Source organism: Pleuronectes platessa, chromosome 21 (genome assembly GCF_947347685.1).
Source record: "Pleuronectes platessa chromosome 21, fPlePla1.1, whole genome shotgun sequence".
Classification (NCBI taxonomy): Eukaryota; Metazoa; Chordata; class Actinopteri; order Pleuronectiformes; family Pleuronectidae; genus Pleuronectes; species Pleuronectes platessa.
In genome coordinates this window covers 17,176,826-17,465,183 of record NC_070646.1, presented here as the reverse complement: position 1 = coordinate 17,465,183, position 288,358 = coordinate 17,176,826, and the positions used below count along the sequence as shown (strand labels likewise).

General features: G+C 41.2%; 1 protein-coding gene, 1 long non-coding RNA gene and 1 pseudogene across 2 annotated transcripts; 2 read left to right on the top strand and 1 right to left on the bottom strand.

The window, feature by feature from the left end:
* The first annotated feature begins 1,021 nt into the window (after positions 1-1,021).
* LOC128427320 (uncharacterized) lies at positions 1,022-5,111 on the top strand (annotated as a pseudogene).
* A 42,163-nt stretch (positions 5,112-47,274) lies between these two features.
* ca10a (carbonic anhydrase Xa) lies at positions 47,275-286,427 on the top strand. The gene is made up of 9 exons (XM_053414542.1): positions 47,275-47,335; positions 79,135-79,209; positions 141,774-141,916; positions 251,395-251,580; positions 267,038-267,133; positions 274,892-274,964; positions 278,902-279,056; positions 279,694-279,868; positions 286,405-286,427. Exons 1-9 carry the CDS (start codon positions 47,275-47,277, stop codon positions 286,425-286,427), a joined length of 987 nt encoding a protein of 328 aa, XP_053270517.1.
* On the bottom strand, positions 55,731-56,822 carry LOC128427427 (uncharacterized). The gene is made up of 2 exons (XR_008333338.1): positions 56,520-56,822; positions 55,731-56,408 (listed from the first exon to the last, which is right to left on the bottom strand). It is a non-coding gene; the product is annotated as an uncharacterized LOC128427427 (long non-coding RNA).
* Positions 286,428-288,358: the final 1,931 nt, after the last annotated feature.

Sequence of the window (288,358 nt, the reverse complement as noted above, 5' to 3'; positions counted from 1 at the left end):
GATGGTTATGCTTTTACAGGGCAAGATGTGAAATCTCTGCTCACGCTCACTCGCTATGATTCCTCAGATGCTGGGTCCAGAGGTGGATCACTTAAAGTCTGCCTTGGACATAGAAGCCCAAGAAAAAAAGCAGAAAACAGACTGCCACAGCTACAATTCCAGACAGAAGATAAGAAAAAGTCTGAGATTGAAGCCGACAAAGTCACAAGACTGTGTTAGCTGAAGCTGGAGTCTCAGGATGGGGCACATGCTCTGAATGTAACCATTGATGCCATAGGTTATAACCGCCACTCCTGCCACTTACCTCCATAGTGTATTTGATGCTTGTTTTAGTGTCCTCATTTTGTTAAACTTAAGTAGACTCCTCTTGTAGTGTGTCTGAAGTTTGAAAAAAAAATACTACACTTGCAGAACATCCAACTCTTTTCTATTTTTACAAGTTATTTTGACAGAATTGAGCCCGACCGATATGTATACCTCGATATAATGTATATACACTCATGGGTTTAAGTGGATATGTATCAACAAGGCAACTTTAAGTTTACAGAAAAGATTTGCAGTTTTTTTTAATACATACTCAAAACATTTCTTAAATCTGAAACTTTGAGATGCCTTTATTTGGTTGTGTTTCTGTTTTCTAGAAATTTCTATAAAATTGATTGTTAAACTGAAAAATATCAAGTGGACTCATCAAAGGATGGGGTATTATCTGGATCGCTTATGACATCCTTTGATGGTCTCTGATCACACCTTTACGATACACACTCTAAACCCCATATTTTAAAGGAAACGATTCGACAAAGGAATGCCTATGGTCTCAACTGTAGTGTCCAACAGTGTATGCATATATTTTGAATTATCAGCTTGCTGGAGAAAACACACTGGACATATTGCTTTTACAATGCCTTCTTCAGTGATACTTCGGAATTTAATGTCTCGGCTCAAATCTTCAAGGAGATCCAGATGTCCAATGAGATCCCAATCTCCAATAAGATCCAAATCTCCAACAAGGTCCCCCAAGATGATTGCAAAGTCTCCAAAGATGAGAACCAAGTCTCCAAAGAGGAAGGCAAAGCCTCAAAGGAAGTATTCGGGCTTCACAGTGTCCAACCTGATACTGGAGGCTGTTTTCGCTTCCAAAGAGCGCTACGTCATGTCCCTGGCAGCCTTGAAGAAGGCTCTGCAGGCTGGAGGATACAATGTTGTGAGGAACAACGCCAGGGTCCTCCTTACCATCAGATGCCTAGTGGCTAGCAAAGATTTGGTTCAGACCAAGGCCCCCTCAGGCTCCTTCAAGGTAACCAAAAAGACTCCAAAGACGAGAGTAAAGTCTCCAAGGATATCCAAATCTCCAATGAGATCAGAATCTCCAAAGATTAGAGCCGAGTTTCCAAAGATGGGAGCAAAGTCTCCAATGAGATCCAGATCTCCAGGGAGATCCAAATCTCCAATGAGATCTTCAGGGATTCTTCGGAATTTAATGTCTCGGCTCAAATTTTCAAGGAGATCCAGATGTCCCATGAGATCCAAATCTCCAATGAGATCCAAATCTCCAACAAAGTCCCCAAAGATGATTGCAAAGCCTCCAAAGATGAGAACAAAGTCTCCAAAGAGAAATGCAAAGCCTCAGAGGAAGTATTCGGGCTTCACAGTGTCCAACCTGATACTGGAGGCTGTTGCCACTTCCAAAGAGCGCTACGGCATGTCCTTGGCAGCCTTGAAGAAGGCTCTGCAAGCTAGAGGATACGATGTTGCGAGGAACAACGTCAGGGTCCTCCTTACAATCAGACGCCTAGTGGCTAGAAAATATTTGGTTCAGACCAAGGGCCCCTCAGGCTCCTTCAAGGTGACCAAAAAGACTCCAAAGACGAGAGTAAAGTCTCCAAGAATATCCAAATCTCCAATGAGATCAGAATCTCCAAAGATGAGAACACAGTCTCCAAAGAGAAATGCAAAGCCTCAGAGGAAGTATTCAGGCGTCACAGTGTCCAACCTGATACTGGAGGCTGTTGCCACTTCCAAAGAGCGCCACGGCATGTCCCTGGCAGCCTTGAAGAAGGCTCTGCAGGCTGGAGGATACGATGTTGCGAGGGACAACGCCAGGGTCCTCCTCACCATCAGACGCCTAGTGGCCAGCAACGATTTGGTTCAGAACAAGGGCCCCTCAGGCTCTTTCAAGGTGACCAAAAAGACTCCAAAGATGAGAGTAAATCTTCAAAGGATATCCAGGTCTCCAAGGAGATCCAGATCTCCAATGAGATCCAGATCTCCAATAAGATCTGAATCTCCAAAGATGAGAGGCAAGTCTCCAAAGATGGGAGCAAAGTCTCCAATGAGATCCAGATCTCCAATGACATTGACATCTCCAATGAGATCAAGATCTCCAAGGAGATCTTCAGTGATAATTCAGAATTTAATCTCTTGGCTCGAATCTTCAAAGAGATCCAGGTCTCCAATGCGATCCAAATCTCCAATGAGATCAGAATCTCCAAAGATGAGAGTCAAGTCCCCAAAGATGGGAGCAAAGTCTCCAATGAGATCCAAATCTCCAATGACATACAAATCTCCAATGAGATCAAGATCTCCAAGGCGATCTTCAGTGATACTTCAGAATTTAATGTCTCGGCTCAAATCTTCAAGGAGATCCAGATCTCCAATGAGATCCAAATCTCCAATGAGATCAGAATCTCCAAAGATGAGAGCCAAGTCCCCCAAAGATGAGAGCAAAGTCTCCAATGAGATCCAGATCTCCACGGAGATCCAAATCTCCAATGAGATCCAAAGAGCGCCACGGCATGTCCCTGGCAGCCTTGAAGAAGCCTCTGCAGGCTGGAGGATACATTGTTGCGAGGAACAACGCCAGGGTCCTCCTCACCATCAGACGCCTAGTGGCCAGCAAAGATTTGGTTTAGAACAAGGGCCCCTCAGGCTCCTTCAAGGTGACCAAAAAGACCCCAAAGACTAGAGTAAAGTCTCCAAGGATATCCAAATCCCCAATGAGATCCAGGTCTCCAAGGAGATCCAGATCTCCAATGAGATTCAAATCTCCAATAAGATCCGAATCTCCAAAGATGATAGCCAAGTCTCCAACGAGGAGAGCAAAGCTTTAGAGGAAGTATTCGGGCTTCACAGTGTCCAACCTGATACTGGAGGCTGTTTCCGCTTCCACAAAGCCCCACGGCATGTCCCTGGCAGCCTTGAAGAAGGCTCTGCAGGCTGGAGGATACCATGTTGCGGGGAACAACACCAGGGTCCTCCTTACCATCAGACGCCTAGTGGCCAACAAACATTTGGTTCAGAAAAAGGGCCCCTCAGGCTCCTTCAAGGTGAACAAAAGGCTCCTGCACCTTGAAAGAAGAGAGTGGTGCGTAGGAATGATCTTGCTGGCTGTTGACCATGGACTATGATTGCAGCAGGACTGCCTGATATATAGTATTGAAGTAATGCTTCAAAACTTTAATCTTGATGATTTTCCTACACATGACGTCTATTGCACATCTGTCCGTCCTGGGAGAGGGATCCCTCACATGTGGCTCTCTCTGAGGTTTCTACGTATTTTTACCCTGTTTAAAGTTTTTTTTGTAGTTTTTCCTTACTCTTGCTGAGGGTTAAGGACAAAGAATGTCACACCATGTTAAAGCCCTATGAGACGAATTATAATTTGTGAATATGGGCTATACAAATACAATTTGATTGATTGATTGACACCTCTCTATTGATTTTTGTGAAGATCGGTCAATGTGAACACGTTCCGGGGGTCTCGGGGGGAACCATTGAGACCTTTTGCGACGCCCATTGAAAATTCCTCCAGAATATGTACATTTTCACCACTTTCTAGCTTTCTGCAAATTTTGGTAAGAATTTGAGCATGTTAAAGCCCTCAAAAAGCCAATTAATTTGCCTGAATAATAATAATAATAATAATAATAAATAATCATTACAATTTCAATAGGTACTCCCACTGTCGGTGCTCGGGCACTAATAATAAACTACATTACAGCATTGAGCACAATAATATGGTTGATTGGTGGAGCCAGCCCAACACGAGGTATGGTATTTAAAAGTGATTCAATTAAAATGTATTAGGTAAGGTCAACTATTGTGAAGGTAGAGATGACGACTTTAAAAACACACAAACACATTTTGCAGCAATCAAATGCGTCCACTCATCTCTGCAGGATCTGAAATTTGGATTTAACCTCGTGGGTCACAAACAAATTTTTTCCTGGCTCAGAAACTGAAAAACTGAGGCAGGGCGATGTTTTCAGTGACAGGTGGAGGTCTGGTTTTTCTCAAACGTCTCGGTTTGAGCCTCCGTCGTGCTTTGTGCTCGTTTGCAGCTCAACACGTTTGTGACACTTGCTTTCTTGGCCACTTGTGAAAACATGTAGGTTTAGCTGATGTGACCAACTAACGATATATAGATTATATGTGTATATTTAATTTGTTTTACTGCTTAATTAATTTGTTTGTTTAACAAGCATTTGTGCATCAGCACTATGGACAGCACTCCACATCAGACAAGCAGGATTATGGACAGCGTGCAATGCTGATGACATTTCTGTCATTCTACCGTCTCACGTTCCTTTTATTTAATACTGGCAAATGTAAGTGAAAAGACCCAATAATTAATTAAGTATGAGTTGGAAGACAGTTCAGGAAAACAACTAACACAAAAAATGGTGCAAGGGACTGTGGCCAACTTACTGCACAACTGTAACTCAGGCATGTCCAGCTTTACAGAAGTAAGTGTGGCTGCACTTACCAGATGAGTGGACTCTCAACAGCAAGTTGTACTAAATGAGCTTTTCCAAGGATGAGACATGTTTCTTCTCTGGAAAAATGTTCTTACATAAACCTGTGGAAGCTCCGAAGTTGGGAGCAACCCTAAATGCTGTGAGGACACTTGGCATTGCATCAAGTGCTCTGTGCAAATCACTGAGCAGTGTTTTCAATGTCCATATCCCATTATCTGGAGTTGTGGAGCTGTCAGTGTATTTGAGAATGAGTTGTTGGGCAACAGTGAACATCAACAGGAGCGGTTCCAGTCCTCGTCTGCAGGGGTTTCACCTTTTTCTGGATCAATGACGGAGCTGCTCTCTGCCGAGTAATGCGCTGGATTCCATGAATGTGCTGTTTCTCTCTCCAAAGCGGTGCACCATTTCCCCATTAACAGCATTTAATGCAGCTGTAAAGCAGCCATTGTTACTCTGTTATATCCTGGTTTTCCTGTATTCCTAATGTCTGCTCAACAACATATTCCTCCACGTTATTGTTTACAGTGCACTTTCTTTTGTTCTGGCTGCTGACAGTAGCCCCCTGCCTCCTTTGCTCCACAGCTCCATGAACACTTTTTGGGGCGGCTCTTTGGAGGTGCCCAGTCCATTGCTGTTCGAGTTAACGCTTCAGTGTGTTCCCCTGATTTTGGGCAGAAACTGGACTTTCATGTGAGCTTGTTCAGGACATTACAGATGTTGAACAGATCCTCAGTAGCCCCCCCCCCCCCCATCCCCCAACTAAAATTGACGACCCAGTGGAGCCAGTTCTGCCAAGCTCACCTTGAATGAGTTTCTGAAACCCCACCCAGTCTCCAGGACATAATATAGGGCTATATTTGTAAGCTCTGGATCTTTTTCAAGATTATATTCAAACATGATGGGAACAACCCACTGCCAGACTATTCCACAAAGTCCACAAAGTAATGGTCCCCTCTGAAAGGCAGATGATTTATAGCCGAAAATGCCAAATGTCATTGATGAAGCCCACATGATATTTGTTCTGAGCCAGCTGATCCTTGTGCACAGGCCTTGTGATTTCCTGACCATCCTGACAATTTGTTTTTCTTTGCCAAGTTTTCCCCTGCAAGAGGGTCCATAGAGGAGGTGTGTGTGTTCAGTCCCTTATCCTTTTTTAAGGCATGTTTCCACTGAAATATACCAAACCGCTAGTAGGGGCTGATTCTTGCTGTGTGTTTGCACCTGCAGAGTGACCATCCTCATCAGGTGAGCTTTTCTTGTTGGAAGACCACTTTCTAATATCAATTTCAGAGCAACATGGTAAACTCTGGAGAAGTTGATGTCACTCACGTTTTTACACACAAATCAAAACCATCGCAGATACCAGCAGAAGGTGCAGTTAGACCTTATGTTATTAGAAAATGATCCAATCTTTGCAGACATTAAACCCTAAATAAAAACTCATTATCTCTAGCCTAATCTGACAATATAATAAAATATATACAAAATAATAATCTTGCTTTCTCCTGGAAGGCCAAATTCACAGATGGGCCTGGCCCCCTGCAGCCGGGTGTGATCACATTACATCCTATTCCTTTAACATTAGGGCTTTTCAAAAGGTGATAACTGACTTTGTTGGCTCACTGATCTAAGCAAAAAGTACAGATCAGCATTAACCATCATGTGCACTGCCAGTTGTTTCCCCCAAAATCATTCCGTTGCATACAATAGCTGCCAGCTCTATAATGTAAACTAAGTTGGAAAAATGACCCAATTCTGAGAGGGAGAGAGACGTAACCTTTGCAAGACATATAGATGCCTTTGATCTTTGACCACTGACACTGCAGGAATGGAGTTGTTTGTTTACGGCTCAGCATTAAAGAATTCATGATCCATGTATGTCCGCGATACACAAAAAATGTTTTTAATGGCGTGTAATCATACTATGACGCCACGCCACGGTGACATAAAAAAACGGTCTTTCAGTGAGTTTGTATCTCCGTCTTGTTGTGATGACACTCATCTCAATTTGAAGTTGATCTGATGTAAGCCCTGGTACAAGTAGGGGAGAGCGGGGTAATGTGGGACATCGGGTGATGTGAAACACCCCCTGTATCTAGGCAACGGAACACATTTGTGGTCATTTGACCATGATGTTGTCAAGCCCCTCCCATTCCCCCCTTGCCATGAAGGAGAAGTTGGTGCTGGTGCTGTGGAAAGTATGTTTTTTCACAAAAATGTGTTTTTTGCATGTAAAAGTAAATTTTCTTGCTTTGAAATTAATAAACTGTTTTGTCAGAACAAATTGATTCAGGTAGAAAAACTTATATCATACATGTTGGTGAACTTCCAACATATAAAACCATGTGATTGATGCTAGCTGAAGATTAGCCTGAATTGCTAAAGATGTTGTTTTTCTAAAATTGTGGCTTCGGGGTAAAGTGGGACAAATGCTGTGGGGTAAAGTGGGACAGTGTCTCACTTTACCCCACCATGAAGCACAAGTTAATTTTAGTCTTTAACATATTTTAGTGTTATATTACATTATATATGTTTTATTTTGAATGTCATAAACATTGTAGAAAAGCCATCATGCCAAGAAACTATACACCAGGAAGACAACCTGGGGCCAAACACCCCTCGCAGAGATGGAGAGTGCAGCCGCTGAGGTCGTGCAAGGAAAGAAGTCCTTAAGAAAAGCTGGAAGGGACAGAAATATTGACAAGACAACCCTCAAAAGATTCATAAAGAAAAAAGAGAAATGGAAAGTAAAATCAGTAGCCTGTGGTGCAGTAGCTGAGGTAAAGAGAATATTCACAGATGAGATGGAGGAGGAGCTTGCCAAACACTTGAAACAACTAACTGACCAGTTCCATGGCCTTGCTCCAGTTAAGTGCTGTGGACACAAGACCACTTTTTTTAAAACAATCATATTTTCACTGCCCTTTGTCCTGAAGACATTCTGATCATTTCCATTGCTAGAAAACATCCTGAATTATTGGGAAATGTGTACATTTTACTGATATATCATTTTAGCTCGCCTAGAGGGGAGCAAATGTAAAAAATGTCCCACATTACCCCGCTTTCCCCTACCTCAAAGTAAAAATGTGGAATATGGCAAAAATGGCCACTTAATGCAAAATAGCAGGCTTCCTGTAGCGTTTGTCCAATTGCTCCTGAATACTTCAGGCCTCAAAAAGCCTATTAATTTGCCTGAAAAAATTAATAATAATAATAATAATTACAATTTCAATAGGGCCTCACTGTCTGTCAGTGCCTGACAGTGCTCGGGCACTAAGGTGAATTAAGTAGAACAGCTGTCAACAGTGACTCCCTCTCTTTAAACTCAGCAGGGTGCTGGACATGGTTGGAGCTGCACTGACTGACACATGTTCCATCAGCCGGCCCAAGTGGCCCGAATCTGAATGATTTCTCCCCATGTAACCTAGATCTGATTATTTGATGACTTGTTCATATTTTCTGATCACATTTGGGCCACTTTCATATGTGGTTCTAAATCAGATACAGATCTGACTTTTTGAAATTCTACCTCAGTCTGAACAGCATCCGAAGACTTTTTTGTTTGTCTGGTCATGATACATCTGTGTATCGATTTTTGTGAAGATCGGTGAATGTGAACACGTTTGGGGGTCTCGGGGGGCACTGTTGAGCCATTTTGCGACGCCCATTGAAATTACTCCAGAATACGTACATTTTCACCACTTTCTAACTTTCTGCAAATTTTGGTAAGAATTTAAGCATGTTAAAGCCCTCAAAAAGCCAAGTAATTTGCCTGAATAATAATAATAATAATCCTTACAATTTCTGTCAGTGCTCGGGCCCTAATAATACATTTGTAACAAATATTTCTCTAAAACTTGTCCCATAAAGTTCAAACCTTCCAAATATCTTGTTCCTGCCAGTCCAGCCAAGCCGTGACTGTCGGAGGACGCCAACATCTTAGATCAGAGGTCACTAATGAGTGGACCACTGTCCAGACCTGGACCCAGTTAACATACTATCTGGGCCTATAACCAACAAATGAGGATTGTCTCATTGTTTTTGATAGATGTGTCGATTTTAACAGGATGGAACAGCCTTTGCAGCCTTCAAGGCACTAGGTCAGCGGCCCAGGAAACTCACTGACCAATTGCATCAATTGTAAATATCCTCACATGACCTCACTGAGAGATTAACATTTGGAGATGGTGAGTGATATGCACACAACAGGGAGGGAAAAGAGGAGGAAGAATAGAAAGTGAGAAGTGGGAAAAGTAAGGTCACACAATTCCAGCCAAGAATAAAAATCCTGATAGCTCAAGTTGTAGTTCATTTCTCTCACTGAAAAAGTGTGGGTGTGAAATATAAGATGAAAAGAAAAGCAGAGAGAGACGCTGGTCTCAACTTGGTTAGTTCTTAAAATGTGTTGAAATTGTTGAGACTGTCGGGGGAATATGAGTTTGTGAGGGTGTGGTGGCAACTAGCTGCAGGACGGGGTTGCGGAGGTGGCTCTTGAGATCAGAGCGAGGTGAATTGAGTAGAACAGCTGTCACCAGTGACCAGCGAATCCCTCTCTTTAAACTCAGCAGGGTGCTGGAAATGGTGGGAGCTGCACTGACTGACACATGTGGCCCGAATCTGAATGATTTCTCCCCATGTAACCTAGATCTGATTATTTGATGACTTGACAATATTTTCTGATCACATTTGGGCCACTTTCATATCTGTTTCTAAACCAGATACAAATCAGATCTTTCGAAATGCTACCTCAGGCTGAAGAGCCATGTGTCCAGTGTTGAACTTCAGTGCCACTTGTACGTCAATCTAGATGGTGTGCATCAGCGATGGGGTGAGTCCCTCCATTGACTCACCCCATCGCTGCAATGTCTTCCCTGTTTGTGAGTTCTCCGACTCGTATCTTAACCAGAAATGAAAAATGTAACCGTAAACGCTCACATCTGTTGCCTCCATTACTGAGGTGTGATGTTGTGTTGTTCTTCTACGGATGCAGGTCACATCAGGGCCATGAGCAGTTCACATTGGAGTCTGATATTGGCCACATTTTAATTGGATAATGTGAACTGCTACATATAAAAACGGATCTAATGGTTGTGAGTTTGAAGTGGCAAAAGAAACAAGAAAAATAAACTTAATCAACGTTTTGTTTTCTAAAATCAAGCACCTCATTTTAAGGTTTTCTCTTATGTATAATTGAAAAAAGTAAAGAGCTGGATTCCAACTATATTCACCAGTTAAAATATAAAGGACATTTTTAGCAATTGTTATGTTTAATTTTTTTTTTTTTCCTATAGGTTTTGTTGAGTGTTTGTGAATTTAATCACTGTTATATTAGTTTATAAGAGTGAAGGTAATTGTTTTGTATTTTTTTGTTTTTTTTGTCAAAATAAAACGTATTTGTTCACCTTTTTAATATGTATTGTTTGCAGTTATTACCATTACAGTATCCAGCTGTTTTGGCTGGTGATATAAGTTGTGTGACTCTCTAAGTTTAAAGCTCCGTTTGCATCATGACTGACCACTTGAAACCAAAAGATCATCCAATTCCTTGTGTGAATCCTGTCCTAGATGGGTCGAAGTTGCAAAAGTATTGGCTTTATACTGTTTGTATACATTTAATTTGAATTAAATTTGAAATTTATTGTTAAAAACTGGGCTCTTAATTTTGGACTTTCCTATAAATGTTATATCTCTTTTATCACATTATGTACGCTGAGTGCAAAAGGGAGCATATATCAAGGTGTTGTGGGTGTATCTTGAGAAAAGAGTTATATCTTCTCCACACAGATACCCAGAAATGTAGAGAAACAGAAAGCAATTAATGGGTTTTCCTCTGTAGGAGCCAATAAACGCTGGAAAGCAGTCCCCTGGGACGTGTTCTTTCTTTGCCCTCTACATGTCTCTTACACACAGGCATAGTATTTAAGGAAAAACTGGTAACTCACGCACCGAACGATGTTACGCTTGTTTAGAATCACTAGTAAAAGGGGTGGTGCTGTGGCTGAGTTAAGTTTTCTCTGCCTTAGGAGAAACCTCTTTTACTTTAGGTGCTGTGTTGTGTGTGTGATCTGGCTGCAACCATTCATTAAGCTACAACCATTCATTAAGAAATTACATAATGATCAATTATTTAAAAAAAATTCGTAAAAAAAAAAGAAAAGACATGGCCATTTGGGCAGATACAATACATTGCATTGTGGACACGACTGCCCGAGGCGATAGAATAGATACTTAGACATTGAAATGCATGCCCACGCACCGTATACGTTTCTTGAGTGTCACTCTGGTCAATCAACATGGACACCAAAGTGAAGAGGGACCAGTGGGTGCTCTGTGTCTTCTCCGTTTGCCTCAAGGCGATTCCACTGTGCCTCACTTTGCAAGGATGAAGAAACGTTTGGTATCTGTTGCCAAAACCGAAGTGTTTGTACTGCTGTGGCTAGAGCTGGTTCTGAATGGAGGAGGGGGGGGGGGGGGGGGGTCAAACTTGTTGGCAAAATCATCGTAACTCCAGGTATACTTTGGACTATGGCTACATTTTATCTGTTTAGTCCTGGTTTCACCTTGCAGTTTAGGGAGCAGAGGACCTAAGTATGACCTGCTTATGTCCTGTTGTCTGCCTCCACTTCACGTTGATTGGTTCGTGCAAGGTCTGCGTCGGACGTTGGCATGTTGTCAATTGAGCTCATTCATAAAGTTTTTTAATGAAATGCATAGAAAAAAACCAAACAAGTGGTCTTTCTGTTTGAATGGAGAAAACAAATCAACTGGTTCATTTCTTTCATTTCCTGGCCGCTGTAATATCATTATGGTTTTATTCCCAAAATGTCCTTAGTCAACATTATATCAGAGGCAAGCAATCCTCCTCATTTTCCCCTTCAATTGTTTTAATGCTGTGTCAACATTTTGCATTTGTTGCAAAAGTTTGAATGTCCTGACCATGGTCTCAGTCAACCTTCACATATGCTATTTTGGTTCAGAAAAAACTGAAATATCAGATCAAATATGTTCATGATCACGTGACCTAAGTATAGAAATCTGGTCATTTGATGTTTCCACAATTCAATTTTCCACAAATATAATTTATAGAAAGGAACCTGTAGAATGGGGTTTCAGTCTCATGGTCCACACCTTGGCTGCCCCTCCCTCCTCTGTGTGTGTGTGTGTGTGTGTGTGTGTGTGATTGGTTTGGCAGGTCTGGCCATGGGTGTGCTTTTCCTCTACAGGTCCCTGGCACAGCTGCATTTGATTCGTATCAACTGCTGCAGTATATGAACCCTGGTCTCCGACTCTTTGCCAGATTACACAGTTCTACTAGGTGCTATCAGTATTGGCTGCAGTTTATGTTCTTTGTCTCTGTGCTTCTGCTCGTTTTTTTTTCTGCCTGCCTCAGGTAACTCTCTGCCTGCTCCTTAATTCGCCTGCATGTCCGTCCTGCCTGAGACGGCATAATTATTATAAGCCCCTGTTGTGCAATAGTAGGAGTAGAATTGACGTTGGCTAATTATTAATAATCATGAAATATGATTATTAAAATAACAATTATTTCTTAAAAATAATCAAAAATGATAAAGCTATTAATTAAGAAATGTAACACATTTAATTAGAAATGATACGGTTATCCATTAATAATAGTTAAAATAATTAATGAAAACAATAAAATTATCAATTAAGAATAATACAAATCTGTAATCATTGCTTATTGTCGCGGGGCACCACCCTGGTTACAGGGACCAACGATACAATCTATAAATATCAGTCTCATAATGATAAATGTCAAATCAATAATCTCAATATTTAATATTAATAATTATTTAATTAACAGTGAAGGCTACTAAGTTCGAGCACAGGCAATCATAATCCAGCTGCAATCACATACATATGCACAAATAATCACAGACTACAGATACTTTAATTACAAAAGCATTTATTAAAAAGGGGAAATAAAGTTAATGTTATTCAATGATTCATCATTTTAACAAGCTCCGATATTTCAAAGATAAACACAGCAGCAGCACTTATCACAATTCAGAAAATACATGTAAAACCGGCGGTCTACCTATGTATGTCTGTCACGGTGTGTGTGTGTGTGTCTGTGTCAAAGTGTCTCTCTGTGTGTGTGTGTCTATGTGTATGCATGTGAAATAAAGTTAGTGTTATTTAATGATTCATCATTTTAACAAACTCCCATATTTCAAAGATAACAACAGCAGCCGCTTATCACAATTTAGAAAAACACATGTATTCATCTATGTGTATCTGTGTGTGTATCTGTCTGTGTCTATCAATGTGTGTCTGTGTGGGTGTGTCTGTGTGTGTGTGTGGGTGTGAGCGAGAGAGAGAGAGAAAAGAAAGGGGCGTGGCGATGACGCAGTCACGTCACATCTAAGATGGCGGCCGATCATGATTCGTGGAATCAAGGCCTAAAAACTCTCAAAATGGCGGATTGACTACAAAACAAGATGGCGGAGCCGTTATGAATTTAGAGCCAGAATGGGAGGAGAGGGAGAGAGGAGGCGTGGCAATAATAGATTCAAAATGGTGGTTTAACTTGCGTTATCCAAAATGGAGTCTATGTTAATGACACCATGTGGCCGGAGCTCACACTGGTGGTCGTCACATGAATTACACAAAGGGATTTTCAGACAAAGAGAATTCTTTGTCTCTGCTTTGGCGTTCGGCCGCATGGCTTCCAGATGTGTCCAGCCTCTCTGAATATAGATTTAACTATGTTACATGAACTGTATTCTAAATACAGATCGGATGTGTGTATAGGTCGGTTTAGAAGGAGAGAGAGAGAGAGCATACAAGGAGAGAGCAAAGCTCTTAAAAGCACCGTCAGAGACAAGTTACATTTACTTTACCACTCAGCACCCAAGTGGCGTTGTGTGCTGAGGTTTGACCGGTAAAGTCTCTTTAAAGTTGTTCAAACGGTCACAATGAGCTGGAGACGCTGCTCACGGCGCTTAAAAACTGTGGCACAAGGCCGTAACCGGAAACCGGAAGTGGCGAGTCGCCGCTAAACATTAGAGACTCGGCGGTCTCATACAAAACAAATACATTCAAGTATTAAAACAATACGCTACGTATTAGATTAACATCTGCCCAGACAATAAAGCCTCTTACTGTGACCTCCGCGGTGTTGCTTGCGCGTGGGGCGCGGATTTCCGGGAGTCCAGTGAATGTCTCGTTAAACCCCAGGATGTGTGCGAACGGGCGGATTCCTGGAAAACAAAATCAGTGTCCTGGCCTCTTAAGCGGTGCTCCGGTGGGTCTCGTGGTTGCAACGGAGATCAGCGCTGGGCCGAATCGAGCGAACTTCTCTTGCTCTTGGAATGGAATTCAGCTTCGTCTCTTCTTCTTCAGGGATGTGGAGCTCGTGCTCCTCAGCGGAATGAATCTCGCGCTTCTGCAGGGGACGGACAGCGGTAACGCCGCTGTGGATTTGGAAAGAAAGTCTGTGATGCTCGACCGGCGAGCGAGTTCCTGTGCGCGGCCTCTTCAAGTTAAAATAACAAAAGTCCTTTTGAAAATAAAAACGTCGACTGAATAAAGAAATAAAAGAAATGAAATAAAATAACTCTGGTTGATAAACTAAAAGTTAAGGTTGCCCCCGTTAGCAACTGAATCAGCTGAGAGGCCCCGAAGGGGGCCTGGTGTTGTCTTCAGAGCAGGGTAAAAATGGCAGCGATTATTGGGGTCTCAGTGGTTTTGTTCTACCTGAGAGGTCCTCCTCCTTGAGGAGTTGGTCATAGGATGATGCTGGCTTTAAGCCAATTGAGTGTCAGAAATGGATCTGAGTGGGCGGGGCTTGGAACTGAGCGGGGGTTTCTGGGAAAACCCCAGGACATTTCTCCACCACCAGGGGGAGATTCTTGAGCCTGCAGGAGGATGTTTCCCGCCCAAAGTTTAACAACCCTTTGTTCCTCTCGGCTTCAGTGTCTGGTGGCCCCCCGCTGGGCTCTGGCCCAACACCCCGTTGGTTTGTTTCCCGGCGTATCTGCCAGTCACTTGACGAGCCTTCAGTGAGCGCCCCCTGGGCTTCGCCAAGAGTAACGCCACTGAGCTCAGCCAAACCTTGTGACCCGCCACACCAAACATAAAGTCCATTCCAGAGACTACTTGAACCTGATCATCCATCGTAGATCATAGATCATTCATTACAACTTTTACCACACTGTCAGTCATCTTGCTCTTGGGTCCAGTTCCTGCTCAAATCTCAACAGTCACTTAATAAGTAATATTTATTTAAATCATTAAGAACTAAGGTGCTGAAAAGCATTTTGCCTCCTTGTGTGTATTTCAGTGAATCACAAAGTATTTTGCATATCTTGAAGGATCTTGAATAAACGTTACATCTGTTTTTAAAAGAAGGAAGCAGGCAAACATTGCGCCCCAGTCTTAAAGGTATACTTATTTGATGCATCTGGTCTTAATGGGTTAATGGTTACATCTACTGCAAAACAGCCCTAAACAAATGTATTTCATTCACTGTATTAGCTTTTTTGTCACTTTCTGTCTCTTTTTCCTAAATCTTTCCGTATCGTTTGTCCACTCAGAGAGAAATTTTGTGAATGGGAGATGAGTAATGCAATGTAATTATATTATAGGTGCAGGAAAAAGATTCTTTGAAACAGGGTCATTGAAGCATTAAAGGCCGATATATATGCGACTCCCTTTTTACGGACACGGACAGATAGGATCGCCCTCTTCGCTGTGGAACGCCCTCTCCGGGCACCTCAGAGAGCTCTTTGTGCACCTCTGATTTTTCTAACTACAAGTCGGCATGTCGGAGAGCCTAGGGATAGCCCTTGGCTGTGATTGGTCCGCTAACGACAGCATTTCAGAAAGACATAATTTCCGGACATCAAACATCCTGTTTCATTCCCTATATCACAATAAAACCAAACACAACTACAATTCTACGATTAATGTGACAAGTGTGTTAAGCCAGCTGAGTTTTTCCGGCTGACGGTGGCTGGTTAGAGCACTAATGGCTTGTGTGTACGGTCAAATACGGTTATAACGAACTTTCATAATGGCGCTAGCCACCAGGCTAACTGCGGTGGTAACAGCGACAATACCCGCTGTCACGACTTTAATTCCACGGCTATCATGACACTGTTTCTAAAACACCGTCCGGTTAGAAGCAAACACTGGAATTAACAACGCAGTTCGGAAACAAGACCAGGGCTGCGCTAAGAAACGATAACATAAGCATTTTGACCCGCTCGGCTTCACTTTATTTTATTTAGTTGTCATCGTACACTGTGTGTGAGGAAAGGCGGGAGGAGGTAAATAAACAACATGGACTTCTTCTCCGTAACGGATTCGGAGTAGCATACATAGGCCTTAAGTTCACATGAGAGAAGAAACCTATTTGTCTAATTATTTCCAGTCCTAAATAATGTTTTATACAAATCCTATTTCAAAGTTAACTGATCAATGTCGCCAACTTTTATTTAATTTTTATGCTGATTAACCTAAAAGCCAAGGCCACAAATTCATTTTACCAGGTTGGTCTTTTTCCTGCAAAATGTAAAAGGATATGTACAAAGACAACATCTTGTCACAATTCATCCTGTACTAGTCATCACTTTGAATTTATCTGGGACTTGTGGGTCTTTATTTGTGCAAACTTTATCTATTGGTTGGATGTATGTTGTCATAATAAAATAATGGCGTCAGATACCATATATGGAAACAGGGAGAGAAGAGGAAAAGAGACGATCCCAACAGTTTAATTGGTTATTTTTGTAATAATAGTTTTGTGCAACATCACAGTTTAAAGTATATGTTGAACCAATCTAATAGAACCTTTACAAGGGTGAAGACTCCATTAGATTAAGATTGAGATTCCTTTATTCATCCCGCATCAATCATGCACACACAATCATGCTACATGCAATGGGGAAATTCACAATCTGCTTTTAACCCATCCGTAGGTGAACCCAGCACACGCAACACAACTCACACAAGGGCAGTGACCTCACGGAGCAGTGGGCAGCTATTGGAAGGCCCCCAGCAGATGTTAGAGGGGAGTAAGGTGCCTTGCTCAGGGGCACTTAGACAGTGGGATAGGGAGAGGAGTGTCCATCTGTCTGACTCCAGTGAACTCAGCAGTATTTGGACACAGTGCAGCAGGACCTTGGATTTTTCTGGTCCAACCCTGGGTGACTGCAGCCTGTCACGTACCCTGCTTAGTTACTTTAACAAAGTGTGTATTTCTATTGATCTCAGAGGACCAGACCAATAAATATGAATTGCCCCAAAGTAAAACATAACCATAAAAACATTAATCATACTTTAGTTGCCGAGAGCCGACCTGTAGGATTATAAATGAAATATGTCGATAGTGAATCATTTGCAGATATATTTGTTATGTTGACAGAATCTTAAAACAGGCTGCATAAATGAACTGTCGGTTAATTCTATTTGAAAGAGATGTGGTTGCTGTTTCATAAATAAAATCCATTTCTAGTACATTTTACATAAATCCTTCATCACTAATCAGTTCAATGGGACTGTCTTGTTACAACAGAGCAGAAACTATTAAACCAGATACATCCTGATACCGTTAATAACTGAAATTAGGGATGAGGTACAAAAATAACCTGCAGGTACATCATGTCCATTAAAATCAATCACGTTGCAGTCGGCAGGTTGACAAACATAAATCTCTCACGTGTAATTGTCCTAATTTGAATAAAGAAACGAGGGAAAATACAGGTGATGTATGTTGAAATGTGCACTAAATAAACCTGTCACAGTGAGACAGGTGCTTAGAGTCGCACTGCTAATGAACAATTAGACAGGGACTTTAACAAGATGCCTGAGCCCTCAGTGAAGTCATCTTTAATGGGGTGGAACAGATGCCTCCTGGGTAAATGGATGGCTCAAAGAGTTGGCCTTTAGCACGGTATTAACAAGCTCTGGTTGAGATAGAAGGGGCTGTTGCCTTTCTGCATTCAACACTGAAGTGGGTTCAATGAAAACGCTCCCTTTTGGAGTAGACAGCCTTTTCTGGAACAAACATTTGAGGATCCATCATGACTCTGAAGAAACATGCCTGTCACTCTGGGCCTTGAAACACGTGCCTGCAGCTCATTATGTCTTCTCTTTGCATTCAATCATGATTGAAAGACATGTTAACATCAACAGAAACCGTAAACCGTCAATCTGGATCAGGTGGAAACAACCAGGCAGAGGCTGCTTTCAAAGGGCTTTCATTAGTGACATTGATAGGAGCTTTTAGGTGCAGCCGGCTCGAGCTTGACTGACATTAGAGCCTTCATGATCGGAGCGCGAGTGAGAAAACAGCTATTCAGACATAGATGGCAAACAAAGCCCATGCAGCAAAGAACTTTTCATTCAGTGGCTTTTGGTTCTTTTCAAAATAAACTAATCTGCTTTATAGTCAAGAATGGTAATTAATACATAGCTAATACAGTAAAAAGACTATATAATTAGCGATATATCATACATTATTCTGTGGTGAAAAAAATATAAAGATATTTTTCTCAAGTAAAGTTCAGACACATGCAAATAAGTCAAAGTTCTGCATTCATATTTTTACTTGTGTAAAAGTACAGTACTAAAGTATTAACAACAAAATGCATTTCAAATTCTAAAACTCGGCATGCTTCACTTTTCCGTTGTACCAAATGAAGGTTGAACTATTCAGCTACTTGATTTACTGCTGGGTTGTAGAATATATAATTATGCAATATCATGTATGTCTAAGTAATTTATACTAGCAATCTGCATACTGTCTATACTTTTTAAATGAATGTGGTCTGGACCAAAACATTCTTAAAGCATAGATGTTATTCTCTCTGCCTTTCATGTAACAGTACATGAAACACGTAGTTTCATGTACTGTTAAATTGAGAAAAATGCTAAACAAATTAATGTCAAACATATGGCGACGCCTGCGAGCTAGTTCTGGCAGACAACTCGAGCTGCGCTGCGCCAATCATATTACATACATCATGTGACATACATCATGTGACATACCTCCATCTCCACAACCATCTATAATACACACCCACCTTATCAGGTGGTCTATTTAACCAGAGAGACATTTCCCATCAACCCCTCTTGCTCGCACTGCTGCTGCAGTATTGTTACCTGTTGCTTCAAACCCTCCACCACCCCAGCATCCACCTGTAGGCTCCAACGGGGGGTTACAAGTATTTGCTCATCACTCCCATCATTCCTGTGTAATCATATGGGGGAGTGATTAAGTTGGAGCCTAGACGCCAAACACTAAATCTGTTGTAATAAATATATTACATGATCGAATGCGAGTTGTCTGACTGAACTGTGGTTTCGTGGACCAATTCAAGAGAGATGATCACAGAGTGAAGATTATTTACAGATCCTCTACCTGTAACTCATTCACACGCAGTAATTCTCAGGTTCAGTGACAAACTGTCCCTGAGCTGTTCACTCGCAGCCCTGGATTGACGGATATTTATGTGACCTTTTGTCACTTCTTTTATCAGCTTCTACTTTTCCCATGATGCCCCAGTTTATACCTGTAAATGGCCATGGCAAGCAGTACTCAGAGGTTTGAGAGGCAGCGATAGCAGCTCTCTTCTGCTCTTAGCCGTGTACGGCCCAAACAATTTACTGACTTTTATTTGTCTGTAAATTGTTATGTTTTATAAGATTGTGTTAATGCTGCATGGAAACACCGCCATTACACAGTAAAAGCCTCAGATGGCTAATAAAACAGCTAGTGCTACCTTTTAAAAGACACTGCACACTTTAATGTGGTGTGGAGCTGTACAGTAAATTATCACTTTTATTTGATTCAAAATATTAATACTGATTTTAATATCACATTCATTACCAAATTTATCAAGATGTTTCAAACCAAAGCGATGGTGACGTAGAGATTCAGCTGTTTTGGATTTCTCTGCGTCATGACATCTTTATAGATTTGAAAAGCTGAACAGCCTCTAATCAAGGTGGGTTAAGTGTTGAGTTATCTTGCACAGGAATTGTACAGAGAAACAAACTCCAGCCAAGTCAATATCTGTTTCAGAATTGCCCTGTATAAATGTTCTGCACCAGTTAAACTATTAAAAGGCAGTAGAGTTAATGTTTAATGTAATTGCATCTATTTAGTAAATGTTCTACATTACAAGGCCATTATTGCAGCAACAAAACATATTCTCAATAGTTTTGAATAACTGTCTCTCTGTATTACCAACAACAACCTTTTAAACAATTTTTTCTAGACATTATGGTTTATAAGGGAAAACATTATAATGCCAAATGATGAAAACAAAAACGGTTAACCGAAAATAATAAAATGCTACACTTGAGCTTTGCTACAAATTCACAAAGTGACAGCCTGAGTAATGAACTCTCATTGTGGATTTAATTTCACGTCAGAGTTTGGCAGTGGCATTAAAAGAAAAGAAAGTCATGAAAATACAACACACGCGCACACACACAAAAAACACACACACACACACACACTAGGGTATTACATGGTGAGCCCTAGTGGGAAAAGAGGCGGTTCCACCTCAGGGAGCTGTGAAGGCCGGCGCTCTGAAGCTCTGCCACAGAGGCCAGGTGCATACAGATGACTGGGTGTTTGTATAGGTGTTCACTGGAGAAAGTGAGAGCGGGGGCTGCCGTATACAGTATGCATGTCGGGGTAAAGGACAGCACATGCTACTGCAGGGCCTCGGGAGCAGATGGTATTTTCAGATGGGACTGGGGCTGTGTACAAGGGAGAAATAAAGGACTGCAGACTGCAGAGAGGGTTGTGAGATGCAGAAAACAGCTGGGAGACTGATAAAACCATGTCATAAAAAGTTAGTGCACATCTCTGTCTGTTTTATGAACTGTTTTTGCGTTTGGAAAGTAGAGTCCGGGTCGTGACATGCAGTGCTTTGCTGTTATCGATGTCCAGTAGCTGGATTAACTCAGACTTTACGGTGTTTACCTGTTTTAATTCTCTTTGGATGGAGCTACTACATTCTTATTATAGGCACATGATTCAAAATCCTATCCTATAAATACTATAATAGCCAGACTTATTTACTTTGCACAATTAATCTAATGACTATTATCATGTATGAGGATCGTTGTTAATATTTACTCACTTCACGAGACTTTCATTGCAACTGAAACACATTCAAAGATTAAAGTAATAATAATGAGTATGACCTCAGTACCAGCTTTTCTTTGCATCCAAAGGCATTAAGTTGTTCACAGAAAATGTTATTTTAGTTTGAAACGCAAATATGTTAAATCTTTCTTGATGTAACCTTGAGTAAACATTTAATAAATAACTAGTAAACGTGAGGTCCTACATTAAAACAACTGGGAGACTGTGCTGCTGTATTATGATTTGAAGACACTACAGCAGGGTCCCCACATGTAGCCTAAATATACACTTTAAAAATGTAGTACCAAAGCATAGTATGATATCATGTCAGTGACAAAAAAACATATCTGTGGTGACGCTTTAATACATGATCTTAACCATAGATATATATATATATATATATATATAAAAAGGCTAGATGTCTCGCTCACCCATAACATTTTGTTGTAGTTGTACGTACTTTTTAAATAACCATAACTTGCTAAATTTTCAACCGATTTTTAAATGGTTTGGTTTGGTTTGCTACAAACGTCAGAGATGTAGTTATGACAGATATACTTATGAATAATTATGTTATTTTCTAAAAAATCTAATAATTTTCTATATAGGCACAAGATTTCCCTTTACAAATATACATCAAGAATTATTTTATTTTATTTTATTTAAAATGTACATGGTTCACTACCAACACAATGTTATGGGTGGGCGAGCCGCCCTGTGGCAAGATGGCCGCCATGCGCGGACGTTCGACTCCTTTGGCCGGCAACACGGACGAGACATCTAGCCTTTATATATATATATATCTATGATCTTAACTATAAACCTACATAAACCCAATATCAAAAGACTTATGTATGAAATTCAACAAAAAACATTTGTTATGTACATTTCTAGCATTCCTAAATGAAATCAATCACATTCGCCTGCATGCCTGGAGTCATGTACATAATATTTCAACAAAGAAACACTGTAAACAAAGCAAAGGGAGTGAGTGATGAGGGGCCTTCGAGGGGCCTGCAGCTTATTTTTTTGTCTCTGGGGCTTCCTAGCAGGTTTATCTGGCCAAGGCTAGAACAATTCCTTCATTAAACAGCATTGTTATTGAACATGCTGGGAGGTGTCACTGCCAAGTGTACTGTTGTCACTGAATAAAGAGAAACCAATGGGTTCTTTAATTCAGTGGAGATCCCATCTTTTGTCTCGTAAACCCTCGATCATGCCCCTCTTAACCTTTCACTCACGCTCATTGCATTGATTTGGAAGGCAGTGCATGATGAGTCATCCTGGGCCCTGTGCATTAAAGTGCCCTGCCAGCAGATGCCATTAGTCACATCACTGGCTGTCTGACAAGTCAATTTCCTCTGCAGTGCTCGGCATATATCTTTTTAAATGACAAAAGATGTTTCATTTATCTCAAAACATTTTTCATACGGAACTTACCTCAAGGCTAAAAACACCCTGGTAAGTCTGAAACGAGGATTTGCAAACATTTGACAATGGTGCGTTCTTAAAGACTTCTCAAGAATAACGTTCCCCCGACAGGGTAACAATAGGTTTTTGACTGTAATGTAATAATGGTTCAATTAGAAGTAGCCAAATTATCCCCAGGGTTAATTCAATTTGTGCTAGGCCTCGGGGAAAGAGAGGAGATGCAGACTTCAGCACTTTGGTATACAGTCATCTTCAGAGCAGCAGTTCAACAGGCAGCAGTCAACAACATGACACGGTTAGAACTTTTTTTTTCCTCATCCAGTCCATCAAGAGTGGAAATATTCTGAGAACAAATCCAATTATTCAGGAAAATCAGATTCAGCCAATGAATGCAGTAATTATGTATTCATGACAAAAAGAGAGAAGGGGAATCACCTTCTCGTCTGTCCTCTACTATGCCAAACGTCACAAATTTTTTATTTCATCTGACAGACTCAGACTTGATCTTACATGAGCGGATCTCCGTCATGACAGCAGCACTCGACAGATTCACCTTCTGTTTGGCTTCAAAGTCAAAGCATGTTTTTTGGTTGCCACAATTGTTTATATTAAGCTCAATTACAGAGTTTTTACTTTGAAAAAATTGTGTTGATTTCTTAACACACCTTGGAAATTGCTGATATGTTATGTAGGAAAAATAACAGCAGTTAGGTAAATTATTCGAACTTACTTAATAGCCACACACGTGAATAATAATTATACTGTTTAATTTCAATGATTATAAAATGTTGATTGCAGATAATTTCAGGATTAAGGTTTTCTAACTTCACTCTGCCCCTGTTTATTAAAAAAACTATGAAAGACTGTTAATAAAAGCTGTGCACACAACGTCCAGCATGCAAACAATAAAAAAGTGACAGTATATTGTTGAACTGTTTGAGGAGGACTTTTATTATGTAATTGTGTAAGGGCATTAACACAGGCCAAGAGAACCCCATCTTCCAAATAGGCAGGTTTGAAATTGATATGTCTGACACCCTTTATGCTCAGTTGAGACATCTGATCATGTGGTTGGTTTTCATTAGCTTTCCAGCTCCAGGATGTAAAAAGACCTCCAATGAGGCCGAGGAATGGAAAGTTGAAAGAAGATTGAAGGGATAGTGATCCAATCCTGGTGTAGCAGATACTACTCTGGATACATCCAAACTACTAGAGTTTAAAATGCAACACTGTTACTATGTTTACACCTGTGACCTGAATTCTAAAGGCATGGCATCACATCCATGGAAGTTGACCTGAGTTGAACTCCACGTAAAGCCATGCTGTGATTGGCCTCGACACAGGAAGCATATGTTTTAACCCCTTGTGGATGAATGTCCCGAATTCGCCTCAAACCCCATTCCGGTCTTAATGCCGCCGAGGTGATGATTGCGCCTGATGGTGCAAATACTACACATACCAAGGAAGGTATTGGAAGCACTCATCTAGTTGTCAGAGTGGAAAATACATACTAGCCCCTTGGGACTGTGCAGCAAAGTTATTTTGAGGTATTAAGCTGTATTTGAAATACTTTGATGATGGAACAGCAATGATTATACAGAAACATATGTTGTTATTCAATTTCAAGCAAAAGCAGCATCAATCTACATACCAGACACTGGTAAATTTGTTAAATTAAGGTTATGCCCCTTTATGCCTAATGTCACTAATTTGCCTCATACCTAAATGTATATCTATTGTATATGCTATATTGAAATTAACAATCTCCAATTAAATTAGCATCTGTATGACAGCCAAAAACACAAATAAAATTTTTTATATAATTGGAAATTAATTCAGGCATTAAGGGGTTAATAGACACCTCGGGAGGCAACGGTTCGCCACTGAAACATTCACAAATATGTGACTGGGCCACACACATTCCCTTCCTGATCGACAGGACTACCAACAGGGAATGCAAAGTGTTGCTAACTTTCAGCAACAGTTACACCTCATCAGCAGTCCAAGAAAATAAATCCCTTCTCAACATTGTTGTTTCTCATTTGTAGTATTTTCTACAACCAAGCAACCTACTGCAGAGTAGATATTCTGCCCAGTATAAATGGTAAAAAGCTTTGTATTTATAAAGCACTTTTCTGGTCTGGATGACTCAAAGCACTTACAGGACAATTTTGGCCATTCTTGCAGATAAGAAGGGGCAATTTTGGGCATTGGGAAGACTGGTATCAAACCCCCAACCTTCTGGTTAGTGGCGTTTTCAGGTTTGTTATGAATGGAGTTTATTTGATGTGGTGCTGAGATGTTCGTCTGGACGTAGATTGTTTTAATTTTAAAACAGCATTTTTAAACCAAAGATCCATGCAGCAGAGCAGTCCTTTCTCACATTGAAGAAAGTGTTATGCATTTCACTGTCTGTGTGTTTGTAAGCTTCGGTGTTCATGTTAGTGGAGGTTAAGTGTCCACTGTGCACACTGCACTCAACTCCCTATCTGCGGCCCAGCAGGACCACCAAACACTCAATATGTGGACTGCACGGCAGAATCACCCCATGCTGAGGTATGAGTGTGTGTGTGTGTGTGTGGTGTTGGTATTCCTCATGCTGTAGGGACCTTAATCTGTTTACACTATCATATTATAGAGACTTACGTGACTGTAACTGACTAGGTACTGTCCATAAGGTGAATCAATATATGTTGAGGTACAGTTTGTTTTTAGGTTAAATTCATGGAAGTCCAATGCAAAGTCCTCTGAGGTCTGTGTGTGTGGTCATGCCCATGAGTGAGGAGCACATAAATGGGAATCCAGAGATGGGCCGAGGCTCAGTAGGCGACTGTGAGTATTTTTGTTAACTTCCCAACCCCTAGATGCATCAAGCATTCTGCTCTGTTTGACACACTCTGAACCGCACCATCAAAAGAGAGCTGGCTCCTTCCATTGCACACGTTTTTATTGATCCTAGGTTAAGAGGGATAAACACATTGATTTATGTCATGTTATAAGTGTAAGCTTGATTTGCGCTGAGGCTGTATTGCGTTTGACCTGAAAATGCAGCATCATTTTCACTCATACAAATGAAGTCAGCTACTCCAGAGAATGACTGATACGGACACACAACGGTGGCAGAGACATTCTTCAAGATTGAACAGCCTCTGAGAATCGTAAGTTAATTAATCAAGTTTTCAATCTTTACACTTCCAACAGGACTCAAACTCACTGAACAATGAACAATAAATTAAATCAACGATAATTCTTTATTCTTACTTCCAAGGCTGAATTAATGATAGGGACACGGGGATAACTCCAAGGACCCCAAAACTACGGTGGCCCTGAGAGCTCAACAAACAGCAACTTAAGAAAACACATGCAAGTTGACAAAACACAAGCAAAGTAAGAAAACATCTTAATCAATTTCACAACAGCGCGTTTGTCTATTTGTTGCACGTTTGTCTATTTGCTACGCATTTCTGTAATGTGTTTTGTTGATGAAGATGTTTTCTTACTTTGCTTGTGTTCTGTCAACTTGCATTTGTTTTCTTAAGTTACTGTTCGTTTAGCTCTCAGGGCCACCATACAAAACCCTGTGTTCTCCCACATCCGGGCAAGTCTCCTTCACATGATTAATATCCTGTGCTGAATATAAATACCAGTGCGTTGCTGTAAATATTGCGTGCTTTCTGTTGTAAACATTTCATGGATACAACCAAACACAAAATGCTTCTGCCTGACTAAAAGTAACACATTGGTTATTTTCTGCACAACTATAGGGTAACTACCTCATGTCATGATGCTGCAATCACTTTGATGTGGAAATCAAGGGTATGTGATGTGCTGACTCTCTAAATTGCAGCAAAGTAGGGGAGAGCGGGGTAATGTGGGACATTTTTTACATTTACTCCCCTCCAGGCGAGCTAAAATGATATATCAGTCAAATTTCTCATTAATTCAGGATGTTTTCTAGCAATGGAAATGATCAGAATGTCTTCAGGACAAAGGACAGTGAAAAAATGATTGTTTTAAAAAAAGTGGTCTTGTGTCCCACTTTACCCCGGCTACGGGGTAAAGTGGGACACTTACTTTTTCCACTTTAAAACTACCATAACAACACATGTTGTAATAGTTAAAATCCCGACAGCTAGATTGACAACCACTAATATCGGACTAGTAACAGAATCATGGGGATTGGTCAATTAAGCACGTTTATGATTATTATGATTCATGTGATCTCTTGCACACCCTAGCTTACCTGCACATTGTTTCTCTGTCCAATTGGCAGGGACAGGGATATTGTTTTCTCTGCGTATTCAAATGCCAATTCACGGCACTTAACTGGAGCAAGGCCATGGAACTGGTCAGCTAGTTGTTTCAAGTGTTTGGCTCCTCCTCCATCTCATCTGTGAATGTTCTCTTTACCTCAGCTACTGCACCCCAGGCTGATTTTACTTTCCCTTTTTTCTTTATGAATCTTTTGAGGGTTGTCTTGTCAATATTTCTATCTCTTCCAGCTTTTCTTAAGGACTTCTTTCCATGCATGACCTCAGCGGCTGCACTCTCCATCTCTGCGAGGGGTGTTTGGCCCCAGGTTGTCATGCAAAAAACACATTTTTGTGAAAAACATACTTACCACAGCAACTGCACCAACTTAACCTTCATTGCAAGGGGGGAATGGGAGGGGCTTTTAAACATAATAGTCACATGACCACAAATGTGTTCCGTTGCCTAGATACAGGGGGTGTTTCACATCACCCGATGTCCCACATTACCCCGCTCTCCCCTACTGCTGTCAACACTGGCATTGTGGGTAAAAAGGCAATGATTATGAGCAAAAACAGTTTTTCTCACAAAACCAGCAGCTGCATTTAGATTGACATTTTCTATTACAAATGAGAAATCTTTATTGTCTGGTGATTGTGTTTTGTGTTGTGTGATTTTTCCTGTGTTCTCCTCCTTCCCTTCTGTTTCTCCCTGTGTGTTGCGTGTGGCAGGGGGCGTGGCTGGCTCGTGGCTGCAGCAGGCCGAGGCACACCTTCTTCCAATCCACCTAATCATCCCCTCCATATAAACCTGGTTGTCTCATCACTTCGACGCCAGATTAATCCGTCTACTATTGTAGCAAGTGCGCAGCAGGAACTCTCGACATTCGTGTCATTTGGATGTACTCTAACCTTTGTGCTTCTCTTCAATCCAGAACCCTTGTGTGCCTCACCGCTCGGCTCCTCATCTACTCTGCCAGGATCTCCAAGCCAGCCAGCACCCTGCCACTCCAGCCTACTTCTTCCTCACCGACAAATAAACTCTGTTCATTTACCCACCAACAACCACTCCGTGTCTGCTTTTGGGTCCAAACCTTCACTTAAACATAACATATTGTTTGGTTTTAAATTAAAGCTAATTTGTTATCGTACAATTCATGAAATGTAAAACACCATAAGGCTAATGTTAAGGCATGACCTACCAAACGAGAAGCGCACATTTCATGCTAGGAGATTACATTAAGTCTCTGCAAATATACGCATAGACTCGCAATAGACTCGGGGGGGGGGTCATCAAACTGGCCCGTGATCAGCCTCATCCACGCTGGTTCCTGAAGAAGATGGTGAATTCCAGACCTGTGTGCACCTCAGGTTGGTCACGTGGAGCCATAGTCACTTCAGCCGCTCAGTCTTCTCTCTTTTCTGGAGGAGATAAGGTAAATATTTTTAGGTTGTGTTCAGTCATGTTGCTCGTGCATGTACTACGAGCCAAACACATGCAAATGATTTCAATAGGTTCTTAAGTGGTGGCCCCAACCGTGTCCAATCATTGGGGTTTCCTACGAATGTTAACATCAGCTGCTGTATGTTGGTTTCAGAGGCTGATTTCCTGGTTGATCCATAGACTTTTTACAAAGAAGGTCAACATGAAGGCATCTTGATTACCCCCTGGTGACTGGCTGTAGTCTCCACTTCCATGTCAACTGTAGTCTCCACGTTAACGAATGGGGAAAATGCCAAATTAAAAAGTCAGAACACACACCATGATATGAGAAGTAGCTTCAACTCGAATTAATTTTGAAAGTATTCGGAAATGAACTGAAAGCTATGGGAACCTGGAAGTTAGTAAACGTACATTAAAAATTACAGCAGTTATTGCATTAATTAGAAAATGGATGTCGGTAATGTTTTAAGTACATATGGTTTACTCATCTTATAGACCACTGGTGTGTGTCACGGTTTGTGGAAGGAGATGGACCAAGATGCAGAGATGTTTAACAAAGAACGTATTTAATATAAAAGGAACTAAACTAAACTCTAACTAACCAAAAACACAAGGAAGCTTACGAGAGGGGTTCAAAGTGAAGAGGCTCAGGGGAACAGGATCAGGAACAGGATCAGGACAAGGCAGGACAGGAACACAGAACAGCACCATGGATGACAGAGGGTAGATGAACAAAAACAAGAACCACAAAAACCAGGAGCAAAACAGACAATCCGACAAGGACAAAGGGAAAGACAGAGGCTTATATACACAGGGAAGGCAGGGGTAATTGGCCACAGGTGCAACACATGAGGAGTTAGACAAACAATCACCAAGACAGGAAGTGAAGACCGAAACAACCCACAAAGAACAGAGACTACAAAATAAAACAGGAAACAGAATGCACACATGAAAATAACTCGAACACAAAACAACAGATCTACAGTTAGCAGAAAACACTTCTACAAAATCTTAACTGCCAGATCGTTACAGTGTGATCCTCAGAAATTACACTTCATATATGTATTGGGAAACAGGGCTCTTCAACCATGCTGCAGCCACAAGCAGGCATCATGTCATTGCAACCACATTTCAATTTACAAATATTTCAATATATATATATAATGCACAAGGTTCTTAGTTTGTTCATCCTCTGTCTCGCCTGCTTTTCAATGGAATGAAGCACAGTGTGTAAATGTAAGTAAAATGTGAGAGCTGCTCCATTTAGGCTCAAAGGCAAACTCCTGTGACCCTGGGTGACCTGCAGTGGCAGCTTGTCACAATTATGCTATGCTCCTTTATCCCAGATTAGACCTTTAGTCTTGCAAGGTTATCGCTGGATTATCTGCTTGCACTCTATAATCAGATGAAATGTGGGGTATTAGGGTAGGTGTGCCAGCTTTACTACCACAACTTGTGTTGCTCAATGTCACCTTGTGTTCTTAACCGCGAGTGAAAGCTCTACTCACAAACCCCCCCTTCAAATCGATGATACACAACCTACATCGTGCAATAGACTCAAAGCGTCCAAAGCCATTTTATAAAAATAGACCTGTGAATGATCGTTTCAAGCCACTGCATGTGTTCTACAATCACCAAATGGTGAGTGGGTGGGAAGAGTTTTCAAATACGTGTTCACAGAAGCCCACCTCTCCTGCCGAGCTGCCCACAAGGAGAACTTATTTTTGGAACACACACACATAAACACACACACACACAAACATCACATTATGCAGCTCCAGCCACATGGCAGTAAGGTGTGAACCGACTTCTTATTTTCCTCTCATAAAGCCAAAGCAACTGTCTTTACATTGTTACGTTGTACCAATTATTCCTTCTCAAAATGTTTTCTATGATAAATATTGTAATAACTATTATTTACTATTATTGGGCCAATGCATGAAAAAAACCATCACTTTTAGCTGCATCCTGCAGTTACATTCTTTCTTTTTTATTTAGACTTTAATTTCAGCCTTTCTCACAGATTTATGACTTATTTTTAGTTACAGTGGTTCTAAGATATATCATCTTAGTTTTGTATAACAGGTGAATATTAGCCCAAAGCAAACAAAACATTGTGGGATTGCATTAATATTGCAGTGGTTGTATTGTTCTTGACATATGTTGGGGGATGCCTGAATTTTTTTCCAAGTTAGCTCGTCTTTTTCCCAGACTGCCGTTGTTTAAAAATACAACTAGAAAAAAAAGGATCAGCCATAGGAGCTCATTTGTATGCCTGTATGGTAATCTGGAATTTTTCTACTGCCAGCACCCTATATATTTTATACATATCTAAGTAAAGGGCCCAGGCATTACGCAGCTTCAGGATCTGCCTCTGCTTCAAACGCACATTTTTACTCCCTCCATGTATTTGTGGAAATGAATGAACTTGACAAGAATACAACCTCCAAATCACTTAAAACCCACTTAAATGTGCAAATGAAAACAAGTTATTAACAGGGGGAAAGTGTTCCTCTCCAATTTGGTTTTAGAAAAATACAGTCGTCCCTTAGGTCAGGGACAAAAAAAATCATTATGCCTTCCCTCATTTTGAACCACATCCCTCACCACACTTATTGGCAGACACTTCCCAGAACAATGAAGCCCTATTAATGAGTTAGTTAAGCAGACCATAGTGTAGAACCACAAACAGAGAATACATTAGAAGTAAGCATCAATGGGGCTTTTGGTAAAAAAACTAATCAAGAATGCTTGGGTGAGATGTAAGTTTGAGTGCTGTACATCCAAATTAGTGGGGCTGTTAAGAAGCTGTTTAATTCATGCTTTAATTCCTCTAGTGAAAAGCGATTGTTGACTCTCTCCTTCAAAATAAATGTGTTTTTTATGGACTGGAAATAAAGTGCTTGAAAAGAGAATGAGGGGAGCTGATGTGGTCGAACCTCAGATGTCTCCACCTCTTTGTTCCACACTGATGCTGTGTATAATCGAGCCCGTTATACAACTGCACCAACATCAGCTCCACTGCTAACAATATTAACAAATCTCTGTTTGTCACACGCAGGCGGGCCGGCGCCCGCACCACCGAGTGAGCGTGTTTCAGCATTCAGAGCCCGTGCTGTGGATGAGGTGGAACTCTATTCAGGACTTGGACTTTAATTTACTCGGGTCCAATTAGCAATGAGAACTACAGCCACTTTAACCTGCAGCTCCACCACAGACGCAGAGAATACTAAGGACTTTAGGGGTCGCTGGCAATGGCTCGGAAAACACGGAAAACTCTGTGTTTCACAATACTTCAGGATGGGAAGTGTGTCTTTGTTTTGTTAATGTTTCAAATACGCTGCAATGTGAAAGGATCTGAATCATAATTGTATTCCCTGCCACCTTGCAGCAAACACAGTAATTAACCAATTATATTGTTTATCGCTCCGCTGCTCTATACTTCTTCCCTCATCGCAACTAAATATGTCACAACATCATGAGAAACAAGCCCAGAACTACTGGTAGAGATATAATCAGATCAGAATGGCTGAAGTTTGCAGGAAAGCTGATAAAACAGTGTCTTTTCTGTGTCTGTGTCTGCAACACACACACACACTGGCGAGCTGTTAATAACCAGGCCAGCTAGACAATAAAAATAGTTTAATCATGATTTAGTTGTTACAAACGGACAGCGAGAGTTGGACTCCGTGACACAACTAATGTAATGTATCCAAATTAGTAGCAGAGAGGAAATTAAAATGGAAGAAACCTGCTCAAAAACCCAGAAGGGCACCTTGGTGGGCTGCGTACATCGTGTGAAGGGGAGTAAACTGTTTGTGAGGGCCTGACTGCCAACTCAACATTATGTTCGGTGAGGCTCCACTTCAATCGATTGTTCTCTTTATTTCCTGTAACATGGCCCGCTGGCTGGTCGGTGATCACTTAACATCAGACGGGTGAGCGGGTTATGGAAGCATCACTGCAGAAGTGATGATCAAGATTGCAGAGACCATGTGAGCTAATCGAAGACAATTCGTGTTTTTATGAGGGGGATTGTGAGGGGACTCTGATTTGTCTGGACTTTGGCTCAAGGGATGTTTTCAGTATCTGGTGCTTTGGCCAACATCAGGACTAGGTTGGCTCTCCCACGCCATCCCATCGGATTCAGTCAGTGGCATTGTGGGTGAAAACTCAAGCCCCATATGTATTTTCATTGATATTTTGTCTAACCGGCACCATTACAAGTGTGACCAAGTACAACCCAGTGAAACTTGACTACAAACCTCATAATAATTGAAATAAAGTCTAAAGAGCATTGACATTTTAAAGGGAATAAAGTGTATTCACCTCTCGGCCATGAACTGACAGCAGGTTTGAAGAAATGTGGAGCAAGGTGAAGCATGATAATTCATCCAATTCCCGGACATCTTTATTCCCCTGGCGTCTTAAACTATAAAATATATTTTTTTTAAAAGATCACACGCTCAGTAAACCATTGCTTTTAATTCTCAAGCAGGGCTTTGCCTTCAAATTGAAGTGGCTAGAAAAACACGTCCCATTTCGGTACAGATAAGAAATTACAATTATGTAGAATGCACATTCTGATTTTAATTACCGACAAGTGATAAAATATTCACATCAAATGATGAGAGCCATTTGTGTGCTGATGGACCAATTCCCATTAGTGGCACTAAGCTGATAAGTATTGCCAGTAAGGTGGATATTTTTAAACTACACTGTCATTTGCTGATGGATTGATGAGGTTTTACAGTATCCCGTAATCTCTCCAGTGAACACTATGGATTTGCATGAAGTTTGAGTATGGTAACTATAGAGAAGTGTTTAGTTAAAGGGCTCAGTTTTTACTGAGAAAACAGAATTGTTTTAATCAATTAATAGCCCCCAGTTCGCCTCAGACACTGACTGCGCTCTGGACAGTTTGAAGTGGTGACCGCTTGGATGTGAAAATCTGACCTGATCATGGCGAGGAGAGACGACTGAATCATATTCCAAGTTCTGATTTGATGTAAATAGGGTTGCAAAGGGGCGAAACATTTCCAGTAAATTTCCGGACACATTCCGGAAACTTTCCATTGGGAATATTCAGCTCGTGGAATTTTGGGAATTAAAAAAAAACCAAAAACATCATTCAAAACTCTATTTTAAAGATGTATGGAATGCAACACACACTGCACGTTGAATTTCAACCCTGCACATGCACAGATAATTACCACATTCCTGCACACTACAGCAGGGCTATTGAGGCCTGCTGTAGTGTGCAGGACTAGTCAGGTAAGTTTCGATGATATGACTGGGGAAGATATATTAGCATGCTGATTGAGGATTGTTCGTCTGTCCATCTAGCCTATTTCTATTAATTTATCCATCAATTGTAACATATTTTTAAAGGCGATTCCAATTGGCCAACTATTTATATCTCTGGCATTGAATTAGTGTTTTTTTACAAGCTTTTTTTCTCATCTTATTCTACAAACACTTCCACGTGCACTATCTCATGTGTGGAGACATTTCACCCCAGCCAATGTAGAAGGAAAGGCTGTGTACACTTGCAAACACTGTGCAAAGACCTATGTTAAGAATGACACAAAGATGCAGAAACATATAGTCAAATGCCCAAAGTTTCCTCAGGGCTCAAATCAGCCTATGACAAAACAAAATGTTTATATTTATGTCTGTATATGACAAGGTAAATACAGTTAGTATAAATTACCCACACAATTCCTGTTAATTCCCGTTAATTCCCGTTAATTCCTGTATATTCCTGTATATTCCCGTATATTCCCGTTAGTTCCCATGGAAAGTTTCCAGCTTTGAATATTCCCGGAATTTTGCAACCCTAGATGTAAACAATTTGGTCTTCACAGTACACTCTTCGATTCTGTGAGTCATGTTTAACTAATGATGTACGATAAAACAACATAAAAAAAATGATCACTAAGTCAGAAAAATTCCCTTTTACGCAATTAAATAGTTTGTCATTCCATTAGTGGGAGGAATTTGCCCATGAGGAGCTCTCACTGCCTCAGAAAATGAAAACAGTTTCTTATCCTTCAGAAAAAGCTCCATTTGTTTAATTCTGTGCTCTCACTTTATAACTAATAGTAACTATGATTCTGCTTGCTCAAGATGTGCCTGTCATTGCTATGAAAGAAAAGCCTGGTGCGTAGTAGGTCTTATTTAATGAATCCATCACCCCTGGGTATCTTGTCTCGAATCACACACCCAATAAACCATTTTCTTTTCAGTTGCCACGGTGACATCATTGCTAAAAAAGGACCACAACCAAGACCCAATCCAAATATACAGACACAGAAATTGGGATTTGTGGAATATTCTTTGCTCATATATCATCCTAATAATTCCATTGCATTGCATTTGTAACTATATTTGATCAAATGGAGATTGCATTGTGACAGCACTCTCGTAATCATTATGCTGGCACAATAACAAGTCAATGATTATTCCAATCAGATCAGAAAATAAGCAATACTTTATTTCATTGTCCAAGGTTGTACATTAGAAATATCCAAATCGAATCTCCAATGTAAAAATATTATTCACATTCGCGCACCAACGTTGATAAACCTCACAACCCGGTCTCACTGCGTGTGTGAGCGGTGAATGTGCAACATGGAACGTTTTGCTTTTCATCTAGGCGTCCAAGGTTTAAGCCTAGAGCAGCGCATATCAGGCATTCTAGAGATTCTTGCGATTCAATCTCTCGCCTATTTTGTCTGCATGCTGCACGAGGTTCACGGCAAATTAGATAGTTCAATGTCTTTCTGCTGAATATGTCACAAACCTAAATATTTGCAGCATTGAGCCACCTGGCCTGGTTTCAACTTCAGTCAAAAGTGCTGACTTTAAACACCGTGTTAGTTTGTGTTAGGTGATAATTGGCAAAGTAAAAACCGAGATGTGCTTGTTAAATTTTGATGTGAAAAAATAATTATTTCACACACACATGAGTAAAACAATGTGAAATAGGATGGCACAGGCTTTGCATTTATTTCAATATCTGTCACTTTTGATGATTGAGAAACACACAAAAAAAGACGTGAATCTGTTGATTCAGATCTGTAGACCGAATAAGGGTGAGTTGGGAAAAGGGAAACTGAGCAGAGAGCTGGGAGAGTGAAGCGATAGAGAAGTGGATGGAGACTGTGATTGTTTGCATTTCCAACAAGTGGGCAACAAATGAACCACACAACAAAGGATTTGACTTTGTCTCAGTTTGACCTTTTATGATATATAAGCATTACCGGGGAAGTCCCCACACTCTGAGAGTAAGTGTGTACTCGTGTGTACTGATTGAGTACATAAACTGTTTTGCACAGCTATAAAAATCAAAATGGCTAAATCGTCATTATGTTGTTCGAGCCATTGATCCATCTCCAAGATGAGAGTTGAAGGGAGGATGTGGATGAAGAATATGAGTGGTATATCCATGTGTACATAACAAACAGGAGTAACAAATCCAGCATACTTTTGACGCCTTTAACCCTTTTAAAGCAGCGTCACGACTAAAAGTACCTGGAAATTATAGACGAAGAAACTTTTTTCAAGGAACTAAAAGGTTTTCCTGCGTTTCATCTGGAGTCTAAAGACCAGGGGAGGAACGGCAAAGAGCCGGCTGACGTATGAACAACCGACGGCTACAACAAGCTGTTCCGCTTCAGTCCACCTGGAGGCGGTAATGCAGAATATGTAACTACGTTGATGCTGTGTTAGGTTTTGGCAATGTCAACTTCATTTGCATTTGACCATGTATGTAGTGAAACATCATGATGGACGATGTCGGGGTCCGCCGCTAGTCACATTTGATCCGTCCTAATCCCCCAAACAGTGTCTACCATTGCCTGAAAAAGTTAACAGATAATGGGATATGTTTTTTTCACCAGCATTTCTTTTCCATAATCTTCTTGGCTGGCTTTGTTCAGAAAGCAACATTTGCAATTCAAACAACATAAACCCGATAAGTTTTTTTTTCTGGGGCTGCCTCATGTGCTGTCGAAAAACAAAAACACCACCCCAACCCTACAATGTGTAAATGATTATTTACTGCTTTGCGAATGGGATGATATTAACACTGGAAAAGAGATGAGCTCTCAGAACCAAAAAGATTCATAACACCCATTATAGTGGACTTGAAGTAGGAAAACTAATTTTATGAGCTAACGATCGACCAGCAGAAATTAAACACTGGAGTGCCTGTCAGGTATCTTCAGCCCCTCAAGCCCCATCCAAAAGGTTCCTATGCTTTTGTAACGTAATTACCCCTGAGCAGGGGGTGGGGCTAAGTTCCTGCAAAATGTCCTAGTTCCATGGAAAAGCAACAAACTAAATTAATGGGGAGAATGTTGTTGTAATTTACCAAATCAATTTTGGCATTTTTCTTCTATTAACATCCCCCAAATGTACTTCAAAAACGTCATAATCCGTAATTATTCTCCATATGGAAGATGCAGTTTTCACACAGTATTGACTCCTGTCCTAATTTATAAAAGCAATTTGTACACACTGGCATTACGTGACACTCTCCTTATACCACATTACAAATTACATACAGTCATATGTGTTATGCAAATTATAATATGTGTTGGGGGGCCTTCATCCTTCAGGTTTCTCCCACGCATGCAAACAGACAGTGCCATCTTAATTCTCACTTTGATAGACACCTTAAACCCTTTCTGAGGTCTGTGAAAAACTCAACTGTTTACAGCTGCGACCTGACTGTCACTACAAAAGATAAACAGAGGCCCGGCTTGAATAGTAATGAGACCTGGCCACCTTTGAACAGATATATTCTGAATCAATCATAATTAGCTCAAATGAAATCTTTCAACGTGTTGTGTTTTCCTTCTCCTTTCCCTTCATGCGGCTCATCTCCCTCCCTGCCTTCCATTCTCCATCTGTTTCCGAGGAGGCACAAAGTCATCGAAGAAAAATAAAATCATTTGGCTGTCCTTAATGTGTTTTGATTTTCCCATTAGCAACCCAGTCATTCTTCCCCACATAGGCAAGAGCATAATTAGTGTCTTTCATCTGCATAAATTTGGCCCCTGAACCACACGAATATCGATCAGGCTCGTGAGCGCCGGCGTACCTGCAAATTATGAAGTCTCCAGCGGCAGCCATAGTTGCTGTGAGACCAGGATATTCTGGATTTTGCTCGTGACAAACGCATTAACAGTGTAAACTCGTGCCGCAGCTCTGACTGCCTGACATCACGCTGCCAGTTTCCTCGTCAGGTGATACATAGACATCTGACAGTTCATCTTGGAGCAGCTACAACAACGAGTAATAAAATTCACTTTTGATCATCCTCTCAGCATTCGTGCTCGCACGTTAGCTGGCATGCGATAATTGGTATCACCGAAAAATCTCTCTGCCTTCACCTCCCTCGCTCAAGACGCAGGCCTTTTAGATTCAAGTCAAAAGATGGCTGAATTAATCCTGTTACGCAGCCTGTCTCTGTGTGTTTATGGTTTACAATTAAGAGTGAGTATCTTTGAAACGTCTGAGGGATGTGTGAGAGAAGCCCAGATGGAAGTTCACGCGCAAATACATTTATCAAACGCGGAATGCAGCCAACTGTTTGCAGGCTCCATTTAATCCGAGCTCACCAACACTGTGTGTATGTCAGAAGAGTCAAAATAAAGATTGTATCAACTCATGTATGCTCAGCAGATTTTTCAAAGTGTCATATTGCCTCTGTGGTTGTGAAGTTGTTTTGTTTGTGAAGCTGTTTAAAATCTGGAGTAATATGATAGATTTTTTACTCCCATCTAGGGTTGCAAAATTCCGGGAATATTCAAAGTTGATAACTTTCCATGGGAATTAACGGGAATATACGGGAATATACAGGAATATACGGGAATAAACATGACATTTTGTGGGTAATTTATACTAACTGTATTTACCTTTTAATATACAGACATAAATATAAACATTTTGTTTTGTCATAGGCTGATTTGAGCCCTGAGGAAACTTTGGGCATTTGACTATATGCTTCTGCATCTTTGTGTCATCCTTAACATAGGTCTTTTCACAGTATTTGCAAATGTACACAGCCTTTCCTTCTACATTGGCTGGGGTGAAATGTCTCCACACATGAGATAGTGCACGTGGAAGTGTTCTGTAGAATAAGATGAGAAAAAAAGCTTGTAAAAAAACACTAATGCAATGCCAGAGATATAAATAGTTGGCCACACAATTGGAATCGTCTTTAAAAATAGTTTACAATTGATGGATAAATTAATAGAAATAGGCTAGATGAACAGATGAACAATTCTCAATCAGCATGCTAATATATTTCCCCAGTAATATCATCGAAACTTACCTGACTAGTCCTGCACACTACAGCAGGCCTCAATAGCCCTGCAGTAGTGTGCAGGAAGCTGGGAATTATCTGTGCATGTGATGGAGAAATGCACAGTGCAGGGTTGAGCAGCGTGTGCTGCATTCCATACATCTTTAAAATAGAGTTTAGAATGATGTTTTTAGTGCTCAGCGTTAAGTTTATGTATTTATTTTTTTTCAAAATTCCCAAAATTCCAGAGTACAGTATTTTCCGAAAATTTTTCGCCCCTTTGCAACCCTACTCCCATCATCGTTTGCCCTCTCTTGTCATGTGTAGACTGTTACAGAACCCTGCCATGACTACAAAGAAGAACGTCTTAATATCCTTACTTGAGCTGAGTTCTGTGCATCTCTAAGTGTCTTTGCATGACAGGAATGGATTAAGTTCCGCGATTCAATGAAAGGAAAGACGATGAGCCTGAAGCTGAAGTCAAAAAACTAAATTTTCTTGTTTGTCTTTTTCATTTTCCTTCCGTAGCGCGATTGAAACGCGGCGATTTCCCTTCTGCTAATATACACTAATCAAATTCAAACGTAAAAATAAAGATAAAGCACAAACAAACAATCTTGCAATCATCAATTATGAATGAGCTGTGAACGTGTTAAACATGGCTGCAAAATACTAAAAGATGCACGACTCTGAACAGAGCTGGAGCTGGAGGTTGCTGTGCTTCTGAGAGGCTTTCAGAGGACATCAGGGGTAAATCCTGCTCATCGTCACTTCTGGGTGTGAGTGCAGTGTCCTCACCCTCAGACACACATCCCGCTAACGCCTCTCCACTTCTGCAGTTTTTTCCTGTAATACTGTTTAACTGTGCAGCCTGGAAGGCATGACTACATGTTTCCAAGAGTTTAAAGAGATGATAATATTAATTGCTGCATTTAGAGTGAGGACACAGTCTCGATCGAGTTGGATTTCATCCTAACATCTGTCTGCCCCCTAGTATCTGGAATGAAGTCGACAAAAGGAATTAGGAAACTTCTCAAACTTTTAATTGCAAGTTGCAACGGTTGCAGTATGTGCCAACAAATATTATACAGAAGATGTCACATTAAACATTGACATATTCTTTTTTTTACAGTTGTTTACTTCAGTTAATGTTAGTGTTGATGACCAAGATAACTGGTTACCTCAATTGATCTACTAAACATTTTTTTCACACTGAGAAATGTTGTAAAGCAGTGTAGCATGTACTCCAGTACAGACGCCTGTCACCCAGTTATATTGGAGCAGGGGTAGGCAACCTTTACTATCGAAAGAGACATTTTGCCCCCTCTTCCCCAAAATGTAATCTGTCTGGAGCCGCAAAACATATTTGATAACACAGGTTATAAAGTTATATATATAGTTATACAATATATATAAAAACGATAGTTTGTTGCATTTATTAAATTATAGAACGACCAAGATAAAAACTGTTGACATTTAACTGATATTTTTACCTGTTACAAAAAAGGAAAAACACCAAACTCTTATGAAGAGGAGAACAAAATACATGTGTAGGCCTACTTTGAAATAAATGAAACACAGAACTACGCTTTATTTGCTCATCTCCAGCTTGGTACACAGACTTTTCTTTTTGGAGATTTGTCCCTGGTTACTTTACTAAGGCCGGGGGTCGGACACTATAGATTAGCGACCTGCAGGGAAGAGCGCCGGGACGTAGACGTAATAGAATGTGACGCATATTTTAATTGATGAAATATTAAAACAAAACGTGAGAGCAGGTCAGACTGGAGGCGGACACAGAAACTGAAGCTCGGTACAGACCAAATGCAGCTTCTGCTCTGATCAAGAAGCTGCGGCGCTGATCTCTGAGCAGCTGAGACCAGAGAAAATCAGTTTTCACTGTTTCCACTGTTGTGAAGCTGCCGGTCAGTCACTGAGCAGCTGCTTGACGTGAACGAGCTCTGATCTCACTGTGTGCGTCTCTGGGCGAGTGAGCGGGGCGGGAGGCGGAGCCCCGGGGCCTGTGTGTGTCTCAAGTGTGTCTCCGCTATCTGGGAGCTCGCGCAGACACACACACACATTCACCCGCTCCCGGTATTTCATGACGGCCTGATACGATGATGATGATTACAAAATTAACCTGAACATGACGTTCACTCACGTTCATCGTATGAAAACCGATTCGTTAAGTTCACCGTTCGCGAAAAATATGCGTAACATGCACTGCACAGGGAGCCACTGCATAGGGGCTGAAGAGCGGCATATTGCCGATCCCTGTATTAGAGGAACATAGCCTCCAGTCTCTTTATCTCCCATGATGCACTGTTATCAGTAGCATGTCGTTCTGTCATATTCTGTTCTACTGGGAACTTTCCCATGACTTTTTTGAACTTTTGGATTCTTTGTTTTGGACTCTGTTCTGATAATTTTCCATTTTATTTTGTTATTCTATACCTTGTGTGTCTGGTTATCTCACGGTTTCCCTGCTACCTTAGTGTATCTCGTCTCTGGCTGTGTCTCAATTCAGAGGCTGCATCCTTCAGAGACCTCATTTGAAGACAGATAGTGTCACAGCTGCACGCCTAGGCTGAAAGGCTCCTGCACATGCAGCAGAGAAATGCATACTTCCAATCCCAAACAATGAGGGAGTCGATGTGTGGATCCTTCTCATGCTAACCCACGCAGGATTCACATGGGGCTAGTGACAAAGCCACACGAGCTGTGGGTGGTAGATGTGAGGGGACGACAAGATGGCGACACAAATCGCTTCTATAGACCATGCAGGCCATCTCATTGGAGTATGCTCGGTCTGACTGTGCGATTCACAAGCTCCTCTGAATGGCTCAATTCCCGATTTGTGAAGTCGTTGTTCCTTCTGTGCGTTCATGTGTCTGGAAAATCGGGAATGTGGAAAAGAAATAGATGCTATAAACAAAATGTATTGTATTTGTGTGTTGAGACTGTTTAAACAACACTCTGGTACAACTTTTAAATATTTGCATAATAATGAATTGCAAATAAAAAGGATCAGGAATACAGATAATTTAAAACATATGCATGCAGGTTATATAAAGACAACCTTACTTGTTGTTGGGTGTTTATGAGAGGTGAACAATACATGTTGCCAGTGACAGTGTAACATTTGACAAGATGACATTAGAAGCTTCTATTTAGAGCTGATTGTAACATTGTGTTAATTGTTTTATAAATGAGGCTGTCAGCAACCCAGCAATTAGTGTAGCTACATTTCGCCGACATTTGAACTTTGAGATTTTATTTGGCGTTCTGAAACTTTTCCCGATTATTCTGACACACACACAAGCATGTTATCCATAGGCTGAGTCCTAGGAAGGATGCAGCCTCTGAATTGGGAAAACTGTGCCTCCCTGCTCCTCAGTCTTCTGTGTCAGTTCATGTGTTTTTTTGTTTCAAGCCGCTGTTTGAGCTCCGAAGTGGATTCTTGTGTCATTTTGTATTTTGGGACTTTCTGGTTGCCCACCTGGCTTCTGGAATCTGCTGCTTTGTCTGCTTATATAATTCCTCACTGCACCAACCCACCTCTGACCTAGTCTGCGATTGGTGCCTGTTAACCACAGACATTACACATCCCTGGTGCATGTGAAATTTTGATGGAGCCCTATAAATGGCCATAGATGGATATGTTGATAATATTTTGATAGTTTGGTCTATTATTTCAAAGATTATACCACCAGGGAACATGGCAACTGGAGTTTGAAGGACAGACAGGTTGTAGCCAATCAGAAAGTTCACGGTTAATAACTACTCAACGTTAGTATGCATCATTGTTTTCATCAGTATTTATGTTATTATGAGCAATATATTATTCATCGCCTTCACCCAATTATGATACAGCTCAGCTCGCGTGCAGACACCCACCCGCTGACATTCGCTTCTGTATCTGAGAGCGCAGAGGCAGCCAAAACAAACAATGCCCTACATTTCCATAATCAATCTCTGTTTTCAACACGGAAAGTAATAAAACCCATAACCGATGCTGTTATCTTGTGTGTGTGACACAGCTAATAAACACAAAGTGCAGTGACTTGACTAAACGGAATGAGATTTCACTTTGTGGCTTTTTGACTGATGAGGTCAATCATCCCCCGGTGGGCAGGCAAAACCAAGGAGAAGAAGAAGTTGTACATATGCGGGTATTTTTCTGAGAACTTGAAATAAGTGAAAAGATGGACCAAACAAAGACTCCTTCTCAATGGGTCACATATTTGTCTCTTAACCCCTTACTGCCTGAATTCATTTCCAATTATATAAAAAAATATTTTTTTTTTTTTGGCTGTCATACAGATGCTTAATTAAGTGGAGATTGTTTATTTCAATATATAGCATATACAGTAGATAAAAAATTAAGGTATGGGGCAAATTAGCGACATTAGACATAATCTGGGGCATAACCTTAATTTAACAAATTTTCCAGTCGCTGGTATGTAGATTATTGCTGCTTTTGCTTGAAATTGAATAACAACATATGTTTCTGTACAACCATTGCTGGTCCATTATCAGAGTATTTCAAATACAGCTTAATACCTCAAAATAGCTTTGCTGCACAGTCCCAAGGGGCTAGTATGTATTTTCCACTCCGACCACTAGATGGCGGAAGAGTGCTTCCAATACCTTCCTTGGTATGTGTAGTATTTGCACCATCAGGCACAATTGTCACCTCGGCGGCATTAAGACTGGAATTGGGTTTGAGGCAAATTTGCGACATTCTTCTACAAGGGGTTAAAGGCCACAGAGGAGCTCATTACAAAGCATCAGTGCTTGGTTAGAAATGGAGAATTGTCTGCACTGAAGAATTCTAATTCCACTTATGCCGTTTCAATAGACTTTTTTCTAGTTTATACAGGGCAGCCGTGGATCAGGAGGTAGAGACCCAGAATATTGGCAGTTTGATCCCAGGCTCCTTCATTCCGTGTCCCTGGAAGGGATACTGAACCCCGAATTGCCTCTGACAACTGTGTCGGCAGCTTGTGAGTGATGAGTAATAGAGAAGCCGCTGCACATAGATGCACTGAATGGGTGAATAGCAAAACTTTCCTGTAAAGCACTTGGTCATCAAGACTAGAAATATAAATACAGACCATTTACCGTTTGCAGTACAACAGGTACACGTACTTTACCCGTCAAGGATTTTTGAGTCTGGGCCTGATCAAAGTGACTTCTCCTTCCCAGTGAAGCTTTGAAATTGCATTGTGAGTCTGATCTGTCTTCCATCCGCTCCCTATATTCTCCTTTTAACTTTATAGCAATCCAAGGTCATGATTGGACTCTATTAGAAACCAAAGCGTTAAAACATTTGTGACAGAACAAATCAGAGAGAGAGAGAGTTGATGGAGGAGTCAGGCTGTAAAACCGAGCCGGGTTTCTGAGAAGGGTTATTTCCCTCCTCAACACCAGCCACGCCGAATCCATTGTCAGCTGAATAACAATCATATCTGGAGTTGAAACAGAATTTGCTTTTGTGTGATTCCAGGAGAAAGCAACCTCAGAAAGGCCCTCCTTTTAAAAGAAGCAGCTTTACACAGTGCATGCCCGCATGGCGGGAAGGAGACACCGGATGAGATTTGACGGGTAAAAGCATTTGGGTCCAAGGGGACAGGGAGTCTGCAGGGATGTTCCTCTTTGATGTGGAAAAGTAGCACTTGAAAAAAAAACAGGCTGTGTATGGTATTGATTGTCCATCGGTCTCTACCTCCTGCCCAGCCTTTGTTACCTGGAACATCACAGGGGCCACAAACGGGAAGGGATAAATGAAGGGAAAATCAGAGCACTAAGTCCCTATGCCGTCAGACACCTTGGGACAGAACTCAGTTTTTAGAAACCCACACCAAAGCAAATAACGTCATATGCTTGGTATTTAGATGAACACACGCAATTAATATTTTCCAGCAAGCGGTTGCTGAGAGCTTCAGCCTTAACAGCGAGCTGCAGCTGCACTCATTATGCTTCACAGTAGCTGTTTGCATTTAAATGAACAGAGAGATCCTACAGTAAGCCCTGTTCATCGATGGGGATGGATCCGAGCTGCGTGTGCTTGTCAGAATGTAAAATTACTTATGTATGACTAATAACTGTATCATCCAATATCAGACCTGTGAAAGGTGAATCGCAGTCTCTCCATAATTTAAAGTGCTGTGAATTCCCTTCATGCAAACTCTCAAAAAAATGTCAACGCTGCTTTAGCTGCCACAAACAGAAAGAATTAGAGAGAAATAAAAACATAATCTGGGCGATGTACTCGCCTCGGCAAACACATACAGAAAATGTTTCCAATATTTCCTCTTGACTCATTTATTTAGATGAACTCTTTGCTACCGGCTGGCAGCTGTAGTTTTTCGAAAATTTGTTTACTTGTTTGGAAACTCGGACACTGTTTGAAAAGTGGTTTATTCATCCACTTTTGGTGCTGTAGTGAATTTATCCAAAAGCAGGGCAGTGTGTTTGTGTGTGTTTTTTTTGTGTCTGTGCGTGTGGTGGTGCTAATGGAGGAGTGTGTCACTCAGTTGGTTTTAAACTGAGGATTCATCAAACGCATGAGTTTGGGTCACAGCATTTGTTGACACTTAGAAAAATACAGAACAAAGTTATTCTCAGACACAAAAATATATAGTCGGTTTATAGGCTCCAACGGAAAAAGTGAAAGTATGTTTTGCGAAATATTCACATAAGTGTGGACAGGGCATCTGATTCAGAGACAAATGTATGAAAAACACTACCCCCCCCCCCCCCCCCCAACCCCAACACACACACTGACTATTTTAATATTTTTTGCTAGAAAGGAGGTAGACCAGTCATTTCGATAGTCTTAATTAAGTGTGCTCTCTGTCTTTCTTCCTCCTGCCTAAATATGTGTGTGTGTGTGTGCGTGTGTGCGTGCGTGCGTGTGCTTGATTCGAAAATACCCAATCAAGCACACGCGCGCGCGCACACACACACTCACACACACACACACACACACACACACACACACACACACACACACACAATCTTTAGGAAGGAGTCGATTCCAGATGCTCCCACTGATTCTCTCCACTCAGGAGATATTTCCCTGACACCACTGTATCTCCTCTCTCTCCTCCGAGGCTCAAACTGAATTACACTTCATCTTGTTTCTCGGCGCCACCGCTCCATTCAAACGCAAACCATTTTTCCAACTCTAATCATGCACCATTCCCACCGTGCCGTCAGCGCGCGTTTTATTTTTTTTTTTTTACATCCACCTGTGCCCCCGCGTCGTCTGTGCGCGCTGACGGTGCGTGCGCTCGCGGTGGCGCGCGTCGCTCCTGGTGAATCCTGATCGTGTGCTTGGAGCCGCAGAGCCGGGTGGCGTCGCTCGGTGCCACACAGGAGCGGGACGTCCACTGTCAGGATCAAATCACTGCGCATCCGGCAGGCATGCACCGCCCCTCGCCTCAATACAGGGAGTCCAGTTCCTCATTATCCTAATAGATCTTATTCACATTTCATTAGTTTTGGGACTATCCAGCAGATTAGTATCAGTTTGCCTGTATCTTCCTCCACTCTCTACTTTGAGTTCTCAGCACAGCCTCGTTCTACAACACATGATTTCATGGTGCGTCAAAGCCGCGCGCCTCTGAGTTTCTGAGCCGTTTTCTCTTTGCAGGGGATTTGTCTTCAGTCGCTGTGAGAGTGTGTTACCTTCCACTCGTCTACACGCTCTTCACGGCCAGTCCCATGTTCGCAAGGAAAGTCCGCGGTTTAGGAAGAAAGGGTGTTTTTAGTTGTACCTAGGGTATGTGGGATGGAGAGAGAGGGAGAGGCAACCCTGCGTAAAAGCGAACGGCAGCGAGCCAGACCGTGACCGGAAACAGTGCAGAAAATAAAAGCCCCAATGAGAAGGAATAAGCGCCGAACGCAAACATGGTCTATGCGAAAAAAGCTTATACATATTATTAGTATAAAAGCTTATATATATATTATAGTATATAGTAATCAAGTGTAGAGCAAGTGGTAAACCATCTTCGTTGATAAATCGGGTTTAATACTTGGTGGATCATTTACACCCTCTTGTATGACATTATAAGCTGGATGCAGTAATTTGAGACTTTGAGTATCTATAAACCTCCTTCATTCATCTGCTCTCGTCCTTTGGTCACATGCTTTACACACAAACAGAAACAAATATCCCAAAGTTGCATTTGAAACCGTAAAAAGTCATCCTAAACTGATCCGTGTTTCTTCTGTTTTATTCGCCCCCAACCCTCCCACCTACAGGTCAGTAAACCAACGCTCTTATTGTGACAGTTCACACCGGGAAGCGTTGCTGGCATCCCGTCTCACTTGACTCTGGTTCCCTGCAGTGACTGGGAGAAGTGTGGATCGGAGGTTCTCAACCTGGTGATGCGAGTTTTCTGAGTTGTGAGGCGTCTCCAGGTGTCAGTCTCGTCCAGCGGCTGTCCCACCTCGTTAACCCACGCTCCCCCCACCCCCCCTCTTTCTCTCTCACTCTCTCTCTCTCTTCACACACACACACAGAGATCTCACTCACACGGCCATGTGTGACTCTCTGTACTGAGGACGGGATGTCCGCTCTGTGAACACGGCGACGGACTGGATGGATTCTAGGGCGCGCGCAGGAATAACGCAGTGAACTGACAGCAGGATCGGTGTTGTGGCTCGCTTCTTTTTTTGCCCGGAGTTTTTTTTGTTCAAACCATCTCTGGAATAGTTACACACACACACTGGTGGGAACGTGGACGATTTGTTCCTCGGGTCCAGAGCACCTGCTATGAGTCTGGTGTGGAAAATACCTGGTGGAAGGTGTTCCGCGGGATCCAGCCTGGGAGGACAGGACATCTGTAACTGATAAAGCTCCGTTTCGTCTCCTTTTTCTTTTTCCTTTCCACCATTTCTTTCCTAATTTGTGCGTAATGTACGTGGAATGAAAATAGAGGATGGATATAATCTGGGAAATACTGCTCATTCTTCAAGCCAATTTCATTGTCTGCATATCAGGTGAGTTTATGGGCGTCGTTTCTTTTTGGGAGGGGGGCAGGTGCCTTGGAATAAACACGGATAAATGGTCTTTAAGCTTTTAAAAACCCGGGGTTTGGCTGGGGAGAGTTAAAAAAACACTAATCCACGAAGAGTGCTTGTCGGGACGCACGGTGGCAGGTGGAGGGACATAATGACAAAATGAGTGTTAATATATTCCTGATCATTTAATCCGTAGTGAGTCCACTTAAAGATCTCTCAGTGCGTGTGTGTGTGTGTGTGTGTGCGTGTGTGTGTGTGTGTGTGTGTGTGTGTGTGACCCAAGACAGCCACTGTTGTAGCCTCCAGTTCTGGATGCGCAGGCTTCTGACGCACGAATGACATGGGTGGGCTCTTTCAATGCGAATGAACATTACGGATTGTTTTACGCTCTTTTTGCTCCACGGACGTTTTTTTCCAGATTCCCCCCCTTCTCATGTGTGCTTTACCTCACTGTGCAGTGTGTTGGGCTCCAGAGGCAGGTCAGCCGAAGTGAATATTAAATAAAGCAGCTGTGCGCACCGCTGAGCGCGCGGCTCTGCGCGGTGCGAGGAGCGGATGCAGCGGTGTAGGTCACGCTCCTCTCACGGGTCTGTCTGTGCGCGCCGTGCGGGGAGATGCGTCCGAGGACAGCAGCACTTCAGAATGGAGCAGTTTATACATGTCCTCACTTTACAGTGCTCTGGTGGATGCGTGACTCTTTAACGGCACTGTCTTGTCACTGTTAGTTTCCAGGCTTTGGACCGGTGTGTTTTTAATGACCTGTCAACCCCCCAAAAAAGCCTCCTGAAGACATTCAATATTATCACTCTCACAATTTGGCATCTTTTAAACGCCAGTTGTTCAAATTTGTTCAGAGAATAAAAAAAATAGTAGACACATATTTATAATTGTGTTTTTTTCTTTTCAAATATGGACACGCCTAAAACAGGTAAAGCTGCAATCTGGACACAAGTTACAGATATGGCATTTTATCATAGACACCAGGATCTTTTCTTTTTACCTCGGCCTTCAGGTTCTCAGCAGCGCTACGTCATTTGCCAGGCCAAGCCCTCTAGTTTTGATTGGTTTAAGAAGGTTTTAATTTGTCATTTTCTTTAGCATTATAACATATAATACCAGCACAAACAGGTCACAACACATGCCACAACCAGAAAGAGTCAATGTGGTAATTAGACAACACCAGTTCATCCCCCTTGTTTCCCTCTAATCCTTTTAGACCTAACCTCCATTTTGATGGACATTAAATATTTATTGGTTTAAACCAACAAGAATAAACAATTTAAATGACTGCGTCTGATTGAAGTAGATTGTATTTCATAAATACATGTCAAGTTGGACATTGGCAGATGATAGATGAAATGTGACACCCGTGGTTGCAACTGTTGCCTCAGAGCCAGAAGCTCCAGCGTTTGAACCTGCTGAATATGTTCTGTCTGTAGCTGCCCGGGCACCTCGCTCCACTTTCCTCCCACTGTCCAGAGACTCTAAATCCTGAGTGTGTGAGTAAATGGTTGTCTGCCTCTGTATGTCGGCCCTGTGATAGACTGGTGACCTGTCCAGGGTGTACCCAGTCTCCTGCCCAATGTCAGCTGGGATTGGCTCCAGCCCCCCTGCCAGCTAATAGATGGATGGGGGTCACTTACTTGGTTCTTCTGGCTTTGTAGGGGTGTGTAGATGTGTAGTAGTGTAGAATTTTGGATTTCTCCTCCATTTTGACTTGGAATCATTGGTTCACATATTTAAACACTGTTTTGTTTCAAATGACTTGTCCATTAAAATATTCCCTTTAGATTGTTCTTGGGTTTGTGAAAGTGAGAGTATTTTCATATCACTAACCTATTTATATTTTTTAACCAATATCTGATTGAATAAGGCTGATTTATCAGTCTATTGTTATCATTAAATACATTAATGTAAAGGTTAATGCAGTGGTGTGATGCAACAAAGCACATTTACGTACTTACTACTACTTAGTACTTAATTGCTTACTTTTACTATAGTAGAGAAGTTAATGTGGTGATTTTCGTGTATTTTTTTGTACTTTTACTTTCTGCTATTTCCCTCCAACGCTGGGATAATGGGACCACATCGGACTTCAGAGGCAGACACTGGTATATCTCGCACAGCTGATCCTGGATTGTGAACATGCGCATTTACTTCGTGCCAAGACTTTAATCTGTGATGTAATCAAGAGGCAAAGTTTGCCGTCAGTCCAGTGACAGTGAAGAGGACAGAGACAGATACTCTGTGGACACTGGGACGGCACCATTAAGTCATTTGAAAAGAGAACAAGCTGCAGTCATTAATGTGAAGCGGACAGAAGTCGATAAATAGAGTTTCTTTCTTTGATTTCTAAGCTGCTATAGACGTTTAGTCACAAAAGACAAGGATAACTGAAGAGTGCAAATCACTATCAGGCTTCACAGATATCTATCATGTCTATGTATTCTGACGTTGACCGAATGATGACTCTTGAGAAGGAGCAAAAATATCAGGAGCAAAAGTAAAACCTTGTAAGTACCTTAAAGGGCTTTATGTGATGTGTGTCACAGCCAGCGCTGATGCAACAACCGCTGAGTGTTGACAATCCAAGCAATTTTCTCTCGATGAAGTAGACTCTGGGGACAACGGACAATACTTTGGGGCTTCATATGTCCCTAGGTTATATCCGGGCCAAGATGTTTATAGTCCAATAGTTTCTATTTGCACACGTGCTGAACAAATTCTCCAAGCAAAACACAAAATCATCAAGTTCTTGTAGCTTTTTCAGGTCCAGAGGACATTTTGGCTAAAGCAATTATTTTGAAAACCACATAGTTGATGCATTTCCGTTATTGTGGTCCGCCTCTTTTGCTCTCTACACAGACTGCGGACCTGCGGACAGCCAAAGCTATAGCTCAGTCGTGATTGGTCAGAATAGAAGGCTTCTGACCTCAAAATCTTAACCCCCATCAACAGATTCAGCATATTCACACGCAAAAATCGGTTTATTGAGGTTAGTGTGTTGATAAGTGAGACAAGCAGGGCCAAACTACCATAACCATCTCGCTGTTATCTTCAGGGCACCAGCATGGACCCTGCACCTCTGCATTAACTCAGGGGAGGGGCCCCTTTTTAAAACAGTGCTCTTCTTCAGAAAACAGGGGAAATCTTTTGCCACATTAATATATTAATACATAGTCACGGAGTCATTACATACAGTTTCTTCAACAACTGAAGTTGGCTCCCTGCTGTGACTGGATCGGTGCGACTCAACCTCAACAGTGAAGTTGTGGAACACATAACCATTTGATCCATTGTTAATATCAAAATCTTCAGCTAGCTGCTCTAATGAGCTGCCAGACTTTCATCACCAGGGAATTGAACTACTTTGTATTGCTCCAGTATTGTGGCAACTTGAGAAAAAAAAACTGCCCAGTTGGAGCTGAGTATGCAAATTACATGCTTAACATGCCCCAAAGCTTTAGGCTCATTAGAGACAAGAGAGGATATCTCTTTTTATCTTTAATTTTAGATTTTATGTATTACTATTCCCTTTCTATTATATGGTCGAATTGTTCCGAGTGAGGTCTGTGGGTTATCCAGAGTAACCAGGGCGTTACTTCCGGACACTAATGTCGAAGCTGGAAATTTATTTAATCTCTTTTTTAAAGCAGTTATTTCAATGCTTGCAAACAAAATCCACTTTCGTACTGCGGTAGAAGGACGGCCAATCAATACTGATGTTAATACACAGTGGTGACAACTCCATCTGGAGTCTCCACTTTGAAGCCTCGTACTCCATTTTGATTGGCAACCGGTTTTATTTACTCCCCTACATTTATTCTTTATTATAAATATTGGAGCAAAAGTGTGTTTAATCCCTTGTTTTCTTACATGATTAATATGAGTTAAAGTTACAGCTTTTCTCATGACTCTTCAAGAAGGAGAGGGGAGTAAACGTCTTGACAATGGTGTCATTTCATTATGGACTGCTAATTTTAAACCCTGGTTTCATGGTTAATTGACAACGGTGCTTTGATGTTATACAGGCTACATATAGCCCATTTGAAGTTGAACCTCCTCCTCAGTCTCCATTGAAATCCATACAGCCTGTTTCATCTATGTCATATTCATTTGATCACTGGCCTGTAATGTGCTGTATTGTTTATTTTCCTTAATACGAACACTGCATATTTTCCCTGAAGTCCAATCCAACTATAGCATGATGGAGGAGGCCACATGTGTTATGCATGCTGATGGTTTTATATGCCTATAGCTATTCAACAGAGGCAGTATGTATATAGATGATAGATATACAGCACTGGTATGGATATAATGCAGGGCCGGACTAAACCACTATGGTGTCCATGCAGGTGAAATAATTAAATGCTGGGACCCTATTGGCACTCTTTACGTAAGGATCACAGCCAATGTGAAAATTGGAAATTACCCACAGTGTCACTTCACAAGAATCACACATATTATTTTTTTTTACCTACACACTCAGACAATTAGCTTTATGCAGTTTCAATCACACAACTTTAGTTTAGCATTTGCACCATGCAAACCCTATTTCCTAAAATGAGCTCAAAAATAGATTAAGACCGAGGGAGGGCGAGGAACAATCCAGAGCTTGTAATGTTTAGCCACACCCAAAATGCTTTTATTTTTAAAGTATATTAATAGTTCTTCTGATCATCACCCACACACAGAACAAAATACTATAGTAATTTGGCCACAAATGAACACATCATTACGAATCAATGTGATTTTATTATTCTTGTTTATTATTCATCACCTCTGCATTTGTGTGTTTGTCCGTCAGGATTACAAAAATACACTTATCTGAAGGTCTGGGTCAGGGAAGACATTCGAATGTGGCTCCGGATCCAGGAATTTCATTTTCACTCTCTTGAACATTATGATACAGGGCTTCTTTCAAGTATTTCTAAGAGAATACTTCATGGATCTTTATGAACATTTTTTTTATTTTTAATGGTCTGATACCTAAAAATGTCTGTAATGTGGTGCAAATCGTAATAAAAATCCAGATCTAGTGAATTTAATTTTATAAAAGGGACTGTTGCTTGACCACTTGAGTCTGGTCCTGTTTGAGGTTTCTTCTTCTTAAAAGGGAGATGTTTGTCCATCGTGGGAACTGTTGTTGTAGGGTGTTGACCTCACTATGTTAAGGGCCTCGAGCTAATGTATGTTGCAATCTGGTGCTTTACTAATAAAACCGAATTGGTATGATAAAGATTGTACTGACAATTATCACTTCAACTTCTGGCTCATTGCACACTTAAAGAAATGTGTGTGTGTGTGTGTGTGTGTGTGTGTTGTGGCTGCATCTGGGGGAAATAAGTCATACGTTCAATTTAGCAGCAGATTTGTGAAGGCAGGAACAATGATTTTTACAAGATCATGATGTGATTTCAATATTACGCTGGTTAGTTGATCAGTGAGCTATTACCTGTGTTTTTCATTTGTTATTTATCAGTATTTCGCTCACTGCGTACCTTCCCAGAACCCAGTATTAAAAACCTTCAAGGACAGTTTGGAGAGATATCATCCAAAATGACCAAGACATTTATTTGTCTTCCATGGCAGCACAAACAAAATATTGGCATACAGGTTACTTTGCTATGCTGAGCATCTCCTGATATTTACGGCTGAAGAACCACTTCACCCCAGCATGGCTGACTGTGTGCAAGGACTTCCTTCACAAACTGCAAAGACTCTTTCTTAGGAGAGACGCTTGCCCAACTCAATAAATGGACAGCTAATGTCAAATGTTCTTGATTTTGAAATATTCAACAAAATCTGGAAAACATAAATGCTTAGTGTTTAAGATTTAGGTGAAAGGTATCTATTGGCAGAAATTGAATACAAAATAATCCTAGTGATGTTTTCACCTGTTTGTTTCACCTAAATCGAACAAATTATATAAATTTACCCTAGAATGAGCCAATTATATCTAAATATTTTATATTTACTTCGGGAACGGGTCTTCTCTACGGAGGCCGCCATGTTATTTACAGTTGTCCAAACTGGACAAACTGAACACCTATTGAGTTTTGATTAACTATTTATGCAACTTCACCACTAGATGTCACTAAATCCTACACACTGAACCTTTAATTTATGGACTAACACTGAGTGCGTCTGGGACCTTCAGCGGCCAGGGTCAATGAGAGTCCTGGTAGTTGATACGGTTTTGATGTAACCAAAATCAAAATCAAATGATGATTTTCAAAATGAATTGAGTATAATAATCAGCATCATTTATCAGCAGTGAATTTGGAACCTACTTTGAGCCTCTTCAGTATAAGAGCCTCCATGGTTTGTAGTTTGGGGAGATATATCTTTAATGCCCTCGTGTATTGACTAAACTGTCTACCAATATAGAAGCAATTACTCTGCCTTTAGGCTGGATTTTTCCTCCAATGACCGAATCAGAGATTACAAAAATCAGACCAACCAGATACACAGAAGAGTCTGGCTGTTTCAGATATTCCAGAGAAAAAAAAGTGTATCGATTTGTGGAGTCCAGTTGTGGCGAGATCTATAAAGACTTGTGTGTGCTCTTATAGAGTTTATATCTTGTATGGCAAAAGGCCAGGGCAAGAATATATTGTCAATGTGCTGGGTTAAAGCAAACATTCAGTGGAGTGATTTCCACCTCTCCTCCTTACATTATCTTTTCTCCTCCAGTATTTGTTTGCTTCCTCTGCCCGGAAGTGCTCAAAAAGCCATTTTCAAACAGGACTTGACACAGTGTGCCGAGTAAACTGTTTTGGCTGCTGTTCTCCATCTGTTCAGACACACAAATGCCTTTTTAACTTTTTCACGCCGCAGCTTTGCCTAAGCATGATTTCAGCATAAATTGTCCTATCCCCACGCTGTGACAGATCGGTATAAAAACACTGAAAAGGTCTCTTCTTTTTCTCTACTCTAACAGAAAAATACAAATGGAGGAAAAGTTACTTATTCGAATAAACATAAACCAACTTGCTTGAAGGAAAATGTCACCTTTTGGTTTAGCAGATTGAAACTTTAAGATAAACACAGTCTCCAAAAAAACAGCACAAAAAAGATATGCTGAGACGGGCATGTTTGTGTACTGTTAACATACTTAACATCCGTTCTTTTCTTTCAGTATATGTCTCTCTCTGCCTGTTCATTGTCCATTCTTTACACCTTCGGGTTGATACAGCAGCTCAAGAAGATTCATAAAATGGTTAAATGCGTCGTTCTCTAACTCTTTTACTATCGACAAATACAATGAAACATCAATGCGTCATCATTTGTCATTTGGACACCGAATTAATCCATATCTGTTTCTGTAGTGATGAAGTAGTTAATTGTTAGTTTCATACACTGAGAAAATAGATCCTGACCCATTGTAAGTGTTACATGTTTTACTCATTTAACCGATTTTAACGTGTTAATAAACCATACATATATTTTTAGATGAATTTTAATTAACTGAAAAAATAATAAGCACAATTAATCTCTAAAAAACTTAAAATGTATATCTTGAGTTGGATTAAAAAAAATATGTGCAACCACTTGTCATGATAGAAAGTACAAAATTCAACATAACATAACATGTTCAGTAGGAATTATTGTTATTTAGTAACGTCAGCCCATCGTCTATTGTCAAACATGCTTCCGGGGACAGCAGCCAATATTTGATGCATCTCGTGTAGACAGCAGAAATCCAGGCCGTCTTCCATTCTTTTTACAGTCCAATGGGTCCACAGGATTTGAACATTTCTCCAACCAAAACACACACAACAGTACTTTTTAGGTGTTTTAGGTCCAGATGACATTTTGGTGGATGTTTATCAACAGCTATTGGCATATCGAAAGAAGATAAAAGCTGATGTGTTTCGGTCAATGTGTTCCACCTCTTTTGGTCTCCACATTGACTGTTTACCCGCGGGCAACCGGAGCTTGCTCAAATGTGATTGGTCAAACTAGAAACGGAAACCAGACGGCTTCGGGCCCTCAAATCCTGCTCCTTGCTTACTGACTCATGCAGTGACGAAACTTTGATTTCAGAGGTGGGGGGGACACAAATATTTTTTATAAAACTCTTCAGTTCACTGTGTTTTCTAGTAGTTCTTCTAGTTTTCTGTTGCTACTTTTAAGTTTACTGTTCCCTTTTTTGGTTTGTCTGGTTGTAAAGCATGTAGCAAAACATTATTACCCAATTCTGTGTTTCACCTTGTTAGTCAACTTCACTCCATCTCAGTAGCACCAATTTTACACTTATTTTTGGAATATATGGTAAACAGACCTCATTTACATAGCACTACCCAGTGGTGGGCAGGTCAAACTGGCAGGAATATCACAGGTGGGGAGAAATTGAATAAAATGTCCATAATTCAGTGTAAGTAGTCAAGTGATCAAATTTATTTAAAATTAATGTAACACAGAACCACTGTCATTTTCTTTTTAAAATCCGTTGCATTGTTGAGGCTCTACTGTTATAATAATAATGATAATAATAATAATAACAACAACTAGAACATTTCTAAAGAAATTTTGTCAGGGCCTGGTGGAGCCCACCAATCAGAGCAGAGCAGTCACCCGCAGCGGCTCCTGTGACATTTGACACCGCTGAGAGACAAACCACTGAAACCGAAGCATTTTTGGCCAAACTGTAGTTAGTTCCTATCATTGAACCGGCTTCACTGTGAGCATCCTGAGCTCTTCCTGAACGTCTGCATATATATTTTATGTGGCTAAAGTTAGGAAATGGGGTTTTTAGAGCGATTGATAGAAACTGGTACCTCTGCTTTCCTCCAGAAATTTTCGCGCCTTTTTTTAACAACAATACATTTTATTTATCAGCACTTTCAATAAAACTCAAATACACTTTACAAGATTACTGAGAGCTTTGTAATTGATGAGGAGGATCTTGAAGTGGACGTGCTGCTTTACTGGGAGCCAGTGAAGGTGTCGCAGGATGGTGTAACGCATTTCTTTGAGTAACTTACACTTTGACTTTGAAAGAAGTCTCTTATGTCCACTTTTCTTTTTTTAGACATCCTGGCTGCGCCTAATTACCAAACACACACACACACCGATTCAAACGTTAATGTAAATGAAACCTCTGATATTACAATCCTTCCAGCTGACGTGGCCCAGGCAAAACAAACGCCCAACTTACAGCGGAAGATTAACACGGCCTCCTCCCCAACTGGCAGACCGGTGTGCGTCCTGGTGCTGTTTATAACCTGATGGAGTGACAGCGGGGACGGCCAATCACACAAGGAATGCAGAGCCAATGGAGGAGCTTGTGGGCAGGTCTAAACGAAAGCAAACTGGCTTCAGCTCGAGCGGCCGTTTCCGCTTGGTCCTAGTGCCTGACGAGTCTCTGTTTACCATAGCGTAACATGGTTTTCCGGACGGTGAAAACTGCAGGGGACCAGAACGGCCTTTTGAAAAAGCGCAGGGGACATGTCCCCTGTGTCCCCCCCCCAAATTACGTCCGTGGACTCATGCATATTCACACGCAGAATCTGTTTGTAGAGATTAACGTCGGTCGTATCCTTTGAGATATTTCACGTCATGTTCATTAAAGTAAATGACTTTACAGCAATCAGCAATCAAGTTGCATTTGAGCAAAGACAACTGAGACTAATCATCATCATTTCACTGTCAGATTTTCTATTTTTTAACTCATCGTCTATTTGCTTGACTCAAAGACTATGTCTCGAAAATGAGGACTGATGATTTGATTTTGACTTGGCTCACTTGACACGAGAGCTCCCTAATGACTGGACTTAATTATTGAACTTTCAGGCATCCAGTTTTGCTGTGAAAAAAATCTGGAGCAAAAAACAAAAATAATAAAATAAACACTGCAGGGACTTCAGCCCCCGAGGATTCAAATCATTTTGACACAAATCTCTGTTGAGCGAAGGGAAGTAGAAGTGAAGGTCACGAAAAAATTTGATGGCATGTGCTAAAAGTCAACAGAGTCCAAAACGGACATGCAGCTTAAAGGGTTTGTTGGCTTCTGTTAGAGAACTAAGTTTTGTCTGTATGACAGTGGCACAGCTCTGGACTTCAGAGAGAGAAGAGGAGTCAGACTGGACAAGTCACGATTGCGTAAGTTAACTGCACGTCACACTTTGTGCCATGGTCCAATGAATTCTTGATGGCAGTCAGTGTCATAGTGTACAACCTCGCTCATGTCATGTCGCTCTTATGGTTTAAAATTCAGCAAAACAATCCACCATTTATTTAAGAGAGTCCATCATTTTGGCCTTCTAAGAAAATGCTGTTCATATTCTGACTGGTTGGTTTGGGGACAGGGACGGTAGCAACACTCACATTGTGGGAATTCGGTCCTAAATATCTGAGGCTGTCAACACAGCTTGAAAGATACATGTTCACATACGTTAAGTTTTAGAATACAATCGGAAATCTGAATGAACAACTTGAGATATGCCCCAAAAGATCATAAAGTAGCATTAAAAAGTAGCAAATGTTAATACATGTAAGTAACATATTGTGAGCATTTAACATACATCTAACAATGGGGCTTTATTTTTTAAAGGTATAATGACCACATATTTTTGTTGTGTGACATTTGGATCAGAACTTATCAGAGAAACAATCTGAGTAATTGAGAGTTCAGAACACAACTGCGCTGAGGTTTCCGGTGTCAGCCAAACAGCAGAAGAAACTGATATTCTAAAAGTGAAACTGCTTTATTCAATATCTTTAACACGTTTAATCACTTGGAGTAAACCTCTGCAGATAATTCAGCTCCTGGCAAAAACCTCCTGAATGTCTGGATTTTAAGTCGTCAAAGATGAAACCCCTGAGCAAACCCAAGTGGCAGCGCATCTCGCAAGAGGATTTTTAACCTCAACTGCTTTATTCAGAATTTTTACCAATGCTAATCACCTGCTCTGCAGATAATTTGGCCGCGGGGAGAAGCTGACTGCGCTGACGGCAGTAGTGAGGAGTAGTCCCATGATGCCACGCTACTTCATGAAATCATCGTTGCATGATATGACTGACGTTTTTTACTCATTTTCATTTTATACGAAATTTAGATCCATTATCTGCTGTTTATTCTCTCCAAAGATGATCGGATGTGTTTGATCTCCTTCTGACAGCTACAATATAGTTGTAATTTTCACCTGTAAAAACAGTTAACTTGTAAAATAATGTGAATTTTCTCTCTAATAGCGCATCTCCTGCAAATATTGCACCTCTCTTTACTACTACATGATCCCATCACCCTGTATGCTTTCATGAGAACAGAACTGTGTTTTAGTTGACCTGTGAAACAACTTGAGATCGGCCGCTACTGTCGTTCCCTGACGATACGAGAGGTAAAAAGTGTCCGACTTGACGGCTCTCAGACCAAGTTTAAGTTGAACACAACTGCTGTTTCTGACTTTGAGTGGCAGAAAAGTACATATTGTGCATTTAAAGATGGTATTAAAAAGGTAGAACATGTTGTAAAAAAAATACTTTTTTTCTCTGGCCCCTAGAAGAAAGCTAAATGTATATGTTCCTCTTAAATAATGACTGCATCCACTGCTGATTTATCATGCAGCTCTGAAATACAATGCAGTGTTATCCACAGTGTGGATCAGCTCTCCTGCTGAGAGTACACAATTCATCCCTTGTACCTTAAGATTTCACAGTGGTGTAGCAAAACAGACTTTTGTGCTGTAAGCTGTAGTGCTGTCGCAGTCTTTAGCACAGCTGCTTTTATGTCAGTTGTGTGTGTGTGTGTGTTTATTTTACCAATCTGACAATGTGTTTAGGACCTGGGTTTTTAGATAGACAATGTTTTCAATGTTTTCAGCTCATTCGCTCCCTTCTTCCTCTTTCCTCTGTGGCCTCCGGGCCCGACGCTAAAATGGAATTTCACCTTGCAGAACATATGTTTGATGGAAGTGCGGAAAGTTTATGAAATTCAATATTGAATTCCTCTGCAGACGTGGCATTGAAATTGCAAAGGCAGTAATGAAGTCCCCACCTCACGCATTACTTGAAATGTTCAAAACAACCTGTGCAAGCCAAGTGTTGGCTCCGAGGCAAACTAATATAAACAGCTGATTGCTGCCAGGGACAGGGGCCCATTAGCGGCTCTGCTTCCTCTGCTCAAGCGCATTTTGCGAGCAACTGTGACCGCCGCAGATAATCACACGTTACCTTTAGAGGAAAATAAACGTGGCCTCTGGGAAGCTTAGGAATTTAAATGGGATGATGAAATCACAGGGTAGAGCCTTTGGTGTATTTGTGACAATAACACGTGTACCCAGCAGCCGTCCATATGCCGCTGAGCAGAGATCGCCTACAATAACTCCCTCCTCTGCTCTGAGTGGATGTATCTCACATTGCAAACCCGCAGTAGCCTCTGCAGTGAGCTTCTGTTTTAATCTCTATCCACCCACCTGTGCATGGCTGTCTGGTCCGCTGCCCTTTTGATTAGCATTTTGAGTTATGTAAATAATAATTTATTGGTCCTCGAATCTATAGCAAACTACGTAAAAGCATTAAAATCTAAATCATCTAGAGTCTGATGATCCAATTTTTCATTTAATCCTCTTATGTTTCGCTTTTTAAAGGTAGCTGAAGATATGAGGCAAGACAATTTTATTTATAAAGGCAATTTTTATTCATAATGCAGCTTTCATACACAGAAGTGGATTCAAGGTCTGGTCTTTCCTTTGGCCCCATGGTGCAACACAGAACTTAAGAGTTTAAAGAACCAATATCAGGAAGCACCACTGGTTTAGTGACAGTACCTGTGGTGGTTTCCACAGTAAAGCCAGAAATGTCTTGGCTGCAGTTTGGCCAGTTTGGCATCAAATCACTTGCTTTGAGTCGTAGCTTCAGCCAGCCACAACCGGAAAATAAGCATCATCAAATAGGTCCATTAAATATGTATTTGACACATTGAAATACAAAATGTGGCCTACTAACTTTTACGTATGTTTTGCAGAATCTATTAGAGACTCTGACCTTTCCAGTAGATAAACTACCACCAACCTTATTGATACACTTCGTATGCAGGTTTAAATGCGAGACGATTATCTACTGGGCACTTGTCTCACCGTCTTTGCTGACATTAATAAATGCAGGTGGTTGCCGCTCGTGAAAAGAGGTCTCAGCAACTTTTCCGTCAAATGACAACACTTGACATTTAGTCTGTGTGCACAGTTAATGTGTCTGCATGGCTAATGTGCGACCCTCCCTCTGCCTCCAGCACTGGCGGCTCCTCCATTAGAAGAAAACTGTCCTCGCCCGGAAAAAGGACAAACTCACAAATGTATCTTTGTTTACATCTTGCTGACCTGCGGTCGTGGTAATAATGAGGGTCCTCGTCTGGGCGCAAAGGTGCAAAATGCTGTTAACAGCGCAGCAAAGCCTCTCAGGGAGGCGGATGGAAGTGTTTACATCCTGACTCCTGCCAAAAGCCAATGTTGAATTTTATTTTTAAGCATTTTTGACAGTTCACCCTAACATGAACCAAGTAGGGTAAGATGTTCTAAGATTCTAAGATTAACAGATTAGATGACTATATATAAACATAACAAAAGCCGCAGCATCACCCAAATCTGCAGTTTCTACTTCTGAAGCAATTGCATCTTTCAGCTTTTTTTTTTTTTTTGAGGCGTAGTGATTAGGGGATGGAGGCACAGTGTGCAACCTTAAGCAATTGCGAGTAATTCTCAGCTGTCTTAAAGTTTCACTCTATTTTTACAGCAATAGAGTGCACTTTGGCTATTTTTACTTTGTTCCATATCCCATCCATTAACATGGAGGAGGGAGGCTTTATGACATATACTGCTGAATGCCAACAGTCATGATTTGGCTTCACATTCCCTGAAAACGACTTTATCTAAGTAGTCTTTGTTGCCTAAACTTCCCCAAAGACAAAACAATTGTTTTTAAAGCGGATAACATATATAATATATAATGTAAAATTATGGAACGGAATGACAAACAACCTTTTAGTTAGTTTATATATGGTATCAGGACATAAAAGCAGAAAGTATACAGCCAAACGCTCAGATTATGCCTCCATTCATTATTTTAATTTCATGTTTGGTTGATAAGGATGAGTACAGTGCACATAGGGCAATGTCATTTCAACTGTTCTAATGCAATGAACATCCTAACTCACAACTTGCTTTTAATGTTACGGATTGGGCTTAATGTTGAGATCAAGGAATGAATGGAACATATTAGAAGTCTTCTTTAGCACATACCAATGTGTGTGTGTGTGTGTGTGTGTGTGTGTGTGTGTGTGTGTGTGTGTCAGCGAACAGGACCATGTTTATGTGTGAGAGTGACCACCTTGCCAGTCCCCAAGCATCCGCAGCTCATCACATCTGCTGCTCAGGAATCTGAGGTCTATCAGCCAGCTGGAGTGAGACGACCTCCACGCCAGCTGTAATTTACCACAGGGAGATGGGATGGGGGGTGTGTGTACGTGTAAGTGTGTGAATGTGGGTATGTGTGAGAGATTGACTCATTCGGAGGAGGGAAACGAGTGAATCAGTGATGGGGGACTGGCTGTGAAAGTACAGGAGGAAGGAAGACAGTCACTGGTGAGATGGAGGCATCGCACCGCAGGTGGACAGTTAGCGCTTGTAAGAACCAATCAAAAAGCAGCCATGCCCACTGGATACGTACATCAGCGCCAGCCAAGCGCCCCAATCCATCCCCAGCACACACAGGCCCTGTCAGGGAAGCCAAATCTCCAGCTGCTAATCTGATAATCCCGTGCAGATGTGTGTCCTGCCACAGGAATAGACATAGTGTGTGTTTGTGTGAGGGAGATGGAGAGAGAGAGAGAGAGAGAGAGAGAGAGAGAGAGAGAGAGAGAGAGAGAGAGAGAGAGAGAGAGAGAGAGAGAGAGAGAGAGAGAGAGAGAGAGAGAGAGTGTGTTCTACAGTAAGCGGGTGGGTCACACACAGAGAGCTAATGTTTATCCAGGCTTCACTGTCCCTTCTCCCTCTGTGATAGTCCCTGATTGTTTTGCCATGTCACCAGTCCTTCTGGAATCGTTTGCGGCCAATGTTCACATAGTCTGCAAAGAGAGTTTAACGCAGCGTACAGGCAAATCTTAAACCCCTGACATATTTTAAAGGCCTTAGTTATGATCATGAACATTTAATTAAACTTTTTAAAGTAATGAGGGATTTTGTGTTCATCCAAGGTTATGGGGTCGACAGGATAAATGTAGGACGATTGTTACCATTCACCAAACTATAAACATGAGTAGAAAAGAAATGCCAGAAAATGGGATGATGCTTTCACACGATGTTGGCAGATTGACTTATTAATGCTGCGAGTAGAGGGCATTATTAGTCCTGCTTCCAGATACGAGCCCACTCCAGATACAAGCCCTAAACAGAGAGTGTACATAAACATGGACAACGTGTCTCCGCTTTCTCCCACTGCACCAAAGTTAATCCATTATAATTTGGTTTGAGTCTGCACAGTAGTGAACATGGTGTGGAGCCATGTGATCCAGCAGACAGACAGGCTTGACCATCATCTAACCCTAACCCAATATTTGAACACACACTGCCAAAAATGACCCAAAACATCTTTAACAAAGGTTTTTGACATGTTCTTTGACATTTTAGTTTGATAGGGATGGCTTTGGAAACTTTCATGTTGTATATCTCTATGTACAGTATTTGCGTCCATATATTCCATCTATAAAATATTGACAGGAGTTAATGCCCCTATAGTGTCTGACGAGTCGGTTCCTGAAGGTGTTTCCCTGAAGATGGTGAAGAGTGTAAAGTTAGCACAAGCAAAGTCAGTCATAAAAATAAGACTTATAGGTACCGACAGGCTCTGAACACTTAAGAATTGTGCAATTGTTTGTTTTTTCATTGAAGATGTTAATATTCTTACTACACATCCCAAGTGATGGTATTCTCCATCCTTTATTTGGAGGGTAGCAGGAGGAGCTGGAGCGAATCCCAGCTGACATTGGGCCAGAGGGGGGGGGGACCCGCTGGATCTGTCAAATTGAGTGTTTCCTGTTCATAAAGAAATGAGTGAGTTTAGGGTGCGTTTTAAGTTTATGTCCCTGCTCTGTGATAAATAATGGCTGAATGACTGAGTATGGTTAACTGAGAGGACCCTGCAGCAGACTCTCCCCAGGAGCTAATCTTGGCTCTATGTACAGTAAGAGCATAGAGAGAGCTGACGGTGGCAGAGTGGATACACACTGGGGTAAGTGCACCGTCTAGTCAGTGTCTGGTCACTGTTACAGGTAAACAGCGATTTTAGTTTTTTTTCCAGAGCCCAGGGAGGACCGAGGTACTCACCTTCTTTAAACCTCATCAATTATTGACGGGTGCTACCGTTTCCCTCCGCCTCACCTCTCCTCTTTGAGCACAGACAAAATAAGAGATTTCTACTCTTTTTCTGTTCCCAGTGGAGGAGAGTGACAAAGTTTTAGAGATGAGAAGTGGGACAGAGCGGAGGATGAGAGACCGTGTTGTTGGCAGTCAGACAGGTCACCGTCATTGATCCCTTCACACGCAGCCACTTCTCTCGTGACTTTCAACAACACACCTCTGACACCATCTGGAGTGGGAGCATAGAAAAGCACTACTCCTTTAATCAGTCGTCGTTTTGATGTCTTAGCTGATACTGGGGTGTGTTAAGGGTTCTCTGTTATCGCGATGTATGCAGCAGTGTGCAAGCCTAAATAATGATGATCTGTGTGTTCATGCTCCACATAACATACTTTCAGTGCAGGACGCTGTCTGGAACATCAGTCACAGGGACGTGTTAGAGGCTGGATTGAGGTTTGTGCCGTGTGCAGCTAGCTTGTCGGTGTTTGTTTTCGGGAGCCAGAAAACTTGGGCAAAGAGAGTCAGGGAGCGCTCTCTCAGTTTTGAAGCCTGAGAGAGCTGTCAGTCAAAAGCGAACCAGGCTACAAACACAGCACTCTTTAAGCCTCCTTATCTTCAAAATAAATTTCACAGCAGCACGAGTGCAATTAGCAGTTCAGACGGAGCCTCGGGCAGAAAGAAAAAAAAAAGTCACTCTAACATAGTTTGCATTTTGAGTGGAAGTCAGTTCCTTTTGTGTTGTGCAGCTTCACCTAGGGGACAGGACATGCTCTGCATTTGTAATCAACCCAGTTGCCAGTTGGGATGTTTCTACATGCACCATCTAGAATCCCATGGGTGTGGCGTCTAATGTGACGGAGCAGGGATGCTGCGCCAAAGCACGGGCAGCATCCATGTTCCCTTATTCTGTTCATCATTTTTCTTTTCTCACATTTCCTACTCGCGTTCGGGGGGGGGGGAGTTCACACACTTGACACATTTGCATAATGTCTTCTTTGACTCTTGACAAACTTTGTTAGTCTGAGAAATCAGCCATTATAATGCCATCAGGGTTGCGTTGCCTCAGGCTTGTTCACAGAAACCTTTTGTTGTGAAAGCGAGTCATGGAGATTGAAAGACAGGGGCATTCACCAGGCAAAGAGGGTCTGTTGAAAGTCACAACTGAGTTGCATTAAAGAAACTGTTGGGTGTAGCATTTTTTTTGCAGCCCGACTCTTGATTTCACCAGAACATTATACACCTACATGCAAGGGGACTTTTCTTTAAAGCCATTAACGCAATATCCTTCCATCCATATTCTACACAGCCTTACCATTGAGAGCCAATCTCGGATGACATTGGGTGAGAGGCGGGGTACAACCCTGGACAAGTCGCCAGTTTATCACAGGGGGTGACATATAGAGACACTCACATTCACACCTTCAGTCAATTTACAGTCTCCAATTAATCTAATCCCAAATCTGCATGTCAGCGGACTGTGGGAGGAAGCAAGAGTACCGAGGGAAAACCCAGGCAAACACTGGGAGTACACACCAACTCCAAACAGGAAGAAGCCGGCTGGGATTCCAACCGGGAACCTTGTGAGGCGGCTGTGCTCACCACAGCACCACAGTGCAGTCCCATTTGGGCAATATTCTAATTGATATGGGCTGAAACTGAAACTGGGTCTCATTTAATGAGCAAGACTGCATAAAGCAAGATATTCATGGGGAGAAGTGAGTGTATGTGTGTGTGTGTGTGTGTGTGTGTGTGTGTGTGTGTGTGTGTGTGTGTGTGTGTGGAAAACAATGGCATCATGCATAATGCTGAACTTCAGGCTTCAAACCTGCTTTAATATGACCTGATATATCATGCCCTTCGTTTTATGCAGTCTATAAAACAGCAAAGCCACAGCTGTGTCTTGGAAGCGTAGGTCAGATGCGTCGCACCTAAAGTTTTATTATCTCAGCTGCGAGACATTCAGAAAGGACATGTATCATAGTTTCATCTACCGTGGCTCGTCCAGTTAGAATTAAATTAGGACCTGAATCTGACTTTCTTACATATGTTTTACTTTGTAAACACTGCTATAAAATCTATATGCTATACAAATTTAGTAAATTCCATAAAAACTGAATATTTACTTTAAAACAGAACTGAACCAAAACCAAGCTAAAGCACTCCCACACATTGTCATAAAGAATTAGACAATCAGACAGTTCAAACAAGATAACACATTTATAATTTTTCATATAGTGGCTAAAATGAAAAATATTAGTATTGATAAGCAACGAGAACTGGTGCTTTAGTGATCAAAAATCGTAGGTGCAGCTATGACTGCAATGTAACTCATTTGGTGTGGTTAACCCAAAAGCAGGACTTAAATTGCATTTGTATCAATAGAGGACAGACCTTTAGCAGAGTAGGGCTACATGATGAATTACAATATACAACCCTGAGGTATAAAATTATAAATTAATGTTGTTATCTGGTCGAAATGGATGAGCAAATTTACAGGACACTATCTATTGATAGAAACTGCCTTTCATAGTCTTTTTCTATGAAAAGTCTCCAAAGGACAAGTGTAATCCATGGCATTGATTCTTGTGTTGAACCTTTTCAGCCTTTATTCACAACAACACAGAACTCTGTGGAGCGTTCAGGTGAGGGATGGCACAGCGGGCGGAGGCAGGACGCAATGTTTGAATTCCGCTGCGGAGCACATTGACACGTCATCCGCCAAAAAGCTCTCGAATCTTGTGATCTTTAAGTCGAAAGCTTTTTCCGTGTTGTCTACATAATTGCCGTCCGTCCTGACTTAGAAACATCATCAATGCTACATGTGCTCCTAGTCAAGCCTCAGGATAAACTCCTGCTGTAAAGTCTATTTGACATTATCTAGAGTTTCTACCAGTGGGCTGGCAGGAGAAACTCCAGAGAATGTCCGCAGCAACCCATGTTCTCACATACAGCCCCTCCGGAGAATTTCAGGAGATTATCCGGATGTCAGTGTATGAAATCATCATGAGTGTCTGGTAGCTTCGGAGCCAGCACATGGAGCCGATTGCAGACTGTATTCTAGGTAGGACCCTAACTGGTACGGCTTGATTTGTCTTCAAGGCCCAGATCTTTTGCAGTGGTAACTTTGCCTAGATACATTAACACACACAAGACCATTTAGGTCATTGGACTTGCTTTTTGTTCCAGTGAGGAAGGCAGCTCCACATTTTGCTAATGCGTTCAGAGATTTTGGTCCCCACAATGTGAGGAACACCTAGACCACACACACACAACTGGGGCAATTAAATACAGGCAGCAACAGGAGCTTGGTGAGATATAATTGTCTCATAAGTCAGTAAGCACAGCTGTTGGCAAGGTCAAGTTTCATTAATGGACGCACGTCACCACTTGCAGTTTTTCCTCTGTGTCTTTTTCAGTCCGCCGTTCTTCTTTTCTCTTTTTTTTTACGCTATTCTCCCTCTATCTGAGTCTGTCCAGTAACTGTCTGGACCCTGTCACTCCCCTCCATCCGTCCCTCTCTCTCCCTCTCTCTCTCTCTCTTTCTGCATGGATGGGCTTCAGGATTGCTTCTGCCCTTCAATGAATATTAATGGCAGAGTTTGGATATTATATGAAAATGAACTGTTTATTTACTGAGTCTCACTCTTCTGGCTTTATGGGAAGGTTTAGTGGGTGCTGGCTGAACGCCGCCAGACTCCCAAGTATGAGGATGAAATAGGTCGGGGCTGTGCTAAATAGGATTCAGGTCAGTAAGAGGCTGTGGCCAATTGGATCCGTCATACAGCTTTAACCGAACCTTTCTTTTGTTGAAAACAATACTACAGCAAAGCATGGCATTGTTTGGAACCAGCGGGATGGGGGTTAAAGTGGTGCAAAGTTTGTTTTAGTGGGACTTGTAGTCCTGAATTGGTTTGGCTGGTTCGGTCAAATCATTTAAGGCTGTGTGCTACTCTGGAGGCGGAGGGCAGACTCCAGCCTTGATGGATCGACTGTCAGCAGAAAAAGAAGTGCTCGCATTCTTCACAGCAGTAAAGTGGAAAATACTCGCTTTCAAATGACTGCCCTGCAATAAGTAGTAAAATATGAGAAAGTTTCCAAATTTTAAAATATTTAATACTTAATTGAGTAAAGGCACAAGAAAATAAAGCAAGTTATACATTTGTTGCTTAGTGCAGCAGGAAAAGAGGATTGAGGAAAAAACGAGGGAATAAGCAAAACAAGGAAACAAGTGATGTCAATAAGGAAGGAAAATGAATGGCAGAGGAAAAGGGACAAAAAGGTATAAAACTGGAAGAAACAGAGAAGAAAAAAAAGAGTAAAGGGACAAAATTTAAGAAAAAAGGGGAGGACAGGAAACAAAGAAGAAGGAACGCAGCAGGGGAGACAGAAAGAAATGGATGTAGGATGAACCAAAGGGAGGCATAAAATGGAACACTGAGAAAAAGTGGGATTTGCTGCAACTTGGACGACAGGGAGAAGGAGGAAGGTGATAAATGAAGCATAAAGGAAAATAAAGAGAAATGGGAGAACAAAGACATAAAGACGGATGAGGGAAAGCAAAAAGAGAGACATTTAATGAAAATAAACCAAGAAAAATGTAAGATGCAGTAAACGTAGGAAGTGAAGAAGTAGAAAGGAAGGATGACCAATCAGGTGAAGTCTTATGATATTGGGGATATTGGCAGTAAACTCAAATACATTGAAGTTGAATTTGACATATTTTCCCCTAATTTAAGTTGAGTAGTTGTTTTCGGAAATGTTTCTATATCAGTTCCATGTAGGCGAGATGATGATACACGAGTATCATTGATTTAACTGGATTAACGTTTAATCAAGGTTAGCTGAAAGAACTTCTGAGAGGAGTCTTTAAGAGAGAAGTCAGGAGAGAATTTAAATTTTGGTAGATTGATTGCTACATTTAAAAGATACAGGGACAAAAGTAAAAAATTAGCAATAGTTCTATACCATTTTCATGCTCTTGGAATTAGGCCTATGTCAAACTGCATTGACCCTATCAAATAAAAGTACATTCAGCTCAATGTCTAACAACCATTGCAAACGGCACCAGCTTTCGTTGTTCAAATAGCAAATGTACTTGTGCCCATCTAATCACGCATTGTGGTTTGATCAGTCCCATTGTTTGCACATTACTAATCTCTCCAATCTTTAGTTATCATCTAATGTCAAATTAGCCTCTGGGGCCAATGGCCAATATTAAGGGGCTTCCAGTGTAGACAGAGGATATCTGGGCAAAGGTTCTCTTCCATTTGCTCTACACTTTTTTCAGTCCGAATAGTTTTTTTTTAATCACAGAAGTCGAGGCCAAGCTAATGCATTTTGCTCTCCACACGGACCGTTTAAATTCGGGTAACCAAAGCCAGGTCAAACGTGATGGGCATTCATTAATTCATATTCAGAATCTGTTTATAGGGACTAGCTCATTGCTATATTGAGCCAGTGGGAAGCATTTGCAAAATTGACCAACAAAAACCTTGTCTGAAATTACAGGTGCATCATTTCACTTTTATGTTATAGATGCATTGCAGTACTAAGACCGTAATAAATACCCACATTACATACAATTTCAAAAAACTGTATCTATGAAACCGTAAACTGTATCCTCATTCTTAGCCAAATTCACAATTAAATTATCAATCCACCAAGGTGCAAGTGGACCTCGCTTTGAAAGGGAATAGAAGATGGCATTCTGATTAGTTATTTGAGAGTCTAAGCACAACCCCTTTGTCCCTGCTCCAGTGACGACTGCTGTCCACCATCAAACTACCAACAGTGGTTTAGGACATGTCCTAAATGCTCCTCCACTTTCCACTTAAGACCATAAATTAGATCGTTAAAAGTGAGTTCTCCGATTCAATTGCCCCGAGGAACAGATTGTCATCTGATGAGTCGGCCTGTGAATTTGTTTCGTCAGAGTTAAGACCTGCACAGAAAAGAGATGTTACAGACAAAACAAAGCAAGGTTTAACACATGAAACTGATTGCTCTCATTAGTTCTCTAAGTGTTAATTGGCCATTGTTATGTCGCCGATTCCACGTTCACATCCCAGCAGTTAATACGATACACCATACAGTGCCTGCTGAGACTAGCTCTACAAATGTCTCATTAAATGAACATTGTACCTCTGGTAAGCTGGTGATCTGCCAGTGTGCCACTACCATCTCTGCCAGTATGGACACAGTGTATTTATGGTTTGCTTTATTAGTACAGTTCGATTTCTGCTGGAGGAGCATGTTTTCATGGCCATGCGTACATCTAAAGGGTTTACAAGCTCCAGCTCGTAGCGCATGACAGACTTCACACAGGGAGAATTTCTGTGACAGCAGTGCGGGGGGGGGGGGGGGTATCAGTCCTTCTGGAGGCGTTAAATATAATTCAATCAACTCGGACATAAAAATTGGAAATTGACCCTAAAAGACAAATCCATCTGCATCTGCATCTGGAAAGTCGACCATTGTTGAAATGCAGACCCAGCCTGTCCTCTCATGGTGCCAGCAATCCAATTATTTTGACAAATGTGCCAAGCTTGGCTCAAAATAAGGACCAGGGAGACCGACCTGCTGCATTTAAAGGCAAAGAATAAAATGCTTGGAAAGCAAGATTTACAATTGTGTGTCAAAGCCTGAGTAACAGACGTATCCCGAATGCCTTTCCCAACCCCCATTAAATACCAACCTATCTGAAAACTATTATCTAAATAACACCCAACTTGATGTCACCATGCTACTTCAGTGCATTTCAGAATGTTCAATTCTCCATCCCTAACCGGACCACCTCGGTAACTTGTGTGCATTTGAACACAAAGTGACAAAAAAGCTAAACACAATTCAATACAAAATGTCATTCTGAAGCCATAACATTGATACAAATGAATTTCACTAGACATCTGGACTCCTTGTCTGTGTTTGCTAAGAAAAAGTGCCTCTATTTTTAATGTCATTCGAAGGCTGGAATAAGGAGGCTGGCGAGAAAATCCAAGAGTTTAAAATTGAATGTCTACAATTTAATATTCTGGGTATTGACTACGCTGGAGGGTACAGAGATAAATTCAGAGAATGAAGCATCATCACCAACAAAGTCTAATCCATCAGCTTCCGTGTGTTGGTTTGCAGCTTCATGCACACAGCTCATGTCACACTCTCTTTTCTGCGTTGTTTATTTGTGAACTGTTTTTAGAAGGGGATAGAAGGGGGTTGATTCCTAATAGAGAGTCAGATAAAGTTCCGCTAATGCACCTTCACATTTTTCACATTGGCAGCCTTGCATCAGTCCCTCCGGCCTGCACCCTTCATGTGACTTGCACCGAGTCGTCCTTTAGGTGCTGATAGTTATCACACGTCTCTTTTACACGGTCTTTGCATTTCTATTCAGTTTTCAGGCGTAGGAAATCATTTCCCTTATCAGTACGTAGCATACACTCACCTGACACAGTAGTTAATTGATAGTTTAAATGTCATGTTTTTGTATTTACCTTGCCTCTACTGTTTATCTGGGACCCTATAGAATAGAAAATGGATGATCCATCAACTCCTTCTCCATCCCACCTCCTGCCGCGTCTTGTCTGCATTTCCCGTTATAGATCGGAGGCATTTCCTTTCTGCTGATGTCAGGAAGTGTGTTGTGGGACCAGGATCAGCTTTGCTCTTCAGTCTCTGTCTCTTTGTTTTGATGAACCACAGGAAGTGATTATGTCTCATCTATTGGCTAGAAGTTGCTACCGCTTCCTCCTGCGTCAATGACAGGATTATATGTGATATAACGCTTTCACATGTCAAATACGGAGGTTGGAATGTACCATTTTAGACTTTTGTTTTGGATTAACAAGTAAATGAATAATTTGATTCATTTTAAAAAAGGATCATGAAAAATTAAGCTTAATTTAACTGGATGGACTAAGTAGCACTAAAGGCTCTGTTATAGGCACATGGAAGAGAGGTTGAATTCATTATTAATAAAAGCAATACTAGGTCAGTCATTTGAGTCAGTAATAATTACCTGAGCTCCTCTCTTCAATTTTAAAAGCAGCAAAAGAGGGAAAGTGGATGAGATATGAAACAACCTTTGCATCTTTAAACAAACAGATACAAAATAGGATTTAAATAAAAGGGGAGTTTGGTTCATTTGAAATCCTGGTGTCTTGTGATGATTTACAACATTAATAAAGGTGTCCCCGGTATGCTGGCTGTGTAATGTAAACGTTGTGTGGCCCAACCTTTTCACCTTTTGCTGTAGGCATGAGATCTGAGCAGATTTTTAATTATGGGTAAGTTGATGAATGATGTTGTGCTATTAGAGCTTATTGGATATGCTTTTATGAGTATAAGTTTATGGGTGGAAATAATAATCACATGCGACTGTTCCAAAACAGTGAGTTAGCAGCAGCTAGGCAGCGAGCAGCCATTAGCCAGGAAACACACAAAGCTGCCTGCATATTCAAAAACATCTGTGGACGGAGTGAAGACAAGACCAAATGAAAAGCACAAACTCACAATAGCACAGCTTCACAGATGGCTGCCATCTTTGTAGTTTTATTTTTCATCTGTGCCTCTTTATTTTGTTGTCTTTTGGACCCTTGCAGACGGGAGGAGAAGGTGACAGAGCGATCAGATCTATTTCTAAATGTGGACACTCGTTTTAATAGCAGGTGTAAAATGAGTAACTGAATATTATTCACGGTTATTTCCTGACTTGTCCTGTGGCTGTGTATGGAGATTTAAATAATGAATGAAACCCTGTTGCTGTGTCACCCATGTGTAAAATTATCCACAGCCTCCCTCTCAAATCAGAGACGGTTTTATTATTTGGTTACACATTTTATTTCTGCTGCAGTGTGAGGAACCTAGTTGTTAAATCAATTGCACTGTAAACCTTCTACAATTTGTTATTGTAGGCTGCTCACTCATCACATAGAATGGCAGTTTCAGTAGGCAAAAATTATTATGTGACAATTTATCATGAAATAATCAAATATTACATTATCAATTGCAAAGCAACATATAATGCAATACATGCATTACAACTGCATATTGCAAAGTGCAGCTACCCCAAACTAACATATACATGATTAAATATAGAATAGAATAATGTAAAAGGGAAGGATATAGAAAGAGAACAAATCTTACAATGGAGAACATTTATATATCCGTAAATTATGGAAAACAAAAAGAGAGAATCAAAATTAATTAGACACCATGAATTAATTAAGATGACAATTTTCTTTTTGAATGGACCATTTGCATGATTCAAATGCAAATTTATTTATTGAATTCATAGATGCAAAATGTGTCAAATTAATTAAATACCATAATCATTTGGTTAAAAACTGAAACAGATATGGGCCTACACCAGGGATGTCCAAACTTTTTGTCCCGAGGGCCACATACAGAAAAAAATCCGAAGGACTGGGCCACTCACGCCGCCATGCCCCCTGCCCTGGAGCGGACTGTTGTCAGGGTGGGGGGGCGTGGCAGCGTGGCGCCTTTCTGAGGGACGTGGCGGCGTTCTGAGGGACAGCTGGCAAGTCAGGGCTGAGAAGTGCAATACAGTGGGCCATAGTCCATTATATTACATTACATTTCATGTAGCTGACGCCTTTATCAAAAGCGACTTACAATAAAGGCCGGCACATGGTTCTGCAACTGTGGCTGCAACTTTTCACACAGTTGTGTCGATGGACTCGTTTTAATTTATGGTTCTCCAAGGGTTGCGCGTGTTGCAAAGCAAGTCACCGCCAGAACAATAGGTGGAGTAACGTTTTTTGTCGAAGACGACCTTAGAGACGCCTTCTTTGTGTGTGGCAGTTGTCGTCGACTGTTCATTACTTTATTACTTTTTCTGGAGAACAAATTTGTCCCTGATCTTTCTCCACAGCTTCGTACCTTCGTCGACCTGCAAACTGACGTTAGCCGAGATGTCCTTCCAGGAATTGCAGGCCATCTGCATGTCCTTGTATTCCGTCAATGACGGGTTATACAAGTGGTCATACTTTCGGACCTCTTCTGCCAAACGCTCTTCTATTTGGTCCATATTCGTTCTTCTAAATCTTCTGTGGTTTCTACCGGTATTATGAGGCATGAAACCGGAAATGTGACTCCGGAAAGAATGTAGTTAGCGGACCAATCACAGCCTTGCGGGCTGCGTGAGGGTTGCAAAGCTTTGTCTTATAGTTAAAAAAATTTGGCGACGTATGCAAGCACGCAAGGGGCTCGCAAGGGGCTCTTGAGTGTACCCCTTCTTGCGTGTCTCTGAAAATGCAGAAGCATGCGCCGGCCTTAAGTGCATCAACCCCGAGGGTACAAACCCAGAACAACAAGAATCAAGAATGTAAAATCTCTTCAAAAATAAAGCAAAACAAAGTGCTATAATTAAGTGCTACTAAATTGTTACTTTATTTTTATCTTTTATTTTATGTTATTTTAAGACATTGATGAGGGCCAATAAAAAATGGATGGCGGGCTGCAGTTGGCCCGCGGGCCGCAGTTTGGACACCCCTGGCCTACACCCTCACAAAAATGGATACAACCCTCAGTTATATCAATGCTCTCCTTTTTAATTGGCCAGATTATATTTTGCATTCAATTTATTTCTTATTCGCTTCATCTTGAATGGGTAATTCATATATTTTCACAGTGTAATCAATCACTTTTCTATATAAAGTTGTAATGGTGTGTGCTCTGTGGTTGCTCTGCCAGCTCAGCTTTCTCACAGGGATCACACAACAATAAATAGACCTCATGGGATTAAACAGTGTCGTATCTCAGCAGCTCCTTCTCCAAAACTGATGATAACCAAACAGTTTCACATTCACGCTTACTAGAGTGAAATGATGAGCGGAGTGGACCTCGCAATCTATACGGGGGGGGGGGTATTCTTTTTTTTTTTTGTCTGGGACAGCAACTGTGTTATTACAGCCTCTCTCTATTACAGTGCACATGTGCAGCATGCTTCTAAGAGAGAGAGAATCTGTATTGTTATTGTCAGTAGCTCGTAAGAGGATCATGTCCCGAACTCCAAATCTCCTTTATATTATTACTTACAGTAGCTAGGATCCCAAGGGCTCTCACTTCCACACACAGGGTAACACTGCACACGGTTGTTCTGTCTGACCGCTCAATATTTCTTCTTAGTTCTCAGCTTCTATCTCATAAAACATGGTGAAAATGCTCTGAGGTTGATGTAGTGGTGAACCAACATATCATTGTGTATTGATAGCTATTAGGTATTTTTATCTTCCTTGTCACACTTATCACACTTGTCATAGCCCACTTTAATTAGCTGCTACAATGTTCAATCACTTACACTGACACATCGCTAGGTCTTAAAAATAGAATAAAATAGAAAATACTCCATCATGTAACTTTGTTTAGGCGGAAGTTTGTCTTTGCTTACATGTGCTAAAAGTGCTTTAAAAATGTACATTCAAAACACATCTAAACATATTTAAAAGAAAATCTGAGCTCCCACACGCATGTGTGACTCCTGATGCTTGAAGCTGGTGTGACTTTGGTTGTTTGGGTGGTCAAGGTCTAGGATTGGACATTGGCCAAATTGTGTGTATAGATTACATAAAAATGATCTGAATTTCCCACGGGATGAATAAAGTATCCATCTATCTATCTATCTATCTATAAAAGTACCGGATGGAGGGATTGACTGCTCCCCAAAAGTGAAGCCAAAGTGCCAGAGTAGATGGGACGTACAACAAATAACAAAGTCAAAGAACACGTTCAAAAGAAAATTCTGAAAAATGCCTTTTGTCATTTCATTTAGTCTTATCACACTAATCTATGTGTTAATTTTTCCAATAAGCTTGGTTTAAATTAGTTTTTTCCTCCTGAAAAATAAGGGAGAAACACTGTATCAGCGGGACCTTGCTATTCTCCCTGCGTTGCTTCTGCACAGACCAATGGGCAGGATGGCAGAGTTTGTATTTAGGCTTCATTTCTTGATAATGGGAGGATCTTCCATCTATAATCTATTGTTAAAAACCTTTATTTGGCGCTCCAGCCTCCACCGTCCACCCGGGGAGAGGGTGGAGCACGAAAGGGGAGCGGGGCACTCAAAACAGGTCAATCTGAGGAGGGCTGTTTTAGACAGGGTAAAAAGGGTGCTGTTTTAAATGATCCTTGTGGTATTTTGACCAAAATATGCTATAGACATTTCATTAAGACCCCAAGGAACCATATCAACTGTGGTAAAATGGGCATACGATGGGTCCTTTAATAGACTGAACCGTTACTGTCAATATGTCTTATTGACATATTGACTTATTGATATGTTTTAATGCAAAATTATTGTTATGGGAGTATCCTGACTGATGGGACTTTATTGTTTTGAGTGACATAAAGTGCAGTGATTTAACTACATTTTTATGATACATGAATAAATTAAAGCATTAAGTAGTAGTAATAACGTTTTCACCAGGCAGGGATACAAAGGAAAGAAAAAATAAATACATACATTTAGTCAATAACTAGGCCCATAGAAGAGCAAACAGGACTTTACTAAAACAATACTGGTGCATACATGCATACAGCTGTTATTCTTGACCATTTAGTGGACCTCTGTATTTAGCCAAGCTCCACCGTCAGCCACCTCTTTTGGCTAAACCAGGAAGTGGGACTAATGGAATAAAAATGCTACAACCCCAAAACTAAATTGATTAACTCAACTTACAATGACAATACGTGGTACGCACCTCAGTTAGAACACAGTCTGGTGGGTTGTTGTGTTTCAGTTAACATCAGTTAAAAGAAAACGTACACCCTGTGATAATGATGAGGGAGAATGCTGTCTTTTGAATTTTTGAATGTGCCGAGACAAAAGTCCTTTTATCATATCCCTACCTCAGTTGTGCAGCAGTGGATACTGCCGTCACTTCAAGATCTGGCATTTCAACATTCACTGGCAAACTCTCCCATCCTACACTGAATTCACAAGTGATTGGTCTAAATGGCTGTCAGTCAATCATTGTGTAGTTGTCAAGGCTGTATGTTGCTGGCGCCTCTTTCTTACAGAGCCTGACATCACTCTAACAGTTAACTGTCACTGAAGCCACCATCAGTGTCCTGGTGGCTCAGTCCTTCTTCTGTAAGGTACCTGGCATCCATGGCGTTGAAAGGTGGACTCGGTGTGTTGATATAATTGTCCCCCATCCTGATGAAAACAACTGTGGTGCATGCATAAGCACATGCATGTGGACGTGCAGTTCCCTTAGGGGTTCTGGTAAAGATTTTGAAAATCTCTTCACCTTATTTATAAAAGAAAACAGAGTGTGAACAATCTGGATTTACCTGGGGTGTTTTAAGTAATACATCCCCAACTAAATGAAGGTTTTTAATCAACTCTCAGTTCTTGCGCTGCTTAAGACTCAGAAACATTCCTTTCATTTGAAAAATGTAATTGTACAACACATTGGATACATGAAAAAAATTCCCATTATATTGAAAATTGCAAGTTTGATCATTATCTATCTTCTACAAAAAGTGTCCCCAAAGATTAATTTACAGCTATAGCCACTGGTAAAAATCCATTTAAATCTGATTTGGGCTTTATATGAAATCGGAGAGTGTGTGTGAGCCATGAAGCTTCTCTGTTGTGTACAGTGACTGGAGATAAACTTCTGCTGCTAAGTAATGAGCTCCAAACCCTGGACTGATTGCTCATTAAACAACATATTGATGTTAAATATAGGAGACGCTGGGTGGATGCAACATCCTTGGAGTTGATTAAAAGACAAAGAGATGAACTAAATACTTCTTGCTGTTGAGTACCACTTTAATTTTTAGTAGGGTCCTTTGTGACGTAAATGTAACCCACCTATGTCCGCTAGCCTATAGGAACAGACTCCAATATGCACATGTCTGCATGCAGCCCCAAATGTTTGACCTCTCTGACAGTATGTATCAACTGTGCATGCTCCAGGTAGAATAAATAGTGCCCACATTTGTACGACCCATCTTTTAAGGAATTTAAGTACACAAAACCGGGATTAGAACTAGTACGCAACTATCAGTGGACATAGAAAGTATGGTCAACACACAACTCTAAATAAAAGCTGAGTTACCACGACTTAATCTACAGGGCAAAGAAATTGCTTTTATAAATTCTGGTGTGATTTATCTTTAACTTTTCCATTCAAAATCCACTCTGTTGCATCACAGGGTGAAGGCAGATTTCCATATGGAATTGAATCAAGCTTTCCCAGTAAAGGTGTGAAGCAGAAAAATTGTGTTTGAACAGACAAGAAAGAGGGTTTGTAGGAATAAAAATAAAAATGTTAGGTTTGTAGAAAAAACACTTCTAATAATCCCACCCTGGAGACATAGAGGCTCCTCTCATCTCCTTTCACGATGATTATTACGGCAAAGAATTTGTGCATTGCCAAGGTGTCCATCAGAATGCACGTTGCAATTTCAACATGAAATTAAATGCTTTCATCCAAAAGAGATAACAAATTTGTTAAAAAAGCACATTGACTGGTTTGGAGTGATTCTGCTTTTGTTTTTAAGTCCTCCTATTTTGGGGGGGGGGGTTTCATGCAGGTTGTTAACCTAAAGTTAATTTACGAAACAATTTATCATTATGAGAAATGAACTGACAACAGTGTTATTATTTTTTTTCCATGAAAGGCCAACTACAATTTCCCTCCCTTTTCAGCTTGTGCCGGTGAAGATTGCCCTTAGAGAAAATAGCCTTTACTGGATCGTGTTCAACCCGCTGAAATAGAACCTGTTCACCAGCGTTACTGCAGCAAGGCTGTTTGGAAAAGGAGGGCGTAGTGTTGTTCAGCCATCTCGGCTTCTATAAAAGACAAGCAAGCTGGGTAACCTCCAGACCCTCGATTAAGCTGCACTTTGCGTGTTTGCTGAATGAACAGGGGAAAAGAAAAAAAATGGAGGTGTAAAAAGTAATATCCTGAAGGCTCAGTGGGTAATTCTCGATCACAACTCTCTCTTTGTGTTGAGACCTTTGCTCACCTCAATTATACTGTACCACCTTGCTCTAATCAGGGACGTTTTCCACAGCTCACATGACACCAGGGATTTCTATGCTTATGTCTCGGGAGGAATCGCATCATGAGGGAGTGTCCATGTGTGTGTGTGTGTATGTGTGTGTGTGTGTGTGTGAGTGTGTGTGTGTGTGTGCTCAGCCGGACAGAAATGAGAGGTTGCATTCTAATGGGAGGCCTTTGCTCCAAGGCCATCTCAGGAGACTTTATGTGCAGAGCCCTCTCGCTGAGAAGGTTAGCAGGGTGTCTTGAAATAATGAGGGTGGGGGAAAAAAAGAGTGTTTTAGTTGGAGAGCTTCGAAACTTGGCAGGAGTTCTTTTTTTTTTTTTGCTTTCTTGTCTGAATTTCAGTTCCAAGTGATTGATGTGTCTGTGTCTCTTCTCCTCCTCACAGCACAGCCGAGTACACCGAAGATTCACGAAGGATGGTGGGCGTACAAGGAGGTGGTGCAGGGGAGCTTTGTTCCAGGTAGGCCTCAAACAGTGTGCGACACAAGTTTCCCCACTTAATACTCATATCCCTGCATGCACTTTAAACACACTGTGCGCTCGATACAGAAGTCAGAGCTTATTACATATTTAGGATAACATAAGGCCACCTTGCCATTGGCAATAGTTTTATTTTCTCATTCACACAAGACCTCTTTGTCCTTCCCACAGAGCTCATGCGTTTTCGCTGATTGATTGACGGCATCTCACTGTTCCTTCCACCCTCTCCATCTTGTTGTGCATCTGCGTGTCAGGCCAATTATTTTCCAGAGATTGTGTTTTTCTGCTGAGCTGAGGTGCTTTTGGTGGCTGTGTGTGAGACTGTGGGAAATAATGTTAATATCTTTCTTTATGAGGACCAAACGTCTGTGTGCGGAGAGAACAATTGTGATAATTCACATTTAGGACACACTTTGTGAGTACTCACTGATGCAAACCTTATGTTTGGGTTTAGTTAGCAAGGAGTTTTCATATGGTGGAAGTTAAGGTACTAAGTGGTAAAGACTCAAAACTCATGAAGACTCACCGGAACCATTAGATTAGAACTTTTCTCCTGCTGTCACTACAACTGCACAAGTTGTGAAATTGCACATGATGGACCATGGCTTTCAATGAACTCTTCCTCATTTATTGTAATGATAGCAGAGATAAGCTGCGAGATCTCACTGACGCCTCTCTCCGGAGGAGACTCTCTCTATACTGGGGCAACCGTTACAACAAACTACTGTAATAACAGTCTGTGCCATGTGAAATATGGAAGGACATTTCAGAGAAGATGGAGATAACGACTTACAAAATGTAATTTGATTGTTGGCATTCTGACACATTCCAGTTGCTCCAGCTGCTTAATAGGTTTAGTCCTCTTTAAGCAGTGCTCCTCATCCTGTCCTCCACTGCTTACAAACTATGCATGCTTGCACATTAAGTGTGACAGACCGGCCCGGGATCCCTAGAAGTTATGAACGTATGTTCATCGTAAATGCAGCAAGTCATTTTCCTCTTTATGTACCAAGGCATTAAGCCAGGGTGTGGAGGTCAGGGTGGTAGATGGATGTGTATCGTGCTGCAGTTTGCATTAATGGTGGCCTTCATACTATTATTTACTTATCGTAAGCATTCTTGTCTGGTGACAGGGTTTAAAAAAGAAGGTTGATGAGATTCAGGTTTTCTGGTTGGATTAAGTCCTGAAATCAACAAGCAAACCAGATAAATCCGTTCCATCTCACCTGCATACACTTTAGATCATATAAAACATGAATCTGGCGCCTTTAGAATTTCATGAAAATCCAAAGAGGAGGAGCAACTAGGTTCACACCAGAGACTGTATACAAAGATGGACGGCTAGAAATGAAGCCAGTGACGACAGAAATGACAATAAATAAAGCAAAAATATCCTGGATACAACACACGTATAGCGATTGGAGGACGGAACCGTGGTAGTTTGGACTTTTGTTGTCCCATGTCCCAGTTGCTAACCAGGAGGAGGCAGGTTAAGGAACTTTACTGCAGCCAACCATCTGGGGGAGATCCAGATGACTTTGCTTGACTTTTGTGGAGCAAAGATATTGTCAATCTTCATTTACAGTCTGGGGTTTGCATTTGAATGAATCAACAACAGTCACATTTCAGGTAAGGCATTCCCTTAAGGTGTTGAACAAATATACAATCAATGAAAAAACAATTTAATCCTTTCTCTCTGAGCATGAACATTTCTTTTATTTGGATATGATGACTCTACTGGATTAAAAATCCTAATTATATGCTAGTTATACAATACGGGGGAGTGTGGTGATCATGCATAGGGAGAAATAAGGTGGGGTTGAGAAATCAGCCATTACAGAGTGTTAACCCTGAGTCCGTTCAATTCAACTACACAAGGGCCTTTTTATATGATGAGTCATTCACATTATCCTCACTAAATAACACAGCAAAAAATAATCAGTTTTTTCTTTTTGATCAAAATCACCTTCAGAAAATACCCAGGTTTTGTTGAGCCAGTAGAGCCAGGCTGTAAATGGTCTGCATGTAGGACTGTGTGGTGATTCAAACCAGTTTACACTACAAGTCACATTCACGCACAAACTCAAAGTACTGCTTTCCTATTTCCTGTCACACATTCGTGCTCTGATGGACTGGAGGAGCCAGGGATCTAACCGCCGACCTTTAAGTTTGTCAACCTACTCTATCGCTTGTGCCACAGCCGCCCGCCTGGCTTTACATTGGCTCGTGCATTAAGTCATGACTCCTCCCCCAATTTAAACTGGCAATCTTGAAGGGTTTGAATTTTTTTGTATGGACAACATTTTACAAATTGGTCTTGTATTGTTGAGAATTAACCTTGACATATTGTTCTGAAAACTGCTGTTAGGGATTGGGCCTTTTAGGAAATAAAAGCAGACCATAGATGGATGATTACACACCAAGGTATTGTGGTGTGTTTACAGTCAGTAAAAGCATCTGTTTCCCAAAGCAAATGCAACAACTTTCCCAGTGTGTACGGGCATACATAAATAAGTGCCCGTTTGTCCTTCCCTCTGGCACCAACCACTTGGCGGTTTGCTGCCCCGTTTAAATCTCAGCTATCTCTTCGAGCAGTTCTCCACGGCACACTTGCTTTACTAACCACCGTACAACAGCTGGAGCTGTTAAACCCTATTCATGATCCTCCTGTGGTCGTGAAGAGAATTCCCACCTTGTTTTGCAGCCGGCAGGATTTCATGGCTGCGGCATAATAGAGAAAGGAAGGATTTTCACTGCAAATGAACCTAGTATAATATCATTCTTATAAGAAAATATGTTCCATCAGTATTATTTCTCTCTTAGTCTACATGGACAGTGAGTGGTCGTAAAAGATGTCAGTGAAAATGTATCAGTTTGTGAATTTAAACTGACATGCACATGGGGCCAAAAAAGAGTTTTACGACGTTTGCTCATTTTCAAAGTAGCGCTTCTCTACTTCCCAGGCTATTTCATATATTGCTTATTTATGAGATTATCGGTGTAACAACTTCAGGGACGTCGCTATAATGTAGGTTTTGAATTTTGTGTCATCAGACTGTGATGGTGGCTCATATAAAATCTCAGGACCTATTTGATTGGCAGCCAAAGTAATATTGTAGAAATTGAAAGGAAAATGAAACTTCTTCCTCACCAGGAAAAAGCAATAATATAAGTCTCCACTCAGCTTTGGTAGCAATGGCTGATTTGGCATCTCGGAGACGTCTCTCGGTGGAGGTCAAAAAGCGTGGTCCAGCATCTCAGAACATTTGCGCTCCAAGGTTAGCCAAGCAAATGTAATCATATTCTCAGTATCACTGAGACTGACCTTTAGAATATTGCTTATCCTTTCTGAGCTCTCTCAATTACCTTTGCTTTCTCACATCCTCTGGTTGTTTTGACAGTGCAAACATGCCTCGCTGAACCATTCATTCCATTGCTGGGTCCAGAATAAGTAGTTATTTTACTGCGTTATAATTATTATGTTTTCAAGTAAACTAACATTAACAGAATCTTATTTATTCAAAACTAAAATTCAAAGTCAGTCCATCGAAACAGAAATACAAGAATAAATATAAAAGTATATAAATATATGCTAAAAACTAAAAACAATTAAATAACAGCAGCAAATCGCACAAAATAAGACCAAATAAACAAGTAAACAATATTTCAAAGCAGTAGTAGTAGTAGCAGTATTTGCGCTCTTAACATGCATCCATCCGGCTTAACAGTCATGTTTACACATACAGACTTCTTACATATCAATAAAACATTAAACGTGCATCATTTTGAAAGTGCAAGATAATGGAGTCACTTTACAAAGCAGAACACTGCCCATTCTATCTATATTATTTATTTAAAGACCCTTTGAGTGAATGTCAGATGTTTTCAAGTAGATGCAACCCTAACACGAAAGAAAGGTGGGGGGGGGGCGACCCTTACACTATTAAGGCCCTGTTTCATGTCCTTCCTTGGCCCTACCCCTCGATATAAAGAGTCCTTCACTAAATGTCCCCCTCCACACTGAGTATTTGTATGGGAGTCCTTAAATACACAACCGTGGAAGGGGTGTTTGAAGGGCTAGATGGCCACCACCCCTACATCACATGGCGAAATGGGACAACACTTCCCATTCACACACACTGTCATACATTGCATCTATATGGACAGCTCATTTTTTTTCTATGAGGGGCATTTTGGTGTTCATTATCTTGCCAAAGGACCCTTTGGCACATAGATGGGAAAGCTTAGGATCGAACTGCTGACCTTCTGTTTGGAGTATGACCGCTCTACCCCCTCAGCCACAGCCGCTATCCATGATGGGACATGAACCAAGAAAGAACCCATCACAGCTTGGTGTGGTGGGGGGGGCAATTTGGTGCAAATCCAAATAAAAATCTGGATGTACTTCATTTAAATGTGGTTTCATCAGGGTACTGTTGGGCTTTGCCAGAGGTGTGTGCTCTCAGAGTGCCGTTTAAATAGTCTTAAGCTCTATGATTGTATTTGCAATGTACAATTCCCAACATAACACAAACAGTTTAAGCACCTTTTTCAATTGTTCTCTGGATATCTCTGTGGAAGGAACATTTGAACATAATTTAGTAACTGTATAATATGTTGGAGGGGATCAAGCTAAATTTAACTGGAAAACACCATCAGCTTAAATCCAAACTATAATTTGTTCCTGAGAATATAAATTCTGCATTCTCCCCTAATTTCTACTCTGAAAGGCACAGTAACCTTTTATTTGTGTAACCTTGGAGTAAAAGTTTATCGACATGCACATTGGTTCTGTTGGAACAGGTGAAGATGCCAAAGGTCATCCAGCATGACTGGGTATTTTAAAAGCAACACTTAGACAGTAAGTAGAGCAGAATCACATGGAGGTGACGAGGGAGTCTTCAGAGAATCCATTGTTTGAACAGTAAACAAGACATCTGAAATGTCCAAACCCCAAAACACAAATTTACACTTTATTGTCTTTCTTTGGTTAGAGATGGTCAGAATGGTGGCTGTCTGACAAAGAAATTCATGACAGCTGAGCTGTTCATTTTTATGAACAACAAAACATTTCAATTAACCTTCAACATTTGATGGATGTATTTTATACTCTTTTCTTTTTCTTTTTATGGTATTGAGCCAGTTCATTATTGCTATTTTTGTCCCTTGTTTAAATCGGTGGCAGGGGGCTCATGTGAAGCAGAGAGGCATGGGTGAGATTGATTTAAAGAGGGAAGGCCTCTGTGTTCCTCAGGCTGTCTATTTCTTGAAGAAATACTATGGTCCCTATTTCTGAATGTTTGGCTACTGCAGAGGGTGATGTGTGCATTGAAAGAAGGTGGTCTGAATGTATTTAGATGACATGAAATGAGCTGAGAGAAATGCTGATGCTGAAAATGTACCTGGCTGTGATATTACACCTGTTCCTTTAACCACCCTCCTCTCTTTTGCAGGTCTTCCAAAAGTTTAAAACTGAACTCGTTCACTGTTAGGCTAAGTTTGTACACAGACCAATCGGTGTCCTCTGCAGAGAAAAGTTCCTCTTTACTATCTTTCAAATCTGCTATTACACTGGCTCTCTGCCAAGGCATGAGCACATCTCTTTTTTAAAGGGAACATCAATCTGATTGGTATATTGCAGGTTTTTTATATTGCGGCTGTATTCTCTGATCAAGTGACTGCAGCAGTTATGAGCTTTGATCGGATCAAGCTCCGATTGGCGGGGATGTAAACATGACACCTGTCACCCGCCCGCCATCTATCTGGTGGTGATAAACTAGAAACAACCACAACGACACCTTATTTATATCCACTCTACGGGCTTAACACAAGTTCACCAACTGAAGCCTCCCACACATTTCTTCCTGCTTGTGTCGGTGTGTTTCGGGACATTTTTCACTGCAACACCCATGGAGACCCAGGCCTTTGTCTTTACAGTAGCAGTACATTTTATATTGAGTCAGTGTGATTGCAATGCTCTTAGTTTAGTTGAGCTCAATTTAAGATAAAGGAGACCTACTTTATTTCAAAAAGAATTTCTGCATTTTCTTATCTACTTTGTTTATTATTAATTCAGTTGTCAGCAAATGGCGTTTGACACCTTGTTTCTTTGAGCCTTGTGGCTTTGTTCTTTACAATGTTCCTCAAACAGCCCAAAATGACCGAATATCATAACTCAGATGTGAGGCAAGAAAACTGAAACATCAAGCCACTGTTGTGTGTTCGGACTATTTGTGGGTTTCAAAGAAAATGAGTAAATCTAAGTTGGGAGTTGAGAGTGCGGTGGATGTAGAAAATGTCTCCATACACGAGTGATATCCTGCTGTACCCGTGGTATCCAGGAAGATTCCTTTCGCTTTCCCACATTTTCAAAAACAAGTCAACCTGAACTGATCCAAAGTGTTTCCTGTTCCATTTGTGGATACCTCAGCACTAAGCTAGAAAGGAAAAAAAAAAGAGACTGGGATGGTACCACTGTGTACCAAAGTGGAAAAATACTGCGGCAGCATATCAGTGCAGGATGTAATCTTTCAACATGATAGGTAGGAGAAATTTCTCCTCCAACTGTTGTCTCCAGTGGAGCCAAATCTGTTTAGTTAGATACTCGAGGCCCATCAAACAGCCTCTGGTGTGCAGTGTTGGCTGTCAGAAACCATCCTCTGCACTCTGAATGCAATGATCCCACCACTGAGAGGCTTTTCCTCGTCAGACCTGCCCCCACGCTACAGTGGCTCCCTCACTTTTCAGGATCTTATTTCCACCTACAGCACAGGGGCCACCTTGGGTACACTCAAAACAAGCTGGCAACGTGCTATTAGATATCCATTTTCTTCCCATAAACCTGCCGACAGAAAATGGTGCATGGCCCTGCGGATGGGTGCCTGTGCTCTTTTAATTGGTTTACGATCAGCAATTGTTACTTGAAGAAGGGGCTTGCTACCTGCCAGACATATACCTGCCAATTAGCCTCCTCCATTGACTCAGAGAGCGGCTCAGGATTCAGTTAAAATAAAACGTTTAAGGGGATTTTTCACAACGCCGCTTTTTGGACTTTACCACTTGTGGCTAAAATTCTATAATTGGTGCTTGGTTCTTTTCTCAGTGGAAGGCAAAGGAAAAATGTTAATAAGATCCCAAGCTTGCTAGAAAAACCACGACCCATTTGTCTGATCGTTGGGAACGAAATCAAAAAAGAGCAGGGGGAGAGAAAAACACGGGGATGAATCACATTGTGGTGATGAGAAGCTGTGACAAAATGCTCTGACGGGGGGGTTCAGGGCCTTGGAAGATGGAGCGTCAGATGTGGAAATTCATGATGAGGTCTGATGATCAGATAGGGTGTTCGCACATACAAGTTAAAGAGTTGTCCTCCATGCTTTTTTAACATCAAAAGACAGAACAATAATCCTAACTAGAGCACCAGTACACCACTCAACAGCGTGACAATGCTTTTTATCCCATTTTACATCAGGAGAGTGGCTGACATGACAACTGAGCGCTGAAATCTTTCAGCAAAGCTTTCTAGAGGGTCACTTCACCCACTTTGCATCAAAGCGCATTTATTTTATCACTTTTTAGGATATATGATAGATAGATGTACTTTATTGATCCCAATTTGGGAAGTTATTGTAGGCGGTGCCATGCAGGTAACGTAGTGTTGGTTTGATTCAGCTGGGTTTCAACAGATCTGCAAATGTTCTCTAATTAACCTGACGGAAATATAATTCATAGACATATCTTTAAAATATTTTATTTAAATATAAGCTTTCTGACAAATAATCCAGCAACATTTCCAAACTTTATACAACAATTTTAAACCAAACCAATTTTTTCTATGACTTTTTCTGTTCCAATTTTTCCATACATTCTACCTGTCCTTAGATAGGTGTGTTTTTATGCAATAGGAAATATCGGTTTACTACTTATTGGATGTTCAGACATGACGACTAGGGTTGTGTGCATAATAATTATAGCAAAACTTGAATTGATGCATACACTGATATGGTGACAAAATATTCATATGACCTGCTTTGCACTATGTGTTGATTTATTTAAATTAGTTTATTTTATTTTTCGGCAGCACAATTAAACTCCAAATTCAGTCTGTCAGGCGCCTCGATGATCACTGAAACAGTTTTAATTGCTCTCTCCTCGTTTTCATATTGCAAAGAGATGTGGTTGTTGAATTTTGTTCAGGGGGAGTGATTCCTATTTTACATCCATCAAGGCAGGATTCTCAGTGGCAGATCTGTATCTCATTGGAGTGAGCAAACTGTGCATACATATAATAAATACTGCTTGTCTAATTTTTCCATTTGAAGGACAAGGCCCTTCACTGGAACGCATTGACTGCAATCCTCAAATCCTTCAAATCCTTCATTATTTAGAAAAAATACATTATCTCAGTGTGTTAATATGCTAGAAATGATCCTAATTATTGATGATGATGTGCAACTATGACATCTATGACTAGACTCTTGAGTGTCATTTATCCAGATTTATTCCCAACATGCAGTATGAGTAGATAGTTAAACAGTTTAATCCTCAATCAACAACAACAAATTCTTCTAATATGGATCCCTGGGAGCAAATCTGTTCATGTCGAGGGCTGCGCCACTAAAATATCTTTCTCTGTGTATATTTAAAATCCAGCCGGATTTCATGGTTACAACATTAGCTCTGTAAAATAATTCTGGTGTCAGACTATGAGCCCTAGCATCCTTTTTCTCTGCCCACTAAAAGGCTCCTTCCTCTCTCCTGCCATTCAGCCCATTCTGCCCATCCTCCCCCTCATCCTCCTCCACAGCTCTGCTAGTTGCCCCGGGTGGAAGCCAACATGGGGAAAGCCCTGTACTGCTCCGGGATGTGCCGTAAATCCCCATTACGTTGCTTCGACTGAGAACTTGCAGCCGGATTGTGGCCACACAGAGTGAAAATGTAACCAGACCCTGAGCTCTGTTGGCATGCAAGGATCATCAGATGGCTCATCTACGAGGAGGGAGTTGGCAGTGAAATTGAGATGGCACGGCTGTGTGGCTATACCATTGATCCCACTTGGCCATGTGCTTTGATTTTTTTTCTAGACCTTTGAGTCAAGAGCTCCAAATATATCACAGTATTTATATGCAAATAGAATGTACTTAGTTGTCAGGGGCCAAAATGGACAAGAAGTCATTAAAGTGCAAAGAGGGAAGGAAGGTTTGAACATCTGTGGTTTCCTTGACAACTGAACTCTTTCTGTGGTTGTGGTGAAGTTCAAACACATCGATTAATCGAGTGCTGTGTTCAAGGTCAGCAACGAACTGTCAGACTCATTCTGGAGCTTAAAGTATACCATTTATGTAAAGATAGACGACATTAGAGCTCCCAAAAGTGAAGCCCAAACATCTCAAACTCCCTCTAGTGGCTGGCATGAGTGCAGATCATTAACCCTGCCTCCTCCATGTTAGCTGATGTGACATGGGCCAAACTAAAAAGTCAAAATGTACATTAAATCCATTTTTCACAAAGATGGTTTCTGTCATTTAAGGTAGTTCTTATAGCACATGGTCTGCTCATGTTTCTGAAAAGTTTATTCTTGTTTAGGAATACAAACAAGGTGAAGTGTCGTGATTGACGGCTCAGACTCACTCATGATTGGTAGAGTATCGACAGAACCTCCACTCCATGATCACTACTGTACAGACTTTGGTTATTTATGATATCACCGGCACAGGATGGCAGCGCCTGCAGCCCGGATATTTTGGGATTTGTTTTTGTACAGTGGGCGTTTTAGCCAGGGAGAACAGGTTGTCGGAGGGATTGTTTTTGTTTTTGAGGAAAGTAACAAACAGAAGCTTGGGTTATAACACAATGAGTTTGAAGCCATTCTTGTCTCAGAACACTCAGTCCATTATTACTAAAGGATTGTTGGAATGGACTGTAATAAACTAGCTGCAGTGGACTCCGTTAGAATAAATTAATGTATGTTGGACCTGCAGGAGAAAAGAAAAGGACAGAAATAAGGGAGGGGAGGTAGATAAGCAAAATGAACAGAGGAAGGGAAAATAAATAATGTATTTCTTTCATTTTTCTTTCCTTCACCTCCAAAAACCCATGTCAGTGGGATTATAACGTGCTTACACTTCACCAATATTGTTGTACCTGGCTCCCTCCTCCATGTTGCAGGCCTTCCAGCGCTTGATGGACATCTCTCTGGTCTCAAACAAAAGGCCTCTCCTCTACAACTTGGGTCCCGGTGTCTCCTTGTGTTGCTGCTTTCTGTCTAACCGAATGTTCGTGTGATGGAGTCTGTTCAAATCCAAAGACACTCTGTGGCAAAAACCCTGTGTGGTGTTGCCGCTCACTGTCGGAGCGGACTGGCGGAGCGCTGGAGCCGCTCAGCAGGCCTGCACGAAGCACACACACACTCATCTGATCACAAACACACATCAGAAAATAATTCCGACACTGTCTGGCTGCCGTTAGGACAGTGTTTACATTTTTGGAGACCTTCTTTCAATTTCTAATGTGATATTTGGAAAATCATATCCGACTGGAATGCTCAACACATACTCGTATATGCACAGGGCCAGCTGTGGGTATTAAGTGACAGCGTGATGGATGGGGTTCAGACAGGATGGCCCTAATAGTCTCCCCTTTATTTACCCTCCGCTGACTGACAGGAAAGAGGAGACGGGAGAGGAGGAAAGGAAACAGATGGAAAGAACCGAGGGGAAAAGGAAATGGATGTGGGGAGAGGAGGGAAGGAAACACATTAGGAGAGGAGAGGAGCGAAGGAAAAAAGATGAAAACTGGAAGGCAGGAAAGCAAAGGATGAAATAAGGGTAGAAAATGAGGAGAGAAAGAAAATTATGGAAAGGAAATGGGTCAGGAGAGAAAAAGTGTGACGGAGTGAACAGAAAAATCTGATGGAATGAAGAAAAAAAAACGAGTAGAGGAGAAAATAAATAAATAAGTGAAGAGGGGAAAAGAGGTAAGGACATAAAGCAGGCAACATTAGAGGGAGGTACAGTCAGAGCAAAAAAGAAGAAATGACAGCAGAGAAAGAAAAGAGACGATGGGCAGATGACGGGGGGAGATGAAAGAAGAAGGGGGAGATGGTAGATTGGCAGGGAAGGGTCTGTGTATGAACAAGCGAGGAGATGAAAGCAGAGGTGGCGAAGAGGAGGTTAAGAGAAAGAGAGCCACAGGATGAAGGGACTTGAAGGTTGGATGGAGGGATGGTGGGTTTTCTTAAAGAGTCACACAACTAAATAAACCTGTTGGAAATTGAAAAAAATCTATAAAAAATACCACTCACGGTTGACGTTAACCGTGTGATGATGGGTGCAGGCGCTTTCCTCTCCTCCTCTAAATCCCTCAGTAGGTCAGTGCGGATCCGTGGCTGGCTGTCAATCACCGTGAGCACAGCCGGCCTCCGACTTACACCGACTCTGGGAAAACCTACTCTCACTGTGTGGATCTGTACTGATCACTTAAGATGTGCTTTGTCAAAACTGGCGGCCTGGGTTACTGCGTGCCTTCGCTCCGGCCTTATTTGAATCAAACCTGCCTGTTCTCCATTTCTCGCCTCCTCCCGCCTCTTTCTGTTTAGTTTCCTGAAAGCTTCTTTTTCTCGTTCTGCTGTTTTGATTATCAGTTAGCACGGATTTCAGGAATCAGGGGTTGTATTCATAAAGCGTTCTCAAACAAAGGTTTACTCCTTGTGACAACATTATTAGACCATACTTAGAATTTCCTCTTACAAGATTAGAACTTGGTAGATAAAATATTTGCAAAGCTTGTAATCCCTTTAGAGAGCTCCCACGGTGAAAAACTGGAGGACTACTCCAGAGTTTAAAGTGCCCCTAAAACTGTGAACTTTGGAAAAGCTCTGGCTACGTTTTATTTTGTAGCAGAGCTTTTAGTCTGGACGTGCCGAAACTGAGACATTTACAAACCACTACCCACATGCGCTTGCTGATTGGTTCTTATGAGTCCCAACTCGACTGCCAGTGGTGAATGCAAAGCGTTACTAGCACATCTAGTCTGCCCATCGAAATTAACCTGTCCTCTTACTTTTCTGCAACTAAGCAACAAACTCCAAGTAGCAGATCTGCATCCTGCACACGCATGTCCAGTGTGCGTGAAAGGTCCTGTGAAGCACATCTTCAGGTTTCTAAGTCGTGGACAGACATGTTGAGCTGTAACGCTTGGGTGGATGGAGATTGTTTTAGCCCTAGACCCCAGCACATCCCACAGCAAGGCATCAATCTGGGCTGTGCTGTCACATGCCAACAAAAGCTGCTACTATAAGATCAGCAATCGCAGAAACTGATGAAAGCCGGGCTGAAATCGAGATAAAGTGATGATACAACCATCATCAACAAAAGCAAATAAAAGAAATGCAATTCAGCATGTGAAGAAGCAACTGTTACATTACATGTCATTTAGCTGACGCTTTTGTCCAGAGCAACTTACATTTTTAGTACACTCAACATTTATGAGGGGCCATTTAGGGGTTCAGTATCTTGCCAAGGACACTTACCTATGCAGATGGGAAAGAGTGGGATTCGAACCGGCAACCTTCTTGTTGCAGAGCACCCGCTCTATCCCCTAGGCCAACTCTCCCTCTGTTCAACCAGTTTGACCCTTTATCACTTTATTTAACGGATGATCATTACATAAAATAAGCTTTGTGTCATGCCATTAACACTTAGACATTTCTGCTTCTTTGTAAACCAAACAATGTTGTCCTTTAAAAGAGTCTGTCACACTTATAGAAACAGTCCACACATCCCCACTAACCCGAACTAGATTCCTAATCCTTACTGACACAGAGATGCTCTGTAACGTTTCCCTAATCCCTCCTGAGCTCCGACTCACTGGCTAGACTTTTCTGAGATCATTCCAGAGAATGATGCTGAATATGGCCCATGGTTTCTGTGTACTACCAATTACAAATAAGCAGACATGCTTTTCAACTTGTCAAGTTCGCTAACAATGTTTTATCATGAATACATGTTTAACCTGTCATGAAAAGTAAACGCAATGCAAATCTTAACGTAGAGACCAGCTTTTAAAATGTGAGTAATAATATAATTTTTTACTGATAGGTTTCCCAGTTTTAATGATTTGTTTGGTCTATAAAGTCTCAGAAAACAGTGAAACGTGTCATATCACGGGTACTAAGTCCCCAAATGCTATTTGTTGCCACATATGTTGGAAAAGTTACTGAAAGAGTTGGTAGTTATTTCTTAAGTAATTAGTTACCAAGGAAACAATCTTTTGAGATAATTTAACATTCTGCTCCTCTTCTTTTATATATGCATATATATATATATATATATATATATATATATATATATATATATATGATATTAAGTGTTGATTGTATGACACTCTCACATTTATCTTTTATCTCACATCAGTTTTTCAGACATTTATCAAATGTTTCATTGAGGCCCCTATTGGATGATGTGAACTTACCAGTATGTGTTTGTCCTTGACTTCGCGGTGGGAATTGTAATGTCAATATCTAATATTAATATTTTTCTTAAAAATTAATACAGCATACTCTGATTTTTGGTCACTGTGTGATGCTGATGGATGCATTCATTTGCAATAACGTTAAATCAAACTGTTTGTCTGCTTCTCTGCATACGCTCATTCCACAGAGTACAAAAGAAATAAGAGGAATTTAATTAAATTTCAATAAATGCACATGGAATTCTTAATTTCAGTAATCAGCCTAAAGTAGTACCTCTACAGTAAAGGTTAGTGTTACACAGCAGAGGACGAAGAAAAACAACAAAGATTAACATTTGAGAACAAAGAATATTTGTTCCATTAATTAATAAAATTGTTGGAGTTTAATTGCCGTTTTAGGTACAATATGTTTTGTATTTTGATGAAGACATAATGAATCATTATCCTGTCACGCTGTCTATCTGCAATGATTTAATCATCAACAATTCCATTCAATCATCAGTGTTTATGTTCTACAACCATTACAGTCAACTAATGCATTGTTAAAGTTTCTTTTTATGATAATTGCTGCTGTAGTTTCATTAAGGCTTGTAAAAGACCTAAGTTCTGCTCAAATATGCATGTGTGGCTGCGACACTGATGGTTATGTATTCACTTTGCTTGTTATTCGCCATGTGTGTGAATTTGATCTGCTCGTCAAATCTCTCTCAAAGTGAAAAACTGTCCTTCGCTGCAATGTGTTAGCTGGGCCCATTAGCATTTGGCAGGCTAAGTGTGAGCCAGCATTCAGCCGAGGGTCCAGGCAGCCACGAGAAGCAAAGCTGCACACATTCCACACACATTCAAATCTCCTGAAGTCTCTATCGTATCAGAGAGGATCGGGTTTATATTTCACCACAGATGTTGTTGGCAAATAGTATTTCCTTTTATTGATACTGATACTATGGGCCGAGGGGATTACAAATTGTGAAATAAGTCAAATAATCTGCAGTCGTCTGAGTCGGGTGCGGGACAAAGAAGATTAAGGAGGAAAATACATGATTACATCTGATTCCCCTTGTCTGCCTGTCCTGTTTATTTTAGGTTATGTGCTAGTCTGTCAGCCACTGCGCTGTGTGCTTAGCTTCTCGGAGTGGCATTTAGGAGAATTAGCGCAGTGTGCCGAGCATCTGTGTACCTACAGCGCAGCAAGTTGCTGCTGCGTGTACTCCAGTCCTGTCTCTGATTTATACTTACCTTGACAAAATCGTCTCGTGTTCAAACTCCTTACATATGCTCCCGGAGGGAAAACGAATGGAAAAATTGTTAAAAGCAGATTGCTAACAGATGCTACAAGGTGCTTTGACTCACCTCCACTCCTTCATTTATCAGTTTTTACCTAATGTGAAGAAAGATTCAATGTTTTTAGAGTGATATTGTTGTTTTGTAAAGATTTGGTTTGAGTTCGTAGTTTTTTTCTTTTCTTTTCCTTTTTATTGTAATAACTAAACCTGCAGCCGGAGGCAGGTGAGTAAAACAATCACCACAGAGTGACTCAGTGTTGACAAAACTTATTTTTGTTTTCGAGGATCTGCAGAGGGATGTTGGCAGAATGCAAAAGATGAGTATTATATCACAGGTTTGTGCTGTGGTGCCCGCTGTGCTCGAGAGATGTGAAGAGGAAGCTGCATCCTCAGGCTTCCTGCGCTCCATACTTTGCTTACAGAGGCAGAATAGCGGTATGCATAGTAAATGTGAGGTGGCTGGTGGAGAACGAGGGGCGGCTGAAGACATTATGCACTTTGAGTCTTTAACAGACAGAAAGTTGCTGGTCAGACACACAAACACATTAGAATACAAGAGCCGACAGGATCCACTGACAACCAAACCCAGGACACATTCATTTTATTATTTTGGTTTACAAATGATGGAGTAAAACCAATAATCTCAGTGGCTTTTTTCATTAGGCTTTATCAAAGTCTTCATCAGGGTTTCCACTTGCCCTTTTGTTCTATGTTGACCAACATTACAATTTCCTACTCAGGTGGACTAGGCCGATCTGAATAAATAAATAGCTGGTTCAAAAGCTGGTTCATACCTCTGAGCTGTTTATCCTTGAATCACTGTAGAGGGACAGAAGCCCTGACTCTGGCTGGATTTTACACACCAAGAAACTTTACTACACTCGAGCTGTTTAATTTTTCCCATAGCCTGGTGAGCTCATCAAATTGCTGTGATTGGCTGGGCTATTCAATCAATCTAGCCCGGCCAGCTGTGGAGCTCTGTGTCGTTTCATCAATTACCTCCTTTAGTAAAAAGGGATTGAAAATAGAAACCGTGCTTGTCTAAAAGTGTGGGTGTTGCAAGGGCACCCGCGGGTGTGATACCCTTGAGTCATCATCCTGTTGCTCGCACTCACATGCGTGCTCACACTCAGTAAGTAGGCGTGACCAAGCATCCCGGGCACGGCTGGTCCCACACACAGAAACAGAAAAAAACTCTCTGCTGCACCTGTTTGAGTTGAGCATCTGGATGAGTGGGAGTTTTTACTGGTGAACTGGTGGATGGGAGTGCACTGACACCCCATTAAACAAAAAAACAAAAAAATAAAGCAGATATCTTGCTGTTTGATGTGGCCTGATAAAGTTGAAGAAAAATTCATATTTTCTCATGTGTCCACTTTTCATGGCCTGCTAAACTCACTTTGGTGCTTTCCACCTGCTGTACTGAGCGAAGTGAATGTATCATGCATAAATCATGAGCATAGAGGAAACTAATTTCGATTTTAAAACATCTCTGCGTGACTATTTCAAAACCCCTTCTTATATAATTGCATTCACATCTTTTGCTGTTTGCAGTCTTTGTACGCTCCCACAAGCTCGAGTTTCACATTCTAACAAATCACTTAACTCAGCTGACAATCACACAAATGAGATTTGCTCTTCATGCACGTTAATAAATACAATTTCCTCAGTTTGGATCCCATCTTTCCGTCTGACTCACTTCCACCCAGCCCGGTGTTTTGCCCTTTGGCTGGCATTGAGGAGAAGATAACCACATGCAAAAACATGAGCTGCTGAGGGTTGGGAGTCTCCATTAAGTCGGGTACTACAGCGCGACGCTGTTTAAACAAAGCTCCTCAGCAGGACTTTGCGGTTCAACCCCAGTGCCGCCAGTAGGAATTCCTCCACGGACTGTGGCTCCGAGGCGGGTGAGCCCCCCTCACTGATAACCAAATCTGCTCCGCAAGAACCGGCAAGGACACAAAGATGAATTAGCAACGTGGAACTCACAGTGGGGACCAAGTGAGATAGGACGACAATGACATAACTATTCATTTGCCCTCATCTTTGGCAGTCCTTTCATCACGAGTGCCCAGCAGTGATTTTTTTTTATGTTCTACCAGACCGTATGCGGAATGACATTATGTTCAATCTCCCAGGGATTGCAGTAAGATGGTGATGAAAGAGAGGTGCAAAGTGTGTGTCAGAGCGAGGGAGGAAGGATGGGGTGTGTGTGGTTTACCCTCAATGCAGTGTGACAGCCTTTTTACTCACTCTGCTCTTTGGAATAACCCTTTTCCTGCTCTGACTGATTGAGAAATTACACAAATGGCACGAGACGTTCAACGTGAAAATCAAATCAACCCACAAAATCATTTTCAATTTAGTTACATTTACTGAGCCTCAGCTGAGTCTTTAATCCAACAGATCACTCCGTGTAATGAATATATCATTTGATTCCAGTGTTTTCTCTCAAAAGGAAATCCAACCTCTCTGATTTGTTACCTGAAGCTTGACTCACCGGTTTCGTAAAGTAACACATTTACAGGATGTGGGCTTGAAATTAATTAATGGTGTTATGCATACATGGTATAAGACCAATGAGTCTGTTTAGCTTCACTGTAGCCTTCACTGCAAAGTTTTTACACCATCTTTCATGCACTTCCTCGCTATAAAGTTCTAAACTCAGCACGCCTTCTGCATGGCAATGAACAAGGGAATCGATGGCAATGTGAGGCCGCTGAGATTATGATATTATCTACAAGCGAGCGATTGTGCCAATTCCAATCAATCAATCCCAGAGCGGCGTCCAAACGATAAGACTCAGTTACTGCACCTGTCAAACTCACCAGAGGAAAAAAAAACAGTCACTCTTAAAACTTTGATCGCTGTGTTGAATTGTAAAAATAATTGTGAAGACACTGCCGCATTGATTTCCCATCTTAAAATCAAAGAAATAATGAGATGAAATTATTTAGCACCACAAAAACAAGCTGAAGACCCTAAATCGCATGAAGGTGTGACTGTGAGAGTGAATGCCAGCGTGCATTGAGCTCCAGGTGCTTAGCAACCATAAGTAGGTATAGCTAATGGATGGAAATGACTATTCAAACATTAAATCATGTTGTTCTAACACTTAGTTTCGAGCATTTCAGCACTAAAAGGGTCGTTCACATCCCCCCCAATTGCTGCTTTGGCTATCTGAAAGTGATGTGACATTTGTATTCAGTCAGTTTCAAACTGGGTGGACTCGATACAAGATACATTTATTAATCTCACACACATGCACACTGATGCAAATGGGGGAAAATTTGTCCTCTGCTTTTGACCCATCTGGTGAACACAGCAGGACACACAGAGCAGTGGGCAGCCATGCACGGCGCAGATGTTGGGGGAGTAAGGTGCCTTGCTCAGGAGCACTTAGACAGTGGGGCAGGGAGAGTCCTCCTGGACTTTTTTGGACAGATCCAGGTGTTGTCCATCCAGGTTGGTTTTTTGGGGGGGTTGTCACTCCGTGGAGTCGTACCAGAGGCCATCCAGTCAGATTTTCTGCCCATAGTCCAATTTTTCTGCCACTAGTCCATCGCCTCTCCCGACTGGAAACAAAGGCTCTGTATTTTAGCTCTGGGTTTGTGCTTGTTGATAATGTGGTATCTACCTCCAGTCTACAAATTGCATTTCCGTACAACTTAACTGTAGCAGCAACTACTGTATATTTGGTTGGACACATATTTGGTGACTGGGTCTTCATGTCTGAGCAAATACTGCTGAAATGTCCTTTGAAGGCTCATGTAGAATGTTTATTTTTATTCTTATCAAGCTCTAGTTTTGACTCTCGATCCTTTCAATTTAAGTAGCCAACTCTTTCACTCACTACTTACTACTACTAGCTTGCAAAGCCTCAAACCATATGTAAAAAGGTATATCCTCAACAAGGTAGAAAAAATAAATATATATTTTATGATTTCATTGTTTCTGTCAATATGTTACTCCTCAATTATGTGACTCTTAAATCATTGAATGTAACTTTTAATTGCTTTGAGGTCCACAAACAAATTTATATTCTCATCCATTGTACTGACACCTCAAAACCTGGGCAAATAAAATCAGGATTATCGACATGGCTTTTTAAACTCCTCCCTTAATATTTGAACTGTATGCATTTTTCCTATTTTTAAGTTAAATAAATGAGAGCATAATGTTATGTAATAAACCATAATCCGGGTTAACCTGGTTTAAGAAAAGTAAAGGTCTCAATGGACCTTGTTTAAACTGACACTTGATCCCACGAATTTCCGCATTGTGAATTTGACACTGTTTGTTGTATCAGCCATCCCATTATTCCACGCTGATGCTTAGAGCCCACCCACTGCCCTCAGACATGACAGATCGCTTCTCAGAGCTCGAGCCATTTCACACGGCCCACAGGGGGAAGCTGCAGGGCGCTGCTCCTCAGCTAAAGGTTAACCAGGTTAATATCAGTTTCATTATCCCCCTTGTTTCATTTGACTTCATCCATTTCCCCCTCTGAGCTTTAAGAGGCCATGTGTCGGCCTGTCAGGCCACAGACCTGGGGAGAAATTTATACCCTGCTCGGCCTGATGTAAATTCAGTCGGCATTTTTATGAGCTGTGGAGAGGCGCTCTGAGCTGTCCTGCTGCAGGGGAAGCAGACAAATGGATATAGTTGACCAGCATCCGCAAACAAATCACAGTCAGGGGGAGTCCAATGTGATTTGTTTGTGTATGTGTGAGTGTGAGTTGCAGTGAATACTTCATTTATTAGAGCTAAAACAGATTTAGAGGAGAGGGGCTCAACAGTCAGTCTCGTTCTGTCTTATGCTGAGTCAGCCCTCCTGGCTCTGTTTACACATCCAGCACACGCTACACGATTTAAATGGTATAAATGTTATCAAAAAAGTAGAAGTGTCTTATTGGAAGGTAGAAGTGAAATGTGATGCCCTTTTCTGGTAATATAAATGCTACTGCAGAGCCGGGGCTGCGCTGCTTGATGGGGTCACGCCACAGACTCGAGGTGGTTTGACATAAGGGAGAATTGACATTTCTTACAACTTGGGTCTTATCGTGGAAATCGGATCTTTCAGTTGCGATGACACTGAGTTTACTGATGAGATCTGGGGAAGCAAAAAAAAAACCAGTCCAACAGGATAAGACACACAGGCTGACAGCTTAGCCAGCATATCTAAACCACGTTCCTTTCAGCGGTAATCCCTCATCACGCATGAAAACTGTGTGTGCACAACCACTGCAACTACACTGGGTCACAACTGAACCAGGACTTTTCTGTAAACATTGATTATATGTTTGGAAAAGAGTAAGAATCCATTTCTGAACAATGGACAAGACTTTTCCATGAAATATTACGTTTTGGGAAACTCATCCTGTTGGATATTTTTCAAGCGATGTTGCAACATTCCTACATCTCAACTATTTCAGTGTCATGGCTATTTTCCAACAATACTCAATCGTAGCAGACTGTATTTCTGTAGTAGGACATCATGTTTGGCGCTGAATTTTAAGAGTTATCAAGTCAACTGGGGGTATTAAGAAATTACCCTACGCAGCTACACCTCCTGACCAAAAATGTCACCTCTGTAGATCTATGACATCACCTCGGAAAACTGTCCTCCATTAGACCATCCTGACCTGTAGCACTGCCTGTGGCTGTAAGACCTTACAGTGTAGTGCACCAAGATCCTCAGATTAATGAAGAAACCTACCCTCAGCCAAAAGGTCCATCAGAAACAGTATTGTATACATTCAAGTAGTATGTATACAAATTCGGGGCAGCTGCGGTGGAATGGGTTCTCCACTAACAAGAAGGTGGTCTAGACTTGAAAAGCGCTGGAAGAATGCTAAACATAAAATGTTCATTTATACCCTGCCAAATGGTATGTTGAGTTAACAGAACTTGAATATGTAAAGTTGATTGTACATAATATTTTTCAGTATTATAAAGATATATGATGGGTTCAGCAACATATTATTTTAGAATATAGGAAAATACGGTGAATATTCAGTTAAATAAACCAGGTTGAAGCATGTAGCATTTAAAGGGGGTCAGAATCAATTTTTTTTTATACCATACATACAGTATAGGGCAACATTACTCATATTCATGTCACATGCAAAAATGCTACTGCAGTTTATTTACAGATCTACATTTTGTATTTGCTCAAGCTTATCACACCTGTTTCTGATTTTTTTTAAAATCTTGATGGTATTCTCCGTGAGGAAATTGCACAAGTGAGTCTTAAAGAATCACGAGGTGCTGAATGAGAAGGGGATGAAAGAGTTGGCGGTGAAATCAGAAAAACAAGAAGTATTTCAGTCTTAAGTACGGCTATCAGAAGGCCTCATTAAAGTTTTGGGGCATTGTTGTGAAATTGTTACGATTAATTATTCATTATTGTTATGCCACCATTTACAGAATACAAACATCTTCCCTTTTACAGAATGAACTAAATCATTAATGCTGTAAAACCTCTATTTAGTCACACAGTTAATAATGTTGGTAGCAATGACTGTCAAAAAGGATAACCTCTTTCCTCTGGGTATACATCTCCGATATGAAGCATTAAAAGATTATGTGTGCAGTGTATTAAACACATGTGGGTGGGGTTCATCATATCCTGGCATAAATACGTATGATTCCCATAATCTCCTTTACAACAACTATTTACAAACATCTGCTGGCTGTCGAGCCACCTCTGTCCGTTGAGACCTTGACACGCTGAACACAAGTTGCGGTTGGCAGATGGTTTTAAACACGCCGATGACACTACATCGAGCTGGTCTAGTGTCTTTCCAAGGAAAAGATGCACTGATTTCATTGCGTTGCACGACCGGCTGCACCATGCTTCCTGTCAAACATGTGCAGGCCTGTGGGTTCGGCGTATTATTGAGTGAATGTCTGAAAAAAAATCTACACAATATATCTATTTATGTTCATTACCATCATTACATTCTCCCTGCAGGCTTAAATAGATCCTGCGGTCCATGCACATCTGTGCTGTTAGACTTTCAGTGTATGCATTCTAGATGAATGTATCAGCACCTCCCAATTTTGCACAATTTCACATGTGCTAGTGCTTTTCTAATGAGAACATATGGCACGGAAGAGCAAACATGTAGTAATTGTGTACTTTGCTACCCCCCCCCCAGCATATACAGGCTTTCCTAGCAGTACGCTGCTCCCTTATATTGGCTCCTCCGCTGCTCGCTCCCACAATGCTCTGATTGGAAAGACTCATTATGCCGTTGTTTGCCTTCGTCTCCCATTGTGGACCTACTCATCTATTGTGGTTGATTTAGTTCCAGCACATCTTAGGCTTGTTTGTCTTTAAGTTTTGTTTCCCCAAGTGAAGTTATTTAGTTCAGTCCTTCACTTTGTCCTTCTGCTCCTGTCTTCCTCTCCCTTATTAGATACAACCAGGAGATAATGCAAATCACTCAGTCGGGACCTAGAAATGTCAGAATGTGCTGTTCCTTGTCCATTGCATATTTAGAAAGATTATATGCACCTAGATTATTGAGGATTTTTTTTCTTGCTAATATAAAGCTTTGCCCCTCATATGGATGTGCATTGCCAAGGCATCAACAAAACGATGGAATCCAAAGCATCTTTCAGGGAAGTAGATTCCTCAACGCTGAAGCCAAGCAAAACTTACACTATAAAATGTCCTCGATTAAACGTCATCCAAAACCCTACAAGGTAAATACGTTGATAAGTTAGATTGCTTTCACAAAGCTACAATGTTAGAAGAGAGAACCATATTGTAGCTAAACTAACAATTAAGTGTGCTAGCAAACTTGTAATTTTAGGTGTTTGACATTTAGCATGTATAATCAAATACCAAGGAATCCTGTTCCTTCATTTATCCTTCTTGACAATGTGATTATGTTGACATATGTACCGCTGTCCCACCACTGCCGGTAGAAGTTACCACTGACTTCCATCAGCAGTCCCGATCAATCCAATTCAAAACTTTACATGGTTTGGCAGCGACAGCATGTTGGACTCCCTCTTCTTCCCCTAGAAATCATGAAATCTGTCACCATGTGCTAGATTTTCAATTTCTCATTCCCATTGCACCCTTTCACCCATTTTACCTAATCTCCTCTCCTTTCCCTCGCCCCGTGCACAAGACGAGGAAAGGCTCCTGATCGGCTGGAAAAGAGGCTCAGTTCCAGCTACTTGTTTTTTCGGTTTACAGAGCCAGGGCTGTGTGCAAACACTGAATGTTTTCCCAAAGCACACAGAATGTGCAACTACTGGAGCATGAGGAGATATTCAGAGTTTAACTGAAAGTGTATTGTTAATCCACAGTTGTAGTTTATGACAAAGTGCCATGAAAAGGTTTGGGTTCTGTCAGCCAAAATGGCTAGCCTGTTGTTCGTGAATAGTTTAGTGGGGAGAAGATGACCTGGTTAAGTTGCAGAAAAATAAAAGAAGGCAAAAGGGCACATTTGTTGGGCACACCAAACAATTTTAGCTCTCAGATAGCTTAACCAAGGTGTCGGAGTTGTTCAGCAATCATCATGAGGGAAGGTCGGCAATGCATATGTGAAAGCTTCATTAACAATCTGATTCCTCAGACCTCGTCCCACAAATCAGCCGCCATGGACTCCTCTAAGCAGCAGCCTAGCACGAAAAAGTTACATAATGTATGCCCATAGAGCAAAGGACTATAAAGAAGAGAGCAGAGCTTTTTCAGGTAGCTCGACTTTTATTCAGTTTGTAGTGTAATTAATAAATGGCAGTTACCAGGAACATAGTAGTCAAGTGGCGGTGTAGGTGAAAAAGGCAAACTGCTGGAAAGAAAGACAAAACTCCTGCTTGAGTGCAAAAGACCTTCATGATGGTTTAGCAGACTCTGAAGTGGTGGTTCATTGTTCTACAGCGCAGTCATTAAAATAAAACCTTGCTTGCATCCTTCAAAAAGTAGCATTTCAAACAAGCCTGATGCATCTTGGAAACAAGTACTGTTGACTGATGATGTTAAAATAGACGTTTTTGGCTATAATGAGCAAGGGAGTGTTTGGAGAATAAAGGGGGTAGAGTGCCAACTGTTAAGCAATGGGGTAGATCCATCATGCTTTGGCCTTGTGTTTCAACCAGTGGCACATCGAATATTAATATGGCAGAGGAAAGAATGGATTCAATTAAATACCAGAAAATTGTAGAAGCAAATATCTCACTGTCTCTCAAAAACTCTGAAAATGAAGAGAGGATTACTTTCTACGACAGAATAATGATCATACACATGCCTGATGTCCACAATGGACAAGATCAAGAGGTGCAAGCTAATAGTTTTGCCGTGACCCTCACAGATGCCAGACTTAAACCTATAAATAGACCCACTGGCCATGCAGGGGGTCCAAGCTTTAGTCAGTAGTGAACATTTTAAAAGGACAATTAAAAACATGCATGTCCTGCAACACTCCCCTCTCCTCTTCCTCCTCCTTGTTCAGAGAGAAATATCAGGGAGATGACTGTAGCAAGTTCAGGACTTTGCCACTTGAGGTCAAGGTTCACATCCAGTGTCCCATCTGGGATTATGGCGACAAGTGCCCTTTGGTTAAAGTTAGGGAACAGATATATTGAGTTTTCTGCTTCAGATGATTTCAGATTTATGTATTAAAGAAGGTGGAAGAATGCAGAATATACCAGTTTGTTGGATGGATGGGATAACACAGATCTTCTGAATCTCAAAATCTCAAGATGCCTGACTAGAAAAAATCCCATGTTTGTGCCAATATATGATATAATGTAAATCCTCTGAGAGTATATTTGAACCCATGGCTGCAAACTCCCTGTTGACATCCAACATGATGTCACAAATTATGACAGTGTTTTTTTTCTCACCTGATCGGAATCAGATCAAACCAAATTCAATAGGTTAAAGGCTTCATATGAGAACCCTGATCAATGGCCTGATCGATGACACCATAAGCACACACTCAGACCGACCGCATTCCATCCCCACTGTCACACGGGGGTATAAACTGACCAACCCACGTGCCACTGCTAATAAAACTCCATTACCCAACCCATAAATCGATGTAACCCCAACTATCCGGTTCGCAAATCCTCACTCTGGGTCAAGAAAAATGACCCAGACAGAGCAGTTTTATTGGCATTCCAGAGTGATCATGTCTGGGCCATGCTGGAAATCAGAGGAGTCTTATCTAATCAATTCAATCTGGGCCAGCAGCACGTCTGGGGGAGAGAGACAGAGGGAGACCGCAAGAGAGAGAGGCCGAATAATCATCAGAGACGATGCTCTGCACCCTCCTCGGCCCCTGTGATCTTTCCTTGATGCTGTGCCCCAAAACATTGATTCCTTGTTTCTGCTGCTGGCAAAACACCAAAAATTATGATAAATAAGCACATTAACCAGCCGGGTGTGCAGAGATCTGAGCAGCCTGTGGACCTCTTGCTCTGCTCTGGTTGTTTCTTCCGACCGCATCTACGTGTGCCGATCTCCGGGCTCAGCACAACAGCATGCTGATAGATATCCCCTGACGCCACTGCTGTTGTGATTGCATTTGATTTGTATTCAAATCAGCCTTCCCAGGCATCGAGATGAGATTCATGGTATATTGTGTTGTTTTATTTTACAGCCAACAAATAGTGCTGGGCCACTTTGTGGTCCTCTCCAGCCCGCTGCTGCATTACTGCTGCTCAGAGGCTTTTAGTTGAGTCCATTTTCACAATTCCACCCAGTCAAATAGATAAACTGCCAGCAATGTGATTCAGAAAGGCAGCAAAGAGGGGAAGGCTGAAGCAGGTGTTTCAAAGAGGAAAGTCAAGAAAAGGACCGTGACGTGGGTCCTTTTGCTGGGAATTTGTGATGGTATACAAAAGGGTGTGTGTTTGTGTAAACACATGTATCTAAAAGTGTGTGCTTGTGCATTTTAGGTGCATATGCAATGTTTTGTGCAGTTGTGGGAAGTGATGAATCACCTCAGGCCCCTGGTGTGCAGTACCTGGGACTAAAACCACATAATTTGTTATGGTTGTGCGTGCGTGCATGCATGTGTGTGTGTGTGTGTGTGTGTGTGTGTGTGTGTGTGTGTATGTGTGTGCTTTTCAGGCATGTGTATGCTTGCCAGATCCTCACTACATCTCAGTGTTTTAATAAGTTGACCCGGGGAGCCACAGAGGCTGCCAGGGTGGAGTTTCACTCCCCTGAGATGGCTGGTGACAGATGGAAATACAGAAACACAGGAGATAGGCCACAACCACAGGGGATCTTCTGCAGTCTACATATATGTGAGTGTGGTGGATTTTGTTGCCTCAATGTTAAATCATTGAGTGGAAAAAGGCACTTAACCTCTATCATATCTAATCAAAGTGGGGAATAATAATTTCATCAAATTATGTCTGGTCTTTATGAAGGACTATCTACTGCAACAAAGGAAAACAAAATATTTTCAAATCTAGAATTTTTTAGACCTGTTTGTTTTAATATTAGCATTATAGGACAATGATTCTGTGCCTGGCAACGGGTCTAAACTGTATGAAATTATTGTAGAGACTAAGTAGAATGCAAACATTTGTCAAGAGGCCACACAAATAAAAGATGTGTGTCTGTGATGTGGGTATGATTTTATACACATGCTTTGACTCCTGAGCAATAGTAATTCATATATAAAAACAAATCATATCTCCAAATACATAACAAAAATACATACAGAATGACGGCTATAGAGCAGCAGTTAAATGGTCAGGTAAGCATCTTTTAATTACATTATAGAACAACAGTTCTTTGCCACCTGTGAAAAGGCATTCCACCTACGTTTTTTTGTTATTTGTCCGGTTGATTTTTGTGTACCGGACAGTTCTAAAAACGTGAAAACCTCACTCAGGAGTCCTGTAATCATATAGTTAATCTTAAGGTGCCTTTACATTGTAATGTTTGAACCATCTGCGATGAGAGGTGACAGCTTTGATAGACATGTGGAGGCCTGTGGTCGAGAATTCCATTCATTTTGAAGCAGATTCAAACCATACAGTGATGCAGAGGGAATACATTCCTCTGCTTTCATGTTATTTTTACTATTTACATTGGAGCACTTTGATTGAGTTCACAATCTTTGTACAATCTGTACAAGCTAACGACATTCAGCCTGACACAGATTGAAACTAAGATTTTATCAGATCCATCACTCACAGTGTGCCGTGAAATACAAATTACACCGTTGTTGTTGTCTTTCGGTTTAAGGGCAACTGCAGAAGATGGCGAGGAAGCAAAGGAAACACTTAAATAATCTGAAAAACTTTAACAGAAGTAACAGCAGCAAACATTTTAGTGTAAATTACAATGTATTGCATCCACAATATTATAAAATTAACACCTATAAATGTCAGAATCATAATAGACCAATTTGTTTGGTAGTATTAACACTAGAAACCCTCTTGTCATGGTTTATGTTTGCATCAAACAACAGACATGTAAGCCAATGTGTGGACATTCTGGGCCGAATGTTCAAGAATCAGTTCTTAACCATTTCATCAGAAATGAAGGTGTGCTTTGCTTTTCTCTATTGTAGCATTGAGCCACAATCGCTAATCAGAGATTAGCAGATGCCCACAGAGGCCTGGTAAATCTGCATTTTTGTAACTCCATCCCCAGATTGTTGTTTTTAAACTTCAAATGAGTCGTCAGCCAAAATAGATTGAACACAGATTGAACTAAGATCACTCAAGGATACTTCTCTTATAGGTCTCCCATGAGCATATACACCTCTATTCTCATACTATAGGGTTAGCACAGGCATCCATTACACCGCACGGTAAATTAAGTCGCATTGTGATTGTGATAGTGTAGAATGATTCTTCCCAATGATGAACATATTTACGGTCAAGCGTGAATTCCACAACACATTTCCTCCCATGTGTAAAAGTGTGAAACATGCCATCAGTGGTGTGGGGTGAATGTCTATTTAATGAAGCTCTGCTGAAAAACCAGTTTACAGTTGATGAGCTAATCTGTAAGTGTTGAATAGTGTCATTATCATTTTCTTACTGTGCACGTTTTAATCTGTGCATTTGTTTTGAAATGAAGACCTTGAGCATTGACCCATATGTGGAACATCTGATTGGTCCCTGAAGTGCCTCTGTGCTGTCAAGTCTTAAGGGCCCCATAGAAAAAGTCCGACATCCACCACAGATCAAAGATATCTAGCCAAACATTTTTATGCAACTTTTTCAGTTCCATACTTCAGTGTTTGTACAGCAGGGGTTTATGGGTTAGATTTGGAACCAGTGGCTGCTCGTTAATACAGCGAGCTGGGTCCTGCCCCCTGGATCCCGCCCCCTGAGACAAAAAAGACATAACTAAATTATATAATAATATTTTACTTGTACAATGCTTCTGTTTGACCGAAAGCGACTGTGATAATATAAGTTGTTTTCAAATTGTATTTGTTGTTTTCAAAAAGTTTCTGGCTGCTCTTTAATTGGTTGTTGCACATTTTCACCACGGAATGCAGCTCTCTGCTCTGACCCTTTTATTTACAGCCAATGGGTATTGATTTTCAAATCAAATGTGATTGGTCGACCCTCAACTCCATCTCAGGTGTGAGCTGACTGGCTTCAGGGCAACTGGAGCAAAAGGGATTTCTTTACAAAACACCCCCAAAGATAAAAAGAGGATAAAGGAGCTTGGTCCAGACCGACTGATTTACAGATTCAGCAGCAAGTGATGAAGAAGAGCTTTCCCCCGGGGCCTCTCCCGCTCTCCTTACGAGAAACAGAGGTGACTAACAGGATGTGGTGTAAGTAATGCATTTCTTTGCTTAACCTTTTGTCTTGCGAGAGGCCTGAAACCTTCCTCTGAAAAATGCAAAAGGCATGAAAGTGTCCACAGTCACAATGAGGCTACATTATCGATGCAGGCTACAGGACGGGCATGTTGTGTGTTGTGTTTTGTTGTTCTAATTCAGTCTGGCTTTAGTTTGTTTACCCCTTTAACTTTATCACCAGCTTCCACTGTTTGGAACCATATTATCCACGATACTTGATGGGAACAGGGAGTATAATGTTACAATTAAGTCAGTGAGCAACGCTGTCTCAAAGAAATGGATTTTGGTAGTGAAGAAAACTATGATAAACTATGATCAGGTTTATGTGTATTTATTCACAAAGGGCTTTGGAGTCTTCCATGGAAAGTGCCAGTCACAATGAATCTGTAAATCGCCTCTCACCCAATGTCAGCTGGGATTGGCTCCAGCTCCCTGCGCAACCTTCAAAGAATCAGGGGGTATGGATGATGGATGGGTGGGTGGGTGGATGGATAGATGGATATTTGTTTGTTCAGATTTGAGTTACTGTGTCCTTATGATGATGGCACTATATTTTGTTGGTTACAATTAGGGATGCACCGATTTGGAAATTCTTGGCCGATAGCCGATACCGATGTTTGTTTATTTTGTTTTTGTTGTTATTCATTCACCCTTTTGTGCCAGGAAAATATTAAATCATTATTTAAAAAGCACTATTTTAAGTTATTTCAGCCCTTTATCACTCTTATCTTTTCATGAGCACAAATTCAATAAAATCTATGAAACAGTCTTTGGTTTAACTAAAGTTTATTAACGGAGACATATTATGCCCATTTTACCACAAGTTGATATGGTTCCTTTGGGGTCGTAATGAAATGTCTGATGTACGGCTGATACATCGGTGCAACACTAGTTACAATACAACACATGATCATAGTGGTGCTCTTCACCTCTAATGACTTTTTCTTTTTGGACAGAGTATAGACGGCTGTGGAGGAGCTAGTCAGAGCTAATCAATCACAGAGCCAGAGTCATTAATCATTAATTAACAGTGTTAAATGTCATTATATATATTTTTTTATTTAAACGCGTCAGCAACGACCAAAATAACCTGAAACACATGGATTATGGTGATGTGATGATGCACAACCACCTCTGCCTGGCCCTGTCAGTGAGCATGCTTTATCCTGTGTTGCTTTCAACTCATCGTCTCTTGTTGGAATAATTTTCTGTGCTCTCTGTATTTGTTCTGCTCTTACTTATATCCTACTCTCTGCCATCTCCACAACCCACACAAGGATCATCCAAGTTTAATGTTATTTAACCTAATCTTATGACTAATGTATGTGTCTGTAGATTATGTGCAGGAATTTGAATATGGCAGCAGAGAATATTGCTGTAGATCAGTGACATGACCTCCAATCTACCGCGTTTTTCTGCAGAATCTCTGAGGTGCCAGATGGCAGTAACTCAGCTCATCGTACAGTAATTGGTCTGAAAGCACAGGGAGAGCAGTGCATCCTGCACAGTTAGAATCTCGACGAGAATTTCAATGGAATTGTTTTCATAATTTTTGTTTTCATGAACCATTGGCTGATACCCTTGAACCTAAACCAAAAGCATAGAAACGCTGACATGTTTAAGCATCCTGCTCTCAGAGGCAGTTTATTCTGCTTTAACATTAAGTGCTGTTGTCTCATCCGACCCAACCCCTAACCTACAGTAAGAGCTTTGTCTTCCGATGTTCTCCTTCCGCTTAATGTACACATTTACCTTTCGGCTGCGCAGCACTTCCCACAAATCACTTAACAACAGGGAGGCCAATGCTTTTACATGTCTGGAATGACAGCAACTCCCACATCTGCAAACAACCAAGCCTGTGCTGCCCTGCTCAGACTGCTGAAGCGGCTGCAAGGTAACACAATGAAGTGCCATCAGTCGTTGTCATACATGTTCTGCAGACGATCTCTGGAGAACCATATCTAGAGTCCATACTCTCCAGTTTCCCTTTCAGACATGCACAATGTGTTGCGGGGGGGGGGGTTCACTGCTCAGGCATGTTTACAACAGCACCAAATTCTCTGCAGGATTCAGGTGAGGGGGTGGTGCAGAAGGCAGAGACAGGAAGTAACTCATTAATTCTGCTGCAGTTTTCAGCGTGTTTTTTGTTTACAGCACATCAGCACCAGAGTTGGCTCTGATCACCACAAGCCCCCTTGACATCTTAGTCAGTGTCTTCTACGTGTATGGCATTGCTTTTTAATCCCCGGATTGGCTATTCTGCGCACTCAAGCTGGATTTTGAGGACTTTGCACTTTGACTCGGACATTTCCGTTTACACATGCACCTCCTCCGGGGAGAATGATGAAACCAAAACCTACTTATCTGAGTCTGAGTTTTCTGTTATCCCTTTTCATCTCCGGGTCCTTTCCGTCTAGTAAAAGCATTTTCCTACCACCCGCCTTTAGCATGCTTGTCTTCCCCAGATTGATAAAGATATTCTTTGGATTTGATGTTCTTTGTCTCGTCAAGCTAAGTAGCGCTCCGCTCCAGCAGTCTTAACTCCATTCTTCAATTCAGTGCAAACAGACTTCTATTGCTGCAACTACAACAAACATAGAAGTTTCTGTGTTCCTTTTATTCAGGGCAAACCCAACACTGGGAACTTGACATTAAACAGTCTGACACTTTCTCAGTTTTCAAATCCTGATGCTATTTTTGTCTTGCAATGGCTGATTTGTGCAGATTACTTTCTGCTCCTTTCATATACAACACAGGCTCTGTGTTAAACTTAATTGTAACACAGACATGTATTTCTACATGGCTTGCTCATATACATTTGCGCAATCAAATTTTCAAAGTGTGTTAAAAAGGAGACACTACTGGCGATAAGCACCAGGAAATCGTTCCACTTCTGCAGAGTAGAAAACCACCACTGGGGAAAACTGAAATTATCCCCACTTTGTAAACCCCTGCGCTGTGAGAGTGAGACACCAGCTCCTGCGGTAAATCACAGTCCTTTTCTGCTACTCTGATCTCTGAAGCAACAACATGAGCTACGACTTGAAAGAGGATTTTGAAAACAGCCCAAAAAAAAGAATAAAAAGGAGCACTCAGAGGAAGCAACAAATTAGCTCTCACTGAGCAAAAATATCTCCGCCTTGGTGGAAAGTAAAGTTGGTGCTGGGGCGTTGCATCAGCTTTTTAATTACAGCGCTACAGTATGTTGTGGTAAACATGGCAGACTAGATTACAAGAGGAAAACATTACATTCACAAGCAAGTAGCCAGAGAATTACATTTCAAATATGAATGAAAGCTCAAAAAGTGCATTCACAACATCCGACAGCAGTCATCACCATCTCTTGATCAGTTTAAAGAAGGCAAAATGCTTCTTTATGAATTTTAGGATCCGCCACATCACTCTTTTTCCTTTTCTCTTTACTGCTACAATGTAAGGGTATAGTGGACATAATTACATAATCGCACGGTTCTAGTGGTTTTCCAGGATCTATTCATAAACTCACTTCCACATGAGCCGGGTTAACGACACACGATCAACAACGTAATGTGGCAATCGCCGATCCATATTGACAAAGTGGATCTGCAAAGTTGTTAAAGGCTGGTTTAACGAAAATATTCTCGCAAACTAATACACTAACAGTCGGCGTTGAAAACCATTTATCTAATAGCAACTAATTTAAACACCATGATAAAAATGTCTTATAAATAAGGTCAATAGTTGGAATATTGGTGTCTATCTAATCAATATGTTAATATAATCACTCTCACATTACAAACATTATTTAAATAATTACTGATTAGTGAAGGTGAATGAAGTGTATGTCGCACATTTTAAAGATGAACAAAAAGATACACTCATACTTAAACATACTTTGTGTACAAATCAGAAACACAAATCTACATAAGGTAACATTTAAAAATACCATCAATCTTTCAGTCCTTTTATCTTGATGAAATTCCAAAAGGTAATAACATACTTTTACAGCAGACATTTTGAGTCGTAGCAAGGCAAGTGCGATTCAACACTAATGGCTGCATGACATTTAGTTCTGCATGCTCCAATGTTCCACTGTTACGCATGATGGCTCGATGTGACACTGAAGATGAACAAAGTCATTGTTAACGCTGTGGTTATGCTGCTATACTCTTAGACGTGTCACAGCCCTTAAGTGACATCACTTATGTTTAAGTGGGGAATGCAATTTAACAACTGAAATTCCCAAGTTCTAAATAGACAGGAGCCAAGATATAGACTTATTAAAGACTTATAAAAGAATGTACTAAAATAGCAAAAGTATGAAGAATGGCATCCATAGCGATGGTATCGTCTCATGCCACTCCAGCTGCATGGATGGATGGATGGTAGTATTTTCATTATCCTTTTATGCACCAATCAGCCAAAACATTAAAACACAATTCATGGTTTTAATGATCTGTGACGTTAAGCAAAGCTGCATGACAATATTTCATCTGCGCTCTTTTTTCAGACATATTGAGAACTCGTTTGCCGCCTCTTTATGTGCTCCTGTTACCGTCTCCTTCATTCCACACCCTCTATTCTTATTTCTGGCTACTTTAACAATCCTCTTTCAAGTCTTTTGGCTATTCGTTGGCTCACACTGGGCTGAGCCCTGCCCTTGTGATTGTGAGGCTCAGCTTTAAGGCACGACTCAGTCTGCAGCTGCCAGATTCATTCCTGTTTCTCCTTAACGTCCCTGACACCGGGAAACGTGCAGAGGAAAAAAAGAGGAACGATTTCTGGTTAGTTCCACAGGTCTCTATTGGTCAGGACGTTTCTCTGATTAAAGTCACACTGGTTTCTCGTTTAGTGAATTAGGGCTGTAGTATAATATATGTTTTCAGTTGAAGTAAGTTCAGCCAGACACATAAAATCCTAAAGTGTACCGTAAGGAAACGAATGATCATCCTTACTAGGGTGGAAATACTTCTGACCAACGCACTCGTCTTTGGTCACAACCTCAGTTGTTGGAACCACCAAGTTTGCTAGAACCAGGCAACGATTCAAGCTGAACTAACTGGTCCTTTAAAGTGGTCCTTACAGCCCAGCTGAGGGACATCTGACCCATAATCCTTTGAAATGTTCGACAACTTATCAAACAATTCTCTTCAACAGGGCAAAACCAGAAAAAAACCCACATTCTGCACACACAAAACACTAAAATAACAAACCATCCAGGCAACAAGTTCACTTTGTTGCTTTCACCAGGAGAAGCCACCCCAAAGGTAAAAGCTTTTGTGACCAACACGATTAAAACATTTTCCAGACTCCTGCGAAACAGCTATCCGGAATATACTTACAAACATAGGGAAGATTCACCTCAGTCTGCAACTGGACTACACTTTATACTGAGTATCTATGAAGCCCTTGAAGTTAAAAAAGATGATATTTTACATCATGGCTTGCTGAGATATTTGTGGTTTTATCACCCAGATGCACACAGCCACCAGATTTTTACAATAGCATTGAGAAAAAACTCACTTAATCAAGTTTTAATTTCACCTAGGTATGTCCCAAAATGTAATTATTGTTGCTCTTGCACAGAGACACAGGATTGTCAGGAATCATTTGCTGTGCATACTGAAAGGAAAACAGGCTCAGGCGACAGAAGGGCTAAGTTTCATCATCCAGTCCTCCAGTCTCTTCTACGCAGATATTAACTCCGTGTGCACAACTTATTTATCTTGTGAGATGGTAACTTTTTGCACACAAGATAATATTTTGTGTGCACAAGATGAAAAAATGCATCGTTTGGGACTTCAGGGGCTCCAAAAGTTTCAGCTGACCAAACATAAATGCCACCATTTGATTAGAAAAAAACTGATTATACCTATAACTTATTTGCATCTGTTGTCCCTAGGCGATAACAGAGGTGAAAAAACATACAAGTACATGCTCTACACAAAACTACACAGCATTTTTGTAATATCCCAACAAAATCAGGATCTTTCCCAGACCCTCGTTATTGAAGTTACCTGGAAGCTGGTGAAAGGTGAACTCAGGCTAAAGCTGATGTCTTATGCAGAAAAAGTTAATGTAGACTTGATGCATCAAGGAGACCAGAAAGTGAAACAATATACAAACACTAACAGAGTAACATGACAAATTGTCACTCCCAAGTCTGAAGATGTCTCCCACAGTTTCCACACATATCTCCCTCTGCTCCCGTCACCCAGTCCATCAGCGCATCCATGAATTGCTAGAATTGCTCTCCTCCACATGGTGAACAGATAATGTGTGAGGATGGTCTACAATTCTCTCACAATCCCCGAAGCTGCTTTATATAACAGAAAAAAAACATAAATATCCGACATATTCTGTATTATTGCCACATTAAGGTCTGCCCAGCATACCCAGCAGACACAGAGCATCTTCAAAAGTTTTATGTTATAGGAAACAGGGTTGCGGTACTCATCAGACATTGTTGACTAAACTTTAAAATATATACACAATAACACATTAAATGTGTATTTTTCTACGTACTGAACCTTTATTGCACTCATTCCACACACATAAAACATTGCCCAATTGTAGTCGCCTGCAGTTTTTAGCGATTTATCAAGCTTGCAATATCTATTTTGTCTTATTGTCTTTTTTCTGTGTCTTCTTTTCACATCATCTGATTGTCTTGTCCTAATTGTTTTAAAATTTACCATTTCAAGTTTGGTCAGCTCATGTATTGTGTTATTTTTCATGGACCGTCTATTAGTGGCTTCACTCCAACACTCATCCCCATAGTGAGGCCCTGAGGTCAGCTGACTCAAACGTCTGTGTGAATGCATTACTTTAATCTCGTGCTTTTTTAAAGAACAAACAGCGAAGCCAAGACTTGTACACAAACAAGGATGGAAAACAATGCTGCTATTTTTAGAGTAGTAGTCTGGGAACGAGTTAGATGTACAGCAGGCAGAGGATTACTGTGCAGATTCCTCTATAGTCAGCACCCACCCCCTCCCCCATCAATGTCCCACTTGCCTCCCTCAGTCTTTGACTTGTAGCGCAGCAGTAAGGTAGATGCGTTGTGACTGATGCGAGAAAGCGCCGGGCTAAGTATAGCCTGGGCCCTTTGTGCTCGTACCTTTCCAGGTCACAGCAGCTTGGGGGATTACAAAAGCAATTGTACACCTATACAGCCCTACATCAAGTGATACAGCCGAGTGTGCTCCTTCAGACCATTAACCCCCCAAGTGTGTTGGTGGTTTTACTCTCAAAGTGTAATAATCACCAGACGCACTGCCCACCTCCTCACACACACACACAAACACACACACACACACACACACACACATGATGCCTCAACCTCTGAGCTGAGCGACTTAGCGTAGTTATCTGGTAATGCAGTGCTGGAGTCTGGCTATTACTCTTGGTTAGTGGCAGCATTTCCACCATAGAGGTCAAACCAATGCCCAGGCCACACAGGATGCGTCAGCGGCATTTCTGCGTCACGAAAAGTCTTGCTTTCCTTTTCCGTTTCCGTGTTATCTGGTCAGAGCAGCCACACGAGCTTGCACAAGACGCGAGCCTTAGGCGCTTGTCCTGCGAGTGAGTCGTGCTGCTCTTCTAGAGGGTCGGACTCTCGCCTATTTTCTTTGCATGTCACGTGCGCTTCACAAGGAAACAGGCAGTGAAAATGATATTTCGCCACAGTTTTGATGTCCTTCCGTCAAATAAGTGTCAAACACTTCCTGTTTCAAATCCAAAGAAGTGAATCTGTCGACTGAATCCATTAATTTGTTTTAACAAGGTTTGTATCGTTAATATTGCAGGACCAGAAGAGGTTTGGCTTCATACAATGGAGTCCTGGCTTTTAGATTATATAGGGCTACATTTATTTGAAAAAATACAAGTCATTCCAGAAACCCTGTGTGGACAGCCCGCTGTGGCTGAAGGGTAGAGCAGTAGTCCTCCAACCAGAAGAGCGGCAGTTCGATTCCCTGTCTTCCCCATCTACATGCCGAAGTGTCCTTGGGCAAAATGCTGAGCTGCTCTGCATAGAAAAAAAGATGCATGTGTCTGTGAATGGGAAAGTGTTTTTTTTTTTGACCCAACCATTTCATCCTGAGCTCCTCCCTAAGATGTTGTGCAGGCAGGGTTAAGGTTTGCTCCGTCACGGTGCCCCCATCATTAATATCTCTCACAGTCATTACTCACTGAGCCACAAGGAGTCCGGCTGAAGAAATCTTAACCGTAGGTTGTTTTAAGCGCTGGAATAAATGACTAATGCTCTCGCTTTTTCCTGCTGACAGCCTCCTTATTCACTGTAACCCCTGGAAACTTAAGCCTTATTCTTCTTTCACGCCAAATAAAAGCTAAGCAGCGAAATTCTTGCTCAGCACTCGTAGCTTGTAACAGGCAGTGGTTTAGGTCCCCTACTCCTTTCTTTATTTCCCTGTCATCTCCTCTCTCTCTCTCTCTCTCCCGCAACTCCTCTCATCTCCCACTCACGCCAGGAGTGGTGGCTGCTCTCAGCAGGGTGTCCATTTTGTAAGTGCTGCAGGAGTATGTGGAGTGGCAGTTCTGCCGGCGGTGCTGCAGCGGCAAGGAAGGGAAAAGAGGTGATGATGAAAAGAGAGAGCGATCTAGCGGCGGGAGTTAGAGAGGGAGAAGGCAAGAGTCCAGTTTGTATGAGGATAAGGGAAGCAGGGAGCGATGCATCAAATCAGAGGAGAAAGGGAAAAGGAGAGAATAAAAAAGGGAGGGGTGAAAGCGATCTGGATGTCACAACAGTGGCTCGTCAAAGGCCTTCATGTCCTCTTCAAATAATCAACTTATTTGCGATGCCATTTTGCAAAAAAAACGACACGAGCCACTCGGATCAACAGTGTCACACTCAAGTCATCATTTCCAGGATGTCACTGTTGCCTTCAAATGTCCTGTGATATATGGAGGAATACAAATTCTAACAAGTTTGATCAAATCTTTATCCTAAAGTTTAAGGGCACTGCAAAGGGAGCGAAAAAAAAGAAGCCCTGCATCAAACTTATATTCCTTATTTGTTATTCATGCATAAGCCCCAGCTCCTCTTGCCTCATTCATATCATACTTCAAATAATTTGGCAATCAGGCCTCAGGGGGTGTACCGGAGAGGAGGGGAGAGGAGACAGGAGAAATATGGCTTGGCGTTTCAGCTGCTCAGTAATTATTTCTCAGGCAGTAGCAGAGACGCCCAGAGGCTGATGAAAGACCAGTAGATCTTGGGGGTCCTTAGAGAGCTCCAGTGCTCCATGAGAAGTGCTCCATTAACTGAGGCATCATGGGAAATATTGCGCTTGGAGCTGGACCGAAGCCCACTGCGAATCCTCTCATCAACCAACATCTGAATACTGTATATTCTTTTTATTCTTCCAATGCAACCGTTAAATACTGTGGATTATATGCTCTGTCCCTCAAATTAAATCCCATCCACCTCTAAAATGTTAAGATGGGGTCGGACTGAAAACACAACTATTTGAATGGATAGAAACCGCATGGTTTTCAATCTCAGTCTAGTTATTGTATCTCCTTGACCCAGAGAAATACTTAACCCCGCCAGGTCCGCGTATCTCTTTACATGTACTATAAAGACCACAAATGATACAACTCTGAGAGGGAATAATATATCCACTGTTTTGAATCTGTTTTGGTCTGTTATTGTAGCCGGCTCATTTCATGTTCTACAACCTCTGGTCAGGTGGATCAGCAGTAATGTTGATGAAGTACCGGAACCTTGTGGTGAAGAGCTGTCTGGCCTGGAATGCAAAGCTTTTTAATTTACCGGTAAATCTATGTTTCAACGCTTGCTCCGGATAGTGACTGATAGAATAGGATATGGATAGAAGTGCCCAAAATGATCATCTCCATCTGGTGGCTCAGCCTGAGAGATAGCTTAGAACAGAGCCGCTGCTTCTTCCCAGGCAAACGCACCAGTTGAGGCAGTTTGGCCATCTGATCAAGATGCCTCCCGGGTGCTTTCCAATGGAGGTTTTCGGGCATGACCAACAGAGAGGAGACCCCTGGGTATAGACAGAACTCACTGTAGGAACTATATAACTGGCCTGGGAACGACTTGAGATCCCCAAGGAGGAGCTGGGAAGCATTCCTAGGGAGAGGGACACATCCTGGACAGCCTGTGTAGCCTGCTGCCACTGCGACCCGACCTCAGATAAGCGGGAAAAAATAGAGGGTTGGGTTGATACAACCTCCTTTCCCCCCCCCCATGATATATACAATTTGATCTCTGGTTTTAAAAGCAACCGTAACTCTCTGAAGGTCACAGGTGCTGTTACTCTCTCCACGACCAAATGCACTGCATGACCATAAACGTCAGAGTGGCAAAGCTTTAGTGGTTAAGCGGGGCTAGACTTGCTGATTACATACTGTTGGATGGCCTTGACCCGTCCATTCATGGACCACATGCTTGTTAATGCTGGATGATTGAACCTCACCGCCGAACTGATGACTGAATTAGACTAAATATATTAAAAAAACAGCCCCTGTGTTGTTGTGAACACACACTCATGTAAAAGCATAAACAGAAAAATAGCCTATCCTGTTTTCCAAGTGAACAGAAATGCAAATGATGCCGGAAAGATAAGGGATCAATGTAATTAAAGAGGGGATATGGAGGATATGTGGGATATTGTGGGAGTGCTGCACGGTTTGAGGGATTAGTTTGGATTAAAGCAGCGGAGAGGCGCTCTGCTGTTTTACACAGCTCCCTTGTTTACCACAAAGAACCAAACACAAAATGTTTGGAGGCACAAATATTACACTTTCTATCTTTTGGTAACCTGGAAAAAAAAAGAATCGCCCCTGCTCTTATCCTTTCCAGGGACTGCGAGGGAAAAGGCTCTCTAGCACTGGCGGCTTGCATCGCCGAGGCTTTTAAATAGACAGAGATGTCAAGCATGATATTGTCCGTTCAGTTTGTTTGTGGGAGAGTATTTTAAGAGTTTTCTAATTTCTCTAGTGTCACACTTGAGCTCCATTTCTGGCTATACAACAAATTTCCTATGCTGCCTGTGTTGATAGAAAAAATTCAGTGTTGAAGACTTAAAGTGACCTGCCTGGAAAACTTCACAATGCAGCTCTGCGTATTGGCAACGTCACACACCTTGGAGGGGAAACTGGGAAAAACTGAGAAACAAAAGTTCCATAAATAAATCATGTAGTATGACATTGGTAAACCTCACACAGCATCCTTATGCTTACGGAGAGGGCTCATCTGTGAGGGAGACAAAGGGGATAGAAAATACAAATGCAATTCTGTAGCAGCAGCAGCAGAGCTACTCTGCATTTCAGTGTTAAAGGCTCATTCTCAAATGAAGAAATAAAAGTTTCTTGTTGTATATACCCACTTAGATACATATTTGTTCCGATTTTGAGAAACCTGACAATGACATTTCTCATCCGTAATACAATGGCGTTGAATGGAATCTGATTTGTTGTGCTCACAGTAGTGACAAATTACCTTGTATAAAACAAATCACCGCCTACTCACAACAAAAATAAAACTGTGAAATTTTGAGCAAAGTTAATTTATTTTAATGTATCACCATGGGCAGATTTACCTGCATGTTTGAATTGAATACAAATCTTTTGCATATTTTTCAGGTTTGAAATGTGACAAGTGCTGTTGTTCTGTGTAAAATGAGCATGTTGTACTTTTTTTTTACAAATAAGTCTGCTTCAGTGACCATCAAAAGTCCTCCCCTCCCTGTCAGCTGAACCTTAATGCAAGTGAAATAAGAAAACGCAGTCACCTGTGGCCATGTGGCCAAATGGACTAGGCGTCTGACTTTGGATCAGAAGATTGGGGGTTTTAGTCCCTTCATGGTGGCCTAACATCTAATTGGATTTCATTTCGTCCTTCATTGTTCATTCTGTCAAACACGGGCACTTCTTTTATTGAACTCCTAAAGATCAGGCCGGTTAGCTCAGATGGTTGGAGTGAGGTGCTGTTAATGTCATGGTCAAGGGTGGTGGCCGGCATTCACCCAACTAAAGGAACGCCACTGTATGTATATGATCTCATAGTGAAGCCGAGTGGACAGTTTAGTAGAAGCTTGCCGGTACGGGATTGAACCTCTAGATTTTGGCATTATTAGCACCGTGCTCTAACCATCTGATCTAACCGGCCACGTTTTAGGGAATTTATCTCGGGGCAGGATGAACCTCAGTGGAGATGACAACAGTGCAGATGTTCAGTCAGGTGTAATCACCTTGTAGAATAAAATCAAATTGTGAATCAGCACTTTAATCTACAGCTGCTTTCACACCTACCATGCTGAACCCTCTTTAGTCCAGACCTAAAATAAAAGGTGTGAAAAGTGAATCAGACCGAAATGGAACCATTTGTCTGATGATATTTCAGTGTCAATGTAATTAATGACGTGAACCCACCCTTTCTGTATTTCACCTTGTTTAGTGTGTTTTTGCTTTGTTTTTTTTCCCAATTAAATGCCGACTTTTGCATTTAAAGCTGTGTTAGAATCGGCAGGATCAGTAAGACATGCACAACAACAGCCGCGCTGGATGTTTTCACTTGCTAACAATCATAGCAACAGACTTCATTTGCTCTACGCACTGAAATAACCCCAAAGCAAATAGGACCTCGCTTGATCTTTTCTCTAAGACGTAAGACGACGGAGGAGACGTGATTTCAGCTGAGGGCTTTGTAGATTCTGACACGCGCGCCTCGCTTCACGTCGAGATGTGTAGTACTTGCTGAGGAGAGCAGCAGGAGTTTCCTCTGGGTTCTGAGTCTGCTCAGTATTCCCTGCATAACCTTCCCTGCCAGAGCCAGCCTCAAGGCTCGCCCCCAGCCTCAGACACGCAACACAGGACTGATGGTTCAAGTTCTGGTCGGGACATGGAAAGAGGAGGAAATATATACATATCACAGTGGAGTTATATGTCACAAATGTTTAGATATACTCTTCGTTTTCTATTCTGGTGGATTCGTCGATGAGGAAGACGGAAAGAGAAAGGTTTTCCCGCTGGAAGAAAAAATCAGATTAGGGATTCACTGACGTGTCTGTGTGTTTGCGGCCCTGGGAACACATGACACTGCAGATAATCTGCTCTAATAGCTCACAATAATTAAAACTATTCAGACACACATCAGCCTCTAGCCTTCATTTTCTTTAAGCAACCGGTGTCAACATGTGCCAACATGGAGCATGCACACGCTCCCCGCCTCAGCCTGACATTTATACAATGTGCAACAGAGGCATAAGGAGCTTTGCAGTGCATTTAAAAAAAGAGTCTGTGGTAATGTGTTTGTTTCTTGCTTTTGCGCGCACACAAAGGGAATGTAGTTGTACATGAACTCTAGGAGACGAAGCCATTCTAATCCTCTGCGATGAATCTTTTTTTTTTCATCTGAATTCTTTAAACTCACTTCAAAACAAATGTGTTAATGCTGCTTTTGCAGTGCCGCTGATGCTGCCTTTTTTTAATCCTGGTGGCATTACACAGAGTTTTTTTTAACTTTCTTGTAGTCATAAATTACAGACTGGCTAGTCCCACTCAGGTCCAGTCCAGTCAATGCAGACATGTCGTACTGCTGGCGGGTGTTCTCAGCACTTTTCTATGGCGTAACACCAAGCCCTCACTTAATAACCTCTAGATGTGAGGGGCGCCATATCCGTGTAGACTTTCAGATAAGGTACACATTAAGGTCTGTGTAGCCTTACAGTGGGATTCTGCAGCAGAAAACATGGAGGTCAGTCTGAACTGAATTTCAGCCGTACAAATTTACTTTTGGATCAGTTATTGAATGTTTAATTCAAATATATCTTTGCATATTTTATTAGATTTTTCCTGGGAAGTGGGAGCTAATGTTTTTTTTTAATAATTTCCAGTAAAACAGCAAGATCCCAATTCATTGTATTCCAGCCTGGAACCAGACACTTCCAGTTCTGGACATGGCTTGCTGTGTGCACATCCAGAGGCTGCCTGGTGTCGGTCAGGCAGCTAAGTATTAAAGTCGCTCAGGATTGCTCTCACAATTCAAATCTGCCCATCTGCTCTCGTCTCGCCTCGCTTCGGCATCCAGCCCAGAATTGACTCTTCTCTTTAGAGCTGATTAGATTTCCCCCCCCCCCCCCTCTTTTTCCCTCTCCTCATATGTACTCTCCATCCATCCCTCCGCACTGCCTGGAGTGTGTGTCCAGCTATTAGCTCTTTACCCTGCACATTCCGCTTCACTCCATATGTCTAATCCCTACATTGAGCTGGTAATACCAGGAAAAAGGGCGTGTGCATTCATGTAAACATGCATATTCCCACATGCTAGTCACACCCATCACTGAGCATGTGACCCTGTCACTGGGATGACCTTCACATCACAAAACCAGACATTCTAATATAGATTAAAGAAGATCTATGGAGGCTTTGACTTCATTCTCAGTTTATCTCTGTGCCGCTGCTATCTGGGTGCATAGAAGGAGCTATTTGTATGATAATGTAAAACAGACTCTGTGGACCGGCTGCGCTATGTGATGCCATGCAGGAGACAGCTGACACAAGCACTTATTGAATCTTGCTGGAGATTCAGTACAAATGTGAGTAATGCAGAGGGATTGAAAGGGAGAGTGAGAGAAATATGGCGGTGCTGGTGGTCCGCCCCTTAGAAATGTCGGCGTCACCGGGCCCCTGTATGTTTGCTTTCGGGCTCGTTAGTATTTAAAAGAGGAAGACAACAATCAAGGAGATAATGTGAGACTCTTGTGCTTGTTTCAGCACCGAGAGTGGACTGCAGTGTCCAGAGTAATGAGCGGCCAAGTCTCCCTTCCACCCACCTCCACTCCCACGCTGTCTTCAGAGGCTTCCAGCACACTGTGGATGATGTGACATGATATAACACACTCTCCCATCTCAATTCACATCTCCTTTTTTTTTTTTGAGGTGCCTTTGAATAATGGGAATGTACATTAGTATACTCAAGGCTCTGAAAGCCTGTCTGGTGCCATTACCGACCAAATGTTTCATCCAGAGATAAAACACAAATGCACGGTGAGGGCCGGTCGAGAGTGTGCCATCAGTGCAAAGTATGAGCCATTGATTAGTTGTACATCTATTGTATCTGGTTGTAGAGGAGCAGAGTAAAAACAGATATTCTGCTCTGATTCACAATCTGGACTGTTTATGGTCATAACAAGTTTCAATTTAACAATTTTAAAGCACCAAAGTGCCAGAATGCACCACCTCCCTTAATTACAAATATTTTCAGATTTTCATTCTAAAAGCGAAATAATTCACAATTCTGTTTGCTACTGCCGGTTTCAAAATCTCCCAGGACCACAAGTGCCTGATTTATAGCACAAAGGACCTCCGTCAGCAACTGTGAGACCAAAACAGGAAGAAGATGGAACATTTGTTCTCCCCAGTAGCCACTGGTTGCTTCCCGCAGGTAGTGGAAAAGACAAATTAGTAATTGAGTAATTGAAAAAAAAAAAAAAAGACCAGTTGTCAGACAAGCAAATTAAGGCAAAGAGAAAACATGATGGAAACCGAGGTAAAACAAATGAACCCACGTTCAGTAGGTTTCAGTCGTACTTGATCAGTAACAAAATATGTCAATGCAACCAGGTATTTAACTTTGTCAGAGCCAAGTGGCTGAACCACAGAGATGTTACCCATTGCTTTGTCAGCTGCCGTTTTGTGGTATTTTCGTTTCTGAAACCAGAAGTAACCATATTTGTAGAAGCAGGGGTTGAGCCTGAGTGACACTGCACGCCTCCTCACCCCTGCTACCATTGGACAGTGCAGTTATCAAAACATTTTGTTGACTTAGATTTCCGTATGAACCCTGACACCAAAAGATGTAATATGATCAAGCTGTAGTTTTTTTTTTTCTCAAATAATTATTTTATCTGTGAAACTCTCATAGCTTGACAGACAAGATGTGTTTATTGGTTTTTACTGTAAGAACTTGGCTTTTATGGTTTAAAAGCCGGTTTTAACGCTACTAATGTAACCAAATGCAAATGCACGATATAAGTTTAGAAAACTGAACGATGCAAGTAAACCAATACAAATAGTGGCTTTGTGTTACACCCTTGCTGGCCACTATATTAAATAGACAGCAGAGTGAATAACTGAATATCCGATAGATATAGATGTAAAAAACAGACCTGTTGCTAAAAAGGTTAACCCCTTGTGGACGAATGTCGCGAATACGCCTCAAACCCCATTCCGGTCTTAATGCAAATACTACAAATACCAAGGAAGGTATTGGAAGCACTCTCCCCCGATCTAGTGGTCAGAGTGGAAAATACATACTAGCCCCTTGGGACTGTGCAGCATAGTTATTTTGAGGTATTAAGCTGTATTTAAAATACTGTGATGATGGAACAACAATGATTTTACAGAAACATATGTTGTTATTCAATTTCAAGCAAAAGCAGCATCTATCTACATACCAGAGACTGGAAAATGTGTTAAATTAAGGTTATGCCCCATTATGCCAAATGTCGCTAGTTTGCCTCATACCAACATTTATATATATTGCATATACTATATTGAAATTAACAATCTCCAATTAATTTAACATCTATATGACAGCCAAAAACACAAATAATATATTTTTTTATATAATTGGAAATTAATTCGGCATCAAGGGGTTAAGAGGCTTTCACATAACACCAAGTGTCCTACAAAGGTTGCAGCCTGCGGGTTGTTGGATAAGGGTACATGATATTACTCATTACTCTTCTCCTCACAATGTAAAGTTGGGCCGTGTCTTTGCTGGTATGACTTTAAATTGCAGGTGATGCATTCGTCCATCTTCCTGATTCTCTGCCGAATCGTGTGTCGAATACCACTTGGACTGTCTGAGTATCGGATTGGTTTTGAGCACTCAACTGTTCTTTTATGGCTCTCATCTGTAGACTCTCTCCCTACTGTCTGACATGATTCTGGCATAGGAGGTAAAAGAGGGACGTGACGTTTGTTTCAGGGGTCATACTGTTTTCAGGTCTGTGTTAGACTTTTCACAAGCACCCATATGACTGAAGAAGCCACCGTCTCCGTCAAAATCTCCTCATTTTGTCTTGATTGGTCGTTCTGTGCCCCATTCACTCCCCTTAATGTTTGTTTGTGTTGTCTTGATGCAAATTTGCCGCCTGCTTCGGCTCCATGTGGGAGACAGCTAGTTGCCGTCCAAACGACGAGAAATATGGACATAGAGAGTGATCTGTGGCACAATTGAATAGACGACAGAGCATAATATGAAACGTCATCGTGAGACACCTTGAATAGACTTCCAGAGGCTGAAGCAAAAGCACAAGTGTTCTTCAGTGAGATTCTGTATCCCTTTCAGCTCCAAGGCTGCTCTCCAGATAACTACGACCGGCCTCTGACCTCCCTTTTAGAGAGGAACCTTGCAGGGCTTGAGAACAAATCGCGTTATTGTTAGCCGTGGGTCGTGCTCATCCCTAATCCTGTAAGTGGGTGTGTGAGACTTTCATGTCACCGGTGGGAGAGAAGAGGGTTTCTTTTTTTTTTCTAATACCAGCGACAACAGAGAGAAGCCTGGGCTTTCAGCTCTAATACACTCCATCACTTCATTAGCAGGAACAATGTGTGTGATTGCGTGTGTGGGACAGAGAGCGAGGGGAGAGCAACGTTGATGCTGTCACTCGGCTGCCATTATGCTTAAAACATCCCACGCGGTGGCCCACGGAGTCAAAGAAGAGCCACCATTAATATCTCCCTTCTGAAATGAGACCAAGAAGAAAAGGCATACGAGGCTCATTGTCTGCCGACATTGAAGTCCCTTTTTGGGGACATGAAAGCAGACACAGAGATTTCTATTACCGGACCTTATCAGGCGTTTAGCAAAGAGATTAGTGGTGGTAATTCTCTTTTTTGGTGAATAGGTCTTTTTTTTTTTTACTCTGAGCCTGTGAGTGAGAGGGAAGAAAGGCAAATGGGAAATAGATTAATTAGCTGGGAAAGGGTCCCCATGCAATTTTGACCCAAGGTGCGACTAGAAGGGGAGAGAACGTTTCCGAAATGAAATTCAGTCAGAAACGAGGCGTCTGGTGGTTCCCCAGGTAAGACTCAGTGGTTTCACAGAGGATCCCATCACCTCTGAGTGGGGTTTCGAGGAACTGTATGTTGTTGTCACTGGTGGCATCATCCAGACGAAACAATGAAGCACTTGTGTAAATACAAGACCGAGTGTGAAGTCAGAGAGCCGTGTGCCTCATCCCCGTCGTTATTACTTCGGCCTCCATATCCTGCTTTTTCTCCTAGACTTTCTTCAAAATATGTTCCATTCTGACCCCCAAGGACTCGTGTCAGTGGCACCGCTTGTTTTAATCATGTGAGATTACCCCCTGCACATTCTCCCTGGGATTTGAAGCGACAAATAAACCTGCACATGTGCCTGGACGTGCTTTTCCGCGTAGTCTTACAAACCACAATAAAATGTAATGACATGGACTGTCGACGAAGGCCGAGCCCCCTGCTGTGGTTGAAATGGAGACACAAGAGCTGTGGGGAAATTGGACGAAAAGCCGGGGCTCGGCTTTACCCTGCCGCATGCAGCAAGGTTGTTTCACTCGTTTCCGCTGTGTAAACCTCCCCCCTTGTGATGCGTTAAGCCAACACAAACCCCTCTTAAAAAGGACCATTAAACATTTAGTCCATTATGTTTGCGTTTCCCCGCAAGACGTCCACCTGTTTTAACACAGACGACTTCAAAGGATAGTGATGTGTGGAAAGAAAACCTCGATTATCTCCAGGGCAGATTGTTAGAGCTGTGGATCTTTTACCTTCAGGTAATTATTACTGCAGTTGTTTTTCTGCTTGTACCTGTCTTCAGTCTCCGTGGGGGCCTGAGATATTGATGCGAAGCTCCTGAGGATAAAAGTACATTGCGAGGCGAGTTGCAAGGCATGAGTATCAGTCAGGGGATGGAGTCCTGAGCCTGTTCTCTGCTGCTCTCTGTCTGTGCGGGGATGAGAGTATTTAGCCGTTGTAGAACTCCGATGAGGACACGCTGCTAATGTAGTGTGAGAAGCCCGGCTGCTTCGGTTCCCTTCAGTGATATCTTGTCACTGCTCTTGGTTTGATGTAATTACTTTCTGTCAATGTTTTTGGCATATTCACAAAATACACACATGTTGTACCATCACTGTCAGCTGGCCTTTCATGCACTTCCTGTACACTTCTATCATGGTTACAGTCACTGGAAGCTGGAACCTGTCTCACTGTGTAGTCGTCCAGAGTCAGGGTACATCCTTTGTGACCAGTCTGTCACGTAGCTGAGGATGGAAGCCCTTAGCTCACTGATGGAAGAAAGTAATGGGGCTTGGTGTGAGGGATGAAATATGACCCAGGTCACCATGTCTGAATAATACATTCATGAAGTTGAGCCCACATTCTTGCAAAGTTGTGTAGAAATTCACAGATATGCAGGAGGAAGGTGAGAACTAAAATATGTTTTAATTTCTGGAGAAATCTGAAATTAAAATGATTGTACAGCATTTTAAACATCTATATCAGCTTTAGTGAAACCTAGTCAGCTGCAAGGATTTATTTTATAATGAAAGTCTATGACACTGCTTTGGACAATTTCACCTCTGCTCAAATAACGTTCACTACTGACACCAAACTAGATAGAACATCAAAATGGATCAATGTAGACAAGATGGGCCAGTGGTGAATACGTTCTACGTAGCTTTGCTGCTTGTAAAAAGTGCCACAATACATTTGATTCTAATAGCAACAAGCCAGATACGTCTTTGTGGTGGAAACACAATGACAATACAAAAATAAATTTTCCAAGAACACACACACGCTGTTTTGGATCATGGGTGACGGATCGGGTCTCAAGTCACATGTTATCAGCTCTGGATTTGACTTGGAGATGATAGGGGGTAGGTGTGCTTTCGAAAATGCAACTGTGCAACTCATGAATTTTATGTAAAAAAAAAATTACTATAAAACAAATGCTTTTTTGCACATTTATGTCAATGGGATACCTGTAATCAGTTCTGTATTTGGATCCTTTTGACACACGAGAAGTATCTACTAATCACTAATCTGCTTTTGGCTCTGATGTGCCAAAATTACAGTGTAAATAGTTAAGATGATCACATTTTTAATATTTTATATTTCTAATATTAATCTGGATGCAGATTAAGTTATTGTCAGATTGTCTATCTTTGTCAGAAACACACTTTCAGATGGTGAAATCGATAGGGCCTTGTGCAAAAATAATGTTAACCTCTCCAAAACCTAGAATTTAACACTTTATGCAGTGACTGAAACAGTGTGTGGAGGTGTGAAACTAGTCTGGGATTTAACGTCTCTCTGGACCTTTTAGGGTTAGGGTTACACACACTCCCATCAATTTTGTATAGGACTACACAACTGAGAGAGACACCAGAGATCCTGTGAGAATGTGTGCCCCTGTCCCCATTAGTGCAGCGGGGATGGAAATAACAGAGTGTTCCTGTGGAGGTGTGCTGTCTTTGGAGCATAATGAACCATTAACACATAAAGAATATATATTTACACCATTAGATAATGCCCATCTTTCTGCCTAACACTCATGTTTTAGGACTGGGAGAATCCAGAGCACCCAAAGGAAACCAACACAGACATTATAAGAGAGGGGCTGGAGGAACCTTCCTCTAACCAATGGGACAGTTTGTCACCTCTGTCGGCCAATGGAGGACCAATCAGACACCCTTGTGTTTTTACCATCCTCCCCCAGAACTTGCAGGCAACACCTATACCATCTAGTCCCAATACCACATGATGTATCTGCAGAAACAAATGCCCCATCTTCCACCCCTTAATAGCAGGACATCGCATCCCCCTCCTCTTCCTCCGCTTCCCCTCCAGCTCCTCCTCACCCCACCTTGAGGGACGTGGTATTTATTATTCTGCTCCTGAGAGCGAATGCCTCTGCTGGCCGCCAGCTTGTATATCCCGGGCCATTAGCAACATGACAGGAGGAGTTAGCTTGACTGGCATGTTTATTGTTCTGTTGACTGGGCAGTGCTAATGAGGCCTGCGCGCTCTGCTCGGCCAGCAGGATTACCCCAGCATCGCAGGACAAGCTCAAACAGGACCGACTGTCACTGACCATTTCCCTGAGAGCGCCCCGACGTACACACTCAACACACGCACACGTGAACATGGACATAGGACTAGAGTGGTCTTCAGGTGGTTGGATTAAGGAGTTTTATATGTGACTCCTTGATGCATCCAGCTTAACAAAAAAAAGGTGGTAAAGTTTGTATTGGAAAAATATTGAACTAAATTTGGATTGTAGTGCTGTAGTTTTTGTAACACACACACACCTGTCAGGAGCAATTTGGGGTTCAGTGTTAAGGACACTTCAACATGCAGACTGGAGGAGCCGGGGTTCAAACCACCAACCTTCTGGTTAAGGGACAACCTTAGCCAAAGCTGCCAAACAGCCACAGTGTAACTAGAAAATAAGAAAGAGATCTTTTGCATTATCAAATTGATGTTTTAATAATTTATTAGCTTGATAAAACATACGCTCTCAGCAGTCCTGAAAACGAACTGGCTGCCCTACAGCCGATCCTCAACGAGCAGGAAAGTGCACAGTGAACTCAATAAATCAGAAGTGATACTGACAATCAATGTGATCCATTTCTGTTGGAGACAAATTATATCTATAAATTTAACATCATGAAGGAAATTGCAAATCAGATATTGAGTGGTATTTGTTTGATCTACAGATGTGTCACCTAGTAAGCATGGAGTCCCTGGAGAAGGGCAGCAGTTTAAAGCTGTTGGTGACTCTCTACCTCATCCACACCTCTCCTGTGAGAGAGAGAAGAATTGAATCAGAAAACAATTTGGAGATGGAAACAATAAACAGCAGCTCACCAAGGTAGCAGATCAGTGGGAGTCAGCTGGCTGCACTGACCTTTGTGTCGCTAGATACCTTTTTGAAGCAAAGCTTTATTTTAAAAGTCCACAGTTTTACAAATAATTTTCTAAAAAACAACCTGTCTCCTGAACAGAACAAAGCAATTGGGTGTCGAATAGGGAAAGTTCACTTTGAACACTTTAAGCAAATGTGCTGGAATAACACAGTCTAAAATAAAACACATTTTAGTATACAGGATAAGCCAAGAAAATATGAAGACTAAAACATTGTTTAAAAGTTTAAAATAAATCAATAATTTGTTTTAAATTGAGCTTTTCTTTTAAACGCTTGGAATATGTCCAAGGTTACATTATTAGATCGTTTATGGAATCCTGTGAAAAAAGCATATCGTATGCACAATATTGTAATGCTTTACCAGAAGAAAAAAAGCTGATTATTATTAACAGCAATAATAGCAAATAATTATATTATAATAATGATAAAATGAGATGATAGAACAACTAACACAGGACAACCAGTAGGAAAATGGAAATGTATTTATTATTTAACAGTGTCTTTGGTTATGACAATACAATTTACCCTTTGCATTGCTGATGGCCCATTATGTATGCAGTGTATCCAGGTCACACTGTAAAATCACTTTGATTCACTGACTCTTAAACCTAACACTGATGCATATCAGTGCTTTCATCATTGCTTCCTCTGGACACTGATTCAATCTGATCTCTTATTACTGAGTATTGACTCATCCAGTCCTTTCTACTATTTGCTGTCATTCATGTGTGATTAATCTTGCTTCTAGAACTCTACTTGTGTAGTGAACAGTAGTGTGGTGACTTTTAAGTCCTAAACGTGGAGTGTCCATTTGTGTCTAAATTCTGACTTCTATGTGACTGTATCCATCGTTTAGTTTTCTCAAAGATTGGACAAAGAGTTTGAGTGAATTTGTAGGCAGTTTATTAGAATGGAAGTGAGTTGTGACAGTGATAGATTTGATGAAGATGAAGAGCTGGAAGTCATCAGTGTAGCAGTGGAAATGGAGACCATGCCAACGTACTGTATTGCCAATGGTGAGGATGAGGAGGATAAAGAGTAGAGGACCAAGCACTGCACCCTGGAGGACGTCTTAGGACAGAGGATCAATGCAGGGGATGCAATTATTGGTTAACATCTCAATTAGTTTGTAGACAATCTGTTACGGTTTGAAGGAGGAGATGGACCCAGGATGCAGAGGTTACAAACAAAAGGTATTTAATATAATAAAAAGGGTTTAAACAAGACAAAAACAAAACAAGAGCACTAACAAAAGTAACACTGGCGACAAGGCGCACTGAGAACAAGGAACGAGGAAGCAGGAGAAGCTGGACGAAACAGCAGGAGCAAACAAACCATTTCTCACGACGTGGGGAGAAAACAACTAGTACAACCCGAACCCCAGACAAAGGGAAACAGAGGCTTAAATACCAAGCAGGAAGGCCGGGGCAATTACACCAGGTGAAACACATGAGGATAGAGAAGACAATTAACGACAGGAAGTGAGAAGCTGAAACAAGACAGTGACAGCGGGGCTACAAAATAAAACAGGAAATAGAAAACCATAAACATAAATTACTGAGCGTCACACAATCATATGTGTACTATGCAAATCAGAAGCATTACAATTACTTTAGCAATTCATGATTCTATCTTACAGTAGCTAACTTGGTAAATTTGTTAAACTGTTGTTAAACTTATTGGGTTTAGAGAGGCATTGTGTATGTGGTTCGAGCTAAATATTTGTCTCAACTTGCTGTTTCTATGTTCTCAAATGAGCTCAAGCAATTTGTGACACTCAACACTCCACCCTTTTTATTTTCAACCATCTTGTTTAATTTTCTCCAGACCCAAGATATGACTTGAAGGGCGCACCACAGAGGATAGACACAGCAGTGACAGCTCCCACAGACTGTAGACCTCAATTAATACAGACACTCCTGCCCTCTCTCTGTCTCTCTCTCTGTCTCTCTCTCTCTCTCTCTCTCTCTCTCTCTCTCTCTCTCTCTCTCTCTCTCTCTCTCTCTCTCTCTCTCTCGCTGTCTCTCTCGCTGTTTCTCTCTTTCCCTCTCTCTCACAAAGATGCATTCAGTCACTCAATATATCTGCTTCCTGAAAGACATTCAAGTACCTGCGACACCCTGCCTGTAATAGCTGCCTTGTTCTGCTCATAGTCAGCTGTGCCAAGTGCTGGCCCCATTAGCACTAATGCTACAGCTGATAAAAGGGGACTATTGATGAACTGTGGTAATGAGTCTACTGTGGGCCAGGTGATTAAAGTCTCGCTACGACATGATAGTGTGTCACCTGCGGCACCAATCTTTTGTGTTGTCTTGTGTGTCTGTTGTTGTTTTCAGATCCTATGAGGGAGCAAATCCCCCTTTTCAAAGAAGGTGTTCATGAATTAGTTGATGCAGTCAGGAAAATGTCACGGTAACGAGTAGTACTGAGGTGCTCAGACACATATTTTCTTCACATTTAAAATAAAGTTTTTTCCTTAACAGTTCAATAGAGTTATCCCAAAATTAAGTTATATCCAAACAAACTGTAGGGCAACGCATAATATAATGCAGATACAGCTCAGGAGCTTCAGTTAATATTCTCATCAGACATCAGAATGGGGAATAATGTGATATCAGTAACTTTGACTTTGACACAACGGGCTGGTTGGAGTAGATCTGCTGCTGATCTCCTGAGATTGTCACACAAACTAAATAAATACAGTATACTCAGGTTGGTGTGTAAATAAAAACATCTGCTGAGCCTTGGTAATGAGCTAATGACGGAGGAGAACGTTCAGACTAACAAGAGCTGACAGAAAGGCTATGGTGACTCTAATAACCAGTCGAAATGAAAAACTCCCAGCCAAGTACAGAAATGTGTGACTGAAAAACTCTGCCTGGTCTGATAAATGTGGATTTCTGCAAAGGTTGCAGATGGTAGAGTCAAAATCAGGGGTCGAGAGTATAAACCCATAGAGCCAACCTGTCTCATGTCAACAGTTCAGGCTGCTGCTGGTGTCAAAAACCAGAAGTCATGTCAGGCTAGTGAACATGACGTTGAGTTTATTAAACTTCAGTGAACTTGAGCAAAGTCCATGAAATATCTTGTTTTGTCTTGTTTCCGCTCCCTTAAATAATTTCATGCCCCCTCAGACTTTTTGACCTTTTGGAAGGGACCAAACCTTTGGCTGGGAAACCACCTGACTAAGCTATCTTACTGTATATGAAGTAAAGCATTGCAATCATACATCCCTGCCCCTCCCATTGGCCCTCTTCTCAAAGCTACGCCCCCAAAAAGCATGAACGTGCTGACATTTGTTAAAAGCCCTGACTCGCTCCCCAAATACACAGGTATGGTCCCAAAGAAATGAGTAGCTGTCTTTATTTCAGATTTCATCGTTTCTACATTTCTACATCCTCTCACACTGGACGTGTACGCTGCACCAGTCACAGCCTGTCTGTCCCACCCTCGCAGCTGGAGCTGTCCAAGGTGCTAATTTCTCCACTCTCCTCTCTAACGGAGTGAAACAGCTGCACTTCATACATGTGACTGTTGAGCTGCTAAGTGTCTGACTGCTCAACAGTAATTACAGAGGCACTGTCTGTGCCTGTAGGCTTGTCTAATGAATACAATCATTATTATTAACTTAATGAATATAGCACTTTAATGCATTATAGTAAACCAACATTAGCGGGAGTCACTGACTTCCTGTGTTGCCCTCGTCTTGTGGGTAAGTACAATAGTCTGTCTTACACAAGTATAGTTCCTGTTAGTTACTTTTGTCTGGAAGATAAATCATTTACAGGTGATAAGTTTCACACTGAGATAACCTCAGCCGCTTCCAGACCAGCACTGAAATCCGGATGCTGGATGTGAGAACGCAAATGTCTGAGACAGATGATCTGGACTTTCTACTGAGATTTTCCTGCCAGCCCTTAAATAAAAGCTCTTTAGAATGTCCGAGCAAGCCCATGTGACAATACATGTATAATACAGTATTGCAGTAGCTGGGTTCACCACGAGTGAGTGGGCATGGCGATGACGTCTCTAACAGATAACAGACACAGAACTGGAAAAAACAAAAAGAATAAATATATCTCAGGAGGAAAAAAGATGCCATACATGTCGATGAAGAAAAAGTGTCAACTTAAGACTGAAAATTAAATTCCAAAGCTTTTGGTGACAAGGGCTGACGCCTGTGTTGTGCTGTAAACAAAATCTGTGATCTCCACAGGCAATTTAGTACGTTATGTCCTGCCTCCTGCCTCCTGCCTTCTACATGCTGCATCACCTCTTGTCTGAACTTTCCAGAGATTTTCCTTTTGTTGTGAATGCCTCTGGGCGGAAGAATTGCCTTCTGCATTCTTTGTGTGTGAGAAGCAAGCACCCGTGGACATCGAAAACCCATAGGTCGTACATTTTCTGGAGTTCATTTGTGATCTTTTTTGTGTTTTCTTTAGTTTTTTGCCTGTTGTCTATTCCCTAATTGTGTGTTCATGTTTATTAAAACTCTTCTCTGGCCCCTGCTCTCCTGTTCAAAGAGCCTCTTCTATGTTTAGCTTTTTATACCTTTTCCACACCTTTCATAGATGCAAAACACTGCATGTAGATACTGTTAATGTAGCAATACAAGAATGTGTGTTGTACACCAGCCCTCGCGCTTTTCTCTTTTTTCCCCCCGTCAAACTCACAGTCTCCATGTTCCCGCCGCCACAGAAAAAACATTGACAACTTTTATTTTTTTATAAATGTACTGCACCTGGTCCCTGTCCAGAGCTTTGATATAAAGCACATCTCCTTCTGTTCACAGACGCCACAAAATGTCTGTTAAAACGCCCCCCCTGGTGAGTAAACAAGATGGAACCTGCAGTGCCAGAGCAGTGTTGCAAATTGAGAGCTGGCAGAATATGACAGCTCCTTTAATGCTGCTCTTAGACATTCATTATCATTAAGATGTTGTTTTCCATACCTGCTTAAGTAAGCATTTATCCCCAAGCTGTTGGTCTCCTTCAGCACTCTCTCTCTCTCACACTCCCTCGCTCCCATTGCGAGCAAATTTGCAGCCCAGTTTTGCATCAGCAGTTACAAAAGGAAGGCACTTTTTATACTTCTCTTGATGCTCATCCAAGAAATTGACGTGCGGGATGCATCTGGGTTTTTGGAGAGGGAGGGAGAGAGAGCAGAAGGGAAGGGGGGGAGGGGGGAGAGAGAGATCTGTGTGTGTGTTCGGGGTGTGTTTTAGCATGTGTGAGTGCATTTCTCCAATTCCCTCTCGTTTCCCAAAAACGATTGCGCTAACTTTTCAGCCATATCCAGTTGACAGAATAAAGACATTTCATTAAAGCTATCTCGGTGGCTGGGCCTGTTTAATGAAATGAATACCTCTGCTGCCTCCAACACTGGCCTGTGTGTGTGCATGCATATGTGTTCTTAAGTATGTGTGTGAATCTCATTAAGAGTCGAAAATAGGACGTTACTTGTTTTCTCGGCCTGGCTGCAGCTTCTCCCCTTTGGGTGTGTCTGCATGTGTCCATATAATGCCTTTTGATGTTAGCATTCTCCACGCCGCTCTCTATAATGAGAAACCATGTCTCGCCACGCTTTCGATTTATGACTACATGGGTATCCGTGAGATGCTCAGCTGAGGAAGTAATTAATGTAGGGCGTAATTGTCCAGTGACCGTCTCCTCAGACTTCTGATCCAACCTTCACCGCAACCCTGAACTCTAATAAGCCCACAGGGACGACCCGGCATGCACCTCGGAGTAAGCCGGGTAATTAGTCCGCAAACATGGCCTCACACCTCCATGCTGAGGACCAAGCTTGTGACGGCGCCTTGTTTGGTTAAATAGGTGCAAAAGACTAACAACTGTTACACTGTGCGACTTTAATGGGAAACAGTGTTTGGTTCCTCCTTATGGTTGTTGATTCTTAGTTTTTTCTAAAAGCAGTTCATCTGTCACTGATGACAAATCTAGAGATTTTGATTTAAATGTAAGCCTTCTTCCGAGCATCAGCTTTTTTTTTTGGGGGGGGGGGGGGGGGGGAGCAGGCAGACAGGAGTGTTAAGACTTTGCTTAAACATTGTCATGTTTCTTCACTTTTCACACACTTCATGCCGCTGTACTTCAGGTCGAGTTGAGTGTATTGTCCACCAGAGCGTCAAAGGATCATAATGTTTTTTACAATCACACACTGTCAATTTTACACTTGGAAGTTATGCTATTATATTATATTTTAGGGAGTTTAGATATGTTCTATCGTCTATCATTTTCTATCTGTTGCTTCGCTCTCATGTTCCTGGTCTGCTTTTGTTAGCTCACTCTGAGACATGATTTACTGCGTGGATGCTAAATAACCTTATTGTAGCCGTATAGTTCATTAACTCAAGTCCTGTAAGTCAATACAGTATTGAAATACCACCGTTTCCAGGTATCTTTGCTGATGCAGTACTATATTTACACAAAACTTGTCGGGTTGTGCATGAGAGTATATCCCTTTTCATACTTCATGTATAATATCATAGGCACATTTACATTAGTGAAATTGTCAGTGGAATTTAATACTAATAGTGTATTTTTAAATAGTGGTAACCTTTTTGGCAAATTTAGGTTTATGGGTTCAAGTTCCAGGCATCTGCTGGTTTTTATTCATTTGTGGATGGAATGAATATCTGGAGCCGGGAGGACTTGTTTGAACTGTGTAGCAAAGCAGCAAAGGCCACCAGAGTCCTAGAGGGGGGGAAAGAAAATTATACAACATGTCTGGATTAGCCCCCTTATTCGGATCCACACCAAAACTGCAATGGCTTCTTCCCTGACCTAGACCAAATCCTTCAACAACTGGTAATCAATCCAGTAGTTTTTTGCATAATCGTGGTTTTAGAACAAACATAAAAACCAGCCAACAAAAAAATGGATCGCGGTGAAAAAAGGAACTCCATGGTGGAGGCAATGATGCAGTGTGAATGTTACACTGACATAATGGTCACAGTCTTTATGTTGACTTTGATGAACAGGATTCGACCGACTCAACGGTACCAACGAGTCAACACGCTGCCGATGGACCACAACAGTCAAAAACACACGATAAATAAGAATTGAAAGAGGAGGTCACATTCCAGGAGCCAATATCAAAAAGTACGGTACTGTGTGCATGATCTGAAGATAAGGGGCGGAGCTTTGCAGAGACACTGTGATGGACTTGTACTGTAATCTACAGGGCGTACACTGAGTTCTGACGGGGGGGAGATGACAAAACGGATAGTGGAATCCTAATTGCCAAAGGCTCTTTGACAGAAGAAGCGGGATGAGGACCAACCATGAAACAAAAGCCTCCCCACATCAGTTGCCCTTTTCACTTTCGCAATATATATCTACTATGTCCGACATCTGTAAAAGGCCACAGCATATATCTCTGTCCACTTTTACAGCTTGCCAATAAGAAATGAAATTGCCTCTAACGCTTGTGAGCAGGCTAAGTGAAATATAGGCGTATCAGTGCTATAGGAGGGTGTGCGTGTAGATTATTGACAAAGCTGCTTGTGCCTCTGTCAGCAATGAGTGATGTTCCATGCCGCTGTAGTCGCATTCGGGAATCTATCAACAGCTAATAATTATGTGTACGTTTACGACAAGGGGCCCTGGTTTAATGGATCGACCCACTCACACTCCAATTCCCATTCTGCATATGGATTTCCTGTCATTTTCCTGAAGGAGTTTGCATCAGAAGAGGTCTCTCTCACTCTCTGTCCGGCTCTCTCTCCCACCGAACCTCCCTCCATGAACAAACATATTTACCTCCCTAGCTGAATGCTACCTAAAACATTTTTTTAATACTGTGAACATCCTGTTATGCAGTTATATGTAGAGACATTAGGTTCAGTATGCAGGGACATCTATTTGCAGCAACGGAATACAATATTCATAATTGAGTGAGTCAATTCTGTTAAGTTTAAATTGTTGTTGTTTTGTTTATTAGCTCATAATGAGCCCTTTATATTTACATCTAATGCAGTTCCTCCAGTGTCATATAACTACAGTAGCCCATTAGAGACAAACCAAGCACCGGCTCTGGAGAGGGCTTCTTGCATTTTAATGTCACTTAAAGGCCAAGAGGAGGATGAGGCGAGGGGCATTCAAATGGTTGCATTCTGCACTCTCAACACTAGAGGCCACTAATTCTTTTAAAAATAATGTGTATATATGTTTCGGGTTTGATATCCTAACAGCTGTTTACACTCCACTTCAGGCATATGCTTTAACAAAATACACTGAAAACCTCTTTGACATGGTTTAAATAAGTTTGGAGCCCCTTTTAGGATATATTCCAATCAGCCTGGCCAGTCCAAGTGAGGACAAATAATTGTGTTTAATCCTTTCAGTAGAGTTCCAGAGACTTAAAGAATCAATGCTGTTTTTACAGAATGTGTTGGCCCAACACGTTTCTAGGCAACGTCATTGCTTTAATTTGCCTTCTGTTCTTTTATTCTGTGTTGTATAAGTGAAATGACATTACTGTATTACCAATAGCGCAGAAAACACATTGAGATGATTAATAATTTGTTGGTACATGCAGAAACCAAATACAGACACATTCGTTTTGGTTTTTCGCAAATCTTTGAACTCTACATGGAGGGGTCATATTCTGGCCTGTGGTGTTTCGAAACACTAGTGACGGGTGCTGCTATCCCCTTACTACTACAGCCCACGCCCCCCAGAGTCTGTAGACATTTGGCCTGTTCACACTACAAATCAGTTTCCGCTGCAGCTGCCACTGATATTGTACATTATACTGAACCGGGCAGAGCCACTAGAGACCACTTCTGCATCTCGGTCAAACATCGCAGGTCATGTGAACAGTCTGCCTTTGTGAACAGTCTGCCAGAGTCTGTCAAGCTGCTGAGCAAAATGACTTAGCGGAGAGATTGTTGAAGAACCCAGCAACCACCCATCTAGTCTCCTGCTGCTCCCGCTGCTGCCGCCACGCTCGGCTGGCATAAGTGAAGGCAGCAACTTGCAACCCCCCTGGTGAGTGAGCACTCTGTGAAAGTCAGCATAATTTCCAACATTGTGTTTGAGGTCAAATTTAGAGGCATCCCTCATAAGGCGAGTGTTTAACTCTGGTGTGGTGCAGGTCGAAATATTTTTTTACTTGTGGCGGAGTCACAGTACAGGCAGCTCATAGAGAACTCTCACCTTCAGCAGCATTACCAAGCAAAGCTTTTTAATTGCAGTATGACTCAGTGTTGTGTGACTAAGGTCTTACAGTACGTCATAACTTATGTCACAGTCACCAAGCTGTATCTCTATTATACCTATTTTTCATCTTTTGGGTCAGTGAAGGAGAACGTCTGGACGGTTATTACAAGGTGATTTGAAACACAAGTGGTTACAGTGACAATGCAATGGCATTTTTTCTCACTTACCCTTATTTGACTGCATAGGGACTTCTATATAGAGCACTATATGGTGAGCTCTATATACTAAATTTTTTTCCAAATCACTCCACACTATATTTGCATTCTTCACAACACCCATGCCAAGTGTGAAACCAATTAGAAAAGCGGTTCTGGTGATGTGCGGTCCCACACGTAAGAGTAAGACACAGATTTCTGTAATTAGTAGATAGATTAACACTGAATACATTTTGCATCCGACTGTTGGCAGTTGGTAGAATAATGTATGTTCAAAAAGCAAATAAAGAAACACTAGGGTTCAGCATACTTGTGACACTAGATGGTGAGGTACTGTAACTAAAGGAGTAGTATTCGATTACATGGTTTGCAGTTTTTCGCTTCTATTGAATTGTATCTATCAGTGTTTTATATCATAACAAAGGTAATATTGCATAACCACTACATTTATTTTTGATATTTGTAATATTATATGATCACTATTTGTATGTATATTAACTTTTGATGTAACATATTTATATTTATAATGTAACATATGTTTTAAATGTTTGATATTGGTATTTAATGTTTTTTTTTAAATGTTTGATATCTGTATGTATGTCTTAAATGTGGACCCCACTAAAAGTAGCTCTGTCTTAGGGTAGAGCTAATGGGGATCCTTCTAAATAAACAAATAAACAAACGCTACACAAATACATTATAATATATATAGGTGCATTTCCAATGATTATGCTATAATAAATTGACATCCAGCAGTAATGAGGTACCATTAGTATTCATTTGGAGTTGTGTTTCTCTCCTGTAATCTTGTTATGTGGCTGGCTACACCACCTCCTGAGGAACACTACCTGTCTGTGTAGCTGCTCAATGCTCCACCGTGTTCACCAGCTGGTCTCCAACTTTGGCTGTCTCCTGTTTTGGGCCGAGCATGTCATCCTCACTTGGTTTACTATTTGTCACTGAAAACTGTTGCGCCCTGCTGCGTTGGAGAGAGTGTGCGCTGTGGAACCAATGGAGCGAGCTGGAGAGCCTAAGATGCTCTGTAAAGCTGGGCAGATCTGGTTTGTAGAAAAACACGGATAAAAAACACGATTACGGGCGCAGATCGCTGAGTCATTGTTTGTTGAGCTTCTTCGGTCGAACGACACGTTCAAATCTGCACATAGCCTCAGCCGACAGATGTTGGTAGCAAAGGGTAATGAATACACTGGCACCTGTTCCACTTGACTCCATGTATTTATCTGAACCACGTCACAGCGCCTTCTCTGTAGCACGTTCGTGAGCACCACAATCTCTGTTCCTCAAAGTCAGGTAGGATTTGTTGTCTTGCTGAGTCTTGAGCTTTGAATTCACGCTGCGCTATGTCTGCTTCCCCTCTGATTCACACGGAATTTGCATATTTTCAAATTATCTCTGCTTTTGTTGGAAATCTGAGTAGAATTTGCATAGCACAGTTCCAGTGAGTCATCTCTGCGTAATGCTGTGTTCCTAAATGGAGAATTCTGCTCCAGGCTGCAGCAGATATTGTGGCAGAAAAAAAAGATGCCTCTTGCTAGAGTTGACAGTGATAAGCCTTCGCTTCCTATTCTGAGCAGGAATTGAATTCGTGGTCCCGGTGGCCAAGTCTTACATAAGTAAATGACTGGTTGCGATGCCTATCACTCCCACAGTGCTGACATCCTCTCACTGTGCCATCCTGTCCTCTCAGTCTTACAGTGCACGTGTGAGCTGATTATAGGCCGATTTCCACTTCTCTCAGCTCTGTGATATCTCCTCCCTTCAGAGCGAGGTTTCGCTAAAAGTCACTGCAGATTAGTTACGCTCCGGTAAGTTTCTTGATTCTCATCTGGGCACTTTCTGCTGCAGTGTGCGACCGGCAATTCATGCTTACTGTATCTTCACGATGGATCATACAAGTGCGTGGGAGCCTCATTGCTGGATTATTTGACTGAATTGAATTTTAATGGGTCCATATATAGCACAATACAAGAAAGACGAGGGCAGCCTAATGGCGTTAATGCCAAAGCTAAGTAACAGAGGAGTTTTGGCATGGTGCAAATTTTGTATCCTGTTTATAATGAAATGGGTCCTTATTGGACAAATTGCACATAGAAGACACAACTCTGATCCCCATCTCTATATTGCCCTTTCTCTACTTTTGTATATTATTTTCTTTTTTTTACTCTATATCCATCCCCTGTGTTGCTACTTCCTTGTGCTGATGTGTCGTTTGTAAATTTACTCTACGGAGGATACATAAAGGTATAAGATCAAATGGATGTAATATAGCTTGATTCATGGTTTAACTGAGATTACGTGAATTCCCTAAAGGGACACTACACTAATTTCCCGCATCAAATCCATTCTCTCCAATATGTTCTGAAAGAGTTTCAGATTTTTTATAGAAATATCATTTTAGTGCAATCAGTAGATTTAATCCTAACATATTGTTACAGGCCAACAAAGCCTCACATCATTTCTACCAGGCTGGTAACCTTCCTCCCATTGTTAGCTGGGCAGGTCTGAATTAAAAATAACCAGATAACGAAGTCCGAAGACCTCTCCATCGAAGGTCGTCCTATCTCTCCGCCGCACATGCTCCCCCCTTTTTAACGCCTCATTCTGTCTTTTGTGTTGCAGTGCCGTCGTTCTGGGGACTGGTAAACTCGGCCTGGAACCTGTGCTCGGTGGGGAAGAGGCAGTCCCCAGTCAACATCGAGACCAGCCACATGATCTTTGACCCCTTCCTCACGCCCATCAAGCTGAACACAGGTGGCCGCAAGGTAAGGACACACAAATGCAAACACGTGCATTCTCCCCGCTGTCTGCTTGATAGATCGGGATCTTTTTTTAGCCTCGTTATGTGGCTGGCTTCTAAGATATTGCTCCTGATGCCCTAGTGCTTGTCACTATTGTGTTGCCTGTTGTTTGACTGTTGTAATTTGATAAGGCGTGTCTCCCTGATCGATGCTCCTGACCGGGGCTTTTTGTTGGAAGACGATGTGAGCTATTTGTCTAACGAGCGCCATCCTGGAGATAATAAACAGGACAATCCACCTATTCAAGGATGCACAATGGCCGTGTTCTGTGCAGGAAGACCCGCAACTTTATCTTTGGGGCTTTACAGATGAAATCCTGCAGCTTACCGGCGGATTAGTCAAGCGTGCTGTTTATTATTTTCTCCTGTACAGTGGTGTAGCGAGGACTCAAAAGAATTCCATCCTGTGCCATATGACGGCAGCTAATTGGGAAGCCCGCGCAGATGGGCTGCTTTCACAAGTGTACAGTAGCATGGTGAGATTAGTGGTATGATTAGTTTATGTGTGCATGCTAGTAGCAAGTACAGGGTAAGCCCGGGGCAACAATCGAGTGTATAGGAACGGTATGTATGTTAACACCTACTGAAGGGCGCAGCTGTTCTAATGTCTTCGTCTTGATTCTAAAATAGACCCACGTGCTGTCCTGGGCCTCCTGTCTGATCAGATTTAGGTCCCTGGGCCTCTTACTGGCGGACGTAAGTCATTTAAGAATGAATGGTAGATCTGTCTCCGCTCCGAGAATATAATACAATTGGTAGGGAAACCTGCGATTTGAATAGTCACTCATACATTTTCTCTGTGGTATAATTTCAGCTTGAAATAAAAATTAGATTTAACAATTCCTCCTCTTGCAAGGGCTCCCCTGCCGCTGCCTCAAGGACTTCACTTTGAGAGCAGCTACCCTGCAATGTTTCCGCAATAAGGACATCAGTCACAATGGCACAGTTTTATTGCTCTTAGGATGAATCATAATGAAAATACAAAGGCGAGGAGAGGGAGCGGGCTGGAGGCTCAAAGAATGGAATAGCAAGAGATGGGCCACCTTGAAACTGTTCACAAAAAAAGAACAGCAGGTTTTTTTTCGTTTCCTCAAACACAGAAAATGACCAATGTTGACGTTGTCTCACCGAGCTTTACCTCTTGCTGTTTCTTTGACGGGGACAGTCACTTCTTCATCCACACAGATTAGTGTAGCTGTATCTCTTTAATGTCTGCAACTGGTTTCTTCGAAAAACTTTTTATTATATAATCGCACCACTGGCAACACTCTGCTAATCTTCATGGCAAGTACATCCAATTTCCTGCCTTTTATCGCTCCACAATAAAAGCCTACCGCTGGTTCTCCGGTGGAGAGCTTTTATTGTTAAGCGGCAGCAGAAGTAAGCGTTTGGTTTGCACGAGCGATTTGTTCTTACGCTGAAAACACAGCTCTGATATAGCTATTATATAGCAAGCCCTAAAAAAAAGAAAAAAAAAGCTAAATTAGTAAATAAAGACTTGTAAAGGTACAAGTAATGTGAGGTGAAAATATTTAAGCCATCTAAATGTTAGTACCTTATCATTGAGACCTAGAAAAGGCTTTAAATGTCCAACCAAAGCATATAGCCCTCTCATTCAAGGCCATACACAGTGTGTTGACTTCTGAATTAATTTGGCTGGTACATTTAAAATAATGTGTTGTAAAGGTTACTTTTAGGCATTTTTATAATATATAATGATGCTTTCCTGTTTAGGAGAGGGCATTTCTGGAAGAGCGACAAATGCAAATGAGTCACTTCAGGTTGATATTAGCTTATTGGTTGTTCAATATTAATGAATCAAACATCTTTTTAATTCAGTAGGTATGATCAGGGCTGTAGTTGTTAAGTGTAAAAAAAAAAAGAACCGAATATGAACTCACAATTTGTCTTCATTTTAGAGGAAACATCAAATACAATAGTTTTAATTTATGTATTCCTTGTATTTGGTGTCACAATCTTGTTAGGCTTGAGGAGCTGACACATTGACAGCTCACATTAACACCCACACAAGGCAAGCCCAAATTTCTCATTTGTCTCCGAGGAAACTTTGCCTCTCTTGCTTTATCTTCCTTCCCTCTCTCTCTCTCCCTCTGCAATGGCCTAAATGTAATCTGTTGTGTCTCCATCTCTCTGAGCACCTGAGCTGTCAGCCGGTGAACACGAAGCTGGCTTCACCTTGTCAGTGCTGATTCATCCCCGCTCTGTCTCCGGCTGTTTGGCAGCCAGTCAGCCTTGGCCAAACGCTACAGAGATCGGTAAAGAGCTTCCGCTTCCATTCGCCGTAGCTCAACTCGCCACCTCGACACGGAGAGAGCTTAAGACCACTTTCTGCCCAGGAGGAAAGCAAAGAGGGAGATTAACCCTCCCTTACAACACCCCCCCCCCCTTCTCACAGCACACACACACACACACACACACACACACAAACACACACCAAAACTGCATAGGGGAAGATGAAGTCCTCTTTTAATAGATTTTTGTGCTACCCTGTATTCTGGCTAATGAATAGTTAAAGGAAATTTAATTGACCTCCAAAGAGAAATTTTAATTAATGGCAGGGAGACATGCAAGGCTATGCACGATGGATTGAAGGCATCATAGTTATTAAAAAGGCAGTATTAATTGAATATTTACTCTGCCATAGATAAGCTGCAATTACTTGAAGAGATTTTAATGAATTTAATCACTTTGGAGGTGGAGAGGTGAGAGAAAGCGATTTTTGGAGTCCTCCGTCACTTCGTGAAGTGTTTCCAGCACATTTCTGAATAGTGCTTATGGAACAGGATTAGATGTCCTTTGTCCCTTCTCGCCCGCTTTATTTCTGCTAAACGCACAGGGAATCTATTAGCACTGTGAAACATTCAGGGACATGGGCTCCTTCGCGCTTCTGTTCTGGCGCTTTGAAGTCAGATGCGTGCGGCAGAGCATTGTGAACATCAATGCCAGTCGGCAGGTTCCATAAGAAAAAGGGGTATTAAGTAATGACACATCCTTTAAGTGGAATTCGCAGTTCAGCAGAAGTCATGTTTTTAAAGCTTTTAATCACATTCCTGTTGCTAAACAAGCCGCAGAAGATTGTGTAAGAACACGTGTCTTGTCTGAACATCAGGCCCACGTCTACTTCACTCTGTCTCGTTTCGTGTTCCTCTGTTCGTGAAAAAAAACATCTTCCTGTAGTCACGATCAACCAGATGAGCAAAATCTGACAAGCCTGTGTGTTGAATCCTGTGTGTGTGTGTGTGTCATTCTACTGGCAGCTCAGAATCTGCCTAATTACAGGGAGTGTTAGGTAGAACAACAAACAGCAGGCTCTTGGATGGCAGCTGTAGTTTCACTCTGGAGGGACAAACTACATTTTGCCAGCCAGCCATCCAATCAGATATCAATCAGAGAGCCAGCTTACCAGTCCCTAAATCTCCGTCTGCACATGACTTTAATATCCTATGTTTGATAGCAGGTGTTTGATATCACCAGAGTGTTTGTGTCCTGTGTGTCCTGTGTGTGAAGCTGTCTGCAGTTCAGTGCTGCTGCTGCTGCTGTTGGGTCTCTTCCAGATCGGATCAGTGCAGATGTTTACAGGTACATACAAGTGCTCCTGGGCCGATAGATAATACTTTTTGGCTATGATCACCTGCAGCAGATGGGCAGATGCCCTGTAACCTGTATGCACACTTTCACCGGTGGATCCTCAAAGCTTTAGGGGCTGAATGTAGTTTTTCCTTTTTTGTTTTAATCCTGAAAACCATTTTAAAAGCTATAGTTTGAGTTCTGATTCCTGCTCTCAATCATTTGAACCTAAAAACAATGAGCTGAGAGTGACAGAACATCAATTGGATTCTCTGCCTTATCGGTTTTAGTGCAGAATCACAGCTCACAGCTCTGTTCGGCTGCAGATTGGTGCTACTGCTAGTCAACCTGCTAGCCCTAGCACACCGTTTAAAAGAAAAGTTATAGTGTTAGGGTTTATTGTAAAGCAAGTGTTGCATGTATTTTGATACTAGCGATGATGGGTGATATCAGATATGTATATCATAAAACTATTTTAAAAGGCTACCAGAACTTTTTACATTGGTGCAGCTGTCCTTCCAGAACTGCACTGGATCTATAGAAAAAATTATAAATCCTCCTTTCATGAAAGTTATAATGTTCAGTGTGAATTTAACTGTTTCAGAGAGATGCTTATAATATAATAATTACAATAATAACATAATTGTGGGAGATAAAGTCTGCTATTTAAGTAGACATTTTTCTGTCAAGTAATCATTTTAGCATTGCGACAAAAAAATGAAGAAAGGGCAATAACCACAATACCCAGCCTGCCCCAGACTGTCAAATTTAAGGGGTTCACTTTGAGTTTATGCCATCCGTCCATCCATTACTGCTTATTGATCACAGGGGAAAGAGCTCGAGCCAATCCAAGCTGGTACTAGGTGAGGGGCGGGCTACAGCCTGTACAGGTCCCCAACATCTTGCAGGGCCAGCATAGAGAGACAAACAACCTACGGTCAATTGAGAGTCTCTAATTAACCTAACACTGATCTGTAGGTCTTTGGACGTGGGAGGAAGCTGGAATACACAGAAAAAAGCGACACAGACACGGGGAACATGGAAACTTACTTTCATTAATATAAAATGTCCACTTAGCTTCTCTGGTCTGGCTGTGCTCCCCTGGGTTTTCAAACTGGACAGAATGAGCTCTGCCGTAAAGAGAGGGATTATAAAAAACTGCAGAAAAGTGTATGCACATTGTAATGATGATGGAACTGAATGTCAGGGGCAGATCCAGGGGTGGGGCCAGGGGGGGCATCGACTCCTGCTGAAATGTGATTGCCATCTTATGTGCCACTGTCCTTTCAGTAGTCTTTTAAAAAATTATTATTATTCTTAGTCACTTATATTATTAACAACAACAACAACAACAATCATCATAATACAATTTGTTGACATTTTTTATTCAAGCTAAGCTTATTAAAACCTTTTTCGAAGTACACAATGAGCTTGAACAAGGAACACTTTTCAAATGATGAGTGAAAGATGTGTGGTTTTGCTCAAAGCTATAGAACTAACTAAACAAGACTTAAATGTGCACCTTATGGAATCAGGAACTGTAAATGGGTGTTGGACATATAACCCCCCCCCCCCCCCCCCGTGTAAATTTTGGCCCCTTTATTGCCGCGTACTTACACAAATCCTAAATGTGCCATCAGTGAACCTGTAAGTAACACTTGAAGCTCACTATCTGCTTCTGCTCTGCTGCAGTCACTGATTCAGCTCTTCTTATTTGCTGCTGTCTCATACGGTTGATCACATTTCATCATGTAACTCTTGATTTAAATCCTTGACAATTTTTATTTTAAATTTAGCAAAAAATCGACTCAGATATAGTTAGTAAAACCTGTCACTTCTGCGATTGCTACACTGCAAACTAGTGGTTTTGATGGTGACTCATGTAATGTCCAGATATATATGTCAAGTACTGCTCTTATTACAAAATATGAAGTTCCACCAATGGAGAGTAAGTGAGAGTGTAACAATTCATACTCGTGTCATGTAGTAATGTTTGCTGCTGTACACAACAGAATCAATGCCCTGACAAGTATAAGTCTTCAAACACAAGCTGATGTCAGCTGCAAAAGACAGAGAAGGCAGCTCAGTGATGTAAATATTCAATTATGCAAATGGTGGATTTCAAATTAATGTGACACGAGTTTGGGTTGGCTGAAGCAGTGGAGTTGTCGCAGCATTACAAAAGAGAGAGGGCCCCGTGCGTGAAAGCTGCAATTACTATCATCTGACAGCGACCCCCTTCTCACTCAGGCTGGGAGATTGCTCTAATTGCCTCAGCGATGCAGGGGAGAGGGATTCTTCTCCTGCCCCCTGCACCACAGAGAGCTGGACGTGTGACAGCGATGTCGGAGCCAGCATCCATGGCATATCCATCTGTGAGCCTGAATCTCAATCACAAACCGCTCGACGGAGGGACTGAGGGGAGAGGGGAGGAGGAGGACAAGAGGACAGAAGGAGAAGGGGTGGGGCAGTGGCAATGATGACATGCTCAAGACATGCTGAAGGTGTGTCTTGATGGTTCACTCCAAAAGCAACAGTAACATCAGAAATCTGTCAAAGCTAAGGAGGCATTTTGACAACATACCATGCAACAGCAAGCGGCTGGCTGGACACAGATAGTTGTTTTCACGCAGTGCATGGCTTCGTCTTTGAGTTTCCCCAAAAATAGACGGATGAGACGAGCGGTTAAGCCCCAAAAATCTGCTTTAGATCATCAGCACATCGTAAAAAGGTGTCCACATTCGCATGGCAGCTATACCTGCTCCAGACGTTCAGCACAGTTCTCCAGTTCTGGACGCTTTTCCATCACAAGTTATACAGTCAAATTGCTTTTCTTGACCCCACAGCCTCAAAAGCGTGTATGTGTAGGTTTTAAGAAGTGGAGCAACGCTGGACTGATGCACTGATTTATCAAAATAACCTGCATTGAAGCCCACAAGGACATGGGTCGGTATGTGACAATTCCTTCGATCAAGTTAAGAATCACCTGATTCACTCGGCAAATGCTTGGTTTAGTCCTTGTTACTCATGTGAGAAAGTAGCGCCCTGAGGCAGACCGACAGAAAAATAAAGATTTTTAGGTAAGAGACTATTTTTTACTACATTTTTTATATTGAATAATATCAAAACATTTTACAACTATCCTCTTTCTCCCCGCCATTATACTATTTAAACAATCCCTCCAATCATCCCATCATAGATCAATAGACACACTCAATGGCAAAATTATATGAATAGTTTTACAGCGATTTAGCAATTAGATAAAGAAATCAGATTATACTCCGGTTGCTCAACTATTTTACATTAAACATTTTAAAGAAATATTTCCTCGGGTTTTACATTAACAGAGCTAAAATGTTCCTAGAGCAGGTGGTGCTCTTGTTCTGAGAATGTCATAATCCTTTTTAGCGTGTGCTTACAGCGAAGGTGTTTGTCTTCAGCACACAAGCTCCCCTCGCCTGAAATTGATTTAGCACAGTCTGTGTTTCAGTAGGTGCATCTTGTTGCCTTAATTTCACAGACATTTGATAATGTGACAACATTCCTGTTTGTTCATGCGCCAGGAAACATTTAGTTAAATGGGCCACTTTATAAATACTGTGTCCTTTTTTAAAGTTCAAGTGGGGCGGTAGCTGTGATTTATCATCGGTAAATCCAGTTAATAGACCAAAAGTAATGGTGATTTATTTTATTTAAATATTTTGGAAAGAGGTTCCCTAAATAGCTGAACATGGTAGTTTTAATAAACAAACAAGAGCAACTAGTGCATTTATCAGGACCTATTTTTAGCTGCGTATTAATACAAGTTTGAGTATTTCCACAACCTGGATGTTAACTGCTGTAATTCATAGCCTGACCAACACACATACAGACTTAACTGTTGGGAATTTAAACATATATGATCACAATATAACAGCTAATAGTGATGTTTCAATATAAGCACATAACATAACAAAACAATTTGATAATTACTTCTTTTTTTATTATGAATATGATAAATATTATCCTTCATTCTATTAGACAAGCTCTACATTGGTGGCAGTTAATTGACCTTAACCCCTTGTGGACGAATGTCGCAAATTTGCCTCAAACCCCATTCCGGTCTTAATGGCGCGAGGTGACGCTTGTGCCTGATTGTGCAAATACTACACATACCAAGGAAGGTATTGGAAGCCATCTAGTGGTCGGAGTGGAAAATACATACTAGCCCCTTGGGACTGTGCAGCAAAGCTATTTTGAGGTATTAAGCTGTATTTGAAATACTGAGATGATGGAACAGCAATGATTGTACAGAAACATAAGTTGTTATTCAATTTCAAGCAAAAGCAGCATCAATCTGCATACCAGAGACTGGAAAATTTGTTAAATTAAGGTTATGCCCCATTATGCCTCATGTATCTAATTTGCCTCATACCTAAATTTATATCTATTGTATATGCTATATTGAAATTAACAATTTCCAATTAATTTAGCATCTGAATGACAGCCAAAATCATTTTTTTTTTTTTATAATTGCAAATTAATTCAGGCATTAAGGGGTTAAACCCAGTTTTCTGTTTCTGTTTCTGAATGGTTGGCCTGAATAATACACACAGATAACACTTTATCTGCTATGACTTACCATCAGCTAAGAAATCAGCACGACCAGTGGATCTGATTTGTCTTTTAGTGTCGCCCTTGTCGTTGCTGCATCTGATGGTCACACACTACACATTACCCCCCCCCGGTTCATGTATCTGTTATAACAAAAGCTACACTGTCCATTGACTTGTATTTCAGGGATTACAGGGTGTGACATCCCTTTTGGACTTTTGCACTGAAGATCTGTTTTTTTTCTTCATATCTTTGACTCAGAGAACAGAATAAGTGGATAATCTCTGGAAAGTGAGAATAAAATCTGTCACAGCACTCTGGGATCAGGATCAATAGGTGGCTTTGCTGTAATTGGAATTTGCCAACTCCAATAAGTGCATTCAGTCTTCAATTACTCTCAAGCCTCTCCTTCCCAGTGTGCTGGTGCCGGCTCTACGAGTGCAGCTGCTGTGTCAACAATTGTTTGTTCCTCCAGTCATATTCAATCACTCCCTCCCCTGACTTTGTGTATTAGTATCAGATATTTGATGCGTTTGGAAGGCAGAGAGCAGCGTCTCACCTCGGGGAGTGGACCTGGACTTGATTTGAGACTTGATTTAACAGCAGAATGAAACTTTGGATTGTGTGTTCGCCGCCTGTATTTGTTTCGTGTATCCTCTCCGACAGGCTTCAATCAGCTGCATGGTCCTCCCCCCCCCCCTCCCCCCTCCCCGCTCCGTGTGCCGCGTGTATTTCCCTCCTGGGTTGTTTTTCGGCCTCAACACGCCGCTGTCACGCCTGTGAATCCTCTGGCCTGGTTAGAGGCATTGGATTAGAGATATGTGTGTGCTCACAGATTGAAAGGGCGATGGCCGCTGTGTGCATTGGGTGTGCGCAGCAGCATATGGCAGGATGATTCACAGGGAAATGGGTCAGACCCGGTAGTTTTACTGCTGCCGTCTCACAGCACGGACACGCAAGCGGAGGGAGGACTCTGAAACTGCACAGCATGATGCACGGGGCTGCCACCATTTTAGCGTTACAAATAGCTCTCATACCTCTAATGAAAGGAGCCAAAAAAGGCTATTACAAGGATTTCCTGTTATTGCTACGGGGGAAAACGCATTCCCACTTTATTAATAGTTTTTGGAACGTGTGATTTTCCCGGCCTCAGCAACTTGTTTCAAAACTTCTCCGTCTTTTCTGCCCATCGATGGATCATCTCTCACAGAGCCGTTAATGACCTCACCAGGGAGACGGCTCCATGGTCTTGTGCCGTCTGGGGTTCTCTGGGGTTCTCTTTAACTGATCTGGAAAAAAGTTTCTTACAGCTTTAGTATTTATATATTAACCACAGAATCAAATAAACTCAAAGACAATTATCACTCCACTGCAGTTTCTCTCAGCTCAGCAGAAGTTATGGAGCCTTTAGCTTCATCGTTTTGTTTACACTCCCTCAGCTCCCCTCAGCAGCAGATTGTGTCTCTCACCTTTTTGGTTGCAAATGTTATTGCATTACTACACAATGTGATGTATTTTCTGACTACAAATGTCATGATGATATCCTTTTGTACCATATAGCATAATTATACCGTATACAGCTATAAGCTCGAGGTTGTATCTATAGTCCTGTAGGATTCAGAGGTACCTGCAAGGATGTATTTTTGAACTATGAATGGCAACATTTTTGAGTCCATCTTCATGAATTCCCTTATCAGATATCATCCAGTTATCTTCCATTCACACACACAATCTGGACATTACGTAAACTTACAGTGATTTTCTGGAGACTTTAAACTTTTGAAACTTAAGCAGGACACTAGTATTGTGCCACAAATGTATCGGGCCAACTCTACATCCAAGATGTCTCCTCTGACTATACTGTGCAGTTTTACATTCACCCATTCACACACAGTGCATCTATGTGCAGCACTTTTCTCTATGAGAAGGGGCAATTTGGGGTTCAGTATCTTGCCCAAGGACACTTCCGCACTTTAAATGAGGAAGAGTAAAAAGGACTGCCGATCTGCTGGTTACAGGATGACCGCTCTAACCCCTGAACCAGAGCCAGCCACATACTTTAACCTAATCTAACCTAACCTTAAAACACGTCTTCACCTTAAAATATAATGATGTCCAGTTCTGGACCTGTTTTTTTTCTCCGTAATTGACACAAGTCACTATATAATATGACTTTGTAAATATATCTATGTCCCCACAACATGAGTAATAACTGGACCACACACACACACACAGGAAAAAAATAAAACCCTGTTTGCACGGCTGTGCTGCCACACAGGGTAAAGAATGCTATAGTGGCTCTAGGTCTGCTAGATGCGCTCGGGAGCTATATGCCAACATATTAGCTATCAGCTTTCTAAGATATGTCAACTTTTATTTTTCTCCTTCCCCCAAAGGAAACATAAAATAAACTGATTTGTTAATTTGATGTCACACTAAAATGTCCATAATTCAAAATTGTTTTACGAAAATGTTCAATAGGTTTCCATAATAAATCCAGTGTTTTCAGTTTTACAATAAATATGCAATTATAGCAATATACAATTTTTTTATAAAATGACTTGAAAATATGGATTTGAATGGATCTTCCAGTATTGGCAAAGCAATTCACAGGTCGGCCTCTAATAGAATATTAAGCTCTCTTTATACGTAATGGAAATTACAGAGGAAACCCTCATACAACGGGTCACTGGCTCTATATAATTCCTCCAAATACTACCTGTGCAAGATGTATGGGTCCGATCGGACCAAATCAGGCTGGTATAATTAATGAGGTCGAGCCAAGGTCCATTGGGACTGTGTGGGTCTTTGTTGCTGATGAAGACGGATTATTTAACCTAACAAGATTACTTGGCTTCTCAGAACTTAAACATGCAAATCAGTATTTAAGAGTGCAGTAACTGTTCGGCCCGTCACACCAGGCCTGGCAGCCCTCGGGGGAGGGGGGGGGGGGGGGGGGGGGCTGTGGCAGCTGAGGCAGAGCAGACTGGCAGATGAGATGAAAGAAGCAACACGAGCATATGTCCCCGCTCCGGAGAGACAAGTCCACCCACCCACCCACTCAGCTCAGCAGGTTTAAAACAGGACTAATGTTCTTTGAGAGCGGGAGAAGCAGAGAACAAGCACAACAGTTAAATGTAGCATCCACTGCAATGAAATGATTGATGGATAAACATGCTACTGCTAACAATGATATATCGCGATAAAGTCCTCCCACTGGCTAAACTGATTAAGGCCATTAGTTAAGCAAGTGAATAGGATAGAGCCCTCACAACATTTAAAGTTAAGGGTCTGCCTTAATTTCACAGCGGGCTCTGGGGCCCTCCACTGACACTGGTGTCCCCTCAGGGACTGTTTCTTTAGCACGACAGTTGCAGACACAGAACATCCACTTACAACCGGGCAGAACAGGAAAAGGCTCCAGCCAGTGTCCCCCTGTAATAGAGTGTAATCTTTACTCAAACAGATGAAAAGGTGAACAGGCAAAAGCTTCTAGGGATAGGAACAGTTAGTACTTTGGATATGGTCACGACGATAATGTGACTAGTCTAAGTGCAACAAAGGGTATTAGGTTGAAGATGACACATTACCGAATTTACATTTTGTAAAATACCCCACAGAGAAATCCATGTGTTTGCTGTGATGTTCCCTGACAGGTCAAGTGCTCATCCATTCCCGGAAGATCTCTGCGCGCGCTACGTTCTCGTCTATTCAGTGAATTGCTCTGCTGAGAACACTTTTGATTATGGACATTATTATTTGATATTCATTTGTGACTCATTCAAATGGTATTCATGAAGTTGATCAATCAATTTAGCAGAGCTAGAGAACATGTTTCTTTATTACACTCACTCTTTTGCAAATCCTGTTGCGACATCATTCCCAATGCAACTCTACCGCTGACGTGTGGTTGGAGACTCCGGTGTGTAAAGCTAGTAGCAGCTAATGTTGCTTCGATGCACGGCCGTAAAGTAGAGACACTGGAGCTACTCACATCTAACTCCACACACCACAATATATGGGAAAAAAAACATATTTTCAACTTTCAAAACATTTAGACCGACAGGGTCTCAAGTGATGCCAGTCAATTTAATTCATCAAATACATTTTTCAGACTTCAAACAGCTTCCATTTACAACACAGTATAAAAAACCTGAGACCACAGTCCTGGTTTGAGAAAAACATCTCTTTAGCATGACACACAGGCTAAAGTTATGACTTCAGTCTCATAATAGTTATATGGTTATTTTCCTTATTATACTGATATAACAACTTTATTCTCGTTAACTTGCAACTTTATCCTCATGAAATTTAGAGTTTCTTTTTTACTCCTGATATTATGTATATTACGACTTTATCCTCATCAGACAATTCTTGTGATATTAGGACATTTTAGAGAAACGGTGAGTGATATTGGCAGAAATCATGACAAGGGCACAAGGACAATGTTGATTGACGTGTTTTCACAAGGTAACAAGCGAGTTAATCATTCAATTCCACGCGTCTGTTAACTGTTTGCTCCTCAACCTTTGCGGAGTCATTCATTTTGCGTCCCTTCATGTTGTGATACCGCTCACGTGTGGCCTGCGTGACTCTCATCTGAATCTACATGTTTTGGGCTATTTATCTCTCATCCATCACAGAGGCTGATGGCGTGCCCAAAGCCCCCACTCCTACTGTATATCTGTCAGCGAGGGCCAGATGGATGAGAGTCCACCTGCCGCTCCGCTCCTCCACTCACACCCCGCTCTCTCTCTCTCTCTCTTTCTCCCACAATCCCGTATTCTCATCAGCCATCACTCTCAGCCTCTGGTGCTTTTAGGACCCCGATGGGGGAAGTGATATGTTTGTATGGGCATGGTGTTTAAGTAGAGGGAGATACAGTAGATAATAAGAAGTAATTTTCCCCCAATGGCATCTGTTTTTGTTTCACTCCTGTGCTGGGTATTTGTAAGATAGTGGGCATCACAAACCTGATATCAGCCAGGAGTTAGTCACAGTCCCCAGGTGCAGCATTGTCTTTTTGTAGAGAAGGTAAAGAAAGAAAGAAAAGCTCTACCTTTCCCCCAGCACTTTCTGGCCAACCTTTCTTTTACTCTTTGCCCAAAGCTGCTGACAAACAAGTTAATCTGCTCAAATCCACACATTTAATACACTGCATTAATTAAATTGCTGTTTGCCAGAAACCATTGTCTTGTTAGCTATAGCCTCTGCTGTTGAAGATGTGTATGAGGAATCAGTCCCAATCACATCACAGGGGAAATTACTTATGTGTGGTTGTTTGGATGCAATAAGAATAGTTTTATTCCCCATTTGAGATTATTTTTGTGTAAGGGTATGTTATCTGGGTTTCTGATGTGTTTTTTTTTACATTGTGTGATAAGTAGTCATTCGGAGCACATCAGTAATCCTTCAGAAGTGGCTACAGTCAGACATCATCACATAAATTATATAGCTGTGGTGCTCCATCCCAATCTGTGCAGCTTCAGTATCAGGGCCAATTATTAAACTGATCAGAATGAAGCCTCGTCAGATGACTCGTCAGTCATCTGACTGCTTTAGTTAAGATGAAAAAACATAATCTGGAAACACTGGAACCTTCCCAAAGCATAATGCTGCAAACAGGCGTGAGCTAACATCAAAAATGGTATAAAAAAATGATATTCACAGTGACGGTGCTGCTCCAATCCAGTAGATATAGTACCAGAAGCCATTAAAAGGAAACTGTAGTGCAGGCTTGGTTTTCCAAATGCAGGCTATATTACTTTTACTCGTTTTAACATTGCCTTACTTTAGGCCACATTTGGTCTCTGCTGCCTTTTAAGCAGGAAAATAGGGGGCCCGTACCGGTGAAATTCATCATGATAAAATATATTGTAGAAACACGGTGAGGTCGTTATTTCTCACAGGGCAGGTTGGTCAGCTTCTTTAGCTGGTGAGCCAACAGCTCAAGCCCCTTTTATTTTGTCTGTGAATGTGTGGTTACTCATCTACCGGGATTTTATTCACTGAGCAGCAAAGATAACCTTTATTGAGGCCGGTATCAGGGCATATTTTAGTAGATCAGTAAAACTACAAAAGAGACCTGATGAGATGCAGATATTAAGTTTACTGTACTTTCTTGCATCGGCCTCTTCATCCTGATGGTGTTGGCTCTTCTTTACAACAGCCTACAGCACTAGAATATCACTGCATGCGCAAGTATGTGGGCCAGTGTCACATGACCAAAACTCACACCACGATAGAAGTAATTTCATATCGAGATTACATCAATTGTCTTTGCAGATGTAAGCGGGTTCCTCCATCCATCTTTGAGATTTGTTGCCATATGATGTGTTCCGGGAAAAGCTTCTTGGAGCCGGAGGATTTTGTTGCTCTATTTCTAGCCTCTCTGTAGTTTGACATGATTCTTGTGTAAATGGTAAAGCAGGTTTGTAGTGATCAAGTCTGTGAGTATGATTTTAATATCCAGGCATAATCCAGCCTGGTATCATCGAAAGACGTATAATTAACACACGAGTCACACGCCAACTCCCATATCCTGGTACTTGTAGGGATGAAACTCCCAAATCTTGTCCCTGTCTGTAACAAAAAAGGTATTAAATGCTTAAAAGTGGGGTGATCTATTTTTAATGCAATACACTGTTGGTTTAAATGTAGCAAATATCTCATCAGCTGCACATTCTGTGTGTGGACATGTTCTCTTTTAGATACAAGCTTCTTGTTAAGTATTATCTCGTCAACGTCCTTCTCCTGTTCAGAAATATCCTGTCCAGCGTCACTATCACTCTCCTCCATGTTTCCTTCATGAAACTCCCCAACGCAAAACATAATCCTAATGACAAAAGACATATTGCTGAAAATAACGATAGAATTACATGAAAGGACAGATGTTTTATATTCCATCCTCACACAATATGTATCACAATATTGCACAGCCCTACAAGTGTGTGAGTGAAAACATGTTTGGACCTTTTTCGGACATTCTGGTTGGCGTATGATAAGATTTCCACAGCTCTGACTTTCATCTTACCGTTAACAAGGAGCCCGGCAGGTCACAGCTTCTCATTTTCGCCAGTTAAAATGACAAACGTTGCCGGCGGCAGGTCATATCTGCTATTAATTATTAATGTTAATTCCCTGAGTAACTTGATCGCCGGCCAAAATGAAACTTTGTCTGATCAAAGTGTTCTCTGCAGCCCGGTGTCGGTGATCAGTCAGAGATCATTTGTCGGGGAAGGAGCTCTCTTTAACACCCCTGTTCCATCATGCTTCTGAAATGTATGAAAAATGTATTTAATAGGCTTTTCCTAGGCTAGACACATATTTATACATATTTAATTAACATAGCTAACAAATCTTCTCTTACAATCAGATTGAAATTGATAGCAACTGAATCTTGATATTGTTGGATTCTTCATTTAAAATGACTACTATAGAACTTGTGGCCAAATTAACTTGATCAGGAACTTGATTGATGTCTGCAAGTCATTAATCATCTATAGATACTTAAAAGGGTTAAATAGGAGCAGTCTGTGCAACACACACATTCAGCTCACTCAGATGAGTGCACCCCCCTGCCAAGGCCCAACAGTCCATTAAAAGCAATCAAGCTGCACCAAGTTCCACACACTTGGATATCAGGTCCCTAAATGCCCCTAAACACGATTCCATCAAGATCTCTCTATTATTCTCTGAGAAATTAAGGAAAAGGTTGAAAAACGCCCTACGCACATTTTTAGAGACTTTAAATAAAGCTCCTGGATCCAGGTTCTTCCTTGGCTCATGTCCCACCCCTTCACAAAATGGCATGTAAATATGTGGAGTGTCCTTTCTGTAATCCTGCAAACAAACAAACAAGCCAACCAACCTCCACGGGTGAAAGCCTGAACTCGTTGTGTCAAAACTGTTCAGCATATTTTCATTTGCATTTAAAAAAGGTTCCTGTGTAATTTTAATCAGAGCTAATAGCCAGTCTGCTTGGACCCATGTGGGTATAACACATATTAACCCAGACATTTTGTGATAAGATTGAAAACTCCCGTCGACCTGGTAAGACTGCATGTACAGCAATCAGAGTGCTGGCAGGTCTCTGATACATGTACCTAATTCCACCAGTATAAGCGCTAAAGGAGGAGGTAGTGTTTTAAGTATTAAGTCATATTTCACACCAGGATTTTTCCTGCATGGAGAATTGCCGTATCGCCTCAGCCTTCAGAAAAAAAGCTTGGGTCAAAATAGTTCCTCTACATATGCAGTTTAAATAACTTGGACATAGTGTATCAAGTTTTGGGCTTTTCTTAAGTGTTTGTATTTAAAAAAAAAGGTTTTTCCGCTCTGCCAGTAATTTACTGCTTTCTATGTGTCTATCGCCATCCGAATCGAGTAAAACTGATCGCGGCCGATCATCTCCTCCAGCTCTCCATTGCCTAAGTTTTTACTAAGTCTGAGTGTATACATGTGTCCGATAACGTTGTGTGTGTCAGCACAAGACACGAGCGAAATTAATGAACAAATGCGCAGATATGAAGAAAGACTTTACTCACTTAACAAAAATTATCAAATCCATATGTGGTGATACGTGTTGATATTTTGGAGTAATTTCAAACAAATCAAAATTTAAACTGCAGCGAGTCAGAGATGACAGCTGAGTCTGTGTCGGAGTGTGTGTGTGTGTGTGTGTGCGTGTGTGTGTGTGTGTGTCAGTGAAAGAGAAAAAGAGTGAAAGAGGAAGTGAGTGTGTGTTCATGTGCAGAAATGAGTATGTAATGTAATATAGCCCTTATCTCAAAAACCACCGTTACCATTTCCTCCTGTTCTTGGACTGTCATACAGAAGCAACGCAATACGTTCATAGTAATCAACCGCTTATCATGATAGACCCGATTTCATGTCTTTGCCTTCAGTTGCCATAATGGAGATGGAAAAATTCCCTGACCTCTTTCGACCCGTAAGTTTTCTTTTATTGGTTCTTCCCTGAGTGTTTGTCTAATGTTTCATTGGACAAAATCAAAGTGCCTTCATCTTGGCTGCACATGAGGACAAACATTACAGTGGTAAGTTACCTCAAAGGTCACCTTCCATCTGCACAGAATCCTTAGGAAGCCATCCCAGCTCTACAGAGTTGCATTTAGCAATACTGATGACATAATGATGCATCTGGCAACACTATCAGAGCTGTAGGGATGCACTTAAGGGACTGACACACTGCTGAAAGGGTATTAAATATGAACGCTGCTGTATTGCTAAAAATAATGACATTCCCATTTACAGTATAAAGTATCGACGGGAGCTCAGGTTTGAGGACTAACACACGGCTCTTACATGCATTACCCAGTTCTGAACATATTGTAATTGTTGTGTTCGAGGAAGGTTTAATAGAATAGAACAGAGCTGAAGTGTCTCCAAGAAACACGCACAGTGTGTGAATGTACAGAGCTGCTAAGGTAAACAAAGAACAATCATAATGTAGGTTTATTGTTGCCAGACTCATTCAGAATCTCCCAAACACCTCCTCCTCTACGTTTCTTCTCACTCTTTATTTTCCATTTTCCAGAATAATTACAACATTTCCACAGGCCTCCTGTGTTTGTCAGTCACGGCTCCCGTGCTGTCTTAGTGGATGGGCGTTCAACCCCACCCCCCCCCCCCCAACACCCCCATCCTCTCTATCAGTCCAATAGTTTCCAATTTTATAAGGTTAGCGCTGACGTTGATTGAAACACATTGCGGCGGCTCTCCGAATCCAATTGCGTGTGTCCATCTTTTTCAACCCCGTATGCACGAGCAGAGAGCGAGTCATGCCCGACGCTTTTATCTCTGCCAGAGTTTCACCATAACTGAAACGCTACGTGTTATGCCTCTGTAAATGCACATCCACTCGGGTGTTATCTGCCTTTCCTTTTTTCTCTTTATCCAATCCACCTGACTTCGCCCGCTCCCTCGAGGTGCTCTCAGCTTAGCGAGGAACAAAATATGTAAAAATTGGAATCCCACTTTTTTTACCGCGCCGGCTTTTGACATCTCACAGCAGCCCTTAACAAGCGCCTCTTGCTTTCAGAATCATTTTTACAATGCATGCCAGCTTTAATATTTATTCAGCAAGTGATTATGGACAATAAACTCCGGCAGCTTCAATAGACTTTTCGAGTGGATAGAGTGTTGTACTAAATGGGGCTGTGTTTTCGGGGCAAGAGAGCAATACTCAGCTTGATTAAGATGTAGATAGCCGCCGCTCTAATCAGCACTCTTTCCAACCCTCCCTCCCACTCTCCGTCTCCGGTTCTCCTGCTCCATCTTCATTCATTCTAATGATGCCCAGCCTGAACTTCTCTTCCCTCCCCTTTCATTTGAGCCCCGGCGATTATGGCAGACAGTGAGTTAATGAACAGCAAATGGAAGAGGAGAATGGTATTAATCATCCCCGGACCCACGGTGTGCTTTATTATCATTCTGTTTCTCTCATCTAGGAGTAACCTTTCTGCTTTCGCCACCTCATTTCCCGCTGGCTGCCTGACGCTCCTGAGTTCCCACCGGTCGTAGAATATTTCTGGAACATTAAGAAACGTTTAACAGCAAAGTCGAGGAATCTGATAGCTCGTCCTGGGAAGTCTGGGTATTGAAGAATTTTGATGAAGCCGGGGCTGCTCATCTCAGTAGAATCTCCGAGGGTTTTACATTAAAGCTGCGCCGTGCATGATTAAAAATACACTCATCGTGTCAGCCAAAGGAACAAGTAGGACACGGCAGAGAGGAGCGTCTCATCCTCTCTTTTCTTTCTGGATATAATGAATGCATTAATCAAAATGAAAATAAATGTTTTGGGGTTATTCTCTGTCTCCTCTGTATGTGGGACATGACAAACTAAAAGGGACACATCAATAATGAACTTCTTTTCACATATTACCAGATTTTGTTCAAAATTAGGTTGCGCAGTTCACATTGTCTTAGGTAATGTCAGTGTGCGATGCAACACACAAGGTGATTTAGAATTTTTTAACGTTAGAATAAACCATTCTTAACTCAAGGCACATTTGTTTGATTTTATAGTAAAGGCTAAAAAAGAAATTGTGAAATAATGGGCAAGACATAAGCATTTTGTCAGTTCTTATGAGATGAGTTTCTTTTCCCATGATTGCAAATGAGACGAGAGCAGATTCACAATGGTGTGTCTAAGAGGGCCACTCTCGCTCTCATCACCAAGGTCCTTCAGAGCTGAATCTAATACTCACTCTTCAGTGTGTGTCCATACGTATGTGTGTGCCGCAGTGAAAACCTGCACAACCTTATGTGTGTCTAAATGTAGCCCGCCAGCTCTCCATCTCCAGGCCGGGGAGGTGAAGGATGGGGTCAGGGAAAGAACGAGGGGCCTCGAGGTGGACGTGATCCTGCTGCTAATAACGGCCTGGAAGACTCATATCGGCCTCAAATCTATAACCCTGCCCTGCTCCAGCTCCTGTCCTTGGTTGGCTTCCACCCCAATATCCCATTTTCTTTTTTGGCATAATGACACCCTCCACGTCTTTCCATCTAAGGTTCTGACTGTTTTCTGTCTCTTTACATCTGGCTGAAACTGCCTTGTGCCAATAACTATATATGACATGGATTATATATGTATATGTGATCTTATATCTTATATTGCTTTTCTGTTTGATGCATCTGTGATTGAGGCAGTACATCAACAAAGTAGCTGAATATATGGGAAGGGGAGAATCCAATACAAGAAGCCGCTGCCCGTCTTCCTCCAAGCTGCTCCTTGTGACTTTTACAAGCCACGGTAGTGTCTCATTTTGAATAAATATAGCCCTAACTCTAACCCTAACTACATGATCTGTAATTAGTGATGGATACAGCAGTGGGACCAGTCCTACTCTGTTTAAAATGTGTGATTGCATGACAGGAAGTCAAACACAGGTTAAGCTATAGGATTTTAAGTGTGGTGAGAACTATTCATATGTATGTTTGTCTTCATGTTTTCAGAGAGCAATAATAATTACTTTTTAAAGCTACTCACAACATATCAAGAAGAGTAAAGTAGGTGGGTTTGCATTATTGCTTCACTTTATGTGTTACCATGGAGCAACACAATGAAAAATTTGTCCTGCACCAAGACACATTCTAATAGAACAGACTGCCGTACTTTGAGAGACTGATCTTTTCAAGGCCTTCAAAATAACATACCTCTTGACAGGGAGAATGTAATGCAGAAATGTTCTGGAGTTGTATTATGGGTCGTGTAGGATCTGATCTTTACGGAGCTTGACCTCTAGTGAGGACTAAAAGTCAGTCTTCTTTTACTGCCTCCTCCAGTTGTAAGGAGGTAGAATAGTAAATGGGCGGTTTAGTAGCGTTGAGATGCTCTGAGAGGAGTTTGGCTTCCAAAGCTTTATTTAGTACAACAATTTAAAATTATTATTGTTATTTTATTCCTCCTCAGCCCCTGACTCGAGGGTGGTCAGTCGACTGACAACCCAGACAACCTGTAGGGGTGGTTGGCTCATAAAAATGCTGCACACAGCTGTTCACACACACTAACAGGCCTGTCCAAACATGGCCTTAATCATTACACAACAGAGAACACACAAAAACTACAGAAAAACAACCACGATACTATAATTATCATTTTATTGTAGTTTAGTATTGTCCATAGCCAGATATAGCATTCAAAGTAATCTCTATATAAACTGTAGAACTCAGGAATCGTTTCATTGTCTAGGAGCAGAAGACTCAGATGCGTGTGTGTGTGTGTGTGTGTCTGTGTGTGTGTGTGTGTGTGTGTGTGTGTGTGTGTTTGTGTGTGCGTGTGTGTGTGTGTGTGTGTATGTATGGGGTGTGTAATGAGTTACTGACTTCTACATTATTGCTGGTGTGTGTTGAATTTACATTAGGGGAATATTTACTGCTTACTTTCACATCAACTTCAAACTCTCCTAATGAGTTGGGTTTAACTATGGAAAGGGCCACTTCGAGAACATCCTCCACATTCAGGCAAGATTTGAATATTAATTTATAATGTTCATTGGTGCAGAGAGAGTCTATTGGCAAAAGTAGGTAGAGCCAAACGGTATTTTTACATCCAAGCCAGCCTTGGATGGTTGTGGATAGTCCCTCTCAATTCTGAATAAAATCCACTCGACTGCTGATGGATGTTTATTTTTACCTCTTCTCTTACCGGTCCTCTGCTTTGCCTTTGGTCAGCACTACCCAATATTTCCAAAACTTCTTTCTGATGTAATATTCTATTTCAAAATATAATATCTGTGATATCATCGGGTTTCAGGGGAGTTGAGCCACCTCACAAAAAACACCTATCTGTGCTGTAAATTGACTGTGAAGCTCGCCTTACTTAATCATCTCAGGGATCATGGGAACAAAGACAAAATCGAAGCTGATGACATATTTTTTATTTGTAGGCTCATTTTAAATTAGAATAGTTTTATCTGGCTAAAATTCCACCTTTTTTAAATGAATTTCGTCTTCTTCAAATCAGCTCATCCTTCATGTGTCTCGGGATGAAATTTGTTATTGTTAAGATGTCTTTCCTGTATAAATGTTCACTCATTATCTCTTTTTAAATGAGCAAGCACTCATTAGTAGCACTATTGCTCAGCGTCACAGCAGTATCCAACTGGTTTTGTTGTATCATGAGCTTTTGAAAAGGTTTCATTTATCTTTTGGAGGACGAGGGATTTTAAGCAGTGGCTGTTTTGTAAATGCTCTTAAATGTCAAGTACGTTTGTTATGCAGATGGAGACGGCCTGTGTGAATCTTGTGTTTGCTGCTTCGCCAGCAGAGAAACACATGGACAGCAGGTGGTCGGGCCGGTAAAACCCAAAGGTACTCGCTGTTCCACCTCCTGCTGAGACCAGAAACAATCTGGGACTTTTGTGCTGTAATTTCCTCCCGTGGAGACACTGAGAGAAGTGAGCACCGTCACCCAGACACACACGTACCTTTAATGACAAATGAAGGACGGGGAAATCGTTCGCTCCTCCTGCTCCTCCCCTGCATCACTCCTCGAATCTCCTACAACTCTGCATTCCACCGTCATTGTCAGATTTATTCCTCCCTCATTTCTGCGATACAAAGCAGATAACTGTTCTACTGAGAGATAAACAGCCTTTACAAAGCGCTCATTATATTCTGGTGATACAAATTCACCTCGCTTGAAAATATTCTGTCAAAAAGAAAAAGGTATCACGGGCAAAATGTTGACATTGGCCAAAAGCAAGTGCTCCCCCTCTCTTCTGTGCTTTCTGTGCTTTGCTTCATGTGCAGGGAGCTTCTCCCTATGCAGCATACAGTGCATGTGTGGTGTCAGCAGTTTGTAGAATATACAGTCCCCCTCTATAAAGGAAGGCTTGAAGATCACAGGGATGTTCCTTGCTCCTTGATGTTTGCTTAGTTCTGCCTTTTTCATTCAACTTTTCCTCAGTTAAAAAAAGGCAGCTCTGCCTCGCCTATTTTGCAGCAGCAGCATTTCAGCTCTGAAATACGACTTTGAATTAGTTTGGTTCCGTCATAAAACACAGCTTTTAATATGCAAACAAGGGTGGCACACCCTCCCCGGCTTTAATTACTCTAATATAACATCAAGTGCATGATTTGATTTTTCCATAACTTTTGTCTTTTATAGATCATTGATCGCCTTTTATTTTATAATGATGTAAGTCATATGATCTGGTTGGACTGTGACTGATGAGGTTCAATCTACTGTTGTGTGCCACAGTCCATAGCATGTGGTGCGTGCAGTCTATCCCAGAATAACAGCCTGGATGTCAAATAGAAAAGCCACATGTGTCTATGAGCAGTGCATCAACCCACAATCCTTCTGTGAACTATGTTTAGATCAGGAATACACAACATCCATGTGCCCTCTCCAGTACAGTTGACAGTAGGACAGGTGGAATGATGGCGCTGCAGCTAGAAAGAAAGAATGCGAAAATAAATGGCAGCGATCTGTTCCACTGTTACCTGCAGTCCTTTAATTTCTCCAGATACATTCATTCATGTGTGATGCTCGCTTATTTACCAGGTCGTAATTCTTCCAGGAACTGACTGAGGGATTAAAATGGTTCACACATATTATCTAATGTGCTATTTGTGGAAAACACACATGTAGAACCACGCAGATCGCTAAGCTGCGATCTGCCACTGACCATGGAAGACAAAAAAACAAAAACTCTGGAACTGAACATTGCTGAAAGGAGACAGGAAAGTGCAATGCTGTTAGTAATGAAGAAGCGAATAGCATATTACCATTACATTACTATGAAGTGTCAGGTATTTATAAAGGAACCAAATTAAGATTACTGCACTGACGATACAGTGATGAGGTTTTTTATTCACATTAATATGAACTGTGTGTTTACTCATTTTATCCTTATGCATGTTGGACATACACATATACAACTGCATCTACATTTTTGCTTATATATATATATATATATTTATATACATAATTTCACCAGTCAGATTTGGTTGTTGCAACATTTCAAACATTACCTCAGTTGGTAAAGTGCCATCTGAATTAAGAAATTGTAGCTCCGACCGAAACAAGACTCCATTTGTAACAAATCCAAATGTCTTAATAGTAATTCAGTTATAGCCCCATTTGAGGCCCTGACAAGAGGGAACAGGATTCATAAAAATGTGGCTGTGGAGGTAGAACCATGTTGAAACATTCAGGACTAACTCTACCTCTGCATAGACTGAGCTGGAATGTGGCTTTGATGTTCAAAGACTGAGGGTGAGATCAGGCATGTCACCGAGGTTGTCAGGCGTGAACTATCATGACAAATCTTGGCTCACAGCAGCTCAGAGCAGCAGAACATCCAATGGGGTGGTTTGGACACTCTGCACACTGAACGCCACTAAGTGTGACTTAAAAGCTGTGCATGCTAAGAAAAAAAAAGATACAAACGGAGGCCAAAGAGCGTGACGTGCTGGCTGCAATCATGCTTGGCCATTTAGCCAGATTATCAGCAGCGAGGCAGGTCGATGGGAAAGAGTGTATGTCCACCCTGTGCAGCCAGTGGCTTAGAATGAAGCCAGTGTCAGCTGTGAAGCATTCTGCTCCATTCCTAATTAGATCAAACTGAAGGCATGTTATGTCTAAGTGTGTTTGTGTGTGTATGTGTGTGTGCATTTGAGAGAGAGATAGAGATTGAAAATGCAAAGTTGTATAACTTCCGGATCAGTAGGTATTTAAAGCGTTGCTCTAACCAACACCTGGTGTCCCGTTGTGGAATTGCTGCCCTTTATTTTATTATTTTAGTGTCTCTCTCTACGTCCGTCCATTCCTCTTGTCTCGTTCTCACCAGACCATCAGACCACCATGCATTGGCAGTGTCAGTCAGCCAGCTGTGTGACACAGGCGTCACAGATGTCTTCACACCGCCACCAGCGCCAGTGAGGACATGTGTTGGAGAGTGTTCTGTGGCAAGTGAGGCACACAGACGGGTCGAGCCCATTAGCAATTTATCTGTCTTGGCTCGTCCTGCTCTCTTAGTGTCTCCTGGCCTGTGACCCCACTGCTAGGTGCCAAATTCACACGACCTGTGGAATTGTGAATTTATGTGTGTGATCTTATTTTTAAGGAACATGAAGGTACAGTGGCCGGAGGGGTTGTGTCTACTTTGTTTATTTTATCTGAACATTGATGGGAATATTGCATTAGCTAACAGGTTCAAGCAAATGATTATTGTGTGAAATTAACTACCAGCATGTCTAATCCAATTGATGTATTGTGCACTTTAAGTACACAGTATAATCCCACAGGCCATTTAAATTATTTAATTCCTCACTGATTTGTAGCCGCCCCCTAGCCCAGTGTGGGAGATCTTTTGTGGAACCAGCTTCTTAGGCTTACAAACCCATATTAATTTGTTCTTTCATACAGATTCTATGTGTCGCGGAGATGTTTAAACATCATGTCTAATCAGAATCAGGAATCATACTAGGAATTTGCTGTTGTTATAAATAAAAATAGAAAAATTCAAATTGTCAAGGAATGGGCAGCAGAATTCATCCTCTAAAATCTTTTGTATCATGAGGTAAGAGTTAGAAAAATCTAAAACATGAACTTGATGCTTTGAAAAGAATGTTAAAAACTACAGCGAGTTAAAATGAACAAGAAATCCATAATGGGAAGTGTGGGATTCAGAGCTTTTGTAACTTGACCTGTGATAAAAAGAATGGATCACCTCTTGACAGTCTTCCCTTCTCTCTTTTGGAGGTTAAGCGATTGACCGCAGTGAAGGATTCCGACTTAGAAACTAAATCCCCTACATTTGACATCTTTTCATGTATGACACAGTTTTCAGGCCACCAGTCATGGATGAGCTGAAAACTCAAACTGCAAGCTGCAATGATTTTTTTAATGACGAGAAAAGTATCACAACTTCTCCAAAGTCTGTTTCATCCGTCCTATATCGGCTCCTGATGCCACAGCCGTTTGACCTACTTGCTGCTGCCGCTGCACATTTCCGACAGTATTGATGTAGCAGACTGTAGCCGTCTTTGTAATTCACAAGATTCTGCTAATGTTGCATGCAAACAACATATGCTCCTCTGTCAGACTGTCAGCTTGTTTGCCTAGAGGCTCAGTTTATTCTTTAAGGCAAGTTGTTTACCTTTCCCTTTTTCTGGCTCTGCTCCGCGCGGTACTAATGAGAGAAAGGGGTGTCGGGTGAACGCAGCGGGGGGGGCAGGCAAATGCGACCTTTAACAACATCCCACCTTCTCACTGTCTCTCTCCCTCTCCGTGGTGGCTGTATCCATCTCTGTGCATATCTGTAACTTCCCTTGCAGGCTGTGCCCTTAGGGGGGGCTGGGCTCCACAGGTTGGGGGTTAAAGATGTGGGTGGGGACTGGGAGAGATGCTGGGAGATGGTGCACAAAAAGGTCACTGACACCTCCACAGCCAGCTGCATAAACAGTTGCATGACAAGGTGCATTTACTGCATATTACCGAGTGTTTGGAAATATGGTTTGGTGTGTATCTCGCAAAAGCTCAAGAAGAGGTATAGAGAAAACCAAGAGCATCCAATCGATCTTTAAGTACTTGTATTCAGCTCAACCTGAGTATCCCATTAGAGCAGTGACTGTCAGGGTTCAAACCCCGGCTTTTGACCCCCCCACCCCTCGCTGACCGCTCCTCATTTTCCTGTTAACCCTTGGATGCTGACCTTGGTGCTAACAAGCTCACAGACCGGCGCTAATGGCAGACCTGACATGTGCTCTTCAGCAGAGGGCAGTAGTAGCCACGGGCAACTCCAAGCCGACTACCTGCACTTCACTCCCTAGTGCCTCTAAGTGCAACGGGCAAGAGAGTATTGTACGCTCAAGTACATTTTTGGCAATGTTGAAATCTTTATTTTGGGTATTTTAGATTTTCTTTTTAGGATTTCATGATATCTTTTTATGCCAAATATTAACCATATTTCACATTTGATTCTTGTCAGGGATGAAAACCCTCTTAAGTTTCCCTCAGGCTGTCCATCACTAACACTCTCCTCTGAATTTGCAATGCTCTACTGGTTGATCAGCTGCTGCAGGCTGCAGGCTGAGACAGGTCTAGTAGGTTTTACAGATCAAACCCCCTGGAGCTCTGGAGTAAATACACACCACACTGGAAGGATTTTTATTGGAATCAAGGGTGAACACTGACAGCCGGTATTTTTTTATTAAAAAGGATGATAGTTCATATTCTACAGGAGCAATTCTAGTTTAGCATGACTGAATATCAAACTCTGTTGCTGACTGATCAGTGATATGACGTGGTTATCTCTTCTATGGAGGGTGACTGTGATCTGATTAGGGTTAAGGTTGGATAAAGATCTGGTTTGTGTGAAGATTGTGGTCGTGGTTAAAATTGTGAGCTGTTGAGACTGTGATAAGATACAAACTCAGGTCTCTTGCATCAAGCTTGATTGCACTGCATGTCCCTCCATCTCCCTCCCTATTATTCAAACCCTCCTATACCACCTATATAAAGGGTACAGCTGTTGGTTGTGAGCTGTGTTTTGTGGTTTGCAGAATCGCAGGAATTGTATCCTTTTTCATTTTCTTTTCAAGAACCTTTGCCAAGATATTTGAACTCAGGATTTTGGCCGTTCTTGTCCTTGTGTTCTTAAACTAAAGATGTCACCATACAAATTATAGATTTGGAATGTTGTTTTTCAAATGTTGGCTTGGTCATTTGCTTCTGAAACACTTAAATCTGTTTTTGTTGAAATCCTTTTCATACCCTTATGGCCATCAATAAATACAAATTATGTGGCTGTTGCCCTCATATAGGACATTTGGACAGATTGAAATAATTGGCTTGTTTACTTGTCTGTCTCTAACCAACCTGCCTGCCTGCGATGCAGCCTGCGCAGTGAGAGCACAGGCCCATTAATCTTCAGCTCTTTAGACATACACTGCTGAAGCTGAGACAACTGCCAGGAGATAGCGTGCGAGTGGCAGAAAAGTTAGCTTCTTGCAGTTGTCAGTGTTGTATGGTAGACCACTCTCATATGTTTTGGGTATGTGAGTTTGATGAAAGGGCCAATGTATGTATGCATGTCATTGTAGCCTGCTCTTGTTAGCTTTTACAGGATTATCAACCCTAGCTTAAAGAGTTGTAATTGAATAAATGTTTCTTCTACAGCATTTTCTGTCTGTGACCCCTCATCCTTTGGGGGCCCGAGTGAAAAAAGATCTGAATTGACACTACGTTGAAGTTGTAACATGCAAACTACCACCACCGTCCCAGACATATCATACACATGCATTTAGAAATTCAAGTCATCAAACAAACATCTTTAACGATGACTAAATTGTCATTGCTTAGGACTAACGTAATCATCCGTATTATGGGGACCCCTCTGACCTTGGGGCCCCTATCAATTGCCTCCTTTGCTCACCCTTACTTGCTTACTTTGCTAAAACAGCAGGAGCAGAAAAGGTCACGGACCTCCGAGAACCATGTTTCTTTAAGAGGATATGCTGGGAAAGTGAAAATCAGGAGATCCACCACGTTGATAATACTGACCGCCTCAGAGAAAGTCCTTGGGATGAGGAATTGTGTCTTTGTTAAACATTGCCAAGACCGGGTAGAGCTTTCACACACAGAACAGGCAGACACAAAAGCTTGCGCGCTAGATAGGCTTTTTTTTTATGGTTTCTTTTTTGGCTTCATCTCATGTGCTTGACCTACAAGCTTCTCCTTTCTTCCCCGTACTGGACATGTCATTTTGCTTTCTGAATAAATCTCGCACACCTCAATTACAGAGCCTCACTGGCGTCGGGGCACTTTTGCTGGATATTGTTCTGAAATGATTCAGATTCGAGACGTGTTTTCACAGCAGATCTTTTGATTTGTCACAGCAGGGAAAGAACAGGTGGAGCTAATGACATTAATGATGGCCGCCTTTCCGATTTCATTGCAATGCGCTGCCACAATTCACGCTGCACCTGTGTTTTACAATTCAAAAGAGCTCACTCAACGTATTTACTCCTCGTTCCAATGATGAGCCATTCCAGGTGGGGAAACCATTAGTTCTTACCTACAATAAACAATAATCAAATGAACATTAATGAATAAAATCAAACCTATTAGAATAAACATCATTGGATTTCGCAACTCTGTGTTTTTAATCAACGATAGAAATGTGTCTTTTCCAAAGGGGTGATATATTCCCACAAAGTAAAATGATTTCTAAATCCCAGGTAAACATTGGACCTCTACTCATTACCTTTTGCCCATTTCTTCTCGCTCAGTCATCAGTGCCTGTGCGTGGCATCTGTTTGCAAGGTAGTGCGCAACCCTGTCCCCCCTCTTCATTTGTCTCACTTAGGGGTAAAACCTTGAGAGTGCAGCGTGCTGTACGAGCCCAGCAGAAACCACCCGGACTGCACTTCAGTGCCGATTAAAAGATTGATGACTGGAGTCAAGAGAATGAGCAAAACATGAGATTTATATTTCACTCCATAAGCCTCCATTTGACTTTGGCACAGGGCCTGGGCAATTTCACCTCCCTGTCTTTGCTCGCCTCTGGGGGAGTGTCGGGAGGACCCTGTCCGGCTGATAAAACCCTCTTGCGGTCTGGAGTATAATCTAGTGAGCAATTAATTAGGAGTTTAGGCTCGAGTCACACTTTGTCCCACAATCAGCTGACCAGAGGCCATGTGTCTCGTTAAGCTTTCCATCAGTCCAATGTGGCTCTTTGAGGATGTGAGTAAATAGGGTCACTTTCCCCTCAAAACAAGACAAACGAGAACTAATCCTTTGTCCTTATGGCTTTGGACTCTTTCCACAATTATAATACCGTCAAATATAATAATCTTAAATCAATGCCCAGAGAATTACAATTCTCAAACTCTTATCTAAAGCCCCCTTATTTTTGTACGTTGCTGAATGCCGTAATGTGCAAGAACTCTAACATTTCATTCCACCTCCTTCTATCACTTCCATCCTCTTCTCTCCACTGTCACTGTTAATTGCTTCCCCTCCACCTGCCCATACTTGATTTCCACCTGCCTTATTGTGTGATCTGATTAAAATGTAAAACGCTGCGGTGGATGGGCTGCCTGTATGCTTGACTCCTCCATCATTCCGTATTGCACGGGGCCTTGACTGTTTTGCAGGCAGCACTCGGGGAGCGCACGGGGAAGATTGAATGGGTCTGTGGCTTAGCGCGCTATTTCCTCTAATGCACGGCGGGCACGAAGGCTATCAGGGAGATTAATACTGGTTTGGGCTGTTTGTAACACTGGCATTTATTCTCTCCAAAGTCCCACCCTCTGGAGGGCACTTCTTCATTCCAGCCTTTGCCAGGCCTGTTTACCCAAAAGCTATCTGCTGCTTGCCTCGCTGCCTTATTCTATCCTTTCCCCCTCTTCTGTGTCTTCCTCGCTCCTCCACACCATATGTCCGTGTTTGCAATCCTCCAATCTTATCCTCCCTCTCCTTTATCTTTCACTCTCTCTGGAAATATTGTTATTTGTCTTCGCCTTCAGCGCCCGCATGCAGCCTCATCTCAGAGAAAATGCATGAAATAGTGAAAATAAGTTAAAGAAATCCAATAAGGGTTAAATGATGCAGGCATGGTCATCCTCTCCAAATCCAGCAGGCGCCAGATAAACACCAATAAACTGAGGACATCTATTTTTATGATTTATGATTTAGAATGTAGAGGGTAGCTGGGGATTTGAGCACACGCTTCTCTTTGTCAGCCTCCTGAGTCATGAAAAGTGGGATACACCTCATCAAAAAAAAAATGCCCCCCTCCCTTGCCTGCTACATCTGCACATTGCATTTCCTACGTTAAAAATGGCTGCCTCCTCTGAATAGGTAAACGGCCGGGAGAGGCCCAGCTGAGTTTTAATTCAGACTAGTGAGCTAAATAAACCTGTCTGTGGAGGTGTCAGCCACATCCCAGCGCACCGGTGGGGCCGGCCGCTGTGGAATCAGTTTCACAAACTCCAAATCGCTCCGTTCATTTTCATTTCTCACCCCCAACCAAGACCTATTTCTTTCTGCAGCGCAAGCATCCTGCAAATTGTATTTCCCCTGAAAATGAATTTGGGGGAAAGTTCAAGGGTACCATATATATTTATTTCCCACCCTTGGTTTCAATTTGCGGTCATATTTGCCTGGGTGCTGACACGTTGGGTAGTTTTGGCGTCGTGGCACTAGAAGAGGCATTAAATTAATTCATTTCCCTCCATTTACTCCATTTTACTCATCAATCAATTGTTTGGGCCCTGCCAAGGAGGAACATGTTAACCGATTTCCCTGTAAACCTCTTTCAATATTGCTGTGCGCCGAGAGGGATGCACTGACACTCACTCTGGAATTATAAAGCACGTTGTTTTATAGTTTGGGAATGCTGACGCCTCTTTATAGACATGCTATAGACGCCGTAGATGCTGCTGTATAGTGAATTTATAAACAATGGAAGTCCAGGTATTGAAGGAATTTAGGCTTTATTAGAAAAAATTTACAACAAAACAGGTAAACATTAAGTTGTTGTGGAAAGAAATGCTGGGGTTGAAGTATTTCTGTAAGCTTAAGAAAAGAAAAACCTATAGGAGGCAGCCGATGTCTTATGCAGAAGAGTTTATTGCAGCTTGATGCCTCAAGGAGACCAGAAGGCGGAACAATATCAATATCACCCCTGAGTCCGAAGATGTCTCACACAGCACACCAACTCATCTCCCCCCCTCCCTGCCTCACATCACACATTCCAACATGTCCATAAAAGGCTAGAGTTGCTGTCATTCTCTGTTACATGAATGTGTTTGCATCTTATTGGACAGCAAAGCCTAAAGCACATATATCTACATCACGTTGTGTCCCTGGATTTACATATGAAAAGTCCCTTACGTTAAAAGGGAATGCTAGCTTGCTCTTTATCTGTAACCTGGCCTTGGGTATGGCTAGGAGGGAAGGAAGAAGTGTGTGGAATGAGAGGCTAGGAGGGAAGGGAGTAGTGTGTGGAATGAGATGCTCTTATTCTCCTAATGGTCAACAACTGGCGGATGTGCTGTGTGACGATGCTCAAAGCTTCCTTAACAATCACAGTCAGACAATCAGCCATTTTTACCTTTATTCATTGGTTATAGTGAAACTGTTGAACGGAAACATGAACATGTGTTCAACTTAACCGTTGGGTTGCTTTGGTGTCCCTAACCAGTTTTATCAAGTTAATCCAAAGCATTTTATTTGGAGGGGGGTACGTTAGTAAGGTGGTTATCAATGTTGCCTGAAGAGGTATCTCTCTCTGTGTGTGGCACTGGGATGTGCTAGCGACCTGTCCAGGGTGTATCCCTCATCTTGTCCAACATAAGATGCGATTGGCCCAGCTCCCCTCGCAACCTCCCCAGAAGAGTGAGAGAGTTTATGAGTTTATGACTTTTTATATCAATATTACTGCAATGTCAATCAATTATTGAGTTGCTGACTTCAACTAAGAAACCAGAATTTAACATACCATAAGTGAATGGCCTTCACTTATTCTTGATTCTTGTGGCTGTAACAGACGCCTTAGGGTCTCAAAGTCTTTCAAACAAAAGAGTTTTTCTAAAAGTATCTATTCCAGACGCAGAATGACTTTCTGTCTCCTGAGCCCACATGCTCCAGAATCTTTCTTTGTTACAAAAATCTGTGCCATTTTCTCTATTTGTACCATTTATTAAATATTTCCGCCTCTGTGATGGTAAGGTTTTTTTACACTGACTTTGAGTAGAGATATCTGGAAGAGATGTGAACCCCCTTGACGTTTAGACATGTTCAGATGACACATCATAGATCCAGGTCATTTGAAGCACAATTAACTCATAACAGTCCACACTCATGTTTGCTAATTTCCTCTCTTTTGATTATAACTTACAGCAATGAATTTCTACAGTTTCCGGCATGGTCTTAAATTCAAATTTAAAAGAAATGTCAGTGGACTGACGTGATAGAAAGCTGTATTTCTCCCACTGACTAAAAGAGAAATCACAAACATAAAAAAAAACACTGTCAGGGAAATTGAGTTATTAGTAATGGAAAAACAATTATGAAAAGAAGCGAGGAAGATGCTTCCTCCCCGACAAGGTTAACCAAAACAGCAACATCCATCCATTTATGCTCTGTCTGGCTTCTGTCTTGGTTTTACGTATTCCTCCCACTTGAGCAATTGATTTGTGGTGCTTTGCATGAGGAGAACATAATGTTACAAGGATTTTCTCTATTCTCTCTAAAGGAGTAGAGAGCCTGAGTCATGTCTCTCCAGCAAAGCCATAACCAAGCCAAGCATGAAAGTCTCTGGCGTTCCATAAGCACAAGGCTACAATGCTTTTGTCTGAGCATTTTATTACTCATATTAAGCTTGCTGCGTTCATTTCACCTCTATCTCTATTTTATTTCCTCTTCCTGTGTAAAAGCACCCACGATTTTAACATAACAGACACTTCTCAACTTTTTTAATTAACTTTCCTGTCACGATAATATTTATTGATTTACAACCATGGTTGAGACTTATCTGCAGCATGAGTCTGAAATAATCAAAATTACAGCAGGTCTCAAATTTAAGAGAAATACATTTTGATTTGTTATTTAGGTGAAACAGTATTTTTTTTTACCACATCACAATCAAAGTTTTAATATAAAACTTAAATTTGTATCTAGTAATTTATTAAAGTCAATTATTTTTACACTCTACACATTTGACATATCTTCTGTGACATATGTCTCAGCTTTCTTGAGTTGGATTGAAAAAATAAGCACCTCCTCATTTAATGTAGTTCCACTATGAACAGAACTAACAAGCAGACAAGCACAGAAAGGGGCTGTTGAGTAAGCAAATGAATACTCAGAACCTACAGTATGTAAGGGTGAGAGCCGCAGTGGTAACAAACAGGCCATCAATTTCACAAATGTAAATCTGCAATAATGCCAAATGTCTATGTGAACAAGGGTAACAAGGTTAACATGTGGTGAATCATCCCCTGACTCTAGTTCTTCCCTATTCTTGGGGGTGTTTTAGATTCTTTAAGCCCATTGTTTTTGATTTATTGCAACCTTACTGTTAAGCCTCAGTCCCAGTGCTCTCATCAAGCCTCAGCAGGAAGCAGTTTCCTGTAAAAGACAAACAACAAAGACACACTGTACATTTCCTTGCACCAAGAGCAGAAAGAAAAAGTTAGCATCTACCTGGTGAGAGTGAATACGAATTACCTCCTTCAGGAGTTTGTCAGGACCTAAACATGGATAACTAGAACTATCACCTCACAGTTTCTTCCCCCACCAAGCATTCAAGTTGTTGTTTATAGGCATGTCCATCCAAACTACTATGATATATGTAGTGTACTCTTAGAAATTCCATTAATTCACACTACAGTGACAAAATGCAGCAGAGTTCTTCATTTTGCTGCCTCGAACTTCTCCAACTTACTAAACCTTAACCCTAAACATTCTTTTGGTGTGACATAAAAGAAGCAGAACAGGCGTAGTAAACGTAAAGGTGGTGTATTTAAAAAAGTCCAGACACACCATGTCATTTACATTTGGGAGGTGGACCAGTGCAGTGGAAAGAGAAAAAACCAGGGCTGCTGACAGGAGCATGAAGCTGTTTAACAATACTCTCTTCATCATTCTACGTGTTTGCACAAGTGAATAGTAGAGGACTTAAGGGCACTTGTCTGTAGCCTCTGACAAGGCCTAGACTTTGTCAAAAGGACATGGCCAGACCCATACAAATGACAGAAATGATACCTACAATATCTGGTGGTCAGGCAAACTTCTATGGACAGCAGCCTGCCGTTACTAATAGATCATAGTAGCATCCAAGATAAATGCAAACAGACGAATCAGAGTCGTTTGAAGTTAACACATCGGTGACTGTGGCAATTTTATTGATATGATTATGATGATCGGAGTGACATCATTGAAATGACCTCTTACGGCCGCTGGTAGCTGCAGAGGAGGCCAGCGGGAGAAAACACATCTGTGGTTGAAGCAAGCGTCAGCAGGTGTGACAAGTGAAATGAAGACACACAATTTGCAGTCTGCTTCAAAGCACCAGTTGAACAAAGTCTGGGTGGGGTTGAAAGTAAGCAAAAGGTGAAAGGAGGAGGAGGAGGAGGAGGGGTGGGGGGGGGAGGAAGGTGCTCTAAGAGACTTTGTCCTTCACCTCCTCGACAGGACGACTATCCACCGCCAGAGGCGATCTCTCCACTTCCCTTTGATCTTCCCTCCCTCTTCAAACTTGCTGCTGGGTGACAGTCTAATGATGTTCGCTGAAATGATGTTTTCTCTTTTCCAATCACCTAGTTTTCACGTGCGCAGCCTCAGCGTATGTCCAGTTTGTGTCAGTCACTCCTCGCTGCTGATTTTTTATTTTACCATCATCTAAGGATTTTTGACGGAGGCCGATTTTCTCTTTTCAACTCCCCTATTTAATTTGTTGTGTGACTTGACTTGCAGTCGTTAGTCAGGTATGAGTGATGGCAGTGTGTCTGATCCCTCACCGGCAGCGGTGATGTGTCAAGGTGGGACGGGCCTTGGGTAAGCTAACACTTAACGCTACAGTGAAAATGGAAATGTCAGGCTCCCATAAGAAACGCCATTCAGCTTGTTATTCAGGGCACGCAAGCTGGAGTCTCACTCCTACTGAGGAAGCAACTTCTCATCTTAATGGGTTTGCAGTGTTTGTGTATGTGATGCAAGGGAATAGTCATAACTAAGCAATCACAGTAATTAGCATTACACTTATATCGTATAAACTGCCATAAATGAAGATGGCATCTCAAAAGGAGAACAGATTAACGCTTTAAAAATTAAATTGATTCGCCTGACAGAAAATAATAGAAGTAGGGTGAGCAAAATTATTTCATCACTTATGTCAGGAAATGTAAAATGTGTTTCCATGACGACAAACAATTCTGAGACTGAATCATCTTTTTTTCTGGACAATTTAACCACTTACAATGCAGGTGTTTTCATTTGTGAGACAGTATTAAACTCCAGTTGAAGACCATTGACGGAACCGAATATAAAGATGGACAATGAGCCTCCTTTCTTCCCACTATCCAGAAATGAAATCAAAATACGCTTGATATGAACGCTGCCATCTTGCGCATTTGATGCCACATTCTGCACAGGAGTGATCACAGTGAAGCTCCAGGGACCTGCTGAGGTCTCATCGATATGTTTCAGCAATTATGAGAGTGTCTCAATTATTTTACCATTTAATAACTAATGATAACTAAACCTATCCATTTATAAGGAGGAGGTAGGATTTATGATCTGTACTGCAGCCAGCCTCCAGATGTTCCGGGTTCCCCTTTGGGGAGCTGTAATGTTGTCCGTGTTTATATACAGTCAATGGTACGACAGCTCAGCCTCAGCTGCAGAGCTTGAAACTAAGAATATTTGTTTAACCACTTACAACAACCATGAAAAGGTAAACGAATGCTATGCACCTGTTAACATTGAACATTAAAATATGTATCATATTTGCTAGTCCAGATCAGTTAATGGTAGGAATATGACATTAGCCACACTGAAGCTGGTAGCCTGAGTACAAGGGTCAGCTGCAGGGCAAAGGATAAAAGAGAAAATTCATATAGCCCATGAAAATATATATATATAAAATCTTTGTATTTTTACTTAACAGACTTTGATAACTTTAACTGTGTGTCCAGTAAAAACATCTATAAATACCAAAAGAAGAAACTATGAGAAAAAATGATGTCTACTGACTACTTTTTACTTTATCATCAATAAAATTAGAGTGGTGTCTCACAAAACTCTACATTGCAATACATTTGTTTTGGGCCATGATGGTTCCAGTTTCACTTCTCTACTTCAGTCTGTTAATACATAGAAGAAAAGCATACAGGAAGTGGGATAACAGGAGCTACTTGCAGCATTGGCCAGCACTTAGTCTCAGGAAGATTGTGGGTGACGAAGGTCCTATCATACAATACCAAGGGCAGCATGTGTTTATCACATCAAGCACTTCTATGACCTTGGTGTGGAGATACACACGAGACAAAAGTGCAACACTCCTTTCCACAGTGCATCTGATCACACACCATAGGACAGTGCTCACCGCCACCCTCATATGAGTAGCAGATCGAATGTAACAGATATTTTATGGACCGATACAATCTACTTCCCCTCCCAGACTTTCAAACAAGTCTTCGAAATGTGAGAGCAGCCTGCTGTTGAATCTCGGCACCACTCTCTCTGTGTGTATCTATTGTGTTTGCTATTTATCGTTTCTTGTAAAGTGGCTTTCTCTAGCTTGGCAGTAACACAAGCCAGGGCGGTATTTCTCAAGCAGTGTGCCACCATCACGGATGATAGATTGAAGTAATACAATATGGCAAACGCCTCCTTAAAAAGCTTTTATCTCAGATTTGGCATGTAATCAGTAACCAAGTGGACCGTGAAAACATGTTTTTTCAACAGATACATTACAGATACCTATGTAGTACTCACTGGGCCAAAGGCCAAGTTCATTTCTGCACCTCAGATCCGTGTGTAAAATACACTATTCTACCATGACTTATCATTTTGTATAGACCAGATTGAAGGATTAGCTGGTGTACCGGTCTGTCGCTAACTAGCCCTCCTGCCTGGGGACAGCCTGCCTTGCACTCACTGCGAATAAATAGGGTCTTCACAAGCCAGAGAGACATACGCCGTTAAAGAAGAGACGATAGTCAGAGGTTAGTGAGCGAATCATGGAAAAGTTGACTTTCAGAAGTCAACTTTGACTTTCAAAAGTTGACTTTCAGAAGTCAACTTTTACGTAAATCGGTTCACATACATGTGTTTTAGGGTTGAAGCCTTGACCAGACCCAGGGGATGGGCTTACTCACCCGAGCTTTAAGTACAGGACTTGTTATCAAGCTAGTTTAATTTGAACATGGAATTCTGCCGGCAAGTTCAGAAATACTGCCTCCTGCTTTAAAAGAGCAAATAAAAAATATTGTCCTCCCCTTGGGTTTGGCTTTTCTCAGGCTGTATATCTTGTGGGCAGGAAGGTTGGAAGGTTGAGGGTTAGGTGTGGAAGTGTGGGGGCGCAGGCAGATAAATGGTTGGTCTTTCTGGAGGTGGGCCTGGGCAGGTTCAGGCTGTGGATGACATTTTGAGCTCTGATTGCCTGCCAGGTCGGCTGACACTCGGATAGGCTGCAGTCCCACAGGGAATGGGACAAAGATAGAGTGGAGCTTGCTGTGTCACACGCGCACACACGCACCCGCACACACCTTATGTACTAACACCTGTTTGACAGAGAGAGAGAGAGAGAGAGAGAGTGTGTGTGTGTGTTTATGTGCACTGGGTGACCTAGGTGCTGCAGGCATCCATGACCAATCTCGGGTGTGATTGAGGGGAGATCCAGCCAGTGAGCATGTCTAGGCTGTTTTATCCCTGCTGCCTTATCACCTGCCTAACCTCCTGAACCTACAATCCTGCCACAGCCTCCAGGGAACTGCAAGTCTCCACCGCACAGATCTAAGACACACAATATACTGTAGTCCAGAGGTCAAATAAGCACTGAAATCACCGATGGAAGACACTCAACTCAAGCTAATGAAATCAACATTGACATATAAAAAAGCTAATATAATGTCATTTGAAGACACGCCATTCAAGCTATTGCTGGTAGAACAATTTAACACAGTGTAAGAAAAAAGTATGAAGCCAATATTCAACGTGGTTTCTGAGCTGCAAATCCAGCACCAGCCAAGACTAAAGGCTAATTTTGATTTCACAACCTTCATTGACTTTCCATCACATTGTTTCCCTCCTTCAATTCTTCATCTGGTGGAGTGCACACGGAGAGGCTAGAAATATGCACTTGGACGTAAAAACCAAAAGCAACAATATGTCAGTAGAAAATACCAGAAGCTGAGAGACAGAATTTATGAGTATAAAAAATGTAGCCCTTGTTTTCTGAGGCAGCTGCCCCAAGGCTTCTAATACAAAATTATAACAGACAGACTATTTTTATATAACCAGTTTTTTTTATCAGAGAATGTTTATCCCTAATTTATTTGTTTGGTCATTTAAATCATTAAAGCATTGTCTACTTTCAACTAATTATAGAGGGCTCTTATTTTGAAAGTTATATATAAATACACATTATGGGTGAAGAGGAAATGGTATAAGAAAGGTTATAATTGTGAAAATGTAATTATACAGTATTGAGATTAATATAATTTGCAAAACTGCAATTTTAGATGAATGCATGGGGATTATCATCATTATTTACAAGCGATACACATTATTTGGTTAATATATTAGGCTCACATTGCATGTTCCATATTTTTCTTATCAAGTTTATTTCCATCCACATGTTGTCTGTGCATTTTTAATTTGCATTTGAAAAAAATATCCATAAATAGGTTTCCATGATAGGTTGTGGTTTATGTATCCATATGAGTAAAATGCAACGGAAACAAAGGGAGAGAATAAATGTTGACCTACATGAAGGATCTAACAGATTTCCACTGAGGAAAGTGAAAATCACTGTAGAGAAATGACAATATTCCTTCATGAAAATAATTAAAAAAACATTCTTGCCAGTTTTCATGTTAGGGTTAGGACACCACTGTGATCACATCGCTCATAGAGAGAGAGAGAGAGAGAGAGAGAGAGAGAGAGAGAGAGAGAGAGAGAGAGAGAGAGAGAGAGAGAGAGAGAGAGAGAGAGAGAGAGATTATTTCACTCTGTAAAACTGTATAGTTATTTTTGAAATGATAATGAGGGGGACAACTCCCAATAATAATAATAACTATATTTGTGTAGCAATTTTACAATGCTATACAATTAACTCACAAACAATCAGTATAATAACCAAACGAATAATGTTATTAATAATAACAATAATGAAGATACAGATAATAAAAGCTATAACAATCACATAATAAAAGCTTTTTCCTAAAGATGTGTTGTAAGAAGTGAGATAAAGCAGGTAACCGAATCTACAAGTCTTTTCTCTTCTGGCAGATTGTTCCAAAGAGTAGGGGCCCTCGTGGCAAAGGCTCTGCCTCCTTTGGTTTTCAGCCTAACTTGTGAATGGTTACAGCACAGAGGAACTCAGATCTCATCCTGGCTCGTAGGAGGATAACCGATCTGAAATAGGGAGGGGCCAGCCCATGCCTGACCTTAAAGAGATACCCCGACTTTGTCTCTCAACCTTTTTATGAACGGTCTTGAAGATTCTTGTCAGATATTTGTCTTGTGTTAATACAGACAGTACACTCACCCACAAGCACCTTGTGATTTAGATTGAGAAGATCCGACTTCTTCGACAATTAAATCTCTGCGTACAGAGTAAGGCTGAATCAAAACAAAAAGCTGTGGTAAAAGCCCTGACTTCAAAAGTACTCAAAGTACACCTACACAAAAATGTGCTTATGTAACTGTAACTCCTCTCTTATGTCCTCAAGAGCACCACGTACTAACTATCATAACCGACTCAGCGGAGCACAGCTACATATAGTGTATCTTTTCATCCTACACCAAAGCCTCTGCTGGACTTCAAATGGAGGAGAGTAAAACTCAGTATGTTGAATATATGCAGATGCTGTAATTTCCAGTCCATCACCCCCCCCCCCCCCCCCCCCCCCCGAGAAGGAGCAAAGCAGTCTACAAGAGGCGAGATGTGTTTACACACAGCTATAAAACCACTTATACCAAAGAATGAAACTTTTATTGACTAGCAGGTGCTGAGGAACGGTGCCTCGCTGTATTTCAAGTATTATTTTTTTAATGCTGCGAGTCCACACCCGAGAGTTGATATACGGTCACGCTGGAGCGAGGGGATTGGCAGATAAAAACTGCTGTTAATATTTAAAATTAATTATCATCTCTGACAGGGTTGCACAGCTCAACCCTTGGTCGACGGATCCTTGGCCCAACCTCAGAGGCTTCTAATATTCCTGTGTTATTGTTTTGGAATATGTAAGGCATCCAAATATGACTCTCCCCGTGGCCCCGATTGTATGTCCTATTCTCTTTCAATGCACATGTGGCCTTCCGTCATAGACCTCTTTAAAGCCTAACATGTTTATCATCCCTTTTCCCAACTGGCCTTCAGATTAAAGGCCCAATTATGCATTCTGGCTGCGTCTGTCACATCGCGCATCGCATAAAAGCTTTCATTTCCGCTGCTCTCACTCTGCTTTCCCTGTGTTTCTTTCTAGGGGGATGTTTATAGACATGTTAAGTCCCACTTTTATAAGTCCACTGGTGAATCTCATCAACACACTGATCATGTTAAACCACCAAACAGACAACAGCTAGTGATGCTCAGAAAGCATTCGCCTGTTGTCAAGAACAAGACATCCAAAGTTGATTCATTTTGTTGTGCAATAAATATTTCAGTGACTTTATAAAATCAGATGTTTTTTGAGTGTGAAGAATGTTAAATGTCTGTCTGAGCCTGGTTTGAGTTTACTGGATGACACTGCAGTGCTTTGCAAGAGCCCCCCTGTGTTGAGTCTTTAGTACAATGAGTGTTTCAGCAGGGTACTGACATTTCTAACTGAGCAGGATGTGCTGTGCGAGTCATTGCCCTTGCCACTAGGGGGCCCTTTTACATCGGGGCAGTAATAATACTAAGGGGAAATTTAAAAGAAAGGAAATCGAAAAAGGAAACTTGCTGGTAATGCTACATCAACTGGGATGACAAATCGACTGCACCAATAATTGCCTTTTTTAGCGCTACACATTTTAGCTGTACTATTGCATTTTCTAATTTAATAATTAGAACTTACGATGTACTATCCTACAAACCAATGTTAGTGTTCTGGATTTATACACCTAAACAACTAATGAATGTGATAGTGCAGAACATATTTTGACTTAACACACCAGCATGATGTATCTGTAGAGAGCGCGGAGGTAGGCTGCTAAGTAGGGTATCCCAGACTCCCCTCTTCTATATCCATGCTTTCTAGCTCCTCCTGAGGGATCCAGAGGCAGTTCTAGGGCACGTGAAATATGTAGTCCCTCCAGTGAGTTCTTCCAAGGGGTCTCGACGGAAGGTGCTCCGGAGACGCCGTGATGCCCGAACCACCTCAGCGGGTCTTTTTCAAGCTGCCTCCCGATGTCTGAACTCCTCATACCTATATCTCTGAGGCTCAGTCATAACAAAGAGCCTCTGACCATAGGGGAGAATGTAGATTGAGCAGTCCACTGTTTTCCAGCAGAAAACCACGGCCTCTGACTCTGAAGTTCTGATTCTCATTCCCGAAATGCGTGTTATCTATATGAAGAGTAACCAGGGATGTTTTTTTTTTCTTTTATTATAATTTTTTTCTGTTAGTTGTGGTTTTTACCTTCATGTCTATTAGCATTTGGTAGTGTTTTTATACTTTCTTGACATGTATTCATTTTACCTCAAATTTTAGCTCAGGTTTAGTGTGATCACAGAAAAAAGGTGCATTAAAAGGAAAAATACAGATTATTTTTCACAACTCTCTTAATACAACACACTCACTCTAACCCTTTAAAACACTATGTCCAATGAAATAATTGTTTTTCACTATGATCTTTCTGGTTTTCCTCTGTGAGCGTGAAGCAGAAATTAGCGTCTTCTCTTTACAATAACCATGACGTTTCTCTAACCCTAACGAATGGTCAGATTTGGTAAAAGCCAACAAATATATATATTTTTTTAAATTGTCATTGGCTGTATGAAAGATTGTAAAGGTAATCTGGGGTTTTGCAGAATTGTCTATAATCAACATTCTTGTTTAGCAGCAAGGCTGGATAGAGAGAGAGAAGGGATTACAAACACAAACCCATTCGTCAGTGCTGTTTTCTTTGTAGGTGCCTGTTTCCTCACGGGACTCAGAAGCTGAAGGTCACAGTTGGCCTTTCTCCTAATTGAGCACTGCCCTGATTCGTATAGCCTTTATGTGTATCCATGCACTAATATCATCATCATCATGAAAATACAATAGCTCCTGCGATACAAATAGGAGAGCCAACATAACAAGCATCAATGCATATTCATCTCTACCGTGCAATAGAACCATTAAAAGAGAAAAAGTTCAACGTGCAAATGCGCTCAAGGCTCAAGGCTCACAGGGGAAGCAGGAGAGGATGCTTGTTAAGTGGCTGTGCAGTTCAGTGCAACTCGCATTCTGCAGCTCTGAAAGGAACCTTGTGGCATTAGGTAGAAGCGGGAAACTAATTAGCCGACCACATGTACTCAGACCTGCGATAGGAAGACAAGGTCTTTGTGATTCTGCCCGAACGCCCACGTGGGTCTTTGTTTGTTTGCGTGTTTGTATGCGCGTACAAGTGTATGCACGTACGTGTGTGCACTGATTGTTCAAGGCCACCCTCAGCAGGAGAGCCTGACTGACAGCTGAAGGATCCAGAGAAGCACGTGGAAACAACTTCACGATGGTACAGAAGGAGTTGACACGGCTCTGCCTGCAGCTCCGCTTCTCGAGACAACTCCCTCTTGGCTCAGCAACAATCAACAGGCAATCAGACTAAAAACTGTCAAAAATATTTATGTTTAGCAGCATTTCTGATACCTTGTCGTGCTCATGCATAAACTTACAAATCTACGTCTTTGGGGAATTTACGTTATTGCCTACAAATCCCAGAGAAAATGTAAAATGTCTCCACGTCCTGCCGGTGGGATCTAACAAAGCAGGCTCACCGCTTCTTGCCTCGCCAGACTCCTCATTCCTTTGACAGCACAGATCACAGCATGATGCAACACTGCAGCCGGCCCCAGCAAGGCGAAAGGTTACAGAGGCAGAGGAGCTGGGTCAAATACTGTTGGCAAATAGTTCTAATTGGAGTATTTTATTTTAACTTTGAACCCTTTGAATTTTCTTTTCAAACAGATTTATTTAAAAAAGCATTAGTCTGTATATTTTTTAAATCAAATTATAAAACACAAACATTTTTTAACTCAGCAGTTGATAAGAGGTGGTTTTACAGGGACAGATATACTTCTTAATATCTGTTGCCAATGAACAGTTCTTGTTTATATTAAGTGGCTAAAATTTGCTATAAATTGTGGGGAAACTAAATAATTCTTGTTAATCACTGTTGAGGCTTAAATAACACAAGATGCATTTACAATTTTCTGCTCTCAGGCACGTGCATGAGGACGCACATGCCCAAAAATCTATTCAGATTCATTCACTCCGGCCAAATTTAAACTCCTTCAAGCAAATTTTAATTTGTTGATTTAAAGGGCAAGATAATAAACTTAAAAATGAAAGAAAATGGTTTTGTGTAGCCCTTTTTTTAAGTTTTCACAAGCAATCGAAACACTCAATTTCATTGATGCAGTAATTCTATCACTCATAGATCCAATTCATACTGCACTGCCACCAGGGGCAATTTAGGGTTCAGCGTCTGGCACAAAGACACTTGCAGTCTGCAGCGGGGGGGGGAACCACCTTCCAATTAGTGAATGACCTGCTCCACCTCCTAGTATGAACAGAGAGGGCAAACCTGCCCCACATGCTCTCTATGTGAGATTTCACAAAGTCTGCACCAACATCTGTGTCGGGGGTCATCACTTTTCCCCCAATCACTTCATTTGTTGCAAGGTAACTGAACAGCCTCATTAATGTTTAGTTGAAAAGTTCAGTTAAACACAGGTGTAGATCAATTTTAAAAGCCTGTGTTCCTCATTTTCAACTTCATGAAAACAAAACTGGAGGAGACAGAAAACAAATCATTGGTTAGCATCTCTGTGACGGATCAGTTTGGTTACCCTCATTTTTCCCAGCGCTTCCCTGTGTGTCGCCATCACTCAGCGTGTAGCCTTCGTAGTGTATATTGTCTGAAGTGCCAAGTGCTGCCACTGTGTTATTGCATGCCACCGGGGCCTCTCACCACTGATTGATGGGTAAATGCTACTCATACATCTCAACTTCCATCTTGTATGGGGATGGAGGAGGGCGGCTGACTGCAAGTGTCACCTTACAATAATGGTGAGTGCCAAAGAGGAGGCGCAGATGGGAGAGCGGGGAGACAAGTGCGTGGAATTAAAGTACTTCATGGTGGACTGATGGATGAAGTGATGGATGGATGGATTGATAAATGGGTAGCCAGCCAGGTCTGCAAACAGACTGTCATGTCTGACTTTTGAGAGCATCTTTCTCTTTTTGTCCTTCTTTCAATCAACATGCTCAAACTCTGGAGGCATCCCAAGGACAACTAATTGCTCTGCTTGTTTTCCTATAAGTGCCTCTCTTTCTTTCTTTCTGTCTCATCCCTTGCTCCACTGTCTCCCTTTCTTTATCTATCGCTCATTTTCGATTTTGTACACTTTCGACTTAATCCCACGTAGTCTTTCCACCTACCTGACGTTTGATAATGAGGTCATTTATCACCGCAATGTAGAAATGGCCTCTTTTTTAATGCATGTGTTTTCACCTCCTCGGGAAAGACATGTTTTTGAACAAAATTGCTTTTTTGAGTCCTGATAGCGTTAATCCCCCAGAACAGTCGTTTTAAAGCTCCAGACGCCTCCCCATCACCTTTGGTTGAGTGCAAAAGCCATTAAAAGTTGTGAGTTTACGCATAATGGCATTATGAGTGAAGTGGGTGGCCTATGTCTGCCTTGGCCTCCCTTCTGTGACATACACTCTCGCCATATCACGTCCACACATGCACAGATACAGTAAATAAAGAGCTTTTATGTTTGTCTGCTCCAGTTGTAAATAAAACAAAGTCAGGTAACTAAATGAAATGGATCCAATTTCATTAGCTTGGCAATATATTTTATGACCACCTAAAGATAAGGTAAAGTGAGTTCCCTAACCAGTAAATTAAAAAGTTTTGATGTGAAGTCTTAACGTCCTTTTTCAGGAAAAAAATATTTGAACCGAAAGTTCTGAAGCTTTACCACAACAGCCTGGGTTCACACCTTTACACTATGCACCTGGTCATCCCATATCTGCCCTGCCTGTACCTTTTAAAGAAATTCAGAGAGGTATGTCATATGTCTTGCTTCACATGTTTAGATGAGGACAGTGTTAATGAAAAACATTCTAGGATTTTTCTGTTTTTGCCTTAGTAGCTTTTAAAGAACAACATTTCCTATGAACCAAAGACTTCATTAAACAACATTATGAATCAACAAAAGACGAAAATTCCATGTAAATGTGAAAACTCGTGGAGCTTTTTACTCATGCTGGTTTCTACCATAGATTGTATGAAAGGATGGACGACTCATTTCCACAAAAAATGAAGCCAAGATATCCCAGAAATGGGATCCTTTACATCTTGTGCTTTGCACATAATTTAGAGCCAGAGCAGTAGTGATGGTGGTGTGGAGCTGCGTTGCCGCGGATACGACCATTCGCAAGTCATTCTCACCTGTCAATCATGAAGTCTTGCCCCGTTTCTATAGCATCAAATAATGAAACCAAACTTACTGACATGTCAGGTAAGAATGACCTAAATGAAAGAAACCAGAGACAGTTTACTTGACATGTATTTTGACTTCTAGGTCCTTTCCACTAACATGGATGATACAGGATTTATGACCCATGTTGCTGTCAGCCACCGGGAGGCAATCAAAACACTTTGGCTTAACTTGAGGTGCACTGCCTAATGTTTCTACTGGAATCCTCTCAAACTCTAGGGGACGGTGAACCAAAAACTCTAAAAGTCTATTCAAAGGTCTCCCGCAGGACTACAAGTAATAAAATAAAGGGTTGTGTCATTAATGAAGCTCTAGTCTAAAATGTAGCAGAAGCTAAACCCTCTCCTGTTCACATCCAATCTGTGTGAGGCAGGAGGCCAATCAACTTTCTCTGGCAAAGCAAATCCACAGCGCTGCTTCGTGTGGAGTTCAACTCTGCTGGGCTTTGACCCGTGACATTCGCCTGGATTCACATATGTGTGACTGCACCCCAAGACTGTTGCTATTCACCAGTACTGTTGAAATTTGATCAAAATGTATCTTAGCTATTATATTAATATTAATGTAACAATATAGTTTAAATTAATCCAGTGCCTCTTAAATCATTAGATTGTCTTTCTGTTCATTCTGTCATGATGCAGTCAATATTTCTAATTCCTTGAGGTGGTATTGTACTGTGTAAAATTGATGTACAAGATATAATCAGCTGTTCATTTTGGAGCAGTGCACTCACTCGTGCCCACAGTTTGAATAAATACAGTAAAGACTCCACACTTCTTTACAATCAATAACAAATAACGTACAGAGGTTTATCTGCGATTATGCTGTGAGAACGATTTCCTCTCTCAGTCTGACTGTGTTACATCGAAACGTGAATAATAAGATGATCCGGCTGCATTTCAAAACATTAGCGATTTTAAAAATATACAACTAATTGCACAAGGGACTGATAGACTGTACACTTCATCATGAAGCCACAAGGAAAGACGTGCCTGATGTGATTTTATTATCTATGTCAGGGGTATTTTTTTTCTATTAAAATTCAAGCCACTGCAGGTATTTACGGAGCGATTCAGCAAGTGTAACGCTAACTTACTTTGTTATTTTGCAAGTGATTCTGTGTTGTGAGAAAATTGCATTCCAGCCTCCTGAGAGAGGGGAATGAAATTCATGAGGGTCCACAATGATTTGATTAATATGTGATGAAAAATGATCATTATCCAAATCAGAGTCTGTCATTCTTGCCGCTTCACTGCTGAGGGAGCCAGCAGTTCAGGTTTTCAGAGTTTCTAAATTATGCGATTGTCTTTGAGACCTGTTTGTTTGAGACAATTTTCTGGCTTCCTGTAATAACAGGAAGCCAGAAAATTGTCATCACAGCAACTGTAAGATTTCTCTTACTGCATATAGCCACGGCATACTTTTCATTCAGAGTCAGGCTCATACACTCTGATATGAATACATTTAAGAAAAAAACTACTCTCAGGATGTTAGCTCCCCCTGTACACAGCCAGTGTCTGGTATGTCACTTTGTAAGTGTTCACTGTCTAACTTTAACCTCCTTTTTACCATTTAATACTTGATGTGATCACATTAACCTCACTACTTTAACGTCAACCATGTCATAGTGTCCATATGCAGGTAATGTAGACAGAAATTATTTGAAATGTTTGATGCTGGATGATTAACAACTTTGTCACTGAATGTAAAAAAATAGTTTTTTACAGTATTATACATAATTTAAATTACACCTCATGCCTTTAATAATTGCAGTTCTTATAAGCTGCTTTCAGACACGCTCTGAACTCTGGATCCTCATTTTCTCCGGTTAAAAAACAAATGTCCGACTGAGAGGCTCTGGACTTTCTCCTCAGTTGCTCCGGCCTGCCCCCTAGTAAAAACTCTAGGTAACGCCTGAAGGAGCCCGTGTGAGAACACAGACGGAGAACCTCCAGGATTCACAGCGAGCGAGTGGGCGTGTTGATGGCTTTTTTAACATGCAGCAGACGCAAAAATTGAAAAACACAAAAAGGAAAACAAATATTTGAAAACATGTTGCCACACACTCAGAGGACACAGACAAAGAGGTTTACGGAGCTTTTAGTGATGAGGGTGGGCGTTGATGTACCGTTAAAAAAAAAGCATGTGATCTCCACAGCGGAATCAATACGTCTCATCCTGCCTGTTGCTCCACCCCTCACCTGAACCCCACCTCTCACCGCGGCCAGAGAAAGACCGGTCTAAATTGTACCGACATCATCAGGAGTTAATGTCTGTTAAAGACTTTAGCTGAATCTTAGTTGCTAGTGTCTAATATATGCACGGGAGAGTGTTTCTTGTTGTCTCACGGAACTCCAGGTGCCTCCAGGCAGCAAGTGCCAGCAAAGGCAGGGGGCGGGAAGGCCGCTAGCTAATGTGCATGCATGTAAACAAAAGCATCATTCAAAACACTTGAACATTTTGATTGGTAAATGCATGTTTGCAAACTTCTGAGGCAGGAAATGCAAACACTTGTTTAACCTCAAGGTTACACACACACACACAGTTTGGCGAGCAGCACTGAATGTAAACATGAGTTTTGGTTTGCTTACAAGAAAACCTCCACAGGGCAACTCTAAATTCAAAAGAACTGCTGCATTGGGTAGAACAGCCACAAGGACAGGCTGTGTCCAGGCTCTCAATGATGGCAGGAGAACGTGATGACCAGCGTATCACAAAGGTCAGGCCCTCACACAGTTGACAACAGAGGATTAGTGAACATAAAACACGTCAGTGATCATAATGATCTTGTTGTTACTGTAATCACTCCTTGTTTACATATCAGAGTATTTACAGCAGCATTTACCAAGACGAAAGGAAAGCATGACTGTACATCCTGTGGCCGTACTTTTTGCATCCCTGATGTAATGCAATATTTGCAACTTTAAATACTTTGGTCGAAATTTTTTGGTCGTCGGCAGGATTTGCCGATTGCTTTCGTTATTGACTTATTTTGGACTTGACAAAAGGCAAAGGCACCGTTGTTCTCTGTGCGATGTGTCAGGCGTGTTGGTTTATCCTAAATATGAGAAGAGTCGGACTGGTCCAATTTAAGTATTTATTGAGATGCAATGAAAGTTGAACAACATAGCTATGGACAATTATCACAGCCTAGGCTAAATCAGTTAGCAATAGGTAGTTAATAATGGCCCCGAACAAAAGGGGTTTGATATAATTATAACAGTAGATTTAATATGATTGGTTATGAAAGATTGAAGGGGATTCACCGCAAATCAATTTGGTTCTCCCTTATTGGTCCACAGCTGTAGTCCCCCGCCTCTTGTCACGGAATCCAGGAAGTGACAAGAAGCCGCTCTCCGTGACGCTACTACTACTCTGATAGTTGCTAAGCAAAATGTTCCCTTCATGAAAGGCCTTGACACAGCTGATGCCATGTGGGCCATTTGAGAAAGGAATAGGATGTTCCTGCTATATCCAAAAAATGTCCTGTTGATGTAAACATTAGGATCCTCGAAACCAAAACAACGAAACAAAACAATGTCAACAAAGTCACTCTGTCCGACCTCCAGAACTTATCAGACAGCTGCATGAAATATATGTGATGAGAATGAATCTAGGGGAATAATGGTTTAATACCAAAAGTTAGAATTCATAACAATTATAAGATTCATTATTAACACTATGCAGCAAGGGTTATTTATAAATCATTTGTATAAAGGCCTTATATCTGGCCCAACCTGCTCAAGGCCCCCCCTCCTGTCTTTATTGCAAAGAATAAAGTTAGACCCCAGAACAGCTAAAATATTGAATTCTCACAGATGTCACTTTAAGATTTGAGATTCCATTGTGTCAGAGATTTGAGTTGTCAGCAAAAGTTTGGCTTTATCTTCAAGGGGGATACCGTATGTTTTCTGTGGTCATGAAGGGAGATATTGACAACTGGCTGCATCACAAACCTGGGTCCTGGGGCAGAATCTTGCACATGCAGGTCAATTTTCTCAAAGTCCAATCTGGACTTGCCCGGACACGTTAATGTATGTGACTAAACACAGTGACCGCTCCTTGTCATCCTGTTTACAATTTTTGAATTTGTGTTTTTTTTAACCCCATACTGCCTGAATTAATTTCCAATTATAGAAAAAAAATATTATGTGTGTTTTGGGCTGTCATACAGATGCTAAATTAAGTGGAGATTGTTATTTTCAATATATAAAATATATAATATATATATATATATAAAAAGATATAAAATTAAGGCATGAGGCAAATTAGCGACATTAGGCATAATGGGGCATAACCTTAATTGACACATTTTCCAGTCTCTTGTATGTAGATTGATGCTGCTTTGGATTGAAATTGAATAACAACATATTTGTCTGTACAATCATTGCTGTTTCATCATCACAGTATTTAAAATACAGCTTAATACCTCAAAATGACTTTGCTGCACAGATGGAGGAAGAGTGCTTCCAATACCTTCCTTGGTATGTGTAGTATTTGCACCATCAGGCCCACTCGTCACCTCGGCGGCATTAAGACCGCAATGGGGTTTGAGGCAAATTCTCGATCCAACTACAAGGGGTTAAATGTTAATTGTTGCAGCACCTGAGTTCCTGCAGTAATCAAAAAAGCCACTGAGAACTCATTCACCACCAGCTACTTCTGTCTGTATGTGATCCATTTTACTGTACGAGCTAGTTCGCTGTCGGTAGTGAATGTTATTTGTGCAGAAGTGATGGGGTCTACATATAAATTGGCTCAGATGTTAAAGAGATTGCACAACTGTGTTAATTTCTGATTTCTATAGAAAAAAAACACCATACGTTTAGATGTATTTAACCTGTCGGGGATAGGAGTTTATATGAATACATTTTCTACCTACTACACAGCTTTCTCGTAAGGAAGTTGATGAGCTGCTGCATTATGGAACATTTAGGATCCAGTGTATACCAGTGTTAATTTCGTTGACGAAGACTATGACGAAATATATTCGTTAACGACCTTTTCCATGACGAAGACGAGACGAAGACGTAACGAAAACGAATCTTTGAAAATAAAAACTATGACGAAATCTATTTTAATTTTCGTTGACGAGACGAGACGAGACGAAAATGTTGGTGGTTGACTAAGTCACAATAATTTTTAAAACATCATCGTATCAGGCCGTCATGAAGTATCAGGAGCGGGCGAGTGTGTGTGTCTGTGTATGTGTGTGTGTGCGCCCCAGATAGCGCTCCGGTCCGTAGCTCCGCCCCCCGCCTCGCGCACTCGCTCAGAGAGACACAGTGAAAGCAGAGCGCGTTCTCGTGGAGCAGCCTCTCAGTGACCGACTGCTTCTTAACTATGGAAACAGTGAATACCAGAGTTTCTATGGTCTCAGCTGCTCAGAGATCAGCGCTTCAGCTTCTTCATCAGAGCAGAAGCTGCAGTTGGTTTGTACCGATGTTCAGTTTCTGTGTCCGGCTCCAGTCTGACCTGCTCTCACTTTTTGTTTTCACATTTAAAATTAAATATATATTTTTAAGCTATTAGGCTGCAGCTATATGTTTTTATAGAAAAGGAGTTTAATGTGGCTATTAAATGTGACTAAAACTAGACTAAAATGGAATTAGTTTTCGTCGACTAAAACTAGACTAAAATGGAATTTGTTTTCATCGACTAAAACTAGACTAAAACTAAGAAGGATTAAAATGACTAAAAGGTGACTAAAACTAATATGCATTTTCGTCAAAAGACTAAGACTAAGACTAAATCAAAAATAGCTGCCAAAATTAACACTGGTGTATACCCCAGTCACTGCTGCAGCAGTTTTCTGACTGCTTTCTAATTAGGGGATTTGTGAGATTAGGACAGATTATAGCAGCGTAATAGTACATTTTAGGAAGACCCCTTTAAATACTCTCCTTGATTCTACTGTGCATACCTTGTTTTTTCCTCCCTGGCAAGAATACCATACAGAAGACGATTAAATGAGGGGACATTTAAAAAAACTTAAGTAATAGCATTAACTACTCACAGTTTCCTTAGATCTCTTTTTAATCATTATTTTTCCGCACACACTTGCACACAAACAAACTCCCTACCCCCCACCCATAATGTCCTCTGTAATACTAGACACACACAAGTGCTCTGTGAGGGACCGGAGATCAACAAAGATGGGCGAGACACAAAGAGTTTCACAACTCACTTACAAGCGGGCTGAGTGATGGCCAGCAGGGAGGGAATCAATAGCGGGAGGGGAGACACCATCAAAGCTGTCCATGGACCAACATCCCGTCACTGTCGACAGGTTGTAATCCATAAAGCTGGTGTCTCCCCCGAACAAAGAGGGAGGCAGGAGGCTCTTCTCTTATCTCTATCAGGGCTTTGACTCACAAAGGCTGATCACAGTGGAGTCAGGGGGCGGGGGGGACTACAAGGAATTAGAGTGAGGATCAGTCTCTTCGGAAAAAGAACGGGTCTCATGTTGTCAGGCTGTTGGATAATAGATCAAATTGTTTGATTATTGCTGAATTATCCCAGTGAGATGACGGTCGTCCAACAGACTTTTCTTTAACTCATAGTTATTTAGATAGAAATTCACAGTGGTCGGCTACCGTGACAAATAAAGACAACAGCACCACATATGAAAAACTCAGACTTCATCAACTTCAGAGTTCCACCCACACTGTTTGATTGACAGGTGATTTCTGACAGTGGAGCTGGAGACAAACCCACAGGAATGACCCTGGGTCTGAGATTCTGTCTGACTGACAACTGTGCATTTCTGTGTAAGTCTTTAAATCGACCAAGTTAGAATAAGGATTCGAAGGGACATATATCGTGCTTGTAGTATCAAGCTGTACCATTTGTTAGACCAGAGGGTGGCAGTGCAGCAGCTTCTCAACCTCCTGGTTATGGTTTCCAGCTTTCTTTTAAATGTATGCTGATTAAAGTGCAACGGGGGCAAAAACTAAGCTCCTCTATATTTACAACCAATGGCCCAGCTCAGGTGAATCTCAAAGCAGTTCTCTGCAAACTGGAGCTGCTGAGGACTCAATGCCCTGCAGCAGTGAACTGTAACTGACTACAAGGTTTAAGGAAAAGAGGAAGTACATACAAAAGAGCAGATGATAGTCAAGCAGGCAAGCACGTTAGCCGAGCTGAAAACGTTTACATAAACAGGCCGGCTATTCCATTGCTGTTGATGTTTGCCCACATTCAGTCACTGGATGACAAAATGTGAGATAGAGCATTTAAATGGAAATGAGAAACTTGTCGGACATGACATTTTTTTTTCGGGGAAGACTTTAAGAGGTAGCCTCTTCACATGTTTTAACAAATACTCTTAGCCACATTCTTTTCTGGGGGAGTTCAAAGTGTTGCTAATTATTACTGTTGACATCCCCGCCAAGTAAAAAAGGCTAATGATGCACACAGGGAGCTACACGATGATATGTAGTTCAAAGCAGCCAAAATTTTAAAAGTGTAATGTACAAATCAATTCAAATAACATATTTCCGAAAAATTTAGGGGAAGTGGCGCAACAAAATATACCACGAGTTGTTTTTTTAAGCAGACACATTACATTTGATACCTTTGACATGTTTAATGGTTAGTCCAAGACAGTGGTGAGAAGTCAACAGCTTCTCCATTAAGGTAAAGACAACGAAGGAGATCATTTTGGATTGTTTTTTTTAAAACAGGGCCCCTCCCCTTTATATCAGCGGAGCAGCTGTTGAGATGGTCCATGGGGAGCCTTTCAGACCTGGTGTTCACATCCGTTCCCAGTGCCTCAGACCCAGATGCCTCCTCAATGCTTCCTGCGATCTGATCACTTAAATGAGGTCCTCTGACAGCTAATACAATTGAATATGAATATGAATCCAAAGTATTTTACTCTTGGGCGACTATCACAGATATAAACTCAGTCTGGGTAAAAACAGCATCATTTGTTCTCCGGGGGCGGTGATGCATGTTTATTTGCACATAGAGCAGGGAGGTGAGATCTGATAACAAGCGGTCACAGGAGACACATACAGGACGCATTTTAATACCAGGTGTGAACAGATGAACTTAGAGCTGTCCACGTGTGATTGGATCTCTCAGGACGGGTGTGAATACAAGGTGTGATTAGGGCCTGCTCGCTGCACGTACTGATAACCGAACCTGGACGCGGTGGAGAGACCGAGGCGTCTAGCTCTTCAGGGGGGCTGAGGCACCCTCTCTGTGGCACCTCAGTTCTTATTTCCTTTAACACTTCTACAGGTGCGATTGAGAACATCCTCACCTTGTGCATCACGGACAGACACTGCAGCAGGGTGTTAAAGAGTACGCCGTCCCCCCCCCCCGCCACCACTGACATTTACACCAGCAGGTGCTGGAAAAAGGTCTCCTGCAGCACGAGGAACTCTGCCCAGCCTGCTGACAGACTGTTTGCCCCAGCTTCACAACCACCAGGCTGAGGAACAGCTTCTCCCCTGACTGGGCACCGCTGTTATTCCTATTATCGGTGCATTGCTGCAATTTGAGGCTGATGGTTCCAGCACTGTAAGACTGAGAAGATCTGCAATCTCCCTAAACAATTGCTGCTTCTCCTGAAACAATTTGCTGCCATGATTACGGTAGTTTCACACCAGGGGCTTCGCTGCAGCTTGGGCCCACCTGGCCATCTTTATTTATCATTCCAATTTTTACAGTCCTGTCCTCACACTCTGCTCACTTTATGCTTTCAAATGCTAATAACGGCGCCAGACTAGCAGCTCATTGTGTTCCCTTTCATGTACAGCATGTCCTGGATTCAAAATAAATAGCTCTGTGATTGAGGAAAAAGACTCACAGCTGTTTACCTTTGAACTGCATTGCAACAACGTGTGCCCAAAAATGTGTAGTCCTCTGAGTCAGAACGCAATCAGATCTGAAGTTACCGTCGTGATTTACTCTTTGCAAACATGACTGACCCATTCTGAGATGATCACTATCTCATCTGTCCATTTTAAACAAATGTCACAGATAAAAAAGACACAACAGAACTAGCCTGAGAATCATCATGTTAAATATGCTCCAGTATAAAAAGTAATCCAGTGATAATCAGTGAGGATTTATGGGGGAATTGCAAACAGGAATTGCTAATGACAAAATCAACAGTTTTAATGGGGCCTATGTGACAGAACATAAACAAATAAAGACTAACATGTCATCTACTGTGAACACAGCTTATAAAAGGTCTTACTTATTTCTCTAATTAATTCCAGGAAAGGACTTATGAATATGTAAATGTGTTAGTAATTAAAAAAAGTATTTGCCTTTATACAATTGTTTCTAATTTTATTCAGATAAGGTAACCAAAAGTAGTTTTATTGCTGCAGGTCAGCTGAATTTCTACAGAAGCAGCATCAACATTTTTAAAGGGTGAAGGTATGAATAACACATTTCTAATGTGTGTATATTGAGTTTGATTTAACTTAGCGAACCTTTCAATTGAATATTTCGCCTCATGTAATTTCACCCCAAATGAAAGTATCTGAGCGCTGGGTCTGTCTTCCCTAAAGCTGCCAAGGAAAATGAGTTTATTGGCCCAGAGGACTCACTGACCAACTGCATCCATTGTTAATCATCTCACGTGATTCCACTCAGCCAATCAAATCTGTGAATTCCGATGAGTGTTCAGACTAGGGTTGCAAAATTCCGGGAATATTCAAAGTTGGAAACTTTCCATGGGAATTAACGGGAAATTGTGTGGGTAATTTATACTAACTGTATTTACCTTGTCTTATACAGACATAAACATTTGTTTTGTCATAGGCTGATTTGAGCCGTGAGGAAACTTTTGGCACTTGACTATATGCTTCTGGATCTATGTGTCATTCTTAACATAAGTCTTTGCATCGTATTTGCAAATGTACACAGCCTTTCTTCTACATTGGCTGGGGTGAAATGTCTCCACACATGACATAGTGCACGTGGAATTGTTCTGTAGAATAAGATGAGAAAAAAAGCTTGTAAAAAACACTAATGCAATGCCTGAGATATAAATAGTTGGCCAAACAATTGTAATAATCTTTTTAAAATATTTTACAATTGATGGATAAATGAATATAAATACGATAGATGGACAGATTAACAATCCCCAATCAGCATATTAATATATTTTCCCCAGTAATATCATCGAAACTTACCTGACTAGTCCTGCACACTACAGCAGGCCTCAATAGCCCTGCTGTAGTGTGCAGGATGCTGGGAATTATCTGCACAAGTGATGGAGAAATGCACAGTGCAAGGTTGAAATTCAACGTGCAGCATGTGCTGCATTCCATACATCTTTAATATAGAGTTTTGAATTATGTTTTTTTCGTCAGCGTTTAATTTGCTTATATTATTTTTTTTCAAAATTCCCAAAATTCCCGAGCTGAATATTCCCATGGAAATTTTCCAGAAAGTTTCTAGAGATTTACCGGAAAGTGTCCGCCCCTTTGCAACCCTATTTCACACTGAAGTAAAGGTGGACAAACAGACAGATGAGAAAAGGGAAAATATTAACTTCACTAAAAGAAGTAAAGTTGACAACGAAAAGTTTTTTTAATCAAACTGGACAGATTTGTATATATTTATTCTTCTATTCAAAACCGGTTTATAATCTGTTCTTAGACAGGGCGAGGAAGAGAGACACTGATGTTAAATCTAATTTATTTGTTAAGATGTCTTGAAAATTGGTTGAGGAAACCTAATTTACATAGAAATCTTCATTTCTAAACAGCTCTCTGTCACAAACTTTATTTTTGCTTGACATGAGGAAAGAGCATTTGTTTTTTTATTGCAGTACTTTTTTATAATCCATCCAGTTCAATATGAACATTTTACAAAACATTCAGTTGTTGACTACATACAGATATAGATACATCTCATATTTGAATATATTTTGCAACGAATTATAACTCTAGACATTATGATGTTCTGCACCTTTTGCTTGAGGACGTTCTCTCGATCTGGACCTCTCTGAATTTGAATTGAATACCTATGATTCACTCAAACCAAGTCAATTAAAAGCTCCTCTATTTGTTTCCTTTTAATTGATAAAATGCACTAAACCTTTGAGAACTGTATCGGAATAAAGTTAATGGGAGTTGCAAGCTTTGAAAACTACAGTTTTTATTAAAAAAAAAATTCTCTGCGTTGGTTGGGAGGCAGAAATCCCCCAAAATACTGATCCTGAGAAGCACAACTGAAAGCAAAGCTACTGTATCAAGCAAAGGCAAAAACATGGAGACAAATTCTAAACAACCAAATTAAACTGTACTTGCCATAGGTTTGAAGAAGCAAAACATTTCCTATGTGGATCCAGTGTGTCTGTGTGCTACTTTGGTCATGTATGTGCATGTATTATAAATGGATATTCAGGCGAGTCAGCGAAGAGGAAAGCCCATTGATCCAATAAAGATCCGACCTGACACTCGCAGACACTCTCCCTTCTCCCTGAGTCCGATCCCTCTGCCTCTTTCCAGAGGATTTAAGTCTCTCTTCATCCTCTGGCCTCATTGGCTCCTTCCACCCACTCAAATTTATGTGTGTGTGTGTGTGTGTGTGTGTGTGTGAGAAAATATGCATAGCCTCACATGTTCATCTGTAGACATCCATTCAAGTGTGTCTGCATGTGTGTGTGTGTGTGTGTCTGCCTGTGTGAGTGTGTGTTTGTGTGTGTGTGTGTGTGTGTGTTTGACTGCGATTGTGTGTGTTTGTGTGTTCATAGATGGACAGGCTCATGTAATATTCAGCAGACCCTGGAGCCCCTGAGTGCCACTGGTCTGCCCTGTGCTGGAATAGAGGTGTCTGCCCTCATCTCACCTGGTGACTGCCAAAGGAAAGACTAGCGCCATAACCACTTTACTACCTCCCCTCTCCTCCTCCTCCTCCTCTTCCTCTCTCCATCTCTGCCCCCACCTCCTCATGCTCCTCCAGGCTCTCTCTATCATCGTGTTCTGTCCTCTCTCACTTCCATCCTCTGCCATCTCTCTTATATTTGTATCCCGCTGCCACTTGGCAGTCACCCCTTCACCTGCCTATCAGGTCCTCTTCTCCTTCTGTCTTCTCTCCTTTTTCAATTTCCCTGCCATTCCCTCAATTATGTCCATCTTTATTGTCCTTCTTTGGGGCTCAGTCTGCACCCTGTCCATATCTTTCCTTTCCTCATGTCATGCAACATTTCCTCATGTCGGCCTGTTTGCTCTCAGCGTGGCAGAATTAGCCTGTCTGTCTCAATTCCTTCACTTGATCCTGCAGGAAATGACAATGTTGCAGTCTGCTGCCATTATTTCACACATCAAAGGTTTGGAATTGAACCTTGTTGAGCAGAAAAAAAAATAGCCCAGGCTTTCTATCGCCTTGTTCACCTTTGCATCAGTCTCATTGCTCGCTGCCAAAAGGGGTGTGAGACTCTGCACGCTGTGTACATGTGGGTGGGTGTGTGGGCCTGTGTATGTGTGTGTGTGTGTGTGTGTGTGTGTGTGTGTGTGTGTGTGTGTGACGGTGTCAGTTTGCGTGGCTGTCTGTGCCTCCATGCCTGCTTGCGTCCACAAATTACCAAAGTACGTCAGCAGAGTTTTCAGTCTCGACGCTCCCCCTGATGGCGAGGGACTGAAATGTGTCTGAATGCAGCAACAGCAGAAAGCAACAAGTGTTTCCAGGGCTCAAGTAATCTCTTTACCATGCTTTAATTTGATGTTCTGTGCAGGGACTATAAATGACAGCTCATTAATTGGAAATCTGTCCTGTTTTGACAGAATGTAAATTAGGCAAGGGATAATGGTATTGATGAAGTGGTTAGGCAAAGATTAGTATATGCATATCATACAGCAGCACAATTCAGAAATAAACAACTTCTGAAAGTAAATAAAGGTTTGTTTTTTAAACAATTATTTTCCTCCTTTTATATTCCACACCCAAAATAGAGTGAGAGAGTTGGCTTGGAGGGAGAGAGACAGCCAGCCAGCATATTGAAAATGACCTCAAGTGCTTTATGTTAAGTTTTAATATAACTACAGCCTTTTGATAGTTTTCTGGTTTGAGTGCTGTATTTCCTTGCATAAAGGAGTCCTCTGTACTAAAATAAATACCAGCTCTATACAGAATTTGAAGCTGTGCATCTTCAACTGTCTCCCTCTCTCTCACTCTCACATTTATATCCATTTTCAGGGCAAACCCGATGTAGAAACACAACGCAGGCAGTAGCAGCTCTGCCAGTGTGAACAACAGACAACGTAGTATTGTGACACGAAACCGTGGAAGTTGGGACCACGATTTCGGTCTCAGATTAAGAAATGTTACAGACCTATTGGGGTTTGGTAAAATACTTATCTTTTACATCTGAATCTTTGTTTAAATATGCAATTATGCAAATGTTAAATATGCAATTATGCATTGAATGGTGCCTTTGAAATATTTCAAGTTTAGTTCAGTTCAAGATCTGATCTAAACTTTCCCTATCTGGATTAGATTAAAAAAGAAAAGCAGATGGGGCAACTCTCCAGGATCCCAAGAGCCTCTGACCTCTTACAGAACCATTATTAATCACTCAGTCTTGAGACCTAGTCTTGTAAAGGTGCCCTGTGTCAAAATCAAAGTGCATATTTAGAAAAGATATTGTGTTCCAAATTAGCTAGTGCCAGGTACAAGTTTAGTTTGTAGGGGAGAGCGGGGTAATGTGGGACATTTTTTACATTTGCTCCCCTCTAGGCGAGCTAAAATGATATATCAGTAAAATGTACACATTTCCCATTAATTCAGGATGTTTTCTAGCAATGGAAATGATCAGAATGTCTTCATGACAAAGGGCAGTGAAAAAATGATTGTTTTTAAAAGAGTGGTCTTGTGTCTCACTTTAAAAACAACATCTCTTAGCAATTCAGGCTAATCTTCAGCTAGCATCAATCACATGGTTTTATATGTTGGAAGTTCATCAACATGTATGATATAAGTTTTTCTACCTGAATCAATTTATTTTGACACAACAGTTGATTAAGTTCAAAGCAACATTTTTGTGAAAAAACATACTTTCCATCAACTTCTCCTTCATGGCAAGGGGGGAATGGGAGGGGCTTGAAAACATAATGGTCAAATTACCAAACATGTGTTTGGTTGTCTAGATACAGGGGGTGTCTCACATTACCCGATGTCCCATATTACCCCGCTCTCCCCTATGGTTTTCTTTTTAATTTGCCCTAACTGAGTACTCCAGCCATATGTGGACCAATAAAGGTTCTCTTCAATTTCACAAGAATTCACTGAACATTTGAGAAAATGAGGACAGAGAGGCGTTTTCTGTTTGTACACAAAGGTAACAGTCCAACACATTGTGTAGCACTGGTAGAACTGTGTTTTTTTCCTGTGATCATATGCATGCTGATTCTTGGACCTACAGAAGCTGATGATACCACCATTTTGATGATGCCACCATTATAGTCCAATCAGCTGAGCCATCTGGATGCCTGTTACACACCCAATTACAGCCACCGAAACAGTAAAGTCCTGACATTGTGCAGCTCCATACATCTGGTTTTACCGAAATAGACAATCCCCGAAAGATGCTCACGCTTGGGATCATGACAATTCGCCTTTTTCTTTGACACAAAACAACAAGGAGGAAAGGAGCAAATTATGTGTGATCTTGCGACAGCTGTACTTGCCAATGTAAAATGGGAGCAGACAGAATGGGTGGGACGTGTCAAGTGCAATGGGAGTTTCAAGTCAGGTGGGTAATGCTCTCACCAGCCATTTTTTTTTGTGCGTGCGTGTGTGCAGATCTATTTGGACTGAGACGGTATGGAGGTATGACGTGTTCGCAGGCACAGTCTTGAACATCTGGCCGTCTTTTTGAAGTACCCAGGTGGTTAGTGTAGTGGCAGCCGCACCGCTTCCCTTCTCGCCTCTCAGGAAGACCGAGGGAGCTTGACAAGCCTGACGCCTCCCCCCCTCCATACCTCACCCCCAAAACCTGTCTTTTCTCTGTGTCCTTCCTGTGTTATGTGCCACCAACACCACCTACCCGCCATCCTGGTAGTTCAGGGCAGATAGAAGAGGGTGGATACGTGCTGACACGTTACCCTGATGATCCCTCCCCATCAACTCTGGTGTGCTGCAGGGAGCACAAGCAAACTGGTGCTTGTTGTGGCTGGTTGAACATATCAATGAGCGGAGCTGTGCAGTTTCCAAAGGTTAGCTCCAGAAGAATGGAGGAAGTGAACAAGGCAAAACCAAAGCAGGACACTGAAGTGGTAGAGTTTCTAAACCTGACATTTGCCACCAAAACTTCTGGCGACCAATCAGAAGAATTAGAAACCCGTTGCTCTTTGTAATAAATCAATAGACTCAACCTCAACACTCTTGGAGGCAAGGCTGATCCCGAACGCTCTATTGGAAGTAAACATTTTAGCTTCTAAATAGCTTTGCAAGGGTTTTTCTTTGCTCTTTGCTCTCAATTAAAATGATAAAACTCTTCTCCTCTGTCTGACGTAACTCGTAGCAGTGTTTGGCTCAGATAAAGAAAAAAGTGCTGAAAAGTTTATTTTCTTTTTTCGGCAGCTAGAAATTCAGAAGAAAATGATTATTCATTTAAGGCAGTCTTCCTTTTAACATCCTATACAGATTAGAGCTACATAATGCATATCTGTAAGCTCAGAGATATGATTCTGCTTCTCCGGGGTTTCTATTCTCTGCAATTTTGATTTCTATTAGTCTGATATATTTCTGATGTACTAAAAGTACTAATTGGTCTGAGATGTACTGAAGCAATATGACTTGTTTTTTCAAACTTTAACTGAATTGATAGTCAAAAACAAAATACCTTGTGAGGCGGTACATAAGAGCGATGTATGTAGGGTGTTACCTCTAAAGCTGCGGTCCACGGAGTCCGACCATGTTTCATTCCGTCTCCCAAACAGCATGCACCTCCGTTCACTAATTTAATTCACCAATCAGCCAGTGTAATTACGGCCCAAGATCTGCTCTGCTGGGCAAAATGGCCTCTGTCTTATGCTCGAGTGGAGCGAATGAAAAACACTGCCCTGTCGCTCCCCACGAACAAAGAGAGGGCGAGAGACGGACCTGAAGGAGGGCAGCGGCGTTACAAATGAAAAGCTTTACAGATTAATCAGGAAAGCCTCAGTTGTATGCTTCTGGTAATTAAGAGAGAGATTAATGGCGATGCTAATACGCTCTTGTAGCTTATGAAATACTATAAATGAAATGAGAAGTTTTATGGGTACACAAGGGGAATTTATAAAATCGGAATCCTGTGTTTGGGGTATTAGTGAAGCTAAACTCCCCTCGTCTTCGAGGTATCCTTCCTTTTTTCACATATACTGCGCAACCTGTGCTCTTGCTCCTTATCTCTGCAGTCCAGCATTTTTAATCAGCAACTTAGACCTCGACCAGGGGTTTGAAACCGGTTTCCTATCGAGGGAAAATTATTGAACATGTATATTTTTTATCAAGAAGTCCTTTTTTTGTCTCAGTTACATCTGTTGACGCAGAAAAACAAAAATTATGTGTCATCATAATTTCAGGCTGGGTGGAGTCTGGAGTCTAGAGTCTGGAGGGTCCCCACCCAGCTCCTGTGCTCACTGACTGGGTTTTAAATTGGTCACTTGTCCCCGACCGTGACTGTCCTCAGACCCGTCAGACTCCCTCTTCTGTCTCTCTGTCTTTCACCTTGTGATAAAAAAACAGGGGGAGACGATGCTAAAAAGACATTGCTGTAATTTACCATACTTCCCATAACGCAGATGCTTGGAGTTTTGCTCTTGTACCTACTTAGGGGTTGTAAATAATAAATTGTGCATCAGGGGGCAGTTTCAGGGATCCAAGCAGTGACCTTCTGGTCCCAGAAGCAGGCGTGACTCTATGCTCACCCCTGATAAGTCCACAAGGTGCTGTTACAGCCCTTTAAATGGGTAATCCTGTCTATGTGTTGGACTGTATGGAGTCACAGGTCAGCTGTTATCAGAGATGTTGAGACCGTGCCTGGCTTGCACCCTCCACACAACCTCTAAGGGTTGTACACGAGAGAGATTAGTGTGGAGCACTGAGCCTTTTTTTCAAAGGTCATGATGCAACAAAGATGAGATTATACAACTGAGCTCGCAGAGTCTCACTGTGAATATAAACTCTCCAGGCACTTTATAATGAACACATTGATACTGGGTAGTCCCTCCTTTTGCTCTCCAGACAGCCTCAGTTCTCTCTGGCGTCGAATCTACAACTCGGCTTTGAGCTCCTTCTCCATGTTAACATGACTGCATCACATCCCATGGTGTTCTTCTTGATTCTGCTCTGCAGACTGTCAGCGACTGGAGTTCCCTGCCATCGTTCATGAAAACAGTTGGATACTTTTGATTTGCGACTTCCTGTTGGAAGAAGCCATTATAGGAAGGCAAACTGGTAAAGGTGAACATGATTAGCAACTAAATTCAGATACACTGTGACATTCAAACCATGATATATTGCTATTACAGGCCAGAAGTTAGTCTTGAAAACCACACATCACACCACCACCAGCAGCAGAAGCACAGGACAGGTTAGGTCAGTGGATTCAACATTTCCCCTGAGGTCTGATGAACTTCAACTGGAGATCCTGACACGTGTCTGAACACTTTTAATCATCGTGCTGCTGCCTCGTGCCTGGCTGATGGATAATCGCCTGAATGAACAAGTGTAAAGGCGAAGATAAAGTTGCAGAGTGGAGAAGCGGATTCAACTGCTGGATTCGTCTGAGACTTTTCAATGTTCAGTGTGTGGGAGTTATTTTCAACCAAAGCATAATGTGGTTGTAGCTTTCAATTGACGTCAACATAAACGGGCATTTCACATTAAAAGCTTTGCAATAGCTCATGAGAATAAGTCTTAATTCATTGTAGCACTGCAATGATTTGTCATAAAATCAATCACCAAAAATGTAATGGGCAGCTATTTAATAACTTATTAATAATTTAAGTTCTGCTTAAAGACTGCTGCCAGGTGTTGGAGCTTTTCATGGTCACACCTTAGACAGCATTTTATAATTATTTTTTTTACTGCTGCTTGACATTTGATTAAGTCACTGTTTACTCCGGGGGCATTATAATTTACATATCCCCTATTTCCTGGTATTTATTTTCCCAGATAATATATCCAAGAAATGAGAAAATATAATCGGCAAAATTAATCAATAATTAATTTGATCCCTAATGGCAGCCCAGTGTGAAGTGTCTGCAGCCGGTGACTTTTATTGACAGCAGCTCAACGCTGAGTGACAAACTGGCAGCATGGAAATGGACTTAATGAGTGGGTGGGAGCCGTATGTTCAGAGAGAGGGAGGGAATGTGAGAAATCTAACTAAACGCTTTTTGGCCTTGAATTGTTTTCAAGTGGTTTAAACTCTGTAAATATGTTTTCCATTTTCGGGTTAATTTATCCGACTACAGCTTCGGTCCTGCTCATGTGTTTGCCGGTTGTTTCTACCTGTCCACTGCATTCATCTTTGACGGAACAAACCAGCATCCTGTCGCTTCCTCCTCTTCCACCTCGTGTTTTCTCTTTTTCTCTCTGACTCATATCCCTCACAGCTGCCCTGTTCTGTCATCTCCCACTCCATACAGATGTTTCATCCTCGCTGCTGCATCTGGACCCCCTCTTCCTACCCTCCTCTGCCTCCTCTTCGACATGATGTCCTTGTCCTCCTAAAACTTGTCTCTTAAAGCCGGCGTTGAGGCTTGACTGACATGAAATGCTTCTGTGTGAAGAGCTCTCCAGGACAGAGCTCACTAACACGCAGGCTAAGAGCAAACGGAACTGACTAGATAAGTAAAAATGTCCAGGTCAGTCAGAACCACTTAGTCATAAAGACTTTTATTTGCAATCATTTTGGATTGCAGTAGTTTTATTTGGCAGCATGTCTCTGTCCTGGGACCGTCCCTACCTTTCTATGAAGATTCATGGAAAGCCTGAGGCAGGGACAACAGCAGCTCCGTAGCCCTTAGAGGAGAGAAGGCATCAGTGACAACAGGCATGACATTGATCGAGTCAGATCCTGCATGAAAAGGAGTTGCTGGGGGGGAGGTGGTGTGCAAAGCTTGAGGAGGAAGAGTAGGCAGGCTGACGCATCTTTAATAGAGTGCCTTCAGGAGACTTGCTGTTTGAATGCATAGAATACAACCAGCTAATGTGTCCGGGCTTTGAGATCTGCTGATGTCAGCCGATGTACCAGGATTGTGGGCTGAGCTTGACATTATCACCTGACTTAACTAATACTATGTTCAATTCTGGACTTACACATTACCATTTATTTTTGCGCATGTACCTATTATCTAACTATATTCCCCTTACTGTTACTCCCATAGACCGAAGGAAACATTCCAAAATAAAAACAAAAAGATCTTCATCTACATCTTGAAGAGCACATAATGCATATTCAGTTCTACATCCTATCAAAAAGACATAAGAATTGGGCTAATTATGTAAATTGTGCTCCATTAACAGCATTCAATATTTCCTTCACCTCAATCACTGCTGTAATTCACACCCATTAACCATTTAGCATATACAGTAGATATGTCGCATTATTTTGTTGTATGTTTAATTTTATTTTTAGCGGCAAACATTTGTTTTACCTTTTAGTCACAGTAATTAATTTAGAAATCCATGTTCTGACCATCATTTCTAGGAGGCAGCTGCTTTTTAGCTTAAAAAAAAATTGAGCCTCAGCATGACAACATGCTTGTTTCCTCTTGAAGAAACAGTGCCTTGTGTGTTGCTCCACCACACATTCTCCAACCGATCCTCATCTTTGACGGTTTGGAGCAGACAGACAGAAAGACAAAGAGCCTGGCAGCTGATTTATCCCTGGGGTCGAGAGCTGGACTGGTGAGCTGTTCCCCCTCTTCTCCATTTCCCTCGTTTTATATTGAAGGGACGTCCATTGACAGCACACACCATCTGATGACGAGCATTCAAACTTCAATTAGCCTAATTTAAAAATAATGACATTTAATAGTGGTTTAACCAGCTGGAAAGACAGAGAGGGAAATCATGCGTGCAGGCAGAACGAGCGACATGAGACTGAAAGCTATCAGTGGTGTTTTCAGCGAGGTGTGCTGAGCTGCACAGAAACCTCAACCAGATGAATTTGTTGTGCGGTGTCGATAATCATCCTGTACAGTCTGTCTATTACATTACTCATCAGTGGATGTTTCTTTAAGTGAGAGCGAGCTTCGGTGTGCTCTGCTCCCAACTGTTGCTGTAGCGTCTCCACCTCCAATGAGGGGTTGCTTACAGCTGTATTTGCTTGGTTGGGTTTGAAAGTTTTCTCCAATGCTCCTGTACACAAATTCATTCAAGTTCTACTTTGCCGCTTTTGTCCATGATACTCAACACTTCCTCCACACAGTGTGACAGGCAGGGATGTTGGCCTGGTGCATATGCAGCCTCCATTCACCTCATTCTCTCAAAATTAACTAAATGTCTCTGTAGCAATTAAGGAAGATAAGCTATTTAATTCAATACAGGCATATGATATATATAACACAAATGATAATATGATACAAAACAAATTTATGATTAATAAACGGAAACACTAGGAAAACTAGGGGGGATTTCATTGGATCAATTACATGAATGGATCTATTTAGCAATTCAAATAACTGTAAAAGATTTATAATACCAGCTCATCTATAAACCGAAATAAACATATGACAGGTATATTTATAGTCCTATAGTCATAGAGCAAATTTTAGGATTTCAGAATTTCTGTTTTATCTACCTTTAAATTAAAGACTTTGTAAACAAGTCATTTGTCTCTCAACATCCTATACATGTCAGTAAGTGACTACTGAAAACATAATCAAAGAACGGTAACTAGATTGTACTAAATTGTGTAGTTTTGACCATTTTACAGCATTCCTTTGTTCTGGATTTTTTTCCTGAAACCACACAATGTCATAATCAATGTTAGTCATCAACATGGATGATGGAGTGCAGCACTCATTAGCATATCAACCCCTAAAAATATATAAAAGAGAGTGAGCACCATTACATTAATGGTTCTCTTCTACCGCTGTTCTGCAGCGGAGCTCCTTTGTCAGGGGAGCCGAAATGAAAACTATGTTGTTCTCCGCCGATCGATTGTGACTAGTGGCGGAGCTCGCGCCACACGATAGCACCTGCACAGAAACACACAAGCAGGTGATTAGTTCAAGTACGTCACAATGAAAGGAAGCTGTGAACAGACGATGCTGCAATCAAACACAACACTGACAGTTTTAATGATACAGGTGTAATTGATTCAAAATGTGTCAAAAATCTGTTCAACAGCCCACTTTGCTTAAGTAAATGGGCAAACTGTGTAGACTGGGAGAACAGAACTTTACCTGAAGGCAGCACCAAGCCCGGCAGCTCACGCCCACTTAGGGAGAGCTGTGTGCGGGCAGCATTTTTTCATGATTATGAATCAAATTCTTATATACTTCATCAACTTTGCTTGGGTGGTTGATAAAACATTGCTAGATATAACTGAGCATCATCAGCATCACAACAATAATTTTCCAAGTAGTAACATATATAAGCAAAATAATAAAGGACAGAGAATGGCACCCTCTGGAATGCTGAAAAGGTTATCATGCTTTTGTGGTACATGGTCACAGAGGCTAACAAAACATGTTCTTCCAGTGAGGTGTGATGATCTGTTCACTCACTTTTTCCCTGAGGACTTTTACGAACAGTTGGTTTCTCCCTCGTCTTGCTTTTGTCTTGTGGGAGCCTGACTTCATTGTATCTAACTAACGGATAAGCAACGCCTATGAAGAGAGAAACTTACTCAGAACAGGAGAGTTGACATGACTGTCGTTATATTTACAAAAATAGGGCTGTGGAGATGGACATTACACTGAATTTACCAAGTTTGTAACTATTTTTGATTTATTTGTCTACATTGGACACTATCATTTGAGATGCAGCCATAATGACAAAAAACTAATTTAAAAATGTCTAAGTTACCTCTGCAGCTTTCCTCATGTCTTGCTGTGTGCCAGGATCTTGTCTAATTATTAATGTTTTCAAGATGAGTCCTATGAAGTGAGTAGTTCCATCAGTTCCATTACTGTCAGCAGACAGAGTGACATGATACGAGTTGTCTTGACATGGTTTCACTGACTATGAAAACCAATATCCTTGATATTTTCCCATCAGAGTTTCTCATTTCGAGGTCAAAATCACATTATGGAATTGTGTGGTGTGACAGCAGGGAGATGTGTGTTAAAGTACTGACTTCTCCTCAGGTAAGACTGTCAGGCTAATGTATTGTCATGGGAGAAGGCTTACCGTAATGCCTCTGTCTGTCAATGGACTCTGTGGGTTACCCGTGTGTTAGGTGAGACGTACCTCTGGCACAGGCGACCAAATCAACCTCCCATGTCCCAAAACACACGGGGCTGGTGTATGTCATCACAGACTCTACACCACTGTCTCCTCTATTTTCTCTCTCTCTCTGTCTCCGTCTGTGCCACCCCTCCGGGCAAACACAATGGTTCCTCTAATAGAGCAACAGGGATCAGCTCCAGCTCCAGAGCTCGCGTGGGGAGACGTTAGGGATGTTGGAACGACCTTGAACAGATCAGAACACCGTTGCCTGGGGGAGGCTTTTTCCCCAAATGATGATACCTAACACGGTGAAGTGAAAGTAATGAAAGGAGAATCCATGTCATCTTGCTGTCAGTTCCGTCTTTGGATTTGTCCACAGTTTGAGACAATTCTCAACGTCCCTGTGTGGGTGCAAAGACTACGCTCATTTACAACCCACCATACCTTTCAAGCTAGATGGGAAGACTTATTTTTAGTTTTTTTCTAGTCTGTACACTTTAAGATCTCTGAGGAATAAAGTTACGCGACTTATTTGAACATTTAATAGACCCTCACTGGTCGGAGTATACCTTCAAAATTTCGTTGCATCTGTTTGTAACTCAAGGTCAATTTGTTTTTTACCTTGGACATACACAAGATACACTTACTGTCAGGGCTGGCAGAATGGCAGGCGATAACCCAAAAGCTACGACAATGAGGCAGAGAAGAAATTAGCAGAGTTCTTGGTTTATTGAACGAAGCAGGGGTCAGATACCAGGCAGTCAGTCCGATGCAACACAAATCCAAGAGGGAGCAGGCCAGAGATAATCCAGTGAAGACAGAGCAGGGGTCAGGAGCCAGGAAATCAGTCCAAAGCAAACAAAACCGACAAGGGGCAGGCAGAAGAGGAGTCCAAGGCAAAGGCAGGCAGGTCACGAAGGAGGTCAGGCAGTAAGGGAATCAGGAAAGTAACGCTGGAAAGATTAGGCATGAACACACTAAACGATCTGGCAGAGGACAAGGGGAACAGGCATGCAGATATAGAGGGGAGACTAATGAGGGAAGTGAAGACAGGTGCGTCTGTGGGTGGAGCCGGTGAAGGGATCAGAGGAATGAGGAAGGTGCAGAGCAGGAGGGGAGTGGCAGAGTCCTGGAAAGAGAATAGAATTAGTAAACAAAACTTAACAGACAAACTGAAAATATTAAAAAGAAGGTGAATTTGTGACACTTACTAACCTGTCTGGAGCTCTTGATTTTCAACTCCTTGAATCCTAAAAGTGCTCAGAATAATGGGAAGATATGTGTCTGTAATTCCCTGACAACAGAGAAAACGACATGTTCTAATGAAGACTGTTACTCCTGATGCATAATGGCAAGTGTGTCTTATGGAGTTGGAATTCTCCTATCCTCCACCAACGACTTTCGAACACCAATCGCATCCATTTGGGGCCAGATGATCCCCTAAGGTCAATAAAACTGTGGTTTTATTTGGACAAGAATAGCTCCATATCCGAAGCAATGCTTACATGCTTGATAACACATCACAAGACTATTCATGTACACTGGTCATGTGTATGGTAACAAAGTTGGGGCCTGGATCTATCTGCTTTTTGGATTGACAACAACATGACAGTTTAGCAAGCACAAGTGTGAAAAATTTGGGGAGCCGTTGTGACCCATAGGACTCGAGAAGGAAGAGAAAGAATGTTTCAGTGGTTGTCCAGACTAAAACCCCTGTCCGCAGATTCAAAAATCTAATTTTTAGGAGCCCAAACACAGGAGTAGTGCAGATACCAGGCCACATGTAGCAAGGGTACTTCGTTATAATACTAAAACATATTCGTGTGAATGTTGTCACAGTTTAGTTCAGTAGCTAAGGTATTTCAGAACAACATCTTGCTTATTGGTGTTATCAAAGTTGGAAATAATTAAATTGTTTTCTTCAAGGTAACTGTAAGAGTTTAGTTTATGTTGTGCAACCCTTTAACACTGAGCAATCTGAGATACGGGACCAACAATTCCTTCAAATGTAACACTTCAATGAACCACGTAGGTTGTCTTTCTCATCCCTACTCAATAGGACTATTGTCAATGTAACAATATAAACAAGTCGTAAAGGATTATCACCAGTCAAATGTTGGTTTGGTTTATGTACAAAGACGACTTGCTCAGATTCCTTTGTCAACCAATCCACCCACACCACCCTCCTCCTCCTAATGAAGACTGTGTCACTCTATACACCTCACCTGATGTCCTCCTTTGCTCCCTGTTTAATTACTATGATAACAATAAACGTTAATATGGTTCGTAATAAGCTGCTTGTACAGACGACTGATTGGCTCATTTATGAGGACCATTATCTAACAAATTCATTTAAAGTCGTGTCAGACACAAAAACGCAACTCCATTCCCTTTGAATGTATTGAGGTGGAGACGGGAACTTCAAAACTTGTACGCGCATACCCCTAAGCTTTCATTTATGCTGTCTGTAGAATGGAGGGGGGGGGGTCTTATTTACCCCTCTATGGTTGATCATACATCAGAAAAGTCAAGTACAGCTGGTGGATATTTAATTCATCCGACTAAGCTCAGCAGATGTTCCTGATTTTGCCTATAACCACGGTCTGTACAAAACAGAGTAGAGGCATTTTCAAAATCATTAGAGAAATATTGTTTATACCCGTTGCCCTTCTGCCGGCGGCACGTTGACCCTTCAAATCTATTGGCCCCGTTGGAGTTCACATGCAGCCACGTTCAGTATCTGTTTATGTAAGACGCACAAGCATCTACTGAGAGCAAACCAAAGAAAAAAGCAAGAGATTACAAGTGAGCAAGCAAACGAGTTGTGTTTGTGTGTGTAATTGGATGCGGCTGTGTTTGTGTACACTCCCGCGTATACATGAATTCATGGTCTGCATCTCTCACCGTCGGCCTATCTGTCTGTGCGTTTTCTGCCTCCGTCTCCTTTAGGGATGAGATAAGCAGCTGAAAACTTTTCGGAGCCATAGCAGCAAAGAGAGAAGAGGATGAGAGCTCGCGTCAAAATCCTCCCTGTAATCGCCTGCTGGCTCATTCTTTAGCTGTAATTATGTATCAGATACGAGTACAATGGGCAGACCACATCCAGGGCCGCAAAATATTACAAATTGTTGCTTTTCACCCAAATTTGGCGAACACTTGTTCAATCTCTGGATGAGTGCAGTGTCTCTGAAGATCTGCTCAGCACCTGTTTGGGTGAATTGTTTCAGCTGGCCTTATTGAAAGCTATTTGCCACCACTGAGTCGTTTTGAACCTCTGCCTCTGTATGAGTGGTGGAGTTTGCCGTGGATTGTGACAGTGTTTGTGCACAGGGAGACATTACACCAATGTGGGCTGCTTTCAATGCCATATGCTATTTATTTGTACTTTGGAGCCAAAGTCATTCCTGCTTTGATTACTGACAACATTTCAAATTCTTATAGACAGAAGATGTTGGTTGGGTTTGCATACAAGGAGCTTGGACACCAAAGGTTAGCTTTGCATCCTGAGTCCTGCGTGTTAGGTTTAGGTAGCTCAAGTTCTCACTTAAATATGATAAATATGGCGTATCGGGTTAGTTAGTTGAAAAATAAACACACCATCTTCACACACTGTTGCATGATTGTTGACTTTTTCAGCGTTTAACAAGGGGCACCATCTTTATCAAACCAAGTAGTTGACAATTACCTATTTTACCCCCAATTTGCAGGTACATGCACATTTTTAAATGCAAGTAAACCCGCTCTAAAAAAAGGATTGACTTATTTGACATTGCCAGTAGTTTGCATTTCAGTTTTTTTCGCCTGATGGGTCAAGTTCAGTGTCTTTCTGTGAATTCAGAAGCTCTCTGAACTCACTGTCTTTTCATTGTTGCATCTTGCAAACTACGAAGCAAAAACAAAAAAGTAGCCTACAGAAATGTGTATGCTTATCAATGCACCAACGCCCGGAGGTTGGATGCGTGTCATAGCTTTGCACTAGAAAAGGTGCAGCATCTAGAATGTCTAAATAAAGGAGAATAAATTTGGCGCATTCACCGGACGTCAAATGAATGCTGATTGCACCCGGGGCTGATTATCCATTCCCTGAGAAAAGCCTGATGTTAATGGCTGTCAGTGGGTCTCTGGAGCAGTGGAAACGTCTACTCACTTGCTCTCGGGCTTAGGACCATATCACATGATCTTCATTAGCATATGTAGGTTAAATATATGGTTGTATGGATGCTTTATCTTTTCAATATTCTTAGCACTTTTAGGACTTCTTAGGAGCTCAAATGTTCTCAGCTCAGTGTCCACCTCTTCTGGAGCATTTTACTGCAACAAACGGACCTTTATTAGCTGATTAAGTCAACATAAATAAAGCAAGAGTAAATCCCCAAATCAAACAAAACTGAGCAAACTCCACCTGCTGATGAGTTCAAAATCAAGTTTGAGTGACTTTACTGTGGAGTTCTCGTACCCCTCATAGAAAAAAGTGCTGTACATAGATGAAGTGTTTGAATGTGTGACTGGCAAAACTTTCAAACTCCTCGAGACTAGAAAAGCTCTATATAAATACAGACCATTTACCATCTACAATCATATGAATAAGTTTAACATCAAGTCAACCGTTCATAAAGCCACACACACACACACACAAAGAATGCTGCCCTGACTGAAGAGTTACTAAGGCAATGCTCATAAATGACAAGCAACAGATTGATCCGTGTGTATGCAACTTGGTTAAGGTTGCAGAGAGTTTGTGACTATGTCTAAATCAGCCTTGCAGTGACTCCTGGTTCGAGACCGGACATAAAGTGAAGCAGTCTCTGTACTGAGATGCGCCAAGGCATCAGCTGTGACCTCCCTGAATGGTCTGGAGATGAAGTAATGATTCCACCCACCTCCACCTTTGGTTTTCAGAGACAGCACTCATCATTCACACAGCCAACTGTTGAGTTCAGCAGCAGCAGGACGGAGAGAATGTTGAAAAAGATCTCATATTAACTCAATCTACTATATTTGATATGAATAATGTCACTTGAGCTGAGCGGTCATTGACAGCTGTGGTCTAACCTTAAAATGCTGAGATGTTAGACTGGATCTGCATCGTTTTCATTTGGTTATCACGAAACAATGTGTAATTACTGCACATCGGCCAGCCCAACTTTAAACTGATAGACCATTAGTAAAGGTCATTGCACACCAAATCAGTGTATTTCGCCTGAAATCTTCGTACTTTTCAAAATAAAATAAAAAATTTCAGAAAAGGTTGATCTGCATGTGAAATTCTGTCAAGACTGGTTAGACCCAATGTCGATTTTCTAACAAATGGTACCAGACTCGGTGTGAAAGGTTTCTGACAATTTTATTAGATGAAAGATTGCACAATGACCTTTTACGCCAAACAAATTCATCAAAATAGACTGATAAACATCCCACCATATATTCTCTCCAGCCTTGCTTTTCTTTGGGATAAATTGCAGCTTAGGCACCATTGGGGCATCACTGCCCCTACAGTATAAAACCATTCCATGTAATGGATCTAGCGTTCTCAAACTGTGCTCCTCTCATGCTTAGCTAGTTAGCTGCTCGACTGCAAAATCATCGAGATGGGCTGCTCCACTGAAAGATAACATTTTGACATTTTAAGCATTGACACAGATTAATTTTTACTAGTTAGAAAAAGGCATAATCTGATGAGCGGTTGTGTATTCGCTAATGCAAATTCGAAATACGGGTTTTTGTGTGTTGTCGTTACCTCAGTCGAATCTTAGCAGTTCTTCTTCTTCAATTAGCTCCGTCCACTGCTGCAAGGTCTCTAAATGTCATGAGCACTCACTGTGAAATTGCAATTAACAACGTAATAAATAAGTGATCAAGAAACACTCTGTCGCAGGCCTGGACGGACAGACGGACATCCAGCTAATTAAGATTTTATGATCAATTAGAGACATTTGCAGTGAAAGAGAACAATAACTTTGCACAAAGCGACGCAGGAACGTAATGAAGCGAAAGAGTCATTCATTTTGTTCTTGATTGCCGTCCGTGGATATACTATAGATTCCAGAAGTGGGAATGTGTATGTATTTTTGCGAAGAAGAAACCGCCCCCACCCCCCCCCCCCCCCCCCCCCCACACACACACACTCCGCTTGTGATGCACCTCCACCCAGGTTGGCGTGGGAAAGGGCTGTGAAGTTCACCAGGTAGATTTAAGGTGGCTAAAAAGTTCCCTGAAGTGCCTCGTCTATGCCTTTCACGTTTAGATGGGAACAGCCAAACTGGATTCATTTTCCTGTTCACAAAGGGCTAGAATAAGATGGGAAAAAGGAAAAAAGGATTGAGGGAGTGGAGGAAGCAGTCCCAAGACTATAATGCATTTCAGGTTGAAACCAGATCATGGACAATTAAAGGAGAAATGGCTGACAGAAAGCCTCCACGGACCCATTCTCAGAGGGAGACTAATTCCACTCACCACATCTTGAGAGGAAATGTTGTCTCTTGCTGTTATTAACAGCAGCCGTTTGGAATCCTCTAAATTCTACCTCGATTGATTAAATCATAAAAAAGAGAACAAATTAGATTCCTCTACCTTTCTCTCTGCCTCACTTATTTACCTCTCCTTTCCTGCCTCACTTCTGAGTGCAACATCTGCTAAACATCGCTCAGTCTTTCAGCCTTGTGTTTTCTCTTTTGTCAGATATCCCAAATATATATGCAAAACGTCCCCTCCTGTTCTCCACCCTCCACATCTTCAAGTGCCAGATTAGTCTCAACAAACACAGCAGAGGTAGAAAGACAGAGACAAATGGGGAGTCAAAAAATATAAGGCAAAAGGAAAATATTCCGGGAGAGGCAGTTCCCTGTAATTAGCGTGACAGATTGGCCTCTAAACAGACTAATTGTAATAAGGCATATTCCCTTTTAAAAATAGATGAGGAGTAATGAGGCAGGGACACTGAGGACAATACAGAGTGTAATGACGTGTGTGAGGCCTGAATGAGCGTCTCTGGAAGGCACGGTGCAGTACGCGAACATGTCGTCTCTTGGCACAAAGGCAGCACGTGGCCTTGGGCAGGGCATCCGAACATCTCGGGGTGGATTAAAGTCGTAGCGGGGTGTCGAACACAGGCGGCTCGTTTACTTACCCACCGCGTGAGTCTGCAAGCTTTCATTTGTGATCAGTTGTGTGTGCGTTCGGCTTCTGTTTCATGGGTAGGTGTCTATTTTCGTTGTTTTAATCTGCATTTTTCACACAGCGCTTCAGTGATGATGGTAGTGGCGCATGAAGAGGATGTCTCGGGGGTGGGGGGGACGGGGGTTTAGGAACAGGATTCAAGCTGCGACACATAACCACATCACATATTTATTCTATTTTTTAAATGCTTCATTATATTTTAATAAAACAGAGAAATAATCACTTTCATTTTTACACAATTTACAACATAATTTTTACAAAGTTTTTTATGATAGTTTCACGTAAATAAAAGAATTGCATATGTATATATATATTTATATATATATATATTCAGTTTGGTCTTTGCCCTAGTTATTAATGAATAATGGGCTGGTTGTGGTTTTAGTTCTTTTGACCATAGACAGAATTCCCCACATTTGCCGTTAGAATTTGTAGAGACTGGTAAATTCAGACATTTGTATACGTTCATGAGAACATTCTAATGTGGTCATTTGTCTTCTTCATTTTACTTGTGTGAAGATAAGAATCTGATTAAGGTATTGATTTTAAGGAAGCCTGCATAAACCTTGTTGCAGAGAACCTACTGTTGCTAGAAGTAACAATTACAAGAAAACAGCTACATTACAGTTGCTCTTTACCTCTACCAAAATTGGTGAAACAACATGGGTTTCGTAGGAAACCAAACAATGTTGGTGTCGATCCAGGAATATTTTTGAACACCAACATTGTGAGATGTTATTTTTTACATTTTCACTGATAACTATAGGACTTGAAAATCAGACATATCGAAGGAACCGATATCGACTGGTCCTTGGCAGAGTTAAGCATTCTATTAAATGCAATTGCTCCTTGGCATATGTTTTTATCCAAAGGGACTTACACTGGATTGAAAACACCACAGCTTCAGTAGAGCAGGAGATGTTGAAGTTAGAGCCGAGTCATAAATCTCTTGAATTTAGAGTTTGTTCATTTCCTGTTGGAGGTATTAGTACAGGAGGTGCTCGTGGAAGAGATGAGTCTTGAAGAAAACCTTGAAGATAGAGAGATACACCCCGGCTCTGACAACAACTGGCAGGGAATCAGAAACGAGAACATTAGGGACTGTGTTGTTCATTGTGTACTAGAATGACATTCCATGGAGGAACACAGTGACCAAGAAACAGTAGTGACTTGACCTTGTGCAGTCAAAATTAACCTGTGGAGGTCGATTAGCAGCGGAGTGAAGTGAGCCCTCTTAGTCTGATTGAAGACCAGATACACCATCACATTCTTGTTGTTGAAGTGAGAGAAAAGCCTTGCATGTACCAATAATTCTGTTGCACACTGAGTTAGGTAAGGCTTGTGTTTTTCTTAGGTTGTACAATGCAAAGTGGCACAACTGGCTAAAAGAGACGAAGATGCTATTTTAATGTGAGGGGTGGTTTAGTTGAAGGTGGTAGTCTGTCATTTATGTGGATGCCTGACTGAAAATTAGACTGTTGTAGAATGAGCTTATGCACATGTAGCATTAATATTAACGAATCAGAACCAACTATGCACTGTGAGCTCAGATTTATTTGTATTATATTGACAAAGATTTGCAAAAATAATGAAAATCCTTGCAGCATAATGGCAGAGACACCATGAGGCTCGACTTAGTCCAGATAGGGATCCCACATGTTATTGCACTGGTCTATATTCTAAATGTATTAAACATGTAAGGTACTCCAATGGCACTAAGTCAAATAGAACTCCCTGCCAGACTTTAACAGTTGGTTCTTTATTGTCATTAATCCCCCTGCAATAAGATGTTCTCCCTGCCCACATAGGTGGGAATACAGTACAAGCTCTTATTGCTTTTTGATGCTTTATATCTGCCCAGGAGGAAGGGCACTGAGTCCATCTCCTGATCCAAACCCAATATATGTAGCACTTTGGATTAGTTGGTTTACGACGTACAGCATGACCAAAGTCAGTGAGTTCCAGTACTAATTCATGGTAGTACAATTCAAGCCGGTTGAAATAAAGTCTATGTGCATTTTAAGTATCACCTTAACCTGTATTTCTTTGGCACTGATGGAATTGATTCAACATGTCTCCAGATATCTTCCCACTCCCTCTCATTAATTGCAACAGGAAACTGCTCTCATGTGCCCCTAAGCCCCTTTAGGAACAGGGGGTGCAAAACCCATAAAAAAGACAGACTTTTTCCGGATGTTTGGACTAACAATTTCTCAACAGGAGATCTTTCAGGGATGCCAATTAATCTTGTGCCGTGCAATATATAATACCTAATCTGCAAATAACAAAATAAATCCTGCAGGTTTCTCAGTCAGTTCTCACTCTTTATTTTGATATTTGTCGGTATCAAGCATGTATAAACTTTGAATCTGCAGGGGATCCAGGGTGCGTTTAATTTACTATGATAGGGGTAGTATCGAATGTGAGCCTTTTGAATGCTGCAGGGCAGTTTGGTGGTCCTCTTTAGGTCAGCTCTCCCACAGTGGACACTGGATTATCTCACCAGCCATTAACACTTTGCATGTTGAAGGAGAGGCTTAACGACGCGTCAGCTCGGAGGAGGTGGTTTTCACAGTTTATGTCAAGCTGCGTCATCTCATGGCCCCATATGTTTCCCTTTCATGTCACTCTCTGTGAAAGCAGTTTTATAAAGATGACTTATAAACAACCTATTGCAGTGACAGCAGGATTATCACAAGGCCGATGGCCAATGTAAATGTAATGTCACACAAGTTGAATTATTCACACTGGAATATGATGCAACAGAGGTTTCTGCTTCCTTTCAGAATGAGAACTCCATAATAAATACAGTAACCGTATATTTAAAAATAGAATATTTCATGACTTGTTTTTGTTCAATTCATTATTTTGTCAATTTGAAAAATAGAGAGGCCAACTTTCACAAGTATTGTGAGTTGAAATAATGTGTGCACGATGCAATTATTTAAGGTACGATCACACATTCAAAAGCAGGTGAATGATAATCTCTGGGTGAATGTGGGCAGTGCAGGATGTGACGCATTGGGGAAATCAGTTGCCTGGTCTGTAGTCAGTTTGAAGTTGTTGTAGTGGTTGATAGAAGAGCTGCTTTTGGTTGTTTTCAATGTCTCCTGACTCACTTCAGCAAGGACGCCTCTCTGTTGAAGAGCAGTTTATAATTTTTCATGACAGACATCATACATTACCAGCAGGTACGACACATCTTGTGTCGGGGTCTCCTCCATCTTGCTTCACTATGAAAACTACAGCCACTGACAGCCAAGTGGGGTCAACCACACAAACGCTGCTGGTGTGGGTTGAGGCTATGATATCGTCCGTGAAAATTCACTGTAGCTGAACTTCACAAGAAGCAATGTTGTGAATTTGCTTCGCTACAGGAAGCAAATGTCTTATTCAGCATCTCGCTCGCATAGAATTGATGTAAGCGGGAGGTTGGGATTCACCTCCTCTAAATTTGAGTCATCATGGACTTATTCGTCACCAAATACCATCAGGGAGGAACCTGATTGGTCGGAGGTTGGTTCTGTGTGAGTCACAGAGAACCATCATAGACGAGAAGAACAATGGGTCCTGACCCCACAGAGCTCAGCGTCATGGAGTCAGTCTAGCATCACAGGAAAGTGAAAATCAACTTCCTCCTGCTATCTCACAATAAAAGCCTTTCAATGGAGGGTCAGTGTGAAACAGTCATTTTTTGCTTTTATTTTAAAACAAGTGCATAGTGTTAGTAGCTTGATAGTTAAAGTAAAAACAAAAGGGGAAGCTGATAAAAAGCTTTTGTTTTGAAAAATAGCATTACTTTTCTTTGACAATTAGAGAATCTTGTGGAAACATACATTATCCATCCATTCAAATTCATTCAAATTTCACAATACTTGCAGCTGCTGAGATTTTACTTTGAACAATTACTGTAAATAAAATACTACTTTACCGAAGTGTTTGTAAACATTTTGTCTGACTCTTACTTGCAAATTGGCACCAACATTGAAGAAAAAGATCTTCCTGTTTTTTCTAATGTCCAGGGCATTGATAAAAAAGCAAAGTCTTTACTCACAGTCCAAGTTTTTTACACACAGGAAGTCAGTTCAAATCAGGCAATCGAAACAAAGGCGAGGAGCAGGCAAAACTCCCAAAACCACAAGCGGGGTTCATGAAAAGGCTGCACAAGGAAAAGCATGAGGGAGCCTGTGCCAAGAAGCCAGAGGAACAAAATGGAACAAACATAGCAGAGCATGTACAGTAATTGTTTTCTTGGTTCTGAACCTATCAGGTGACAGGTGAGTGACGAGTCAAGCAGGTGACAACCTGGAAGTGCAGAATGACTGAAAATAATTGGCTGTTACACATGAAAACAACAGAATCAACTAACTAGAGTCACAAACACCTATATAACTACTATGAAATCAACTCTTCGTGGGCAATTACAGCTCTAGGAATACACACACACACACACACGTATATACACCCACACACAGATACATGTATAGGTGCTTTTTAGTCTTTCAAGCATCCATCAAAGAGAGACTGACCTTGAAACTGAAGCCAGTGATGATTATCACGAGATAATAAAACACCAGACTCTGCGCTTGCCATGGTGCCAGTGGAACAACAGCTATCCCTGTGAACTTGGATCCAGCTGCTGTGGAGGCAAACTGAAATCAGAGACATGCGAGTGTAAAATTCACTCTCTTCTTGGCTCTTTTGGTTTTAATCACATCCTAAATGCCTCTACACATACCGACTGATGCAGCTTTGAAATCAGATCAAATACTTTAATTTCTGAAATCTATCCAGGCCCTTTCCTGCCATGCTTGTTTTCTTATCAGTCTAGAGTATCTCATTCTTAAACATTAATATGAAGCCTTTTATCTCTCATCGTTGTATAAATAATAGTATAGTAGCTGAGCACGAACCTTATCTCGTAAATATTCTTTATTTAACAGATAAGACACATCAGGCCAATCAAACACTAGAGTCCTTTAACGTCTCAGCAGTCGTCACAGGCTATATCAACCAGGATGAAACTGGTTGTGTTACCGTGAGCGCACAAACCTCACATCAAACCAGTGAGATATCAAACAAGCCTGGAATCAGTGCCAGCCTCACTGGGACCAGCAGCTTCCCATCAGTCTGATGTAGAAGCAACTCAGCCATTAGCAGTCAGCGTTTTAAAAGCCCATTCAAATTAAAGACAGCGTCAACAAAGCAGCTGGTTTTATCGAGGGTGTTGGTCTTACAGCCATTTTCTTCTTACAGTTAAGAGGAATTAATTGGCTGAGAGAAGGTAAAAGAAGAGTAATAGGTGGATACTGATAGACACACACACGCACACGCGCACGCACGCACACACACACACACATTCATGTCAGCATCATTTCAGAGGACATTGCATTGATTTGCCAAACCCTAACCTTAACCTTAACTTTAACCTAAACGTAACCTAAATCTAATTCTAAACCTAACCCCATAATGTGACTGTGGAAACAGATTTAGGTCTCCACAACATGGGTTATACAGGGACCACAAACACTCACACTCACACACACACACACACACATTTTAGCATTCATTTCAGGGAGACAAACCCCAACCACTTCTTGCCAAAGCCGAACCCTAACCTTAACCACTGACCCAAACCCTTTCTAAATTGAGGATAAAGCTTTGGTCCAATTGCAAAAGCCATTCCTGAACTGAATGATGACCTATAACAACATACACACACACACACACACACACACACACACACACGTACACATATAGAGGACTGGCAGATTCACACACCCAGATGCCAGATTCCGTCACTCTGATCATTTATTTATTTGTAGGTCTCCGTGATTCCGCTCCTTTTTCTTCTTCTGAATCAGATGCGATCAGATATCATGAATCACACGTCTGACGGACGGAGCCCTAAGGAGCATCGCATGTAGAAGAAAACATCGCTGTGATTATTACTATTCTGCATGAGACTGTCAGCACCAGGGAGAGAAGAAGAAGGGGGTGGCGGGGGGGGGGGGAGGCCATATGTACCCCCGCTAAAATCAATCATATAGAGGAGGATGAGTGCAGCATGCTGATGAGCCCTCATTGTATCATGTCTTTGTTGCTCTCTTGGCCTCCTCTTCACAAAGACGGAAATTAATATCAGCTCGATAGAAACCTTTGAAAAAATGTGATGCATCTAAATTAGAACTACAGTATCAGGAAAGTGGGTGTGAGACCTACACGCAGTAGATGGTTATCAAGATTGTTCTACATTAATCTGACAGCTATAGGTAGTTAACAGTTTGTGTGGTTTCAATTTAAAAAAACAATATGATGAAGAAACCTACAATAAACAATTGGTTTAAAAAGACATAATTAAAGACTGAACCAGCATTGTAAGAGAGATGGGAGATGAAGTGAAAAGAGCAGCAGTCAAACCTCAAATGTTTTTTATCTGAGGAACATTACAGGCTTGTACTCGCTCCGACACAGATCTGGTGAGTTTTAGTACTTTTGTCTGACTTTGATTTTCATCGACGCTTAGGTAATAGTCACCAAGTGTCTTTCCTTTTGCAGTTTTTCCTCCTCAACAAAGTGCAGAAGGCTCCTGTGATATTTCAATGTTTTTTTTTCCAGTCCACTTATTTCATGTGCAAATTGAAAATACCCACGTAAAAAAAAACAGGTGGTTGGATATGCCCTGTTTGTCCTATTACTCTGTGTAATTCACAGACATTATTGTTTATGATTTTATTTTTCTATGATAAATTCACACTTTTTTTCCTGGCGCATCCACTCAGGTGGGAGAAAAATGCTCTTTATGAGTTATTAACAGTTTCACCAAAGAGACATCTCCTCTCAAAACTTCTCAGTGGGTTTTATTTAAATGAGGTCCAAATGAGGTCATGTTATCTATCATTTCACAAAAAAGAAAAGATTAAAAAAGAGAAAACAAATTTGTGCATCAAAATGTAGTTTTTTTCTTCTCTCCTATTCCATAAATCATCCTATGTGCATAACTGTGTTAGTAGCTCCAGCTCCAGCGGCTACAGAAGCAAAATGCTGCTTACACACTGATACATCCGTATTAAGGATATTATTTTGAGCTCTAAACTAAATGACTGTTCTTTGATTAAATACATCAATGCTGGTGTTAATATCACATTCATTACCAAATGAATTAAACATTCATTCATGGGTTGAACACCCCCATCCTCTCCTGCTTCAACTGTCTCGGACACACACACACATTTGAAAAGCTGTCTGAGACAAACAGTTGAAGCTGGTTCTTTTTTTTTTATACATTGTAGGCTATTGGAGTATTATGATATTGATATTTTTGCACTTCTTTCACCAATGTGTGCTTATTATAAAGAGACAAGCATGTCTTTTCCATGTGGTCCTTCCAGACAAAGTGTGATAATATCACTTTGTTTCCCTCAGGCCACGATAAGCAAAATCCTCTTTAACCCAATTCAGCGTGCTGCCTTTAATGGCAGCTGCAGGGTTACTGTACATCCTGGAATTACCTCATCATACGCAAATAAATCGATAAATCCGTCAAATCCCAGAACATGTCATTTAATCCCCTTTTGAAACCTTATTTTGAAAATGAATCTGAAGAAGAGCTGCCAGTGCCGAGAGATTAGACGATGCGAGTCGAGTTGAATTTGATGACGTCTTCTGCATGCATATAGAAGGGCACAGTTGAAGTTGGTTAAGTGGGCCCCAAGGTGACACGCAAATAAACACACGCATCGGAGCCAGCTGCTGGCACTGGCAGTATGGGGGGAGGCTGGGAGCGTGCGGGTACAGTCTGTGAGGAAACAACGATACATGCAGATTGCAGAGGCAAATGCTGCCTTCATGTTGTCAACAGATTGTGTTCACTTGCGTTTCCATCTGCCCTGACCATCTCACAAAGAGCAATTTGATGGCTTGTTTGGCAGTGGTGCACACCAGGCCCACACTCTCACGGTCACTGGCCAGTGAACAGTTTTATGTAGTGCAGGTTTAGATGCAGTGCAAAGTAAAAAAGCTGAGGCTGATGGGAATTGGTTTGGCCGGGATTGTGTCATAAACTGAAGTATTGGACGAATTAACCTGATGGGGGTGCTTGACGAAGGTGAAGGGAATCAATACATCCTGAGGGAGACATGAATATCTATCAACTGTCACACTAATCCGTCTTGCAGTTGATGAGAAGTGACCAAAAGCTAAACATGTAATCCTGCTGGAAAAACAGGGGAATTGAAGCTAAGGTTGGAAATCCTGCCAAAGCTCTTGCCATTGTACTGAAAGTGATGGACCCACTGATCTTCATTCCCCGAGCTGCTCCACCACTGTGGCTATAAACCCTGACTTAAGGTTTTTTTACTCACATTTCTTGGAGCTTTCTGCCACCTCTCATTGTCTTAATCACCAGGTGGAGTTTGACCAATTGCCATTGAGATTTGTATTTCTGATACTAATCATGATAAATATAGGTTGAATTTATATAGTGCCTTTCAAGAGGCCCAAAAAGAAAAATGGACAGAAATAAACAGTTTGAGGAGTTTTTTGAAGAGATGCAGCATTGCAGTTTCAGTAGGGAGAGAGTTCCAGAGGGTGGGGGCTGCGACACAGAAGGCTCTGTCTCCAAAAGGTTCTCAGTTTGGTGTTGAGGATGGAGATTAAAGCTGTTTGAGGACTGCAACCTTCTGAACGGAGTGTAGGGGTGGAGGAGGTCAGGTGGGGCTCGGGCATGAAGGGATTTATAGGTGAGAAGGAGGAGGTTGTAGTCGATGCGGGCCTCGATCTGGAGCCAGCGGAGGTGAATGAGGGTCACACACTGGAGTCTGTTCAGGACACTGTCTGGTACAGCAGACCGGACTCCATTACAGTAATCCAGGCGGGAGATAATGAAGGATGAGGATTTCTGCCACGGAGTCGAGGAGTGAGGGCCATAGTCTAGAGATGTTTTTGAGATGAGAGAAAGCGTATTTGATGACTAATTTGACATTATCTAATTTTGCCAAACTTCATGTAAGGTATACTGATGAGAGACAAATAATGCAGTTGGAAGCTCTAGTATCAGTAATTAACCCTGAGACAAATACATGTTAGTATTTAAGTCTGTTCACTCAAGAGAAACAACAGCATGGTACTGTGTGTAGTTGAATCTGGAAAGCGTGCCATGAATTTGTCTCCAAGTAGAGCTGGAAAGAAAGATGACATTGATTTGATTTAACCACTTTCTAGCTCAACTTTAAAACACAGCGAACACTTTGATATCCCTCTCCACTTCTCACTCTTAAAAAGACAGGAGAGCAAAGAACTTCCTTCTTTCCCACTGTGTAATATTCAGTTCATGAATAGTATTCAGGATATTAATAATATTCCATCTTAACTTCCTTGGGATGGTGACCATTATCTCTTCATCGAACTTATTTCAGAATACAAAACGTTTCTTTCTTCTTGAACAAAATGGTATGGCTGAAAAAAAAGATATAGAGCTTATCCGGTTTTGCTTCTCTTTCCCCTTGACTCTGTGGGGTTGTGGCAGATCATGGATTAGTCTCTTAGCAGGGATTATAGAGTGGGCAGTAAAGATGATTAAAGACTCCTCCAATACTCTGCCTTTGGGGGACAAATGGTGAGAAAGGGAGAGGGAGCTGGGGTGATTGTGCGAGACAGAGACAGGATATATTTCAATGCCAGCTCCGGCTCGTTTGTATTGTTGACTGCCACCGGCTCAGGGAGCGTAAATCAGGGCACATAACCGATGCAGACCCTCGTCAAAGTGTGTTTTCATTGTTTCGCACAGACACGCACCCTCGTAACACTGTTAGCGGTACAAAAAGAGACAAACTCAGCTGGGGGTTTTTGTGAAACTTTTTTTGTCGAAACCAATTATCGGACTAATTGCATGTCCTGACTGGAGCTCTAGAAGTTTGTTGGGTTAAGTAAATGCGGCGGGTAAATACCTTTGTTTGTTTGTTTCCATCCATACATTATCTATAGCAGCTTTTAGAGCAAATCCCTGCTGACTTTGGGTGAGGGGTGCGGTACAACGTGGACAGGTAGTTTGTTTATGTGTTAGTTTTATTGTATCATGATCCTCTTTTATGCTGCAGTGACAGCTGTTCTCACACTGCGAGAAAAAGTCCCATACCCAACCTTACCTCAACCGTAGTTCATCCAACAAAATTGCTGCATGTCATCCACTGCAGCCGGGTTTTTTCAGTGTTGTGAAACAAGGCTGAATAATGCAGATCTCTGCACCGGTCAGTGGCTCAGCTACAACTGCACCAAGGCCTGTGGACAGCAGCTGTAATGTTACATAGCCAAAGAACTCCAAACTAAATTGACAGGTTGTGTGTCAGCTACATTGATATTCGGGAGTGTTTACCGCTGTTTCAGTATGCAACTCCAGCCAAAGTAATGTTTATTACATTCCTGTCTTTACACAGATAAGGCAAAGAAGATACAACAGAGACAGTTTTTCTCTGCTTCCAATCTCTATGCTAAGCTAAGGCTAATCAGACCTGAAAGCAGAGGACGACTCTCGGTAACAAAATTAGTTTCCTCTTGTTATCTGTAGCTGTTGACCTTTTTCTCAATAAGATATTTTAAAATGTAAGGGAATATCTGTTATAAAGAAAAACTCTCCACCATTGTGATGGATCCCCTGGGGGAAATCTGTCATAGTCAGTGTGTTTGGCAGCTGGATTAGTTCTCAGGAATACGTTCAAAGGTGCTCGCATCAGGCTGGTGATGGTTTAAACCTTTTATTTTTGATGGTCAACCATCCTACCAATTCAACAGTCCACCAGGCTTACAACTGACATATCCAATGTCCACTGGGATTTTGCATTTGAAAGTGAAGTGCTGGTTATAACTCAAATATTAAAATTTGCTTTTATAATAAATAAAAAAATAACCTGTAGCTAAATTTGTGTTGTTGTTAGTAGATCTCCCTTTTCCCCACTCGCTAAACTGATCAAACTGTTGCTTAATTCTATCCCTGGGACTCCTTAGCTGTTAAAATGGAGGTGAACTCTGCTCCAGTGATGGAAACATATACGCACAGCACATTATTATCTCAATTGGTAACAAAACACTGCAATGTCGTCAAATAACTGCTGCCAAATTAATCCAGAATGCAAAAGTGAATATTTTCCTCTTTGTCACCCTCGGAAATGATCAATGGTGCACACGTCTTTCTCACTGTCTTGTCTCACAATTCAATTTGCTGTTTCTGTAATGTGTACACAAAATGAAACACATATTGAAGAGGTTTCTCTCGTCAAGGAAAAATTCCTGGCTTATCTTCTTATCTCACCTTCTTGGCTTGCTCCAAGATTTCGACAAGTGTACTAAATTTCTTTAAAAGTGGGAATTGAGAAGGTCTATTCTTTCAAATATATAAAAACATAAAAGTGCACTGGTTTTGTTCTCTTCAAAGCTTTTAATGGTCTGGCACCATAGTCTCTTCAAAACTTGAAAGAGATCATAATACTTCGCTAAAACCCTTACATGTGGTTCCTCCAGTCTCCAAATGCAGAGTGGGAGGCCGATATTTCAGCTGTCAGGCTCCTCTGCTGTGGAACCATCTTCCATTTGGGTGTGGGAGGCAGACACCCACTCCACATTTAAGAGGAGACAGGAGAACTTTCCTCTTTCTAATGCAGCTTATTGTTCGGGCCGATTCAGGCTTCTTTCCAATCATCTTGTAGTTCTATTCATGATGCACTTAGCTCGTCTCTCCTCCCCTCGCTCTCCATCTGTACCCATTCATATTCCATTAATGCATGTTACAAAATCGTCTTCTCTCTGCTCTCCCTTCCTGTCGCTCTCTGCAGGTATTTCTGCCTCTGGGGCTGCAGAGTCTGGACCTCGCTCTTCCCTTTTTGTTAAATCTGAAATGGAAGTCTGTCCTTAAAGTTAAATCATGTTTTGGCCTGTAGTCCCTGAATGCCGCAGCTCAATCAATACATATCATCCGGGCTGCCCTGGAGAGCAGTGCAGCACCCATCTGGTCTTTCCACTGCATGTGTGCGTGCGTGTGCACATGCATGGTGACGTACGTGCGTGCTTGCGTGTGTGTGTGAAGGGCTGACAGTGACAGCTGGCTGGTGGTTTGGCACTGAGGCCAACTGATGCACGGATAAGTGTCTTAGCACTAAACACACTTTGTCCCCCACCCCATACACACACTCGTATAGTAAAGTAGAGCTTCTGAAATGCAAGCGGCTGTGCGGCGCTACAGAGCCACAGAGACAGAGGTGATAATGTGGGTGGGTGGGGTGGGAAAATTTGCATTAATTTACAATCCAGAGTGTAAACCCGCCGTGAAGAAAGAAGAGGGACACATTTGTTGTGCACATGTCTGAGCCGCATTCCTCCGAGAACAGATGTACAAAATGTAGAGACACTCAGAGATTTGATGGCACTCTTTGAAAGGGGGCTAAAGGCTCTGCTGCGATTGGTGGATCACAGTGGGAGTGCTGCATGTGTGTGCGTCTGATCATGCGTGTATGCATGCTTGTTTTTTTTTACTCCCTTGCTCCCACTAGTGCAAAAGTGTACTTTAGAGTGAGAGTTAACATGTGTGTGTGTGTGTGTGTGTGTGTGTGTGTGTGTGTGTGTGTGTGTGCGTGCATGTGTGTGTGTGTGAAAGAATGTAATGATCAAAATCTGCAGGAGCGGAACCATATTTCCCTGAGGGCTCAGTGTATGGGACTTGTTTTCAATGTCCTGATTCTTTCTTTCTTTCTTTCTTTCTTTCTTTGGTCCATGAGTGACCTCTAACTAATAACTAACAAATGCTGTGAAATGAGAAAACACTAACACAACATCTGCAGCAGGTTCCCACCTGCCGTGTAAATGTCCCCAGCCCATCCCTCATTTTTAATTGAACATCTTTCCTCTTACATCCAGGCCACAGGAGACAGAGACTTGAAGATGCATGGCTTCATGCTGTAGACACCTGGCATTTATAGGTTGACTCTTATTCAACGAATAATGTAGTTTTACCAGAATCCTCACTTGTCAGCTTCACAGCAGGAACACACTGCACACACACCACATTGTTTCAGATACTCGCCCCTCCTTCCCAGCAGCAGTTCACACCTCCTGTACCATTATACTATTGAGGAGAATTGGATGCTGCGTTCAAACACAGCTATGCATTCATTCCTGAGAAAGTTGCTCACTTGCCACTTACTCCAAGATACCTCCACCATATTTCCACCATTTTGGGCCCAGAGAGCATGAGTAGTTGGTATAACTGCAGACTTTCCATGTGTTTTGGGACCAAATCAAATGTTATTCTTATCCCTCATTTCGCCCCCTTGTGTCTTGTACCCTAGTAGTTCCAAACAAATTGACCCCAGTGGGATTAATACAGGTGTTTGAATCGTACTGGATTTGATGGAATATTGAACAAGGGGGACAAGTAGAAATCAAAGAGTCAAAGCTAACACAAAACCAACAGAAAAAACAGAGCTCTGAACACACACACACACCTCTGGATATTGCTAGCAAGCTACAGATAACATCGGTACTCCCAGATTGTTTGGGGGCAAATAAAACACAGAGAGCAAAAAGCTAGAAGTCATTTTATATATATGTTGTTATCCATCCATTTGTTGCACTTATCCTTTGAGGGTCCCAGGGGTGCTGGAGCTGACATTTGGGGCGGGTTACACCCTGGACACCTTCATGTTTGGGTCCTTTCAGTTTGGTATTTTCTATCTTTGGACATATCCATGTTAGACACTCATTTCTAGCCTTGCTAAGGGAAGGTAACCATGTCCCCACATAAAAGTGAATAAGCATATCCTTCAACTGTTGTATTTCAAAAGCCTTTTTATTAAAGCCAAGGTAAAATGAGTCAATCCCTCTTTTTTATTTTCTTTCTCATCATAAAATTGGCTAGACCTGCATAAAATAGAGGATGCATATCTGAGTGTGTGTGTGTGTGTGTGTGTGTCTGTGTGTGTGTGTGTGTGTTCAGGCTCAGTGTGTGTTAATGATTTAGCAATATCCCACTGTTGTGAGCATCTCTCAGCCGCTTTAACATCCTAGTAAGCCGGAGGATCCCAAGGGTATGACGGAGAATGTGTGTATGCATGTGTGTGTTTGTGCACCCATTTGTGTATTCATGTGGCTTCCCGCATGTGATTGTGTGTGTGTTCATTTCTTTCGCAGGGATTGATCTCGGTGTTATTCACAGAAAGGTTTGAAAGGTTCAAAGCTTGCTGTGGCGCTCGCTCTCTGCTCTCCCCGAAGACGAGGCATTGATGTTTTACTTTCCAATGCGTTGTTTAGGAATAAAGGTGAAAAAAAAAAGAGAAAGAAGTAGAGGTGTGCTAAAAAGGATCCTACCCATCAGAATGCCAATACAGTGGCGGAGAGGAGGGTGTTTTACCTTAATGGATGTGAGAGCATAGACAGAGATATCGCTCGATACCTTCTACAGCCAACTCTTTTTCCACTCTAAATGAATATTGAGGCATGAATTTGAAGCAAATCACTCCTGGACTCTCGAAGGGGACAGCGACGTCCTGCATGATGATGTCACTGCTATCCGAAAAAGTTGGTCACGCACGGCAGAGGATGCAGCAGAATGAAGAATGAGCTGTCAGATGGATCCAAGTTACCTTATCTGTTTGGACAGCCACTTCTCTCCTTGCTTTACTTGGATAATTTAAATACAGCGGGGCGGGGCGGTGCTACATCACAGCTGCTTGTCAACGCCGGTGGATACTCCCGACATCCATCAGCCTCTGACCAGACATGCCTAATGACGGCCATCATTTCCACATTACACATATCTAAAAGTGATTACCTTGATGCAGCGGCTGCCCAGCTACTCCCCTACTGACTGACAGCGGCGCTGCTAGTCAACCCTGCTCGGTGGCTGCCATCGATTAGTGCCTGCTCTCGAGCAAGCTAGGGATGCCACTGGGTATTGATCGAGCATTAGCACGACCGTTAAGAGATATTGACCCTGACCATCTCAGTGTGTCCCATGGATCAGTGGTCAGCGGCCTTTGGGTGCAAGAAATATGGTATGACTGGCATGTTGATGTCTCAGTCACCTAGCAACAGTCTCACAGTCTCAGGCTTCCATGAATGCGACTACATCTCAGCCTATTTTATTAGTCTGTTTCATTGGCACTCACCGACCCATGTTTTTATCATATGCTTCCATGTAGTTAATGAATGAATGGTTACAGCTCTAGTGGGAAAATGCCAGATATCTTGTCAAATGTGAGAATCTGGAATGACAACACATTTGAGGTTGTCATCTCTGGCTCTGTCAATTTTTGCAATGTTCTGCAAATCATTAAATAATTAAGCAAAGGATGAATCGATAATATAAATAAATTCCAGCTCTTTTTTTTCTATCAACTTACACATTTGTTATAACTAGTCTTAAAGTCTCTTTGCAGTAACTTTTTACACCTCCTGAAACTTATGTTTATTTCTCAAAATTACATATTCAACAGGTCATTCAAAAATCTGTCTATTGGCCTTCAAATGTCCTAAATATAACGGTACACCTTTACTCCTCAAGTCATAACAGGGATATATGAATATGCCAATATTATGTGCCCCCTCCCCCGAGCGCCTGTCTCCCCAAGCAGGGCACAGGGCCCCACCCACAAATTGACAGGATTCGTTTCTCAGGTCTGCAACATCACAAACCTTGGCTATTTTACTCAGTTTTTCAAGGCTGGCATTATGTTTTGCTGTGTTAATTAGAGAAAATACTAGCCACGGAGCTGACTGCTTATTTTATTCATCTTAAATCATGTAAAAAGCACAAGGAGGACATGTTTACAGGTTCAAAAACTTTACACTATAACAAGAAGCGAACATCGGCTAAATCTCTGTAACTCTCTGGATTTGTTCCTACAAACGATCTCTCTCACATCACCAATGCTAGTTTTTCATTTGTTAACACAATAACACTAATTTGTGAGACTATTATTTTAGTTGTTTTTTTTCATACATAATCTGTTAAGTAGCGTGACACTGTTTTCATATCATGGTTAAAGTGCTAACTTGGCTGCTGCAGCAGGAGTCACTGGGGTTTATAATTATGCACAATTTGGTGTGCATGCTGTGGTTTGCACAATGCACAGATATGAGGTGAAATTTGTGTGAATACAAAAGAGTGGGCGAATGTGTCTGTACAACAGTGCTCTATCATATCTGTTCAATTAATGGTTTATTTTTTGCTAGAAAAGCAAAAGCAATTAGCATTTTACATACTTTTTATACTACATATAGTTGTGGATCTTGAGTATCTTCTCTCTGTGGAGCCACGTTTTTCCCCAACATTTTTTAATATGGAAGTTTTTGGGTGCACATATTACTAGGTTTCAAACAGGGCTGGATTACTGCAGCCCAAGTCTGAAGGATTTAAAGACCACTTACAAAGATTTATGAATCCATGTATGTTACTATAACCTAATGTGTACCCAGGAATTAATTTGGGTGATTATTCTTCTCTTCCGGTAAGTAATGTCTTTGTGCAGCCTCTGCAGATCCTGGCGCTGTATTACTCACCATGATCTTGGCTGCAGCACAAATCCCAGGTAGCTGGGGAGGTACTGCTGAAAAAGAATCTCTAATCAGGGACTGGTGAGGAGGCAGACTGAGGCAGTGCTAGAATAATACAGTGGAAGAGGAGGTCCACTTGTTTGATCATCAACCAAGTGTGTGGCTCCTCGGACTGTTGTTAACCTCCCAAAGATATGATTATGTACCGCATCCGCTGCATGTGTAGGTTGACATAAACATATTAAACTAGATGTGATATTGAAAAGAAAAAAGTTAAATCCATTTATTCATGCAGTACAGACAGTATGTGAGTGCATATTTGATAACACTGCAGACTGCATTTCCTGTTCAAGGTGAAAATACAATGCAGCTGCCGCATTTCATCTACTGATGAATAGTGGCTGACATGATCAGAGTCTGCATAGTGCCTCTTGAAAACATAGCTTTTGCATAATATGTGTAATTTGTGTTGAAAGTTTTTTATTGGAGTGCTACATAAGGAAATAGAAGCTCTTTGTTTGAATTGGAGAGGCAGAAGACTTGGATGTGAGTCAGACACCAATCACAAATGTGAAGACTTGAGACTCATCATAATCAAGAAAGATTCGCAACACAACCTTGAATTTAATACCAGAGAATTGCTACTTCTTTTAAGCATCAATCTTTTGACTAGGAATGACTTTGTGTTCTCAAGCTCTAATATTGAAAAATGCGTGTTAAGCAACAGACAAAACAGGAGAAATCATGATTTGTTTAGAACTATAACACAAAGTCTGTGCCTTATGTCTTGTTGGTCTCGACCTGAGGACTTCATGTGAGTTAAGACTCTTGATATAAGAATAGATTTGTGACTTTATGTGCCAAGAGACAGCATAAACCTAATGTTGGTAGGTTGGTAGGTAAGTGGTAGTGGGTGGGTTTAAGTAGTTCAGTAGGTTGTGGGGGGTTATGTAGATAAGTAGGTGGGTGGTTTTAGGTAGGTAGGTAAGTAGGTAGATAGATGTTTATTTGGTCCTTTATGAAATTCATAATGTGCCATAAAGCATATGTCCGACAGGCAAACCACTATGATGAAACACAACACCATACATCACAATAAAGAAACTCAACATAGTAACGGAACAATACACAACTCTACATTATATAATAGTAAAATGCTGTATTATCACACAGAGAGGATCAAGTGTTTTCCTTTGCAAGCTTATTCAGCAGTTCAGGGAACAATGATCCGCAAGCCTGTTTGGTTTGGAAGGACAGCACCCTATAAAGAATGTAATACATCTATACTAATCGGCCATCCCTCCCTAACCACTCGTCACTCACAGATCACATGGAAGTGTCGACCAGTAATCTCACTGGCGATATTGACTATTTTATGTAGTTTCCTTTTCAATTATAATGAAAAATACCAGGCAATGTAGCAAAAACCTAGAACACTGTCAATAATAAGAGAAGGAATGATTATATCCATAAGTCTTATTTTATTTAACCTTTTTATTTCAAGAATCTCCTTTTCACCTTTTATTATTGTCCTTATATATTTGCATTAATCCCTCATTTCACTTCCTTTCCTTTCAATAAAATTGTTAATCATCAGCATCAAGATCACCTTATCTGATGTGGTGACCATTACTGAAAACAAAGGTTTTGTAGTCTGGTCCTGGCGAAATAAAAATAAAAAATGCTCATAGAATAATTAGGCTGTGAATGATGAATCATAATCCTACTAACATGTGTTTCCAGTGTTAATGAGTCAAGGACTCTGCAGAAAGCCCTTCAACTTCAGTGTCCCCACTTCAATCGACAACAGACGAAGTGAAAAAGCTTTAAAACAAGGCCTCTGCTCTCCTTCCTCCCTTTGTTTCATTGGTTCAGTTCTAAGTCTTTGATTCCACTGTGTTTTGAGCTGCTCATCCAGCACATTGAGCAGTATCCCTGAAACCCCGACTTTCATCTCTCCCCGACTTAGCACACATTCATTTCAGAGGCAATCTCGCTTCTTTTCTCTTGTTTCTTCTTGTCGATAGTCCTAACCTTGCCAGACTTGCTTGTCTTTTTCTGTTGTAGCCCCGGGATGTGAATACCAGCCATGAATCACATACATATCACGCTGGAACTCACTGTCCACAGTCTTTACTCTATCACAGCTCAGTCCCATATGCCACCACTGTCCAGAGGCTTTAACCAGTTTCGATCACAAGGTGTCTCTCTAATTCTGGGCCTTCAAACACTTTCCAGCCACTAGGAGACCAACTCTCTAATCATTTTTAGTTAACACCCCTAAAAAATAAGCCGAGTGATAATGAATTGAAAAATCCGGGGTTTAAAATTAGACTTACGGCTGCCTCAGCCGCACAGAGAAAGCCTGAGGGCCAGACATAGGGCTTTCCCCTTTTCCAGTCCCCAGTGGATCGCTCCTTCCCACAAACAAAATAAATAAATCAGAGCCAAGTACCCAGGAGCAAAGTGTCTGCATGGGCGACCTACCCTATTTTAAGACACATTATGTGGACAACCTTTTTATCCATCTCTGTGATTCATTTTTCATTACCCTCACTGTTTTCCTCCAAACTCCATCCCTCTTCTATCGCGTCTCTATCTTCTCAATGAATTGCAGTACAAGGAAATAATGATGTTATTTACTCATGAAGCTCTCCTACCTAACAAGTTAAATCCCAAACAGCACGACAATACGCCATGTCACCGCCGTATTCTGTTTGGTTTTAATGTCCTTCAACCTAAAATGTGTTTGTGAAGTTGCTAAAGTGTTTTTCACATTAAAGCCTCTCAAGTTAAATTATTACAATGGTTACTCTTAGGCTTTGTTCTGCTCAAGTGCAAAACACAAATTTGAGGCTTTCCACTTGAAAAATGGCCTCTGCAATTTCCCGTAGTTGTCAGCTGTTGGAAGCAGCTGGAGCTGTGGAGTGAATCCAGATCTTCACAGAGAGATAAGATATTGTGCTTCACGCTGGCTGACGCACACACACACACACTTCTCTGCTTTTTAACCAGCCCTCAATGATAAGAGGACGACGGCAGCTTTGCAGTCCCGCACACCGTCTGAATGCTAATGAGGATACCACCACAATCGGAGTTGTTAATGTGCGAGTATCCTGACACTAATTTAATATATTCCTGACCTCCTTTCCTCCTCTACCCAGAGAGTGGTGGGGTATGTTCGAGACCCCGGTGTGAATGTCACACGGGTGAACGAAGTGTAACCAAGGCATGCCTCACTCCTTGTGGCTCAGTATCTACGCGGAGTCAGAACCCAAACTTAATTCTGTAATGACATACACAGCCACATGCAGGAAAAGTCTTGTGCGAGAATATTCTTAATTTACTTTATTTACGGGTGATCAAATATGATATCCCTCCTAAAGCTCGACACTGGATATAATGTTTCCAGATGGGAAACAAATTTGCTGAATCAATATGGTAAGTTAGAGAATTTGATCAGGTTCCCCGGAGCGGATCTACTTGAGTCCCTGGTGAAGTTATAAAGCAACATTAGCAAATTTCTGACGATAAATAAGACTATCATGCCATGTCTATGGAGTTTCGGGGGTAAACAGCATTGCAGCCAAATCTAGCCTCATGATTACAAAGCTTCTTCAAGGCAACGAAAACATGCGATTTTGAAGCATTTGCTGAAAAGACTAATGCTGTCTTACATGACCACTAGAGGTCATGTTAAAAATTACACATAATCATTTGACCCATGAACAATATCCAATTCTTACTGCTACTGTGTTTAGTTTTGGCAATGGTCACGTTCCATCTGTGATTTTAGCTGTAAAGAGTTAAGGGGATTTTACATCACGATCATATAAGTTTCTCATATATAAGTTCATATAGGAGCCCCAGAGTTTTTATGCATTTCTGTTTGTATGCATATAAGCATCTGTGTGCTTCTGCCCTTATCACACGTATGAGCCGTGTTGCCACTCTCCCTCCGTCTACCCTCAAAGACGTGGCTCATGAGAAAACAGATGGCATTTTGGGAAAGGTTCCAGAGCATCGCTTCCTACCAGGCCGTCATCTCGCTAGCAGGGCCCCGACGGATGCCACTTTACACCTGCACACTGTCACTCAGAAGGCCCTGATGAAGCTGATGCTAGGAATAGAAAGCTAGAGAGACCTCATGTTCTTCCTCTCCGTTTCAATGTGACTTTACTCTCAGCAAAATTTGCTCAGAGGATAAGCAGCATCCAATCTTCTGTGGGAAGGGATTCAGAGTAAGACATGACAAGCAGAAGGTTTTAGAAACTGTTGAGGATTGGGCTTTGACATTTAAACCTTGCATTAAAGTCCATGTTGGGCTAATTGATTGTAATCAATTCGAGCTTGACCACATATTTAGAGCTGTAGTAAATTCACCCATAACGCTTTGGAAGATGGATCCAATTGGCCAAAACCCAGACAGAGTTCTGTTTACAACAGTAATTTGGGTGCATGACTGCTCCAAACTTGCAATGTAGCAGCAGCTATACCAGGCATTAGCCAGTAAACACTGGAAGCAGCTATGGTTCAGGAGGTGATGATCCTTGTCCTTGCCCAATCATCTTTGGGCAAGACATTGAACCGCAAATTTCCGTTTAAGGCTGTGCTGCTATTGTTGTGTGATGGAGAAAGTGCTGGAAATAGATGCACTGTCTAAATGTATTAGTGAATGACAAAACTGTACAGTCAAGTGATCAGCAAGAGTGGAAAAGTGCAAATAAATACAGCCCATTTGACCATGAAGCAGTCCTCTTCTCAGTCCTGACATCATTTAAGATCCTTGAGGATGGGGTTAAGATGAGACATATCCAAATGTAAGAACACCCAATACCCAAGCTCAGCAGTTTCTATTATTTTTCTTTTATATATTTTTAGTTGTTCTTTGGACCAGCGCAAATGAGAGAAGGATGTTATGTTAGATGGAAAGAGCAATCAGATCTCACTGGAGACACTGGAGATATTAATACGAGTAGTAAATGTAGTCAGATTTAAATTATATCTAAAAAGAATCTGAATATGAGTCGTACATTTACTCACTTGGCAGATGCTTTTATGCAAAGTGACTTACACATTAAGGAAAACACTAAAGCCTTGGTACAACAGGAGACCTCTAACTGAGTACTGAGTGCTAAATCTTAACAATTAGATTAAAGTGTTAGGTTAAGTGCAAAGTAGGTGCTAGTTAGTCATGTTAGGCTGTTAGAGGTGTTGGGAGAGAAGGAGCTCTCAGAAGAAAATAGTTTGCAAGAGTTTTTTGACGATAGAGGGACATCACAGCTTTGACAGCATTGTGTAGCTCGTTCCACCATCAGGGAACACACATATCAGCAGACTCAACCTCAATCACAATTAAATTCTTCTTTAAGACCAGACATTTTCAGCTCCAGTTCTAAACCATACTGAAGTTTCAATCTCAAAACGTCTCCATGGCTGATCGCCTTTAAAAGCTTCCGTTTATTAGCCAGCTCATCAGGTTTCCAAAATGTCCAGATTCAAGTATTGAATCAATATTAGCTTTTAGACCTAGAATCCCTTTTTTCCATTGACTACGGTTTACACAGATGCAGAGTCAATTTGCTGGCAAGAGACTACCTTTTATCATGTTAGGATGTACTAGTTCCATACCTCTCATTCCGAGCACAACAGCCCGTCAATAGTATCAAATATTTATCGTCATATCTGTCTTCCATCAAAGCAAGTTTCACAAGCTGGCTGCCTTTGCCTGTCTTTGCCCTGAGGTAAGCACTACAATGTGAGAAAAGTGGGAGTGAAGAAAAAGTCTATTACTTTTATTCACCCTCTCGATACTTGTACACTTTATGACTTTGGCGGAGCTGAGAGAACTTTTAAATTCGGGAACAAGATGAACTCTCTTGCAACCTTGCTGAATTCCAAAACAGAGCCCTTGTCCACTATTTTGATTGCAATCATCTGCTCAGACAGAAAAGCTATGACATTATGCCATGCCTTTTACGTGTTCCCCCTTTTCTACCTTATCAGTTTTTATTTGATTTCCAGCGGTGGTGGCAGACAGCTAATCTTGCCGATTGGCTCTGTTCTGAAAGGTGGCACTGTGTCAGGAATAACAAAAAAGAGTGATGTGCTCGGGAGGAGAGCTGGAAGCAAGCTCAGGTGTTGCTGAACAGAAGGTAGAATCAGTGGCCGCTCATCATAAGCAATTAAGTCAGGAAGAAGGAGGTCTAAAGAGGAATTCAGCCAAGAGGAGGCAGTTCTAACTGGGATGAAAGAGCGCTCAATTCATATATAAAGTAGGAGTAAAGTATTATTTTGGTTCTAATCAAATAGCTGTATTGACTTTTGTGCACATAGACTTTAAATAATAAAAAAAAAGAGTCTTCAGCCATATTAATGGCTTAGTGAGGCTGTGCCTAGATATATGGTAATGTAAGCCCTGTATCATGTGCAGAATGACAATATTAATATACCAAATGAATGATTACAATGTCCAAATCTTGGCATGCCAACATATGTTAAACACTGAATAATGTGTAGCTGTTGCTCCTGGAAAATACTTTTTCAAGACATTTAAAAAAATGTCATAAAACATGAGAGACTTGGCTTTTATTGAACATGAATATTTGTACCAAAGTATATGATTATTATTATTAAATATTTCACCCGGAACAGCGGAATTTTGAAACTGCTGATGATACTGCTGGTGGCCACAATGAATCCCAGAACTAAATGGGTCATGAATTGTAGATGTAACATGTTTACATCACCCTGTAAACTGCTGCTTCATTTGACTATGTTATATAATGCTATATGTTATATAGTATGTTATTATATATAGTATGTTAGTATGTTATTTTTCTATTTTGTAAAGTCGTCTACTGTGTAGATGTTGCCTGCCAGGTCACTGCTCCGATGACGCTGTCATTGGTGCATGTGACAATACATTTGAATCAGTTTTCACAGGCACAACGTCTTCATACTATCTAATACTATCTTACTTTTAAAATGAAAGCAAATAAGCATATTCATATCCAACCATTCCTTCAAGATCATTGTTGACTTTTACTAGCAGAGGATTACTGTCTGAATGCTTAGTACGTCTGGCCATGGTTGATAAATAACATTTGGTGCAAATGAACACTTCACACATGAAAACTTCTTGGTATCAATTAGGAAGTGAACCTGAGCTACCAGAGTTGAAAGAAAGCATGCCTACTCATCCAGCCCTTGATCTTCACAGCCTCAGGCCTACTGAAAGTTTTACTTGTGTCTTCTACGGGAGGATAAGGGTTTCGCAAGATTTTTACACGGAGCACATCATTTGTATTTTAAGTCATCATACAAACTTCCACAAAATTGTGTCGGTTCCAGAATCTGGGTTACACATTTCAATCAAATTGTTGATGCAAAATTAAGCTCCCAGCAAGATTTGCAAATGTACCAAGAAACCTCCTCGCCAACAAGAGCTCGATCCAATTGATTTGGTCTGCACCCGACTGTGATTGCCATGTTCTCATGAGTCCAGGCAAACCCAACAAAGGGAGAAACCGCCCCAGGGCTAAAAATAACTGCCCTAAAATAAACGGGTTGTAGAACTGAGTAACAATTGAAACATGCTCGGACCAAATTAAAGACGGAGAGGAAAGAAAAGAGCTGCAGACAAAGACATACTAAAGCTGATTCTCAGTCTCAAAGAAGTGACTTTAATTGATAATCCCTTGACCATGGTTAAGACAGAGTGTTTCAGGCAGGTACTTAAACTGGCATGCTGAGTAAACTGCCTCCTTTAACTCCAGTCCCAGTACATTTTATTCATCTTGTTTTACTTGACAAGAGGAGTTATCCTAAAATGCCATCATCCTGAAGGCCAGATCTGGGAGATGCTTCTGAGGCTCTTTTGAAGTTCCCTTTTTAACAAAACAGACATCTCTGGATAATCACGGACACAGACAAAAGTGTACACAGAATAAAAGAGAATCTGTTTGTGGGCACAGAGAGGTGCTCAGAATAAAACATTTAATACTAGCACTTTTTAAACCACACATGTTCCCCTGATCACTTTCTTCTAATGTGATTAAAGGGGAAAGGATGGTCCCCTGTTTTCAAGGAGGCTGATAGACTGTCACATTAAAAGAGCCCAAAGCCTCAGCAGCAGTATTCACGAGCATCCGTTTCTCAACTGCCAACTATTAAGAGAATTACTGAAAGGAGAAATGTGTTAAATGGATTCCGTGCATCCTTGTGCTTTCTGCTGCAGTCGGTTTCAAAGTGTTTGTGGGTTTAGTTTTATTATTGTCCATCACTCTCTGGGGGAAGCTGACAGTCAGATGTGATAATACCAATGTGAATACACTGTTACTGTCAGAAAAATAATCCTCACCTTCTCTACACAGGGTTGGTATACAGACCCACGGAACTGAGAGTTTTCTGGCTTAAGGGAGCTATGATCTCCAAATATATTTTATGTTGTTTGATCTTAGATTCTATACACGCTATGTGGTGATGGTGTGAATGTGTAGCATTAATAATTGAGCACGCTCATGCAATGCAGAACTTTTGTAATTTATACCTTGAATACTGCAAGTGTAAAAAAGAACACAGCTGCTTTTGAAAACAATGTGCGTCACCATGCATTTGATCTTTCCATCGAGTTAAAAATGAAAGTGCATTCTTCTAAGTTAGTCCCCGAGGAAGTGGAGCCTGATTGGATTCGCAATGTTTTACACGGGTCTATCGGATTGTTGCTTACATCGCTGAGATAAAGTTTAACAGGCTGGACTGATCATAGACTAGACTTGTCTGGTTTTTCTCTTTCTCTTCTCATGAAGTGCTTTTCCGGTCTGGAGGACCACTTTAAACACTCCAGTACAGTTTCCACCCATCCAGCCATGCATACAGTGCATGTATGCAGCAGTTTTTCTATGAGGGGCAATTCTGGGATTATATGCACATTAACGGTTCAGTGTGTAGAATTTAGTTACATCTAGTGGCGGAGTTGCATGTTGCTGCTGAGGTCCCTCACTTCACCCATCCCTTACAAACATGAGAGAGAACCTGTGGTAGACTTCAGTTGGGTTAGAGTTAGTCAAGGGTTTCATTTTGTCTAGTTTGGGCTGCTGTAAAAACCCTGGCTGCCTCTGTAGTGATATGAATATAACAACATGAATATAATTCCAAGGGATAGTTTTTAAATGTCTTACTTTTTTGTTGAATTTATTGAGCCATCGAGCCCTTCAGGGACTTGTCCAAATGTCTTACTCAACAGTATCTCTTTTCCTCCTTTCCTACTCTTTGTCAATCACAGTGAGTTCACAGTGACAATGGTAATGACAAATTATTCTCTAGTTTGGGGTTCAGCATTCTGAGTTGTGCTTCTCAGAACTTTGAATAAACAGGTGAACAGCTCTTTGTGTAGCAGCGGTGTTGCAGCTGCAGGGCTCTGTGAACTGAGTCCCGCAGTCGGTCTTTAGTTGCTGAGGCTCGATCACTGCAGGTCACTTCTGCAGTTTCAGAGAGAAAGCTGCAACCAGCATGCACCTCAGGCTGAGTAAACAGCCCATTCTAAACAGGCACGTTTAGAACAGGCACAGCCCTAGTAGAATAGTACCAGCAGTAAATAAAGCAGCTAAGGCCCCCTTCTTCATTTCCAGCATTAATATTGGAGGGGCTGTGTTCAACAGAAGACCTTTATTTTAGCATACATTTTGTCTTGTGATAGGAAACTCATAACATTAAAATGACTGGGTTCCATTTCGTTGTGCTAGTAACAGGTTTGATTGATACTTTGCCGGTTTAAGTGAAAGTTTATGTTTTCCAGAAATTGACAACTGTTCCCACTTCATGCAACAAGGGGCCAGATGTGTAGAAAATGTAAAATACTCTTTCCAACTCTCTATTTTACTTTTTACACCTGCACTTTATATCTGTCATTTTTATGTTTAGAACACCATTAATGCCTTGAGAGAAGACAGAACGAATTCACTAGTGTGTCTTTATTTTACATTTAATGGAAATTTGCTCCGCTTTAATCAGATCAGTTTGTTATGCCTCAACTGAACCACTAGAGGAAAGCTAGAAGTATTTCTACCTTTAGACATGGAGTGATGAGACTAGTTTGTTTCAAGAACATTCTGGCTTTAACCACACATATTTGCAATGCACAGATGTCGTTGGCAATAAACATAATCCAGGGTTTTTAAAATTGCTAATTATATTGTTTTATATGGAAAGAAAGGCATCTTTAAATCTATTTCCTAATACCTCGGATCGGTGTTTTGAACTCATGTAGCACTAATGCAACAACCCTAGGGACAACTGTATGTCGATCTATAACTTCACCGTGAGACAGCTCATGCAGCCCTGCTCGTATTTAATGCATCACAAGCAGTCTTTATTCCCCTCTTTTCCTCCTGCCTTCCCATATTCCCTGCATACATCCCCTCCACCTCTGTCCATCCAATGTACTCTCCATATCTTGATTGAAAGAGCACCAGTAATCTTGTATTTTAATCAAATACATGATGCTTTTGCCATGATTCAGTGCTTACAGCTGCAGGCCTTAAGAGAAGATATTAAAACCCGTCCAACGGCTGCTAAAGCATGTTTGCTATTCACAGTAGCTGTCTTATTTAGTGCATTCATCTACTTTATGACCGTTTCAACCGCCTCTTTATTCCTGTGCAGTGGCAAGTACAATACTCCGACATTTTAAACGTTATTACTTTTTTTTGTCCAGGTCTAAGATTGTAAGAGCTAAAACCTCTATTCATTAGTTAATGTAGGCTTTTATAGTTGTCCGATGTAAATAGAGCACTGAAGCCTAATAGCTGAGTGCACACAGTAGTTAGTGGAGACTTCTTGTAACAAGGGGTAAATTACTCTATTGATCTGTGTGCTCAGATAATGATGATGTTCCTCGTGTTTTTCTCATTACAAGCATGCCACTGATGCTCTCTATTACCGTACCTGCCCACGACCACCAAGTTTGCCCCAGACAGTCGACAATCTCCTTTATGACTTGTTTACGTTCGCCAGGCTATTACCTCTAATGTGGTAGTGCATTGAGATCATCACTATCCGTTAGGGGAGGATCGGTATGCAGTGCAATGGTCCTTTTCAGCCCCATCACTCCTGGAAGCTTCTCAGAACAAATTAAAAGCACATTTAAGCTGCTTGAACAAAATGAGGTGTACTAGGGGGGCTATAGGAGATGCAAAGCGTTGACATATGACATGAGGAAAAGTGACAAAGGGTGCACCTTAGGATGGGTGTCATTTACACTAATAAACAAAGGAAGCCTCAACGCACATTATACTGCAAGCCCAGGCTAGCATTGTGTTTCTTTATATTGCTGAGGCTTTGATCTCTTCTCACCACTTTGCATCTATTTATTAGAACAGTGTGTGTTTGTGTGTATGTGTGTGTAAACGTGTCAGCTGTCAGGCTCAGCGCCGATGCTGTTTGCTTGATCAGCTATCTAAAGCAAGCCGTGTTGCCAGCTTCCTCTGTTGTGTTGGTGTGTTTTTGATACACTCAGTGTGATGGGTTGAAGTAGCTGTCAGTACATGTGCAAAAGCTTGACAGTGTGTACCAGGTCTCGAACTGTAGACCCCGATCCTCAGTCAAAACAGACAATCAGGGATATTAACTGGGAGTACAATGTTAGCATAAATCTGGAACTTCGCTAAGGTTTTTTAAGCAAAACAAAAGACTTTAATTAAGTTTAATTATTTCATAAAGCATCGGGGGATCATGGGAGTCGCCATTGTAAATGTACCTGATGTAGCTCAGGCACAAATCATGTTCACAGATGAGGAAATATGCTAAAGATTTGCTCATCTCACGCAGCATACGGGAATATATTGGCATGATTGGTTTGAACATTGTTGGAAACATTGTGGATAGTGTAAGTGCACAAGTCAACATAATAAATAATGTTGGTCTGGTAATTTTTTAGACAATATATATGCCGTCAAAGAATTGCAACATAATACTTACAATATGATAAAACGTATGTATAATATATAATATGATAATACAAAGTATGCTGAATACGCTTTAAGAGGCTTCTTAAATATAAACAAAAAAGTACACTCATAGTATATTATATTATATTATATTATCTGTTGTATAGTCGAATACTTATATTTATACCTCTACTATATATCATATCATATTATATCATACTCTTTGTATATCCTTTGTATATAATATTTATACATGTGTACATGTTATTATTATTATATTTACTATTATTATATATACGGTTGCTGCCATTATTACTATATACTGCTATTATACTGGTAGAATTACTATCATATATAAATATATATATATTATGTTATATTATATACTATATATACTGTACTATTTGTATATACTTTCTAACAATAACATTACCATCATATCATCAGTACTATTACCATCATCTTGCCGCTGCACCTTATCTACCTATTTATCTTGTGTTCCTGTTTTTTTATTTTTCCTACCTCAATATTTATTTATTTTATTCTATTGTATTGTATTTTATTGTATTCAAATATACCTGCTGCTATGACGACTTAATTTCCCTTCGGGGATGAATAAAGTAATCTATCTATCTTCTGCTTCATTTTCCAATGTATAGACGGGGGTTAAAATGTGCCTTCTTTATTCCTGTTATTTTTAAGCTGATTAATAAATGTTTGTTTGCCTTGGACATGTCATGCTATCTTCAGATAAATATCCTCGTAAAGTTATACACTAAAATATGTGCATTATAAAAAGAAGAAGAACCCAGTTCACTTATAGAGGCTCAGTAATTTCCTGACCACTACTTTTTAGCAAACATGACTCAAATGGGAGGAAGTGGTGTGTTTGTTGTGGACTATTTTCAGCAGCAGATTAATCCACGTTTGCTGCTCTGGTGAGTGTTTCTGGCAACAGGACATGTATGTGGGACTGAGTCAAAATTATCTCCAATGTGTGTTCTTACTGATGAGGGAACATGTCGCCTGGTGCGGCTCACTGATATATTTGTATTAGTTTTTGGACGCCACTGCGGCTCTGTTGAATAGCTAGAAAGACCCAAAGCCAGCTTGCAATCAGGGCATGGGAACATTTAGGTGCAGCCCATTATCATGAGTCCAGAATTCATGTACTGTTTTACTGCAACGCTGCCTGAAAAACTGAAGTGCAGCTAAGTGTTTCCTGGTGTAATTTAGAGGCAATTTGTTAGAAAAGCTGAGACAGTATAATCAGTGTGATGTTATAATGTTGAGACATGAGATGAGCACAGCTAGACGTGTTTTTGTTGATTGTCTCGCAGCCCAATATACAAGCAGCTCATCGTCCTGTGCTTATCTGACAGGCTGGATTTATGTTTATGAATATATAGCACAAAAGCCAGTGATTTTCTGAAATAGATTCAGCGCAGAGTGAAAATATGAACCCCACGTCCCGCTCGTAATAATTACTTCACCACTCGCCCAAGTGTCGGGACTCCAGGAGAATAATGAGAAAGCAGATTGGAAACTAGTGCCTTTGCTTTGTTTGCAACCTTTCCACTGCATTGACTTTGTCTGGTAATTGTTGCCGCAGAAACATGACAAATGAAGTAAGCAAGTTTTATTCAACTGTACCTCCCACCAGCTGGCTAAATGAGGCTAAAACTGATCTCTTTCAATCCCCTTCTCATTAGATTTCCACTTAGAATGTGAGTGATTGCATGCTTTCATTCTCTTCTCAGAAACTTTTGAAGTTTTCTCCTGCTCTACTTTGTGTTTTTCTTCCCAAAATCACAACTTTTCAAGTTTTATCATTTGCATATCTAAGATTTCATCATGTGGAGCTTCTTGGTCTTTGTTTTTCCCCACACAAGCTGCACCGTGATGTTCGGCTCTATTTTGCTGTTGTGAGTACTTCGCTTCACTAGCCGGGGATTATCGATCCCCCGAGATGAAAGAATTACCAATTAGAAAATGAGCTGCTTTTTACTGTACATGCTGTGTTAGAGGCCGTGTCTCGGTTTCACTGTTGGACAAACACGATTACACTCTTCTGTTCTGTCATTCCAACCACACTTCACTACCCGCGCCTCCCAGCCAGCCTCTAGCCATTTACCCTGACATGAGCAATCAGCCTGAACAACAGATATTGTCTGAGAAAAAAAGCTGCCATCCTGTGCACAGAGTGTGCACTGTTTGCTATGAAACAGTCACATGAAACTATAGTGTGAAGATATGAAGCTGACCAAGCTGAGAGGCTTATATCCCAGCCTTTTCTCTTTTGCCTTCTGACTTTTGTCTACTTTTTTAAGGACTTTCTTAGATGGGTTTAGCCTCTACGTCTGTTATATATAAGATAATATATAAATAAAGCAAATTTAGATTTATGTTTTTCATTTTATTGTTATTTCATGGTGCGGTCACAAAATCAATGATGATGACAAATGATGGTTAATCTAAATAATCCACAGATCATGTCTTGAATGTTGTTGGTTGAAAAGTCATTGCGTTACCGTATCATGTCATTTTCTGACCTTATCTGTACATTTGATGATATTATTCCTGATGGTTTTTTTCGTTCACAAACACACACACACACACACAGAGTCATGTCTCCTTGACTTTAGAGGAAATTACAACGACTTACATTCATTTCCTGGAGACATACCTTAAACACAGTAACTACTTGTGTAACCCTAACCCTAAGCTAAGTCTAACCTTAAAAGGATTTATGTTGTGGAGACAGGCTTTTTGTTCCCATGAGGAAAAACATCCCCATAATGTGACTGCGTAAACAGATTTAGGTATCCACAACATGAGTAATACCTGGACCACAAACACACACACGCTCTCAAAGGGGGAACACATCAATCAGCTACAACATTAAAACAGGCGTCAATGTTGTGGCTGATTGGTGTGTATCTGGGGCCTCAGGACATTCACTATAATTCATTTCTCAAAATGAAGGCTTATCAGACAAAAACAAACAACACAAGGGATCTTAATATGAAATGAAGAGTAGGAAAACAGTGTTCCAGTATTTTAACGTTGCAGCCCAACAGAAGTTGAGTTGGTTTCACTAGGCGTAAGAACAATCTGGTTACCATAAGGCTCCTTTTTGCTTCCAAGCAATGTCAATGTGACTGCCCTCATAATTCCATCTCCTCAAAAAGTCCCACCATAGTTGAGATTTCTCGTGTCGTATGATTGTCTCACTTAAACTATTGAATAGACAGCCCCTAATGATTTCAGTTGGTACTGCTCAGTCTTGTCTGTATCTGTAAGCTTTAGAAGACGTGCAAATAAAATGAACGCAGAGTATGAATAGAAGGCTCCATCCGTTTCTGTATAATTAAAGTTGAGCTTAAATTAGCCTTCAAGTGCCCTTTTAATCTCAACCACTCGTGTAGTAAAACCAGAGAATGTGGAAAGCTAGTCATATGTGTATTTATTACTACAAACGACAGCATTACTCACAGTCTCATAATTAATATCAGAGTATTTTAATGCCCAATGTTTGGAAAGTTCAGGAATCCACATAGTGTTGACTATACGTGGAATATAAAAACCCAAACTTCCCATTGCTCGCTACTCTCTACCTTTCCATCCACTGACTCCAAAACACCTCTCTCTTCCCGCTCCCTGTTCTTATCTCCTCTTTGCATTGCCTCCCCTTCCTCTCTACGTCTCCTTTCAAATCATTGATTTTTTCAAAACTTCTATAAAATATTTACAATGTGTGGGCCGACTTCTTTCTCTGGGAATTTAGAGGAGGGGGCGTGATGGTTTTGAAAGCGAGTGGTAAAAAGAGTGAGGGGGGGAGCGGGAGAGGAGGGAAAAGCAAGGGGAGCGGAAAGAAGAGAGAAAGAGGCCGATAAGAGCGTTGGAAGTCCACCATAACTCGCCGCTTGAATATCAATGGCTCACTTTGAAACAACTCCCGATTATAAATAAATAAACAGCCTCGTTATTCAAGGCTTTTGTAATACCATGTTTACCCCTACAACCGTGCAGCCCGTCCTTAGCGCATTCTGGTGATTTCAACCTTTGAACACAGCTCTTTCTTGTTCTCCATCTTTCCCTGTGCTTTGTTTTCACCTGCGGCTCCGCACTCTTCTTTTGTCTGTCGAAATGTGGTTTCACTTTACAACATTGCCTCTCCCTCCTTCTCGGATCGTTTCCTAATTAAATAAAGCCCTCAGGACTGGAAGCGTGTAAGCTCTGTCGATGATCTAGGCTTCAACAAAAACTTGAACTCCTAATCTGTCAAAAATGCAGGACAACGGCCTCTCCTCATTTCTGTAAATCATAAAAGACCTCAAGAGAACCTGATTCTCCTCACTTTTTTGTAAGGCTTTTACTAAACAAATGCCTGCCTGCTCAGTCAAGACAGCCTTCAGTCGTGATTGTTTCACAACTATAGGCGTAAGTAGACTTCACAGCATAGTAGAAACATTGTAGTTATTTTATAACTTTCATTATTGTAACGGAAATAAACTTCCCCTCAAATATGGAATACAGATATTAATGTACACTCGTTGTATTTGAGCAACGAGTTCTCACGGCTGTTTCTGCTCAAGTAGATATTTCTATAGGCCAACTACTAACAGCAACAGCACATACTTTTTGGAAGGACTGTAAAAGCCGTCCTTTATCACATTTAAGTAACATAATATATTAATCAGACTGAGGAAATCAGAGCATAATGTGTAATGTTTGTGGTTATCTTCAAGCCACACCCCAAGAACTTTCCGTGTGGTACAAGAAAATAAAACTCCCCGTGCTGGAAGGTGCAGTGTTATAACTGAGCACGATCTAGGCATCAAGTGAGTTTAGTGAGCTGGTTGCTTAGTTAGTCAGCAAGATCACTCAAAAACTATCCAATAATTTTTCTTCCACTCTCCTTAACAATTCAAGACAAAACCTGTTTTGATATTTTCCCCAATGTCCAGGGAATTCTTCATGGATCCTACCGGCCTGTTTATTGGAATGATATCTATAAGTGTGTAATTTAGTGGGGCTTGATGTAAGTGAATGGGACAGTTAGGCCTAAGCAGAGGTACGTGCTATACTGAGTGCCGTACTAGTTCGCTTTAAAATTGGAACGTATTATTAATAAAATGTGACGTTGCTCAATTCACCACACTTTGCCACAGTTTTTTTTGCTACAGCCTCACTGACTCTGGTTAGGCCTTTGGTGGCTAATGTTAGCAAAACCGATCCTTCCATGTAACATACATTTCTGAGACAGTTTTCTGATATCATGAGACGACTAGTACAGCTATGTTAAGCCTCCTTCATGTGTACTTTCTCAGGTGGGAGGGACGATGTACAACACGGGCCGCCATGTCTCTCTGCGCCTGGACAAGGAGCATCTGGTCAACATCTCTGGGGGTCCGATGACGTACAGCCATCGCCTGGAGGAGATCCGGCTACACTTTGGCAGCGAGGATGGTCAGGGCTCTGAACACCTGCTGAATGGACAAGCCTTCTCTGGAGAGGTGAGAGTGTTTGCATGTGTGCTCGACCGTGTGTGGGCCTTAAATGAAATGGAATTTTGCGGAAATTCTAATACAACTGGCCGAGATAACGACAGTACGCAGAAAGTTGAGGCCTGTACAGGTCAGTAAAGAGGCCAGACATGCTGGTAATCACTTTATTTACCTCACAGCAGCAGCTTTGCCATTATGAGTTTCTCTCAGACCACATTTTTCAAACTTGACAAGGTGAAAATGGAAGTACCTTATTTAGTGCTGTTGACTGCAAATGGACATCTCCACGGTTATAGATATAAACTCTGGGGTAGTAAAAAGAGTTCTTATATTTACAGCATTTCAGCATAGCAGTAATATAAATTGTATCATTCATGTTGAGTACCATTGAAAACTAACAGGATCCCCATTTGAATGCTATAAATTAGGGGTTGAATATGTTTTTTCAAGGCCAATAGTGATACTGACTGTTGGTAGCCAAGGAGACCGATACTCAATAGTTGGGCATGAGGTTCATTTGCAGTGAAAATGAAAATCTTGGTGTCAAAATGTATTAAAGGGGAGGGGTGCTAAGTTGAAGAAAAAGCACTAATACTCTTAGTTTGACGTAGACTTCAGTGGTGATACCTTGAGACCAAATGGTGGTGAATGCAATGAGAAGTGGCTGCACCATAGCTGAAGTAGGTGAATTTAAAGGGATAGTTCACCCAGAAATGAAAATGCACTCATTATCTACTCACTCCAATGATGTTTGAGTCCACAAAACACGTTAGGAGTCTCAGGGGTAAACAGTGCTGGAGCTGAATCCAATACAATTGTATTGTGTTTGAATATCCTACTTCTACTTCCCCATTCGGTACTGTATCTCCTATTACACCATTGATTTTTGTTTCTCCTTCTTCTTCGTTCTGTCTAGTGGTTCATGTGTCTTGGAGTGTAAATCATAGTTGTCTAGGCCACATTAAAATCTTTTGTCCAATCCTATTTCCCTCCTGAGCATACTCCAAATTCGAGTGGTAAATACTATTTGCAGGCTCAGTTCGTCCACTCCATGCTTTGCAATAATATAAGCATTAATTTGCCTCACCATTATAATATTCTGTGTCCTTTTATGTTCTCTGTTTTGGTCTCCACTAACACCTGAAAAAAAAGGTCAGGCTCTATAGCTGCTAAATGCTCCACGATGTCCAATAGCCAGTTGATTACTTCGTCTCTCTGTTGTTCGGTTCAATGAGGAAGATACCTCATGCTATTTTACTGCAACTGTGGTTGATGAAAGTGGTGAAACAGAACCAGTGCCATATAATTGTCCTGCAAAGGTTCATCATGACAAGCAACTTTACATTTCATAAATTAATTTGATCCATCGTTCATATACAATTAATCCAGCTTTAAGGCATGAACCAGTAATTATTCACACAATGATTCTTTCTGACTGGCTATTATGCTTGGACACTAAATTGACATTGCATCAGCCCATTGGCTGAGATTGTGGATTCTTGCTCTTGTTATTGTTATCAAGTTGACACTTATTTCAAGCAGTTTCAAGAGATGACACTTATTAGGTTTTAAGTTATGATCTAGTTACTGTCAAAACTCTGTACCCCACAATGTACATCTATTGCCAAGACACAGTTTGCAATGGACATTAGCTGTGGAGTTTCTTTTATGTATTCCAGTGAATCACGTCTGCCCCTATCATGCAGAGCAAGCTTTCAAAGGACTGTGCATGACTGTGGTACACTTATTATAGGCTAACTTTACCCGGCTGAGTTGGAATTCGTTTATTATCCCCCCATAGATAAGCTCCCAAGTTTTTAATGAACTATATAAATCCGGTAATATGGTATTTTTGGTTTTCCAAGATAAATATTATATGATTTCACCAAGTGATCTGATTTTTCAAGTCTGTGGTTGCTGGGGGAGGGACATGTCAACTCATGGTCTTTTTTCCTATTGAACCTTTTGACGGCTGTAGATTTTGATAAGGTGGGTTTTTTTCTGCCGTTTTCACTGTAGCATCTAATCTCACAGCATCATCACACACATTTTAAAGAGCCCTGGGAGTCACGCTTTCTTCTGTTGTCGTTAATTGAGGATTGACAAACAGCTTTTTGGTGCAGTACTGCCTCTAATATAAGTAACACATTACCTACTACCAGTGGCGGCTGGTGAAAATTATTCTAGGTGGGGCTGTAGGTGCCAGAAGCTTTCGGTAACTATCCCAATAAAAGAACCCAAACCAAAAGATACCATTGTTTTAGGGATAAACAATAATTATTTAATTGCCCTTTAAAAACAACAGTTTGACAGATAATGACAATGATATGAGATGTATATTAGTGAATACTCTTAATACAAAATTCAAGTTCTTGAGAGACATTTACAAGTGGTTGATGATTAAAAATAACTATATACAAAGAAAAACTGTCTCATAGGAACATAAAATGTACCAATTGGATTACATATATTAGTGAATACTCTTAGTACAAATTACAATATCATTGTATATTATTGTAATATTTACAGGTGGATGATTAAAGTTAACTATATACAGTTAGCATTAGCTGTAAGGTGGAATCAGGGTCAGCTATGGCATGATAGAAGCAAGAGCGGCAGACAACGTTACTCACCCCGCTGGTGCGCGCTACCGCACTCGTCTTCCCCGGTGGAGCGACTCCACGCTGTAAGCCAGTCTGGCAATGTGACAAGGTGTCTCAGTCAAGTGTGCCGACCAAGGTCCCGGAACGAAACAACAGCGCCAGGGAGACGCGAGTAAGAGTGGGCTGCTGCCTTAAATAGGGGCTGACAGCGCCCCCAGTGGCAGGGAGGGCACCCGCATCTGGCCACACTAGGATACTTAAAGCTTGGGGCGATATTTTTAGCGCCCCAAGCTTATCAAATTTGATGACGCTCATTGGCTAATTTACCCGTTGCTATGTGTTTTTTTGCCTCAGCAACAGCCTACCATTGGCTGAGCTGCTGCAGTGCTGGGGCGACTTTCCCAGCGCCCCAGGAGGGAGGAGAAATGACCATGGACACAAATTATCCCCTAACTAATGGTTTATATTATATGTATGACTGGTTCTTGATGATTCAAAACATATTTATTTGTAGAATAAGCAGTACTTAAATTATTATTTTGAAAAAAATAAAAAAAAATCACTTTCAATCAGGTGGGGCGGCGCCCTAGCGCCCCCTATTGGCCAGCCGCCACTGCCTACTACCATGTGCCAGTAAAATCAAGGGAAAATATATTTCTTAAGACGGGATGATTGTGACTAATAACTATTTGAAATATTTAAAAGCATGACAACTTTGTAACCATGTAATTGAAAAGGATTTAAAAAATGCTAGCATTAAATGTCATAAACAAATGTTTTTTATAGAATCCTCCACTGTTGTGTTCTCATGTGTCGGTTTGTCAGTTACCACAGGGAACTGACAACAATGCACTGAGGTAACTTTAGTCAGTAACAGGAGCTGCAGGCCCTTGCACAAAACTCAGTGATAAACTTTTAAAATGCAAATTATTTCTCTAGACGTGAACTTAAATTATAGCAGGACCAGTGGGTACACCAACAAATAAATACATTTATAAATCAGTGTGCTCATTACTGGGGTGGCAGGGAAATCATTAATTGAAATCATCGCTCCCCACAGAAATATATCCTGTCGGAGTGAGGCTTTTGTCCATCTGCAAGCAAGATTTAGTCAAATGAACTGAATGTTTGAATATTTGTTAAATTGAAATAGTTTTTTCTAAAGGCAATAGCTTCAATTGGTCCTTGACGGGTGAATACCTTAAATTTACATTTCAAGTACCGTTTGATTTTGAAAAGCTACTTCACATCTTAATGAGTCAGCATTTGCTCCAGTCTGCAAAGAATCCTGTGACACTCCAAATGAGTTTCCACATGATGGCAGCAATTTGCAATTTGCTTTTCAGCCGACAATGAGGTGTCTCTGAGATGGCAGTTAAGCATTTAACTCTTGTTCCCGCACACATCTTATGTGCATGAATATACACACACACACATACACACACACTGTTGCGCTGTGCTATTTTAAAAGTTTGAGAAGTGAAACAATTAGCTTCCCTGGCTTTGAAATCATAAGTCACTCACGCCACTGAATTCCACTGCTGCCATCTTATGAATAACCAGTTTGTGTTGGCAACAAAATAATTGCAGTCTTGACAAGCAAATTTATTATAATTAATGACAATCATTTATTTTCCCCTCAGCGTCTGAGAGCTGATATTCAAATCATTATAAAAACAGTGTTTACTGCATCCTCCAGGGTGGAAAGAGTTGAAACCCATATGCGCACACGCACACTCAATCACACACATATATCACGGCTCCTACTGGGGATACATGCTTTACTTCACCCCTGCCGTCAGGCCCTGATTTGCCCTTTGTGGGTAAACACTGTGTTTGAGGAGCCGTTCAGAGCCAAGTGGAGAAGCTCAGAGGAGATTTGCTGCCGATATGTGAAATGTGATGCCACGTGATGCCACGTTGAGTGAGTGCAATATTTCACGTACAACGATTTTAAACATTTTTTATCCTGCAAAGAATGTTTTCCTCTGTAGCTTTGTTGCTAGGCGACGGCTTTAACGGCAGGGCAAGCTGGTGACGCAATAAGAAGACTAGAGCGTCTCATTTCTGTTCGGTAGCGTAGACTGGGTCCTCCGCAGGGTGCGGCTGCTGATTTGAAACACAGCTATAGCACAACAATTCAGTGACAAACCACCATTTACACCTATGGGCAATTTAGATTCATCAATTAAGCTACGTGTCTTCGGACGGTGGAAGGAAGTAAGAGTACCCGGAGACAACCCACAGACACAAGTAGAACATTCCAACTCCATACAGACCTGAACCTCGGTTTGTACCCAGAATCTGGCTGTGAGGCGACAGTGTTAACCTCAAAGTGTCTAACTATATAGTCAACTAAATAACCCCCAACCCCCCAGTGAAGTGGCAGGCACTTTGTACAGCCTTATTGGCACTTCCTGTATCCATCCTTTTGCTAGAAAACCCCGGCAGTGGAAGCATAGAAACTCTGGCTCAAGTAAAACAGATAAGAGAATTAGAACAAATGTAAGATATCTATGGAAAGTAAATTCAATGTGAGCAATACAAATAAAGCTCACATACTCGAAAAAAAAATGATTAACTATGAGTATGTTGTAGGGAAAGAATTATGCTACCATTAATGTGTTTGCGTGTATGTGCATATGGGTGTGAAAACAGGGGGAAACCTGAAGTATTAAATGTCAGTGAGAGTTATTAGATTTACCAGCTTATACTGCTGCTCACAACACTTCTTCATTGTTCAGTCTGTTTGACAAATACATGCATTAGAACTGGATATAGGTGACCAGGCAGGATGCAGGAGGAAGGAATGGAGATAAGCGGGCTGACACTCAAGCTGTCTCTCTTCCACTTTTCCAGACTTTTGGGGGAGAACAGCCCGAGTCTTTTAACTTCTTTTCTCATACTGGATTTACACTTCATTTCAGATTTCCCTTTTGATGCGTAATGTATAAAAGATTTTAATCAAAAGAGTCTAGGAATATGCGCCGCAGTAGTTTCATAAATGTATTTTATCGGTACATTGGAGACTTTAAGAGGAAGAACAAACTAAATATTTACTTAAAAATGAACAGAAGCAGTGAAATAATTCCAAACATGTATATAAATGATGTAAAGGGCCGATATTGTGTAAAATACATTTTCTGGACTTTTACTATCCATAATTACGAGAAGTGGGTCAGTAGGGACCCTCAAAGTATGAAAACAGTCATACTTCACTCAGTCCATTCTAAGAAATATGTTATTGAAACGTCTTGTTTCATATTTCCTCCCCTGTATGACTCACATGAGATAGCACTGGTCACCCAGCCCCACCCAGCAGGTACCAGTCCAGCCTCCGAGCCCACCACCCCCGCTCCCCACCCCTCCACACTGAACGCGACACTAAGCAGACTTGTTGCTAAGCTAGCAGCTTGTTAGCTACCACAGACTAACCACAACAAACATCACTGAAGAAACACTGCAGCATGGAGGGACGCAATGAAGAGAATTCTGAGAATTCCACCTCAGAATGCAAAATCAGCCTGTTTTGTCTGCAGCTCCAGAGAGAGGCAGACGAGAGGTCATGGAAATACAAACTGCAGCAGTTTTTTTTTACTTTAAACCACTGATCATCTTAGGGGAACCAATACCTGAAATTAAATCCCAGAATGGTGTAAAATATGGGGCCTTTAATGATACCACTCACTTCAGACTGGTTAGTTTTAACTCCATATTCTGTCCGTATTTATGGGGACAATTTTTGTCATGATTAACCTTGCAGGTTTTCCAGCAGTTAATATTTTATTTATGTAATACATTACACTCTACATAGCACTGTATCACATTTTGCACCTTATACAACATGAGATATAATCCACAGTTGTTGCTGACTGGCTGGTTGGTTGGTTAGTTGGTTGGTTGTGGAACTTCTAGTTCCAACATCTGGCACCAAATCAAGGGCACATACTTGGTTGACAACATGTGGTTGAAACTGTTGTCAAGACTTTACATGAGGATTTTGAGTAGTGTTTTGTTTTTTCAGCAGAATAACTGACACCACAGCTCCAACAGACTGATAGTGGTATCAATGGTAGGGCTTCCGAACTGTGGGGAAAACAAGGCCAGGGCAGGTTCTTGTTTGGTTTTGTAACATCCCATTCCCCTTTGCCATGTTCTCCTTGCTCAAACAACTGTTTCTAAGTGAAATGGCAACTAGAAAACATCCTCCTCAATTCTCCGCCACCTCCCCAGACAGCTCACCCCGGTCTTTGATCCAGCCAGAGCTGTGACTTCAAGGCCCAATAGGATGTTTCATAATCAAAAATGCAGAAAATTCTCTCACTCTCTCCCCCTCTCTCTGACAACCTCTCGCCCCCATCTGCAGATGAGTGGTGGCTGTGCATGTCCTTGAAACGTGAACAAAGAGAGAAATATTCAAACTTTTTAAGGCAAAGCATCCCTCTGCAATGGCAGCCTGTGGGAGGATGCAGGGAGGGGGGTTGTGTGTGTGTGGGGGTGTGGGTGTGTGTATGTGTGCGTCTGTGTGGGTGCATTACCCTCTAGAGCTGTTGTCTTTAAATCACCACTGAATTTCTCCATTAATTGAGAGTTTTTCTCTGCTTGCTTGTCACTCATGCTCGATACGTGTGTGTTTGAGTGTGTGTGTGTGTTTGTGTAGTTAGGGTGTGTGCGTGCGTGTGTGTGTGTTTACAGATGCACCTCTGTTGTATGCAGGTCTCTGTGTGAGAGATAGAAATTGATGTACTGTGTTTTCAATGGGTTGCTCCTTCTCTACAAAACATTCCAGTACTTGAAAGTTAAATTATGCAGCTTGTGTGTGTGTGTGTGTGTGTGTGTGTGTGTGTGTGTGTGTGTGGCCAGCTCAGCGCTGCTCCCCTAGAGCTGCTATGTGGTCTAATCTGAAAATGAAACACCTTGGTCTTTTAATAAGTGCTAAAATATTCAAAATATTATTCCAACACCAGGGTTGACTCGCCTTTTAGACACCCAGAGAACACTCTACCATGCCATTATTCTCTGATTGAAAAATAGAGCGGTGTTTGATCAGAAATGCTTTTTATAAGTCAATCTTACTTACACTGATACAGAAAATGTTGATACCGATGTGTTTATGTCAATATCTCATTCACTTTAATCCGACAACCTTCCACAAAACATATCATGCATAATGTGAAATGGCGGAACAAGCACATGGGAGAAGATTGCCCTCAAGTCTTTGTTTGAGAAAGGTTCTGTCAGAAGCAGCGCTCAGAAAACTAAACTCTGACTGAAAACTTAACATAAAAATGAGGGAGAAACTACAAATAATGAATTTACATGGATCAAAGAAGTAAAGGAACCCCAGTTTCCTGGCTCTTAGTCATGTGTTTGACCCTTCATCTCACCCCCAACATGCTCTGTAAGTAGACTTAACTCCTCTTTTTACTACCTCACCTGACTTCATACAAGCTGTCTGGCAAAAAGGCTTTCTGGCATTAAAGCTTTCCTGTAGAAAGCCTTGAAGGCAGACGTCTCCCATGTGCGCAATGCAGGATGCCCGGGTTAAAGGACCATTCTGCTGAATGATTTAGCAGTTAGAGAACGGTCGGCAGGATAGTAAAGTGTACCAGAAGTGTTTAGATTGATTTCCCTACTTCCAGGCAGCCACTGCGTTGTGTTCACTTCAGCAGACTGTGGCTCCACAGAGTGGAAACATAGGTGATCCATCACGGAGAAGCATTAATCTGCTTTTTTTCCTTCGTCAAAGTTATGTTGAACTAAGGTCACTGAGGAGCTAATAAGAATACACTTGGTATATTTAGGAACCAAGCAATCGGGAACTTACTCTCACACATCAACGTAAATGCAACATCAACTGTTTACCTTCTAATAGTGACAATCTGGCAATCAAATGTACCTTATCATTGAATTTTTTTCCCTTGACTTGTAAGAATACTCACCTTACAATGAAATAAAAATGTTATGTTAATACTACATTTTTTTTGTAATGAACAACATTATCCCCAGTTCAGGTCAGACAATGGAACCTTAAAATGTGTGTCATGACTGCAGGTTTCAGGTCATCTATCTTTAGTCAGTATAATGGGTCTTTAGAAAACTTTTAAGATGGAAAAGCAATGAGAGATCTAAAGATGGCTCCTGTTTTGAGTTTAAGCTTCAACCTGGAAAATTGCAAATTTAGCGGAATGGATAAAACCCAGTTGTTACCAGGCTATGCTTAGGCACAGTGGTGTGACCCTAAATGCTATTTTACAGAAAGGTGAAATCATGTTTGAACTACTGGTCTTTGTGGACATTGGGAATCACTGAGGTCTTTAGAATTCATTATTTGGGGATCATACAATTTAACTTCCAACCTCTGACAAACATTGTATCTTAGAACCCAACTCTTAGCTTTTTAGGATAATGTTGACATTGATGGATGTCTTTTGCTCATTGGTTAAACCATTCAAAACCTTTTGGAACAAAGCAGCCATCATATCAGTTCTGAACTGGTCAATATCAATATCTAATATTTAATAGTTTTTTTAATATGTAATTTACTGCTACTAAGGGTCACACAAACCCTCAAAAGTTAGCATTGGAGATCACCACCATTATTTTCATTACACCCAGCTTCTCCCGGCTGTAGGATTCCTTCAGTGTCATTGAGGAGGTTTTTATCAGAAGATACATTTTCTAACTAAATAAAGCAGTTTCACAATAAAATAGGTCCAATATTATATCTTATAACTTAAGATCCATATATTCAAACACCAAAATCCTTGATCCGGTTAAAATAGATTGTTAGAAACAACAAAGATCTAAAAGTGTAGCATAAAATGTGATTTAAAATTGGATAAAAAAAAATCTGTGTTGTCCGTATCTGCCTAACAACCATAAGACGCCTTTGACAGGCGACCAAATAGAACAGACTATTACTTTGAATAAAAATACTGATCTATTTAGGTTTAAATATTGCTGGAGACATAATGTAAGGGCATACCTTAACAAAATAACACATGTTTTAATACCTTCCTCTAGATCAAATTAACCAGCCCATGAGACAATTCATATTCATATTTGATTGATTATTACAAAAAAAAACACAGAATTTTCTTTGGGGGAAAGCAATTTTGTCTGCAATAAAAGAAAATAACATGGACCTTAACGCTGTCCTTCAGGATGCTCCCTTCTTGCTACATACCTGTCAGGTCATTGTCGAGATGAATGAAATTCACAGGTAGCTGTTATGTGTCAGTGCAGAGAAGAATCATGGTGGTTGTGAGTCAAGAAAAGTGTGTTTTGTTTTCCAAGAGAAATGGACAAACTATAAAGAGAAGCCACTGTGTCCCAATTACCAATCTCAAGCCTCATTACAGCTTGCAACATGCAGCTAAACTTGATGATAACTGGTATAAGGATAGTTCTGGGTGCTCATCCAGCTGCTTTCACAAAACCAAGTCCTGACAGAGGCAATGTTACAGAGGCCAGGCTTTGACTCAAGATATTGAATAACATTGAAGGTATCCACAGGAATTGTCCTCCAATGACCAAAGCAAACCCCTCCTGACTTAGTGTGTGGGATATCTTCTGAGTTTGATACAAGGGAGAACTGCTGTCTTTGCCAGACAAGCATGGCACTACTAAAGTTGAGGATTTGTTTTAAACAAGTTGCTCTGGCAATGCAACAAGCATCATGATCATCATCATCACGACCACATCAAGTCAGAACAAGTAGAAGCAGTTCCAGCCCCTGTGTATGGACAGATAAGTAAAGTTTATAGTAACAGGATAATATATTTGTGATGTTTCCTTTTTATTCATTAACAAATAACAGTTAAAACAAAATGAACAAACAGAAATAGAGACAAATACATGTACAAAATATAGGAAATAAAATATGTGTGATAACTGATAATGGCCAGCGAAGGATGCATTAAAATGGAAATGGCCTCGATAGCAAAATGGGTTCGGCCACTCCTAATCTATATTAGAGTTAGAGATATACATTTTATACAGTACTTTCTATTCTTTCATTTTCCCTTACTCATGTTTTGCACTACAGAAAATGATTGAAAAGCAATCACTGAGTGGCTGCTAACTCCATCTCCTTCTTTACCCGTTATCACCTATTCTTTACCTCCTCTGAAGAAACTATTCGATGATGGACCAAAAAACTGGAAATATGCTGCGTTCAAAGAATGTTTGTGCAAGCAGAAGCAGAATGACAATAGCAATAACGGATGTTGTGTTAAAAAAGTTAGCCCTAACAAACCGAAGGAGACAGCGCTCTTTGCCGCAGACAGGATCCAGCTGTATTTGTTACAACTCTTGTCAAGTGTATCAGAAGGATTCGCCATAGGCAGCTGCTCAAAACATTACAAAGCCCCATCAATCACAGACACACAGCTCATATGTCCCCTTTCAAACACAGTCACACACACGAAAAATCACATCCAGCTACTATCGCTGGTCACAGAGCTCTCCATTAGGAGAGCGCGTTCCGATTCCTTTTGTCTTCGATTTATCATTAATCTCTATTAAATGGCACATTAATCCCTATTAAATAGCACATTTTGCCTACATCTTCATTGTGTGATGCTTGTGGTAGATCTTCAATTAAAAACACATCACTACATTTACAAATAAACACTCTATAAACAAAGCTAACTTAATTTGAGATTATGAACGATTAGCAGAGTCGTGTCAACCCAGATGATGGATACAAAGATGATGGTTTCTATAGCTTTGGCTGTCTTCCATTATCCAGTAAAACATCTGAATAAAACCAGGTACGCCATGTGCATAACCAGAGTGGGACTGGTGCTGTAGCAGACCTCGTCCATTTGTTTGTTTTATGGATCAACAGTGCAGTTAATCTGAAGGAGGAAGGACAGATGGCTGGGAATTGAGATTAAGAGAGTCATTTCGAATTCCGGTGCTTTTAAACCCCCTCTCACCGTTAATGTTGAACACCTCTCTTCCGCTATCGACTTGCTGCCTTCATATTTCCCTGCCCCACGGGCCAGGCCGGCCATTATGCCATAAAGAGACTGTCATGCCCACCCCCCTCTCCAACACACATACACAAATACACACTCATGCACACACACACAGTCCTGAGAGCACTGACCAGCCAAGCCGTAGTGACCCTTTACACTCAGTTCAGCTTTGTCTCAAACCGCTCAAACTCAATGGTGCTTCACACCTGGAAATGTGTCAGTAGCCTTCTGGTGAGATGTTGCTCTTTTGAGGCTTTTCCACCATACAAATCATTAAATTCCAATGGAAAGAACCAATGACCATTGTGCAAAATATTCAGGCAGAAAATGTGTCATTTCTGTTGGTGACCTTCACTTTTGGTTGTTTGAAAGACATGGGGGAATTTCAGATACAGTAACCCAGTGGGATAATTCAAGTCTTTACAGAATTTTAAGTAAAATTTAGTACCTATTGATAAAACAGCAAAATGAAGACTACTGAGTGGGAACAGGATGTTAGGGCTGCACCTTTCAGCTGGGTAGAGGTGTTACTGTATCAGGCAGTTAGTGTCCATCTGTTTGAAGAGAGGGACACTGTGATAAATGATGCAGTGCTGCCGGACAACAAGCGGTAGCTCTTCTCCTCTGCCCTTTCCTCAACTGTTTCTCTATCTAATTACAATCTCTATTTTCTCTATAACTCTTTCTCTATGAATCTCCCTCTTCTTCGTCTCTATTTGGCCGACGTTCTCACTTTATTATGGACCACACTGGCCTTTTATTGCGGAGTGCAGCAAACTTTGTGCAGTTTGTCATTGAGGGAGTGTGGATGAGTTCTTTTGGCAGCCTCTGCCACTCTCACCTAAAAATCTAATCAGATCAGCGCGGCGCCCTAATCACTTCCTCTCTCGCCCTGATTGCATTTATAGACGTTCTGTCGCTCTGCGCTCCCCCAATCGAGCATTTCATAATTACTCTCCTCTTACATTTGTTTATTTATATCCGCCAGTACAGTATGTGCCGAGTGTTTTGCCAATGAGCGAGGATGAGAAGTTTATGAAGGTGACGAGAGAAAGACTGAGGGGCCTTTGGGATAGATCTGAAAATCATTACCCTACTTTTCTGCTCAAAAAATGTGAGCTTTACTACCTTTATATTCATAGTGGCTCTTCGTGTAAATTACCATAAAACATATAGTACTTTAGCCAAAAGGCGATAGGTATGAATCGTTAGATCTTTCAGTAATATAGTTAAGTTTTGACAATTTAAGTCATGACCAGTGGCAAGTACTTTTCTTTTTTTTTACTAAAAGTCAGGACTCTGGAAGAGCGCTGTAGTTATACTTTTTCAACCGTACAGACAGGGAAATCTGTTTACCTATTTATTTTTGTCTTGTTTATCCAACAGATCTCTTACTCCAAATCTACTTTGAGCTATTCGTGTTTTGAAAGTAGTTCTATGTCTGGTTTTAAAGGTAGAGCTTGGCTCTAATAGGATAATATGAGTTTAAGACAAACTTTTACATTTTTGAAACATAACAAACATTGGGCTGGCCCACCTTAGATTGACTGACACCAGGTTTGTGGTATCTCGGTAGCCTGTAAACTGTAATCTCTCTTATTTACACTTTTTTCAGTGCTTTAATAAACTTTTAATAGCTATAAAAATATTTACCTATAAAAGAGCTTGGCAATGTATTTCTGCAACTCTTCTCTCTGTAGCTCTGAGAGCATGGCATTTTTTCACGAGTCAGGCAAACAGATGAGAGGGTCAGGGCCTCTCTTCCATTTGGTTGAAGAGCATGACCAGGATAGCCACAGGTGACAGATTGTGCTTACCACCGTCTCTTGGTAAGATTCCTTGGGAAATGCAAATAGTAATCATGAGTCAGCGTTTAAATGACCTGAAAATACAGTGCAAATCTGACTAAAATGCTGCATAGAAGTAGAAAAATGTTATTCAAATATTTAAAATGCTGTTTAGAGATATGACAAAACATAAAGCAAATTCTAAGTAAATACTTGGGGAAACCACATCCTGCGAGGTATGACAGGCTGTGCTGGGGCCATGGATGAGTCACTGTGGGGCTGCATTGCTGTGACATCACAAAGTTACACAAACTGTGACAACTTGTTCTAAGCACAGTCTCTGAAGAGAGGCTGTGGGCATTTCTACATAAATTAAGCATTTGGATTTATTACCTGAATTATAATCAGAACATTTACATTTTACAATATGAGTCCTTAGGTGTGAGTAAGTTAATATCAATATCGAAGGACCTGTGTGGGAGATCTCACCTACAGTATGTGACACATAGTGGGTAGCTGTGGCTCGGGAGGTTAGGCGGGTCTTCCATGAAACCAAAAGGTTGGCAGTTCAATCCCAGTCTACCCCATTCAACGTGGCTAAGTGTCCTTGTACAAGACACAGAACCCAAAAGTCCCACTGAAGACTGGGCCAGCAGCAAAGTAAAGCACACAGATACAGTGTGAATGGGTTAATATCAAAACTGTTCTGTAAAATGCTTTGCGTGGTCAAGATTAGAAAAGTGCAATATAAATATAGGACAGGTTCCATTTAGTGTGCAAATTCCAAGGGGTTCATACCTTTGGCTGCTAAATGTGTCTTGGGTATCTAGATGCGTTTTTAATTAAGTTAATCCACAAAAGACCTGTTTTTCAGGGCTGATTCAGAGTCCAGTGTCAATGTGAGGAAAAGGGAAGTACAGAAGATAATTATTAGGCTCAAATTAAGTCTGTCCATAGCTCCAGAAACTCCCATCAGTATGGGCGCCTATATTAAAGGGCAGAAAACTTGAAAATGGCACGTCCAAGTGCATTAAGAAAATCATCCGTATGGTAAAGGAAAACAAATTTATGACTGCTCAGCAAATCAAGAATGATCTAGTCAGATTCCACAATACTTTATGTACAGAACCCTAGTGGATTTACCACAAGATGTAAACCCCTGGTATACATCTAAAAGAGAAAGTCCAGGCTAGACACCAAGGAAAGTGTCTGGAGTTTTGGAACAGATTTCTATTGACTGATAAAGTAAAAGTCAACCTCTACCAACATTGGAGAGAAAATTGGGAAGAAAAACAATTTACCCCCCTGACCCCAAGATGTCAAACACGGCAGTGGTTCTGTTATGTCTTGTTTGTGTATCGTAGCCACTGGAACTAGCAAACTGAGATCATTATTTCCCGAAGAAAGCAACAGAATGAATCAAGAGCTATACAGGAGGATTCTCTATGGTCATATTTATTAAATCTGTCAAAACTCATGGGACAACATTTTGTCATTCAGGAGGAACTTCCTGAAAATCACTTTAAAACCACTTGTGCTGCTTGGAAATGGAGCAGTTCCTCCTGCCCACGTCCAAACATCATTAAAATGCAAGAAATATTTAACAGCCGTAGTGGATGAAGCAGCTGTGTCAGGGAAACGTTAACCTCATGCCGGGAGATGGTTTATACAGTCTCACCTCAGCCTGTTAGAGCCGGATGGCCTTGGATAAGACGATGACAGCTCCCTGCCTTTTATATCCCTTATTACTTCTATCCACATCTACACTGAGTATTAAAATGTTCTGAACACCAGCGCTTCTTATTAAACTGAGCGTGAATCCATGGAACAGATTTGATCCGACATCGATTTCCCCCTTTAAAAACATCTGACACGGTGCGGTAGGGTGGAGGGGTTTAACAGAATGAGAGATTATTGACTAAAGGCAACCGGATATGGATTTTATACAAGTGTGTTTAACTCTGATATATTTATTTTGTCCTCACTGTGGAGATCAGCCTTGCTTTCTTACTATCATAGCATTTATAAGCCCAAATAAATTGTGATTTCTTTTCATTCAATTTCTCTGCATGTCTTTTCTATGTTTCAGGTTCAACTGATCCACTACAATCATGAGCTGTACACAAACTATACAGAAGCTGCTAAAAGCCCCAATGGACTGGTCATAGTGTCCATATTCATGAAGGTAAGTCTCAAATATGTTTGATAACTGCCTGTCTGCCAATGTGCTGTTTTCACTCAAAATAATTACATTTTATGTTGACATGCCCAAGTGGCTGACATGACGACATTTAGAAATAGTGGAAATCCAGAATACTGACTCTCACATTTATTTTTTATTTTTTACATTCCTCAACACGTTAGGAATTTGAGCTACAAAGATCTGGTTTAGTCAGCGTTGAAGCATTACAAGATGGCTACATCATATAAAAAGGATTGAACATGTGGAGCAAAATAAAGAAGGGCTTGACATTATGTTAAATGCAATTTGACTTGTCTTGTCATTTACAAAAAGAACAGGTATTACCATAACCCACACAGTGACTGTATCGTTGTTTTGACATGTCCAACATGAGAAATGGAAGCGGAAAGACAATTCCGACATCATTCATTTTATTACTGTGACATGTCAAAATTTCTTTTAAAAAAGACTTGTACCAGTGACACATTTTATACATCAGTATATTTTCACTATTTTATAATAATAACTTATTCAAAGTCTCACCCTCCCCTGGCCATGCCATGAATTGTTAATGAATAAGGAAAAAATTACATCAAATAAAAATTTGGTGTGACCACCTTCTACTTTTTAAAGACCAAATTGTATTGGTACAAGTTCACAAAGGTTGTCAAGGTACTTAGCAGCTAGGTTCCTGCAGACTTCTTGGAGAACTTACAGATCATAGACAGATACTGGGGAGTCTGTGTGGGCCACATGTTATGTTGTTCTAGCTCTTGGTCTTCTTACCTGAGGATAGTTTTTAATGACTGGCTGTATGACTCTCTAAATAATGACCTGAGCCTCTAAAAAAGCTTTGATGATATTAAATACACATACAGTGCCTTGCATAAGTATTCACCCCCTTTGGACTTTTCTACATTTTGTCATGGTATAACCACAGATTAAAATTTATTTCATCGTGAGTTTATGTAATGGACCAACACAAAATAGTGCATCATTTGGAAGTGGGGGGAAATATTACATGGATTTCACAATTATTTACAAATAAAAATCTGAAAAGTGTTGAGTGCATATGTATTCACCCCCTTTACTGTGAAACCCCTAACAAAGATCTGGTGCGACCAATTGCATTCACAAGTCATATTTGCAAGTCACATAATTAGTAAATAGGGTCCACCTGTCTGCAATTTAATCTCAGTATAAATACACCTGTTCTGTGACGGACTCAGAGTTTGTTGGAGATCATTACTGAACAAACAGTATCATGAAGACCAAGGAGCTCACCAAACAGGTCAGGGATAAAGTTGTGGAGAAATATGAAGCAGGGTTAGGTTATAAAAAAATATCCAGAGCTTTGAACATCTCTCTGAGCACCATAAAATCCATCATAAGAAAATGGAAAGAATATGGCACAACCGCAAACCTACCAAGAGGAGGCCGTCCACCCAAACTGAAGAGTCGGACAAGGAGAAAATTAATCAGAGAAGCAACCAGGAGGCCCATGGTTACTCTGGAGGAGTTGCAGAGATCCACAGCTGAGGTGGGAGAATCTGTCCACAGGACAACTATTAGTCGTCTACTCCACAAATCTGGCCTTTATGGAAGAGTGGCAAGAAGAAGGCCATTGTTGAAAGGGATCCATAAAAAATCCCGTTTGGAGTTTGCCAGAAGCCATGTGGGAGACACAGCAAACATGTGGAAGAAGGTGCTCTGGTCAGATGAGACCAAAATTGAACTTTTTGGCCTCAATGCAAAACGCTATGTGTGGCGAAAACCCAACACTGCCCATCACTCTGAGCACACCATCCCAACAGTGAAACATGGTGGTGGTAGCATCATGCTGTGGGGATGCTTCTCTTCAGCAGGTACAGGGAAACTGGTCAGAATAGAGGGAAAGATGGATGGAGCCAAATACAGGGAAATCCTTGAAGAAAATCTGATGCAGTCTGCAAAAGACTTGAGACTGGGGTGGAGGTTCATCTTCCAGCAGGACACTGACCCTAAACATACAGCCAGAGCTACAAAGGAATGGTTTGGATTAAAGAATGTTAATGTCTTAAAATGGCCCAGTCAAAGCCCAGACCTCAATCCAATAGAGAATCTATGGCAAGACTTGAAGATTGCGGTTCACAGACGGTCTCCATCCAATCTGACTGAGCTTCATCTTTTTTGCCAAGAAGAATGGACAAACCTTTCCATCTCTAGATGTGCAAAGCTGGTAGAGACATACCCCAAAAGACTTGCAGCTGTAATTGCAGCGAAAGGGGGTTCTACCAAGTATTGACACAGGGGGGTGAATACTTATGCACCCAACAGATGTCAACTTTTTTGTTCTCATTATTGTTTGTGTCACAATAAAATTTATTTTGCACCTCCAAAGTACTATGCATGTTTTGTTGATCAAACGGGAAAAAGTTTATTTAAGTCTATTTGAATTCCAGTTAGTAACAGTACATAATGGGAAAAAGTCCAAGGGGGGTGAATACTTATGCAAGGCACTGTATCAGACAGAAGAAACAGACAGGTTCCGAAAATGTATATTCAATCATGGAGAAGGCCAATCTCTGAGTGTTTATTTACTCAATCAATCATTCAATCAATTTGTCTGTACAGCCCATATTCACTTATCACAATTGTTCTCATGGGCTTAAAAAAGGGGCAACATCCTCTGCTCCTTAACCAAAAAGGAAAAGTCAGCTCTAACGTGATTGTCTCAAAGACTCATCGCACAGCAGATTAATGACATGATGAAGGACACTACAAGAAGGATCTGGTGTTTCTCTGTGGCCCTCTATTAAACAACAGATATAACAAGTGTTGCCAAACTTCTGTAGCATTACAACCTTTTTTCTGTTTGGGATCTGTGCTGATTTTAATACGAATGAGAAGTTCCTGTCTTTGCAAGTCATGCATGGATCCAAAGTGAGGATTTGTTTGAGCAAGTTATTTTGTCTAAAGCCAGCTGTGAGTAGCATTATCATCACTACCGTCTGACATCAGATGCCTTGCAGAAGAAAGAAAGTTCCATCTGCCGCATTAGAGAGGTTAGTGAGTTGTGTTAAATTATTTATTTTAGCTTGCGAAAGATGTTTTAAAAATTTTATTGGGCCTTGATGGGAAAAAGGTTCCCCACATTATTCAGTTTTCTTTGCCAGAACAGTCAATGTATGTCGGGCTACAACAGTTAAGATGAATTTAGATTCTTTGCAAATAGCCTCAATCAATCTTAAATGTGTACAGTGTGTCACAGAACAAGTTTAAACAGTTCACAGGTCGCAAAGGGACGTTTCTAAGTAGCCTCACTTATCCTGAAGAAAAACTGTATATGACTGAGCCAAAACATGCATCTATGCAAAATGCCAGTATCTAAAGGGAGGTTAAAAAATTCAGAAATTGTTCAGGGCGGTTGATGAATATGATAATCGAATGTTACCGTATGGATTTTGGTGTTTCTACTGAACAAATTTGTCAAAATATGTTCATTTTCAACATAATTGTTTTTGGGGTGGATTCATCACACTGGAATATGAAGCCACATATTGGTTAAAGAACTCAGTCGGAGGTGAAATTTTGTTTCTGCATGATGGTCGCAGGGCTCCCACTCCGTCACTCTGCTGCTCAGCCTGCACATTTCCCACAAACAATTAGCAATCCAATTATCCTGCTATGCAAAACAATGTGCTCCTTGGCTTTATGTCAGAGCTGAGCAGCAGCGCTAGGGTGGTGGCAGCCCTCCCATGTCTCTTTGCTGTGTATGAGAGGTTTCCTTCTTGAATGAGAAGAGGCTCAGAGATCCGAGCGCTAGCCAACGTCCTCAGCACTGTGAACAAAAAGGCTGAGAAGTTTAGCTGCTAACTCCTGATTAGTTCCCCAAAGTCAAAGGGAACATCCTTTAGTGTTGAAGAGCCAGAGGAGACGCTGACCCAGGTCAACCCTCCTCGATTCTCCCTTCTAGCCAGCAGGAGAGTGCGTAGGAGGGGAAATCCATTCATTGCTTAGGTGCTGTTACATCTGTCAAACACAAAGGACGAAGTTTGTAAAGGGGTTTCCGAAGGCAAGAAAATTTAGAAAATAAAGTTTGGGTCATTAGTAAGAGTTGTTTCAAGGCTACTAGCATGTTAAGCCGGTCTGAATATGAGAATCTGCGCTAGATATCTGGTAGAGAAGCCTGTGTAAAAACCTGATGGTCAAACAAGTTAAATTAACAACTAGAGGGTAAATGACATCCAATCTAATCTGTTCTATTGATTCATATTTGATTCACTTCAAATTTTTGGAAACCTGAAAATAATATAGTCAGCTGTTTTAGTTAGTGTACCCTGAATTAAGTGTTACACAAATTCAGTAGCTGTGGTGTGGTTATTATGTTCTCAACTACACTTGGATTTGAACTGCTTCTCACCTCTGGCGAGCTTCTTATCTGTCCCAGCAGAAGGTGAGGCTACTTGGTATCATAGAACCTTATGCCATACCAGAAAATAAATCTATAGTATGTAAAATAATCATGAAACTGTTTTTTTTTCAGAAGGAATACAAATTTAAAAAAAAACTCTGGAAGCAGTGTCTTGCAGAGCCTGATGACTTTTTTCATCATCTTTATTATTTTATTTCCTGCTGGTCTCAGGCCAGTAATACTGAACTGAAACCATTGGAGATTCTTTTCAAACAAGCCTTAAAATGTTTTTCTACAGAAAATCATTAAATCAACAACATTGTCACTTTCTGTCTGAATACAACCTGTGCCGTTCACAAAATCTCATTCTGTCTTCAGAAGTACAATTGGTATTTAGGATCATGCACAATGCTGCTCCGCCAGCTTTTTTCAGCTCCCCTCGGAGCAAATGAGCAAAACATCTCGATCTGCTCTAAATTCAGACTTAAACTTCCCTCTGCGGGGGACTGCCTTTGTGCAAGCTGCTCTTTTCATTTATATCCCTCAAACATTGCAATATGCTTCCAGCTGAGCTAAAAATTTGCACAGTATTTCACTCCCCGTGGTTTTAAATTTTTTCTTAAAATGTATTTAATTTTCTTTGTCATGTCGACAATAATTTGACAGTGATTCAGATTTTGAACTGTGCTTTATTGCTATTTTTTGATATATATTGAAGGAATGTGCTAGTATAAGCTGATGTGTACTCGTCTTTTTTTTCTGTATAACTTATAAGTTGTATGTAAATTAATGTTTTAGTATTTGGTGTGTTTTAGCTTTAGCTTGTACCTGCCCAAGGTCCTCAGATGGAAATTAGCTGAAATCTGGCATAAATAATCTATTCTCATTTTGAGATGAATGTTTTTGTGCATTGTCCTTGTTTAAAAAACATAAACAAGAATATATACCCTTGTTTCAGCAACTAAGCACGTTCATGCATGTTTTTTTAAAACATAGGTAAACCTGCTATGACAGGATTTTCATTTCCCTTTGCCAGTAGACACGTTAGATTTCTGTTGTCATGTTCAGGATGGATAATGGGGTTAGTAAACAGTGGAAAGCAGGATGGTGGTCAGTGACTGTATTACAGCGTTTACATTTTTATATCTTTCACTTGACTTCCCCCAGACTCAGCTGACCAACAGACAGAATCTGTTGCTGAGCTGGCAAAAAGTTGTAGAGGCCTTTTTATGGATACATACCAGAAATCAGATCTGCATCAGAAACAGGTTTTAAATCCTAGGTCTTCAGAAGGGGAACATCTTTCTTCCATCTTGTACTTGCCAACTTGTACTATAAGTTTATAAACCAACGCATTGTTGAGTGATTTAGAATCATTTTTGAATTAAAAGTAGTAATAGTGTTTTTGGTCACCAATTTGTAAAATGTATTAAACTATTTAGACTCAACCTTTTTGGAACAGTTCTACCAAAAAGGACCCAACTATGTTGATCTACTTTTTTCACCCCCTTCGAAAAATACATAGAGCACAGCATTCGGTGAAAGTCATTGCAGTAGTTGTTGAAATTACAAACGCAATTTGCATTGCAAATTCAGAGGTAGTGAAATACAAGGAAGACACTTTTGTTCATGCCTGTTTCAGTAATATCCCAATAGATAGCCCATCAAAAAACACAATCACGCTCACATATGTCCACTCACCTGCCACCCACTCACACACCCACCCAGCCGACTGGGTTGGATGAAGTCACTCTCTAGTAATGTGGTGCAGGTAATTATCCACATTTTTGTTCAAAGCAGAAGACCCTTTTTCTTACTTTTCATTGACTCGTGCTTTATAACTCCCCGGCCTAACCACTGTGACTCAAAATGCCAGGAATACCCCCCACCACCTATTCTAGGCATGGAGTCGTGAGGCACGACTTAGGACAGCAGTGGGTGACTGCCGCTCCGTGAGGAAACTGGTGAAAACTAAACTCTCTGTCCACAAAGAGGCATTGGGGTTGGACTTTACAGAGAAGGGAAAGGCCATTTCTCCCAATGAAGCACCCACTTCAATGTTGACTGATGTAACAGCAAGAAACATGTGGATGTTTAAAATGGGTCTCATGGTTATCCTGTGTCTGACCATAAGGCCCTACGGCTGTAGTTCTCTCCCACCTAATGTGAGGACATTCTTGGAATGGAAGAGACCGGATAACTGAATTCCCCTTGGCTGCTTTTCTAGGAAAACAACCAAATAGAAAGAAACAGAAAGTAGGAAAACTAGGCAGCTTGAGTTTCTGGTAGAGCTAAAGTAATTTCAGTTGAAGGGAGAGGAGGACAAGAACAAGCACATCGCTTTTTGCTCACTTTGCCAAAAGACATCTCAATGAGTAGAGTATAGAAGGTAAATCTGTTCCACTTGTTTGCAGCACCAATTAAAGGCCTAGACCAGTGTTAGTACAATTATTTTTTAAAATCCAGCTGTCTCATTAAACTCACTAAACACTTCACCAACAAAAAAATGTAAATGTTAAAAACACCATCTTTGAGGCAGCTGTGGCCCTGGAGATAGAGCGGCTCATCCAATAACCAGAAGGCCGGCAGTTTGATCCCAGTCTCCCCCATTCCCTACCCCTACCCAATCCTGTGCCGAAGAGTACATGGGCAAGATACTGAGTGTGTGTCTGATGTGTCGTAGAGAAATATGACTGTATGAATGTGTGTGGGTGAATGGAAAAACTGTACCGTAAAGCGCATTAAAGCTCTATATAGATCCAGACCATATTTAACTACTCAGCCTTTCCTGACTCCAAATACATCAACACATAATGTACAATCATCCATCTTATTAACTCTCTGAAATATGACTTTAATATCAAGCTTAATGTTCACTTTTATTTCTTTTGGCCCTGTTACATTACTGTGACCCTGGCAGGGGAGAGGCTACATGTAGCTTAAGGGAGAATGGATCCTGGCACGTTCATCTCTGATAGTCTGAAACTTGTTTTGATCCTCTATGAAGTTGCTTTAGAGCAAAAGCACAATGTCTTTGTTTTCTAAAAAGATAGAATATGATTTGTCATGGCAACAGTGTGTGGCTGTGAGCTGTTTCTAATGGTGTCTTGAAAACAGTGGGAGCCTTTGTTTTCCAGAAGGCAAAGCAGCAGTAGAGGAGAGTGTGGGATTTTCTGACTGTGCAAAATACATCAGTGGGTTTAGATGTTTCATGAGCGTTAAATGTGATGGGTAAAAAATACACTGGCATTATCCTTCAGATGCGGGACCAAGTAAATTAAGTTGAGTTTATTTTTCAGTTGTCGGTTTACTACACAATCTTGTTCAAGTGTAACATTAACCCTATTCTTCCTGTCCCTTTCATCCAGATTGCTGAGGCGCCGAACTCGTTCCTGAATCGAATGCTGAACAGAGACACCATCACAAGAATAACATATAAAAGTAAGTGACTATGAAGAAATCGAAATGTCGAAACATCTATACCACTTTTTGTTGTTTACTGTTCAGTAAACCTGTAACTTGGTATTGGGCTGTTAGCTTAGCCTATGTTAATGCTCCTCAAACAGATGTACAATTTACTGTTCTCTCTTTTTATTGTTTGTATGCTGGATGGTGTGTGCAGAGCTTTCCATTAACAGTCTATGGTGCAGAGTGAAGTTAGAAAACTTTGATTTCATCCCACTTGGTTTATCTAAAATTAGTTCATAGTCAATGTTTCTCTTGAAATGAAACTGAATTTTCTATATAACCTTTCGTCTGTTTCATAGCTAATTCAGAGGTCTTTTAAGACATCAACACAATCTTCAGACCCAAGTTCACAACTTTTCAAAACAAAAGCTCTGTAATTCAGCTTCATACATAGCATCGCAGACTGAAAATGAACAATGTGCTTTTACTTTGTATACAAATTGATATGAATGCTGCTGCCTTGAAGGAGATTCGTACCTGCGCCACCGTTGAATGTCTGATAAAATGAAATAAAAAATGTCACATGATCAAGATAATCTAGCAGCGATTTGGACTTGTGGTTTGACCCAGCTTCTGACCACTGCTCTAGTTCATCTGAGGATGTTGAAGAAGACATGTTCAACTCGGGCCACAGAATAAAGGCACACTGCTCCCCCCCCCACCACCCCCACACTGGCTACTGCAGAGCACCCTGTTTATAATTTTTTTTTTAATATTGTGTCCAAATTGCATCAAATTCATCACGTTTGAAGATAATCGGATGAGCGCTTTTTGAGAAAATTAAAGGACAGACAGAAATACAGAAAGTCTGGATATTAGGATACTGCATCTCTCTCAAAACAACCCCATGCTGACTTCTTCAACATGTGAAGACCACAACAACCGTGACCGCTAAGCCTTTCTGAGATATTGTGGGCTATGATTGGAAAAGTGCTGTTTGAGGGAGGACTATACCAAACAGTCAATTGTTCAATAATCAAACAGGTTTTACTTTAACAGACGCTTTGCTTTTTGTCTCTCTCCGAGCATCATTTTTTAATTTCAAAGTGATAGTTCAAGGGATGCTGCAGAACGGGGATGATGAGAGGCCTGCATGAGAACTCTTGATAGCTGGAGGAGGATGTTGGTGAGGAAGCATGCTAGGCAGCAGTCGACAGCCGCTCTCCCGAGGTTTCCCTCTGCCAGCCTGCCATGGTGCAGAAGCAGCAACGGCACAGAGATGGCCTGGGGCTGTCTTGAAAAAAGAGACAAATAATTGGATTAATGGGGGGAGTGGCTGCATAAACACACTGACCCCTTGTGGCAGGGAGGAGTCTCAGAGGCACTGAGCGGCGCAAGAGGCTGCCGGCGAGGGCTGGTGGGGTTGCTCCTCCGGGTCCAGCTGGAGGAGCTGAAGAGGAGCATGGATTCTGACAGCTGTCAAAACTCCCTTAGATACACCATGTCACACCCACTGACACACACACACATAGACACAGAGTCGCACACTGCCCCCTCAAGCTTATGAGTCCTTAAGCACATCCCCTCTCAGCCAATAATGCTGCCTGACTAACTCTTTTTTAAAAGCACATATGTGAACACATCCACACCATCCAAAGAAAATGATTTATCTCAACCACACCATCAAAGATCAGGGATAGATCTGTTCTTCAGCTTTTGTAGGTGGAGGCGTAATAGCATATAGAGCAGAACAGAGAACAGGGATTTGCTCTTCCAGGTTTTTCATAAATTAATATTATTTTGATGAGTACTCTTTACAAGATGCAGTATGCAATATTGATGCAGACCACAATAGAATTTGCATTAAAGTTGCAATGATCCACCACATTGACCCCATCAAAAATACACAGCCCATTTGTCAGCAGAGGCCCAAGAGATGACAAGTTATTGGGAGCATGCTATTCAAGTGTGAAGAGGAGGAGAGAGAGTTGCACTCTGTCTAATTAGAGTCCTGACAGTGGAGACAGTTTAGAGAAAAGAGCTTTTGTGCTGCATCACCAACAGCCCGTCATTCATAGAACAGTAAATGATATGTGAAATAAGAAGTGGGAGAAAACCTTTTGAAAGATGAGCTCAGTGTGTGATGTGGGGGTGTGGGGGGGTTAGATAACTGTGTGCAAGCTAAGCGGAGGATGTAGTCTATTAAGTTCCCCCCCGAAAAAATACTCAGTGTTTAGTGACCAGCATGATTATTGAAATTACTCCTCATCTGCTCCTTTTATTTTTCAAATACACTATATCCTCTATATACTCCCCTCAAAATGTTATGGAGATTTTGATGGAATAATACTGTACCAATCAAACGTAGACATACCACAAGCTACAAGATCGTGAAACATTGCTATATGCTCTTGTAAACGCCACAAGTCTGTATAATAAAAACCGCGCTTGAAAAAAACATGTTTTATTTGCAATGTCAAGGAGAAGTAGTACACTTCCCACAATCCTCAGGTATAATAGCCACGTCTTTGATTGGTGGAGCTCGCTGTTAATTTGAAGATGTTTACCAAAACCATGGAAATCATGTCAGCTACAATTAGATCTAGACTAGCTTGTTAAACTATACTCCATATGAAATACTACACACATACATACGAGATACAAACAAAAATATTGCGACACTATATTAAGAAAAATCACAATGGTAAGTGTAGTTCCTTCACCTTTATCTTTCTTTCTTTTTTCCCAATATGTTTTTTTTTCTCCAAATAAAATGTTCTTATGGTCGTAATTAATTTCATATCTGGTCGTCCTGGTGCCAGGATTAAAAAAGATTTAATGAAATGTCAATGGAGAAAATTTATGTGAAACTTACTGAACACACAACCATTCTAAAACTGGGCAGTCACAGTTATGCTGTATAAAAAAATTGTCAACAGCATCTATTTAATTTTTATATATGTATCTGTGTGTGCGTGTGAGCCAGCCTTGTGACTGGTAATCTGCTGATGCTGTTTCCCTTTAATGTTGTCAACAGCATCGGCAGATTACCAGTCACAAGGCTGGTACACACACGCTCACGAAGATACCACAGATAAGCAGAATGTTCTAATGTCTTCAGTAGTTAGTTCCCTTGTTACTTTGTCTATCTGCTTGTCTGCAGAGTCAGTTAATGATTCTCTGTGGGTTTGTCACGACAAACGTTAAAATAAAGAGTCATTTGATACACTGATAATATAAAGATACTGATCATAGTAGCTTTAATAGAAGTCATATCCTACCTGACATTGTTATTTTTCATTGCACCACTTTACAAATTGCTAGGAAGATAGAACAAAGGTTCTTGAGCATGTGGGGGAATATAAATACCCAGGTTATCTCTCCGTGCATGTGTGTGTCACTACACTGTGGTTCTCAACCTGGCCACCTGGGCCCTATGATCCATTGACTAATTTAACTAACATCTGTCTGTCTGTCTATGTGGAATGCATATCTCTGCAAATGTTAATCTTATCTGCTTCATACATGGCATGTGTCTTGTGAATGGCCAAGGGAAGTGGATTGTCAATGTGGTGCGATTTTGATCATGTGATAGTTTCAACAGTAATAAAAAATGTATCATCAGGCGAACTGGGGCATCTGTCTCTGGACTGAGTTGAACATGTCTGCTTCAACGACCTTCGTCAAACTACAGCAGTGGTCAGCAATTATGCAATAATATCTGTCCTGCCAGATCATTTTTTCATAATTCGGAGTCTTTTCATTTCACTGACTTTTATTTTGAAAAGTTGTGAATAAGTGTCTGAAGATTTTGGCCACGTTTCCCAGAAATGAATAACAAATTGTTAGTTTTTCCTGATTCTTCTCTAATGTTTTGTGAAATACTTATTATACCTTTGCAGGACTTTTAAAAAACGACAGTGCTGTATCATCCTCTTGTTGATACATAATAATCCCCTTCTCCCTGCAGATGATGCGAATCTACTGACTAACCTGAACATAGAGGAGATTTACCCTGACACAAGTAGTTTCATCACATATGAGGGATCGATGACCATCCCTCCGTGCTTTGAGACGGTCACATGGCTCGTGATGAACAAGCCTGTGTATCTCACACGTATGCAGGTGAGCCTTTGCTACCTATCCACCCCTGAAATAACTCCCAAGATACACTCAGGATGTTTCTCTGCTGTAGAGACATGTCTATGGAGGACCATTAGTGTCACAGATTTGGTTATATACAATTTCTTTAATTAATAAGTTATTGTAAAATAAATATATACATTCATACATTTGCTGAGCAATATATGAATCTTTAAATAAAAACGAAATCCCATTTGATGTTTTAATGGATAATAAAGAGCAGAATTATGAATAATTTATAAATAAACTATGAATGTGGCAATTAATTGTTCAAATTACAAATCACATTTTTCACAATACCTTTTTATTGCCAATTAAAATATCAAATAATTAATTAGAAGTAATTTACTCTTTTGGGAATTTAGTGTTGACTTTTAGATCAATAAATTAATTTATAAACAAATTCATTAATGGCTTATCTTATTGCACAATAAATCATGAATTAAAGAAAATGTCATGTCAGCTCAATAATCATGCTTTTACTCTGAAATGCTTTTCCTCTGTCGAATCCGTCATCCAGTCAAATAATGCAGTGGATTCACGCCAGACTCACATTTCCATGGTGCCTATGCTTACTTGCTTTCTCTTCTCTTTTCCTTGTCTCCCTATTTTATTTAAGATGCACTCCTTGCGCCTGCTGAGCCAGAACCAGCCGTCTCAGATCTTCCTTAGCATGAGCGACAACGTTCGCCCGGTCCAGCCACTGAACAACCGCTGCATCCGCACCAATATCAACTTTCGCATGCAGGGCAAGGACTGCCCCAACAACCGGGTCCAGAAGCTCCAATACCGAGGTAGAAGTGACAAACTAATTCACACTGATGCTTGTTATCTCTGTCTCCATAGTGCAGCTACATGATAGGACTGCATTTATGTAGTACTGTTTTCGCCTTGACGACCACTCAAAGTACTTTACACCATGAGCCACTTTCACTCATCCAGTGCATCGGGTTCAGTTTCTTGCCCAAGCACACTTCAACATGTAGGGACCCTGGGATCAAACCACCAGCCTTCCCTTCAGTGGATGGCCCTCTCTTCCTCTTGAACCACAGCTATATTTCATTAGTCAACACATTATATTCATCACCCTAATAAGTGTTCACCAAATATGATATACTCTGCGTAGTAAAATTCGATGTTCTTAGAATTTGGATATTTCTGCACAAGTGGCCATCGTCTATTGTTTATGATAATTATGCACTCAACAAAGGATTTGTGGGGGGCTGAAAATATGCCAACAACACTACAACATAATCCGGCAGAGCAAGGAATAAGAATGAGATGAGCTGTAAACAAGACAACAGCTGAGCCAGACCATCTAAACCTACAGTGGCCGAGTCCTTACACGAGCATTTTAACAGAAAACACCAATGCCAAAGCCACACAATTGTTGACTTTGAAACTTGGGACGAATGTGAGTTTAGTCAGCCGTCATTTGTGAGAACTTTGACAAGCCAGACGCGATACAATTGTAAAACATTTTAAGTGGCAACTGGCTTGTCTGGGTTTTTCTCATACCACAGCCCTCTTGACCGCAGAAAGGGAAAACAATTGAAAGCAAAGAGTAACTCTGCTTGTTCATTGTTGTCGCTAACCTCGAACTTAACCTAGAACTTAATATTGCAGCTTGGTAATTAAAAGTTAATGGAATGTGGGGCGGCCCTGGCTGAGGGGTAGAGTGGTCGTCCTCCAACCAGAAGGTCAACGGTTCAACCTCAGTCTATTTTGTAATTTTGTATTATGTACTTTAGGGAAAACAAGATACTAATGGATAAATACTATGATCCATAATAAGGTACTGTCTTTGTGATAATGCTTACAATATCTCCCAATTACTTGAGGGTAAGATTATTTGGACACAATTTTTTTATGTTTATCTTTGGGGTTGTATCTGCGTTGACCTCAGTCCAGAGTGACTGACCGTCCACTCAAACACCACAGCTGCTGAGTCAAATGGTCACCTAACATGATTATTGTTTTCCGACCGACTTTCCTGCCCCTCCACTCTCATCTGTCTTTAACCCTCTCACTGGCCATTTTTCTCATTCACACACTAATGACACAGCGAACAGCTTCCAATCCACATAATGACAGGAACTACCTGGTGAAAATTGAAAAACATTCATTCATAGAGAGCCCCAGACTCAAGCCAATAAAGCTCACACTCTACAATATTGGATCTCTCCCTAGCTAAACATTTTATATTAATGATTCTTTTTCTGAGCATGGTCTTAGCTTTTTGTTTTGAGCTGAAACCTGAATGACTTCATCTTTCTCTGACACTTAGTCTTCTCCTAATTTCACTTTGTCATCTTCCAGGGGACACACATAAAAGAGGAGGTGGTAGTTTCACCTTTCACCTAATGTTCTTATTAGAAATGTTCCAACACAGGGTAGAATACTCAGAGGGTCACAGTGAGTTGTGCTTTTCTACCACCTCCCAAAAAAGGATGCAACTTTTTAAAGATATTATGTCCAGTGTTACAATTTTATGTCCATAGTAAAATAGTTTTTCTATGATTAAAATGATCATGTTAATGACCACACTGATTCAAAGTGCTTATACGAGGTATCAATATTTATTGCAAATCTGGTAAATATCTTTCATCGATACATAGCTGGCTTAACCAATTAACTTGTGGACAATATTAATGATCGATCGATATTTGCATGAGGTACAATTTGACACAAAAGAACACAACTAATTTACAAGTCATGGAAATCTGTTGTAATTTATCTGCTCAAAATAATTAGATGAAAAGCTGAGAGAAGATGGAGAAAAAGGAAATTACATGTTCCCTTTATCATCTTTCAACTTTAAATTGTCAATAATGCCGACAGTAAAGAGAGACAAGCCGATTTCAAGTCAATTTAAGAAGTCTGACCCCAGAGTGCTTTCTTCCACAACTGACATTGTTTTAAATCGATCACCCGTTCCCTGTATTCATAACGAATTTGGTGATGGATTTATAAAACACTGTCAGTTTTGGAAGAAAGCACTCCCCCAAGAAACGATAGCACACTACTGCCATAATTAAGGCATCTTCCCCGCAGGTTGTTAAACGTCAGAGCTCAAACCTCTAATTTCTAATCTGCCTCTTGCAGCAGAAACATATTGTGGATTCTAAAAGCATGGCTGCCTTACCTAAAGGGATAGTTCACTGAAAAATGTGAATTCACGCATTCTCTACTCACCACTATGCCGAAGAAGGGGTTGGTGAAGTGTTTGAGTTCACACAACCCTTCTGGAGTGTCCGGGGTAGACAGCGTTAAGTGTGGGGGGGGGGGGGGGGGGGGGGGGGGGGGGGCAACTTTAACTTTTTTGCTGCGCTACGTTCTTACATATCCGAGACTCATTGTGATTACTATGGCATTCCTCAAGGAAGCATTGCTGGTCCATTGTGTTTTTCATTATACATGCTCCCACTTGGAGACACGATTAACCATCACCACGTCAACTTCCGTTTGAATGCTGATGACATTAATGCACACGTCTGTTTCCCCACATGGCCCCGGTGAGCTGCTTGCTCTCATTCCTTGTCTCCATAACTTTAATGGCTGGATGAGTAAAAACGTTTTAAAAATTAAATGAGAACTTAGAACACACATCACAATTTTGGGATTCCGACTGAGTGAGTTTAAATGTTTACAAAAAAATCAACATATAGTTGAACTGGAGTCAGAATCTTACCTGTAAAGAAATGATATCACAGTTCTGCACTGCCTGAGACATTGAACAAGCTACCTTTACCTTTCAGAATTGATTTAAAGTTGTTTTTCTTGTTTATGAAGCTTTAAATGCCCCTGCCTTTGAGATGTTGGCTAATATTATGTTCCAGACCAATCACTATCGTCCTCCACCGCTTTTCTTTTTTACATTTTACTGATGTGCAATAACTTTTTCTTCGGTCTAGGTCTGGTTATAAATAGCCCCAAAAATGATTACTTTGATTGTTAAAACAAAATGTAAAATTTGTAAAATCAAACTTTATACTTCATACCTTGGTTCATGACAAAACTGCTCCCTCCGTACTGTGCTTCAGTCTCTTAACAGTGAATGTGTGCCAAGACAATAAAAAGGAGCCAAAGGACATTTAAACATTTACTCATATTGTGGACTGCACCACCAGTACAGCGCCATCGATCTCCCTCAGCCTACAAGATCCAAACACAACCGGGTTCACCTTCAGTCCAAACATGAACCCATGTCAATAATCATCCCATCCCCGTCAAGACTGAAGGGGTTGTGATCTGAGGAGACATACACTGCTCTAAAAGATCACTATCGATGTACTAACTGGAACATATTGCCCGTGCCTATTGGTGAGACCATAGATGGACTGAAAGACAGGCTGTTCGACTTTTGTGTGGACATCTGTGCTCCAGCCAAATCAGTTTTCCCAAGAGGTTGACCAGGGAAATCAAAGTACTCCTAAAAGAGAAGAATAGAGCAGCCAGGTCAGGGAGCAGGAATCCAGAAATAGCCGTCAGTGAATATCAGACAAGGAAAGGAAGCCTTGAAGTGGAAGCTTGAGCAGAGAGGCTGGGGCAGACCAGGAAGCTCTGGAGAGGAAGAAGGACCATCACTGGTTACAGGGACTGCAGTCAGATAGTAACAATGACAGAGCCAATGAGCTTAAGTGTATCTTCAATGAATTTGACATGTAGCCTGACATTGACCACTTTTATCAATATCCACCAATCAACGGTGACACCACTGTTGTCCACTCCGGTGCACCAGGTGATAAGGGTGCCTCTTTGGGCAAGGGCCAACACTGTCGTGGACAGGGGCAGAAGCCTGGAGGTGGCTGACATCAACAGACTCAAAAAAACTCTAAGACTCAGAAGACTGGCTCAGTCCTAGGGTTAGGACACTAAGACTATTCTCCATCATAAACAATGTTGGCCACCCTCTGAAGAGTACTCTGGTGAGCCAGAGGAGGACATACAGCCAGAGACTAGAAGCCACCACTATTATTTTAGCTGTACAACCCACACAGAAGCTGGGCCACTCATGCAAGTATCCTATATCCAGCCTTGCTTGCTCTGAACAAAACACCATTTCCCCTGAGAGCAGTAGCTGGTGCTGTTGGCATGCTGCAGCTTGACGCTTCCTTTTGGTGCTAGGTGCAGCACTCGATGTTTATCAAATGCCGTGCAGCAGCACTGAGTGTTCTCAGCTGAAGAGCTCCACAGGCGGTCCTTCTTTCCTTTGGCCATTTCTCCTCTTTCAGTACATTTCCATCAGAATTCTGCTGCTAAACTACTTTAAATTGTTCACGCACATTACGCTTATTTTTGTACAACTTGATCGATCAGAGTAAATTTACTGTTAATTTACCTTTCCTTTTTTCGACTTTTACTTGCACATTTCTTTTTGCACATCTGCATTGTCAATTTTTTTCTCCTGACTATTTTACGCTAGTTTTTACTTATTTACTTCCTCTTTCCCAACTGAGCGTTGAGCAGTTGTAACAAAGAAATTTCCCTGCAGGCATCATTAAAATTTTCCTCAGTCTGATTTTAATTAAGTATTTATACTCAGATACATTTTTAAACTACCTGACAACCTCTCAGTTTCGGGCTCCATGAGGTCACTTTTTTCAGCAATGCTGCCCACCTCCCAGCAGTCACTTTGATGAGAATAATATATTATATTAATGATTGGAATTGAGGTAGGAACTCAAAAAACATAAGCCCCAAGTTGCAGTATAGCAGAATTATCTTTTAAAATGCACGGCGATCTATTCAAAGGTGTTAATTTGCCAAACCCAGGTAGGTTGTAGTTTCTGCGGGTATTTACGTCCTGTGAACTTATGTCAAGATGTATATTTTGGTCATTATTTTTTCTCGCTAAACTCAGCTACAGGGGCCAACATTCCTCCCAAATGTCCTCATGTAATTTGTTTTAGAAACGACATCTACATGAATTCCAGGGGATAATTGCTCGATCTGGGCTCACTAATATAATTAATAAACTTCATATAAAATTGGATTGCTGAGCTGAGAATCAGCCGATGGTTGTTAAAGTGAAGGGAAAAAAAGGAAACAGGCACGGCAGGACAGTCAGAACACCTGTTTGGCTCTGACTGACAGAACTGGCTAAAATCTGGCTTGTCACAGCTCACTGCAACCTGGGAGGTGTTGCCGCAGTCTGTCATCTCCTCTGCTCTGTTTCAGCCAATATATCTGGTCCACAGATGTTCCCTTTCACCCCTGAAGCGAAAATACGCTTAAGGCGAGAGGTAGCCCAAGTCTCTGCTAGTCACTTTGTTATTTCCCTCTTTTTCTTTTTTAGCTCAGGATTTGCTGTACTGTGGCGGACACGCATCATGATTGTCTTTCCGTCTGCATCTTTCTCTCTCTCTCTCTCTCTCTCTCTCTCTCTCTCTCTCTCTCTCTATCTATCTATCTATCTATCTATCTATCTCTATCTATCTCTCTCTCTCTCTCATATTCTTTTTCTGTGCAGCTTGACTCAACCTTCTTTTGCACCTTAAAAGACGAAATACTTATTCAGTGCAGCAGCAGTTGTCGGGAGATTTCGATACTGCCCATCCACCTCAGAGCCGCCTCAGCAAACACACTTTGAAGAGCAAGCCAAGAAATAAATAAATAAATAAAACAAAGACATAAAAAGCCAAATTAACATTTGCAGAACTGCTTGCTTCATTGTTTGGAGATTTGAAGACCTTCAAAATGAAGTTAAAAAGGGAAAATAAATCTCTGATTATTTGTGTAAGGTCAACCTTTAGAGCGCAAGCACCGACACACTGTTGTCCACCTCCCAGGCGAGGTGATAGTCAGGCTAACTGAATGTGCTGTGGTGGAGGTCGGGAGCTAATAATGTTGTGTATGTATTTGTTTGTTTACCGTTTTATGTGTCCCACCTGATGAAAGGAAATATGATTATGATAGCACTCTCTTAATAAATCCCTTCTTTCACAGCAGAGGGGCTCCTTTTTACAAACATTGTAATCAAATTACAATGTTTACTTGGGTTCTTGGCGTCTCCTTGTGCCTGCTATAATTTTCTGTCAAGGCTGCCATTCAAATCCTAATGAAAACAATTCAGCCCTCACTCCCATCCCCCCCACTCCCCTCCCCAAACATCACCCACATACCACCACTTACTTAGGCTCATTCATTCCATTCACTAGAGTGCCATTCCTTTTTCAACTGTATGTAATCGCTAAACATGATATATCGTGTGTGTGTGTGTGTGTGTGTGTGTGTGTGTGTGTGTGTGTTGGGGGGGAGCAACTGAACTGTGGTGAGAGCCGCATATATAAATCACTATTCTCACTCCTGTCCTTCTCCTCTCTTCCAGTGAACGAGTGGTTGCTAAAGTAGCCTCCCTTGGATGAGCGTGGAAGCGAGTGTCAGAGATGGAGAGCAGGAGCGGGACGAGGCGAGGGGAAGGAGGGGAGGACGGAGGAGGTGAACCCTGGTTTGAGGCTGCATCTCATCTAAGATTATTTCATGGCATTGTATAAAGACAAACAACACCAGACATTATCCGAATTAAGGGACTTTGCATTGCGAGCAAAGAGACTCCTCTTTTCATACATACAGAACTGTTTGAACCCTCGATCTAACCCATGCTAAGTCCTTTCCCCCACTGTACGACTATATCTATACGGACATTTTGATACCAATACTTTTTTGGGAGAAAACTAAAAAAAAGACACTTGGAAAGAAACAAAACAAAAAAAAAGTTGAAGCATTTATTTGATAGCCTCCCAACCACTAGGACAACGTTGGGACTTTAAAGCCTTTGTACATAAAGATGTTGCTATCAACGGGAAAATCCAAGGACTAAGTCACTGCCCCCACCCTGCCGGTCAAGACTTAAAAGTGAAGTCACCTCGATTCACACGGACGTTTCATTACAGTCACGAACAAGGCATGCAGTCTTCGAAAACCAACAGAGAGGGAACACCGCCTTACCTTGTCATTTTCCAAAACTAGAGTCATGTCATGGGAGACGAGTAAATATTTACAGGCCTTTCTTACGGCCTCAGAGCAACCAGTGTCTTGGCCTCGTTTGTACATATTATAATTATCAATACTGCAGAAAAATCAATATGTAAAGAAACGTAATGAAATAACATTGAAAAATATATATTAAGAGGAGTTGAGAAATTTAAAAAGCTTGGCACACTTTGAATTCTGGAGCAGTTCTCAGTCTGAGCTGATGCCTTTTTTCTGTTTTATTGTTTACAATGGTCATACACTGTGTTTGAGTAATGTTATCAGCCCAATAAATGTGTCTGAAAAGTTCACTTTGGAAAATGCTTCACTATATGAGGATCTGACTTATTGTATCTGTACCTGTTTTGTACTGTTCCATATTAAATGTGTTGATATGTCAATATAACCCATATAGGCGTGCTCAATAACGCCAGCACCACAGAGGAATCACCCAAGATCTCATGGCAGCATTTTCCTTGACAGAGCGTCCGAAACAGCCTAGCTCACTTAGCGTTGTTTCCGTGATACAGACAAAGCACGCAGGGGAAGCTCTGTCAGGGTTACCGTGACTTGTCATGGTCTTTCAAATCACATCAGCAGCCATCAGGGGACAAAGAGGACAGGCCCCTCCCTCTCCTGTGCTGATGGAGGAACACAATGCCTAACAAAATGTTCTCTTCACATGGAGCTGAATAAGAATTTCGTCGGGATTCTCTGCCTGGTTCACTATAAGTGGTTAATGTGGTGAAGGTTGAAGATATGGGGGGGGGGGGATGCAACTCAAAGCCAGAAACAGATGTGTAGGAAATCAGCTCACATTAGCAACTATACAAGACAGTAATTATATAATAATAATAATTAGAAGGACACGTGTGTCCCCTAATGACACACCTAAATTTACAAAATCTGGATCTTTATATGGATCTGCACCAAATGGAACCAGCTCAGGAATATCACTCTCTTAAATTTCATCACCATCATAAATGAAAATGTCTTAATAATAAATAAAGTGAAAGTAAAAATTCCTGTATCCACCCCCTGATACAAATCCGCCGCAAAATGTAACTGGAACTTCCTTGGCTCATACCTCACAACTAACTACGTAGATTACAACAAACCTCTTTGGCGGAGGAAGCAGCATTATTATTATTATTATTATTAGTAGTAGTAGTAATAGTAGTAGAAGTAGTAGAAGATTCTGAAAGTAAGCAAACCCCATTCCACACCATATTGTGGACATTTCTAAAGACTAATTAAAACCAGGATAGGTTGAAAACCTAACCTATATGTGATTCACATCTAGATCACGA

What these genes read in the sequence shown, in the direction of transcription:
- ca10a (XM_053414542.1), top strand. Translation starts at nt 47,275, where the DNA reads ATGGATATAATCTGGGAAATACTGCTCATTCTTCAAGCCAATTTCATT. An exon ending in GCAGGGGAGCTTTGTTCCAG is followed by an intron (nt 79,210 to 141,773) that starts GTAGGCCTCAAA and finishes TTTGTGTTGCAG; the next exon opens with TGCCGTCGTTCTGGGGACTG. An exon ending in CCAGAAGCTCCAATACCGAG is followed by an intron (nt 279,869 to 286,404) that starts GTAGAAGTGACA and finishes CCTCTCTTCCAG; the next exon opens with TGAACGAGTGGTTGCTAAAG.